The sequence below is a fragment of the Schistocerca americana genome, chromosome 3 (assembly GCF_021461395.2).
Source record: "Schistocerca americana isolate TAMUIC-IGC-003095 chromosome 3, iqSchAmer2.1, whole genome shotgun sequence".
Taxonomy (NCBI): Eukaryota; Metazoa; Arthropoda; class Insecta; order Orthoptera; family Acrididae; genus Schistocerca; species Schistocerca americana.
In genome coordinates this window covers 247598893-247887250 of record NC_060121.1, presented here as the reverse complement: position 1 = coordinate 247887250, position 288358 = coordinate 247598893, and the positions used below count along the sequence as shown (strand labels likewise).

The 288358-nt window shown below is 42.8% G+C and overlaps 1 protein-coding gene and 1 pseudogene across 3 annotated transcripts; one reads left to right on the top strand and one right to left on the bottom strand.

Annotated features, from left to right (window-relative positions):
- The first annotated feature begins 97495 nt into the window (after nt 1-97495).
- Nucleotides 97496-261149, top strand: LOC124606205 (monocarboxylate transporter 5). Of its 3 annotated transcripts, none has more exons than XM_047138176.1 (10): nt 97496-97580; nt 143715-143890; nt 154366-154492; nt 168093-168236; nt 177292-177561; nt 217155-217385; nt 227412-227667; nt 242914-243239; nt 250414-250605; nt 260892-261149. In XM_047138176.1, exons 2-10 carry the CDS (start codon nt 143780-143782, stop codon nt 261038-261040), a joined length of 1806 nt encoding a protein of 601 aa, XP_046994132.1. In that variant the 5' UTR covers nt 97496-97580; nt 143715-143779; the 3' UTR covers nt 261041-261149. The 3 variants fall into 3 exon arrangements, with proteins under 3 accessions (XP_046994132.1, XP_046994131.1, XP_046994133.1); XM_047138175.1 differs by having other exon boundaries at nt 217152-217385; XM_047138177.1 differs by lacking the exon at nt 250414-250605 and having other exon boundaries at nt 217152-217385.
- On the bottom strand, nt 118564-118682 carry LOC124607968 (annotated as a pseudogene).
- Nucleotides 261150-288358: the final 27209 nt, after the last annotated feature.

Below are 288358 nucleotides of genomic sequence, written 5' to 3'. Positions count from 1 at the left end.
CACATTCCTGGGGTCAGATACATCACATGATCACACTGACAGAACCACAGGCACATAGACACAGGCAACAGAGCATGCACAATGTCGGAACTAGTACAGTGTATATCCACCTTTCGCAGCAATGCAGGCTGCTATTCTCCCATGGAGACGATCGTAGAGATGCTGGATGTAGTCCTGTGGAACGGCTTGCCATGCCATTTCCACCTGGCGCCTCAGTTGGACCAGCGTTCGTGCTGGACGTGCAGACCGCGTGAGACGACGCTTCATCCAGTCCCAAACATGCTCAATGGGGGACAGATCCGGAGATCTTGCTGGCCAGGGTAGTTGACTTACACCTTCTAGAGCACGTTGGGTGGCACGGGATACATGCGGACGTGCATTGTCCTGTTGGAACAGCAAGTTCCCTTGCCAGTCTAGGAATGGTAGAACGATGGGTTCGATGACGGTTTGGATGTACCGTGCACTATTCAGTGTCCCCTCGACGATCACCAGTGGTGTACGGCCAGTGTAGGAGATCGCTCCCCACACCATGATGCCGGGTGTTGGCCCTGTGTGCCTCGGTCGTATGCAGTCCTGATTGTGGCGCTCACCTGCACGGCGCCAAACACGCATACGACCATCATTGGCACCAAGGCAGAAGCGACTCTCATCGCTGAAGACGACACGTCTCCATTCGTCCCTCCATTCACGCCTGTCGCGACACCACTGGAGGCGGGCTGCACGATGTTGGGGCGTGAGCGGAAGACGGCCTAACGGTGTGCGGGACCGTAGTCCAGCTTCATGGAGACGGTTGCGAATGGTCCTCGCCGATACCCCAGGAGCAACAGTGTCCCTAATTTGCTGGGAAGTGGCGGTGCGGTCCCCTACGGCACTGCGTAGGATCCTACGGTCTTGGCGTGCATCCGTGCGTCGCTGCGGTCCGGTCCCAGGTCGACGGGCACGTGCACCTTCCGCCGACCACTGGCGACAACATCGATGTACTGTGGAGACCTCACGCCCCACGTGTTGAGCAATTCGGCGGTACGTCCACCCGGCCTCCCGCATGCCCACTATACGCCCTCGCTCAAAGTCCGTCAACTGCACATACGGTTCACGTCCACGCTGTCGCGGCATGCTGCCAGTGTTAAAGACTGCGATGGAGCTCCGTATGCCACGGCAAACTGGCTGACACTGACGGCGGCGGTGCACAAATGCTGCGCAGCTAGCGCCATTCGACGACCAACACCGCGGTTCCTGGTGTGTCCGCTGTGCCGTGCGTGTGATCATTGCTTGTACAGCCCTCTCGCAGTGTCCGGAGCAAGTATGGTGGGTCTGACACACCGGTGTCAATGTGTTCTTTTTTCCATTTCCAGGAGTGTATATCTCGGGACGGATCACATCGTTGGCGAGTGGGATTTGGTTAAAATTCCAGCAGGAGTGGTTGGATAAGGCATGGAGGTGCAAGGAATGTGGTATATGGATGTAGTTGCTCCACGAGGTACCTGGATTGGCAGTTAGTGGGTGGGAAATTGGGTGGTAGGACTGGGTTTTGCTAATAATGTATCGGATCCGAAGGTGCTGTAGGCAGAGAAAATGTCTGGGAAGACGATGATTTGGTACAGGATGCGAGTTGGGGAAGGTGAGCGAGGTGGAATGCATCTCTTTTCAGGATTTCAGGGGACTTATAGAAGTTTGGTGAGGCAGATATCCAGGCAACATTCCCATAGGTTAGGATGGGGTGGATGAAGAATTTATAGATGGTAACTGTAGAAGGATGTATACCACAGGTGCGGCCTGTTAATATTTTAGTCAGTTTTGAGCTTTGTGTTGGGTGGTAAGGAGAGTTACATTCCATGTTAGTTTTAGTTAGTCCTAAATGCTTTACTGTGTTAGTCAGACGGATGGGTTGGTTGTATATAGACAGATGAAAATCTGGACGACAGAAACGCGAAATGGTGCGACTAAAGATGGTTGCTTGGCTTTTCTGTGGGTTTACTTGAAGTTCCCACGTATTACATCGCTCGCCTAGGAGACTCAGGTGGCTTTCGATGGAGGCATGTGAGAGTTGAAGGATGTATGAGTTGCTAGGTAGGAGTGTCGTCAGCATATTGCAGAGAGTGCGTTGGGGTGACGGTTTAGCAACGTCTACAGTATCCATGATGTAAAGGAGGTGTAAAAAGACAGAGCCCAAGGCACACCTGCAGGAGGATGAAAGATGCTGAAGCAGGCGTGGTTGATTGTGACATATGTACGACAGTGTTGCAGGAAGGATGCTATAAGTTGGACCTAGGAGTGCATAGTTTTGTATCTTGAAGAACAGCCCAGAATGACATACCTGGTCGAAGGCTTTTTGGATATCAAGGGAGACAAATATGACGAGTTCCGTTTATTCAGTTGATGGGAGATTAGGTGGGTGAGTAAAAGAAGTTGGTCATCGATGAAATAGTTGGAACGAAAGCCACATTATCTATTGGGAATGGGTAGCAAGATGCTCACGGATTCGTTGGGTAAGAATGGTTTCAAACATTTTTCTGAAAACTGGTTTGAGGGTGATAGAGCGATATGATGGTCTGGGAGGGTGGTTTATGAGGTTTCAGTAAAAGAAAGACTTCGGGCGTTTTGTACTGCTCTGGTTAATAACCTGTGTACAAGTTGGTATTGTAAAGTATGACAAGAGTTTCGAAATAGGCTCTGGGACATTCCGTGATGTGATGGTAGGTAACTGTATTGTGGTCGGGCGCCGTGCTTCGCATTTTAGCAATATGTGTTTGTTAATGTCATCATGACCTGCATTGAGAAGTACCTGTTTTTCATTTCCTGATGGTGACTAGTTTCGGACGCTTGTGTCCATTTTCAGATGATATACAGGGTGTCTCACTTAACTCTGCCACCTCAAATATTTGAAAACGTAAACATTACGCGTCTCAGTCACGATTATCAAGAGTTTTCATTCGGTGAACTCAGTCATGTTGCAATATTTTATGAGTTGAAATTTATACCCCTCACCACCCCCTGAAACACAAATGTGACCGTGTGCTTGTAAGGGGTCCGTAGGCCCTTACTATAACTTTGCACTCGGCACAGGTCGATAGGGCGAACAATCGATTGTGACGTGTTGCGAGAGCGTGTGTCGAGATCCGCCAGAGTGGTTGGCGTGAATGATGTGCGTGTGGAGGCCATTATTGAAATACAGGGTTTTTAACCGAGAAGGGTGTCACCATCGCCGTGGTTAGACCCCTAAATAATAAATGAATACCGGGAAAGTGACGAAGTATCATTTATAAAAGTGGTCAGTGACGTTACTAGTGCCGATATTTAGTTTCTCGTTTACCGCGCCGGCCTAACCTTGGATTGCAGTGTTGGATGCAGTGATGGATTAGCGTGTGACGATAATGGCAAATGAAGAAAGCCTGTCCTGAGATTAGCCGTAATTAGATATGTACAACGAAGGCAGTGGCTGTGTCCTTTTTGTGTTTTGAGGAGAATAGAAGTTCGCAATTAGTAAAACTGTGTTGGTGTTCCTTATTACCATACATTCAGTACTATAGTATTGAACAGGACGAACTGGAAAGTAACAACTTCCGTAGGAGTCAATTCCGATTACCAGCCCCATTAGGTTCACGGTCATGTTAATAATAAATATTGGGCTGCTATTCGATCAGATCAGGTCGGGATAAAAACGGAGGTGTTACATGCTCCATATGCAATCGATGTTTGACTTCCTTATGTTACTTTTAATTTATTCCTTTATTGTTGTCTTTAATAGCAATTTACGCTTATACCTGTTTGTAATTTCACCAGATTGTCTAATGATGTCTAGAATAGGTGAAACGCGTCACATGTGGATTAAAGAAAACTATCTAGCGTAACCAAGACAGTTTTTTCTGTATCTAAAAATACTGAAAAGCCAAATAAACTCGTATACCTGCCTCATATCGTGTGGGGCCCCCGCAGAAGTGCCGTAACACGACGTGGCAAGGACTCGACTAATGTCTGAAGTACTGCTGGAGGGAATTGACACCATTAATACTGCAGGGCTGTCCATAAATCCCTAGCAGTAACAAAGAGTGAAGATCTCTTCTGAACAGCACGCTGCACGGCATCCCAGACCTGCTCAGTAATGTTAATGTCTGGGGAGTTTGGTAGCCGGCGGAAGTGTTTAAAATCAGAGGAGTGTTCCTGCAGCCGCTCTGTAGCAATTCTGGACGTTTGGTGTGTCGCATTGTCCTGGTGGAATTGCCCAAGCCCGTCGGAATACATAATGGACATGAATGGATGCAGGTAATCAGACAGGCTGCTTACATACATGTCACTTGTCAGAGTCGTATCTAGACGTATCAGGGGTGCCATACCACTCCAATTGGACACGCCCCATACTATAACAGAGCCTCCACCAGCTTGAACACTCCTCTGCTGATATGCTGGGTCCATGGATTCATAATGTCCTCCCTATACCTGTAACGTTGATCCGCTCGATACAACTTGCAGCGAGACTCGTCCGTCCAGGCAACCTGTTTTCATTCATCAACAGTCCATCATTGGTGTCGACGGGCCCAGGTGAGGTGGAAAGCTTTGTGTCATGCAGTCATCAAGGGTACTCGAGTGGGCCTCCGGCTCCGAAAGCCCCTATCGATGATGTTACGTTGAATGGTTCGCACGCTGGCACTTGTTGATGGTGCAGCATTGAAATCTGCAGCAATTTGCGGAATGATTCCACTTCTGTCACGTCGGACTATTCTCTTCAGTCGTCGTTGGTCCCATTCTTGCAGGATCCTTTTCCGGCAGCAGCGATGTCGAAGATACGATATTTTACCGGATGTCTGATATTCACGGTACATTCGTGACATGGTTGTAAAGGAAAATACCCACTTGATCGCTACCTCGAAGCTGCTGTGCCCCATCGCTCGTGCGCCGACTATAACACGACGTTCAAACTCATTTAAATCATGATAACCTGCCATTGTAGCAGCAGTAACCGATCTGACAACTGTGCCAGACACTTGTGTTATGTAGGCGTTGCGACCGCAGCGTCGTATCCTGCCTGTTTACATATCTCTGTATTTGAATACACATGCCTATAGCATTTTCTTTGGTGCATCAGTATATTTAGCAATTGGTTATGATGTTTGTGTGATAGGTGTGGAACGGATGTCGATGGAGGCTGACTCATGTCAGTTCCTCGTACGACTGCGAGTGAGCTAATGTACCGATCAACAGCAACAGCAGCAAGAACGTTAATTTAACCCTCTTCTGTAGTCACTTGCTTCCTTCTGTTACGTTTTTTATGTGTTGCATTACGACCTTCATATAAACGGTTGAAGAGGTTGATAAATAATTGTCGAGATGGTTGACATCTGTTGGGATATCTTGCCGCATACACTGTACAAGAACGAACTGCTATCTTCCTATGGTAGAGCACTTGCCCGCGAAAGGCAAAGGTCTCGAGTTCGAGTCTCGGTCCAGCACACAGTTTTAATCTGCCAGGAAGTTTCATTCTTCCTATACTCTCCGTACACCACAAACAAGTCAGTTTCTTCTGCATTGATAAATCCCATCGTCCACTCGCAACGTACTGCTTGAACTGCCACACACTAACTAACTAGCAAGACACATAGCACTCAATGAATACGCAAATTGTAAGCAAACGTAACAAAAGTACAATAACCGTGCACGTCCACCCACTCAATGCAGTTTGAAACAAGACTCGTCCGTCCAGGCAACATGCTTCCAGTCATCAACAGTCCAGTGTAGGTGTTGATGGGCCCAGGGGAGGCTTAAAGGTTTGTGTATTGCAGTCATCAAGGTTACACGAGTGTGCCTTCTGATCCGAAAGCCCATATCGATGATGTTTCGTCGAATGGTTCGCACGCTGACACTTATTGATGGCCCATCACTGAAATCTGCAGTAATTTGTGGAAGGGTTGCACTTCTGTCATATTGTACGATTCTCTTCAGTCGTTGTTGGACCCGTTCTTGCAAGATCTTCTTCTGACAGCAGCGATGTCGGAAATTTGATGTTTTACCGTATTCCTGATATTCACGATACACTCGTGAAATGGCCGTTCGGGAAAATCCCCACTTCATCACTCTGGTGGAGGTTGTGTGTCCCATCACTCACATAAACCTTGAAAACCTGTCATTGTAGCAGCAGTAACAGATCTAACAACTGGGTCAGACACTTGTTGTCTTATATAGGCGTTGTCGACCATAGCGCCATATTCTACCTGTTTACATATTGTTACGTCTGCCACAGACGGCCCCTGCCAGGCAGACTACACTCAAGACACCCCTGTGTACCATATAACATACACAAGCACTTGCTGCTGCAACCAAGAGGAAAACAATTCTTCAAAACAAACAGAACTTGCTAGAGACTAATGCGAACCTTTTTCTGCAGAGGTCCCCTCACAGACTCAGGGAAAGTTGGAGTACTCCGTCGACCTGCGCCAGCTTTATAAGGCCAGCGCAGAAGCAGTACAGGCAGTTCCTCGCCAAGCTAGGACCAGCTCCGACGGACCTCACCGACGCTCTTGATAAATAGTCATCTACATGTTATTTGTTTTCTTTGTGTGTATATAGTGATTGTTCGAGAAGTGTAGTTCAGTTTCAATAAACGACGTTATACTGAGTGTTCTACAATACTGTGTATTCTTCAGTGGAGTATTGTAGAACACTCAGTATTATGTCGTTTATTGAAACTGAACTACACTTCTCGAACAATCACTATACAGGGTGTTACAAAAAGGTACGGCCAAACTTTCAGGAAACATTCCTCACACACAAATAAAGAAAAGATGTTATGTGGACATGTGTCCAGAAACGCTTAATTTCCATATTAGAGCTCATTTTAGTTTCGTCAGTATGTACTGTACTTCCTCGATTCACCGCCATGATTTCATACTAGATACTCTACCTGTGCTGCTAGAACATCTGCCTTTACAAGTATGACACAACATGTGGTTCATGCATGATGGAGATCCTGCACATTTCAGTCGAAGTGTTCGTACGCTTCTCAACAACAGATTCGGTGACCGATGGATTGGTAGAGGCGGACCAATTCCATGGCCTCCACGCTCTCCTGACCTCAACCCTCTTGGGGGCATTTGAAAGCTCTTGTCTACGCAACCCCGGTACCAAATGTAGAGACTCTTCGTGCTCGTATTGTGGATGGCTGTGATACAATACGCCATTCTCCAGGGCTGAATCAGCACATCAGGGATTCCACGTGACGGAGGGTGGATGCATGTATCCTCGCTAACGGAGGAGATTTTGAACATTTCCTGTAACAAAGTGTTTGAAGGCACGCTGGTACGTTCTGTTGCTGTGTGTTTCCATTCCATGATTAATGTGATTCGAAGAGAAGTAATGAAATGAGCTCTAACATGGAAAGTAAGCGTTTCCGGACACATCTTCACATAACATGTTTTCTTTCTTTGTGTGTGAGGAATGTTTCCTGAAAGTTTGGCCGTACCTTTTTGTAACACCCTGTATAGTGATTGTTCGAAAAGTGTAGTTCAGTGTCAATAAACGACATAATACTGAGTGTTCTACAATACTCCACTGAAGAATACACAGTATTGTAGAACACTCAGTATAACGTCGTTTATTTAAACTGAACTACACTTGTCGAACAATCACTATATACACACAAAGAAAACAAATAACATGTAGATGACTATTTATCAAGAGCGTCGGTGAGGTCCGTCGGAGCTGGTCCTAGCTCGGCGAGGAACTGCCTGTACTGCTTCTGCGCTGGCCTTATAAAGCTGGCGCAGGTCGGCGGAGTACTCCAACTTTCCCTGTGTCTGCGAGGCGACCTCTGTAGAAAAAGGTTCGCATTAGTCTCTAGCAAGTTCTGTTTATTTTGAAGAATTGTTTTCCTCTTGGTTGCGCCTGCAAGTGCTTGTGTAACATGGTACACAGGGGTGTCTTGACTGTAGTCTGCCTGGAAGGGGCCGTCTGTGGCAGACGTACACATATCTTTGTATTTGAATAGGCAAGCCTATAGCAGTTTCTTTGGCGGTTCAATGTAAAATAAATTGGTCTTCTGTTTTGAGGTGTTGACTTTCCCGTCGCGCTTCGTAGCCGCAGGTCAGTTCGAGCGAAACCGTGCGCCGTCGTATAGTGGAAGTGAGTGAGCGCAGGAGAAGAATGGTGCAGCCACAAACAGGTCGGTGACGTCAGCGTCGGCGGTCCAGCCGAGGCGTCGCCGAGAGGTGGCGGCGGCCGTCAGGTGGAAAGCACCTCGCGATGACGCGGCGGTGTGTCCGCCAGCGCACAGCTGCCGGCCGGCCTTGCGGCCTCTAGATAACCGGGCGGCAGGCGGCGGTCGGCGCGCGGCCAGCCAGTCGCGAAAGCCACGCCGCCGCAGCCTGACCAGCGTGCGCACACTGGCGGCCGTGCTGCGCCAGCCAGCATCCACTCCGCCACTCCGTCCGCTCGTTACTCTGCCACTACTCCGCGCAGTGACTTCTTGCAGTGCAAACTGACCACAGTGACAGTGTTTCAGCGGTTGACGGTCAACGGCAGAAGAAGCACAGCGCCCGACAACTGATAGTGAAATTCCGTGAAAAAGAGGTAAGAAGTGTCTGTACTAATGGATGTTGCCCGACAAAAGAGTGTGCTGTCCGGACGCGCCCTGGTTGTGTTAGTAAGAAGCGGTACGCTTAATTAAAATGAGTGTATGAATATTGTATTGTATGTTAACTGGGGACCAAGAAACGACGGAGAGGCTCCGTCCCCGCCGCAGCCGCAGTGGTCCCCACCACGACTACCACAGTCCACTTAACCCCTCCGCCGCCCTTCACCGAACCCAGGGATATAGTGCGGTTCGCGCCCCCCCCCCCCCCCCCCCCCCCAGGGAACGTCTAACACCAGACGAGTGTAACCCCTGTCTTTGCGTGGTAGAGTGGTGGTGTACGCGTACGTGGAGAACTTGTTTGCGTAACAATCGCCGACATTGTGTAACTGAGGCGGAATAAGGGGAACTAGCCCGCATTCGCCGAGGCAGATGGAAAACCGCCTAAAAACCATCCACAGACTGGCCGGTTCACCGGACCTCGACACAAATCCGCCGGGCGGATTCGTGCCGGGGACCAGGCGCTCCTTCCCGCCCGGAAAGCCGTGCGTTAGACCGCACGGCCAACCGGGCAGAAAAAATGAGTATACTTTTTACCAGCCATCGGTATTCCACGATGAGTATTCGGTAACTAAGGGCCGTTTGCTTAAACAGTGGTTTTCAGTTACGATGCAAGTGCAGTGTCTGGTGTTGTGCGGGATCCACGACCGGAGCGTTAGTTACTTAGTTTAAGGTTCCATGGATCACTTTGCACAATAAAACGTAATAGTGCGGGAAGAGTCAAAATGGTTCAAATGGATCTAAGCACTATGGGACTTAACATCTGAGGTCATCAGTCCCCTAGACTTAGAATTACTTAAACCTAACCAACCTAAGTACATCGCACACATCCACACCCGAGGCAGGATTCAAACCTGCGACCGTAGCAGCAGCGCGGTTCCGGACTGAAGCGCCTAGAACCTCTCGGCCACAGCGGCCGGCCGGCAAGAATCATTTTACATTCACATTGCAAATTAATTTTGTACATAAACCTACGCACTGAACATTTCTAATCGCTTTTTTAATGGCAAAAGATAAAAATGATGTACAAATGTAAGTTAGAACTTCCTACTCACCACCTGTTACACAACACAATAGTACAAAATCTTCTACTGAGTAAAAGGCATTGTCAAGGTGAAACTTTCTCAGTTCCTTTACAAATTCTACTTTGCTGTTTGTCAGACACTTTATATCACTGGGTAACTGATCAAAAAAATTTTCTAGCTGAATTGTGCACCCCTTTTTGTGGTACACACCACCTTAAAGTGGAGTAATGAATGTCATTTTCCCTCCTGTTATTGTAGTTATCTACATCATTGTTCGTTTTGAACAGCTTGGATTATTTGCAACAAACTTCATGAGGGAATAAACAGTCAGAATGTCTAACTCCTTAAACAGACGTCTACAAGAGCTACACATGTTATTCTTGGAGCACGTTTTCGGACAACGGATACTTTCTTTCTTAAAGATGTGTTATCCAAGAGCGCTATTACAGAATACGTCGCCTTACTGAGTTGTCTCTCCCCAAGATATGCAATGATTCTAAGTGCAAATGGTGGTGGACTAAGTTGTTTTAGGACTTCCGGCTTGTGATTTCTCCAGTTTAAATTCTCAGGCATATGGGGCACTTGCGAATTTGTAAGTTTCCACCGTATTTATTACTTTATCATCACGTGTTACACTTACCGTAAGTGTAGTACCCCTAGATATGCAGAACTCAATATGCTGTGTCTTTTTAAAATTGAGGGCGAGATCATTCGCAGAAAAACAGAGAGAAACATTTTTAACAACTTAGTTTACCATTTTTTCTGTTTCTTCATGTATGCTTGGACTGATTACAATACCAGAGTCATTCCCAAATTATCTAGTTCTACTTGTTGTATATTGGACAGAATATCGTTTGTATACATGAGGAACCATAGTGGACCTGAGATTGAGCCTTGCGGAGCCTCATACGTGATTTTTCCTCAGTCAGAAATGTGTCTCTGGACTATATTTCTTGAATTATTAAATACAACTTCCTGCATTCTTTTGGTTAGATACGACGACATTCATTAGTAAGCTACACCGTCAATCCCATAAAACTACAGTTTATCTAGGAGAATATTGTGATTCACACAGTCAAATGCCTTGGACAAGCCATAGTAAATGCCAACCGACACTATTTTGTTATTTAATGCTTGTAAAATCTGGTGAGCAAACATATAAACCGCATTCTCAGTACAGCAACTCTTCTGAAACCGAAACTATGATTTGCTGAGGATATTATTGTTACTGTTCTAGAATACATCAACTTTTCGAAAATTTTGGAAAACTGTATCAGCACCCTCTTATCGCCACATAAGTTGCGGCGCATTCTTCGGACTTTAGCAGGTGGCATATTGGTTAAAGAAGACCTATACGAGTTAACAGAGGGATTGGAAATAGTCCCGAGAAAACCGTTGCACCGTTTACCACTTCAGGCTGTTGTGTTGTAGCACCTGCTCACGGATCGGTGCACAGACTCAAACCGAAACCATGGGAAGTAAGAGTAATGCACCTGCTGACTAGCTCAGACACTGTTGCTCATGGTTGTACTGCACCTCGCTATCGCAGTTTGCTCATACTTGAGAGATTAATCTTGCAGTACTCAGCTTTCCTAATAAAGCATGACTGTATGTATTAGGGTACGTGAACTCACAGATCAATGGACGCTGAATCCATTAAATTGCTGTATTGTGGCCACATAAAATCTGTTCTTCTTTCAATATTTCGGCCATGCATCTTTCGGCCATCTCCACACTGAGCCAACACACTGAAGCTAGTACTCGTCCAGTCGTTTTAAATCACAGATATAAAAGTGTCGAAGATGCAGGTCGGTGGAAAAGTATACTCATAAATTGCATCTGTGGCTACGAGGTCGGTCGTTGCTAAGATATTGATGTGTCGTTACTAGATGCACTGTAACGACAGCTTTACGAATTCATTATGAAAGCGCCAGATTCCATTATTTTCTCAGGATTTAATCTCCATCTCCATTAATTAAGTTCTTCGTCAAACGAATTACTTCGTTCACCACTGAGTACCAAAAAGATGAAGTCGAAGTTAGAATTTCGACATTTTCATACAGCACAGAGTCACCGATGTCGACGCAGTGCTCCATCACAGCCGTTTTCATCACGTTGTAAGAGCCTGGTTTATCCATGTTGATTGATGCGTCTTTCATGGACTGTACGAGTCGTCTCTGCCTATGGCATAAGAAGAAGGAATTGAGTTTATATGGCTACACTCCTGAGTTTAATGAATCAATTATTGCGCCCCGAAAAAATTACGATGCACAATGGTCTCTGAAATTCTGAAAATCCTCAATAGTTACATCACAAGCCTCTGCACACTATGAAAACAAGAGTGAATTGGTTCGAAGCCGATTACTGAACCTGTTTTTTCCCACTAAACAATACCTATGATACGTATCTGAACAATCCAACCTTTTTTCAGCGAACTTTGCAACTAATGAAACTGACCCTCAGTAATTTCGTCCAGGACAGTGCAAGCAGCCAGCGCAGCTAGAACGGTATTACGAGGTGTTTTAATGGTAGAAACTATCCTCGCAGAACTCGACCCACTAAAAGCGATGGTCGTACCTAGAATAAGATCCAGCAATTTTGTTGGGAATTGTTCGACCATCCATCCTTCAGTCCTGACCTTGCATCCGGTTGCTATTGCCTCTTCTTGCGCTTGAAACAACGTCATGGTGGGCGACGGCTTGAAGATGATGAACTCATCCGTTGTCAATTGGTTCAACGCCCGACTTCAACGCAAAAAAAATGGTTCAAATGGCTCTGAGCACTATGGGACTTAACTTCTGAGGTCATCAGTCCCCTAGAACTTAGAACTACTTGAACCTAACTAACCTAAGAACATCACACACATCCATGCCCGAGGCAGGATTCGAACCTGCGACCGAGCGGTCTGAGGCGCTGCAGTCACGGACAGTGCGGCTGATCCCGGCGGGTGTTCGAGTCCTCCCTCGGGCTTGGGTGTGTGTGTTTGTCCTTAGGATAATTTAGGATAAGTAGTGTGTAAGCTTAGGGATTGATGACCTTAGCAGTTAAGTCCCATAAGATTTCACACGCATTTGAGCATTTTCGAACCTGCGACCGTACGGTCGCGCAATTCCAGACTGTAGCGCCTAGAACCGCTCGGCCACCCCGGCCGGCGACTTTAACGCAAAGGAATTTAAGTTGCTAGTGCAACGGCACGAGAAGTGTTTAGAAGTAAACGGCCATTATGTGATAAAGTGAGGAGGTTTGTAGAAGACTAAAACATATTTATGACTGAACAGCCTTTATTTTCGAATACTCCTCGTACAGGGCAAGGTGCCATAGGTGTTCTCTCACTTCGTCGCTCACAACTCTCCGAGTCGTAGCGAGGAAATACAGTTTAACATACTACCTGATGCCCCAAATAGCTTGATTTTGTGACATGAAAAAGGTCAAAGTAATTTCATTGGCCTGAGAAAAAGTACTGTTACAAATCGGGAACGAACTCTGGAGACTTGTATTTGTAGCCTGACAGCCTCGGAGCAATCTGTGTCTCTCCTTGAATTATTTTTGCGATGCATTAGATTTGCTCCCCATTCTCTCCTCCCATCTAGGGAAAGAGAAAGAAGACACACAGAATTAGGTCTATTAATAACAGGGGATGAAAAATTATTGTTATTTCTTTTTTGAACAATTAATGTTCTAATTTATCGATTGTGTAGGCTTTTCATTTGTCCAGGTATTGTGAAACGTAAATCATTTTTGCTTCTCAGATACTTAGCTTCTTTTATGGAATCGCACTCATAGGAAAAATATCATAGTCCTCGCAGAAATTTCATAAAGTGTCGCAAAGGCTTTGAAAGCAGTAAAATAGATTACTCCAGTATGAGTGAGCACAGTGAGAATAATTCTCGTTCCGTTCGGACGGTCTGTATGAATGTTGCAATTTGAAAAGCACTGAGGAATGTTTTGACGTTCTGTTACGTTTCGTTCAATGACGTCAACGTGAATTAACCTTTAGATTTCCTTTCCGATTGTCACTGGCATTCGATTAATATTTTATGCGTTTCTACAGGTGTTTCGGGAAGTTAACAACATTTGTTTAAGTAAATGTTGGACTATGGCTACGCAACTCGAAAGAGTTCGTGTAAAGACACCTATCATTGTTAGGATTATTTCGACTCACTCATACATTCGGTCGGACAACTCAAGTACAATTTTTTTAACTATACATTGCAGTTTATTACAGTGTTCGCTATTGCTAGCAAGGTACGAAGATCAGCTTAAGCGTGTAGTCGCTGCGAGTAATCGGGAAAGCTTCGTAAAATGCAAATCCAGAGTGATCAGATAAGGCTGTGAATGGAAGTGCTGCACAGGCTCTCGTCTTATGTAAGCCACGCTCGTTTTTTCCAGAGTACCAACCATGAATTAAACATAACTTGCTGCTCAGCGGGTGAGGCAGAAGCTGATACAGTCACAGCTTCAAACGGACGTGATCCTGCAGAGGCTGTGTGCAAAATATTGTATCATGGCCTCTAATCTTCGGTACATCGCTAACTCTCCTCTTCGTGGGCAGCGACTATCAGCGACATACCATAAACACACCCACGTCATTTAATGTCATTTGTACTAACATTCCATTATGATAAGCCTGTAACTGTAATTATTATTAAATGCGTGACTTGGTACAGAATGATAAGATAGAACATTATCTAAAGCGATCGAAAATTTATTTCACACGCTCGAATAACTGATGTGGCTGAAAATTATCATTCTCCCAGCTACGCATCTAAGGCCACTATTTATGTAGTTAATATCAATAAAAAACTTGCGAGGTAAGTGTTTGGAAGTTCTATACTTCGCTTTTGCTGCTGTTTGTATTATATGTATTTGAGTGATTGTCTTTGGATGTCTAAGTGCAGCATTCGGTAAGCTCTTATAAGCAACAAGGAAATATGTATAAAGAATCACATACTCTTTTGCAAGTTCGAAGTGTTCAGTATAAAGAGAGTCCTTGGTTTAGGCTGCGAAAACAGTTCCAAGTACCAGCTAATTCCGATACGTGAATACTTGTTCTTTATACTCTTATACATCAGTTACTGGTTTTTGTTCGTACTTTGCGCGTAAGTCTATGCACTGTTCAGAATTATACATTGACTTTAATACTATGAACATCTGTATATCTGAAATTAAACTAAATACTACTAATAACATAAAGAAAGGTTTATCGATAGGATTAAAATGCAGCAAAAAACGATGTCATCGACAAGGTTTGCTCTTGACTCTGTGTTTTGTCAGAATGGGAAATAATGGCAGGCTTTGTTGAATGGAACTGTTGAATGTAACTCTGTAACGAACACTGAATATGAACTGAGAGTACATCGTAGAAAGATGAAAGTAATGAAGTATAGCAGAAATGAGATTATCGGTAAATTTAACCTCATAATTGGGGACTACATAGAAAACGAAGTGAAGGAAATCTTGCACACTGGAAGAAAAGTAAGATATGGTGGACAAAGCAAGGAGAACATAATAAGGAGACTACCGTAGGCAAAGAGAGCATTCCTCGCCAAACGATGTCTGCTAGAATCAAACAGAGGCCTTAATCTGAGAAAAAAATCATCTGAGAAAGTATCCCTGGATCACAGCTTATAATGGAAGTCAGTGGTGGACTGTGAGAAACCGGGGAAGATGAGAACTGAAGCGTTAGATATATGCTGCTACAGAAGGATGTTGAAAACTGATTGGACAAAAGAGGTAAGAAATTACAAAGTTTCCACAGAACCGCAAATTTTAGGAGTCTGTGGGAATAAAGGACATGGTGATAGAGCACGTATTAAAGCATCATGGAACAACTGTCATGGATCTAGAGGGAGCTATGGAGGGCAAAATTGTAGGAGAGGGCAGATATTGGAATATATACCACATATAACTGAGGATGCTAAGTGTGTCTGCTATCAACGGCCTTGCCGCAGTGGCAACACCGATTTCCGTCACACCACCGAAGTTGAGGATTGTCGGGCTTAGATAGCACTTGGATGAGTGACGATCCGCATCTGACGAGCATTTTTGGCAAGCGGCGTGCACTCAGCCCTTGTGAGGACAAGTGAAAAGTGAGGAGCTGCTTGACTGACAAGTAGCGGCTGGGAGAGCGGTGTGATGACCACATGCACCCCCCATTCGCATCCTTTCGGTTGGGGATGACACGGCGGTCGGTCGGTGTCGTTGAGCCTTCCGACGCCTGGTCTGACAGAATTTAGTTTTAGTTAAGTGATATGCTACTCGCAGATGAAGAAAATCGTAGTGGTGCACCATCAAACCAGTCAGAAGATGATGATGACCAAAGAAAAAGAAGGAACTTTGTTATCCTAAGGCCCGTCTCATTATCTCCACCTTTCCCCTTCCACCACGTCTCCTCCCCCTCCCCTGTGACGCCGGAGCATGACTTCTAGTCCTACTTCACGACATATGGGTCACATACCTTGTATCCTAAGGGTATGCTCGAAATAAGTATTTTGGCCCGTAGGTGGCAGATCAGACCCACAGGTCTCGGTGTTCACAGTAAGTACTAAATACAACCATATGTTATTCAAATGCACTGACGGAAGAAATCGCAACACAAAGAAGGAGTTGTGCGACATAAACGAAAGTAGGTAGGCGTGTTTGTACATCTGGAAAATTATTATTCACATTTCGCACCAGTCCTTAAGAGTGGCGCTAGTAGTGCCATTACGATGATGCAAATCATGGTTTGGTTCAAATACAATCTGTGACGGTCGCTAGCGGTGACGGTCGTGAGCGTTAGTTTCCTTTGAGACTGGACCTCATAAGTTGATGTTAGTCAAGAATGGATTTAAGGGGACAAGGACGCATTGATCAACAACTCAGGGAGTTTGAACGAGTTGTTGTAATAGGACAACGAGAAGCTGCATGTTCTCCCGCGGTGATGCAGAAAGATTTGTCAGGAATGTAGCCACTGTACAAGATTGCTGGCATCGATGGTCACGAGACAGTACGGTCGCAAGAAGACAGAGCTCCGGACGACCACGTGGCGCAACCTAGAGGAAGACCTTCGTGTTCCGTTTACGGCTCTAGCGCCCCCTACTGCATCTACAGTAGCAATGCGAGCAGCACTTGCCACCACAGTTACACAACTAACGGTTACAAATCGGTTTCTTCAAGGACAGCTGCGAGCCAGACGCTCTGTAGCGTGCATTCCACTTACCCCAAACCACCGCCACTAGCGCCTTCAGTAGTGTCAAGCGAGAGTCATTGGAGGACAGGATGGAGGTTTGTTGCGTTTTCTGATGAAAGCTGGTTCTGTCCCGGTGCCAGTGATGACCGTGTGTTGGTTAGCAGGTGGCCAGTTGAGGGCCTGCAGCCAACCTGTCTGTATGCTAGACTGACTCACCTTGAGTTATACACTCCTGGAAATGGAAAAAAGAACACATTGACACCGGTGTGTCAGACCCACCATACTTGCTCCGGACACTGCGAGAGGGCTGTACAAGCAATGATCACACGCACGGCACAGCGGACACACCAGGAACCGCGGTGTTGGCCGTCGAATGGCGCTAGCTGCGCAGCATTTGCGCACCGCCGCCGTCAGTGTCAGCCAGTTTGCCGTGGCATACGGAGCTCCATCGCAGTCTTTAACACTGGTAGCATGCCGCGACAGCGTGGACGTGAACCGTATGTGCAGTTGACGGACTTTGAGCGAGGGCGTATAGTGGGCATGCGGGAGGCCGGGTGGACGTACCGCCGAATTGCTCAACACGTGGGGCGTGAGGTCTCCACAGTACATCGATGTTGTCGCCAGTGGTCGGCGGAAGGTGCACGTGCCCGTCGACCTGGGACCGGACCGCAGCGACGCACGGATGCACGCCAAGACCGTAGGATCCTACGCAGTGCCGTAGGGGACCGCACCGCCACTTCCCAGCAAATTAGGGACACTGTTGCTCCTGGGGTATCGGCGAGGACCATTCGCAACCGTCTCCATGAAGCTGGGCTTCGGTCTCGCACGCCGTTAGGCCGTCTTCCGCTCACGCCCCAACATCGTGCAGCCCGCCTCCAGTGGTGTCGCAACAGGCGTGAATGGAGGGACGAATGGAGACGTGTCGTCTTCAGCGATGAGAGTCGCTTCTGCCTTGGTGCCAATGATGGTCGTATGCGTGTTTGACGCCGTGCAGGTGAGCGCCACAATCAGGACTGCATACGACCGAGGCACACAGGGCCAACACCCGGCATCATGGTGTGGGGAGCGATCTCCTACACTGGCCGTACACCACTGGTGATCGTCGAGGGGACACTGAATAGTGCACGGTACATCCAAACCGTCATCGAACCCATCGTTCTACCATTCCTAGACCGGCAAGGGAACTTGCTGTTCCAACAGGACAATGCGCGTCCGCATGTATCCCGTGCCACCCAACGTGCTCTAGAAGGTGTAAGTCAACTACCCTGGCCAGCAAGATCTCCGGATCTGTCCCCCATTGAGCATGTTTGGGACTGGATGAAGCGTCGTCTCACGCGGTCTGCACGTCCAGCACGAACGCTGGTCCAACTGAGGCGCCAGGTGGAAATGGCATGGCAAGCCGTTCCACAGGACTACATCCAGCATCTCTACGATCGTCTCCATGGGAGAATAGCAGCCTGCATTGCTGCGAAAGGTGGATATACACTGTACTAGTGCCGACATTGTGCATGCTCTGTTGCCTGTGTCTATGTGCCTGTGGTTCTGTCAGTGCGATCATGTGATGTATCTGACCCCAGGAATGAGTCAATAAAGTTTCCCCTTCCTGGGACAATGAATTCACGGTGTTCTTATTTCAATTTCCAGGAGTGTAGTCTGGGGTGCGAATTGGTATGACAGCAGGAGCACTCTCGTAATTATCCCACGTACACTGACTTCAAATATGTACGTCGATCTAGTGATTCGATTTGTTGTGCTGTCATTAATGAGCAGCATCCCAAGGGGTGTTTTCCAAGTGGATAACGGTCGTCCACATATCACTGTTGTGGCGCAACATGTTGCCTTGGCCTGCTCGATCACCAGATCTGTCTCCAATCGAGCATATGTGGAACATTATCTAGTGTCACTCACAAACAGCATGAAACGTCCCTGAAGTAACCGACCGAGTGCAACTGGCATGGAATTGCACCCCAAAAATGGGCTCCGACACCTGTACAACACAAGGCATGCACGTTTAGATGCTTGTATTCAACATTCTGGCGTTTACACCGGTTAGAATGTACCACCATTTCGCATTTGCAATGGCCTATCTTGTGCATACATTAACCTGTTATTGGGTAGCCGTGCGGTCTGAGGCGCCTTGTCACTGTCCGCGCTGCTCCCCTCGTCGGATCTTCGAATTGTCCCTCGGGCATGGGTGTGTGTGTCATTTTAAGTTAGATTAAGTAGTGCGTAAACCTAGGGACCGATGACCTCAGTAGTTTGGTCCTATATTCCTTACCACAAATTTCCAGTAACCTGTGACTTTGCAATGTCAATCAGTTAAATATGTTACCTCGACAAATGTATTCCCAAAATTTCGTACGCTACGTGTATTATTTTTTAGTGCTGCGATTTTTTTCCGTCAGTGTATTAATCATCTCTAATCATACACCTCTTCATAGACTTCTAAATTTTTAAATTCACGTATTAGCATTAATGCCTCGTTTTTTCGCTGAGAAATCACTCTGGGAAATCTTGTGAACTGCTATGAAGGGAAATCAAAGTTAAGGATTGTCATAACCTATTTTTACTCTGGAATGCCCTACATGGTCATCTGCAAATCGACCCACTTGAGCCTCAGACTCCTTTGCGAACAGACGGTAGCGTATGTAACGAATCTTATACAAGAAGAGATTCATTTGACAGGCGCCTTTTGACAGTATCAGACATTTTTCGCGAACTGTAACACTGACGGGCCGAGACAAAGCGCTAGTGGTTCCACCAGATATTCTCTTCTCCTCCTCCCGCACAGGCTATGAAGGCCCAAAGGTACCGACCGACCGCCGTGTCATTCTCAGCCCACAGGCGTCACTGGATACCGTTACAGAGGGGCGTGTGGTCAGCACACCACTCTCCCCGCCGTATGTCAGTTTGCGAGACCGGAGCCGCTACTTTTCAATCAAGTAGCTCCTCAGTTCGCCTCACAATGGCTGAGATAGTCTCTTCTGCCCCCGTTAATTTTCATTCGGGGAATCTGAATAGCTGCAGTTTCTATGCACTAGCAACGAGCAATGAAGAAAGGTAGGCGATGATGTTATATGACAAAGAACTGAAAGGAAAAGTTGCTGACGTGTTAGCTCTTTCGTGATGCAATCATTCGTAGAACTGTGCTAGAAGGAAAAAGTGAGATGCTCGCCAGAATCCGACAGCGGAAGCTTTAGTGAGATTTGCGACGTACAATCTGTTGAAGCCATACTTCTTTTAAGTGCTCGAAACGAACAAAAGATGGACGGCTGCCGCTGAGTCATTCCCAGGACTTTTGCTGCAGCCTTCCTCCTAGCAAGCAGCAGCTGCTTGACCTCGCAGTTACGTCAGATGGACGCTCCACGCAGTATCACTGAAAACTTACGAAATGAACTCAAGCGGGTATTACAAAGTAGTGAGTCTAAGGTCTCCCTGTTCCTCAGTATCGCAGAGCATATTTGTACTGGTTGATAGGACAGCTTGGCTGTGGAAGTGGAAGGGTAGCCCACAACATAGACAACAGTATTCACAATTACAAGCACCCAAGCTTTAATGATCTTCCAGCAATAAAGGCTCTTAACAAACCTCAATTAAGCAAGGACAAACTTGGTTACAAACATATGTTAACCTTCAACCAGTGAATAACACCAATAAAATATTACCAATCAATAAAACGTAGATAAAGGGCTGCTTTACAAGAATGCTTAAATTAAATAAAATCATGAAAGCTAAGTTACAAATTTTATATTAAGCTTCAACAGGTGAATAGCCCCAATAAATAATTCTCATTTAAGTAAAACAGATAGGAAAATGCCTTACCAAAATGCTTGAATTGTGCAAAATCATGAAAAGCTCAGTTACAACCTTTCTCACAAACTACTTAGGAATTTACTGCAAATAAATTTTATCTGTTTAATCAGAAAATAACTGCCAAGTCCAAGCGACCGAAGCCACTCAGAGCGGACGACCGCCCCAACGCTGGTCATCAACCGACATCCTCACGGCCCAGTGGCCACCGTGCTAAAAGAGACTAACGTTTCGGTAAACGACCGACAACAACACAGGAGTAACAGTGACTGAAAGTCGGCGTACGCCTTACGACACCCGGCACACCCTGAAGCGGGAGCAGGCACAGATGACTAGCGGCCATACAACCGCGAGCAAACAAATCTCACGTCGCCCGTACTAACGCGGGAAATGACAGCGAGCGACAAGACGCCACGCGCAAAGCAGCAACCGTGCCTACCCCTCGACCACATAATGTGCCCTGTCTCCTTGTCTATGGTAATACAATTTATAGCACACAAGAAACGATTTAATAATGGCATTAGTTCAACGCAAGATCAGTTAACAGTTAGGTCCAGTAAAGATTTACCCACGGATTTACCTTCATACCAACTTCCGGACCACAGGCGGAAATTAGTAAGCTTGCCATAAGTATTCGCCAGACCGATAAACAAGAAATCAAATTAAACAGTAGCCAAAAATACAGTCACGATACGCAAGCCCTTCAAGACCTTGCTATCTTACAGTTATTAACGGCGAAACATACACAAATGAATGACAAGAAATTCACCATTGAAAGCAAAAACATACCACAAAGGTTAAATTAATTAATTTGCAGACGAGCCAGTCACTGAGAGCTCAGTTTCACAAGATTAGGGCTAACTTCGCTCGGCAGCAATACACTTGTGTGCATGATAACTAGGTTGCCCAAACAGGACTCCAAAATCCAAAACAGGTCACACGTTAGCTGTCTTGTTCTCGGATACTAGGCACCATCGTGCTAAGACAATCGCGACGAAAAAAAAAATCTCTGAAATTACAGCTGCCTGCAGCAAAACAAATGAGTCAGGGTGCATGAACGTAAAGCACAAGCCACTGTTCCAGCCGGAGCGTAACCTTTTCAATGCACATACGGACAGAACAACACACGTGGGCATAAGGGAGCAGCAGATGCGTACCAAGCAAAGTATACGGCGTCAAAATACGACCCACGTCACGTCCACAAACCGGAGCACTGCTCCCGGAGCTGGTGTCTGCTCGCTGGACTGCAGCAACTCTCTGTCCCCCGGAAAGCGATGCTGACTGCCGCCTTGCTCAACGCTCCCTTCTCGGCCGTGCACAACAACTGTTCTCTTGTCGCCTCAGAGTGCGGCCGCAATGTCCGTTCTCCCCTGCTGTCCGCCTCAGATTCTCCTTACACGCACTCACTCCCGCGTTAGGACCCGCTCCGACAGGAGGCGCTCGCGATCGCACATAGTGCCAACCTCAACCAGAGGAGTAATCGATAGCGTCTTGCGCCCGAGAGCCGCGCCACGGCTCAATATTGTAAACTGGAACAAAATGCTGCCGTCCAAGAATAACCGCAGTTTCATTGAGAATCATTCGTGTGCGACACAGGTTATCAATTTTGCACAGAATATCTCGCAAGCAGAATGTGATGCATATGTGCATTCCCTTCATGTGTTTATGCCAAGTATTACGCATATTTATGTGGTAGGGAATGCTCAGTAGCAGCCAGGCTACATGTACATTTAACAATTAAGCGTCAGCAAGGAGCATTAGTGATGAAATCATAGGAGGCAATGTTGTGCAACCTTAGGAGAGACAAGGTCCGACTATTCGGGAGTAGGATCTTACAATCTGAGACAGTGTTACGAGACAAACTTACGTCACCATGTACGCAAACGTGATGTCAGATCCGCCTAGCAACAGCGATCTGAACACCCATTGGCTGAAAGTTTGGATATACCAGGTGATCAATAACTCAGTATAAATTTGAAAACTGAATAAATCACAGAATAATGTAGATAGAGAGGTACAAATTGACACACATGCTTGGAATGACACGGGGTTTTATTAGAACCAAAAAATACAAACGTCCAAAAAATGTCCGACAGATGGCGCTTCATCTGATCAGAATAGGAATAATTAGCATAACAAAGTAAGACAAAGCAAAGATGATGTTCTTTACGGGAAATGCTCAGTATGTCCACCATCATTCCTCAACAATAGCTGCAGTCGAGGAATAATTTTGTGAACAGCACTGTTATGGTGAGGCATTGGCATCGGTTGTTGTTTTTCAGCATCCCTAGAGATGTCGGTCGATCACGATACACTTGCGACTTCAGGTAACCCCAAAGCCAATAATCGCACGGACTGAGGTCTGGTGACCTGGGAGGTCAAGCATGACGAAAGTGGCGGCTGAGGACACGATCATCACCAAACGACGCGCGCAAGAGATCTTTCACGCGTCTAGCAATATGGGGTGGAGCGCCATCCTGCATAAACATCGTACGTTCCAGCAAGTGTTTATCAGCCAGGCTGGGGATGATGCGATTCTGTAACATATCAGCGTATCTCTCACCCGTCACAGTAGCAGTTTTGCTGTCCAGCGCCATTTGTCGTACATTTTGTGAACTTTGTTTTTTTTTTTTTTTTTTGTTCTAATAAAACCCCATGTCATTCCACAAGCATGTGCGTCAATTTTTACCTCTATATCTACATTATTCCGTGGGTTATTAAGTTTTCAAATTTATACTGACTTTTTGATCACCCTATATATATATATATATATAGTAAACGAGAGAAGTGTCCTTATTGGCAGAGGGAGAAAGAAAGGGGGGGGGTCTCTCTTGTCCTTCGGGAAGACAGGGCGAATGAGTCGCGAGGAGCCACTCAAAACGCACGGTCGAGCAACCGGCGCGTCTCTAAAAGAACGGTTGCGAGTGCATATTTCAGCTGTTAAACAAGATATAAAGTGAAGTTATTAGTTATCAGAACGCCACGTGTCGTGGGCAGTGTCTATCATTATGTAAAGTCAGAAAACTGTGTTAATGTGTTGCAAAGGGTTGTCTTGTGACAGCCAGAGCGAGAGCACCAGCAGCAGCGAGTACTGTTTGTATAAAGCGTTTTTGTACTTATTTGCTGCGCTTAGCTTTTAAATAGTTTTTCTGGGAAAACCTAGCGTAGTTTTCGCGTCTCGTATTTCAGTGAGTGTTTCTTGATTATCAGAGTAGCTCATCAGAAGATTATCTTGGGAATTTGTCACCGTATAGAATAGGGTAAACATAGTCATGTGTAGGGACTGTGGTTGTTGTGAGCGGACGCAAGGAGAATTGGCCACTCTTCGGGGGCAGGTGGAGGCTTTGTCTGTTAGGCTCATCGAGCTCGAGGCGCAGGCGTCGGCTCGTAGTGGCGTTGGGGCAACTGTGGTGAGACCTATGCCTACTTCGGTGGCCTTGGAATCACATGGAACCCTTGATGTCGCTGCGTCTTCCGGCAGTGAGCATCTTACCGGTCAGCCATCACTCCAGGGTGAATGGCGGACAGTGGTGGGCTCGCGCGTGCCTGGCCGAAAGGCGAAGGTGGGATCTGGCCGCGTGGCAGCTGCCTTACCCCTTTCCAACAGGTACGGGGTGCTTCCTAGTGGTGATGACATCGTTTCCGAGCCACCACAGGATGCCTCGCCTGTTGGGCCAGTGGCCGATTCTCCGGCAAGGTCCCGACAGTCACAGAGGGCGGGCCTATTAGTTATAGGGAGCTCCAACGTTAGGCGGGTTATGGAGCCCCTTAGGAAAATAGCGGGTAGGTCGGGGAAGAATGCCAGTGTGCACTCGGTGTGCTTGCCGGGGGGTCTCGTCCGTAATGTGGAGGAGGCCCTTCCGGCAGCTATTGAACGCACTGGGTGTGACCGGCTGCAGGTAGTAGCACATGTCGGAACGAATGACGCCTGCCGCTTGGGTTCTGAGGCCATCCTTGGTTCCTTCCGGCGGCTGGCTGATTTGGTGAAGACAATCAGCATCGCACGCGGAGTGCAAGCTGAGCTTAATATCTGCAGCATAGTGCCCAGAGTCGATCGCGGTCCTCTGGTTTGGAGCCGTGTGGAGGGTCTAAACCAGAGGCTCAGACGACTCTGCGACTATAATGGTTGCAAATTCATCGACCTCCGTTATTGGGTGGAAAACTGTAGGGCCCCCCTAGACAGGTCAGGCGTGCACTACACACCGGAAGCAGCTACTAGGGTAGCAGAGTACGTGTGGCGTGCACACGGGGGTTTTTTAGGTTAGAGGGACCCCCCCTTGGGCGAAACGATAAAATACCTGACGGCTTACCAGAGAGGACATTATCATCGTTGATAAAGAACGTCCGTCCTCAGAGACCAAAAACAGGAAAAGTTAACGTAATATTGGTAAACTGCAGGAGTATCCAGGGCAAGGTTCCTGAATTAGTATCTCTTATTGAAGGAAATAGTGCGCATATAGTATTAGGAACGGAAAGTTGGTTAAAACCGGAAGTGAACAGTAACGAAATCCTAGACACAGAATGGAATATATACCGCAAGGATAGGATAAACGCCAATGGTGGAGGAGTATTTATAGCAGTAAAGAATTCAATAATATCCAGTGAAGTTATTAGCGAATGCGAATGTGAAATAATCTGGGTTAAGTTAAGTATCAAAGGTGGGTCAGATATGATAGTCGGATGCTTCTATAGACCACCTGCATCAGCAACCGTAGTAGTTGAGCGCCTCAGAGAGAACCTGCAGAACGTCGTGAAGAAGTTTCGTGATCATACTATTGTAATAGGGGGAGACTTCAATCTACCAGGTATAGAATGGGATAGTCACACAATCAGAACTGGAGCCAGGGACAGAGACTCTTGTGACATTATCCTGACTGCCTTGTCCGAGAATTACTTCGAGCAGATAGTTAGAGAACCAACTCGTGAAGCTAACGTTTTAGACCTCATAGCAACAAATAGACCGGAACTTTTCGACTCCGTGAATGTAGAAGAGGGTATCAGTGATCATAAGTCAGTGGTTGCATCAATGACTACAAGTGTAATAAGAAATGCCAAGAAAGGAAGGAAAATATATTTGCTTAACAAGAGTGATAGGGCACAAATCGCAGAATATCTGAGTGACCACCATCAAACGTTCATTTCTGAGGAAGAGGATGTGGAACAAAAATGGAAAAAATTCAGAAACATCGTCCAGTACGCCTTAGATAAGTTCGTACCGACTAAGGTCCAAAGCGAGGGGAAAGATCCACCGTGGTATAACAATCATGTACGAAAGGTACTACGGAAACAAAGAAAGCTTCATCATAGGTTTAAGAGTAGTCGAATCATAGCTGATAAGGAAAAGCTGAACGAAGCGAAAAAGAGCGTAAAGAGAGCAATGAGAGAAGCATTCAACGAATTCGAACATAAAACATTGGCAAACAATCTAAACAAGAACCCTAAAAGTTTTGGTCATATGTAAAATCGGTAAGCGGATCTAAATCCCCTATTCAGTCACTCGTTGACCACGATGGCACCGAAACAGAGGACGACCGAAGAAAGGCAGAAATACTGAATTCAGTGTTCCGAAACTGTTTCACTGCGGAAAATCGTAACACGGTCCCTGACTTCAGCCGTCGCACGGACGCCAAAATGGAAAATATTGAAATAAACGATATCGGAATTGAAAAACAACTGCTATCACTTAGTAGCGGAAAAGCATCCGGACCAGACGAGATACCCTTAAGATTCTACAGTGATTATGCTAAAGAACTTGCCCCCTTTCTATCAGCAATTTATCGTAGATCGCTGGAAGAACGTAAAGTACCTAGCGACTGGAAGAAAGCGCAGGTCGTTCCCATTTTCAAGAAGGGTCATAAATCAGATGCGAATAATTATAGGCCTATTTCGCTTACGTCAATCTGTTGTAGAATAATGGAACATGTTTTGTGTTCTCGTATTATGACGTTCTTAGATAATACAAATCTCCTTCATCATAACCAACATGGATTCCGCAAACAGAGATCATGTGAAACTCAGCTCGCCCTATTTGCCCAAGAAATTCACAGTGCCGTAGACACTGGCGAGCAGATTGATGCCGTATTCCTGGACTTCAGGAAGGCATTTGATACGGTTCCGCACTTACGTTTAGTGAAAAAAATACGAGCTTACGGAATATCGGACCAGGTTTGTGATTGGATTCAGGATTTCCTAGAAGAAAGAACACAACATGTCATTCTTAACGGTTCAAAATCTGCAGATGTAGAGGTAATTTCGGGAGTACCGCAGGGAAGCGTGATAGGACCTTTATTGTTTACAATATACATAAATGACTTAGTTGACAACATCGGTAGCTCCGTGAGGCTATTTGCAGATGACACGGTTGTCTACAAGAAAGTAGCAACATCAGAAGACTCGTACGTACTCCAGGAGGACCTGCAGAGGATTAATGCATGGTGCGACAGCTGGCAGCTTTCCCTAAACGTAGATAAATGTAATATAATGCGCATACATAGGGGCAGAAATCCATTCCAGTACGATTATGCCATAGGTGGTAAATCATTGGAAGCGGTAACGACCGTAAAATACTTAGGAGTTACTATCCGGAGCGATCTGAAGTGGAATGATCACATAAAACAAATAGTGGGAAAAGCAGGCGCCAGGTTGAGATTCATAGGAAGAATTCTAAGAAAATGTGACTCATCGACGAAAAAAGTAGCTTACAAAACGCTTGTTCGTCCGATTCTTGAGTATTGCTCATCAGTATGGGACCCTTACCAGGTTGGATTAATAGAAGAGATAGACATGATCCAGCGAAAAGCAGCGCGATTCGTCATGGGGACATTTAGTCAGCGCGAGAGCGTTACGGAGATGCTGAACAAGCTCCAGTGGCGGACACTTCAAGAAAGGCGTTACGCAATACGGAGAGGTTTATTATCGAAATTACGAGAGAGCACATTCCGGGAAGAGATGGGCAACATATTACTACCGCCCACATATATCTCGCGTAATGATCACAACGAAAAGATCCGAGAAATTAGAGCAAATACGGAGACTTACAAGCAGTCGTTCTTCCCACGAACAATTCGTGAATGGAACAGGGAAGGGGGGATCAGATAGTGGTACAATAAGTACCCTCCGCCACACACCGTAAGGTGGCTCGCGGAGTATAGATGTAGATATAGATGTAGAATATAACTGCGTAGCCCAGAGCCCACATTTTGCAAATTCTGATTCTGTGACGTGTGTGACCAATTTCTTTATTAAAACAAGTATAGTACAAACGTTGTTGACAATTAACACCTGGCATCCCTAAACACCCCACTTCAGCAGGATCTCCACCTACATGGAAGCTGGTGACTGAGCGCTACTACTGTGCAACGAGGGACTTACCGAAGTAGCAAGACACCATGTTAGTGATACCGCCCAGAGAAGCACTTCCTTCTCGCTACAATGTCACTGAGGGCGTTGTAAGTGGGTGCAGGGAAAGATCTAGACTATATCTTACAAAACGCCCTTCTCTCTGACTGAAGATGAGTTTTGGAATTCGAAAACACTCATAGATACGTAGATGCTACGTACGAGTGTGACATAATAAACAAGGCTTTGATTCTCACTGTCGCCTTGAAAGGTGCATTCACCCCAAAAACAGTTCTCTAAATGTGACGAAAGTCACAACGCAACAGGACTATCTCGCAGAGTGGGTCGCTAATAATGAAGGGAGAAAATGAAATAGTCTAACAAATGAAACAGCTAAAATATGAGACTGAGAGAAAGCTAGAATGTCTAGAAGAGAAGTGCGGAGCTCTATAAGATCCATACCTTAAGGAAGATAGAACATTTATAGAAATATTGAAAAATTATTTGAAGAAAAATAAACAGGTGCATGGATGCGAAAAGCGCAGATGCTAAGCCAGTAACAGGCAATGAAGAGAGAGCTGTAAGGTGAAACAAACATGTAGAAAAGCTGTGTGAAGGAAATAAATTTGAATAGAATACCGTGATGCAGAAGGTGGAAGTGGATGAAGATAAATGGATGATTCGACATTGCGAGAATAATTTGGCAGAGGAATGAAAGCCGCGCGGGATTAGCCGAACGGTATCAGGCGCTACAGTCCTGGATTGTGCGGCTGGTCCCGGCGGAGGTTCGAGTCCTCCCTCGGGCATGGGTGTGTGTCCTTAGGATAATTTAGGTTAAGTAGTGTGTAAGCTTAGGGACTGATGACCTTAGCAGTTATGTCCCATAAGATTTCACACACATTTGAACATTTTTGAAGTAATGAAAGATATAAGTAGAAAAGTGGTTTAGAGGAGACGACACTCTTTCAGAACTATTAAAATACTTTTGAGAATGAACATGACCAAAATGTTCCCTCTAATATGCAGATTGTATGAGAGAGGAGAAGTACGATCATAATTCAGAAGACCGGTTCTGAGAGGTGTATGGTGGACGTGCTCTCATATGGTGAAAGATAGGAACATATAATGCACCCTGGCTCGGTTCACTCACGAGTCAGCGTTACTGTGACATTGTACTCCTGCCCCACGAACATCTTTTTAGGGGTGAATGCGGCCCTGACTTCATTTTTATGGATGACAGTCGGCGACCGCATCGGACGAGCGGGTGAAGAGAACGGGAGGATATTCCGCGAATGGAATGGCTTGCACGATGTCCCAACTTAATTCCATCGCACGAGTGTGGGATGCGTTGGGGATACCTATTACAGTAGAGGAATGGAACGCCCTACCACAAGAAGTAGTTACGAATCTTATGCGCAACATGGGATCACGTTGGATAGCAAGCATCTGTGGTCATTAAACACCCTATTAAGAATAATGTCACGCCTTTGGTAATCGCTGGGGGGGGGGGGGGGGGGGTCAATCATAAGCTACAGCGACTTCAGTGTCTTTTCTGTTCCTCACACTGCGCGTTCCTTTCAGTTGCATTCTGTACAACACTCATGCTCATAAATTAAGGATAGTGCTGATACATGGTGAAACAACGCTCTGGTGGGCGGTTTGCGGGTTTAAATCATCTCGGGGTATGACCATGCAGTGCATCTGATCTGCAGTCGTCGCACGCTGGCGCTGGCAGCAGTCCACATGTGCGGAGGTTTGTTGGTGCATGTCAGAGTACGGTGCAGCGAGTAAGTGCGCAGACGTTTTCAGATGTGCTAATGGTGACTGCATGTTGAAAATGGCTCAAAGAACACATATTGATGACGTTATGAGGGTCAGAATACTAGGGCGAATGGAGGCTGGTCAAACACAGCAGGTCGTAGCACGGGCCCTCCGTGTGCCACAGAGTGTGATCTCAAGATTATGGCAACGATTCCAGCAGACAAGAAACGTGTCCAGGCGCTACAGTACGGGACGTCGACAGTGTACAACACCACAAGAAGACCGATATCTCACCATCAGTGCCCGCAGACGGCCACGGAGTACTGCAGGTAGCTTTCCTAGGGACCTTACCGCAGCCACTGGAACAGTTTTCTCCAGACACACAGTCTACATATGACTGGACAGACGTGCTTTATTAGCCCAGAGACCTGCAAGGTGCATTCCACTGACCCCTGGTCACAGGAGAGCCCGTAAAGCCTGGTGTCAAAAACACAGTACGTGGTCATTGGAACAGTGGTCCCAGGTTATCTTCACGGACGAGTCCAGGTATAGTCTGAACAGTGATTCTCGCCGGGTTTTCATCTGGCGTGCACTAGCAACCAGATACCTACCCCTTAATGTCCTTGAAAGGGACCTGTATGGAGGTCATGGTTTGACGGTGTGGGGTGGGATTGTGATTGGTGCACATACACCCCTGCATTTCTTTGACAGAGGAACTGTAACAGGTCAGGTGTATCGGGACCAGTATGTCCGCCTTTTCAGGGGTTCAGTGTGTCCCACCTTCCTCCTGATGGATGATAACGCATGCCCCTCCCCGAGCTGCCATCGTGGAGGAGTACCTTGAAACGGAATATATCAGGCGAATGGAGTGGCCTGCCTGTTCTCCAGACCTAAACCCCATGGAGCACGTCTGGCATGCTCTCGGTCGACGTATCGCTGCACGTCTTCAAACCACTAGGACACTTCAGGACCTGATTGTCACTGGTGCAAGAACGGTAGGCTGTACCCCAGCAGCTACTCAACCATCTGATCCAGACAATGCCAACCCGTTAGCGGCCTGTGTACGTGTGCATGGTGATCATCCCATATTGATGTCGGGGTACATGCGCAGGAAACAGTGGCTTTTTGTAGCACATGTGTTTCGGGACGGTTTTCTCAACTTATCACCAATACTGTGGACTTACAGATCTGCGTCATGTGTGTTCCGTATGTGCCTATGCTATTAACGCCAGTTTTGTGTAGTGACACGTTGTGTGGCACATCATTCTGCAATTATCCTTAATTTATGAGCATGGGTGTACATTGTAACAGCTCTTCCTGTGTATAGTCCAAGTTTCATGCAGCTATAATACTTGACAGTGACACATCACATAAAAATCATTAGATTTGGCACACCAGCGTAGTAGACCAGTTTTGCTGTTCGTGCAGCAAAGTATCTGTCGACGTCAGATGTAAAGACAATATAAAATACAGAGTTAAATAGCAAGAAAAACTTTCCTGGAAAACACAGCTATTTTAACGTTGAATATAAATTTGAGAGTTAGGATTTCTGTTCTGAAAATAGCTGTCCAAAATGTGTCCTTCTACAGAATTGTAATACAGACGGTAAACAGAACAGGGAGGAAGCGAATAGAATCTTTTGAAATACAGTGTTACAGTCCGCCTCCTTAGCTGGGTGGTCACTATAGATGGCTGCAATGCCGAGGACCCCGGTTCGATTCCCAGTACCGCCAGGGATTTTCTTTGGTAATAGGACTGGTACGGGGAGCCTCGTGATGCTAATTGAGGAGCTGCTTTACTGAATAGTAGGGGCTCCACGGTCTAAAAAGCTTAGGAAAGGCTGGGAGAGCGGTGTAATGGCCCTGCATACCGCATCCGCATTACGTCGCAAGGCAGAGGATAACAAGGTGGCTGGTAGGCATGCCTTGGGCCTTCGCAGCCTGACAATGAGCTCATTCATCACAAAGGAATTCTGAAAATTAGATGGGTAGTTTTCATAATTAATGAACAGGTAGTGAATTGAACAAGAGGTGAAAGAGTTTTATCGTACACTTTGGCCAAAAGAAGGGCTAGGTTGGTAATATACATCATGGTGCGTATTTGGTAATGCGGCGGGAGAAGTGTGAGCTGTAATTCTAGTAGAGGGAGACCAAGTCATGAATAAAGTAAGCAGGTTCAAATGGATGTAGGTTGCAATAGATACGCGGAGATGAAGCTTGAACAGCGTAGAATGTAAATTGAAGGTGGAGGGGGAAGAAAAGGAAGGGATGGAGCTAGTGATTTCAGTTGCATGAGGACTTTATGTGGAATCAGCAGTGATGGGTGAAAATGGGAGCCAGTCTGGTACTCGAACCCAGGATCTCCTGCTTACTGGCAGTTGCGTTACCCACTGCGCAACCTGGGCAGACAGTTTATCCCAAATACGTAGACTATCTTGGCATGCTCATCGACCAACTGACGTTTCCAGTTAGCACCACCTATCCACAGTCCCCGTCCATATCCTGCATGCATGCTAATTTTACAGTCCCGCTGGAGATCGCCGGCCGGAGTGGCCGAGCGTTTCTAGGCGCTACAGTCTGGAACCGCGCGACCTCTACGTTGGAGGTTCGAATCCTGCCTCGGGCATGGATGTGTGTGATGTCCTTAGGTTAGTTAGGTTTAAGTAGTTCTAAGTTCTAGGCGATTGATTACCTGAGAAGTTAAGTCCCATGGTGCTCAGAGCCATTTGAACCCGCTGGAGATCGACAGTAAATGTGCATCAGTACTGAAGGTTGTGGATTCATTGCTCATTCAGGCGCATCAACTATAGGATGATGATGTTTGGTGTTTGGGACGCTCAACTGCGTGGTCATCAGCTCCTGTACAAAGTCCTAATTTTTTCACAGTCCAGTTTTTTTCACAGCCAAGTTTTTTTCACAGTCAAGTTTTTTTCAATGTCCAGTTTTTTTCACTGTCCAGTTTTTTTTCACTGTCCAGTTTTCTTCACCGTCCAGTCTAGCCACTGTCACTAATGAAGAGGATGATGATGACATGATGAGGACAACACAATCACTTAGCCCCCAGGCAGAGAAAATCCCCAACCCGGCTGGGAATCGAACCTGGGACCCCATGATCCAGTGGTAGCAATACAAGCCACTAGACCAGTTACATGAAATCGTGGCGTCTGCCTTTCGGACATGTCCGAAAGAACGGACACCACACACTCTACAAACAGTGTAGAATTGCATGGAGAGCAGCTTCAAACCATTGACGCCTTCTCACCCTTCCTAGCGTCAACAGCCCTGCTCCTTCCTGTGGCTCTCGCTTCTCCTTTCCCGGTCCTTGCACCCCCTTCCGAACTCCTGCCCCTTGTCTTAGACCCCCCCCCTTTCCTGCCCCCCATCCTACCTCAATCCCCCATCTCTCTTTCCTCTCTCCCTCCTCTCTGACCTCCCCTCCCTTAGCAGACATTTCAAATTTTAAAGAAGTTACTTTGTCGTGTTTTGTTGCTCGCCCTGTACGTGTGTGTATGTGCAGGCCGTCATTCCATACTGCGAACACTGTTTTTAATCATACTATTCGTGCCGCCGGTATTTATGTCTGTGCCTTTATCGAGTGCCATTTTAACTGTATGTCGATTTTATGTAAACGTCCCTCATCCAGCTACCCTTTTTCTGTGTATTTTAACTCCAATCCCTGCCCCCTTCTCATGTGTACATTTCATCTTTTGTCCACATATTTTATATATGTAATGTTCTCCTGCGGTACTTCATATAATTGGCTGAAGAGCGGCGTATTGTGCTGCTGCCAATGAAATGACAATAGTAAAAAAAACTGTTCTGTGGAAGTTAACAAGACATTGTCATTTGGGTATCTGAGATAAGTGTGGAACGCTTTCATATTGTAACAAAGCTGTCATTGTGGAGCTCTTTGGTCCACAGCGTTAAAAGAGTTTGACGCAACCTATGTGTATGACATGCAGTCGCAGTCTAGATCTCGAGTGCAGGCCGCTGCTGAGGCACCACAACGAGCTTGCACTGCGGCAGTAGAGAAACGGGACGTGAACCGCCAACAGGTAGGCAAGCGCAGCACGTGAAGAACGGGATGAACGCTTAGCAGAGCAAACACGCCCGAGTGTTAAGTGTGCTGTGCTGCTCGCGCCGAAGGGCAGCGTGAATAAACGCGTCACAAACGCCGGCTGCGGCTGTTTTTTTAACCGACCCGGCGCCCCGTTAATACCCGATGACGACAGCGACGGCTGCTTCCTGACCACAGAGAACGCAACTCGACACGCGGATGCGGACGGCGCTCGGCTCCGTGTCGTATCGTATAATCGCACTGTCCGCCAGCGCTCGCTGACATTCTGCTCACATTATGCGGACAGCTGGCGTTCACCGTTAAGTGCTAACGCTCACGTTTCTTCGTTGGATTCCAACTGAGAATCAGTAACCGATAACGTTGTATGGCATTACTGACTGGGATATTCCGCGTAGGAGCAGCCTTCCGCAAAAAGAGTTCTCCCTTTGGGCACAGTAGCCCCTTTTCTTGTGGATATGTTTGGGAATCAATCTGAGCAGCCGTCTTCGGTTGTTTGCAGATGACGCTGTCGTTTATCGACTACTAAAGTCATCAGAAGATCAAAACATACTGCAAAACGATTTAGAAGAAATATCGGAATGGTGTGAAAAGTGGTAGTTGGCCTTAAATAATGAAAAGTGTGATGTCATCCACATGAGTGCTAAAAGGAACTCGTTGAAGTTCGGTTACACGATACACACACACACACACTCTCACTGGTCATACCGGACTCGACAGTCCATTACCGCAGCAACGTATTTTCGCCATCTGTCCCTGTCTTGGGCTATTTCCTTCCATTTACCTTCAATACCTAGCCTCCTCAAATCAGCCTTCACATTGTCCTCCCATCTACGCCACGGTCTCCCCACAGGACGTTTTCGCTCTAGGTTCCCTACCAGTACCCTGCGCGCTGCCCTGCCCTCATCCATTCGAGCTATGTGACCCGCCTATACTGATTATGTCAGGGCTCGAATAGAGTTCGTGAACCTCTTCGTTATGTAGTTTTCGCCACTCTCTGCTAATGTCATCCGTTTTTGCTCCGAAAATGTTCCTCAAAATTTTGTTTTCAAATACTCGAAACGGCTTTTCATTTTGCACAGTGAGAGACCAAGTCTCACACCAATACAGCATAACTGGTAGAATAATAGTTTTGTATATTCCAATCTTTAAACTCCTAGACAATGTCCGTGATGAAAGTAATCTATTCAGTGAGAAGTAGTACGCATTTCCCGCCCGTAATCTCTTGTTCAGTTCGGATTCAATCTCATTTCTCGAAGTCATGTCCACGCCTAGATACTTAAAGGCGTTCACTTTTTCAAACTGCATGTCTCCAACTCTTATCATTTCCTGATCTACTGCTGTTGGCATTCTGCTAGCAACCAGGTATTTAGTTTTGTCTTCACTTAGACCTACATCTTCACTAGCCTTGATTAACGCAATGGTATTTGCTGTTACAGATTCTTTCCTATCGCTAATGATGTTTAGATCATCTGCATACCCTAATATCTTGATATTTCCATTTAACTCCACTCTCTCTGAATTATCTGCTGCCCTTCGCACAATATATTGTAGGACTAAATTAAAAAGTTGCGGAGACAGGGCATCTTCCTGCTTAAGTCCGTTCTTTATTACAAATTCTTCTGACTCCAATAATCCCACGCGTATTCTCCTTTTTGTGTTTTTCAAACTCGCTCCTATAAGAAGTCTAACATACATCTTTGGTATCCCAAACTCCAAAAAAATTCTGTACAATTTTGATTGCAACACTGAATCATACGCTTTTGTAAAATCTATGAAAAGATTATGAACTGGTTTATTGTATTCCCATTTCTTTTCCAAAATTTGACGCAGGGCAGTATTTGGTCTGCAGTTGATCTGTTTCTCCGAAAGTCAGCTTGGTAATCCCCCACAATTTCTACTGCATATGGTGTAAGCCTGCTTTGCAGAATATTCGAGAAAATTTTGGGACATACTGCGATTTAATCAGTCTAATCTAGAAGTACTCTAATCTAAGAGACGTAAATTCCACTAAATACGTCGGTATTACAATTACGAACAACTTAAGTGGAAGGAACACATAGAAAATGTTGTGGGGAAGGCTAACCAAAGACTGTGTTTTATTGGCAGGACACTTAGAAAATGTAACAAATCTACTAAGGAGACTGCCTACACTACGCTTGTCCATCCTCTTTTAGAATAACGCTGCGCGGTGCGGGATCCTTACCAGATAGGACTGACAGAATACATCGAAAAACTTCAAAGAAACGTGGCATGTTTTGTATTATCACGAAATATGGGAGAGACTGTCACAGAAACGATACAGGATTTGGGATGGACACAGAATCTTCTCACGAAATTCCAATCGCCAACTTTCTCCTCCGACCTACATAGGGAGGAACGATCACCGAGATAAAATAAGGGACATCAGAGCTCGTACGGAAAGATATGGGTGTTCATTCTATCCGCGCACTATACGAGATTTAAATAACAGTGAATGGGGAAGGTGGTTCGATGAACCCTCTGTCAGACACTTAAATGCGATTTGCAGAGTATCCATGTAGATGTAGATGTAGTATGTGTATTTGTAGAGCGTAGGTAAGTGGGATGGACACGTATATAGTGTGCAGTATTTAAGATTTTCGAAATACATATAATATTGAAAATTGAAGTTTTTAATTGGTTTGCATTGCCAAGACATCAAAGAAATGGAAAGAAGATATCAAGGAAGATGGAACGTCAACATGATAGCGGACTACTGCTGGATGGTAAAAGGAGATGATCCTCAACGAGTCCACAGCCGGAAAAGCAATAAAAGAAGCTTCGACAGAAAGCGAAAGCGTTATTATAAGGACTTCTGAGCTTAAAGCGAAATGGAAGTATATTGGAAATGTAGTTCTGAACATGATTTATATATAAAATAAAATTTTGTAACGTTGGAAAAAATGTGATAAATTGCTTGAATTTTGTTATTATACCTGAAAATATTTCCTTTTGTTAGAAAACCTCACGTGATAGAAAGAAATTGATTCCATTTTTGAAATCAGCGCTGAAAAGTACATAAACGTCAGTTATCAAATTTCAAACTAGTTTCAAAAACTTTTTTGTTTTTTGTTTTTTGTATTTGCGGTCGAAACTTCAGGCACCAACAGGATTCGAAACGATATATCTTGGAGTCGAGCGCCACTGCATTAGTGGCCTCAGCTGTCGAAAGTGGGTTGAAAATTAGTGATGAGAAACGAGGAAGGCTCAAACCGAATCTACGTGGTTAACGTGGTGTCTCCTGAAATATCAGCAGTGTGTCCTACGTCCACTGAAGTGACAAAAGCCGTGGGATATCACCTTATATCGTGTCGGCGTAGCGCAGCAGCACCACGTGGCATAGACTCAATAAAACTTTGGAAGTCCCCTGCAGAAATATGGAGCCACGCTGCCTCTATAATCGTCCATAAGTGCGAAAGTGTTGCCGGTGCAAGATTTTGTGCACGTACTGAACTCTAGATTAGGTCCCATAAATGTTCAATAGGATTCATGTCGGGTGATCTGGGTGACCAAATCATTCGTTCGAATTGTCCAGAACGTTCTCCGAACCTGTCGCGAACAGTTGTGGCCCAGTGACATGTTTGGGGACATGAAGTCCATGAATGGCTGCAAATGATATTCAGGTAGCCAAACGCAATCATTTCCAGTCATTGATCAGTTCAGTTGGACCAGAGGACTCAGTCCATTCCACGTAAACACAGCCCACACCATTATGGAACCACCACCAGCTTATACAGTGCCTTGCGGCCAACCTGGGTTCATGACTTCGTAGGGTCTGCGCCAGACTCTAACCTACCATTCCTGGTACCTTTCTCCTTCTGAACTCTCCAGTTTTTCTTCCAATTTTTCTTTTTTGATACTTCCTGTCCAATTAAAACTGTATCCTCAACCAGAAAGTTTCAGAAGACTGGAAAGAAAGACTTAAAAGGTACTAGATAAAGATTACTTTGGTTTCAGAGGAGAGGTACCAGGAAATAATTTTATCTTTATGCTTAGTAATGGAAGCGACCGTAAAGACATATAAGTATACCTTTGCAGAATGTCTCTGCCTAGTGGAAACCTTGGATAATTTGCGGTGGTACATGAAGTGTATTCGCAGTTGCGAATACGAACAACCATCAGGTGTATAAGGGAATGACGCCAATAAAAATTTGTGCCGGATAGGGACTCGAACACGGATTTTCCACTTTACACGAGCTGTCGCCTTAACCACACATACACGATTCACGGCTAGACGCAAACTTTCATACGTCGTCGTTCCTGCGTCATAACCTCTACTCGAACACACATTATGTGCTTCCGATACAGCGGAGGATATTTGAATTGAAAGTCACTGCCCAGTATCTGCGATTACATACCATACTGCGGTGTCTGTGTTCTTAAATATGGCGGTGCAATGTTCCCTCGAACATATACGCATGTCCGAAGAAACATTTGTATCTCTCTTTTTAATAACACAGGCACTCCAATATCGAATTTAAGATGGAGCGGGAATTTCGGAGTTCCAAATTTCGGGCATTGTATACAGCCAAGAAAGTTGAGAGTAAGAGACCTGTAAGCCCATGAAGGACAAGTTCATTTTAAAAAGGCGTAACAGGCTATCATCATTGTTGTTTAAGTCTTATGCCGAAGTTGCAATGGAGGAAGTGAAATTAAATTCCAAGAGAGGACTAGGAGTTTAAAAGAGGAACAAGTATGTCATAAGAATTTCCAGGAGAAGAAGCCGTTCGTGTCGCACGGTTTGTGGCGTTAATTGAACTGTTTACTGGAAGGACTGCGTACGGAAGACTGGCTAAAGATATACAAGAATAAGACGGAAGTGAATCAGAGCAGTAGAAACGAGAACGACTTGCGTAACGTAAAATTTACAGAAGATCCGTAGTAGAAGATGTGAAAGAATCCGTTTAAAACGAAAAGAAGATTTTCCAAAATAACCGAAGAGAAGAATCCAACAGAAATAGATTAGCACAGTTGAAACAGTTCACGTCAAAAAAAGAGATCTAGTTCTGTGAAATACTGATATACAGCGAAAGAGAATATACAGTGTAGGTCTGGAGCGCAATACAGAGTGTGGGATAGAAAACCGGCCTTCGTCCTGTCAGCAAAGAACTCAAGAGTTAATAGTAGATGACCACAAATGAGACTGAACCTTTTAACAAATTATTCAAATGGCTCTGAGCACAATGGGACTTAACATCTTAGGACATCAGTCCCCTAGAGCTTAGAACTACTTAAACCTAACTAACGCAAGGGCATCACACACATCCATGCCCGAGGCAGGATTCGAACCTGCGACTGTAGCAGTCCCGCGGTTCCGGACTGCAACGCCTAGAACCGCACGGTCACCGCGGCAGGCGAACCTTTTAACAGATGCATCGTTTAGCCATACTCAAAACTGATACAAAAAAAAAAAAGTTTCTCCGTTGGAGCTCAAATTAGCTTTCGATTACAGTGACGTTTTTCTGCAAAATATTCCATTTAACTGCTCTCGACGGCTAGAGATGGAGATGAAAGCTTCGTTTACGACATTAACTTGTCTTCTCTACTAGAGTACTCTTTCCTTGTGTGTACTTACCTTTACTACATGTGGATAAGGGTACATGCCACCACAGTATCTGTCCGCTTTAGAGTCTACTGACCCATGTAATTACTAACCTTTGACCTTAACACTTCAGTTCGAATACCGTAGCAGAAATGGTTGCTCTTGCCAGAGTAAAACCCTCCGTGTTCCACATCGGCAGTCACTTTTTTAAAAATTTGTTCCTTACAGAGAACGCGACTCTGAAAATGTAATACGTCCTTCCAGTTAATGGTTCAGCTCCTCTAGCAACAGTAATCTTTTCCGTACACGCATGAGTGCATGTAAAATTAATTTTTTATTTTAATTAAAATCTTTCTGGGCATTTTGCCACATTCTCATAAAAATTACAGCACCGTGACGTGACTGAATGTTGGTTCTTTTACAATTTTAGTATTTTTTATTACTACGCCCCAGTACACATAGAAGCATTTCACGGTACATTGTGATACGAATTTCACGTCTATTGCATCTTTCTATCTCATTAGTCTGCAAGTTTCCGGGGTACTTAAGTTCGAGTACTTCGTTTCCGTGATGACGCCTCAAGTATCGATGTATCTCACGGATGGTTGGGATCCTTCGTGGAAGGTACTGAACGTAACTAAAATCAACAAAAAATCGCGCGACGTGGGAAAAAGGAGGCGATATTGTGCCTACCGCCATCGGCCGGTTCAAAGAACGGGGCTAGATGAACGTCCAGGATCGGCGTCGTGATGGCGTGTTGCCGTTTGTTCCAAGTCCCTGCCGCCGCCCCCACGTATAGAGCGAGAGCCTTCTTGCGCACGTTCGTCAGATTAAGTCCTCCAGAATAGTGTGAGAGAGTTAAAGTCTCTTATTTGACCTTAAACAGCATCTCTTGGCTGACATAGTATCCAAAGCCCGCCATTAACCTGTCAGTAACACCATCTGACATTGGCAATACTGCGCCAGGTGTGGCAGTTCAAATGGTTCAAATGGCTCTGAGCACTATGGGACTTAACTGCTGAGGTCATCAGTCCCCTAGAACTTAGAACTACTTAAACCTAACCAACCTAAGGACATCACACACATCCAGTTTTCCAACCTGCGACCGTAGCGGTCGGGCGGTTCCAGACTATAGCGCCTAGAACTACTCGGCCACCCCGGCCAGCGGTGTGGCAATCTTGGGGCAAGATGAACATTAGTATTTTTCACCCTTTGGACCAGGTCAGTGGTTGGGAACCAATTGTTGGGTACGTGCAGTCAGACGTGCTGAAGCAGCCGACGGTAGCTCGTCACAGCTGATTGCTGTAGCGATCGGGTGAACAAAACCCCTAAGCATCACATCCACCCACGTAAACGGACCGCGCATAGGGTCCAGCCACCGTCCGATGTGTATTGTCTTGGTTTCATTCATGTTGGCCCGCCACGCTATAAGAAGAGCAAGCACCCTACGTTCACAGTTCTGCGGTTGGACAAGTATCATCAAGTCACTGGCATATGCGTGAAACATGAAGGAACTTACACGGAGCCAGACACCTGTAGGAGTCCGTCAAAGAGCCTGCATCAATGGTCTGAGCGCTACTGCGAACAGTGCCATCGACAGGGGACATCCCTGCTAACTGAACTGCAAACAGGAATTGCACTTACCTCCCTGCCACTGACTCTCACCGTCGAAGAAGCGCCGCGAAGGAGGCGCGTGAAGACGGTAATGAAATCCTGGGGGCGCCATGCGTCGCATGGTCGAGTCAAGGAAATGATGGTTAATCCTGTCAAAGGTACGATCAAAATCCACTTATTAGAAGATGGCTAGCGTGCGACATGCTTCCATTAGGGCAATGATGGTCACGTCACCTAAAATAGAGTGGATGTTGCTCTGAACCCCTAGACAAGCCTGGTCTGGTGGTAATTATTGGATATTACAGTCTTAAGCCTTGCCGTCAATATCGTCGCAAAGATTTTGTTGTCAGCGTTGAGCACTGTGAGCCGTCGAAATTAATGGGCGCTGACACTCCCTGCCGATTTCGGTATTGATATAAGCATTCCCGCCCTTGCGGCGGGACATCCGTGTTAAGGAGCAATAACTCATTGCACACCAACATCCATTGGGACAAATCATATCCACAAATTCGCCATAAAATTCGAATGTCAGCCCATCTGGCCTAGGTGCACCGCACTTTTCTTGAGTGCCGTTCTTATATCTTGAATTAGGAGTTCTAATAACGCTGCTGCATTCGAATCATCCAGATCCATGTGCATCTATCCCAATATGCCTTCTTCCAGCCGATCGTCCGTCGACGTCCCAGCGAAACAGAGGCGGTAATGCTCCAGAAACTCAGTAGTAATGTCCTCTCGAGACGTCGGGGGCCGATCATACGCATCATAGAGCACTGTGATCAACGATTGACGGTTACATGTACCTCCCCTGGACACATAATGCATAAAAATACGTTCTTCATTGACGCTGTCCATGCACAAAGTGCAGATCGGAAGTCCCTCCAACTGACATCTCACGGTCGATAAAACTCACGCTTGAAAGCGATGGACTTTTGCTTCACGCTCGAGTGATGGAGTCCTGAAGAACAAGTTACGAAGCACCATGTAGTAAAATTCAACTGTATCTCGGGGCCAGCTAGTTTTTTCTTGCAGTACGTTATGAGAGCCCTTCGTATTGCCAGTTTTTGACATTGCAGCCACCATGAAAGATCCATAGCGTGCATCAGGAGACTGCGACTGTGTGTCTGCCACGGTTCTTCGGTCCGCAGGCGACATTCAGGAGCCACCAGGATGAATTAAGTTTCGAAGAACTACGGCTCCGCCAGACCTGCTGCCGCGGGAGGGTTAACGTGAATAAATATGCAAGGTGATCAGTAAAAGCAGCGGGCCAACATTCAGCAGCCAACACGTGATCTCATAATCTCTCAGAATCATAAATCCGATCCAATGTGCTCGTCGAGTGGCTAGTAAAAAACGTGTAGCCCTCGTGCTGTCCATGGATCTTTTTCCATTGTGTACATCGGCGTCATGTCTCGGCAGATCGAGCGCAGTGCATAGCAAGAGTTAAAATTTGGGCTTTGATCCTTCGGCGTGAGAACGCAATTTAAATTCCTTCCTACCAATATGCAATCATATCGGCCACGGATTTGGGGTTGAGTCTCCTCCAGGCAGAATTGCGCACGGTCTCGCCCATTGTCACATCCTGAGGCTACATAGATGTTGACAATACGAATGCTATTCACGGTCATCGCCAAATCCCGATCCGAATGGAGATACTCGAGGTCACACAGCGAAATCCCTTCCCAGAACAAGACCGCCTTGCCACGGCCCATGCTTGCAGTCGGCGATACGTAAATGTTATAACCACGCTCATCTGGAAGGGCACCATTGCAGGTTTCCTGCACCAGCATGATATCCACATCCGTGGCTTGGATCATGTCCCAGAAAAGTTGCAACTTCGCCAGCAATAATATGGTATTAATGATTACTGTTCCTACCTTATATGCTGGGTTCGTCGTCGTCATCCTCGTGTCATGTCATTATAAACACCGAAGGCTGTCCATTATTCATGCTCAGAGGGTAGCACGCCAATGGGTCTCCCACCATTGTTTCCGTCCTGTGAAGTGCATCCAGTAAGAGAGCCATCATCAAATGGGGGTGCCAGCTCCAGTACCTTTTCGACTTACTCTGGCCAGTGACAGTGTTCATCGCCGCGCGGGGTGGCTATGCGGTCTAGGGGGCCTTGCCACGGTTCGCGCGGCTCACCTCATCGGTTGGAGTCCTCTCTTGGTCATGGATGTGTGTGTGTGTGTGTGTGTGTGTGTGTGTGTGTGTTGTCCTTAGTATAAGTTAGTTTAAGCCGGATTAAGTAGTGTGCAATAGGCATCGATGACCTCAGCAATTTGGTCCCATGGGAACTTAGCACCTACCACACTGACCATCAATCCCAGAAACACCATCTACTGCATTTCGATGTCAGTGCCGGTACGCTGCAACTGACTCCTCCATCGGCATTACCGGCTTTAGCGGTGTCAGCGAAGAGAGACCGTCTGTAAGGCAGAACAAAAAAAAATGGCTCTGAGCACTATGGGACTTAACATCTGTGGTCATCAGTCCCCTAGAACTTAGAACTACTTAAACCTAACTAACCTAAGGACATCACACACATCCATGCCCGAGGCAGGATTCGAACCTGCGACCGTAGTAGTCGCGCGGTTCCGGACTGAGCGCCTGAACCGCTAGACCACCGCGGCCGGCAAAGGCAGAACATCCGGTCACCATCCGAAGGAATCCTTTTGACGCCCTCTAAAGGTACGTGTTGCATGTCTAATGTCGCTTCCGTTCCAAGATTTTCCGTGTCCCCAAGGCTAAAGTAGGACGTGTCGTCGAAAGTATGATGGCACTTTTTGCGACGCTTCGGCGTCCCTGCCCTCTGTCTCCGTAGGCGACGCCTCACATTGTTCATCGGCCCCTCGTTGATCTGTTGCTGCTGCCACATTCTCGACGGCCACTTCGACGCCGCGCGCTAATTGTGAGGCTGCGGAACATTACTCCCTTATCCGCCGTGAGGAGGGTGTAGAGGCATCCTCCCTGTCATCTCCCTGCTTCCCTAACTCGGTACGCTGTTGCATCAACACGTCGGTGTCACGCTTAGAATTCAGCAACACCTCCCGGCTGGCCGTCGACATGTACGTCATAGGCCGTAGCATGGGACCTTCTCCCTCTGACGCTTCTGCACCTGGCAGTTGCATGACGCAGCATTGTACGCACTCCGAGCGGATATGTCCTACTCCACCGCAGTCAGAACATTTCTGGGGCTGGAAATCGTAAATCACAATAGCTCGACATCCTCCAATATATAAGTACGAAGGAATATGTTTTTTAAGGACGATCAGCACTTATCGACGCCGTTTAGCACGGGTTAGGTGCTAAAACTCGCCCAGCTTTCAGGCACTGAGTACCGTCCCATATGGTCGCAACGATTCGATAACCACCGATTCAGACATCTCAAACGGCAGTTCGAAGATCCAAATAACTCTCCTTCCCAAGCCTGAAGGAGCCATTGTTACAGCGCTTATATGGCTATCAGAGTGTCGACATTAAAATACCCTTCGAGCAGCGGCGATAGTTCTTTCACATGCAGCAGCATTGGTCATCTTGACGTACATGTGCTGCTTACAATAGATAGGTCTATCCCAACTAGGTCTGTAGCAGGTAAATGAACCTCATACCTAAAAAAGCGCTCTATTTCAAAAGTCTTGGGTCTGGCAAATTTTTTGTCAAACGTAAATTGAATCATAGTCTTTCTGACATTGTTTTTTCAATAGTGTAATGATAAGGCCCCCCTAGATGTCTCAAGATAAGTCATGGAACTACAATATCATGGCTTATCGTATCATTTGCAGTGAGCTTCCAACACAATGAACAAAACCTAAGAAGAAACAGTATTAGCGACGAGAGAAAGTAGACTACTGTTGTCACCGTACTTCATCGTCATGTTACCATTTATAAATGGACTCAAATACGTAAGCTTCCCGTGGCCGGTGTCACTGCCGTTAAAATCGTTCTGGCTTTAATGAGTGTACGCTTTGCCGAACATTTAACATTTTAGTTTCTTTTTAGCAATTTAATGTTTTGTAAGATGATGTGGCAGTAGATGCAGAAGGATTTTAATGAAATTTACAAGGAGTTCTGTGAGGAAATTCTAGTTTGTACGGGTTCCTTGGGTGCAATGATGTGGAGTAATATATAAATAAAAAAAGAAAGAAAAAATACATCCAGAAACTGCATTATGTCCGTAGCCTTCGGGTTGTTCTCTGACTCAGCACTTTCAGCACGAGGTGTCCAGCCAGAACATCACGCGAGTCTTGAAAACACTTACGTAACGATAAGGTTCGCAGATGGTGAATATACGGAAGAGGACTGATGTGCTTTGTATATTCATAGGAAACAGCGGATTTCCCGACGTTGCCCTATTTCTTATTCAACCTAATCCAGTATTAGGAAAAAGAATGAAGTCAGCCAACAGTGCAAAAACAAATTTAGTTTGTTTACACGTTTTAAAAGTATGCAAAGTACTTCTTTTTAGTGTCTTTGTTCCGCACTGGCACAGGGTCGGCATGGTAATTAAGGGATTTGGCTTGGTTAGTTTAAGGGGTGGCTGGATGCCCTTCCCATTGCCATCCCGCCATCCCTTCCCCCTCCCCCTCCTCCCTCGGAAAGGAATGTGTGTACCCCAGCTCCCTGCGTGTAGTATTATTCATGCGAAAATGAACGGAGTTTTCGAGATTAGGCAAATCGTGTAATTGAAATTTCTTTCGAAATTTGTGGTAACGTATTATGGGACTAAACCGCTGGGGTCATCGGTCCCTAAGTTTGCCCACTACTTAATCTAACTTAAACTAACTTACGCTACGGACAACACACACACACACACACACACACACACACACACACAAACTCACACACACACACACCCATGCCCGTGGGAGGACTCGAACCTCCGACGGGGGGAGCCCCGCGGACCGTGACAAGGCGCCTAGACCTCTCTGGTACACCGCGCGACTCGTGTAATTGAGGCGGTACCTTGGGTATGAACCCGGTATGCACCAAGATGGATTTGGAAAATCGCCTAAAAACCACATCCAGAGTGGTTGGCAAACCAAATCTCGTGATTAATCTGCCGAGCGGATTCAATACGAGGCCGGCGTACCTCCACATCCCGGAAGCGCCGCTTTAACACACATGGCTATGGGGGCGGGTAAAAAGAATACAACGCGCACAGTTTATAAAGTAAGATACTATACGAATTCATTGCGAGTTCCTGTTATTCTTTTCCAAACTGAACCTGAACGTTCATGAAAGATTGTTCAAATAGCTCTGAGCACTATGGGACTTAACTTCTGAGGTCATCAGTCCCCTAGAACTTAGAACTACTTAAACCTAACTAACCTAAGGACATCACACACATCCATGCCCGAGGCAGGTTTCGAACCTGCGACCGTAGTAGTCGCACGGTTCCGGACTGCGCGCCTAGAACCGCGAGACCACCGCGGCCGGTCCTGTTGTACAGACTGCACAATTACCGCAGCAGGAGCGAAAGAGATTAAAGCAAAACAGCACCGTTGCAAGAGACAATGTGTCTTCTCATATCTCGACCGTTCCATATATTCCTTCACATTTTACCAGATCCAAGCTTTGCTGACATCGTAAAGTATCCTCGAGGAAGGAGCCGAAAACCTTATCTGTGCTGGAAAAAGAGTATTATGCGGAAATGCAGACTAATTTTCTTCATGACAAATGAAGTCTCAGTGGGCTGAATGTATTGGCACGATGGAGATGATGGTGAGAAATATTTTTATATATTTGTTTTCGAAATTAAATGCTGTGTATGGCTTGTGTCGGCCTCCAAGGTAGACTCGCAGAGATACACCTGGTGTCCCTTTATTCTGATTTTCACGTGTTTACTTGCAGTTACAGCTCCCACTTGGCTCATTCTCCGTTTACAAGTTCTGCATACACATAAAGAAAAGCATTCTCGATTCAAAACAGATCGAAGGAACAGGTAGTACAGTGGTATGTCACCTGGCCCCGCGTTCAAGAGGAGCGGTTCTCAAATCCTAGTTTGGCCAACCTTCTTTAGATTGTCATGTGGTTTTCCAAAGTTATTTGAGGCGAATAACAGAATGTTTCCCTAAAAACCATAGACCAATACCTTCGATGGTCGTATTCGGTCTAAACTAGTATTTCGTTGCTAATTATAGCATTTCTTCCCGAAAATGCAGGCAAAACTGGAATGGCCGGCCGGAGTGGCCGTGCGGTTCTAGGCGCTACAGTCTGGAGCCGAGCGACCGCTACGGTCGCAGGTTCGAATCCTGCCTCGGGCATGGATGTGTGTGATGTCCTTAGGTTAGTTAGGTTTAATTAGTTCTAAGTTCTAGGCGACTGATGACCTCAGAAGATAAGTCGCGTAGTGCTCAGAGCCATTTGAACCATTTTGAAACCTCCCCTACCTCCTCCGCCACGTTAAAGGCAAGAAATTCTTCGACTTGTTCTGTTACAGCTCGGCTTCCTGTCTGGCAGGTTCTGGAGTCGCTATGACAATTGCAGTCACCGTTGGAACACAACAAACCCACAGTGGAGGCCTAGTAAATTTTGCACGTTATGCAGATAATGGAGCTAACAGCAACCTCACTGCCTTGAAAACAATTTTTTCCCGATTTACTTTAGTTTTCACCAAACAGTCATGCTATGTATAAAGTTCGTACATTAGTTTGGTTGATTTCTTACCGTTAAGATATGTATTTTTACATATACACAACAATGAATATACATTTCTCGGGTTTCTTGCTGTCCAGATTTCTACGTAAACTCAAGATTTCAGACTTCCTCTGTCGTAATTGTCAAGATTTATCTGTAGAGCTTGTAGTACATTCCTACTTAGTAGATGAAGGCTTGGCATGAAACTTTTGTTACTGTTTATTTGTCTTTTATACAGGGTGCATCCAAGAACTGGGATGTACCGTGCTTACAGTAGCGCGTCTGATTTTCGATGTGGTTACGTCTTGGGTCAATCTTGTCCTTCATCCTTGATTTGGACTCTCAAGCAGGTTTGAAGATGAAATTGTATTATTTCGAAATCGATCATGTGAAGAAAAATAGATCAATAAAACAGCTGACTGGATTATCCAGCAACAGTAAATATTAATGAAGTACATGGTGTTCATAAATTAATTATACAAAAGTAGCCTTTAATAATGGAAAGGGTAAACAGCTTGCACGAAAGTTTCATACAGTATTGAATGCGATACACCTTCAAATCTCATTTCCGCGCGACACTGTTGGGTCCCGACGTTCCCTTTGGGTGACGTGCACGAATGAATTATTTCAACAATCATGGAGTCATATAATGGTCCAGAGCGGGTGCAGTGTAGTCTATAGTTTCATGAATTCAAATTCGCTACTACAGTTCAGAGACAATTCACGACTATATACCACAAGCCATCACCTCAAAGAGAAACTGTTATTAACTGGTAAAATCGTTTCACTGAAGCTGGCTGTGTACTACGCAGGATGCTGGGTCAGGGTCAGTCAGCAGTCTCTGACACAGCAATTGAACAACTTCTCAGTCTTACATGCTTAGTCCAGGTAAAACAATGAGACGTGCCAGCTTAGAATTGACTGTGTGGAAGGTAAGGCTGCCGAACTTGTTCCATTGCTGCGTTAGAGACACCTGGCCGACCATGACCCAGCGTTCTATGTTTATACACAGCCAGTTTCGGTGAGCCGGCCGCAGTGGCCGAGCGGTTAAAGGCGCTACAGTCTGGAACCGCACGACCGCGACGGTCGCAGGTTCGAATCCTGCCTCGGGCATGGATGTGTGTGATGTCCTTAGGTTAAATGGTTCAAATGGCTCTGAGCACTATGCGACTTAACTTCTGAGGTTATCAGTCGCCTAGAACTTAGAACTAATTAAACCTAACTAACCTAAGGACATCACACACATCCATGCCCGCGGCAGGATTCGAACCTGCGACCGTAGCGGTCACGCGGTTCCAGACTGAAGCGCCTTTAACCGCACGGCCACACCGGCCGGCGTCCTTAGGTTAGTTAGGTTTAAGTAGTCCTAAGTTCTAGGGGACTTATGACCGCAGCAGTTGAGTCCCATAGTGCTCAGAGCCATTTGAACCAGTTTCGGTGAAGTGATTTTACCTACTGATAACAGTTGGTGTTGGAGGTGGTGGCTTGTGATATTAAGTCTTCACTTGTGTTTGAACTGTAGTTGCGTATGTGGACTCATCAAACATTAAACAACACTGCACACACTTAACACCTTCATATGACTCATGATGACTCCTGGAGTAACTAATTCGCCCATTCAAATAGCGGGAACCTCAGGAACTAAAGCTGTTAGGTGGAAATAAAACTCGTAGATATACAGGCATTCAGTGTTGCATCAAACATATCTGTAAGTTGCTTACTCCCTTAAAAAGTAAAGGTTACATTTGTATCACGAATTCATAAGAATGCTGTACAGCTGAACGCCCCTAAGGTTCCATCCGTAAAGACGAAAGCGTTTTAATTCACGTTGTACACTCCGCATTGAATGACTGAACTTTATCTCACAATAGTCTCCTCCATGGTGGACAATAACAAAGCGATCACATGCGCTGTATTTCCGATCCTTTCACTCAATTACGTGTTCATTCGGAAAGCCATCAGTGACGCTGAATGAGCTGGCGAACTGCCTACTCCGTGGCTGGTGCTGAGCAGAAGTCGCCTTCCTGGAATGCTGCGTCATTCCAGGACCGGCGGCGCTACCTGTTCCGCCTGCCAAGTGATTCAGTACGGACCGCCAGCGGCAAAGCACCCGATGCCACCGAGATAATCTACCAGCACTCCAGTGACCCACATTTCACAGGGAGAAAGTTTGTTCCGTTAAATAGACGTTCCTTGTACAAGAGTGGTTCAACGAGTAAGGTAATAAGAGATAACAAGGTAGTTAAATACCCCATGCGAAATAAGCTCCATATCTAGATGGAAGAGATGAACAGAGGCTTGAAACGCCGCCAGTGGATGTAGACAGGTTTTCCGTTGCTTTTCCAAATTCAGGGTAAAATAAAAGTCACATATTACTATAGGACAGTAGTTCCCAACCTGGAGGAAATTTTCTGAGCGGCAATAACCAAACTCGTTTGATTTTCTTTCAGTCACGAAATTAAATAATTTTTAAAAGATCGTTACTGTTATATTATATTTTAGCTAGACCCTGGTACTGAATATGTAAGTCGTCAGTAATTACATTTTTCTAAGTTTGCGCGGCACTATGTGATGGAGATTACAAATTCATCAGATACTCCATCCACTACATACATTCTTTGTGCTCTGCTGGTACATCGATGAAGGTAAGAGTGAGACATATACGTAAAAAACTCTAAATTTCTCATGTAAATGTGTTCTCAAATTTGTAGATAATTCCTGCAGTAGACCTGATATTACTTCATTACTCCCATTTAAACTGATAAATGAACTAATTGACAGCATGACACGACAGCAAGCACGTAAGGGCGACTATAGTAGAATGCATGCCCAGTAACATTTTTATTCTTATCATGATTATTATATTATTATTATTATCATCACTAGAATGGTCAGAAACAAAGCATTACCAGCCTAAGGACATTCAATTTCTGCCAATTCAGGAGTCTAGCAATCGACAGGTACATTTCAGTGCCAATATTTGAACTTAGCTGATTTTAAATGGGGAGGTGGGGGTGGGGGGTGCAGGGTGCAGTTGAAGCAAGTGACTAGGAAGAGTAGTAGTACAGGGAAAGTATGTTTTGTTGTAACAACTGACTACCCTCACAATGGATATTTTGCTTTCTTATGTGAGTAGAAGTTGTAGGTAGAACTCGTAATGCACAGGGAATTGCGTAATCACCCATTCTAACGCGCGCGCACACACACACACACACACACACACACACACACACATACATACACTACAGGAACACAACAAATGAAAAAGGAATGTGGCATTCAAGATTCATAGATGTGAAAGTACATTTTCCACTGTGACAGCAATGAAAGTAAAAACGAGGAATTGAATGGGTTTGGAGCATGATTTATGATGTGTACTGACTGAAAACTACTCGGGTGTAAAAACCGTTGTTAGACATAAGCCGTTAGAATTGTTTCTTTGACTCATTAGTTCGTGACACCCACAAAAAGTAAACATCATTTTTTTTTAAAAAAAATGGCTCTGAGCACTATGGGACTCAACTGCTGTGGTCATAAGTCCCCTAGAACTTAGAACTACTTAAACCTAACTAACCTAAGGACAGCACACAACACCCAGCCATCACGAGGCAGAGAAAATCCCTGACCCCGCCGGGAATCGAACCCGGGAACCCGGGCGTGGGAAGCGAGAACGCTACCGCACGACCACGAGATGCGGGCTAAACATCATTCACCTTTCGTCATTTTGAAAAATAAAATGTTTAAAAAAAAATTCTTTTTCATTCTAAACATTAGTTGGCAGCCAGAGTTGGTGATGTTAGGGGAAGCGGCAGTTGCGGGGGTGTGGGCTGTGGGAGAAGGTAAGGGAGGGATAGTGTGAGGGGTGGTAATAGCTAATATCTGATTGCACTTAAGGGTAATGGTCCAAGGAAGGTTTGGACTACTGCTAAAGGAGGTAGCAGTGGCCAAAACTAGAAGAAAACTTCCTGTAATTATATGTCCGGAAGACAATACCTAGTGAGATATTGGCTGTTTCACTTGTGACGAGTAACGTGCAGTATTCGGTAATGTACGTCGCCTTACTTTTGCAGCGTGGTCAATTACCACAGAACGCACGGGTGGGCTGATGTAAATCTTACACCAGTTGTGGAGGTGATGCATCAGGATCGCTTCAGAATCAGTGTATGGCCAGGAATTGTTGCTGACTGACTCGTGGGTCCATACACATTACCAAGGGCCATTAGAGAACATTATTCGTGCAGAATGACAACGACAGATTTATACACGACGGTGAACCATCCTATTTCCTAAGGATCCAACGAGAGTACCTCACCGCAACGTTTCAAGGGCAATAGAGAGATCGAGAAGGTCCCTTGGATTTCTAGCTATGGGGACATTTAAAGGCATTGACGTATGCCCAACAAATCGACAATGTGCAGTTATTACAGGAGCGTGTGACCAATGCATGCGAGGCAAACGAAATCGAGCCAGGTGTGTTTGAAACAGTATATGGTTCACTGCGAAGAAGGACTGAAGGATGTTTCAGGATGCGTTGTAACCACATCCAGAACTGCCTATAGACAGATGGGAACGAGAAGACAGACTGGGCCATATCGCAACAGGTATTGGTTCCTAGACACATCGCTGTAGTAGATTCCTTCTACACTGCGCAGCAGAATTAAAGTATCACTTTTTCGAACCACAAAATTTCGAAGCATGAGTTTGAAACGTGGCTCAAAGATGCCTACAATCTTCCTCTGTAAGGACGCAAAAGCGTGACACCCTGAGACGTCACCCTCGGGCTCGAAGACGCTTTAGACATAAAAGTGTTGACCATGCGAAGAAAGACCAGAACTCAGAAGTACATGTAGCGTGTTAGGTGGGTTAACGATGTTACATTGTCACCGAATTTCACCACAATTCTGCCCAACGCAACCGAGGACGTGTCACACGATAGGAGTTTTTTTTTTTCGACTCCTCTACGATAGGGATCAGAAATGTGACACACAGCGTTCATATCCGGCGGATTTCTTGTGAGTGGCCGAGGAAAAGATTTCAAACACGCCTCCGCTCAGAATCGATAAGAAAAGGCCTCAGATTGGCAACAAAGCGTCAATTAAACCTCCCCTTTCTTTCGGGCGTTGATCATCCGCACATTTCGCAGTTGAAAACGACAGTTCTCAGTGCGATTAGCAACCTCTGACGCTGCTGGCACCCCAGAACGCTTTAACACACCTCTAAATCCGTTTTTGGACTGCGTCCTCATTGACCGTAATCGCACACGTGATCGCACCCTTTTAGAGTGCAGCGCAACCGCAATTTTTCTCTGGTGTACAGCGTGGAGCCATCAGGAACTGTCAAAAATCATTCGACAAAATTTGAACATGATCCCAAGTAGCAAAGAGTGTTTACGCTTTTTCAGCCCTTCTGTTTAATGCCTTCCTGTGGTGTGATTATGCAGGACTGTGACATTAACAGCTGTGTGAAAACAATGGCAAAGGGTCTCTCTAACACACCTCCATTTCGGTAATACCCTCAATGTCACCTGCCCGCATTTACTGAGAATTTTAAAAAAAGTACCTTTTCAGACAAAACCTGCCAAGTATTCGTATATGCCTCCATGCAGACATCCACTTGACACCCCTCCGATGCCAGTTGCCTGCCTGCAGGCGCCTAGGACTGCTTCACAAGACATCTTCTGCATATCCAGCTGGGGTCGTTAACCCAAGCTGTTGCTAAGGGAATCTTCTCGAGGAAATCTTGGGTGTGGAATAAAAATTTCATTGTCGCCGGTACAGGGTGCAGAGGTCGTGGTTTACAGTTACGTACCATTGGACCATGTAAAAAAACGTAATGGATTAAATTTAAACTCACATTCAGTGTCTCCTGAAGTGAGGGTATGTGTCGCTGATTCATCTATCGGACTAGGAAGCCAACCTCGGAAGTTCCGTTGTCGCTATTCGAGAGGAGTGGCTGATGTGTATTGTGCTACAATCGGGAAATTGTAAAAACAACTTCAGCGTGTCCATCGCCACAAACAAACAAACGACGTTCTCCACGACAGCACTAGGCTCACACACATCGACCTGAGTTTCACCTTCTGCCGTCTTCGCCTACAACACAAACACAGCAATACTCCCAGCATTTACTCAACACTAAAAAGATCCATATTTCTCACTAATGATGAGAAAAAGATGCGTACGAAAACAAAAGAAGGAAACAGTTCCAACCGGCCGGATGAACAACCTCTCAGATTCAGCTCCGCCCACACTTCGCGTCTCTATCTCTCTTTGGCATTTTGTAAGTGATTAAACCAAACGACTTCAAAATTACGAAATATCTATTGCAATCACTGGGTAGTATAACTTCCTGAATCACTGAACCAGCAGTTTCACTACTGTTCTCATCCGCCACAGCTTGTGACATAACAGTCTGAAAGGATATGATCATTGTAGTGGACATGTTTATTGAACAAAGTTCACGAGGAGGGGCGTTCAATAAGGAATGCAACACTCTGTTTCTGAAAACAGGTTGGTATTAGTCAGGATTCCAACACACCACATTATTTGCTATTATTTTCACTCTATTTACCAACACAAACTTCATTCAATGCCTTTCCGTTGTGCCACTTTACTGGGAGGGCCTGTATGTCCAGATGGTACCACTCTGCTGGTCGACATCGGAGTCAACGCCTTGCTGCATCAGTAACCTCCCCATCATCCACGTACTGCTCCCTGTGGAGGGCATCCTTCATTGGATCAAACTGATGGAAGTAGGAAGGAGCGACATCCGTCTTGTAGGATGGATGAAGAACAGCCCAATGAAGTTTTGTGAGCTCGTCCTGGATAAGCAGATCTGTGCGAGCCTAATACTGTCGTAGAGAAAGAGAAGTTCGTTTGTACACTACTGGCCATTAAAATTGCTACACCACGAAGATGACGTGCTACGGACGCGAAATTTAACCGACAGGAAGAAGATGCTGTGATATGCAAATGATTAGCTTTTCAGAGCATTCACACAAGGTTGGCGCCAGTGGCGACACCTACAACATACTGACATGAGGAAAGTTTCCAACCGATTTCTCGTACACAAACAGCAGTTGACCAGCGTTGCCAGGTGAAACATTGTTGTGATGCCTCGTGTAAGGAGGAGAAATGCGTACCATCACGTTACCGATGTGAGGTTGGATTGTAGCCTATCGCGATTGCGGTTTATCGTATGGCGACATTGCTGCTTGCGTTGGTCGAGATCCGATAACTGTTAGCAGAATATGGAATCGGTGGGTTTAGGAGGGTAATACGGAACGCCGTGATGGATCCCAACGGCCTCGTATCACTAGCAGTCGAGATGACAGGCATCTTATCCGCATGGCTGTAACGCATCGTGCAGCCACGTCTCGATCCCTGAGTCAACAGATGGCGACGTTTGCAAGACAACAACCATCTGCCCGAACAGTTCGACGACGTTTGCAGCTGCATGGACTACCAGCTCGGAGACCATGGCTGCGGTTACCCTTGACGCTGCATCACAGACAGTAGCACCTGCGACGGTTTACTCAACGACGAACCTGGGTGCACGAATGGCAAAACGTCATTTTTTCGGATGAATCAAGGTTCTGTTTACAGCATCATGATGGTCGTATCCGTGTTTGGCGACATCGCGGTGAACGCACATTGGAAGCGTGTGTTCGTCATCGCCATACTGGCGTATCACCCGGCGTGATAGTATGGGGTGCCATTGGTTACACATCTCGTCCACCTCTTGTTCGCATTGACGGCACTTTCAAACAGTGGACGTTACATTTCAGATGTGTTACGAACCGTGGCTCTACCCTTCATTCGATCCCTGCGAAACACTACATTTCAGCAGGATAATGCACGACCACATGTTGCAGGTCCTGTACGGGCCTTTCTGGATACAGAAAATGTTCGACTGCTGCCCTGGCCAACACATTCTCCAGATCTCTCACCAACTGAAAACGTCTGGTCAATGGTGGCCGAGCAACTGGCTCGTCACAAACCGCCAGTCACCACCCTTGATGAACTGTGGTATCGTGTTGAAGCTGCATGGGCAGCTGCACCTGTACATGCTACCCAAGCTCTGTTTGTCTCAATGCCCAGGCGTATCAAGGCCCTTATTACGGCCAGAGGTGGTTGTTCTGGGTACTGATTTCTCAGGATCTATGCACCCAAATTGCGTGAAAATGTAATCACATGTCAGTTCTAGTATAATATATTTCTCCTATGAATACCCGTTTATCATCTGCATTTCTTCTTGGTGTAGCAATTTTAATGGCCAGTAGTGTATGTTTGTGGCGATGAACGCGCTGAAGTTGTTTTCCTGATTGTAGCACAATACACATCACAGCTGATCGTTGCACCACGAGGGTGCACATTAAACGGAATAAGCCCTTCAGAGCCCCAGAAAACCCCCTTCATGACTTTACCTGCTGAGGGTGTGGCTTTGAACTTTTTCTTCGGAGGAGAGGTGATGTGACGCAACTACATTGATTGCCGTTTTGTTTCAGTTTCAAAGTGGTGTACCTACGTTTCATCGCTTGTGACGATGTTCGACAAAAATTGTGAATAATGTACATAGTTGTCAGCATTTGAGAGAAGACGTCAAGTTGGGAGCGGCGTAGCCGGTTGATGTAATCTGTGAATCGCTTGACATCTGAATAGCAGCGACGCCACTATTCGATGGAACAACCACTACCGAACAAAGCGTAAAGAAGAAAGCTGTCTACCTAAAGAGACGGCAGAACGTGAGGGCCGAGCAATCACGTGTGGCACTCACTTATCATTGATCCGACTGCAACTTTTGTGCTTCAGTGACAGGAGACACACAAGAAAGGGATCTGAGCTCACGTGTACCCCTGGCACAGACTACTACTGACCTCTGTACAAGAACAAGCACGTTTTCAGTGGAATCGGACACATTCGGCTTGGAATTTCATTCACTGGAATAGAATTGTCTTCAGTCTCGCTTCGAACTGAGCCCCGATGACCAACGAAGGCGTGTCTGGAGACGCGCTGGACAGCTGCGGGATTCCAATCAGACTAGCCGGCCGCTGTGGCCGAGCGGTTCTAAGCGCTTCAGTCCGGAACCGCGCTGCTGCTACGGTCGCAGGTTCGAATCCTGCCTCGGGCATGGATGTGTGTGATGTCCTTAGGTTAGGTTGGGTTTAAGTAGTTCTAAGTTGTAGGGGACTGATGACCTCAGATGTTAAGTCCCATAATGCTTAGAGCCATTAGAACCATTTTGAACCAACCGGACTGTCGCCGTCACCCAGGAGTATTTGTCTGGGATGTTATTTCATTTCATAGCAGGGCCCCTTTCGTTGTGACTGGCGGCTCGCTTACAGCACACCGGTACGTCGACGATATTATATGCCCCCTTTTGTTACTCTTCGTGGCAAGCCATCCTAGGCTTACATTCCATCAAGATAATGCCAGTCCGCGCAAGGTAAGAGTTTCTATTGCTTGATTTCGTGCTTGCCAAGTCCTCCCTTCGCCAGCTAGATCGCCTGATCTCTTCGCAGACGCGAGAGTATTATGGGCAGGGTCCTCGAACCAAACCGGAATTTTGACGATCTAACACGCCAGACGGACAGAATGTGGCACGATATCCCTCAGAACATCCAATAACTCTCTCTATCAGTGTCAAGCCGAATAATTGCCCACATAAGGCCAGAGGTGGACCAACGCATTAATGAATTGCTCAATTCGTGAATTTCTTTTTCATGGATATATCATCCAAGTTTTCTGAACTTGTAATCATTAGTCCCTGAATGTACATGACATCTGCCGATTTCCGTCCCATTCGGGTAATTCCCTCGTGGTGCGTCTGTTTTTATTCTTTTTTTTTTTCCTTAGAGTGAAGTTCGGATCCCACGTTAAGCTGTAGGTTCCTTTTTTCGACTTCAATAACTGGGGTAGATTAGAGAGAGGCAAGTCCAGTTGAAAGACTTGCGCTAGGCCATTGTTATAACGCAAGTCATGCGGAGTGTCCCCTACAGGAAGTTTCCCTGCTGTCGCGTGTCGTCCCCGAGCTATGACCTTCCCACAGGCGTTCGTCTTCTCGAACAGCACACCACTTACGGCGTTCGTAATAAGCGGTCCTGACAGTTCCGCCACGTCCCTGACCGTTATTACTACCAGTTCTTCTCTCCAGTCATGTAAGAACGCACTTCCAGACTGCCATTTACATTCTCGCATAAATGCCTCTCTGATTTCAGAAGATAACATATCGACAAAAACCAAAATGTCTACTTTGCCAGATGGGAAGCAGAACTTAAATTTCTTACAGAAGGCTATACTCTTCTTAGTTGGTTATTATTCCCATTAATTCAGTTAGTATGTAAAAGTAAAACACAATGTTCAATTTACAAGAGGAAAAGATGACACTCTGAAGCAATAAATACAGTTTTATTCACTCATTGTACAGACTATAACCTGTAGCTGGTTATAAACATTGCAACATTTCGCCTAAGAACAGGATATTTCATTGCCCAACTTTATTATATTACTGTCTCACTTGCATTACACAGTTTCGGCAAATTTGTGCCATCCTCTTGTAGCCTGTCTCCAGTCGACTTCGTCTGTTCTCGCCCGAAAAGTAAGTACACCTGACTTAAGCTAGTCACTTCCAGGTGGCCACCTCTCGCTTTGATAATGGTCTCAGTTCGGCTAGGAAGGCGGTCCCCTAGTGCCTTCAGATATTCCATATTGTGCTGAAGTCAATCATTAATGGTTGGATAACGTGTAGCAATCAAATTGCAGGGATGTTGACCGCTACGCAACGCTTGCTGTTCCAAATGGTTCCCGAGATTTTCCGTGTGCTTGAAAACTGGTGATTAAGCACGTCAGGCCAGTTGTCAAGGATATGTGTTCTTCAAACCACAAACGTATGCTCTCAGCCTTCTGAATATGGCTGTTGCCAACTTGAAATATAAGAGTGTCTACAGTGTAGTCATCGTGAAGATGAGGAAAAATAGGCACCTCTAGATCACTGATCTTGTTGACATGATCATTCTGGTTCATATTAATCATTGTTTATAAATGACAAATTCTTTCGGCACATATCGAAATTGTCAAGTACCTGCGAATACAATTTTGGTGAGAACGTGTATAAATGTGAACATAATTTATATTAAAGTGACTGTACTATACTCATGTCTAGAATGTGACGTCCATATTTCGTCGTTAGTGAACTGTGTTGACGGTAACCTGAATGAGTGGACCCAGGTCGTGGTATGACTAACACCCCTGACACATTACCTCCACCCTCAATTGCACTCTCCATATAATGCAGCTTAAATGTCTCATTGAGCTGTCAGTACACTCGATGACTTGTCTCGTTTGAAAAGAGGCAAAATAACAACTTGTCAGACCACACTACACACCTTCAATCAGATACTGTCTCGTTTTTCTGTTGTTTCACACACAGAAATTCACCTCTATGCGCTCCTGTGAGCAGAGGCCACTTGCGACGTATCCAACACGAAGTGTCCATTGGATGAAGTTCTCTGCATAGATTCAATCGAAAAGTGGTTGAGATGGATCTGTATATACTGAGAGCAGGAATTTCTGTCTGATTTATCATTCACAACGTGTGCCACTCGTATCCAGTCTGTTAGTTTCATTTTATGATCACATACACCATTCCTTGTAGATACACAGGACAGATGCACTGATTCTTCAATGAATCAGGCAACTTCGTTCGTTGTGGTGTTTAGGGTATTCTATCATGCTGTCACCTTTATGTCACTCTGTTGTACATCTGCCTCATCCTGTATTAATGCATTTATTATCTGTTACACATATAAAGAATAGTGTATGTATGTGTATATGTCCAGGATGTACTCATGAACACCTAGATCGATTTGAGTCAAATTTGGCACAGAAACAGCAGGCTGCATGAATATCAACGCTGTGGGGTTTATAACCTCCTAGCTCCAACAGAAGTGGAGTTATGGACAAAAGCGTGTTTTTTGGCGATGCCTGACATGTAGGTTTCCCTGATTGACATGCATGCTATGGGGGAACAGTATTGGCCAGACAAATCAACCTGCTTGGCAGGGCAGACTACGTGGCAGGGGTAAGAAAAGGTTTTCTTTGGCATGACATGTAGGCTGCCTTGTATGACAGATGTGTATGACTGATGTGCAAGACGGCCTGTACATCAGGCGCAAATAAATTATTTTCAAGCTCCTTACATGTGTCCAGACCTGCATGAGAGGCATGTTGCAGGAGTATTATTGGCCTGCTTTCTTGAACTGTATTTACAGGGCACATGTGCTGATAAACATGGCTGGAGACAGGTTGGGATGCGTAGAAAAGGGAATGGACAGAGTGAAGAGGTGGAGGAAATGGGCAGATTGAGGGGAAGAGGAAGTGGTGCATGAAGTGGATGGGTTGGTAGGTATAGAGGGGTAGGTGGAAAAGGAAGAAGTAGAGGTAGACATGGACAGAGAGAGCCAGAGAAGGATATGGTCAGAAAGAGAGGGGAGGAAGATATAATTAGAGAGGGAAATGGTCAAAGAGAGGGGGAGGAGGAGATGAATAGATAAAAAGAGTGGGGAGGAGGAGATAGATACATGTGGGAGGATGAAGTGGACAGCCAGAGGGAGGAAAGGCTGGACACAGAAAGGGAAAGGAAGAGGTGTGTTCAGTACATCTGTCGAACACACATATGGGTGCAGGCATAGGGCGAAAGCTAGTTGTTTCTATATGACGGATTGATGCGTACACATTACTTCAATGCACTGACTTACAGAAGTGGTGGATGGTCATCTGACCGACTGGTACCGGATTTGCATCATCTGCGGCTCTTGAGAACGACCAGGTTGCTCTTTTAAGAGGATGACTAATAGTTTGTCTAGTAATCTTATAAAATTCTTATGTTTAAAAACCAAACAGAACCAAAAGAACAAGGTTCGATGGAAAATTGCCAGATAGTGTGACCATATGTGTAGCTGTAATGTAACAGTGGTGTGCCTAAAACAACAAACCTGTTCGTAATTCTTTCGTATTTTTCAAGTATCAAGTAAGAATAGCCTCAATAGCTTTGTGTCTTGGCATAACCCACGGTACCTCAAAATCAATCCCGTCAAAACCCTCATCATTTCTCTGATTTCTACCACATAAATCATAACCCTCCTATCTGTCTAACTAACGCGCTAACCTTCAGCCACGAAATATCCTGACATCACCATCTACCAACCATTCTGCAAATATCCCTCTATGAATTAAAATTTCTAACACTACTAATAGGACATACATCAGCATCCACTACAGTTTGTTCAACCGATCATCGACTTCTGAATCTGTCTTTCCTCTGTACATGTACCCTCTACAGCTGATGAAGTTCTTCCCTGTCCTTGAAATTCCTTGAATATCTCCGCAAATCCTATACGTTATCTAAGTGCCACTCCTCTTTGTGATTGTGGAGAGAAAGACAATCAAAACCGTGCATACCTACAGTGTCCTCGGAGCGGTTATCAGTTCCCAAGCAACCTCCAGCCTTTGTCAGCATCCAACGAAACAGCAACGTATAAGCTATTGTACGTATTCGTCAACAGTGCCAATATCGGTACATAGCTCCCTGCTTTGCTAATCTAATGCTCTTGGTACTTAGAATGCCACAGAAAGGCTAGGAACTCAATTAATTGACTATATTGCCACATGTACTCAGCAGAATATGGAACGCTCAGCACCTAATGTATGACACTCTGTACCTTCTACATATATGTGTCTGAATACTGGTGTGTCCGCATGTGTGACTGTAATTAAAGAAAAACGTGGTTCTTGTGAACTCTGCTGTTCTATCTAGATGGTACTTGTAGACCTGCACCAATATGCAACTCTCCATCCGAAGCTTCCGAAACAATTCTTACAGGACGTGCAAAGAACATTTTATTGTTAACTAGCTGAGAAACCAGCGTTGACCAGGTATTTATTTTCAGTTATAGCGTCCACACCAGTACGAAGCAGCGTTTGGCCTTGTGCTTAATGTTTATGGCGTCTCTTGAAGTATGTGTCGTACAATAACACAATTTTGTTGCTACATTCAGCAGCATATGTGGATGCTGCCTGCAAAATGTGTTGCGAATGGAGTCAGTAACAAAGTAGGAATAAAATTGAACATCATGCTCTATGCGTCAGTTTTTCACGCTTCTTACGGTTTCTGACGTTGCATCTCCTGAAGTGTGTTCTGCAATGATATAATCATGCACTTACATTCAGTGGTACATGTGTATACTGTCTGTAATGTATTGCGAATACAGTTATCAGGAAACAGATAATAAAGTATAATGTCATGCCTCATGCGGTACGTCTACAGCACGAACAGCGGGAAACTAGTAAGCGACAAACGTTGCTCCTTTCATCATTTTATCGGGGTTTCCAGCATGAAAAACATTCGTTAAGGTTATAAATTACGTGTAAAGTTTACTGCAAGTCGTAACTGCTCTCATTCTAAAATATAGAATTCATAAAGTCCTGGAATTCACCAGTTGTGGGATACGCTTTTTTTCACCCCCAACTCGCACCACTTTGATAGGTAGGTGGTTCTTACCCCTACAACGACTATTGTCTGATCATGTACGAAGTTTGGTGGAAGTCGGTTCAGTGTGCGATATTCCTGGCTGTGGCCGCCAGTATTTTATCATGCTAGCAGCTCGCCTAGATGCAGTTTGATACACTCGAAGTAGTATGAGGTGTAAGTGACAGATGGTACAATATGAACCAATCCCGTGGGAGAGTCCGCCAATTGTACTGAACTTGATTATGACTGGTCGGCACATTCGGGTGTTAGGCGCCGAAACGCCTAACTTCTCTTATTATTTATTTATATACTCTTCATTGTATTTAGCCCAGTTTTCAGTATGACAATCTCTCATGGCTACCCTACGAGTCTACCGTTTTTGCTTATTATATTTCACTGCTTTTGAGAAACATAAGAATAACGATATTACAACCGAAGCGCTTCGGACAACTTCGGGTCGCTTGGGCGCGCCTGGGAGACGAAGTTCTCCGGCTGCGCGTGTCGCACCGTTTCGGGCGTTCTTCAGAAGCGCACGCTTACTGGAGGGATGGTCACGTCTCTCTGTTTCGGGCGGTCATGTCGTACGCTATAGCGCAAGTTGTCAGAAAAGTTACCCAATTAAGAAAGGTACGTCGATTGTTGTAAAAGAAAGTGTAAAAAGTTTGATTATTAAAAATATAACAGAACAGGATACAGTAATGAGAAGTGTCACCTACCATCATTGTCAACACTACAGATCTCGCCCTCTGTAAATACGGACACTAACCTGGGCAAGTAGCATCCCATAAAAAGCACAATGACAGGTTCGAGATGACGGCATAGCAGCCTTCGCCGAAGAAGATCCCACGACCGACGAGCTGTCTTCTGCGATAGGGACAAAACTTTAGAAGGCGACGGGTTGGTGGAAAGAAAGGTTAGGAACTCATGTTCTATCTCTCCAGCTTCCAGATCTGACTTCCAAAGGACACGCATAATTTATAAGTGGTTTAGGGGAAGGCATGGAACGCACACATACACATCCATTTTATGACATATATGGATATAGATGCATAATCTTTAATATGAACTGTACTGCGAATAACAAAAAAGCGTATCAAAGGCGATTTATAATTTCCTATCACGTTCCAGCAGGATTTTTACACTGAAGTGCGAAAGAAATTGGTATAGACATGCGTATTCGCCCGCCGAGGCGGCCGAGTTGTTCTAGGCGCTACAGTCTGGAACCACGCGACCGCTACGGTCGCAGGTTCGAAACCTGCCTCGGGCATGGATGTTTTTGATGTCCTTAGGTTAGTTAGGTTTAAGTAGTTCTTAGTTCTAGGGGGCTGATGACCTAAGATATTAAGTCCCATAGCGCTCAGAGCCATTTGAACCATGCGTACTCAAATACAGAGATATGTAAACAGGCAGAATACGGCGCTGCGGTCGGCAACGTCTATATAAGGCAACAAGTGTCTGGCGCAGTCAAGCCTTCGTCTCCCTCTCCAGCTTTAACCCTTAATGCCCAACATTTCCCTTACTCCGAATTAACTACTCCTTGGTGCAAGAAATAAATAAATGAATATGTCGTTCTACGATTCGAGGCGTGGAATGTTAGCTGTCTCCTCGATCACCTGGATAGGTTAGAGGATTTAAAAATACAGTTAGATAGTTTGACCTTAGATACAGTGGGAAATAGTGAAGTGGGGGGGCAAGAAGGACACGATTTCTGTTCAGGTAAGCACAGAGTTACGAACACAAAATGAAATAGGGGTAAAGTACGAAGAAGCCCAAAGCTAATAATACCAAAATAGAGATGTGGATAAATTTTTATGAACAGCATAGCAAACAGAACCAATCGTTATATTTAACACAGACACAAAATCAGGACACATCAGTGTAGTACAGGTAGCAAATACTTACTAGCTCCACAGATGACGAGACTGGAAAAATTGATGATGGGATAAAAAAATGTATTCATTTCGTTAAAGGAGACGAAAATTTAATTGTGATGTGGGACTGGCATTCGATATCAGGGGGAGAAGAAAAAATTGTTGGAGGACGTGTAGTGGGAGAAGACTTGCGTGCTACTGTACAAGCCACTTTTAGGCACTGCACTCACTTTCTTTAAGAACAATGAAAGAAGAGACCATGAGATACCGATCAGCGCGTTAACGTCAAAATCATTTAAGAAATGAAAGTGAACAATAGTACAAAGAGGAACTGGTATCATGAATTCTTTTTCTGGTTATGTGATGATTCCTCAATACGTAGATTTGGCTTTACAGTCAATCCATGCTATGGTGCAGAAGCCCTCAGTGCGAATAGATAATTCTACGTTCAGGTTACAATCTCTTAAAGAGCACATTATGATTCTGTAAGCTGCATTTTCTGATGCAAGAAAGGTGATGATATTAATGTAAATTGGTGTTTCAGTTCCATTAATCCCTTAGACGAAGTTACTTCCTGATTGTCATATCAATCATGCGACAAGAACGTGAGATTTAAATCGTCATCTGGTGTTGAACAACTTCCGGTGTCTCTGACGTCTATCCCGTGCAGATTACTGGGTTCAAAAATGGATCTGAGCACGATGGGACTTAACATCTGAGGTCATCAGTCCCCTAAATTTAGAACTACTTAAACCTAACTAACCTAAGGGCATCACACACATCCATGTCCGAGGCAGGATTCGAACCTGCGATCGTAGCGGCCTCGCGGTTCCGGACAGTAGCGCCTAGAACCGCTCGGCCACCCCGGCCGGCAAAATGATGGTCAGATCCTGCAGAAAGTGTCATCACTTATGTCTCTGTGCTGTTCATTTCTGGAACACAACCTCCGACCAGCTTAGAGACAGAAGTGAGGACACTTTCTGCAGGACCTGACCATCATTTTCCAGGACAACGATCAAGCACGTACAGTAAAAGCTGTCACTGATTTGTTTGACTGATGGGGCTGCTAAGTGCTACACCACCTACTGCACTCCCCTTACTTAAGCCCTCGGGAGTTCAACTCGATTTCTAAACTGAAGGAAACACTTCACGGCATTCACTTCAGAACTGCTTCAAATTCGTCGGGCAATGGACCGCGGCACTCGAACTGTCAACACAACTGGCACTGCTAAGAGTACTCTACGACTTCCACATCGCTGGCAACGGATAATACACAATGCTGGTGACTACTCTGAAGGTCAGTAAAACATTGAAACACGTATCTAATTTGTACGAGCTGAAAGTAAATAGAATGAGATTTTCACTCTGCAGCGGAGTGTGCGCTGATATGAAACTTCCTGGCAGATTAAAACTGTGTGCCCTACCGAGACTCGAACTCGGGACCTTTGCCTTTCGCGGGCAAGTACTCTACCATCTGGTTTCCGGTCTAATTAGGCAAGAGTAGTCTCAAATAAATGTATATCATAAAAAGTAAACTAACTACTTCAAACGGAAATTTGTTTATCAAATGGACACGAGGACAACAGTATACTCATGTATTAGCAAAATAACTTGAAGGGAGCAGAGCTGCTATCTGTTTACTCGTAAGTCTGCTGGAAACAAAGTATTTCACACTAACGTACACTGTCTGCCTTAGAGAGTAAAGGATACTGCTAATTACAATGTACAACTCAACAAAGGAAAAGCACTGATAAATGGACATGAGGTGGCTCTAAAACTCAACTGTGGAAAGACAGTAATTCTGAAATACGTATGTGAACGAAATCTTCCACGTCGGCACTGTTGTACAACATATTCTCATACTTCTTGCCGAGTCAGTTCAGGGTAAAACCTCTACCTTTTGACGATCACCTTCACTGTCTTTGCCAGAAGCAAGTGACTGTCAGTATGCTCCTATGGTGACCTTATAGCCCATAGTCGACTTCTGATTGGTCGGTAATGACGTGATGCTGCAGCAGATGATGTCAGCGTCTCCGGCGGTGGCTCCACCGTTCCCATAGTAGAGTAAACACCGTGGCGAATATATCTGCCTCGACAGCTCGCTTCCACCCAATGCTAAGATTGTATCCGCTGTCACGGATGAAGTTCTTCTCGCACATTCGTATCTCAAATCCCAGTATGTAGGAGCCTGGGACAAAAGTTCTGTTTCGCTAGACAATATTTGGTGTTTGCTTGTGAGGCTGTGCTCAGCGACTGCAGGTTCCTCCAGTTCTAGAGTTTTAATGCGCTGTTGATGCTATGTACAGCGGTCGGAAACGTTACGGTTGGACTGACCGGTATAATTTCTTCCGCACTCCCAAGGGATGCTATAAATCGCAGGGATCCTGAGGCCGAGACTGCCGTAACAGAGCGTTAAGGCAGCATTTCTTAGGAGATTGGAGAATAAATCTTATGCCTCGTCTTCTCAGGTCTCGGCCTATTTTGCTGGATGTAGCACCGCAGAAAGGAAGGAAGATGGGCTAAATAAGGCGACCACAGCAGCAGTTGTGACAATCAGTTGCTCCTGACAAGACGATGGAGGTAATCGTGGAGAGCTGGAAGATTCACCCTGAGCTGACACGGCAAGAAGTCCGAGAATGTTTTATACAGTTTTTAAATGTTTACAAACCTATTATTTTAACTAACTCTAATACAATATATTAAACCTTATCATAACTCAGAATATGCGTTGTACATGGGGACCACTATTTAAAAACGATTTGTGGCAGGTAAGATTGAGGTAGGCCTTTAAACTTATGTGGCGTAGCACTGCTTTTTAATCACTAACGAGCGCACCGACGTTGTTTCACCGCCTTCTCTGGTATTCTGTTCTTTATCTTCGTTCAACCGCTTTTGCTTACGCCAGAACACCTAACCCACTAGGTGTAACAGTAAACTGCACCAGGCAGAGGCATGTGGAAGGGTTGAAATATATTGGATCAATTTTTAGTAACATCAAATGAAACAGAGATTAAGCAAGATTGCAGACGGGAAACCCTGTATTAAATCCTGTATTAAAATCTAGAAACACATATCAACAACTAAAACTAAGATTACGTGAAACATTAATGGTACTATGTAACATAGTTGTGAAACTCGGATCATTCAAAAACAAAACCTTAACCGACTGCTTACGTTTGATAGAAACGTCCTCAGAGAAATACGTTTCCCTGTGTCGGAGCCAACAACCGGAGAGTGAACGTCAAAAAAAAAATGGTTCAAATGGCTCTGAGCACTGTGGGACTTAACATCTGAGGTCATCAGTCTCCTAGAACTTAGAACTACTTAAACCGAACTAACCTAAGGACATCACACTCATCCATGCCCGAGGCAGGATTCGAACCTCAGACCGTAGCGGTCGCGTGGTTCCAGACTGTAGCGCCTAAAACCGCTCGGCCACTCCGGCCGGCTGTGAACGTCACAATAAAGAACTGGAAGATTTATACCAGGGTCCGTGACGTGATAAAAAGCTAAAGACTTTAATGGATTGAACATGTAGCCAGAATGGAAGAAACGAGAGTGGCGAAAATAGTAATGAAGCAGCTCCCATCAGGCAGCAGACCAGTGGTACGACCTAGGAAGAGTTGGATGAACAGAGTAAGGCAAGCCTAGTTTGTAGCTGTTTGTTTCGGAGAACTGGTGACAAATAACAGAAGACAGAAGCAGATGCAGATGGATGGGAAAATTATGTGTTAAGACACTCGTTTCTCTGGGCCTGATCGTGTATGGTGATCACTTAAGTAAAAAGGTGGGTGAAAGAACAAACGCGCTCTGTCGTAAAATAAACCCATATAAAAAAGCAGCTAGTTGCTGGATTTCTCCAAGTAACTGATTCCACATTCACGGATCTCGACTACCGTTAACATGCATACATCCATAAATTAATGTTGGCGTGGTGCCTTAGACTGTCGCCGCCGAATATTTCGCTGTTTCTGAACATTTTTGAGGAAGTGTTAATTTTATGGATACGCTGTTAGCTCTGGTTGCTTACAAGAAGAATCGAAGATGGGAATAACCATCCGGATAAGCGCGATGTCTGATAGCAAGACCCTGCAAGTCGTTTACCAAGGTCGTAGTTTTATAATCTTTTCATAGATGTGACGAAAGCTTCTGATTGTGGACGGTAATCTAATCAGAAAGACACTGATAACTTAAGGAACGAAAACCTTGCATTGTACGATAAAACTAAAGCAGAACTGGTTTCTAGTTTTGACTTTTCTGCCTTACAATATCTTATCGCTTAGACTAATATACACTCTAGTTTACGAGCAAGGAATCCAGTTTACTACAGAGGTTGTTTGATATTCACTGACTGAGAAGCACCAAACAATACACATGATTTTCTGACATGTACAGCAGTAAAAGTACACTACCGTTTTCAAAATTACAAACTTAGTGACAATGGTTCTTACGAATCCATACTTCAGCAAGTTCTGTGACAATACGAGCAGTAAGTGATTACGACGGCCGAGATTTTACTAACACATAAACTCGGCCATGGGCTATCTTATCTGATCGAATAGGTCAGTGTTATGCGAAAGTCTTTTAACTAAGAGACGTAACACGAATTGTAATCGAGATACCAAGTGCTCTTGTGATTATCCGACATCAAAGTGCGTAAAGTGGACTGCGAGTGCCTGCCGCCAGAGGATATTGAGTGATCTCCGAGAAATGAATTTGCAATACCACGACATTTCAGTTTGCCCGTGACTCGCTGCCATGACAGCGATATGTGTGTGTGTGTGTGTGTGTGTGTGTGTGTGTGTGTGTAGAATAAATGAATACCAGATAACTGAACGGGTGCAGGTAGAAAATTTCTGAGGTGACGAGTCTTAATCATCCACCTTCGATGCTGACGATACTTCCAATATTTTAGATATACCGGATATTCGATACATCAAAAAGTTATTCTTATCTGAAATAGTTGTGAGGCAGTATAGTGACTGATATGGGCCTAGTGTTAAATTCAGTTAAAACTTCTCGGTTGAGAAGCCGCGGTCGCTGTATAAAACTATACAGGATGTTACAAAAAGGTACGGCCAAACTTTCAGGAAACATTCCTCACACACAAAGAAAGAAAATACGTTATGTAGACATGTGTCCGGAAACGCTTACTTTTCATGTTAGAGCTCATTTTATTACTTCTCTTCAAATCACATTAATCATGGAATGGAAACACACAGCAACAGAATATACCAGCGTGACTTCAAACACTTTGTTACAGGAAATGTTCAAAATGTCCTCCGTTAGCGAGGATACATGCATCCACCCTCCGTCGCATGGAATCCCTGATGCGCTGATGCAGCCCTGGAGAATGGCGTATTGTATCACAGTCGTCTACAACACGAGCACGAAGAGTCTCTACCTTTGGTACCGGGGTTCGTAGACAAGAGCTTTCAAATGCCCCCATAAATGAAAGAGGGTTGAGGTCAGGAGAGCGTGGAGGCCATGGAAGTGGTCCACCTCTACCAATCCATCGGTCATCGAATCTGTTGTTGAGAAGTGTACGAACACTTTGACTGAAATGTGCATCATGCATGAACCACATGTTGCGTCGTACTTGTAAAGGCACATGTTCTAGCAGCACAGGCAGAGTATCCCGTATGAAATCATGATAACGTGCTCCATTGAGCGTAGGTGGAAGAACATGGGGCCCAATCAAGACATCACCAACAATGCCTGCCCAAACGTTCACAGAAAATCTGTGTTGATGACGTGATTGCACAATTGCGTGCGGGTTCTCGTCAGCCCACACAAGTTGATTGTGAAAATTTACAATTTCATCACGTTGGAATGAAGCCTCATCCGTAAAGAGAACATCTGCACTGAAATGAGGATTGACACATTGTTGGATGAACCATTCGCAGAAGTGTACCCGTGGGGCCAATCAGCTGCTGATAGTGCCTGCACACGCTGTACATGGTACGGAAACAACTGGTTCTCCCGTAGCACTCTCCATACAGTGACGTGGTCAACGTTACGTTGTACAGCAGCAACTTCTCTGACGCCGACATTAGGGTTATCGTCAACTGCACGAAGAATTGCCACGACCATTGCAGGTGTCCTCGTCGTTCTAGGTCTTCCCCAGTCGCGAGTCATAGGCTGGAATGTTCCGTGCTCCCTAAGACGCCGATCAATTGCTTCGAACGTCTTCCTGTCGGGACACCTTCGTTCTGGAAATCTGTCTCGATACAAACGTACCGCGCCACGCCTATTGCCCCGTGCTAATCCATACATCAAATGGGCATCTGCCAACTCCGCATTTGTAAACATTGCACTGACTGCAAAACCACGTTTGTGATGAACACTAACCTGTTGATGCAACGTACTGATGTGCTTGATGATAGTACTGTAGAGCAATGAGTCGCATGTCAACACAAGCACCGAAGTCAACATTACCTTCCTTCAATTGGGCCAACTGGCGGTGAATCGAGGAAGTACAGTACATACTGACGAAACTAAAATGAGCTCTAACATGGAAATTAAGCGTTTCCGGACACATGTCCACATAACATCTTTTCTTTATTTGTGTGTGAAGAATGTTTCCTGAAAGTTTGGCCGTACCTTTTTGTAACACCCTGTATACTGACGTTCCGTCCCTGTTAACGGGAGACAACTACAGAAACGTCTCCAGCCTTAGAACTGACATTGTCTTCTGTAGATGGGGGTGAAACTTCAGTAAGCAGTTTTCTACATCGACCACTGCCTCTCACGCCCAGTGTAATAGAATTTGTTGGGCAAGGTTTGATAGACGCGAACTAGAAGAAACATTCGACATTCTCAGAGTTTAGGCATTTAACCGTCTTGATACTGGCAGCAGCTTATATGTGGGTTCAGAGTCAGCGTCTTATAAGCGCTTACTGCAGGCTTTTACTTTACCGACGTCATACACTTTTCACCTACTTTTCTCCGACTATTTTTCCTTCTGTTCCTTTTCCTACCATTTACTCCAGTTCCCCATCATAATTAAGTTTTCCTCTCCCTTAACTAGCTGGGGAATTTCTTTTGTCTCCTCAGATATTTTTTCAATCTTTTCATCGTCTGCGAAGCTAGTTGTACTAGTGTTATGGGTACTGGTTTCGTGTCTATCTTGGCTGCCCTAATGCGTTCACTATGCTGTTCGTAATAGCTTACACATATTTCTATTTTCTTATTCATTTTTACTCCAGATCCTGAATCACCCTTTTTTAATTTTGCATCTACGAGGGCTATCCACAAAGTACACTACGTTTTGGAATTAAAAATAAATAAAGTATTGGAATTTTTTTATTATATACAGATGAAAGCCACGCTTAACTACTACTTTTCTACATAGTTGCCATTTAAATTAAGGCACTTATCGTAGCGATGGACGAGCTTGGAAATTGCTTCGTTCTAAAATTCGGCCGCCTGCGCCTTCAACCACGTGGTTACCTCTTCTTGAAGCTGTGCGTCGTCATCAAAACGCTGCATAGCCAACCACTTCTCCATTGCTGGGAATAAGTGGAAGTCGCTCGGTGCCAGGTCGGGACCGTACGGCGGATGAGGAAACAACTCCCACTTAAAAGATTCGAGAACTTCACGAGTGGCATTAGCCGTGTGGGCCCGGACGTTGTCGTGAATCAGCAAGATCTCTGAGCCGAACTTTCCCCTGCGCTTGTTTTGTATTGCTCTTCTGAGGTTGTGCAGAGTTTGGCAATACCTTTGAGAGCTTATTGTAGTGCCTCTTTCCAGAAAATCCACAAAAATCACACCTTTTCTGTCCCAAAAGACACTCGCCACCACCTTCCTTGCCGACATTGTCTGCATGCATTTCTTGTGTTTTTGTGGGGAATTTGTATGCTCCCACTGCATTGACTGCAATTTTGTCTCGCAGTTCACATGCTTAACCCATGTTTCGTCACCAGTAACGATGCGATCGAGTAATGAGTCGCCATCTTTCACGTAAGCGTCCAAAAACGTTAACGCTGCAGCCATTCGCTGATTTTTGTGAATCTCTGTCAAGATTTTTGGCATCCATCTTGCACAAAACTTGTGGTAACCAAGCTTTCCGGTAATGATTTCGTGCAACAAACTTCGTGAAATTTGTGGAAAACTCATAGAGAGTTCCGTTATTGTGAAATTACGGTTTTCACGGACCGCGGCATCGACTTTTTCGACAAGTTCGGCAGTCACTATTCTGGGTCTTCCACTTCGCTCTTCGTCGTGAACGTTAGTTCGGTCATTTTTAAATTTTATGACCCACTGACGCACGCTACCTTCAGTGATTATGTTGTCCCCATACACTTCACAAAGCTGCCGATAGATTTCTATCGGTGTATAGTTTTTTGCAGTCAGAAACCTTATTACTGCACGCACTTCACACTTCGCGGCATTTTCAATTAACGCTGACATTTCAAACTGTCATAGTAACTCAACGGAGTACAGCACGAACCTCTCACTAGCACGGCAGAATGCCGACTGAGCAGCGGAATGCCATGACACCAAGATGGCCGCGCTAGCCCCGCCCCTAACGGACACAAACGAAAACGTAATGTACTCTGTGGATAGCCCTCGTATACTCACCTGTCTGGAAGTCGTGTTCATCCTGCTTCCGAACTTCACTAATCGTCACTACATCTAACTCCAATCTACCAGTTTCCATGTTTAAGTTTTCTAACCTACCTGTCCAATTAAGGGATCTAAAATTTCAAGCTCCGACCCGTACTGCTGCCAGTTTTGTTTTTCCTGATGACGACATCCTACACGGATGTCAGCATGGAGGACTGTTTTAGCTCCGGAGTATTTTACCCAGGAGGACGCTATCGACATTTAAACGTAAAGCAGAGCTGCATGCCCTCGGGAAAAATAACGGCTGTAGTTCTCCCACGTACTATCGCGTTATAAATACCAGTAAACTGCCATACAAACCAAAGTGCGAATATCGCGAGCATGGTCCAGAGTAAATCAGTCATCTCGCTTTCGGCAGAGAGAGAGAGAGAGAGAGAGAGAGAGAGAGAGAGTATAGTTACCGCAACTCGTAAAGGCGTCAGAAGGGAGTAAATACCGAAGAGCAAAAGATTCAACACTTCTTAAACACTTTACTAGGCCACATGAGGAAATATTAATATATGTCTTCGAGTACTGTTTGTGGTAAGAGGACAGGTGAAGGCACTTCGGTAAACACAAGCCTACTTTATATCGTCAGAAAGAACAGAAATGATAGTTTTCAGCTGGTAAATATACAACTACGGCTTGTAAATGTCTTTGTAACAACTAACTGCGGCATGTTTCGACCAACTGTTGTAAGTAGGCTGTTTATGTTTTCTCTATGTAAGTAGGCTGTTTATGTTTTCTCTATGTAAGTAGGCTGTTTAGGTTTTTTTATTGGTAACGCCACCTCTGTATGAAAATCACTGGCTGTGCTGTGTGCAGTCTGTGGCTGCTTTGCATTGTTGTAATACTCGCCATTGTAGTGTTAGGCAGCTGGCTGTGAACAGCGCGTAGCGTTGCGCAGTTGGAGGTGAGCCGCCAGCAGTGGTGGATGTGGGGAGAGAGATGGCGGAGTTTTGAAATTTGTCATGAACTGCTATATTTATATATGATGATATCAAGGTAAATACATTGTTTGTTCTCTATTGATATCTTTCATTTGCTAACTATCCCTATCAGTAGTTAGTGCCTTCAGTAGTTTGAATCTCTCATTTAGCTGGCAGTAGTGGCGCTCCTGTATTGCAGTAGCTTGAGCAGCGAAGATTTTTGTGAGGTAAGTGACTTGTGAAAGGTATAGTTTAATGTTAGTCAGGGCCATTCTTTTGTAGGGATTTTTGAAAGTCAGATTGCGTTGCGCTAAAAAAAATATTGTGTATCAGTTTAAGGACAGTCGTGTATAATTGTTCAAAGGGGACGTTTCACTGTGCAATGTTAGTTCCTCTGTAGAAAATATGCACTACAGCAACGTATCGTCACCGGAGGTTAGTGCTTCTCTTATCAGGTTTACTTACCACCACGTATCGATACTGACAGCTACGTAGAAGCATTAATCAACAGATAATTTACTGATATCACTAACAGGTTTAAATTTAAGTCTGTAGACTCTGGCCTGGAAGCGATAAGCTAGAAGCGCGCGTCATTAATCACCCTTAAAAATTCCAAGACGTATGCGACACAGGCTCTTAAGAGTAATCAACACTTGTAAGCCGCCTATCGTCCTTTTTGTAATGATTTGAGTACATTACAGTATGTCTTCAGACAAATGTCCTGTAAAGTTCGTGCCTGAATTAAGTGCAGATAGGAAAATTAATATCAAGTCACGTATGCCGTCGCATGAATTCCATATCTGATTCGGCAGTGAAAGTAAATACATTCCTGAAAATTGAAATAAGAACACCGTGAATTCATCGTCCCAGGAAGGGGAAACTTTATTGACACATTCCTGGGGTCAGATACATCACATGATCACACTGACAGAACCACAGGCACATAGACACAGGCAACAGAGCATGCACAATGTCAGCACTAGTACAGTGTATATCCACCTTTCGCAGCAACGCAGGCTGCTATTCTCCCATGGAGACGATCGTAGAGATGCTGGATGTAGTTCTGTGGAACGGCTTGCCATGCCATTTCCACCTGGCGCCTCAGTTGGACCAGCGTTCGTGCTGGACGTGCAGACCGCGTGAGACGCCTCTTCATCCAGTCCCAAACATGCTCAATGGGGGACAGATCCGGAGATCTTGCTGGCCAGGGTAGTTGACTTACACCTTCTAGAGCACGTTGGGTGGCACGGGATACATGCGGACGTGCATTGTCCTGTTGGAACAGCAAGTTCCCTTGCCGGTCTAGGAATGGTAGAACGATGGGTTCGATGACGGTTTGGATGTACCGTGCACTATTCAGTGTCCCCTCGACGATCACCAGTGGTGTACGGCCAGTGTAGGAGATCGCTCCCCACACCATGATGCCGGGTGTTGGCCCTGTGTGCCTCGGTCGTATGCAGTCCTGATTGTGGCGCTCACCTGCACGGCGCCAAACACGCATACGACCATCATTGGCACCAATGCAGAAGCGGCTCTCATCGCTGAAGACGACACGTCTCCATTCGTCCCTCCATTCACGCCTGTCGCGACACCACTGGAGGCGGGCTGCACGATGTTGGGGCGTGAGCGGAAGACGGCCTAACGGTGTGCGGGAACGTAGCCCAGCTTCATGGAGACGGTTGCCAATGGTCCTCGCCGATACCCCAGGAGCAACAGTGTCCCTAATTTGCTGGGAAGTGGCGGTGCGGTCCCCTACGGCACTGCGTAGGATCCTACGGTCTTGGCGTGCATCCGTGCGTCACTGCGGTCCGGTCCCAGGTCGACGGGCACGTGCACCTTCCGCCGACCACTGGCGACAACATCGATGTACGTGGAGACCTCACGCCCCACGTGTTGAGCAATTCGGCGGTACGTCCACCCGGCCTCCCGCATGCCCACTATACGCCCTCGCTCAGAGTCCGTCAACTGCACATACGGTTCACGTCCACGCTGTCGCGGCATGCTACCAATGTTAAAGACTGCGATGGAGCTCCGTATGCCACGGCAAACTGGCTGACACTGACGGCAGCGGTGCACAAATGCTGCGCAGCTAGCGCCATTCGACGGCCAACACCGCGGTTCCTGGTGTGTCCGCTGTGCCGTGCGTGTGATCATTGCTTGTACAGCCCTCTCGCAGTGTCCGGAGCAAATATGGTGGGTCTGACACACCGGTGTCAATGTGTTCTTTTTTCCATTTCCAGGAGTGTAGTAGTGACTTCAGTTAAATTTTTGATTACTAATACTCAATGAGAAAGTATTAATGCATGAAACATTACTCGTCCTGTAGTGAACAACGTGGCATAACAGAACATCAAATATGAAAGAACTGAAAAAGACAATCGTGTGAAACCCAACTCGCGCTGTTCGCCCACGAGACTCAGAGGACCATAGACACGGGTTCCCAGGTAGATGCCGTGTTTCTTGACTTCCCCGCCGGCCGAAGTGGCCGTGCGGTTAAAGGCGCTGCAGTCTGGAACCGCAAGACCGCTACGGTCACAGGTTCGAATCCTGCCTCGGGCATGGATGTTTGTGATGTCCTTAGGTTAGTTAGGTTTAACTAGTTCTACGTTCTAGGGACTAATGACCTCAGCAGTTGAGTCCCATAGTGCTCAGAGCCATTTGAACCATTTGACTTCCGCAAGGCGTTTGATACAGTTCCCCACAGTCGTTTAATGAACAAAGTAAGAGCATATGGACTATCAGACCAATTGTGTGATTGAATTGAAGAGTTCCTAGATAACAGAACGCAGCACGTCATTCTCAATGGAGAGAAGTCTTACAAAGTAAGAGTGATTTCAGGTGTGCCGCAGGGGAGTGTCGTAGGACCGTTGCTATTCACAATATACACTCCTGGAAATGGAAAAAAGAACACATTGACACCGGTGTGTCAGACCCACCATACTTGCTCCGGACACTGCGAGAGGGCTGTACAAGCAATGATCACACGCACGGCACAGCGGACACACCAGGAACCGCGGTGTTGGCCGTCGAATGGCGCTAGCTGCGCAGCATTTGTGCACCGCCGCCGTCAGTGTCAGCCAGTTTGCCGTGGCATACGGAGCTCCATCGCAGTCTTTAACACTGGTAGCATGCCGCGACAGCGTGGACGTGAACCGTATGTGCAGTTGACGGACTTTGAGCGAGGGCGTATAGTGGGCATGCGGGAGGCCGGGTGGACGTACCGCCGAATTGCTCAACACGTGGGGCGTGAGGTCTCCACAGTACATCGATGTTGTCGCCAGTGGTCGGCGGAAGGTGCACGTGCCCGTCGACCTGGGACCGGACCGCAGCGACGCACGGATGCACGCCAAGACCGTAGAATCCTACGCAGTGCCGTAGGGGACCGCACCGCCACTTCCCAGCAAATTAGGGACACTGTTGCTCCTGGGGTATCGGCGAGGACCATTGGCAACCGTCTCCATGAAGCTGGGCTACGGTCCCGCACACCGTTAGGCCGTCTTCCGCTCACGCCCCAACATCGTGCAGCCCGCCTCCAGTGGTGTCGCGACAGGCGTGAATGGAGGGACGAATGGAGACGTGTCGTCTTCAGCGATGAGAGTCGCTTCTGCATTGGTGCCAATGATGGTCGTATGCGTGTTTGGCGCCGTGCAGGTGAGCGCCACAATCAGGACTGCATACCACCGAGGCACACAGGGCCAACACCCGGCATCATGGTGTGGGGAGCGATCTCCTACACTGGCCGTACACCACTGGTGATCGTCGAGGGGACACTGAATAGTGCACGGTACATCCAAACCGTCATCGAACCCATCGTTCTACCATTCCTAGACCGGCAAGGGAACTTGCTGTTCCAACAGGACAATGCACGTCCGCATGTATCCCGTGCCACCCAACATGCTCTAGAAGGTGTAAGTCAACTACCCTGGCCAGCAAGATCTCCGGATCTGTCCCCCATTGAGCATGTTTGGGACTGGATGAAGCGTCGTCTCACGCGGTCTGCACGTTCAGCACGAACGCTGGTCAAACTGAGGCGCCAGGTGGAAATGGCATGGCAAGCCGTTCCACAGGACTACATCCAGCATCTCTACGATCGTCTCCATGGGAGAATAGCAGCCTGCATTGCTGCGAAAGGTGGATATACACTGTACTAGTGCTGACATTGTGCATGCTCTGTTGCCTGTGTCTATGTGCCTGTGGTTCTGTCAGTGTGATCATGTGATGTATCTGACCCCAGGAATGTGTCAATAAAGTTTCCCCTTCCTGGAACAATGAATTCACGGTGCTCTTATTTCAATTTCCAGGAGTGTATATAAATGACCTTATGGATAACATCGGAAGTTCACTGAGGCTTTTTGCGGATGATGCTGTAGTATATCGAGAGGTTATAACAATGGAAAATCGTACTGAAATGCAGGAGGATCTGCAACGAATTGACGCATGGTGCAGGGAATGGCAACTGAATCTCAATGTAGACAAGTGTAATGTGCTGCGAATACATAGAAACAAAGATCCTTCGTCGTTTAGCTACAATATAGCAGGTCAGAAACTGGAAGCAGTTAATTCCATAAATTATCTGGTAGTAGGCATTAGAAGTGATTTAAAATGGAATGATTATATAAAATTAATCGTCGGTAAACCAGATGGCAGACAGATTCATTGGAAGAATCCTAAGAAAATGCAGTCCAAAAACAAAGGAAGTAGGTTACAGTACATTTGTTCGACCACTGCTTGAATACTGCTCACCGATGTGGGATCCGTGCTGGATAGGGTGATAGAAGAGATAGAGAAGATCCAACGGAGAGCAGCGCGCATCGTTGCAGGATCATTTAGTAATCGCGAAAGCGTTACGGAGGTGATAGATAAACTGCAGTGGAAGACTCTGCAAGAGAGACGCTTAATAGCTCGGTACAGGCTTTTGTTCAAGTTTCGAGAACATACCTTCACCGAGGAGTAAAGCAGTATATTGCTCCCTCCTACGTATATCTCGCAAAGAGATCATGAGGATAAAATCAGAGAGATTAGAGCCCACACAGAGGCACATCGACAATCTTTTCCACGAACAATACGAGACTGGAATAGAAGAGAGAACCGATAGAGGTACTCAAGGTACCCTCAGCCACACACCGTCAGATGGCTTTCGGAGTATGGATGTAGATGTAGATAACAAATAATTTTAAAGTTGGCATTTTAAGGAACAATTTTCACACTTTACCAATAGTGGTTACAGTGCTTTAGATAACTAAGTAATCCGAGGAGAAACGGCAGGTGAGCGGGGCTGTAAATGACTGACATACATCGGCTATCTTGTTCTTTCGGACGTTGAGCCTGTGAATGTGCTTAATGTAACAGATGCTCTCTATTGAAACTGCGGCCAGTCGCTTTATAATCTTTGTTAAAACAAATTTATCCTTTCATTAGTTAGTGTTCCGCTCACTACTGATTCATCTGTGGATCGTGGATTTTTACTGGTGCTTTATATTTTTCACTGTATATAGCTGGCCACAGAGATCTCGGCCATGGTGAAAATAATGTGAAGTATATAAATCTGTCACTTGATAGATTTCAATATAGCATTGAACTGTTGTTTTCTTCCTTAGGCTTCCGTAATTATTGACGTTGCAAGTATGGCACTTTAAAATATTCCTTTATACACCAGCGCGGAAAAACAGCAGTTGCATTCACTCTGTTTAAAAACTTTTGTAGAAAACATTCCGTTTAAGTGCAGTTAAGTGCAGCGATTTCCGTGCCGGTGTGTAATGGATCCTTCTAAAGCGCCGTACTTCCAAATTCAAGAGTTACGTAACTCGTAAGTTACAGAATGGCGCTGTCATACTTTCTTCATATACATAAAGCAGTGGAATCCATGCACTTCCAACTACACTACTGGCCATTAAAACTGCTACACCACGAAAATGACGTGCTACAGATGCGAAATTTAACGGACAGGAGGAAGGTGCTGTGATATGCAAATGACTAGCTTTTTAGAGCATTCACACAAGGTTGGTGGCGGTGGCGACACCCACAACGTGCTGACATGAGGAACATTTCCAACCGATTTCTCATACACAAACAGCAGTTGACCGGCGTTGCCTGGTGAAACGTTGTTGTGATGGCTCGTGTAAGGAGGAGAAATGCGTACCATCAAGTTTCCGATTTGATAAAGGTCGGATTATAGCCTATCGCGATTGCGGTTTATCGTATCGCGACATTGATGCTCGCGTTGGTCGAGATCCAATGACTTTTAGCAGAATATGGAATCGATGGGTTCAGGAGGGTAATGCGGAACGCCTTGCTGGATCCCAACGGCCTCGTATCACTAGCAGTCGAGATGACAGGCATCTTATCCGCATGGCTGTAACGGATGGTGCAGCCACGTCTCGATCCCTGAGTCAACAGATGGGGACGTTTGCAAGACAACAACCATCTGCACGAACAGTTCGACGTTTGCAGCAGCATGGACTATCAGCTCGGAGACCGTGGCTGCGGTTACCCTTGACGCTGCATCACAGACAGGAGCGCCTGCGATGGTGTACTCAACGACGAACCTGGCTGCACGAATGGCAGAACTACATTTTTTCGGGTGAATCCAGGTTCTGTTTACAGCATCATGATGATCGCATCGGTGTTTGGCTACATCGCGGTGAACACACATTGGAAGAGTGCATTCGTCATCGCCATAATGGCGAATCACCCGGCGGGATGGTATGGGGTGCCATTGGTTACACGACTTGGTCACCTCTTGGTCGCATTGACGGCACTTTGAACAGTGGACGTTATATTTCAGATGTGTTACGACCCGTGGCTCTACCTTTCATTTGGTCCCTGCGAAACCCTACATTTCAGTAGGATAATGCACGACCGCATGTTGCAGGTCCTGTACGGGCCTTTCTGAATACAGAAAATGTTTGACTGCTGCCCTGGCCAGCACATTCTCCAGATCTCTCACCAATTGAAAACGTCTGGTCAATGGTGGCCGAGCAACTGGCTCTTCACAATACGTCAGTCACTACTCTTGATGAACTGTGGTATCGTGTTGAAGTTACATGGGCAGCTGTACCTGTACACGCCATCCAAGCTCTGTTTGACTCAATGCCCAGGCGTATCAAGGCCGTTATTACGGCCAGAGGCGATTGTTCTGGGTACTGATTTCTCAGGATCTATGCACCCAAATTGCGTGAAAATGTAATCACATGTCAGTTCTAGCATAATATATTCGTCCAATGAATACCCGTTTATCATCTGCATTTCTTCTTGGTGTAGCAATTTTAATGGCCAGTAGTGTAGCAGATGATCTCTACTGAAACCGCGACCAGTCGCTTTATAATCTTTGTTAAAACAAATTTATCCTTTCATTAGCTAGTGTTCCGCTCACTACTGATTCATCTGTGGATCGTGGATTTTTACTGGTACTTTATACTTTTCACTGCATATTTCTGGCCACAGAAATCGCGGCCCTGGTGAAAATAATATGAAGTGCGTAAATCTGCCACTTCATAGATATCAATATAGCATTTAACTGTTGTTTTCTTCCTTAGGCTTTCGTAATTATTGACGTTGTAAGCATGGCACTTTAAAACATCCCTTTACACACCAGCGTGGAAAAACAGCAGTTACACTCACTCTGTGTAAAAACCTGTGTACAAAACATTCGGTTTAAGTGTACTTAAGGGCAGCGATTTCCGTGCCTGTGTGTAATGGAGCCTTCTAAAGCGCCGTACTTCCAACTTCACGAGTTACGTAACGCGTTATTTACAGGATGGCGTTGTCATCCTTTCTGCTTATACATAAAGCAGCGGAATCCATGCACTTCCAACTATGTTCATACGCGCCACGAAATAAGTCTACAAATAACCACCAGCTAAGAATGACTGCAGTGGCTCAGAAACTTGCTAATGGGAAAACAAAAGTTTTTTTAAGAAGCGTTATAAACTGACGGTTTCAATATAATCCATCTGCTATATCATAGTTTTCAACTATAGAGTCGATGTGAAAGAAACATTTTGGGGTATTAAACGATTAAATCTTCTTATTATCATCTGAACAATGAGTATGCTTTTGATATTTATAAATGTTGCTGTTGTGGTCTTCAGTCAGGAAACTGGTTTGATGCAGCGCTCCACGCTAGTGCATCCTGAACAAGTCTCTTAATCTCTGCAAAACTGTTGCAACCTATATCTACTTCAACCCATTTACTGTACTCATCCCTTGGTCCCCTTCTACACTTTTTACCTCCCACACTTCCTTCTATTACGAAACTGAGTATTCCTTGATGTCTCAAGAATTTTCCTGCCAACAGATCCCTTCTTTTACTCCGTTTAAGCCATAAAATACATTTTACCGCCTTTTCGATACAGCACCTCTTCATTAGTTATTCGATCTACCCATCTAATTTCAACGATCTTCTATAGCACTACATTTAAAAAGCTCCTATTCTCTTCTCGTCTGAACTACTAACCGCCAATGTTACGCTTCTTTACAAGGATACACTCCATACAATTTCGCTACGAAGACCCTCCTGACATTTCCCTATCTATCACTCCGTCTTCAGGCCACAAGTGGCCCATCGGGACCATCCGACCGCCGTGTCATCCTCAGCTGAGGATGCGGATAGGAGGGGCGTGTGGTGAGCACACCGCTCTCCCGGTCGTTATGATGGTTTTCTTTGACCGGAGCCGCTACTATTCGATCGAGTAGCTCCTCATTTGGCATCACGAGGCTGAGTGCACCCCGAAAAACTGCAACAGCGCATGGTGGCTGGATGGTCACCCATCCAAATGCCGGAGACACTCGACAGCGCTAAACTTCGGTGATCTCACGGGAACCGGTGTATCCACTGCGGCAAGGCCGTTGCCTCTCCTGACAATTTAATTAGTATTAAATGTTAAGAAATTTCTCTTTTGAGGAAACTATTTTCTTGTTATTACCAGTCTCCATTTTATATCCACTTTACCTGGGCCATCGTCAGTCATTCTGCTGGCCAACTAACGAAACTCATCTATTACTTTTAGTGACTCCTTTTCTAATCGAATTCTATCAACATAACTTGATTTCAGTGAATCCCATTATTTTTGGTTTATGTTTATTGACACTCGTCTTATAATCTGTTTTCAAGACACTAGTCATTCCGTTCAACAGCTCTTCCAAGTCCTTTGCCCTCGCTGATAGAATTACATTGTCATCGGCAAACATCTATTTTTATTTCTTCTCCCTTAACCTTAATTGCCTTTCCAAATTCCTTGTTTACCTTCACTGCTTGCTCAGTGAACAGATTTAATAACTTCGGGAAGAGGTTGGAGCCCTGTCTCATTCCCTCGTCAACTATTGCTTCTCTTTCATGTCCTTCGATTCTAGTAATTGCTGTCTGGTTTCTTACAAGGTGTACCTACTATCTTGAGTCTTCCAAATGGTCTATTCCAAAAAAAAATAAAAAATAAAAAAAATAAATGTCTCTGAGCACTATGGGACTTAACTTCTGAGGTCATCAGTCCCCTAGAACTACTTAAACCTAACTAACCTAAGGACATCACACACATCCATACCCGAGGCAGGATTCGAAGCTGCGATCGTAGCGGTCGCGCGGTTCCAGACTGTAGCGCCTAGAGCCGCTCGGTCACCCTGGTCGGCAGTCTATTCCAGTCAGCATCGTCAAAAGCCTTCTATAAATCTTCAAATGCGTTTAACGTAGGTTTGCTTCTTCAGGTCTATTTTCTTAGATAATTCATGGGATAGTACGGCCTCTCGTGCCTCTACATTTCCACGGAACCTGCCCGCATCTCGTGGTCGTGCGGTAGCGTTCTCGCTTCCCACGCCCGGGTTCCCGGGTTCGATTCCCGGCGGGGTCAGGGATTTTCTCTGCCTCGTGATGGCTGGGTGTTGTGTGCTGTCCGTAGGTTAGTTAGGTTTAAGTATTTCTAAGTTCTAGGGGACTGATGACCATAGGTGTTAAGTCCCATAGTGCTCAGAGCCATTTTTTTTTTTCCACGGAACCCAAGCTGTTCCTCTCGGTAGTCGGTCTCTACGTTTTTCAGTCCTTTAGTACATAATTTCTGACAGCATTTTGCAACCATGACTTATTATACTAATGGTTCGGTACTAATCCAGTAAATTTCGTTACAAAAATTAAATTATTTCTACTCAGAATTATCGATGCTATAAAATTTCTCATTTACTTCCTAGTCATGCCTGACACTGCGAACATCTAGATGGAGTTGTTTTAGGAACTCACCAACATAAGTTTTTCATTAACATTTGGGCTGAAATTATCACGAGGGGCGTTCATAAAGTTGTGCAATACATTTTTTTCTCGGCCAGTACAGGTTAGTAAAAATGCAAAATTTGTTGTGGGACATCATGAAATAATCCCACTTCAGCCCCTATAGTGTCATGAAGTTTCGATAGATGGCAGCGCTGCATGTAGCCTTTAAAATGGCGTCTGTAACGAACACGCGTTCCAAGCAGAGCTCTTATTGAGCTTCTTTTGACGGAAAACCAGAGCATCGCAGATATCCATAGGCGCTTGCAAGAGATCTAAGAAGGTCTAGCAATGAACAAAAGCACGGTGAGTCGTTGGATGAAACGTCTATCATCATCGCAAAACGATGGCGAATAACCTATCCTATCTCCCGCGTACCATGCGGCCACACACAGCTGTGACGGCTGCAGTGTTGCAAAACTGCAAACGAACTTCTCCTTATCCATGACAAAGCAGGCGTGACAAGTCTGTGCACCAGAAAGGAGTTCACTAAGCTTCATTGGACTGCTCTTCCTCATCCACCCTACAGTCCGAATCTCGCATTTTCAGATTATTATCTGTTCAGTCCAATTCAGGATGCAAAATGTGGATGATGGGGAGGTTATTAATGCAGCAAGATGTGGGTTCCGGCATCGACCAGTAGATGGTACCATGCGAATATAAAGGCCTTCCCAGTAAGGTGGCATAAGGTCATCGCATTGAATGGAAATTATGTTTAAAAGAGTGGGGAATAATATGATGTATTTGAATCCTGAATAAAACCAACCTGTTTTCAGAAGAAAAGTGTTGCATTACTTAAGGAACGCCCCTCGTAGTAAGCCATGTAATAGAATCCGTAATTTTACCAGCACGCTTAACTGGAGCAGATTACCATCTGTTTTTGCACAATGCACGCACACATATGCTGGACTCAATTGTTACCACGTGCAGATTAATGGAGCCGCATCACAGTTCAGCTCTAATGTGCTGCCATGCGAGTAGCTTATTTTGGTAAGCACTGGAGAGCTTGAGCAGAACCGGGTCACTTAGAGATTCTAAAAAGTTCTTGAGCCGAATTTTGGATAAATCGCCTGAATGCTATCAACGCTAATGATATATCAGAGGTAAAATTGACTATATCGGGTTTTAGATATACCAAAAATATTAATCTTCACTTCAAAGGACTTAACTCTCGTAGCAAACGCACGTATAACCTACAGGGGACACAGTGACAGGTAATGATTAATATACAGATGAATCGGAACAAGTCATCGTTATTTGTTTTACTGTTAATCTCGCATGTCAGATGAAAATATTTCCAAATGTTGTCGATGGTCCTCAGCGAAGTTTTGCACCTCTAACGTGTTGCCATGAGGGCAATGTTTATCAGCAGATGCTTTCGTCTCATGAGCCAATAATAATACACAACGTGTGGCGGTTTACCTGTATGTTGTAATCTTTCAAATACAAACAAGTTATTATTATACAATTATGGGCGACTTCTCTCAGTGTTGATTCACACACATTTTTCTGTAAAGAAATATATTTACTTTGCGTAAACGGTTTAACATTCTCGCTGATTTTAAAATAATTTGTTAATTCCACTAAATTTGCCTTAATACTGGCATAAGAGACGAAATCTGAGATGAAAATAGTATTTGGAAATCAGCACAAATAGCAGTTCTGTAAACTAATGTCTCAGTTCGGTGTTGACTCGAAGAAACAATATCTAAAGGTAACTGACTTGTATCCGAAAACCTGATACGGTATTCTGACAGAATAGAATTGTAAAAAAAAAAAAAAAAAAAAAAAAAAAAAAAAAAAAAAAAAAAAAAAAAAACCAGATTAGAAAATAAATACTTTATTACTTTATTAAGAACATTGTAAGTGCCACACCAGAAAATTGCCTAGGTGCCAATAAGAATTTTTTTAGAAGCTGAATCTTGCAAAGAAGAAAATAGTAACAAGTCACTTTTAATAATGCTCTTTATTTACACAAATAGCGCCGTTGCCATTTTCAGAGGAACGGATTCATCTTTAGAATGCTGTTCACATTTATATTACATTTGTTGTTCTTTACATTAGTTGTTGAAAAATACAGCCAACAACTGACTTTAATGTTGTTGGAAAAAAACAGTCAGCAACTGATGAAAGCAACAACAAATATAATATAAAAGTCGACAGTCGTTTCGGTTCGAAACCCGTAACGGAACATTTGTGTATCTTTTAGCATTATTGAAAGTGGCTGGTTGCTGTTTCTTTCTTTGCGCGAATCAACTTGTATTTTGTACGCAGTCATTGTCTCTGAAATGTCAGTTTACGACACAATAGGTGGAAGGAAATTTTTGTTGCAAATACCATTAATATTGGGACACTATGTTTTACTTGCAATAACACAAGTACAAAAATAAAACATTAGGTTTTTAGCTATAGTAAAAATGGCTAATTCTCAAATATTTTAAATTTTGGAACTCCAAAGAGAAAAAAGGCTTGGCATTGAGATCGTGCGCCTATCTATTAACGCCAATTTGAAAGACTTTCTCCATGGTTTAGCACCTAGATCGAGACTAGGGAGATGCAACAGAGCATCAAGAACAAAACAACACTGAAAATGAGTTTTGTGAAAAATGGCACTTACAGTGTTTTCCATTTCCATTCGGCAATTGTATTCCGAACGAGCAACTTGTGATGTTATCATGTATCTGATGGTTTATTACTGAGACCATTTCAGGCTTCTAATCCGATTATAAAACCTTTTCTGGCAGCGCTGCAAGAAGCTATTTAATGACGGTAAGAGATACTAGTGATGAATTTGAATTCAAAAAATGTATGTTTTAAAATGTTTGGTACAAAAATATAGAGGAAGTGAAATGGTCTACTCTCGTTCTTAAGCCTCCTGTCAAATTTATTCAGAAGAAGAGCTTTCAAGGTGCTCGCCGAGTTTTATTTTGGAGAGTGTGCGCCTACTGACGGGAGGAAATAACTGGGTAAAGGAACTGTTGGTTCGTGACGTATTTAGCATTTTCGGGCTCCATAGTTGTGGGCATTGATTGCTACGTGTACTTTTTCTCTCTCTACTATGAGGGTTCTACAGCTGTCGCCACAGCCCACATATCTGTCGCCATCGATTTCTGTCTTCCCATCTTCCATGAGACTCCAGCAAACAACCTGTCTGCTAGCTAGAAGTACCACTGGACCTACACCTGTATTTGTGGTCTGCGGTGCGATTTCGTGTGACAGCAGGAACACTTTCGTGGTTATCCCACGCACCCTGACTGAAAATCTGATGTCAGGCGGATGTTGTACTGTTATTCACGAACAGCACTAGATGTGTTTTCCAGCAGGATATCGCTCGCCCACATACTACTGTTGTAACCCAACGTGCTCTACAGATTGTCGATATGTTGTCTTGTCCTGCTCGGTCATCAGATATATGTCCAGTGGAGCACCTATGGGACATCATCGGACAACAACTGAAGTGTCATTCACAAACGGCATTAACTGCCCCTGTATTGACAAAACTGATGCAACAGGCCTGGAACTCCATCCCACAAACCGACATCCGGCACCTGTGCAACACAGTGCCTGCACATTTGCATGTTTGCATTCAACATTCTAGCTGTTACATCAGCTATCAATGTACTCAATGCTGATTATTTTAACACTTATTGCAAGTTAATTCAAACATATCTTTAATATGCCATTTGTATACAACTATTGTTATCATTTCTCAGAATCTCGTGTAAGTCTCAAGCGCGTAACCCAAGAATGATGACTTAACGAAATCATGTTCATTAATAGTAGTTGATCGCCAGTGTGTGACCCATCGTGTCCCTGAATCTGAGCAGCCCTCTTACTTTGTTCGCAGATGATGCTATCAATTACCGTCTAGCAAAGTCATCAGAAGGTCAGAATGAATTGCAAAATGGAAATGCCGTGTGGCTAAGGCCTCCCGCCGGGTAGACCGTTCGCCTGGTGCAAGTCTTTCGAGCGGGCGCCACTTCCGCGACTTGTGTGTCGATGGGGATGAAATGATGATGATAAGGACAACAAAACACCCAGTCCCTGAGCGGAGAAAATCTCCGACCCAGCCGGGAGTCGAAACCGGGCCGTTAGGTATGACATTCCGTCGCGCTGACCACTCAGCGACCAGGGGCGGACAATTGCAAAATGATTAAGACAATATATCGGTACGATAAAAAGTCAAAGGGAAAGGAAGTCAGCAATCACTTGCAATTGAATCTTTAATTTATTTCAGATCTAGATTTCGGCTGCAACACAGCCATCTTCTGTGCGTATAAAGTGAGTCATGTAGACTAAAAATGGTTCAAATGGCTCTACACACTATGGGACTTAACATCTGAGGACAACAACACCCAGTCCCTGAGCGGAGAAAAATCTCCGACCAAGCCGGGTCCCCTAGACTTAGAACCTAACTAACTTAAGGACAGCACACATATCTATGCCCGAGGCAGGATTCGAACCTGCGACCGTAGCAGCCGCGTGGTTCCGGACTGAAGCGCCTAGAACCGCTCGGTCACAACGGCCGGCTCATGTAGACTCCACAGGTTTGTAAAGGCCCATGTTATTACACGACCTTAGCATGTACATAGCTTAATTCAAGCAATTTACGTTTAAGCTAAGCATGTATATTTACATGCCTGTTGAATCTACATGACTGATTTCATGAGCCCAGATGATAGCTGTACTGTAGCTGAAATCTAGATATGCAATAAAGTGCAGAATAAAGTGCAGATTGAACTCCGACTGATTGATGACTTCCTTCCTGTTTGAATTACATCAAAGTCGGCGTGTAAACAACGGTTCAAATGGCTCTGAGCACTATGGGGCTTAACATCTATGGTCATCTGTCCCCTAGAACTTAGAACTACTTAAACCTAACTAACCTAAGGACATCACACAACACCCAGTCATCACGAGGCAGAGAAAATCCCTGACCCCGCCGGGAATCGAACCCGGGAACCCGGGCGCGGGAGGCGAGAACGCTACCGCACGACCACGAGCTGCGGACAAACAACGATTCTAATCGACTCCAACCTAATGACAATGAAAAGTGTTAGGTTCCCCATTAGAGTATAAAAAAAATCCGTTGAATATCATTTACACGATAAATCAAATAGGTTTAAAGATTGTCTGTTTAACTAGATGCCTAGGGATTGCAGTTATGAGCAACTTAAACTGGAACGGTCACACTGAAAATGCAGTGGAGATGGCGTACGAAAGACTGTGTTTTATCGTCAGAACAAATTTACTAAAGACACTACCTATACTACACCTGCCCGCATCTCGTGGTCGTGCGGTAGCGTTCTCGCTTCCCACGCCCGGGTTCCCGGGTTCGATTCCCGGCGGGGTCAGGGATTTTCTCTGCCTCGTGATGGCTGGGTGTTGTGTGATGTCCTTAGGTTAGTTAGGTTTAAGTAGTTCTAAGTTCAAGGGGACTGATGACCATAGATGTTAAGTCCCATAGTGCTCAGAGCCATTTGAACCATATACTACACCTATCCATTCTCTTCTGGACTACGGTAGCTTTACCACATAGGACTGATAGAGGACATCGACAAATTTCAAAGGATGGCACCTCGTTTTTTGCTGTCGCGGACTTGGGAATAGTGTCAAGGATATTATGCTCCACTTGGGGTGGAAATCATTAAAACAAAGGATTTTTTTGTTCCGGCGAGATCTTTTCACGAAATTTCAATAAACTTTTTCCTCCAAATACTACGATATTTTGTTGACTTCCACCTACACTGGGAGACATGACCATAGTAACAGAGTAAGAGAAATCAGCGATCACGAGGGAAGACTTAGATGTTCACTGTTCCCACGAGCTGTTCGAGAGTGGAACGGCCAGGAAATAGTCAGAGAGTGACCCTTCTGACAAACACTCACGTGTGAATTGCAGAGTATTTGTGTAGACCTAAGTTCACCGACGACATGCTTAAATATCGTGTACACAGTAAAAAGAAGATTAACGATTCATACTGCCAATCATTTTATTATCCAGGACACTTTAGATCGCACGAATAACAGTGACGAGTCCTTAGAAGAAAATCTCTGCAGCGCCTCACGGGCTCCGCTACGCAACGCCATTGTTTAGCGTGTTGTTCTACGCTGAGCGGTCGTAAACCCGCTCAGTAAACATTTGTTCACGACGTATTCTTTACACTTGTCGCCTGGGAACTGCGGTGTTAAAGCTGGACAATTACTTTCAAGGCTTCTGAAACACTTAAAGATACGTCATTCAGATAAGCCGAGTAATCGTTACTACTTTCGTTGTTATCGTCGTGGTCTTTAGCCGGAAAACAGGTTTGTTGCAGTTCTCCACCCTCTTCATCGCTAAATACCTGTTGCTGTCTACATCCAGTTGAACCTGTTTACTGTATTCATGCCTTGGCATTCCTCTAGAATCCTTATCTCCGACACTTCCCCCCTCTGCCAAACTGACGGTTCCTTGATGCCTCAGGAAGTTTTCTGTCAAACAATCCCTTCTTTTACTCAAGTTTCTAATACTTTTGTCACTTTCTGTTACATCCTACTGCCTGGTTACGTAATGAGTCCCAACATTAAATCTTATCCTTTCTCACAATGAAGGCAAAATAGATCGATATGCTCACAGGGATAAAAGTTACTGAAATTCTAGGGGCAATGGTTACGAACTGTTTAAAAAGATAATATATTAAATTAGCATTCTTTTTAGTGAACCTGCGCTTCCTTTCCAACTATACTGCTAAAAGGTTTGCAGTGGAATATGCTCTAAAATTGGTAGTAATTTCACGGATGCGCGATAATAAATTGAATATTTCTTGTAATACTCACCAAGCTCAACGATTTATTATCCTTAGCCTCAGCATACGAAACTATGGCGACTTTTTCGCTCGTAATAACTATTCAAGTCATTCCATTTCATTATCTCAAACACATGTGAGATTCAGTAAAAAGTGTTTCATCAGATCGGAGTCAGTGACTAAAATTATGACAGATTAATACTACAAGCCGCATCTCTGGCACAGCAGATACGCGCTGTTGGGCCAGAGTCATTATTTATCCTCTTACATAAAACATCGTAATTTTAAATAATCTTAGCCTAAGACGCTAGAAGTTGTGCCACAAATTTCTTTCTTCCCCAATTCGATTCAAGACCTCTGTATTAGTTACCCTATCTGTTCATCAAATCTTTGACATTCTTCTGTAGCAAAACATTTCAAAAGATTCTGTTCTCTTTTTGTCTGAACTACTTGTGGTTCATGTTTTCTAATACCTCCAGATAAAAACTCCTGATTGTTAAATTTATATTAGTTGATAACAAATTCCTCTTTTTGAGAAATATTTTTCTTACTGTAACCAGTCTACATTTCATACCCTTCCTACATCGCTCATCAGCTACTTTGTTTCCCAAACAGCAAAACACGCCTCATTCCATAATATAATTCCCAGAGTTTGCTTGATTTAATTCGACTGCACTCCATCACATTTATTTTAATTTTGTTGCTGTCCACATTGTAACCTCTTTTGAAGACATTTTCCATACCGTTCAACTGCTCTTCCATGTCCAATACCGTCTCTCACAGAATTACAAAATTGCAGTGACACCAGCAACCCTTGGCGTTTTTATTTCTTCTCCCTGAACTTTGAATTCAATTGGATTTGGTTCTGAGCACTATGGGACTTAACATCTATGGTCATCAGTCCCTTAGAACTTAGAACTAGTTAAACCTAACTAACCTAAGGACAGCACACAACACCCAGTCATCACGAGGCAGAGAAAATCCCTGACCCCGCCGGGAATCGAACTCAATTGGATTTGTGGTAAGGATTATGGGAGCAAACTTCTGAGGTCATCGGTCCCTAAGCTGACGGACTACTTAATCTAACTTAAACTAACTTACACTAAGGACAACACACACATGCATGCCCGAGGGAGGACTCGAACCTCCGACGGGGGGAGCCGCGTCCAGCCATCCAGATTTAATATAAAATATTGCATATTACCATGATTATTGAATGTGCTCGATTTTTTAGGGTTTCCAGATAACAGGTCAACCATACATGGCAATAATTGAGATTAAAAAAAACACATTTTTATGTAACACCTAAGACTATATTATGAAATTAATGTGTACCTTTATTTTTTATATAGTGGCTAACAGGTTTTTCCATAGTCACTAGACTTATATACAATGGAAATCAATAAATAAATAATTAAGAGTCTACTTGTCGTGGCAGCTGAAAGTTATCCATTCTTCATATGCCTATCTAGTGCGTTTTACAGCGAATTTTGTGTTTCAAACTATACAGAATTCAGTAGTTACAAGCACTTCATGGTGGTAACAGTGTTTTGCGAGTTCATTCTGGACACCGAGATGGAAGATAACAATTCCCTTCCTCACAAAGTATTCATGAGTGAGGCTGCGTACCATTTAAGTGGTAAAGTGAACCATCAAAACGCAAGATTACGGAAACACGGCAGCCTTTAATGTAGCCGAGCAAGATAGAAGAGGCACTCCAAAGTTTTATACGTTTTATGCCATTTCTAGAAATAAAATTCACGGACCCTCTTTTTAGTTTTCCGTACCTGAGTCCGCTAAAACTGAACCCTGGCTGAACTGTCTGTCCGACTGTTAAGACCCATTTTTCTCAGGGGCGTGTAGTATCAAGCTGGACTATATGTCAAATACTAAGGTCTATGTTCCCTTGGCAGCGTAAATAATTTAAGCTTCTAAGACAATGAAACAAAAAGATACTGCCATATATGTTACATATTTTTGATACTCGCAAACTCGCTCCCTAAACCTGTACATGAACCGCGTATAGAGATTTCGGGCCTAGTGGTTTAGCAATAAAGTACGTGCCTGCAAAACGACGTGTCACAGGAATGAATCTCGGTCGGACCACGGATTTTTCAGTCTTCGTTTTAACCTAGCTTTCGTTTTTCAACGATGTGAGGAGCCGTCAGAAACAACATGTGGTTCAGTGTCCACATTAAACTGTAGGTCACCCTTCCACCTTTTTGACAACTGAGCTACGTTAGGGACATGCAAGTCGCCGATGCTGCGTCCAGCTGAAAGATCTGCACCTGGACACCGAGCGACATGGAATTACCATTACTATCTACCCTAAAGAGCCAAAGAAACTGGTACATCTGCCTAATGCCGTGTAGGGCCCCCGCGAGCACACAGAACTGCCGCAACATGACGTCACATTGACTTGACTAATGTCCGAAGTAGTACTGGAGGGAACTGACACCATGTATCCTGCATGACTGTCCATAAATCCGTAAGAGTACAAGGGGATGAAGATCTCTTCTGAACAGCACGTTGCATCGCATACCAAATACGCTCATTAATGTTCATGTCTGGTGAGTATGATGACCAGAGGAAGTGTTTAAACTCAGAAAAGTGTTCTTGGAGCCATTCTGTAGCAATTCTGGACGTGTGGAGCGTCACATCGTCCTGCTGGAATTGTCCAAGTCCGTCGTAATGCACAATGGACGTGAATGCATTCAGGTGATCAGACATCATGCTTCCGTGCGTGTGACCTGTCAGAGTCGTATCTAGACGTATCAGGGGTCCTATATCACTCAAACTGCACACGCCCACACCATTACAGAGCCTTCACCAGCTTGAACAGTCCCCTGCTGACATGCAGGGTCCTTGGATTCATGAGCTTGTCTCCATACCCGTACGCGTCCATCCGCTGGATAGAATTTGAAACGAGACTCGTCTGACCAGGCAACGCGTTTCCAGTCATCAAGGGTCCAATCTCGGTGTTGACTGACCGAGGTGAGGCATAAAGCTTTGTGTCGTGCAGTCATCAAGAGTACACTAGTGGGCCTTGGCTCCGAAAGCCCATATCGACGATGCTTCGTTGAATGGTTCGCGCGCTGACACTCATTGATGACCCAGCATTGAAGTCTGCAGCAATTTGTAGAAGGGTTGCATTTCTGCCAAGTTGAACGATTCTCTTCAGTCGTCGTCGGTACCCTTCTTGCAGGATCTTTTTCCAGCCGCAGCGATGTCGGAAATTTGACATTTTACCGGATTCCTGATATTCACGGTACGGTCGTGAAATGGTCGTAAGGGGAAAATCCCCACTTTATCGCTACCTCGGAGATACTGTGTCCTGTCGCCCGTGCACCGACTATAACATTATGTTCAGACTCAGTTAAATCTTGATAATCTGCCACTGTAGCAACAGTAACCGATCTAACAAGTGCACCAGACACTTGTTGTGTTATACAGACGTTGCCGACAGCAGCGGCATATTCCGCCTGTTTGTATATCTCTGTACTTCAGCATGCATGCCTGTGCCAGTTTCTTTGGCGTTTCGGTGTACATACATAATAATAACCAAGGTAGCTCAAGTGTTTGGGTTTTCAAGACACTCACATCGAACATTTGCGTCTCATACATGGAGAGTGTAATTACATCAACTGCTAAGTCACAGCGCGGTCAAAAGTGTGTGTCGAGTGATCATGACGGACTGTCACTGAAGAGGTTTGGGACGAAAAATAAGAGCACGACTGCTGCAGAAGTCACTGCGAAACAAAATGTCACGCTAGTGAATCGGGTCAACATCAAAACAACACGAAGGGAGCTCCATAAGCGGGAAACTGCAGGGCAAGCTGGAATCCAGAATCACTCATCAGAGATGTAAATGACAGTAACAGAAAAAGCCGGTGCTGAAACAGTAAAACCTTGACCATGGAACAATGGAAGAAGGCATTTGGTCGAATGACGCTTGTTTCACATCGTTTCAAACGTATGGTCGCGTTGAAGTCCCAAGAGTGGAATACAGCGGGGATTCGGTGATGACTTTGGCAGTCATAGAGCGGTGTTCCATGGCCCTCATGGGCACTCTGCAACGTCGCATTACTGCCAGGGATTATGTGACAACTTTGCCAAATCAGGTCCATCCAACGGTTCAATGTTTGGCCCCCAATGGTGACGATGCTGTGCTCCAAGACGATAAGACCCCTTTTTCATACAGCTCGCACGGTTTTGTCAGCACGAGGATTAAGTTATCAATCTTTCCTGACCACCACAGCCTTCAGATCTCGTTGCTATTGAGCTTTCGTTATTTATTTTGGAGATAAAAGTGCGTCATCCTTATCCCTCTCCATCACCGTCAGCTGAACTTTCCACTATTTTGCACCTACCGAACGACATGATTGAGTACTTGAGAAACTAGACACGTAATGTGTAGCAGCAGAGTTTAAGCCCTCGTTCGACCATTCCAATTTACTTTTTCGTTGCGTTTCTGGCGTCAATTCACTATTATTTTGGGGTGGTTTCTTGGAACAGAACGACGTCGATTTACTTTCTTACCCATCTGGGACAGTATTCCGTCTCTAGTATCCTCGACGTAGATCTTCCTCCCTAGCTCTCTTTCTCACACTGTATTACGCTCTAAGAGAACAAATCAGGAGAACCCAGGCAACTCTAAAAAATTCAGAACAGTGTCAATGAATCCCTTCCCACTTTCTAGACACGATAATAGTCTTGTGAGGAAACTGTTGACTCGAAAATGAGACTTCCTGTCTATCACGGGAAGTTCTGGTGGCGAGCAGGTTCATTGCAGAAAAGCATTTTCATTCGTCTCCGATAAGTACCCGACAGGTACAGCTCTTTTGTTGACATGGCACTGCGATACTCCCAAGATATCTAAAAAATTTGGAGCTGACCTTCATTGTTGCGTTCTGAAGAATCATTCATCACACATTCTGACAAATTAAGGACGCACTACCAAGGAATGAGACGGAAATCAACAGATGTCCTGGACATGTACAGACAAACAACTGACTACAATTTTAGAAAAATTAGATGATTTATTCCAGAGAAAGAGCTCCACAAATTGTGCAATTGGCCCCTATGCAAGCAGTTATTCTACTTGGCATTGATCGGTAGAATTGTTGGATGTCTTCCTGAAGGATATCGTACCAAATTCTGTCCAGCTGAGGTATTAGATCGTCGAAGTCCCGTGGTGGTTGGAGGGCCCTACACATAATGCTCCGAAAGTTCTCAATGGGGAGAGATCCGGCGACCTTGCTGGGCAAGGTAGAATTTGACAAGCACGAAGACAAACTGTAGAAACTCTCGCCGTGTGTGAGTGGGCATTATCTTGCTGAAAAGAAAGCCAACAGTGAGGTTGGTATCCAACCTCTGTCCAGGACGACATAAGACACGTCTCAGCTGGTCATCGTGCTAAACTAGAAGAGTGACTGATCACAGAAGGTAAGTGTATTCCAGCACTCCAGTCAATAATATTCCAGGGAGAAACGTGTCTGGAGACGTCCCGAGCAACATTGGGATACCAACCTCACTTTCGCCCGCCATACTACTCGACAACTAGGAGCGATGATCTGAGACGCTATTTCTTTTCATGGCAGAACCCCTTTGTTTGTCATCCATGATACGTTACAACACAGTGGTACGTCGACGATATTATACGCCTCGTTTTATTGCCCTTCATGGGCTTACATTTCAGCAAGGTAATGCCCGCCCGCACACGATGAAGGTTTCTCCTCCCTTGGCTTCGTGCTTGCGTAACCCTTCCTTGGCCAGTAAGGTCGCCGGATGTCTCACCAGTTGTGAACGTTTGGAGGATTATGGGCGGGGTCCTCCAATCAGCCCGGAATTTTGACGATCTAACGCGCCAATTGGACAGAATTTGACACGATGTCCGTCAGGAAGACTCTCGAAAACTTTGTCCGTCAATGCCAAGCCGAATAACTGCTTGCGTAATGTAGGTAGACCAACGTGTTATTGACTTGCTCATTTGCGAAGCTCTTTCTCTTGAATATATCATCCAGTTTTTCTGGCACAGCCAGCCGATGTGGCCGAGCGGTTCTAGGCGATTCAGTCTGGAACCGCGCTACCTCTACGGTCGCAGGTTCGAATCCTGGCTCGGGCATGGATGTGTGTGATGTCCTTAGGTTAGTTAGGTTTAAGTAGTTCTAAGTTCTAGGGGAATGATGACTTCAGATGTTAAGTCCAATTGTGCTCAGAGCCATTTGAACCATCTTTTTCTGGCACTCAATTGTTTATCTACACACGTACATCATACTCGTATGTACCTATTTCTGTCCCATTCGTTCGTGGTGTGCCGTCTTTTAATGCCTTGTTGTGAGTCGTTGTGTGCGTGTGTGTGTGTGTGTGTGTGTGATCGTGCAATTAAAATGCCTAACTCACCGAAGGGGTTCCTACAAAATGAACGCTACTGAACACCGCATATTATTCTTACTGCTTGCTTCCGTACTATCTAAACTTTGTTTCTAAGTGATGACCTACCCCAGAAAATTATTCCGTAAGACATTAAAGACTGTCAACAGGCATAATATGTTAGATGGCTGATTAGTTTGTTTCCGTGATAAGCAGTTACACGAAAAGCAAAAGTAGCTGGACTTCATTGTTTGAGTAGCTGAGTAGCTGATTAACAGGCTTCTTCCAGTTCAAGATTTTATCAATATGTACACCCATGAATTCAAGCCATTCTACCCAGCTTACTGTGTCTTTTTCGTGTGCTACATCAAATGTCAGCTCGACTTAATTTGTTGTACGAAACAAAATATGTTTTCCAAAAATTTTGAGAATGTCCATTCTCAGACATCCAGTTAATAATTGTTTGAAAAATATCATTACTAATCTTTTCTCTTGCTTTAAGCACAATTATTAAAAAGTTATTCATCTTCTTCCTAATTACAGGTTTGGCGGAGTCCTGATCTGAAGTCAGTGGAAAACCTGCTCTCTCCATCAGTTCCTGGGTCGTCCCAAATCCTCTCATCCTGTTGGTGAGTACTGCCAGGCTTAAAGTAGTAATACAAGAGAGAGTTTTCTTATCAGGTGTAGCATCACCCATGCTAGTACTCACATCTTCAACTAGACTACTTACAACTCCAACAGACTTCTGAGTGTCAGTACGTATAATTTGGTATATTAAATTTACACCCATTAAAGATCTCAGAAATTTCATTTCTATAGCATATATTCTCCTTTCATCGTTTTCATCTCAGATTTAATCATTAACTAGCACACGATTTTGTTGATTCTGACATGATGTAATTTTATTTTCGGCTTTCCTCCAGTTATCCTGTTGTATTTTAGACGTTTTTCTCAAAGCGTAGGCCCTACACTGTTGGAAGTACACTGCTGGCCACCGTAATTGCAACACCCTGAAGGAAGCATCCGAATCAAGTGAAATTTACACCATGGGTTTGCAGCGATGAGATATGCAACTGATTAGAATTTCAGCGCAGACGCACATCACGCACGCCTGTGGCGCCACCTCATAGCGCCATTTAAGGCTTGGCGATTTCGACGAGTGTACGTTCGGCACGTGTGTTTACCTTGTGGTTGTTTCACAAGACGATCAGTTATGCCTCGTAGACAACAGCGAACATCGTTTGATCAAGTATCCGAGTTCGACAGAAGAAGGATAGTGGCTTACCGAGATTGTGGATTATCATACAGAGAAATCGCTAGTCGTGTTGGACGAAACCAAACAACTGTAATGTGGATATGTGACCGTTGGATGCAGGAGGGTACGACGGACCGACGTGGTCGATCGCATTCACCTCGGTGCACCACTGCACGTACTGATAGGCAAATTGTGCGCATGGCAGTGACGGATCGTTCAGTGACATCCCGAACCATAGCACAGCACAATGCGTCTGTAACGCATCATCCAGTGTCTGCGCGTACCATTCGACGCCGTTTACAGCAGAGTGGTCTGTCCGCAAGACGTCCATTGCTTCGTCTACCATTGACGCAGAACCACAGACGTCTCCGTCGCCAATGGTGTGATGACAGACGGATGTGGACGGCAGAATGGAATGACGTTGTCTTTACTGACGAGGCACGCTTCTGTCTGCAGCACCACGATGATCGGATTCGAGTGTGGAGACACTGTGGAGAGAAGATGCTGGACATCTGCATTATGCACCGCCACACTGGTCTTGCACCGGGTATTATGGTATGGGGCGGTATTGGATATTACTCTCGCACGCCTTTAGTACGCATTGCCGGTACTTTAAACAGCCGGCGATACATATCCGAGGTGCTGGAGCCAGTTGTCCTTCCTTACCTTCAGGGCTCGGCCACAGCCATATTTCAACAGGATAATGCGCGACCACACGTGGCACGCATTGTCCAAAGGTTCTTCGTCAATAACCAGATTGAATTGCTTCCCTGGCCGGCTCTCTCTCCGGATCTTTCGCCGATAGAAAACATGTGGTCCATGGTTGCTCAACGAGTGACCCAGATTACATCCCCAGCTGCCACACCAGATGATCTTTGGCAACGTGTGGAAGCCGCTTGGGCTGCTGTACCCCAGGAACACATCCAACGTCTCTTTGACTCAATGCCGAGACGTGTGGCAGCGGTGATCTCCAACAATGGCGGCTACTCTGGCTACTGATTCTGGCAGGAACCACATGTCACAGACGTCTGTAAACGTAATCACTTGATACTTGGTCAACATGTTATCTACAAAATAAATTTTGTTGTGCTACCTCTTGTCTTTCTTGGTGTTGCATTTACGGTGGCCAGCAGTGTACTTGATATTTTACCTGCTAAATATCTGAATAGGCCAAATGTCTAATAATTTTAACTATTTTATGACACATGTCTGCTGCTGACACAGCTATCGTCTTGTTTCCTGAAATTTTTATATTGCATATCCTTACTAATCCATACTTCCACAATAATATTAAATGCGAAATAAGTCTACCTGTTACGTTTTATCGACTATATCGGTGAACCAGTGTCAGTGAGATTTGGTATGGAGATTTCTAGAACACTGTGGAACAATATAGGCTACTGTAGAAAGTCTGTAGTACAAGATATTTATTGATTTTAATAATATTACACAAATTAGGAAAAAATGTTTACTCTTTGAGAAAGCAACTTACTCTTTGAATTTTGAACTTTATCGTATTTGTGAAATTGTTTTTATTGGTTGATATGTCTTACATAATATGATACAAAGCAGTGAATACAATGCTTATACAATTCTCAGTGTGTTCAAGCCGTACTTCCACCCACACTAATATCTCAGAGATTTACAAATTACTGGTTTAGTAACTCACCATCACTCTCGATAACAACACTTCTGATACGGGAGCGCAGACGGGGTATCAGCTAGCTTGTAATGTTTTGTTACATTTTGTTACGTATAACTGCAGATGATCTTCTGAATTGGCGAACAGTACTTGACCGTCAACGATTCGGTATTGTTTATTCTTTTAGTGTTAGCCAGATTTATACTTTCGGGTATGACTGTTTCCATTTTTGTAGCATTTTATCAGTACAGATGTTGATGTACAGCGAAAAATACTACGTTCTTGTAGAAGTTTCTCATAAAGTTTTAAGTAGTTGTTGTTAATGGCTATAACTGTGTTGTTGTGAAATGTCTTAACGCATTTATTAAATTTCTTCCCTAGCGGGGTAGCCGTACGGTCTTGGGCGTCTTGTCACGGTTCGCGCGGCTCCCCCCCCCCCCCCCCCGCCCATGAGGTTCGAGTCCTCAATCGGGCATGGGTGTGTGTGTTGTCCTTAGCATGTTCTTGTTGTTGTTGTTGTCTTCAGTCCTGAGACTGGTTTGATGCAGCTCTCCATGCTACTCTATCCTGTGCAAGCTTCTTCATCTCCCAGTACCTACTGCAACCTATATCCTTTTGAATCTGCTTAGTGTATTCATCTCTTGGTCTCCCTCTACGATTTTTACCCTCCACGCTGCCCTCCAATGCTAAATTTGTGATCCCTTGATGCCTCAAAACATGTCCTACCAACCGGTCCCTTCTTCTTGTCAAGTTGTGCCACAAACTCGTCTTCTCCCCAATTCTATTCAATACCTCCTCATTAGTTATGTGATCTACCCACCTAATCTTCAGCACCACATTTCGAAAGCATCTATTCTCTTCTTGTCCAAACTATTTATCGTCCATGTTTCACTTCCATACATGGCTACACTCCATACAAATACTTTCAGAAACGACTTCCTGACACTTAAATCTATACTCGATGTTAACAAACTTCTCTTCTTCAGAAACGCTTTCCTTGCCATTGCCAGTCTACATTTTATATCCTCTCTACTTCGACCATCATCAGTTATTTTGCTCCCCAAATAGCAAAACTCCTTTACTACTTTAAGTACCTCCATGAACCATGGACCTTGCCGTTGGTGGGCAGGCTTGCGTGCCTCAGCGATACAGGTGGCCGTATCGTAGGTGCAACCACAACGGAGGGGTATCTGTTGAGAGGCCAGACAAACGTGTGGTTCCTGAAGAGGGGCAGCAGCCTTTCCTGTAGTTGCAGGGGCAACAGTCTGGATGATTGACTGATCTGGCATTGTAACACTAACCAAAACGGCCTTGCTGTGCTGGTACTGCGAACGGCTGAAAGCAAGGGGAAACTACAGCCGTAATTTTTCCCGAGGGTATACAGCTTTACTTTACTTTACTGTCCTTAGCATAAGTTAGTTTAAATTAGATTAAGTAGTGCGTAAGCCTAGGGACCGCTGACCTCAGCAGTTTGGTCCCATAGGAGCTTACCACAAATTTCCAAATTTTAAATTTCTTGGAATTTCGTGTTGCTTCAGTATTTTCGATAATTTTCATGTATGATCGTGTCATCAATCACCAAATAATCTTAGAATTAAATAAAAAGAGAGAGACTGTATAATTAAATTTGTTATTAATTGTTCAACTGCAAATATTGTGTTGGTGCGTAAGTTCCTGGCGTTCTTCCATAAATTCAATAAACACAACAGATACACATAACAGGAACTTCAGCCATCAAAAATATATTCTCGTTCACTATTTACAACGATTTGAAAACGTTGGGACAACTGCTCGCCGGCAGCGGTGGCCGTGCGGTTCTAGGCGCTGCAGTCCGGAACCGCGGAACTGCTACGGTCGCAGGTTCGAATACTGCCTCGAGCATGGATGTGTGCGAAGTCCTTAGGTTAGTTAGGTTTAAGTAGTTCTAAGTTCTAGGGGACTGATGACCTAAGATGTTAAGTCCCATAGCGCTCAGAGCCATTTGAACCATTTTTTGACAACTGCTCGCTTACTCGACTGCAGAAATCACGTGGTTTTGAGGCGAAGAACTCGTCGAGTCATAATCGGAGAGCAGTTTCATCCGGAAAGGAAGTTCATTGAAGGCTATTTGATAGAGAGCGGAAAAGGTGAAAATCTGAGAGCGCAAGATAAGGTGCATAAGGGGGTGCGTAATGGCTTCCCAACCCAACTTCTGATTAGTGTTTCTTGTCAGTCTATCAGAATGCGGATGGGCGTTATCGTGGGGTAGCATAACTTCGTGCAGTCTTCCTGGTCGTTGTTCTTGGACTGCGTCAGCAAGACGTCTCAGTTGTTGACAACAAATGTCAGCAGTGATGGTTACACCTCGGGGAAGCAATTCATACTACACTACACCGTCAGTGTTCCATCAGATGCATAGCATTATGTTTTGTTGATAATCGGGGGTCTTTGTACGAAGAGTTGCTGATCTGTTTGGGCTCAACCAATCATTTCTTTTCCCTATTTTGCCGTAAAGACACCATTCCCCGTCACCAGTAACGATACAGGACCCGAATGGTCGATGTTGTTCTAGAACCAACTGATGACGAGCAAGCAGAGATGTGTATGTGGGCACCCGCAGATTTTTCTGATTTTGGCTTAGAGCATACGATATCAATACACCCGCTTTTTGAACCTTCCCCGTTGGATGCAAATGTCGCATGATGATCGCAGTTCATCCCATTTGCCAGTTCTCAAGTACATTGATAAGTATCCTTGTGGATTAAAGCGTTTAAGCGATCTTCATCAAACCCCGAAGGTCTTTCTCAACTTAAAGAGTCACTAGTATCAAAACGATTCCATTTAAAACAAGAAAACCGTGTTCTTGCCGTTCTCTGTACAATGACATTATCCCCACACACAGCACAAATGTTTCTGGCTGTCTTCTCCGCTGCCACCCCTCTACTGAACTCAATAAAACAGAAGAATATGTCGTAAACGTTCCGATTTCTCCATTTGGCGCTCCATTTTCTAGTGTCTACAGTTCCACTTGCCACCTTCAAATGACAAAATGTGAACTCAGATAGCAACAGCGAACTACAAATGAAAAACGACAATCGTTTTTCACTTGTAGTTCAGATTATACTGGTCCACTACTCGCTGATGAATCTATGTTGTTCTTCTCATAGCAGGGTTTCTGCTACTGGTTTAATTATGGATGCAATTCTTTTGTGGTGGTATTAAATACTGATGTTGTGATCTTCAGTCAGCAAGCTAGATCGATGCAGCTCTCCATACCAGTTTAACCTATGCTAGCTCATCTCTCTGTAACAACTGGAACATCCATCCATTGAACCTTCTTACTGTAGTCAAGCTTTGTCTCCCTGCATTAAGACTCCAAGATCTCATGATGTCTCCTAACAATCGATTCCTCCGTCTAGTCAAGTTATTTCATTATTCCCATTCTGATTCATTAGACATTCGACCTACCGATCTAATCTTCTACGTTCTTTTGTGACATCTCACTCCAAAAGCTCCTATTCTCTACTTGTGTGAACTGTTGATCGTGCCCGATTCACTTCCGTGCAAGGCTGGACTCCAGACCTTCAAAAACCACTTCAAAGTATTTAAGTTTACATTCGATTTTATTAATGATTTCTTCTTTTCAGGAACTCGTTTCTTGCTAATGTCAGTCTGTACTATATAGCCTATCCCCTCTACTACGGCCATCGGCAGTTGTTTTTCTGCATAAATAACAAAACCAGTCTACTAATTGTAGTGTCTTATTTCCTAATCTAATTTTCTAAGAACTTACCAATGTAATTCGACTGAATTCCATTTTGTTGATATTAATTTTATAACCTCTTCAGAAGAGCACCCATTCCGTTCAAATGATCCCCCAAGTCATTAGCCGTCACTGGAGGACCTTCAAAGTCTTCAGCAGACCTTAGAGTTTTAATTTTGTCTTCCTGAACTTTAATTTCTGTTACAAATTTCTCACTGGTTTCTTTTACTGCTCAATCCCAAGGTTTGCTTCTACCAGTCTTTCGCGGTGACATCTTTCTGATTGCTCTAGCCAGGAAATCCTAGTGAGGGCAGTTTTACCCCTGATACATTTTATCCAAGAGGATGCCATCATTATTAATCTATATAGGTGGGTTGCATCTACTGATGAAATATAACGGCTATAGCTTCCTGTCTGTTTCAACAGTTCACAGTACTAACATAGCAAGGCCATGTTCGCTAATTTACAAGGCCCCATCTACAGTACAAGAATTCAGTGTTTGAAAAAACCGACTATTCAGACCGTATCTATTGTGGTCAGAGAAAGAAAGAACCTAGTAATGTTCACCGTTGAATTTAGTGACTGTGTTATTTCCGGTATATGCAAACCTCTGGGTAAAAAATTTGGGTTCGACAGTCCTGGGACCTTTCATAAATGGAACGAGAAGTTCGTAACACGAGATTTCAACAATCTTAGTTCTATATCGAATTATAATGAGGATGATGAAACCGATGAAAGTGTTTTCCAATAGTTGTCCAACGGGCAGACTTTTGCGAGCTAACATTAGTTTATAGTGATAAACAACCCAAGACGTTCAATAGGGCAAATGAAGGCGCAGCTACAATCCTGGTCTTTTGTTTATTGTTTATTGCTGAATAGTGTGCAAAGCTGTTATGAGCGCCAAAATAATTCCGTCGAAGATATGGTTTCAGGAGGGCTAGACGGGAGAAACTCAATGTCATACTGGACCGGAAGATAGTTGAAACTGTGTTCTACGATGAATCTGTTGAAATAGTACAGAAATGCTCCCCGATGACTATTCTCGAGAATGAAGAACCAGTAACATACAGGGACTTAGACCGAACACAAGGCAACAACTGTAAAAATTCCTTCAATTTTCTAGGAGGGAAAGAGCTAAAGAGATTAAATAATGATTCTACTAAGTGATCTGTATATACCGACGTTTCTACTGCTCAGATAGTTTCCATCTTCCTTAACAGTGGTAAACCAGATTGTGGCACTAAGAAGTCCTCCAAAAAATATGCAGATTCGCGGAAGAGGAAGCAGTTTACTCGAGAAGAAATGGAAAGTGTAACATCAAGTGCTAAAGTTGGCAAAGTTGCTGGCTTAGATAATATTAGAGACAGACACATAAAACATTTTGGTGCAAAAACGTATGACTGGCTCCTATTCTACTTCAATAGTCAATAGTTGTCTCAGTAAATGCCGGGTTCCAAAGTTATGGGCGAACTTTCGTATGGCTGCCATTCAGGAACCAGACAAGCCACTTGACGATGCAAGGAATCATGTCCACAAGAGATCTGTGCAAGGTCTTTGAACGAAGAACCTTAGAAGTCGTTGAAACTCTCTAAATACAACAGCAAGCTGCATTTACATCGGATAGGGACTATGCAGCACATGGATTAAATCTAGCCCATCATACTGAAGACAGCTTTGAGACAAGAAAGGTCACAGGAGTATCATTTGGTGATGTAATAGCACCTTATGACACACTCAATCAAGAAATCCTCTTGCACTAAATGTATGGAATTAGCAAAGATTAGCATCTTACGCTAGTGGTTCAAGATCTTTATAATTGGTTTTTGGTAGAATTTGAATTTCGGTCCAGTCAATGTAAGCTCCAAAGAACAGGCTACAACAGGGCAGTGTTTTGGCTCTTTGCTATTTAAAATTTAAACCAACGATCAACTCCTGCCTTACCAAGTTTCATCTATTCTGATTAAGTATCTCACACTATTTTGCAAGAGTGAGATCTTTGAGAAGGTACAACTAAATCTTGACACTGCGTTGGAGGAGATAGATAAGTACTACTGTAAAATCCAGTTAAAACCAAATCCCAACAAACCACAAGTGTGCGCACTCAATCTGAAGAACCGACAGGCCCTGAGATAACTAGGAGCGCCTTGAAGAGGAGTGAAACTGCAGCACAGTTTCGGCCCAAATATATTGGTCTCACTCCTTACCGCACATTGAGTTTCGAGCAGCAGTGTCCGACTGTAAGGCAGAGAGTATTTACATGAGACAACATATTGCGCAAAAATAGGGAAACCTCCATGGGGTGCATCAACAAAAACAGTTAAAACTATTGCTTTATCTTTGCGTTAGACAGTAGGTGAATATGTTATCCCTGTTTAGCTTATCCCCACGACTGCTAAACAAGTGGATATCACTCTTCTGAATTTTTGGGACCTAAAACGTGGATAAACTCTGCCGTTAGCTGGAATTGCCCCGCCAGATATTAAGCGCGAGGTGGCCGTATACAGAGAAATGTGTAAGGTGTCTAACCCCGGTCAACACCCGTTATATTTTCACCACCTTCTTGCTTCAAGACTGACGTCCAGGAAGTTCATGAGGACAACACATAATAATAGCCAACAGACGTATTCTCGATTATTTATCTGAAATATGAGGTCTGAACACCGTTGAATGAGACCATAGGAAAAATCTAGCTCCTGATTTCGCTGAAGAACGGTCCGTATGGAAAAGTCTGAAGAGGCTTAAAACAGGGAAGCCCAAAAGAAAATTTTCGGAAATACGGCTATTCCACAACATCAACTCTTCGTAACTGTTGAGATCCACAAACTGTGGAACACTTATACCATTGTAGATTACATCCTGCAAAAGGTATCACTGATGAGCTGATGTCGGCAAGTTCCGAAGCCGCCGCAGTGATTGCCAAATACTCGACTAAAAGTGCTTCGATTATCATCTTTCTTTCTAATTCTCTTGTTTCAGCATTTATTTAATGTATTCTTCAGATTCCAATTTAACATTCATCTATAAGTGATTGTGACTGTGGAGTTCAACAAACAATACCAATGTAGAGTATGTCCAGCAAGATGTACCACTGTCTACAAATTTTGAACTAGCAATTTGTTTATAAGTGTTACTATTACGTGTATGAATGCTGCCCCTCTTGAAGACCCACATGTTTGTTTGGCGTCTCCAAAGATACCCCTCCTATAAAATTACACCTACGATACGTTGAGACACGCAAACTACCACATAACAGCAAGGTCTATGGTTCTAGGGTGGACAATCGGTATTGACATGCCTGTGCAGTTCTGTCAACGTTTTGGGAGCCCCTAATATATACCGCAATAATTTCAACCATAGCTCCAGGTAACATTAAATAATTGTACAGATCTATTTTTCTATTTTAGGATTGCATATTTGGCACGTTTGGTGTAGGTGTTATCATTCCCAAGTAGTTTCCTATTTTCTAATTTCTTCAGAGCATTCTCTAAGTGTACCATATTTGTGCTGTGAAATTCTATATGGTTCTTCCATGTTAAGAAACATTTTTGAATGAACTGATGAAATCGTCATCCACTATAATATTTATTTTGACTTGACTCGATGTTTCAGCTTGTAAATTTGTTTACTATTTGTTCTCAGATGCTAAGCTCAAACTGAATTTAGTTTTTCACAGAGGATGCTCGATTTGTGTTTGTTTCATATCAATGTATGATCGTTGTGCAGTCTTTCGTTGATTAACACAGAATTAAGAAAAGAAAATCGATCTCGAAGTGCAGCAGAAGACTGACACGGGCAGTTAAACAAAAGAAAAATTAAATATTACAAAGAAGAAAACTCACTGGTAAAGTAAAAAATTAAGACTGTAGAGAGATGTAGTCGCGAAAGTAAAAAGTGCATATATTAGCTCACTAGCTGCAGAGGGGAAGTCATTGTTATGGGAATTAGATCTTGTATTAAGAATTTGTTAATTTTACAGTAATGCTGCGGTCATAATGCCCTTTATACACTACTTATTCGACACAGTTGTTCACTTCTATTTATATTAGTTGGTTCTGTAACACATTTTCTGAAGGAATGAGACAAATGTCCTGTGAGTGTGATTATGTGACGTAATTCCATCTGGTAAAATTTCCGTGGAATCAATAAAATAAATAAAAAACTTATAGAGAGCAGACAAATGTTAAGAGTAAATATAAGGTCCCTAAAAAGGCGAAGAACTGTTCCCGTAATTAAGAGAAGAGGCGAGTGAGGATTTTTGGAAGAAACACGTGATTCATGAAAGAGGCCAAAGTTAAACAGAGTACTCAATGCTTTGAGCTGAAGCATGTCAACGGGACATACCCCCGGAGTCAAACGAAATGCGTAGTAGGTACAAGGATTTCATCTTATAAGTTGTAAGAAATATTTAAAGAAGTATCTAAATGAGTTGAAAAAGGCATCAGGGAAGGCGTTACGACATTCAGCCCAGTACTAAAAGGAAGAATAATCAAATAATTTCAAAACACTTGTGAACTTAGAGAACGTGTGGTCGAATAATACGGTCGAAGTCATAAGAACAATCATGATAATGTAGAGGCACACACAGACATGATGCAATCGGTTTCATTGTTGTGTAAGTTACAGTACGTACAAAAACCACATAATGCTAAAAAGATATGCAATAAGCACAATTGGACGGTTACAGTAAAAAAAAGGGATGAAAAGCAAAAGAGAGGAACCCCGAAACATGTTTAACATAAAATTTGGCACAACAACATGGTTTCCAAAGAGAAAGAAATCCCCTGCAAAGGGAACGAGAGTGAGATGTCACAAATAGAAAAAGCGTCCCACAGAAACAGACTTCGGGGTCAGATATTGGCCTGGAATTGAGAAAGAAATTCCTTAAACATTACGTCTGAAGCACAGCCAAATACGGAAATGAACCGTGGATCGTGCGGTATTAGAGGAGGAGGTCGTGTCAGCATCTGAAATATGGTTCTTCAGGAGAATGTTAAAACCGGAGCGGCAAAATTAAAAAGACGAAACAGAATTGTACGAGGAAGTCATCTTTGGTATTAATAAACCGCTTCAGCTATATTTATTACTTTATCATTAGATTACTACGGGTTTCGTGGCACTAAACGCGACGTTTGCAAGTGAACTGATATCCAGACAAGGATTATAATATGAGAGATTATTAAATATGCTCTTGAAATTGGCATGCAGAGATTAAAATATTAATACAAGAAAGAAAAATGATATCTTCATCCAACCAATGGAAAAACAATAGGTTTCTTTAATTATATCGCAGTTTTAGTATTTGGTGGCCTCCTACATCTAAATCTCCATATGTACCAGTACTTTTCTAATCGCGTGACGTGTGGTGGAGATCATATTTTGTATCAGATTTCTACGTTCCTGTTCCATTTGTGGACGACACGCATCAAGAAAGAGTCACATAGTTGCAATCAGTACATTCACCTCTAATTGTGACCTGATCATGTGCTATAAAAATTCGTATTTCAGTATGAGTCCTGTACTTCCAAGCCTATTAAATGCGAAATATTTGTCAAATTCCTAAGAGCTCACGAAAAGTTTTTTGTAAACATAGCCTGAGAAAGGTATCATCTCAATAATAATTCTTTTTATTCAAAAATGTAGAGGTATCATAGCCCAGTTTCAGTGAAGACTTGGTATTGATCTCAACGAGACTTAGCACCCTGCACCTCTACGTCTTTAAAGTCAGTGCCTTACGACTTTCCAAAGGAGGGACTAACATTATTTTATCCATTTCACTTGTTGTTGAGCTCCGTGGCTGTCGATCACTTTGCTTTAAGAGACACAGCAATCAATCACTTTTTACATATTTTTATTTAGTCCAATTAAAATAAGTAAAAAATGACTGGTTGACGTATTTCTCAAAGTTATAACGAGCAGCTAGCATTGTTTACTTTTTGGTATTATAATGGCGTTTTCTTCCTGAGTACAATCCTTTTGAGCATCAGCTCACTTCATTCTGCGAAACTAGACGTGACGCACACAACATAAACAGACGTTTCGACCACTTGGATCACCTCTCTTCAGAGCGTCGAAACTTCTGGATTGTGAATGTGGTCTTCTATGTACATTACATTCTTTTCCTGTTGTTATTTGGCAGTCCAAGTCAGTGTTGTCACGCGAAGAAGATGCCAATCGCAGGGTGGTTGACTGAAGGTGACAGTATTCTTAGTGTATTCCGGCGACAAAGCCAGTTTTTCGCTGCTGATGTATAACACAATTTGTTTCGGAGTTCATTTCGAATAGAATAGACTTCAAGACTATATAGTGTCATCATCAGGTATCAAACACGTCTGAAAACCGCTAGCACCACGAGTATCAAAAAGTGTTTATCCAAAGAAGTAGTACGTTATTGCTTGTGCTGCTGTGGCAGCTGACTGATTGGCAGACAACAACGAACTAGCAGCTGGCCCCAAGGGTCAATATTTTCCTACAGAAAGACATCGATGCTGCACTTCAGTTCTCTAGTGACACATGTCTATAATTTTGTGTATAGATCTCATAGAGCTGCGGTAAAATGAACTCACGCGACTGCGATACATGGCAGATAAGATGTCGAATGCTTGTAGCCATCTTCTATCGTCGCGTTGTTAGTGCGTTTAATAATATCGATAATCTGTAACATTGTCGGCTGATGCAAGCAATTGGGGCGACCACAGCTCAGGTGGTGATCGGCAATAGATCATTTATTGTGCTGCAGATAGCGTTCACAGGGGTGGGGTAACTGCACTCCCAGTTTAACCCACATGGACGTCGTCGCAGACAAACAGGACTTCGAACATGCCTTCATCGTGGGGACTGCCAATGCGTGTCAGCGCACAGTGAAGCGCAGGTCGCTTAAACATTAAGCGGGTTTCTTCATAATGGACAGTCGCCGCTTTCTGACGGCGGGCACAGTCTAATACACACAGTCTCGACACCCTAATGCGTGCGAAAGTTGTTACTGTTTGACAGATGGAGCGACAATAACGCTAATTAACGAAATAGTGGCAATATTTTTGCATCCCAAGCTTCAGTAAGTCACCAAGAGACAAGAATTATAGTGAAATAATGGAAAAACAGCCGAATCACACTGATTCAGTGACATAAATTACATCTCAACCATAAAAAAATACTTTCTAATATGTCTGTGCCTGCAGCTCATTCCAGTGAAAGCAAGAGAATATAAACACATTTTACCCATGAGGAGAATATATTTCTGTTGTTTCTGTTGTTATTATCATAGGCACTATCCTTGACGCTTTAAAATTTTTTGTGGAGTCCAATGATTCGCCCTGTCTTAAGCTACACGCGACTTTCCAATACACGAATATTTTTCTAAATGTAATTACTTTTGCTTCAGAATCACATGAGTTGAAGATTCTTGCCATTTGTGGCCAGATTTGATTTCTCCTGCATTGGAAAACAGTTTTATTGCTTTCGACGGTTTATTAGGACGGCTGTTTTGTTTTCCCGTAAGCTGCAGTTGTGGTAGTTTGGTTGATACGTTGAGAAATTTAGGTATTATATTTCACATAGGTTCCACATTGGCTGCTTCGGGTGAAAGTGTAGCGAATAAAACTCAGCTTTGTTGAATAAATATACGACGTCTTTCCGTAAAAGGTCAGATCGTCTGGTCTTTACTAGCAATTTTTTGTCATTAAAGGAAAACGACTTCATTCAGTAAACGTCTATATGTTAGAAGAAAAATGTAAATAAATTTTCTTGTAATGCACCGTTACGTCTCTCCCAGGGTCTTTAGGCTAGTAAATAATCACAAATGTGGTGTGATTTTTTAGTAATTGTCGATTTTTACGGCACTACGTACACAACCTATTGTAAAACTATGTTACAGATTAATATAAACTTTAATATTCGTACTCATCCCATATCACATTCAGAAGTGTCGCCTGCTGCCCGCTTGGGGCGCTGTTATCGCTGGGGGTAACAAGAACGAGACAGTGTCGCGAAGCCTTTGACGGCGAGAGAAGCTACGCGCGCAGCGCTTCCCTCTGGATTTTGCTCGTGAGCGATTAAGCAGCTATGTAAAGGGACTAGCGTGAGAACTTCGAGCAAGTATACATGTTATTTAGATACAGCCTGGGCCTAATTTGCTGCAATGTTGTAGTCAGCCATCTTGATAATTTTTTTATTTCATGACGTTTAAAGGTCTGCTAAGGTAGCAGTATAATAGATAACAAGCAAGATTTGTTATTGTACAGTAAGTGCGTATGAGAATATAGCATTCATTAGTTGTGAAAAGTTACATTTGGTATCCATTCAAATTGATACTGCATATAAAAATCCCTACCAGTTGTTCATCAGAATAAACCTTAGGACGGATGTAATCTGGTAGCAATCCGAGCCCCTACGATCTCTTCTGAGAAAACTTCGTTCACCGCGAAAGCGTCTTCCTCTTTTTTTAAAGTTTTATCTAGGACCGAAAATGCTTACCAAAAATCAGTCTCGATTCTTGTTATTGCATGGACAAATTCTAAAGGGCCTGTCACAAGTATTCTAATATGTTTATGAGCTGTACCCTACTGATCAGCGAGGTGTCAGCAGCAGAGATTATTTTCGCCGAGTTACGGGATTTTTGTCAACAACCTTCAATGCCATACAAGAGAGACACTTCGTAAGCAGACTACTTAATAAAATAAGCTTAACATAAATGCTTTTCTTATTCAGATTTCATATTTTAAAGTAAAGAGTAAAGTACACTGCATTTTCGCTCAGATCAGTTTACAATACACAAAGATAATCCTTGATATTTCGATTTCAGCAGTTCAGTTAACTCAAAAATCATAATAGTTCTGTTCAGACAGATAGTTTACTGTAACATGGTAAATACGAACACTTATCAAGCGTTGTTTCTTCCTTTATAAAAATATCTTGGCAGATTTTAGGAATTATGTAGAGGCTGTGGCGTAAGTCATACAACGAGTACTGGAAGATCCGCATGATAATGAGTGAAGTCAGTGTGTTCAAAGACTAAAATGTTGTGAACAATAGTGAAGGGAATTATCCAGATACTGCAGTCTGGAGATGCCTTACCGTCAGTACTCTCCGACGTGATTCAGAACAGAATCTGGTAAATAAAATGAAACATTCAATAAACATGTAAATATTGTTTCATTGCTTTAAGTACTTTAGCCTTTTATCATGTATTATTCGAAAGTGGACGTGAAGATGTTGAGAACGTGATTACTCACTTCTAACCCAAACGTTCAGAAGCAGACTTGTAGAACCCATTTCCAAGGTGAACAGTAACTGTCACGATAAACATAATACCGCCTGACACGAAGTAGCCAGAAAGTGCACAGTATATAAGAGCAACTGAAAAAACTTTTATGTTTTCTTTTCCTTCATTGTTGTTACAAAGAATCTCGGTGTGATAGTAGGAGGGTATGTGGCGACGAGGAAAACACTGCAGTAAACCAGTAAGCAGCGCAAATGTGTCTGAAGTTTACGAGCAGGAGGTGACCGCGAAGAATTATCTACAGCAGTATAGATAAGGCTCCACTGTACGGCTAGCTAGTTAGTTTCTTATCGCTGCTCCATGTTACGAGAGGTATCCAAAAGGTAAGTTCCCATCGATCGCGAACAGACAACCACAGTGAAAATGCGACGAAGCTTTGCAGAGATGCGTCGAGGAGTGTGTGTAGTATGCTTTTCGATTGCGTCATGTCGCTCTTTTCAGTTATGAGCACACAGTGGCCACGTATAGATACCTAGAAAATAGTGCCCCCTGTCAAGTACGGGTGCCTACTGAGAGATTTCGCGCAATTTTATGCAACCCCACATAACATAACTGTCATGCATTTCCTTCCTTATGACAGTTCTCGGCCGCACACTGCAAGGGCAATGAAGACATTTCTAGAGATTTTCGATGGGAACTGTTTGATCACGTACCATACAGCCCGGACTGGCTCCCTCTGATGTTCATCTCTGCTCACAAGAACCGCTGGTAATGAAGACAACATTTTGTAACAGACAATGTGCTGCAGACCTGCATAGAGAAAGCTCAGGCAGCTGCCTTCTATGAGGAGGCTATTGGAAAGTTGGACAATGCTACAACGCTACGACAGACGCCTGAGTCGGAGGGACGACTATGTAGAGAAGCAGGTGGAGAATGCAGCTACAAGTTGCAAATAACACTTTTTTTTTAATTTCTCTGTGGTTTCCATTTCGCAACCAATCGGAGCTTACATTCTGGACAACCCTCCTAAATCTCCCGATGTTTCTCCAAAGCACCGTTGAGATAGCCGATTTCACTAATACCCTCTATATCTGCTGCAGCAGTGTCGCGTCCCATCCAAATACAGCTTTCCTTGTGCGCTTACAGACCTGACAATGCAGGTCAAGACTTGAGCTACTTGTCAAGCCTCCAGCAGACTTCCTTGCAAGCCTCTAGCAGTATTGTTGAAGACTACGTTGTGTTTGGGGAAAAGATGGCAAGCCAAATCAGAGTAAAAATTTACCGCAAGGATCCCTGAGACTTTTGAGACGTTTGTAAGTCTTTACTGAGGTGTCGCCAGCTTTTTTGGCACACATGCACATTGCTCATCCAAATGTCAGCCTCCAAGTGGTAGACAGGCCCTCACAGTTCTAGAGACTGCTGATTTTGGTAGCGTGCCCTTGCTCGCTAAAACTGTGTGACGTTATCACTCGTTAAAAGTGTCTCTATTCATTATAGGTTGCCACTTTTGGAGAAATTTTTTTACGTCTTAGGTTTCCCTGCCTTCTTTATGGAAAAGTCAGTGGCGGCTATCTAAATACTTGAAGTCAAAAGGGCGCTGGCGGCACATTGCTTGCGAGTCTGTCTTTGGCCTCTCTCCTGATAGGGGTGCTTGATCCTGCGCCTACTATTGATCTTCTTGCTACATCTTTGCCAACCGCTTTGCTGGTGACAGATTACGCCAGCACAGTACCAACTAGAATTTTTTTTGTAAGCCATCTTGTATCCTCCTGTGGTCACTCAACAACGACACTCTTCCAAACGCCACACTGTCATCAGCAAACAGTCGCACGTTGCTGCACACTCTGCCCATCAGGTCATTTATGTATATCTTATATACATTATAGCCAACGGCCTTGCCGCAATGGTAACACCGTTTCCTGTCAGATCACTGAAGTTACGAGCTGTCGGGCTGGGCTAGCACTTGGATGGGTGACCATCCGGTCTGCCGAGCGCTGCTGGCAAGTTGGGTGCACTCACCCCTTTTGAGGCAAACTGAATTGCTGATACTTGATTGAAAATGGCTCCACCGGTCTCGCAAACTGGCATATGGTTGGGAGAGCAGTGTGCTGACCACATGCCCCGCCGTATCTGCATCCAGTGACGCCTGTGGACTGAGGATGACGCGCCGGCCGGTCGGTACCGTTGGGCCTTCATGGCTATTTGGATGGAGTTTAGTTTTTTTATATATATTACAAAAGCGAAAGGTTATGTGAGTGTGTGTGTGTGTGTGTGTGTGTGTGTGTGTGTGTGTGTGTGTGTGTGTGTGTGTTACTTCTTCATCGGAAATGGCTGAACGAATTTGGATGAAATTTGGTATGGAGATTGGTTATACTCTGAGTTGACACACAGGCTAACTTATACATACTTACCTATGAAAGCGGTGGGGATGAAAAAGAAGTGTCGCCCACGAAGTGCGAATATCCATACTTACTCCATCCAGTACTTGAGAATAAGAGCACTTTATGACTTACAACAACTTTAGATATAATATCAAACTTGTATAAAACTGTTTCTCGAACCTTCACAAAACGATGAAAGGAAAAAAGTTTATCGCTTACCACATTTCCGCTGTCCATGCAGTACACTGCCGCATGTATCATTTCTTGCTTCTTTACTACTATTCGCAACACATTTCACAGATTGTATCCACATACGGCAATGTGGGACATAGTTCAGGAGATATGACATCAAATACTGAGATGCGTTAAAAACTTCCGCATAATGCATGATGTTAATTTTATTTAAAAATAAATATGAACAGTCACAACCGCAATACTCTTTTTTTATATGAGGTTACCAGTTTCGGTCTGTTTTATACCATCTTCAGATCTTGCACCATTATGATAGATGGTGGCTGTGAACAGAGCAGACGCTACACCTCCACGAACGCTAACTAGAGGTGTAGCCTGGACTGGCAGGCTACACCTCTAGTTAGCGTTCGTGGAGGTGTAGTGTCTGCTCTGTTCAGAGCCACCATCTACTATCATGATGGTCTAAAACAGACCGAAACCGGTAACGTTAAATAAAAGAAAGGTTGTAGAAAAATTTCCGCTACCAGTCACAATAAAAGGTTTGTCACACGACCGGATTCGGGCTTGCGCCCATCTTCAGGTGTTTATACTTTCATGTACATGTTTATAAGCTGGAGATCAATGAAGATGAAGCATCATTATTATAGTTACGCTGTGGTGACAGTTTATCCACTTAGTTATACCGTTATTATCATTTTCACGTCCATATTTCAGTTTTATAAAGTTTTGCTGCATATTTCACTATTACGATGTGCACTGATGAAATGCTTCATCTTTATTGATCTCCAACATATAAACATGTACATGAATGTATACACACCTGAAGATGGGCGCAAGCCCGAAACGCCGGCCGCGGTGGTCTCGCGGTTCTAGGCGCTCAGTCCGGAGCCGCGCGACCGCTACGGTCACAGGTTCGAATCCTGCCTCGGGCATGTATGTATGTGATGTCCTTAGGTTAATTAGGTTTAAGTAGTTCTAAGTTCTAGGGGACTGATGGCCAAAGATGTTAAGTCCCATAGTGCTCAGAGCCATTTGAACCATTTTTGAAGCCCGAAACCGGTCGTGTGACAAATAAAGAACCTTTTATTGTGACTGGTAGCAGAAATTTTTCTACACCCTATAAAGGAGTTCAACAGCATCCACTATGGATAAAACTCATTAAAAAAAGGTTGTTTCGGCTGTGACTGTTTATATTCATTTTTAAGAATAAATAAACCGCTGCACTCCAGCGAAACACGTTCTCAAGAATCACAGTTTTAATTTATTACTTCTTTGCTAGTAACTTTATTCATAACGCATTTCACAGACAGTGGGTAGGTACATATACCACTAGCTGTACCTGCAAAATCATATTGTGCGACACGTACTTCAGGAGATACGGCATCACAAACATTGAGCTGTGCGAAATTCGATAGAGATTCAGTGAAATCTGTCTATAAATACGTGTGGAATATATTAATACATATAAAATGTATCTGAGATGTGCATACACAGGCAAAGCCACGGACAATAAGCTCGTCCTGAATCCCTGAAACGCATTCAACCAAATTTGGTATACATATTAGTTACCATCTAGAAAGAACTATTGTGGGGAGAAGAACCACCAGCTTCGCATTAGGGCGGGGGCTATATCGTGTTGAGAGAATGGGGGAGGACGAGATGGGCAGAGAGGGGGAGGAGTAAATGAAGAGAGAAAAGGAAGAGGAGGAGTCGGAGAGGAGAGACGGGAGAAAGGAGGAGATTGACAGAGAAGGGAAAGAGTAGGGGATGGACGGAGCGAGGAGGGAGAAGATGTACAGAGAGTGGGGGTGGACGAGATGGACAGAGAGAGGGCGGAAGGAGGAGATCGAGTAATAGAAGATTGGAATAAGTTCATACCTGTCATTATTTTCATAAATAACTGTTTAATCGCGTTAACACCGCGGCACGGAGGTAGTAGAGAATAAACGATGTGCCATCGTACTTTCATGGGGCTCTCCTGACAGTACCCTTGTCTCTACTGAACACATGTTATCGAGGACAACGTTCTGGATTCTATTACGTAAAACGTATTCGAGTCACTCACATAACATGGCAGCCTATTTCGTATGCTCGTACCTTCGTCAACAGTCTGCAGTGGAGCATCGTGTCAAATGCTTTCCGTACATCTAGAAGTGTGGTATCCGCCTGTAGTCCTACATCCATGATTCGGAGGATATCAGGTGAGAAAAGGACAAGCTGAGTTTCGCACGAGCGATTCATTCTAAATCCGTGCTGGTCTGTGGACAGAAGCTTTTCTGTACTGTGAAGAACGAAAACAAACACCGCATATCTACATCTACAATACATGGATTCTCTGCCAATCACATTTAAGTGCCTGGCAGAGGGTTCATCGACCCACCTTCACAATTCTCTATTATTCCAATCTCGTACAGCGCACGGGAAGAACTAACGCCTACATCTTTCCACACGAGCTCTGATTTCCATTATTTTACCGTGGTGATCGTTACTCCCTATGTAGGTCGGTGTCAACAAAATATTTTCGCATTCGGAGGAGGAAGTTGTTGATTGGAATTTCGTGAGAAGATTCCGTCGCAATGTAAAACGCCTTCCTTTTAATGGTTTCCAGCCCAAATCCTGTATCATTTCTGTGACACTCGATCCCATATTTCGCGATAATACAAAACGTGCTGCCTTTCTTTGAACTTTTTCCATGTACTCCGCCAGTCCTATCTGAGACAGTCTCCTTAGTAGGTCTGTTACATTTTCAAAGGGTCCTGCCAATAAAACGCAGCCTTTGGTTAGCCTTCCCCACAACATTTTCTATGTGTTCTTTCCAATTTAAGTTGTTCGTAATTGTAATACCTAGGTATTTAGTTGAATTTACGGCTTTTAGATTAGACTGATTTATCGTATAACCGAAGTTTAACGAGTTCCTTTTAGCACTCATGTGGATGAACTCACACTTTTCGTTATTTAGGGTCAACTGCCAGTTTTCGCGCCATTCGAACAGATCTTGAAGGCCCAGCTGCACCGACCGGCCGCCGTGTCATCCTCAGACCTTAGGCGTCACTGGATACGGATACGGACGGGCACGTGACCATCACACCACTCTCCTGGCCGTATGTCAGTTTCCGAGACCGGAGCCGCTACTTCTCAATCAAGTAGCTCCTCAGTTTGCCTCACAAGGGCTGAGTGCACCCCGCTTGCCAACAGCGCTCGGCAGACCCAGAGGATGACCCATCCAAGTGCTAGCCAAGCCCGACAGCGTTTAACTTCGGTGATCTGACGGGAACCGGTGCTACAACTGGGACAAGGCCGTTGGCGTGTTGTGAAGAAATGTTATGACTTATCAGCGTATGCATGGTACATAGAAAAACCCTTAGAGCGCTGGTAAACTGTTGGGTCAGAAACCTGGAATTTGACTGTAGATACTGAAATTCATCACCCGACATTATGAACGTTAAAGAGATGTTAAACAAATTCCAGTGGCAGGCGCTACAAGAGAGGCACTGTACATCACGGAGAGGTTTACTACTGAAATTTCTAGATAGTACGTTCCAGAAAGAGTCAGACAACATAATACTGCCCACCACATACGTCTCGCGAATAGCTACGATGAAAAATTCGAGAAATTAGAGCTAACACAGAGGTTTAGCGACAATCATTCGTCACACGCGCAATTCGTGAATGAAACATACGACTGAACAGAGCTCAGAATTTATTTTTATCGCCCGAGCCCTAGGAATTGATACAACGGTACTGTCCCATACACGTAATGAACGTTGGCCATACTGAACTGTTACAATCGTAGCAGTCTGTGGATTCGTTCAATGTTTACAGCCATGCCTACTTGAAAATCTCTGAAGCAGTACTTTAGTTGTGGTCGCACTAGAGCCGTTTACCTATTTCCATTGCACTGCACTTTCCCATACCCTTCTAAAAATCTGTCCATCATTCGCCTTCCCTAATTATGAGAGGCCGTGGACGATACGTAAAACTACTCCTCTGCGCCCGTCAATTGAAAGAATTGCGTAGAGGGCACCACAATTAGTCACGTGATGCCGATTGCGTGATTATCTCTGGATGGCGCCATCGTTCTCGATTAAAAGTAATCAGTCGTCATTTTGTGCTCGACTAAGTTGGTGTTAAGACTTCTTTTCGTGATGCCCATGATTATGTGCAATTTTGCGTACTCCAGGTGCCGTTAGTGCATATCGTACATCTCCTGCCGTTCATAAGCATTCATTAAATTACTTGGTGATGCCCTCTATGCAGCAGCATCTATTCAGGAGCCCCTCGAGCCTTTAACTCGGCAGCCGTTTATCCTCCGAAGATGACTGCAGCAATCGAAGACGAAACGTCAGGGAATAGTTCAACTCACACATACCGTCCGGAGCCTCTCAGGCCGGACATTTTAACTGAAGTAAACGCCAGTCATGAAAGCCAACAATATTTGTCCTATCTCACCTGGTTTTTAATGTTGACCCCCCAGTCCCAGAAGCTCCGGGAGTTTACCAATAGTCTTGTAATGGGGTAATGTCCGATTCCTTCTTTTGTTATAGACATTATGCTACATAGATCCATCGCTATACCTAGCGGAAATTTTGTCCAACTTTATCTGTATTTGCTTGCGATAGTACAACAATAATACTATTCTGTAGACAGAAGCATCTCCAGCAAATAATATAGCCGTGTTGATAGCCCTATCTGATGACCCCGTTTTTTATGCCAATTAAGAACTTTGTGTTATTTATCTTTGGGGTAGTATGATCTTGACTTTTGTTTCTGTTGAGCGATCGCTACCCAGTATAGCACGTTTAATGTACAGGGTGTTTATAAATGAATATCGGGGTTTTAAGCTTTATAATATTTATTATATTAAACTTACAGTTATAAATGATATGTCAAATGAAAGATCAACTCAAACAGTTTTACCAAGAACCTTATAAATCTTCAATGTGAGCACCATTTGTCACACGGCACACATGAAGTCTATAGCCGAGTTCTTCCCAAACGTTGATAAGTGTGTCTTCAATGATTGTAGCAACAGCTGCTTCAATCCGTTTTCTTAATTCAGTGAGGTCTGCTGGTAGCGGAGGCACGTACACACGATCCTTGATGAAGCCCTAAGGAAAAAATCGCATGACGTTAGGTCGGGTGAACGTGGAGGCCATGCAAAGCAAGCTCTGTCATTGGGCCCCTTGCGGCCTACCCAGCGCTGGGGTACAGTGAAGTTCAACTAATCGCGTACTTCGCTATGCATTTATATACATTTATAAGCTTCTTGGTAAAACTGTTTGAGTTGCTCTTTCATTTGACGTATCATTGATAACTGTAAGTTTAATGTAATAAATATTGTAAAGCGTTAAAACTCCTATATTCATTTGTAAACACCCTGTATTAGACAAAAACCCTTCGAGAGAATCACATTTCTCTAAGAAGGCTCCGTATGATTGTATGCCGGTTATCATTCGACACTGAGATTGACGTCTACTTGTTGTTTGTTTTAATTCGGGGATATTTCCAGAGCTTCACTAACAAACCCAAAATCTACGAACTCCCGTGGATTTACTTGTCTTGTAATCGTTTGTTGGGCATGGTTGCAGATCGACAACTTCAGATGTGTATCTGAGGTAAACTTTTAGCGTTATATATGACAAACAGACACTTCGAATAATCACTGTTCTGTTCATAAACAACAAGAAAGCTAGTCACTGGAATATCGATTCCCGCCCGGGTTGGGGATTTTCACTGCCCGGGTGGTGTTCGTGTTGTCCTCATCATTCATGAAAAAGTGGCGAGACTGGATTGTGTTCAGAGTGGGAATGCTTACGGGCGCTGATGACCGCGCAATTGAGCGCTCCACAAACCAAACATCATCATTATCATCATCATCATCATTCAATCTAAGGAAAAATAGTGTAGCGCCATCTTGGAATCTCATCCACATCGGTCGTCTGGTAAAGTATCTTCCAAGACTGCTGCAGACGCATGTGCCGTTGTTAAAAAAGAACCTTCTTCAGGTTAGACTGCCGCCTTTTTTCTAGGGGCTAGTGACGTTATTCACATAACGTCAGACAAGCCCTACGTCAAAATTACGACGTGTCTTATGACTCAAATTAAGTACCGTGTAAATGTAAGTTACACTGATGTCCATTTTTGTTTTTGTTTTTTTTTGTTTCAGAGCATACAAAAGGCACTGAGAATGGCTCACAAACTGCCCGTTGTGATCCGTACTATTTGTGGTTACATTGTCTTGAGTGAATCGGGGTGAAATAGGTCGAAAGGGATAAAAATATACAAAAACTAAAATGAAACAGGAAGTTCCAAAATAAAATACACTGAGATGGCAAAAGTCATGGGATAGTGACATGCGTATATGCAAATGGCGGTAGAATAGCGCACACAAGGTTTAAAAGACCACTGAATTGGTGCAGCTGTCATTTTCTCTCAGGAGAATCATGTGAAAAAGTTTCCGACGTGATTATCGCCGTACGACGGAAATTACCAAATTTTGAACGCGGAATGGTGGTTGGAGCTAGATGTGTGGGACATTCCAATTCGGAAATCGTTAGGGAATTCAATATTTCCAGGTCCACAGTGTCAAGGGTGTGCCGAGAATACCAAATTTCAGGCATTACCTCTCACCACGGACAACCCAGTGGCCCACAGCTTTCAGTTAACGGCCGAGAGCGGCTTTTGCGTAGAGTTGCCAGTACTAACAGACAAGCAGCACTGCGTGAAACAAGCGCAGAATGTGCGACATGCGGGGCTATGGCAGCAGACGACCGATGCGAGTGCCTTTCATAACAGCACGACATCGCCTCCAGCGCCTCTGCTCGGCTCGTTACCAAACTGGTTGGACCCTAGATGACTAGAAAACCGTGGGGCTGGTCAGATGAGTCCCGATTTCAGTTGATGAGAGGTGTTGGTAGGATTCGAGATGGCGCAGATCCCACCAAGCCACGGACCCATGTTGTCCACAAAGCACTGTTCAAGCTGGCTCTGATTCCGTAATGGTGTGGTCTGTGTTTACCTGGAATGGACTGCGTCCAGTAATCCGACTGAACCGACCATTGAGTGAAAATGGTTGTGATCAGGCTGCCTGGAGACTATTTGCAGCCATTCATGAACTTCATGTTCCCAAACAACGATGTCATTGCACCGGGTCAAAACTGTTCGCCATTGCTTTGAAGACCGTTCTGGATAATTCGAGTGAATGATTTGGCCATATAAATCGCCCGACATGCATCTCATCTAACATTTATGGGATATAATTGAGAGGTCACTTCGTGCATAAAATCTTGCACCGTCAACATTAACGCAATTATGGATGGCTATGGAGGCAACATGGCTCAATATTTCTGCAGGGGATTTCCAAAGATGCCGGCCGCTGCGGCCGAGCCGTTCTAGGCGCTTCAGTCCGGAACCGCGCTGCTGCTATGGTCGCAGGTTCGAATCCTGCCTCGGGTATGGATGTGTGTAATGTCCTTAGGTTAGCTAGGTTTAAGTAGTTCTAAGTGTAGGGGACTAAATGGAAATGAGCGTTTGGCGTCATTGGCCGGGAGGCCCCTTTGCGGGCAGGTCCGTCCGCCTTGGTGCAGGTCTTATTACATTCGACGCCACACTGGGCGACCTGCGCGCCGGATGGGGATGAAATGATGATGAAGACAGCACAACACCCAGTCTCTGAGAGGAGAAAATGCCCGACCCAACCGGGAATCGAACCCGGGCCCGTAGGACGGCAATCCGTCACGCTGACAGTTATCGGAGCGGATAGTCTAGGGGACTGATGACCTCAGATGTTAAGTCCCATAGTGCTTAGAGCCATAGCGGACAGTCTAGGGGACTGATGACCTCAGATGTTAAGTCCCATAGTGCTTAGAGCCATTTGAACCATATGAACTTCCAAAGAATTGTTGAGTCGATGCTAAGTTGAGCTAATGCACTACGCCAGGGAATAGGAGGACCAAAACGATGTTAGAAAGTTTCTCATGATTTCGCCACCTCAGTGTATCACATAATGTTATCACAATGCGCACCACTCTAAGACAAAGACAACGCAACACGAAGGAACTGTCCAAATGGGACAGAAATCCGCACAATTTCAAAAAAAATGGATGATTTATTGGCCCTTACGCAAGCAGCTATTCGGCTTGGCATTGATCGACAGGGTTCTTAGATGTCCTCCGGAGGGATATCGTGCCAATTAGCGCGTTATCTCGTCGAAATCCCGAGCTCTTTCGTAGTCCCTGGCCGTAATGCTCCAAACTTTCTCAATGGGGGACTGATCCAGCGATCTCGCTGGCCAAGATAGGGTTTGGCAGATACAGAGACAAGCGGTTGAAACTCTCGCCGTGTCCGGCCGAGTATTATCTTGCTGAAATGTGAGCCATGAAGGCCAAAACAACGGGGAGTAGAATATCGGCCAACTCCCGCTGTGCTACAATGGTGCCGCAAATGACAACCAAAGGGGACCTGCTATGAAAAGAAATGGCTGCCCAGACAACCACTCCTGGATGTCGGGCCGTATGGCGGCGACAACCGGGTTGGTAATCCACCATTGTCCCAGTCGTATCCAAACATGTCATTGGGGCCCAGTTCGAAGCAGGACTCATCACCGAAGACAATTCCAGGGTGAAGGCATGTCTGGAGAAGCCCCAGACAGCGGTGGGATACCAACCAGACTATGCCGTATGGCCCGACAACAAGGTGCAAATGGCTGGAGTACCATGACTTTTCACAGCAGGACCACTTTGGTTGTCCTCCGCGGCACCCTTACGGTACATCGGTACATCGACGATACTCAACGCCCCGTTTTGGTTTCTTTCATGGCTATCCCTTCTGAGCTTACATTTCAGCAAGATAATGCCCGCCCGCATACGACGAGAAATTCTGCTGTTTGTCTTAGTGCTCGCCAAACCCTACCTTGGCTAGCAAGGTCGCCGGATCTCTCCCGAACTGAGAACGTTCGGGGAATTATGAGCACGCTCTTGCAACTAGCTAGGGATTTTGACCATGTGGCTCCCTACTTGGACAGAATCTGCCACGATATGACTCAATAGGACATCTAACAGCACTGTCAATCAATGTCAAGCCGAATACATGCTTACATAAGGGTCAGAGGTGGACCAACTTGCTACCGAAGTGCTCAATTTTTGAAACTATTTCTCTTGAATAACTCATCCAGTGTTTCTTACATTATAATCATTTGCTTGGCTGTACAGGTACGTCATATCTATCGGTTGCTGTTCCACAGGTTCCATTTAGTCAGATGGCTACGGAACTGTGACTCTATTTCGTCTAGGCAAAGTATTATGAAAGTTATTGATATATCTTTATCGATGTCATAGTTAATAAACCGCAATTTAAACATTGTCTGTTAACTGAAACTAGTTGTCAGAAGCGTAGACCTTCTACTTCGAATGAAATACAGAGAAACCAAATACTGAAACTTTAACCACACGAACAAAGTTGGTGAAGTAATTGTAAGTAAAAGCATGAATATGAAAAAGGGCGGAGAATTTCAAGCAGTTTTCTGTGTCTGTTACGTTACATCAGAACCAACTTTTACTAACAAGGGGACAATCTATACTGTAAATCACGGATTTTGATGCACTTCAAATATGTTGTAGAGGCACTTAGCCTGAGTACCTGGCTATCCGGTTTTTTAGCGACGGGCCTCGGTTTTTGAGCAAATCGATTTTGAATTTCATTGCCCGCTTTGTATACGCGTAACATTACATCTGTTCCGAGCAAGTCAGCGTAGCCTAGCGGTGAAGGCTCACGGCTACCGCGCTGGAGGTACCGTGTTCGAATTCTGCTCCCATATGTTTTATATGTATGTAAGAACCGTCCGGAAAATTTGGCCCTCACGTTCAAAAACGAGTAAACGAATTAACTGGGAAATACAGAAATGTAGTCGTGTCCTGCCCGAAATCCGGGAAGTTCACGAAACTCGTGTACGAAGAATTTTTGGGTTCTATAATTCTTCCGTATGTGAGATAGAAAAAATTTTTGTACATTATCGATTCATGGGGAGGGCAAACCGATTCAGCTTTATACGATCATCTATTCACTGATGAAAGGAAAGCGAGCACCTGCACCCTAAAAGTGGTCGCGAGCACCTGCACCCTAAAACTGGTCCCACCAAAAGTGCACTCCTTATTGCCACTTCTGCGATGTTTAGTGTTACCGACAGGTGAAAATCTTCACGAAAATTATTCAGAATGCTCCCGACTTGATGAAAGACAATAGAGATATCGCTTCTAGGGAAGATTCGATAAAATTACATTTGCTAATCCTACATCAATTCGGCGCACCTAATTTTGAAAGCATGATTAGATACACGTGGATCGCATCGAAATTAGCGGCTGAAAGAGAAATCTTTTTGAATGCAAAAGAATTGTGTTTCCCGGTATCACTCATCAAGAAACCGTGCGCCTGCAACGCGGTTCCTTTCATAAAATGCGCGTGGTGCTGCGAAAAATTGCGCTTCGGTTGTTTCTATGATAAGTATCACCCACAATATTGTTCTGGCACATCAAGCAATGTGGACGACGAAAAATAAAATTTTGTAATATTGTATGGCAGAAAAAATTAATAACTGAATACATCTTTATAATTTGGCACGCCTTAAACTGTATTGATATTCTTTGAAATAAAATTGAAAAAATCGGTCGATTTTTTAAAAAGAAATGAAAAAACAAAAGAAAAGTACACAAGCAGGATTCAAACACGGTACCTCCAGCACGGCAGTTATGAACCTTTAACGCTGCGCTACGCAGACTCGCTCGGAACACGTGTAATGTTACAGGTATACAAACCACGTAATGAACTTCAAAATCGATTTTCTCAAAAACCAAGGCACGTCGCTAAAAAACCGGATAGCCAGGTACTCAGGGTAAGTGCCTCTACAACACATTTGAAGCTCATCAAAATCCGTGATTTACAGTATTGAGGGCCCCCTTGTTAGTAGAATTTAGGGTATGACTATCAGAGCCGTTCTCCTCTAAAGCAGTCGGTTTGGAATAGATCAACTGGTCGAAGTTGGTCTCAGATTTATGAAAAGCGAATTATACTACCAGACACACAGTCCACCCTCGGTAGCTGAGTGGTCAACGTGACAGAACGTCAATCTTAAGGGCCAGGGTTCGATTCTCGGCTGGGTCGGAGATTTTCTCCGCTCAGGGACTGGGTGTTGTGTCGTCCTAATCATTATCATTTCATTCCCATCGACGTACAAGTCGCCGAAGTGCCGTCAAATTGAAAGACTTGCACCCGGCGAACGGTCTATCCGACGGGAGGCCCTAGCCACACGACATTTATTTACCAGACACACAGTCAGACGCCCTTCCGAAATTTAGGAAGACGTAATCTATATGCTCAGCTCTACAGGGGTTGGATAAAAATAAGGAAACACCGTGGCAAATGTGTGATGAACAACAGTACAGATGCTAGCCGAGCCAAAAGGTTGCGCTGTTGTGTCTGGCAATGAAAGGTACCTGTGTAACATCCTCAATACGCTGCAAGAGTCTGTCGCACTCAAAAAAGCGTTCTGGGTAGTTGTGAGTGTGTTATGTCGGAGCTAAGTGAATTCGAACGCGGACTGACTGTTGGGACTCGCATGGTAGGTACTTACTTAACCAAGGTAGGTGAAGCGTTTGGTATCTGAAGAGGCACGGTATCGAATATTTATACCGAACACAAGGAAAGTGGAAAATCGTCATCCGCTAAACCTTAACGTGTGCGATGAATATTCGTGACAGACAATCACTAAAGAGTATTTGACAAAAAAAAAAAGGCTCGATAGCTGCAAAATTCACTGAAGAACCCAACGTCGCACTCCCAAATCCTACCAGCGCCAAAACAACACAAATGGAGCTCCAGAAACTTGGAACTGCAGAGCGAGCTTGACTTCCAGAACCACTCATCAGCGATGTAAATGCGCGTGACACGAACATGTGGCGCCGAAGCCATAAAACATGGACTCTGGAGCAATGGAACGAAGTCATTTGGTCGGATGATTCTTGATGGCCGCTGTGGCCGAGCGGTTCTAGGCGCTTCAGTCCGGAACCGCGCTGCTGCTACGGTCGCAGGCTCGAATCCTGCCTCGAGCATGGATGCGTGTGATGTCCTTAGTTAGGTTTAAGTAGTTCTAAGTTCTAGGGGACTGATGACCTCAGATGTTAAGTCCAATGGTGCTTAGAGCTATTTGAACCACTTCGGATGATTCTTGTTGCACACAGTTCCCAACTTCTAGTCGAATGTACGTCCCAAGAGGGAAATTTGGTGGGAGTTCGGTGATGATTTGGACAGAAATGGAGTGATATTCCGTGTGTCATATGGTTACTTTGGAAGGTCGTATGACTTTCAAGAACGATCAGGTCCATCCCAAGGTGCAATATTTGTTCCAAACGGCGGTTGCTATGACGCAAGACGACAGATCTCCCGTTCATACAGCTCGTATTGTTCAGAACGGGTTTTGTGAGCACGAGGATAAATTTTCGCATCTCTCCTGGCCACCATAGCCACCAGATCTCAATATTACTTAGGATTTGTGGTCTAATTTGGAAAGAGGTGTGAGTGATTGCTATCCATGTCCATCATCATTATCTGAATTTGCTACCATTTTGCGGGAATAATGGTATAATATTACCTTTTAATCAATACAGGACCTGTGTTATCCCTTCAGAGACGACTGGAAGCTGTTTTGAATGCCGACGGGTTTCCTGCACTGTATGAGGCGCGGTAAAGTGTTGTATTTTGATAGTCCCATATTTTTATCCAACCCCCTTATCTACAGGATACAAGATGTGGGAGTAAAGCAAGCGGCATTTTTCTCAGCTTACTTAAGGGGAGGTTTATCTATTGGTTCAAAAAATCGATTTTTTTAATTGCATTTTTGGATCCATAAAAGTGTTTAGAATCCACCCCTGAAACGGTTTTTCCGAATACGGAACGGAAGTGTTTGTTATTCGCGGTTGAACAAAAAAATGCATTTGCCTGTAATCGGTCTTTTTCACGCACGAGTTTTTTTCTCTCGGAGGACGAGTTATTGTACCGGTGCTTGGGAGGAAACACACAAAATTCAAATAAAAGTTTGAACACGTGTTTTTGGAAGTTAGCCCCCAAACATTTGCGTTCTGGCTCGAAGACTGTGGAGATTGCGAATTTCCTGGCAGCGAACAGCTTCAACTAAGGGTATTCAGCAATTCTGAATACCATGACAACGATGGACCTCACCCTGGGACTGTATTCGACGCAGTTCGCCGAGCATTCGGAGAACCACCGGATTCAAGCGGCCGAAAACCGCTTGTCACCGGCCGTACGAGTGGCTCTGGAGCAGCGCAGGATGGCCCAGGTCGAGCAGAACGCCCTTATGGGGAAGAGGAAGGACTAGTTTATAAACCCAGAATAGCGGATTGAACATCAGTTGCATAATATTGCATTTATATGTAGTCAAAACTTCAAACGTGTTTTTCACGAAATGACTTTTTTTATCGCGCGGTATGGTAACTTCAAATCTACTGAATCTATTGGCATGATTCATTGTTTCCGACGAAGCTAACTAAATTGTCTAGGAGTTGTAGCACTTTTATTCCGATCCATCAACTAAAAATATTTTTAATTGGCCGACGAAGTCGAAAAATCGATGAAAAAACACCCTATTTCTTCAAATGGCCGCCATCTTGTTTCCTATGGTCCAAATAACTTAAGCGAGGTACAGTTCCTAAAGAATCGTATATACTTCGCTAACGTCAACTCAATTTTGATTTCAGACAAGCGGGCTTACCTGTGACATACCGCGCGTGGAGGTCTACGTGGAAATTTTGTTTCGTTCCGACGGCACATCTTCCTTTGCTCTTCGACATTTCCGGTCGAAAAAAATTCCAGTTTGTAGAGAAAATATCAGTAAGCATTTTGACCTAATTTGACATTGATATCTGTAACACATCCCGAGAAAAAAATTCTCAAAGAACATGCTTTTTTCGGGCCAAAGATAGTAAACCTTCCCTTAACTTAAAATCTCATTGATTCTGTCAGAGACGCTTCTTTTTCTATAGGTAGTCATAATGATCGTTCGAGTTTTAACTGTTCTCTAGAGTCCCACAACAGACGGGCGTCGGCGATAACGGTCTGTAATTCAGTTTCTTTCAGTCTTCCTGCAAACGCTTGCGACACACGCTTTAATCCACACAAGATGGATTACGCATTGCACGTGAGATCTTTGATAAATATGAGCTAGTAAAGGAGTTAATCCATTTGCGTATTCAATTTCAAATCTAATACACCGACGTAAAATATTGCAGTACCTAGAAGGAGTTGTGCGACATAAACGAAAATTGGTAAGCATGTTTCTACATCGAAAAGATGATCACTATTCAAATTTCACGCTAGTTGCATAAGAGGATGCCAATCAGATTTACTTTAAATAGACGTTGCGATGGTCGTGAGCGTTTGTTACCTATGAGATTGCACGTGGTGATGTTAATCAAGAATGCCTTAAAGAAAGACGCCGTTACCAACCCCTCATTGAGTTTCAACAAGGACGTGTAATACGTCTACGAGAAGTTGGATGTTCCATCTGCGATATAGAAGCAAAACGCGGCAGGATTGTAGCCACTGTGCATCACTGCTGGCAGCGGTGGTCACGAGAATGTACTGTAGTAAGAAGACATACCTCCAGACGGCCACGTGGCACTAGAGAGAGGGAAGAACGTCGTCCTCAGCGTATGGTTCTGGTGCATCTTACTGCATCTGCAGCAGCAATTTGAGCAGCAGTTGGCACCGCAGTGACACAACGAACTGTTGCAAATCGTTTACTTCGAGAACAGCTACGAGACAGACGCCCTGCAGCGCGCATTCCACTGATTCTGCTCTGTAGGAATCAACATGGATTCCGGAAACAGCGATCGTGTGAGACCCAACTTGCTTTATTTGTTCGAGACCCAGAAAGTATTAGATACAGGCTCCCAGGTAGATGCCATTTTCCTTGACTTCCGGAAGGCGTTCGATACAGTTCCGCACCGTCGCCTGATAAACAAAGTAAGAGCCTACGGAATATGAGACCAGCTGTGTGGCTGGATTGAAGAGTTTTTAGCAAACAGAACACAGCATGTTGTTCTCAGTGGAGAGACGTCTACAGACATTAAAGTAACCTCAGGCGTGCCACAGGGGAGTGTTATGGGACCATAGCTTTTCACAATATATGTAAATGACCTAGTAGATAGTGTCGGAAGTTCCATGCGGCTTTTCGCAGATGATGCTGTAGTATACAGAGAAGTTGCAGCACTAGAAAATTGCAGAGAAATGCAGGAAGATCGGCAGCAGATAGGCACTTGGTGCAGGGAGTGGCAACTGACCCTTAACATAGACAAATGTCATGTATTGCGAATTCATAGAAAGAAGGATCCTTTATTGTATGATTATATGATAGCGGAACAAACACTGGTAGCAGTTACTTCTGTAAAATATCTGGGAGAATGCCTTCGGTACGTTTTGAAGTGGAATGATCATATAGAATTAATCGTTGGTAAAGCGTGTGCCAGGTTGAGATTCATTGGGAGAGTCCTTAACAAATGTAGACCATCAACAAAGGAGGTCGCTTACAAAACACTCGTTCGACCTATACTTGTGTATTGCTCATCAGTGTGGGATCCGTACCAGATCGGTCTGACGGAGGAGATAGAGAAGATCCAAAGAAGAGCGGATCCTTTATTGTATGATTATATGATAGCGGAACAAACACTGGTAGCAGTTACTTCTGTAAAATATCTGGGAGTATGCCTACGGTACGTTTTGAAGTGGAATGATCATATAGAATTAATCGTTGGTAAAGCGTGTGCCAGGTTGAGATTCATTGGGAGAGTCCTTAACAAATGTAGACCATCAACAAAGGAGGTCGCTTACAAAACACTCGTTCGACCTATACTTGTGTATTGCTCATCAGTGTGGGATCCGTACCAGATCGGTCTGACGGAGGAGATAGAGAAGATCCAAAGAAGAGCGGCGCATTTCGTCACAGGGTTATTTGGTAACCGTGATAGCGTTACGGAGATGTTTAGCAAACTCAAGTGGCAGACTCTGCAAGAGAGGCGCTCTGCAGCGCGGTGTAGCTTGCTGTCCTGGTTTCGAGAGGGTGCGTTTCTGGATGAGGTATCGAATATATTGCTTCCCCCTACTTATACCTCCCGAGGAGATCACAAATGTAAAATGAGAGATATTCGAGCGCGCACGGAGGCTTTCCGGCAATCGTTCTTCCCGCGAACCATACGCGAGTGGAACAGGAAAGGGAGGTTATGACAGTGGCACGTGAAGTGCCCTCCGCCACACACTGGTGTCTTGCGGAGTATAAAGTAGAGGTAGATGTAGACCGCAAACCATCGCCATATGCGACTTTAGTGGTGTCAAGCGAGAACTCATTGGAGGGCGGGATGGAGATCGGTTGTATATCCTGATGAAAGCTGGTCCTTCCTCGGTGCCAGTGATGGCTGTGTTTTGGTTAGAAGGAGGCCAGTTGAGGACCTGCAACCAATCTGCTGCGTGCTAGACACACTGGACCTATATCTGGAATTATAGTCTGAAGTGCGATTTTCTCTGACAGCAGTAGGTCTCTTCTAGTTATCCCACGCACCCTGATTTCAAATTTATTTATTTATTTATTGTTCCGTGGGACCAAGTTAAGGAGAAGTCTCCATGGTTATGGAACGAGTCAATACATGAAATTATAACACGATATTAGAAACAGATAAAATGAAATATAAAAAAACATATTCAGGTGACAAGTCGTGAGTTTAAATAAAGAAAATCAACAATGTAACACTGGAATTTGCTTAATTTTTTAGCTCTTCCAGGAGCTCCTCGACGGAATAGAAGGAGTGAGCCATGAGGAAACTCTTCAGTTTAGACTTAAAAGAGTTTGGGCTACTGCTAAGATTTTTGAGTTCTTGTAGTAGCTTATTGAAAATTGATGCAGCAGAATACTGCACTCCTTTCTGCACAAGAGTCAAGGAAATGCATTCCACATGCAGATTGGATTTCTGCCTAGTATTAACTGAGTGAAAGCTGCTATCTCTTGGGATTAGGCTAATATTGCTAACCACAAACGACATTAAAGAAAATATACACTGTGAGAGCAATGTCAGAATTCCCAGACTATTGAATAGGGGTCAACAAGAGGTTCTCGAACTTACACCACATATAGCTCGAACAGCCCGTTTTTGAGCCAAAAATACCCTTTTTGAATCAGAAGAATTACCCCAAAAAATAATACCATACGACAAAGCGTATGAAAATATGCGAAGTAGACTACTTTTCGTGTTGAAGTGTCACTGATTTCAGATACTGTTCTAATGGTAAATAAAGCAGCATTTAGTTTCTGAATAAGATCCTAGACATGGGCTTTCCACAACAGCTTACTATCTATCCGAACGCCTAGGAACTTGAACTGTTCCGTCTCGCTTATAATATGCCCATTCTGTCTGATCAAAATGTCGGTTCTTGTTGAATTGTGAGTTAGAAACTGTAACAACTGAGTCTTACTGTGATTTAGCATCAAATTATTTTCCACAAGCCACGAACTTATTTCATGAACTACATTATTTCATACTGTTTCAATATTACACACAAGATCCTTCACTATCAAGCTGGTGTCATCAGCAAACAGAAATATTTTTGAATCACCTGTAACACTAGAAGGCATATCATTTATAGAAATAAGAAACAGCAGTGGCCCCAGCACCGACCCTTGGGGAATGCCCCACTTAACAGTGCCCCATTGGGACTGAACATCACTACCACTCTCAATATTGCGGAGAATTACCTTCTGCTTTCTGTTCTTAAAGTAAGAGGCGAACCAATTGTAAGCTACTCCCCTTACTCCATAATTTAAGAAGTGTTCAGATATACCAATAATTTCAGAGTAAACATCTATAAGCAGTTCATTAACTTTATTCTAATACCTTGTATATTTTGATGAAATATACTAATTCCCTCATTAATCGGATACCTAAGCTTTGTCTAAAGTGGTTCCTTTCTTAGAGAGACTTCCCTTAAGCAGGAATACCTATCAGCTAACTTCAGTCTAAAAAAGGTGCAGCTCTAACACCGACTACTGCAGGAATTTTCCCATGAGTGATCCCACCAACCCCACCTATGCTGTCACCTATAAGCTTTGCCAACCTCCCCTTCTCATACCTGTTGAGGTGCAGGCCATGTCTAGTGAAACCCGTCCTGCTGATAGACTCCACCGACGCCACTGAAATGTGACCCATGCTTTCTGTCATCAGCGCACCCCCAAGTCTCATGTTATTACGCCTGACGGCTGTATTAAGATGAGGCCGATCGTGACGCTGAAACAATTCCACGAAATGCACATTCGTGTTGCCGGTCTGAGTGTCTATCTTTTCCAGGTCACCATCTATGTCATACTCTCCATCCCTATCAATACTATTACCAGCCCCATCCACAATTGACCGAGCGGGGTGGCGCAGTGGTTAGACACTGGACTCGCATTCGGGAGGACGACGGTTCAATCCCGCGTCCAGCCATCCTGATTTAGGTTTTCCGTGATTTCCCTAAATCACTCCAGGCAAATGCCGGGATGGTTCCTGTGAAAGGGCACTGCCGACTTCCTTCCCAATCCTTCCCTAATCCGATGAGACCGATGACCACGCTGTCTGGTCTCCTTCCCCGGAACCAACCAACCAACCCACCCACAATCACTACCTGATCCTCTAGTAAAATCCCTACATAACCCCCCTATGTTAACAGTCACCTGAGCCAATCCTGCATTAGGCTTCACAATGTTGGTGACCTGGTACTCACTCCCCAGCACTTCCTGCAACTGCTGGCCTACACCTCTGCCATGAGAACTACCTAACAGCAGAACCTTCTTCTTCCTCTTCGACTTTGCAACTGTTCTAGCCACCGTAACTACTGAGGTCTGCTGCATACTTCCTACAACTACAGCTACTATAGATTCCTCTCCACTAGACTCTGACAGTTGGTCATATCTATTGTAAACACCAATAGTAAAACTATCTGAAAATCTTCTTCTCCTAGCAGATCTCTTGCCAACAGCCAGCTCCCATTCCCCAACCCCCTTCTCCCTCCTCATCCTATCTAGCTGCACCTGAAGGGCACAGATCTTACGCTCCTGCTCCTCTATCAACTTACTCTTGCTACATAACCAGCAGTTCCAGGAGAGGATCTCACCATAATGCCCACTGGCTTCTCCACTGCATTCCCCCCAGTGAAAATACTTCGAACAAGTCTCACACCGCAATCCACTACTCACGAACCTACGGCAAAGCCCACACTTCTCACTCATGGTAAAATTTTACTAAGTTCCGCTACCACAATAAGATGTTAAAAACCTGACTACAATAATCACAAACTTACTCTACAGGGGAAGGAACTACTATTATTAACAGTATTAATAAACAACAAATGTGAATATAACAAACGACTAATACAGAAAGAGAATCAAACGTCTAATGACACAGTAATGAAGCTGAAAACAGTTCCCAAAAGGTTCTTCTGAAATTATTTCACCACAAAACACAAAAAAATCCGATTGAAGACTACTAAAGTTCCTAAATATACCAATACACACAAGCTATTAATTAGTACTTAGCTTTCGATGCGCCGCTACAGCTGCAACTGGTCATCGCGCAATGTAAACACAGGTAAGAGGTTACGTTGCTCGATACGAAACACTTACAAATATCAGGTCACAACACAAGAAAGGCAGAGGTGAATGAAGAAACCACTAATAAGCCACTTATATAGTAAATATTATCACAAAAACCGTTAAAATATGTATCTGAAACCTAAAAATATATAAAAACTTGGAGAGCGATCTCACACGCAGTCACTCGCTAATGACGTCACACCAAAGACCTGTGCATCAGTCTTGTGATTCGACCTTTCGTGCTGCCATTCACGATCAGCATTCCAAGGGGTGTCTTCCAACAGGATAACGCTCGCTCACATATCACGGTTGTAACCCACCACTGTCTACAGTGTGTCGACGTGTTGCCTTGGCCTGCTCGGTCACCACATCTGTCTCCAGTCGAGCGCATATGGGATATCATCGGACGACAAGTTCAGCCTTATCCAGAACAAGCATTAACCGCTCCTGTATTGTCCAACCAAGTGCAACAGGCATCGAACTCCATCTCACAAACTGACATCGGACACCTGTGCAACACGACACATGCACGTCGGCATGCCTGCATTCAGCATTCTGACGGCTGCATCTCAAATTTTCTCATCGCTTACCTCGACCTTACATTAACCCTTTGACCACGCAATCTTAATCACTTACACCTAGACAATGTATTCCCGAAATTTCATTACTCTACATCAATTATATTTTGGTGGTCCGATTTTTTTCCGGCATTTATACCGTCAGGGCCTGCTGTCTTTTCGCTTTGAGGAGTCATTATCTTTGAATATCGAAACTGTTTATATCAGTATCTCACTTTTGTGAGTGTTTGCGATGGTCAAAAATGTGTAAGGTAGTATCCTCACACGTGAGTAGATTTTTAAGTATTCTGTGTCTAAAATTTCGGGCTTCTGTCTGCTACCTTCAGTTGCGTCATCAGTCTAATCTACAATAAATTGGATGTAAGGTTTGGAGCCGTTCAATGACTTCAGATATGACCATAATTTCCAAGAATTTTCTCGTATATTTTCGCCGAAATCTGATTGCAAAAATTATTGCTAACTTCATAGCCCTTATTGCAGATAGTTTTGCCATTAAGTTTTCTGTATAGATTTCCTCGAATTCTCTTTAGTAGATAGAACATGTCAGTCTTTGTTTTCTCAGTATCTTTAGAACTGTACAATTAACTCAACGCGGACATTTTCAGTATTTTATTACTTTATCTGGTACGTATTTTCCTACAGCGCGGCTATCAATTTGACCGAACCCAAATATTCTCGTAGCTTTCTTGTTGACATTTTGTGCTTTTGATTTCCATTGTCCCATACCTTTGATTACCATTGTCCCGTTAACAGGTATTGGTCGTCCAAGAGCTAGAGATAAACTGACACTGCATTATTTGTGGTGTGTGTAGACCCTTCCTACAGGTAAAATTCGAGTGCAGCTCTTAGTTTTTTATGAATTCCGACGACTTTTCTAAACTTTCCTCTTGTCTGTGCAAAAATGATCGCATTCTTTCCTCGATTTACATGCAATTTTTTCATTCCTATGTATGTCGTTATGGAAGTCGTTTCTATAGGTCTACTTGTACGTAACTCATTCAGTAAATGTAGCTGATTGTTGAACTTCTGTTTCATATCCAAGACTAGCGTTTCTTTTGTTGGTAGAGTGTCAAAATAACACGAAAACAGGCAGCTGCCTCTCAGCAACAGATGGGAACCATGCTTAACACCGCACGTAACAACTGCAAATTGCAGATGGGTGGGCGCTTTAAGGAAAACTGACAAGGAAGTGTAATTAAGACTGACAAGACCTGTTAAGCCTCGTCACGCTTTGTCACACCTTCAGCAGGTTACACAGGCCTTATCAAGCTTTCTTGTCAGTTTTCCTTGCTATTACTCAGCCCGTTGCTGTGTGCCGAAAGAAAGGCACACGTACACACACGCCGACGGGCGTCAAGTCTGGAACAGGATAACTATTGAATGGTAGCAAGAAAAGTACGTAGCTGCTTTATACTTAACTTTACTGTCTCCTTGTGATACATCTCTCTTGACTATACAAATGCGACTGGTAAGATACATGCACTGTTACAATTGGCGCCTTGCTAGGTCGTAGCCATGGACTTAGCAGAAGGCTATTCTAACTGTCTCTCGGCTAATGAGAGAGAAAGGCTTCGTCCGTATTGTCGCTAGCAATGTCGTCGTACAACTGGGGCGAGTGCTTGTTCGTATCACGAGACCTGCCTTGTGGTGGCGCTAGGTCTGCGATTACACAGCGGCGACACGCGGGTCCGACATGTACTAAATGGACCGCGGCCGACTTAATCTATCACCTAGCAAGTGTGGTGTCTGGCGGTGACACCACATTACCAACGTCGAATGTTTTTGAGTGCAGGCAGATCAGTGCCAAAAACTCGACAAATAACAGACTGGACCGAAAACACTGACTCATTTTTTGCAAACTGTAGTACACAAAACGCCTTCTATTGGGTGGACGCCATCTTGCTTCTGACTAACTACAAACAGAGGAGACGCATTGACTGACATCTAACGGCGATTTTCTGAAAGTGTAAATAAACAGCGCGCATTTCCTTGCTGATACATCCCGTGTTTCGTAATTATCGTAGTCCAACAACAGGTCATTCCTTTTTAAATACTCTGTACATTAAATCGCACCTTATAGGACCGATTTACTCAAGGACAAATGTCTTTTACTTTCGAATACACTCTGGGAGTGACAGCGAACAATGTGTTACAAATATTTACTATTAAAAACAGTCTTGACCACAGTAGTGGTCGAAAACGGTCACCTTAATAAATAAATCGTGATCAAGACTGTTTTTAATAGTAAACAAATGTCTTTGTCGTCAGATACCTGCGCTGCATGAGAACCTGAAAACAATGAGCTTTTGTAGTGATTTGCAGTTACGTTATCTCAGCCGCAGGATATCTCGCAGAGTTGCATCAGCGTCAAAGGACCTGGATTGCTGAAAATTTGCTACAAAAATAAATAAATAGTAAAGGGGTAAGCTTGTGCAATGTTACTCACGAGTTAATGCAACGTAAGTGTAAGAAACACGTTTACTCAAAAAGCCTAGTTTAAGGATTCAAACATGGAGACTAGTAAGGCTAGTACAGGAGATGGAAATCATACATCCAGGAAAAAGATCTTAGATAATGTTTACAAAGTCGAAATGAAACAGAAAGTAAATATAATTTACATGTAGGTTAGATATACAGTTTAGCGATGGTGGGTGTAAACAAATGTCGAATCAGAACATCTAATACTTCTTTCGAACAATGTATCTCAGAATTAGGAAAGATATACAGGGTGCTTCAAAAAGAATACCACAACTTTAGGAATTTAAAACTCTGCAACGACAAAAGGCAGAGCTAAGCACTATCTGTCGGCGAAGTAAGGGAGCTATAAAGTTTCATTTAGTTGTACATTTGTTCGCTTGAGGCGCTGTTGACTAGGCGTCAGCGTCAGTTGATGCTAAGATGGCGACCGCTCAACAGAAAGCTTTTTGTGTATTGAGTACGGCAGAAGTGAATCGACGACAGTTGTTCAGCGTGCATTTCGAACGAAGTATGGTGTTAAACCTCCTGATAGGTGGTGTATTAAACGTCCGTAACTACCTGAACGTCAACTACCCGAGGCGATGGATCGGCCGCCAGGCAGCCCGTGACAGAGCACTTCATCACTGGCCTCCAAGAAGCCCTGATCTTACCCCCTGCGATTTTTTCTTATGGGGGTATGTTAAGGATATGGTGTTTCGGCCACCTCTCCCAGCCATCATTGATGATCTGAAACGAGAAATAACAGCAGCTATCCAAACTGTTACGCCTGATATGCTACAGAGAGTGTGGAACGAGTTGGAGTATCGGGTTGATATTGCTCGTGTGTCTGGAGGGGGCCATATTGAACATCTCTGAACTTTTTTTGAGTGAAAAAAAACCTTTTTAAATACTCTTTGTAATGATGTACAACAGAAGGTTATATTATGTTTCTTTCATTAAATACACATTTTTAAAGTTGTGGTATTCTTTTTGAATCACCCTGTATATGCGTCCATATTAAACACAAGACAAATGGCTGAAATACTGTTTGCTACTGCGTGCTGGCCACATCGAAGGCTGAGACGAGAATGTCTATATGTTTCATAGCATGAGGGAACAGCAACGAACTCTGCTACATGTCACTGTCATTGGCCCTCTCCGATCAAACCTTTTGCATCAACAGTTCCTTCCATGTTTCGGCAAAGATGACTCACTCTCGTGAACAAGATCACTCTTGACTGACAGATTGTGAATCAACATGTGACTTACTCCGAGCAAGGTGGAGTTCTGGGATGTCTGTAAAGTAAATTCATCTTCAGGGTTTCGTTTAACATTCAACACGATTGAAACGCGTATCTTGAGGAGCTAGCAGAGCGATTTTTACTTTTGCAACGTCATGGTATAATAGATACGAGTTTGATGTAGAATAGTTGCAGCCTTAGTTAAAAACACACAACGTACCTTTGAATTTTGCTGCTTTGCGTTGCATATGCCATCGCAGTGAAGTATCCCCAAATTATTTAGACACAGATAATGCTTTTAAATGTGCACTGGCGAATAAAGTATCATGTGGTAGAGTGTTATATCTTGGAACACATTTTAGTCTTTAATATACTCTACTATTCCATTTTTAAAAGGTATCATTCACTTTTTGTGTGCTGCAACTTTTTCTGAAATTAAAAAAATTTCTCCAGAAAAGTAAGAATGTTGCAAATGTGAAAAATGTTCCAAGGTGCATCATGCCCATGTACATAGGAACAAATATCCTACTAAAATTTAAAACTGTTGCAATCGACAACTTTTTCAATATTTTGTTCAATAATCTCTGTTTTGTCATTACTCTGCTGTGTACCAACAATCTGTAATCGAAATCAGTTTCAGTATAAGTGTAAACAAGAACTATTTACAAGCTAGACACATTTTGTAACAGAATTTATTTGAAACTGTATTGTGAAGAGATTGAAAGTAATAATTTTGGAACTAAATTTTATATATCGATCTGACTCTTAACACTGCACCTCTCTCTTATTTATAGGTGGTGTTAAAATTACCATTGATATTAAAGTGGGAGTCATTCTGCTTTACTTTCTTTTGCCATACTGAATTCAATTCGACGTACTCTATCTGCAAGATTATTACTACAAACTGAATGTTTCTGCATTGTAAATTCACAAAGTTTAGCTATGGTATTTCAGATACTCTATTATTGCATCAGTCTTACTTCAGGATATGCATAAGCTTGTATTTACTTCTCCAGAAAACTAAACTGAGACTACATAACAAAATTAAATTCACACTTCTATGCATAGACACTACGGAAGTACCACTGAGAACAAGGCCGCACACAGTGCGAGGTATGGAACTGTTGTTGGCTAATGGTCCACAGCCGTCGTATAGTAATTTGAACTGAAAGAAAATTTTCCCCAAACTGGGATCCAAAGTACAGGCTCTAGGTATCCAGGCCACTTTCGAACAACTCTTCCGAACCATACGTTAGGTAATCTTCTCAGCAACAGTGAAAACCTTGTAAAGATTCGTTGTAAGTTTTAGCTTATCTTAAACTATTATTTCTGTAGAAATAAGATTATTACTCCCTTTCATGGAGTTTTAGTTTACTAATTAATTTAAATACTTGCCCACAGCCTGGACAACCTTCCATTTGCACACAACTATTTTCGATCAGTTCTTGAAGAGTGTTTCAAATAGCTCTTACTCTTATCGAATCAACAATACTTTTGTTTCCACTCCCCGAAAGTCACAGAGAAAAGAATGGACACAAGGCAGAGGACACCGAGCACATCATGTCTGACACACAAAGATTTCTAACTATATACCAAAAAACTCACACAAAACACCATTTTCAAGGCAGATAAAACCGTTAAGACAGTAAAGAAACTTAGGTATTTTGCAAGCATCACATGTTCCATGGTAGTTCGTTATCATAGGACCATTTTTTTCTGGGTGGTACCTAGAAAACTAAACCTCCAGTAAAGGAAAAAAAATCGTCTGCCAGTCTCACTAATCGAGTGAAGCTTACCAACATAAACTCACAAATGAGGAAAGAGAATTACTCAATAAAGATCTCAAATACAAGATGGAACGACGGCTTCACAGCATGACTGTAAAACAACTCGTACCTACAACGAATGCAGGAACTGACATGGCAAAATTACCTATATGTGGACAAAACGAGGTAACAATAAAATCGCCGAAATCATAGAAACTAAAATGGAGAACAGAAAAATCTACGTCAAAAAGATATTTACGCAATGAATACTCTAAAAAACATAAACAGTAGGCCGTTAACATCAAATCCAGTAGCATTGAAATGAGACAAAAGAAATGGTAGAGTCATTGTAAAATATAATAACTACATTGATTAAGTAATAAATCTTTTCCAGAGCAACAACATTAAACAAACTCAGCACAATACAACCGATAAATATAAGGCATCAATAAAAAAAGCAATTAAAATTTGTAGTGCAATCTTTTCTGAACCCATATATTCCAACTTTACATGCACAACGTGAAGTACATAAAAACCTGAATGCAATCTGTGCAATAATAAATTGTGTTCACAGTCTGATATACGAGGGTGAGTCAAATGAAAACTTAAATATTTTTTTAAAATATTATTTATTGTGCGGAAGTGGTACAAAGCTGTATCACTTTTCAACATAATCTCCCCCATGCTCAATGCAAGTCCGCCAGCGCTCACAAAGTGCATAAATTCCTTTAGAAAAAAATGCTTTTGGTAGTCCGCACAACCACTGATGCACCGCGTCACGTACCATTTCATCAGAACGGAACTTCTTTCCTCCCACTGCGACTTTGAGTGGTCCAAACATATGGAAATCATATGGCGCAAGATCTGATGAGTATGGTGCATGAGAAACACACTCAAAATGCAGGTCTGTGATTGTTGCAACTGTTGTACGGGCAGTGTGGGGCCTTGCATTGTCATGTTGCAAAAGGACACCTGCTGTCGCTTTGATTTGTTTGCAGGCCGCAGATAATTTTTTAGGACATGTGTGTATGATGCACTGGTGATAGTGGTCCCTCTAGGCAAGTAATGCTCCAAAATGACTTCTTTTTCGTCCCAAAAAAGAGTCAGCATAACCTTCCCTGCTGATGGTTCTGTTCGAAACTTCTTTGGTTTTGGTGATGAAGAATGGCGCAATTCCTTGCTCGCTCTCTTCGTTTCCGGTTGGTGGAAGTGAAAAAAAAATGGTTCAAATGGCTCTGAGCACTATGGGACTCAACTGCTGTGGTTATCAGTCCCCTAGAACTTAGAACTACTTAAACCTAACTAACCTAAGGACATCACACACATCCATGCCGGAGGCAGGATTCGAACCTGCGACCGTAGCAGTCGCACGGTTCCGGACTGCGCGCCTAGAACCGCGAGACCACGGCGGCCGGCGGTGGAAGTGAACCTAGGTTTCGTCCCCAGTAACTATTCTTGCAAGGAAGCCATCACCTTCTCATTCAAAGCGCCGAAGTAATTCTTCACAAGCATCAACACGTCGTTCTCTCATTTCAGGAGTCAGCTGCCGTGGCACCCATCTTGCAGACACTTTGTGAAACTGTAGCACATCACAAACAATGTGGTGTGCTGACCCATGACTAATCTGTAAACATGCTGTAATGTCATTCAGTGTCACTCGGCGGTTTTCGTTCACTATGGCTCCAACTGCTGCAATGTTCTGTGGAGTCACTACTCGGAGTGCCTGACCTGCACGAGGAGCACCTTCCACTGAAGTCACACCATTTGCGAACTTCCTACTCCATTCGTAGACTTTCAGCTGTGACAAACATGCATCACCGTACTGAACCATCATTCTTCGATGAATTTCAATAGGTTTCATACCTTCACTACTCAAAAACCGAATAACAGAACGCTGTTCTGCCCTGGTGCAAGTCGCAAGTGGGGCGGCCATCTTTATACTGATACTGCGACGGTATGTGTGCATCTGCACTATGCTGCCACCTACAGTCCATTCTGCACGCTGTTTGTAGCACGCTTACCAACTTACATGATAACGGCGCGAAATTTCGATTTGTTATTACAAATTTAAGGTTTTCATTTGACTCACCCTCGTATCTCCGAAGAAACATAATAAATAAACAACTAACCTACACACATATAACAAAGAAGAACCCATAAAAAACACAAGAACATTGGCCCATAATATATACAGACAGATTCAACTCTTTCGACGTAACAAACATATACACTAATGTACTGGTATCTGAAACAATTGAGATTATAGAGAACAACTTCCTCAAATATAGAAATCTACTATTGAAGCCTATGTAATCATAAACTGCCTACAACTTACTCTATCTCAAAATTATTTTGTATTTGACAAGAAAATTGACACACAAGCTGATAGGGTATCAAACTGTATTGTAGGAACTATTACAGATATATTTATTGATACACTAGAAGAAAACTCCTCAACCCAAACTGGCCATTTACTAACAAAGTATGTAGATGACACATTACTGCTGATAGACGGATATCATAGTGACATACAAACAACTCATCAGAAATTTAACAGCCGTGTCTCTCTTTCAAGCTCGACGCGTGCACCAGTACAGTGTGCTATTGTTGTTTGCAGGGGCAGCAGCAGAGTGCGGGAGCGAGCGCGGGCGCCCGGCAAATGCGCACAGCACCGGCGGCGAGATGACGGGGGCTGCGAAGGCGCCGCAGCCGCAGCCGCAGCCGCAGGCGGCGCTGCTGCCCCCAGATGGCGGCTGGGGGTGGGTCATCGTGGGCGCGCAGGCGCTCAGCAACGTGAGTACAGCCACTGCCTATACTATGTAAACTAACAAGGGGAGCCCACGGGATTCTGATCACAGGTTTATATCAAACTTTGTACACTTTTAGTAGGCCACTAAAACAACATAATGTGCAAGTACTAAGCTGTGCTACTCTGGCAATTCCGAGAAAATCGCAAGAGAAGTTTTATGCGTCTGTTATGCGCTTAGGTATCCGTGCGTAGGGACTGGACGTTAGAGTTCATGGTGGTTAAGTGAGACGGCACGGTAGCTCAGTGTGTTCGGTCAGAGAGTTGACTGGTCTCAGCGACAAAAAAACTGAGTGAAGGGATCAACAACGAACTTCAACGGATGTCATGTCTTCAAGAACTAAACGAAAATGTCCCAGAGCGCTTCCTTCACACCAAATAACGAACAAAATGCAAAAAAAAAAAAGAGTGATCAGCCTTAGAGCTTGCTGAGACGAACATATACGAGGCGACGATTCGACTTCCGCTCGAACTTAATTATTAATCTATGTTTCATCAATGGTCATATTATTTAATTTTCGAAATATCAATGAGGTGTGTTTTCCCATAGAAACTCTGAACATTCCTTGCAAATTGCGGGAACACAGCATTCATTCGATATAATAGATGCCGTTTAATTTATGTTTTCCGTGGCAGTATGACAAATACCAACCACTACGTATGACGTCGAAAGCACATCCGACAAGTAATTGTACATTATTCTTTTGGTCTGGCACGCTGTGACTAACTATATTATTGAATAGCGTCATTCGGGTCATTATTTATTGAGGTCTGACTTAAGCTTTCCAAGCCTATCCCTCGTCCTTGAAAATTTAATAAGTTCACTACAACTTCATGATAATACACGTGTGTATTTTTTCATTATATTACCTCTCAAATGACATGCAAGTAAAATAACTGACTAATGATGAAAAAATATAGATTGAAAAATTAGTTCTAGCGGGATTAGAACCGTCGCTTCGACTACGACCCTCTTGCATGACGCAAACGCCGAGCACTTTTCTTTTTGGGGGGGGGGGGAGGGGGGGGGGCACGGGTCGCAACCCGAGACCTGGCCACGATGTCCCGCTCCCACCTTCCAGAAACCAAGAAAAGCTTCGGGAATGTGGAGTAGAGGTACAATGAACATCGTTTATTTTTTTTTCTTTTAGTTCTTTTTCATTTTTGTTTATTTAGTTTTGGCATTAATACCGCCGAGAATATCAGGAAAGCGACGTCACATGAGGAGGAGTGAGTAGCAAGACGTCAGACTAAGAAGAACAAAAAATGGCTCTGAGCACTATGGGATTTAACTGCTGTGGTTCAAATGGTTCAAATGGCTCTGAGCACTATGGGACTTAACATCTGAGGTCATCAGTCCCCTAGAACTTAGAACTACTTAAACCTAACTAACCTAAGGACATCACACACATCCATGCCCGAGGCAGGATTCGAACCTGCGACCGTAGCGCTCGCGCGGTTCAAGACTGTAGCGCCTAGAACCGCTCGGTCACCCCGGCCGGCTTAAGAAGAACATTCCGATTGCCAGTGAATATATCGGTTCTAAGTGTCGAAGAGGCGGGGATCAACTCTTCATGCCAGGAAGACTCCAACTCTGGTGTGGGTTAGGGAAGACACTGCAAAGGAAATTGGAGAAAAACTGTCTGTATTTGCTGTGTACATGATAATTGTTTAGACTTTCTTACTACGGAAGAATCATCAGGCAAAGCATCTGAAAACTCCTACTTAATGAGAAGTTATTCAAAATGATTTGAGGCTGCTGTCTCTTATTTCGGAAATACAATCAAGAAGAGAAGTATTCAACAGGAAAGGAACCGTGGGTATTTTAAAATACGTCAAAACGTAACATGAAATTCTGTCAATGAAGTATCGCTGAATTTTTAATGTTTACTAGAGATCACAAAAAAAACTTATATTCGATCATGTGACTAAAGTTTTCAGAATAACAGTTACATGTATCATCCCACCTGAGATACATCTGTCTTCCTTAAAATTTTATCAAAACAAATATTCTAGAAAAATTTTTCAATTCATGTCTTCCATGAAAAAATTTTTCCGGCCAAAACCTAAGTCTTCAGCAGTGGGTCTCGAAAATGTTGGAAACAAAATCTGTCGCCAAACAATGTAAGGTACGGAAGAAAAAACAAATTTTGACAAACGGCGCCGACTAGAAAAAAGGTGCAAAAGATACTGACACTGCAAACAGGTGGAACACTATCACAAAATTCTTTATTACATGTTTCCTTTTCATGATGATTTATTTACAACGATTCATTAAAAAAATTAAGAACACTCCCTAAAACTGGTAAGATTAATGATGACGTATCTTTCAAGATGACAGTGTTCCATGAATAAGTTGATGTCAACGGTAAATAATTCCATGCAGGAAGTAACTAGTTCCATATTCAGACCTGAATATCAGACTACAAATCTACGGTAAGAATCTTCCTAATTACAGACTGAGAGGTGAGCGATTTTCAAAACGTGTGGCACACACTTAGCAAGGATATTCTAGATTTTGCTGGCCTAATGCTACCCATCTAGTAAGTGCAGTAGTTAAAACACTGGACTCGCATTTGCCAACATTTTTCAATTCTTGTTTATCTATTCAGCATTAGGTTTTACATGATTTCCCTAAAGCTGTTAACGCGATTGCTGGGGTGGTCCTTTTGGAATTCCACGACCGAGCTCCTTTTGCCATACTTATCCAATACGAGTTTGTACTCCTTAGCTAACGGTATAATCCTCGACAGAAAATTAAACCCTGGTATTACTTTTGTGTGTTACTGTCCAAAATTTCGCCAGAATTTTTTTCCTACTCGTGCTTTTAACTATGCAGACGAGTTACAGTTTTCTTTCCTGATGATGCAAATCTGGAAACCATTTACGAAAATTTGCGCTAGAAGATTAAAAACCGAAGTATTAATGATATCTGAAGTTCCTTCCACCACACACTGAAAGATGGCTTGCAGAGTGAGGATTTCAATTCGTTTTTTATAAACTAACACACACTTTTTTAAAAATATTACGAACAGATTTTAAGTTCGGTAATGGATAAAAAATTCTGAGTTATTCTTACAAGAATTCCTGTATCTCACAACTTAATGCAGTTGCCCTTGCAATACTGGCGCAGTAATCGAAGTAAATACAGCTTATTGCTTTTCGCTTGTCATGTAAGTTTCCTTTTACTGGTCTAGTCCGTTGCCTGCTTTATTCGTACAGAAAAGTTTACAGAATACGTCATTAAAGTCTGGCTTGTGTTCGATTTAAGTTTTATTACATGAGTTCTAGCCTAGACTAACCCGTTGAGTCGCCAATTAGTTTTTCTCTGCCCACTCGTTATCGATAAGTTTTTTTTTTCAATTTTTACGAGCGGAAACCAGTAAAACATATTGCTGCCACGGCTGCTTTGTCGATTGGTACGAGACAGCTTCGGTAGAATCTCTCATGCTGACCACGCGTAGCAGGGTTTTCGCATGGTCCTTGGAGCTGTAATGCGAATTCCATTTTATTGCCGTTTACGTTCCGTCTCAAGAGCTGTTTACATGCAACAGGGCGCGATGAATGGGCATTTACGGATTATATCGGCCCCCATTCAGCATACTTTCCAGCTCCGCAGGAAATTCTTTTCTGCTGCCAGAAAAAGTTTTCACTCGTGTGCAGGGAGTTATAATTTCTTTACAGGTTATACAACCCGGAAAGCCGTTACCCAAGTTTTTCAAATGTTCCCTGTATTTTATGATGTTTTCAAGCGCACTCTGCGCGCTACACTTTTCATAAAACTGTTTATATGGTACACGTCAACTAACGGCTGCACGTTTCATCATCAGACATCAGTATTTATTTCTTTTACCCTGGTTTTTATCGTGGATCCCCACGTGTCGGCCTTTAAACTCATGACGAGAACAAAGAGAGCAGTTCTCATCCCAAGTTTTGCATTATATTCACTCACTGCGTGGTGTGAACTCATAAAAAAAAAACACACACACACACAGAGAGAGAGAGAGAGAGAGAGAGAGAGAGAGAGAGAGAATATCGCGCCGGTAAAAAATTGGCTAGTACTGAAGTTTGAACTTAGGTATTGATATAATTTATAATGGATAAGGAGAAAGAGTAATTTTATTTTTCACTTCGTAGCCTTATCATAAGATAATTCCCCAAATCTGCAACGGCGCTGTAATTACTTTAATCCACGAGAAAGGAGAGAGAGAACATAAAAAACCGTAGGCCTACCAAGCTTCTCTCCGTAATGTACAAAACAGTCACTAAAATTGTCACCAACAGCATAGGAAAAATATTCAATTTTAATCAGGCAAAGGTCAAATTGGCTCTATAAATTCATATAGTAAAAAGGCCTCCTCCAAATCGAGAACTTAATTATAGAACAGAGAGAAGAATATGACACAGTATTTCGCCTAGGTTTCATAGATTTTTGGAAAATATTTCCACTCCGGGTCAACAAAATAAGCGCCAACAGTCCTTCTGGAACGAGGCATATTTAGCGATGTTAGTATACAGGGTTTTGGTAAATCAGTTATACAGAATTAACAGTTAATTGTGGAAAGGGCATATAGCTTACGGAAATGTTTGATGCAGCACTGAATGCAGTAATAATCAAGTTTTATTCCCGCCTAACACTGTTAGTTCCCGACATTCCCGCCAGGTGATAAGAGCAAGTGAGTTATTCCAGCAACCATTATGGATTCGTATAACAGTGCAAACTGCGCTCAGTATTGTTTATGGTTTCATGAATCCAAATCCGCTATTACAGTTCAGACAGCTCAGGACTAATATATCACAAGCTAAAACCTCAAAGATAAACTGTTATTTGGCACAATCCTTTCACTGAAAGGGTCGGCCAGCAGTTTCTGATGCAGCAGTTGAACAAGTCCAAGAAAATAAACGAGAAATGCCAGCTTAGAACTGAATATGCTTAGTGTTTGTTCCTCCGCTTCCGAAGTACGTCGACGAGATGCGAAAACGGACAGCACAACAGTTGCCACTATATATCAAGCCTTGCTTCATAGGATTTGGCAGGAAACTGGTTACAGATGGGACATTTGTAGTGTTATAAAAGATAGTCACATTGAACATTTGTAAATAAAACTTGAAGATATACTGCATTCAATGATGTTTCACACATTTCTGCAAGTTATTTACGCTTTTTTAAATTAAATCTTGCTTGTGTGTAACTAATTTGCACTGAAAAGCCAAAGAAACTGGTACACCTGCGTAATATTGTGTGCCCCAGCGAGCACGCAGAGGTGTCGCAACACGACGTGGCATGGATTCGACAAATGCCTGAAGTAATGCTGGAGGGAGCTGACACCATTAATTCTGCAGGGCTGTCCATAAATCCGTAAGAGTACGACGCGGTGGAGATCTCTTCTGAACAGCATGTTGCAAGGCATCCCAGATATGCTCAATAGTGTTCATGTCTGGGAAGCGTGGTGGCCAGCGGAAGTGTTTAAAATTACAAGGGTGTTCCTAGAGCTACTCTGTAGCAATTCTGGACGTGTGGGGTATTACATTGACCTGCTGGAATTGCCCAAGTCCATCGAAATGCATAATGGACATGAACGGATGCAGGTAATCAGACAGGATGCTTACGTACGTGTCACCTGTCAGAGTCGTATCTAGACTATCAGGGGTCCCATAACACTCCAACGGCACACGCCCGACACCGTTACAGAGCCGCCACCAGCTTGAACAGTCCCCTGCAGACATGGAGGGTCCATGGATTCATGAGGTTGTCTCCATACCCGTACACATCAATCCGCTCGATATAATTTGAAACAATACTCGTCCGACCAGGCAACATTTTTCCAGTCATAAACAGTAAAATTTCGGTGTTGACGGGCCCAGGCGTAAAGCTTTGTGTCATGCAGTCATCAAGGGCACACGAATAGGCCTTTGACTGCGAAAGCCAATTTCAGTGATGTTTCGTTGAATGGTTTGCATGCTGACACTTGTTGATCATCCAGCATTGAAATCTGTAGCAATTTGTGGAAGGGTTGCACTTCTGTCACGTTGAACGATTCTCTTCAGTCATCGGTGGTGCAATTTTTGCAGGATCTTTCTCTGGCCGCAGCGATGTGGGAGATTTGATGTTTTACCGGATTCCTAATATTCACGGTACACTCGTGAAATGGTCGTACGGGAAAAATCCCCCTTCATCGCTGCCTTGGAGATGTTGTGTTCCATAGCTCGTGTGTCGACTGTAACACTGTGTTCAAACTCACTTAAATTTTGATAACCTGCCATTGTAGCAGCAGTAATCGATCTAACAATTGCGCCAGACTTGTTGTCTTACACAGGCGTTGCCGATCGCAGCGCCGTATTCTGCGTGTTTGCATATCTTTGTATTTGAATACGCATGCCTATAGCAGTTTCTTTGGCGCTTCCTCCTATAAACACCCTGTACTGTAGAATATGTACGTAGGCGGAAATGGAAATTTTTACGCCATGAAACGCCAATCGGACATTTATCAGCCTTTGCGGAGAAGCTCATCACGTAACGGATACTAAATTATTATACTTTCATTCCACTCGGAACTAATGTCTGTCTTCAACATCACTATGAGGTGCGACCCTCGTGGACACAACTAAACGCTTCCAAATGTCATCTTGAGGATTTTCTTTCCACGCCTGTAATACATTTGTCACTACATCAAGATTACCAGCTGGAGGATGATACGCAAATATACAGGCGGTGGACGAAAATGTAGAAACACCAAAACCACAGCACACTACCAAGATTTAGGTGTACCGAAAGCGTTGATATTCGAAACAGTTTACATGACTCCCGGAATGGGTAAATACAGGTCGCGTATGGTTTTCAAGGGACTCTTGTACCATACTTCCTGCAAAGTAGTGGGAATGTCAGGGACTGTGGTGGCCAGGGTAGATGCAATACGTCATGGTGGATCACAGCATCACCATTTGGAACAAACATTGTACTATGGAATGGACCTGATCAGCCAAAATGATCACATAATCATAGGAGTAATGCAACCTTGCGGAATAACCACGGAATACGCCGATATGGCTACCCAAATCAACACCGGATCATCTCCATTTTTCAGTTTTGTGACGTCAACACGGTCAGAAATTGGAAACAGCGTGCAACAAGACTCACCCGACCAAATGACTCTCTTACATTACTCCACTAGGGTATTTTCTTTTTCAGGGTTCGCGGGTAGAACATTCAATTATGCAGTATTTTCGCAGCTGACGTAGTCTTATTTGTCATCACGATACTCTTCAAAGACCGTCCGTCACGGTCGCTTAAAACAGACTTTCATCCGCGTTGTGGCTTAACAGATCATGCTTTTCCGCTTTCCTTGTATGCTGCATAAATCTTCGATGTGGTCCCTCTTGGAACACCAAATGCTTCGGCTGCCCACCATACGTGCACAAATAATTTTCCCACGTTCGACTTCACTTAGTTCCGACTTAGTATACTCAAACGTACACAGAACACTGTTCTGAATACGACGGGCAGTTGCAACGCATGGAGGACATTGCACAGGTGCCGTTCGTGGTCAAGTACATCAGCACAACTTGCAGGCTTGGCTATCATCTGCATTTGTGTTCCAGCAACCGTTTCTCTTGGTGTTTACATATTTTTTGTCAAACCGCTGTACGTCTTGTCATCTCACCCGAGATTTGTTTTTAACCATTCGATCGGTCGCGAAATGGAAATCACTGAAAATCAAAAATTGTTTTATGTATAGCATTTAGCAGCACCTTCCAGCTACTTCTCCACAGAGTCACTGCACCACCTCAGACATTTGTAGCGTGGTACCAAATTTCCAATACCCTCGTCACAAGAGGAACCGCCTGTGCTCTCCACCAGTTCCCTGTGCTGGTCTGCAGCTCACTGTTTGTCCCACAAGGTTGTCTTCATGGCCAGTGATTCATGTGAGCAAAGAGATGAAAATCAGAAGGAGCCAAATCCGGGCTGTATGGTGGGTGATCAAACACTTCCCGTCCAAAATGCTGCAGGAGTGTCGTTGTTCCACCTGCAGCGTGCGACCGAGCTTTGTCGCAAAGAAGAAAACGCATGGCAGTAACGCTATGAAGGCTGCACGAAATACGGCGCAACAGCTAAGCCGGCGCTTCACACTTGGCGGGAGACTCTACTGTTATGGACATCTTTACATTGTCACTGTGCTTTCAGAACTCAAAACTACGACGTCACGCGATCGACGGGCATGTTAGAAACACTGCACAACACATCTGCACGGAGCTTCGTCGGATTTTCACTGTGATTTTTAGTTTCGCGACCGATCAGAGGTTAAAAATATAGCCCTCGTGCAAAGTGCATCTGGAAAGTTCGATGAATGACCTCGAAAAAATAAAAGAAACAAGCGTTACAAACAGAATATGTTTACTAGCTTTCAAAATAATCGCCAATAGCTACAACACACTTCTTACCATTATAAAGTTATTAGAAACTGTCAAAAAACGCTTCTTGTGGAGTCGCTCGAAGCACCTTCGTCACGCATCGTTGGATATCCGCTTCCTTAGATGAGGTGAGAGCTAGTGCGACCAACACAACAGTCGACGGCATGGTGTCCATCTTCCCCATCTTTAGTCAGCTGACTAAAAAGTAAGACGACGTTGACTGTCTTTTTCGACAGCAAGGGCTTGATCTATTATGAATTTCAAGCCGAGAGAGGTGGAGATGATAACCCCGTGCCATTAACTGCTGCCTGGTCTCTGGATCGTATTGGCAACATTAGGTCTGATCCAAAAACGCGTGACCAAGGTGCTTTCAGCGAGTCCACAAGAAGAATGAGTGCTAAAAGAAACTCGTTAAACTTCGGTTACACGATAAATTAGTCTAATCTAAAAGCCGTAAATTTAACTAAATACATAGGTATTACAATTACGAACAACTTAAATTGGAAGGAACACACAGAAAATGTTGTGGGGAAGGCTAACCAAAGAGTGCGTTTTATTGGCAGGACACTTGGAAAAAATAACGGATCTACAAGGAGACTGCCCACACTACGCTTGTCCGTCCTCTTTTAGAATACTGCTACACGGTGTGGGATCCTTACCGGATAGGACTGACGGAGTACGTCGAAAAGGTTCAAAGAAGGGCAGCACGTTTTGTATTATCACGAAATATGAGAGAGAGTGTCACAGAAATGATACAGGATTTGGGCTGGATATCATTAAAAGAAATGCGTTTTTCGCTGCGACGGAATCTCCTGACGAAATTCCAGTCACCAACTTTCTCCTCCGAATGCGAAAACATTTTTTTGACACGACCTACATAGGGAGGAACGATCACCACGATAAAATAAGGGAAATCACAGCTCGTACGGAAAGATACAGGTGTTCATTCGTTCCGAGCGCTATGCGAGATTGGAATAATAGAGAATTGTGAAGGTGGTTCGATGAACCCTCTGCCATGCACTTAAATGTGATTTGCAGAGTATCCATGTAGATGTAGATGTAGAAGCGGTTGTTGACAGTTCCAACAGCTTTACAACCAACGTCAGAAGTGTGTTGTAGGTAATGGTGATGACTTTGAAGGCTCGAAAACATATTTTGTTTGTAACTCTTGTTTCCTTTATTTTCTGAGACCATTCAATGAATTTTTAGGACGCACCTTGTGTTACACTTCCACGCGTCATTAATCAACAGTTAATATTAGTATTTGATAGTTTTGTAGAATTTTTTTAGGCGGGAGAGGGGGGGGGAGGGAATTAGCGATGTTATCCGCTGTAAAGAAAGCACGCCAAATCTGTAAATGTCACGCCAGAGTGCACTGGACTACAGTAACGAGTAGCGGAAGGAAATAAACGAGTTAAACATGTCCTTACCTTCAGTTGCTAGGAATTTCTTTGCTTGCTGACGGCGTTTGCTGGAAAGTATGGTATTAGGAAGTTCCTTGTTGTGAGTGTATGCGCCTGAGTTCTCGTGACTCTTATCTTTTTGCGAATAACTTTAGCATGCCACGGCTCTGATAAGAGCACCATACTAATTCAGTGTGCATTTTTTCGGCAAAGATTCGGAACATAAGCTTAGGATGAAAGTGATGGAAGTTGGAGCTCCCGAACTCGATCTGAACTCCAATCATAACATAATCAGTGAAACTCCAGGTAAGGGTATATACATGATTTCAATGGAGCAATGTTTTGACGTTTAGCAGCCGAAGTCACATTTCCCGACACTTCAGCACAACATAGCGTTGCAAAAAGGACACGATTTGGAGAGATGTTTAATGTAATTTATCTCTTAAACTACATATTTTCGCAATATATAAGTATAAATAGGAAAACCAATAAATACGGTGTTTACCTTCTGCAAGTCCGATATTACTATAGAGTTTAGTTTCCTTTTATTCGTGTTTGTCGTTATTATTGTTATTATTACTAGCACAGCATTTGTTGTACCGGCACAGAACCGTTTTATTTATGAATGAACTTTGCCTTTCTTCCTACAGTTCATTATGGTGCCCATCATGCAGTCGTTCGGTCTGCTATACCGAGACAGGTTCAAGGAGATCAACATGCCCGCCACAGACATCTCCGTCATCATGAACGTCAACTCTGCCTTCGGCATGACACTGGGTAAGTTTATGCTGCACCTGCTGCGAGATTCGTGATGTTGCGGTTATGTCGCTCCTGTGAGCTTACATGCTGTTGCAGTTATGTGGCATATGCAAAGTAATGCTAAAATGTGCGTCCAAATTTCTATAAGACGTAGAGAACATATTGACAGATATGTCTGTAACAGGGAGCTATGATCATTGACGTCAGCTGTTGGAAGCAGTGATCCCGTGTTATTCGGCTCTTTGACTGGAAGGAGTGGAGCACTAGGAAACTTTTGTTTCCCCAGCAGTCATACGTGCAACGTAATTTGCAGAAAGCGCACATATGGGAATGATTGTGGAGAGAGTGCGTATCGTTACGCCAACTGCTGCATGGCACAAATCTCGTGCATGGATGTCAAGGCCCGCGGAGAGTTTCCCGTGAGGTTATATTGCTCTCGCTTCTCCCCAGACATTTCACAACATCAAACACTCAAAACTTCCGTGCAACAAGCAATGTACTTGAAAACGTGTATAAGATATACGGGACATGAAATCTAAGTAATACTGCCACAGAATAATTCTTTCGAGGAGATAAAGGCAATTCACCTGCACATGCACGACGTTTAAACCCGAGTTTGAGTGAATTTTCCTGAAAATTAAATTAGTTTATGCTTGTGCAGATGTATGTGATACGGAATCTACGGAAGGGGCTACGTAAGACACTTGCAATATGTCGTAACATGGCCTTTCAAAGCTTGTGACGAGTATAAAATTACTTATGAAGGCTGCGGCACGGACATAATGCATACTTTGGTAGCACATAATCCACGAGTTACAAGAACCATTCTGAAGTGTCGAAACAGCATGTAATTACACCTTTTACGCAACGACACAATCCCACCACAATAGGCTGTAGGGTGGTAGGACAGGAGCAAAGTAGCACATCAGGCAATCACAATCGACAGTTGCGCCTAACATTTTATTTGGTACCTTTAAACAAGAGAACTTGACAAATAAAACTATCACATGTTTAAAACAACCATACATATTTAAAATTTACGATTCAGGTGAAAATAAATTACTTCAATTTTAAACACTCATAAAAACTCGGCACTTATGGCCTATTACACATTTACTGGAATGAGTTAAATTTCATAACAAATGTACTTTTTCATTACCACAGTGATTGTTATTGCCAAAATAATTCAGTTAATTTAGCATATAACATATAAAATTTCGTGTGAGCAAACTAGCTCGTGAGATTCAACAACTACGCTCAGGAAACGGACGCTCGCCCGTTCAACAGTTACCAATATAGGCTCGACATGGACCCCCAGACGGGAGCAGCAACGGTCACGAATGGGCACGAGAAAATCCCAGAACTAGTGGGTATCTACAACAGACTGACATCTGCCTTAAATAACTAGAAACACAATAACTCATTACAACACATTAGTAAAATTAATACATGAAATTAATTACAATATCGATGTACTGTCATTGAAGGAATTCTAGTACCACCATCGATAGAATCCCTTTCAGGCCATTAAACACACAATAACAACTAGCCTCTCAATAACTGGTAAGAATTTAGGAAACTACTGATTTCAAAACTATACACGCGTCTCTCAAATGGCTCTGAGCACTATGGGACTTAACTTCTGAGGTCATCGTCCCCTAGAACTGAGAACTATATATAGCGACTGGCCATCTTAACTCCGTGGTGTGATATAAATACAATAACCAGGCGGTACTTAAACAAGGGCCAGCAAACTGTTTTCAATGGCGGTTAAAGCTTGACAGTAGGGATCTACAACGGAATGTCTCAGCACTCCAAGCCCTCGTAAATGTTAATGGTCACACCACATACACCTTAAAACACTACGTATCAAACCAATTAAAATCAACACACTGTAGGCCAGACTGAGTAGGAGTAGCGACGGCCGCCCAAGAAAATACAGTCAACCGCACAGAGCCCAGTAGCTGATTCCGACCACAATTTACAGGACAAGCAAGGCCCTTACCCTCTTGCTTGTTCGACGAATCCAGCCACCGCAGATCACGATGTCAGGAGACATGAAGAAAGCGGAAAAACAACACCAATGGCTTCCCAGTAACATCTCTTTCCACGTGCCCTGCTTTCTGGCTGACACCGGACCTTAGCTGTCCGCCACAGTTCCCAAAACGCCGTTACTGCTTGGCGTCCCAAAGCAAAATCACTTCCTCAGCTTTTCCTCTCGCTCCCGGTCAGCCCGGTAGGTGGCGCCAGCGCGCGCTCTTCGCACACCGCCGGAAAGATGACCCATACCGGCGGCGGGAATATCGCTGATAGAGCCACACGGCTCACATTCCTCTTCAAGAGTGAATTGCTGTTAATGTGTCATTCAACACTGCTTATGACAGATTGACGGGAGGATACATTCTACTTTCTTATCTCAAACGGCAGAGGTATTTCGTATCCGTCGAAGGAGTGTCGTTATAAGTCATAAGTGACGTGCCTCTGAATATCAGAAGTAGTATGCATTTCCAAGACAACAACGCCATAAGCTTCATCTGACTGCTACATCCATAAACTATAAGATCACTCGAGGTGACCCATGGGCTCACAACGTAGAGTACCTGACCACACATTGGGACATTTGCTGCTATCGAAGAACAGGTCGCGCATGTACTGAATTTGAATTAGTGGGGGACTTTGTCGGAAGACTTTGTCTGGCCTCTGTGTCGAGAGACTTCTGCCTATTCGACATTCAGAATCCTTGACGCCTTGCTGCAGATACTGGAGATCTCAGTCGTACATTCGAGTACCCACTGTACATTTTACAAATTTTTTTTGTTACAAACTGATGCCAGTACCGCATGTTGTTGTTCCGAATATGTTAGTCTTTGCTCTGTTTTCATTTGACCGGACAGTGTTACAGCCTGTTGCATACAGCAACACGACGGCCCAGGGCTAACAAGTGAACTACTGCCTTTACTTGGTAGATCTCTCGACAGTGAAGTGAACTGCTATTTCTCCGAACAGTAACTAAATATATCTTGCAATAGGATGCTGGATTACACAGAATAATGATTGGTGTTCATTTGTCTCTTTAACAGGCTCTCGTAACTAGGTCATACCTGTGTTCTTGGGGTACACTTGATCAGCAAGAAAATTTTATAATTTTTAATTTTGAATAATCTCATTACGAACAAATTTCAAATCGAATAAAGAGCTATTATTCCATTAAGAAAGAAGTTAAACACTGCTAATTGTTTATATATTTTTTCTCTGTTCAGATTAATGCATTTTGGAGAACACATAATTCCATTAGGAAGATGTTATTTTCATTACCCGAATTTTCCGTCGGTGCATGGCAGAACATTATAATATTAAAAAGAAGAAAAAAATTCCTAATTTTCTGCAAAATTATATTTATTTGGTCACGAATGGCTTTTCGTTTCTCAGTCTATCTTCAGGTGAGAACTGAATGTCGCAAACACAGATATACATTATATTGGACTTACACAGATACCATTTGTGCAGAAGATACGCAAATGACAGAGTGTTTACGTAGGAAGACTTTCCATTTCTTTTCACATAGAAATAATTACATTAACTAAAAAAGGGATAAACAAAGTTTGTATGTGGAGCACACACATTTTCAGGATAACCTTTCTCCCTTGGAGTGATAAACTGACCCTAAAAAGTGGTAGGTAGAATCAGTTATGATCAAATGCACAGGCCGATGGAAACCACTGCATTCAAGACACACAGCCTATATCTGCGGAATATGTGAGATGTTAGGATGATCTCTCCATTGGCGGAGTATCCGGATTAATCCCAGATTAGGATCTTCGGGAGGGGACCGCTAAGGGGTAGGTGACCATGAAAAACATACATAATAACTAAAAAAAGCTCGAAGCTGGGAATGTCAAAAGTTTCGACGTCATAGGTGAACTAGAAAATCTGAAAAGAGATATGGTAGGGCTAGGTAAAGCGATGTGAAATAGAAAAGAAATAAGGATTTTTTTGTCAGACAAATATAAGACACTAACAAGACCAGAAGAAAATGATAATCTGGAATAGGATTCATTACGAATAACAAGATAGGGCAAAAAGTGAGTTACTGTGAACGGTTCGTGACAGTATTGTTTTCATCAGAATCGACAGCAAACCAAACCCAGCAACAATACGTAAGGTAAGCAAGCCCACTTACCAAGTGGAAGATGAAGAACGAACACAGTATATGACGATATCGAACAGGTAATTCAGCATGTAAAACGAGATGATAATGGAATAATCATTCGTGATTGGGAACACTATAGTAGGGGAAGGAATATAAGACAGTTACGGGATAATATGGACTTGGTAGTGTGAACGAGGGAGGAGAAGAAGTGACTGAGTTCTGTAATAAATTTCAGCTGTTAACTGCGAATATGCTGTTCAAAAATCACAAGAGGAGGAGGTACATATGGTAAAGGCCATCAGACACAGGAAGATTTCAGTCGGACTACATCTTCGTGAGATAGAGTTTCGGATTCAGTTACTGAGTTTAAAGGCGTACCGATGAGCAGATACAAACTCCGATCAACATTTTGAAATGATAAAGAGTAGGTAGAAGTTAAAAGACTCGTCCGGAAGAATCAGTGTGGGAAGAAGTGTAATACTGAGGTACTGAAGAATAATGAGATGCGTTTAAAGTTCTGTAACGTTGGAGCTATTGCGATAGTGAACACCACAGTAGGCAGCTCGGTTGAAGAAGAACGTATATCTCCAAAAGGGGCGATGTCAGACGTTGGACGGACAAGCATACATTAAAGCAATGCAACTGTGAAAAAACGTTGGATAACAGAACAAAACACACTGAAGGGCTCTGCGAGGAAGAGGAACTGTCTGGTAACATGTTGTAAGAGGAAATGAGGGTCAATATTGCGACATTAACGAACGGTTTTCTGCTGAGTGGTTGCTCTCTAACCAGCAGTCCATACGAGTAAACCAATTGCCAATTTACCTTATGTTTTCCGCATATTAGGTAACTGGGCTGTCCACGGCTCTGTTTAAAAGGAGTAGCTCGATGTAGTCATACGGTCGAGTTGCACCCGTCTGCTTTCACGTCTAGCAGCCAACTCGCTCCAAGTGATATTGTGCTGCTGTGATCCTACAGTCAAATTGTGTATGCGTTGACTAGGACTTCTAAGTAATAAAATACATGGGAATATTAAATAAAAGATGAAGGAATAGTTTACCATTATTACGTTTGTAGCTGATGTAGACGACAGAGAATCGTGTTGAATATTTTTAAATCATGAAAGTATATCTCAGCTAAACGGAAAGTGGTCCCATGATATACAGTTAAAATACAGATAGAAAATAACCTTATCAAATGCAGTAAAATTGGGTTGGAAGTGTTACGAGAATGGTAGCAAAATCCCCAAGCTAACTTGTCATCCAAGGTATACGAATACTAAGTCCACTCGTGATCACAATATACAAAATATTCACCAGCTCACAATACTTCAGAGATGAAAATGATGGTTTACAAATTAACACATGTGAGTTAACAGTTAGAAACTCATACTCTTCCTATTTTCAGTTCTGTAATGCAATCGGAAAAAGTCAGAGTATTTTAGCTGTCGTTCACCGCTCAGAATCAGTCACCCCTACGATCGAATCATGCACGTTACTATAGACAGGTCTGCTTTCAAAGTGTCTTCTACGAGATCTAAACGAAAAATGTCCCAGATCGCTTCCTTCAGCTTTTCACTCGAAGAAGTGTCTGTCCCCACTTGACTCCAGTGGTGTTCCTCCACTGTGTGCTTTCCCATAGGCTGAAGGCCACTTCACAGAAAATACATCGGTCTTAAGTTCCGCAGACATGATTTGACTCAACCTGACGACTTCCCGGGCTGAACTAGTATACTCAAATAATGAAACGTCATAAGCATTTCGGTCACACACAGACACTACTCAATAAATATAAATAAAGGGTCGCTCATAAATAAATAAGCCAGCATTCTTGCGCAAATGCGCTCACATTAAATAGCAACAGATTGTAGTTAGATATTGTTTAAACAATTATTTACGCCTGCTTGACATAATCATCTTTTGGCCCAGTTTCCAAAGGTTATGTCAGCTAACACATGCGACTGACCACTTCTTAAGTTACCATGATTTCGTACAGCAAGTGTAATCAATAGTTAAATAAATATATTAAAAAAGTAGTAACATATTCATTAAATAAGTACACAAGTATGACAGGATATGAAGTACTCGTGGTGCATACATTTGCTTTGTTATTGCAAAGAATATGATGCTCTGACAGACGATTTCATAATTAAAAGATATAAAAAACTTAATAAACCCTGAAATAAAACAGATACAGATACGCAGCTTTCAGAGATTATAGCTATTGTGCAATGCCATTATCTGAGATTTTTTTGTTTAAATTGCATGAAGCATTTAAAAGTAGTTAATTCAGAAGTTCACAGTGAAAGTAGTCACTGCAAAGCATTAACTTCTGTGGTTTTAAAGGTGTTGAAAATACTGGATGCAGTTATTATTTGGCTGTCTTTTACTGTGGAATATCTAAGCGCCGTAGGAAGACACGTTTCAGAGTGTCTCGGAGTCCGCCATTTTCCCGTATCGTCTATCCTTCGGTTAAGCGAGTAACCGCTGTCCATATTCTCCGTACGGTTTTTCTCATTTTCAGCCACTCCAGACCGACAGCCTTGGTACCCGGGCAGACCAATGTTCGCTCCCTCTGGTCCCGCCGTGCCGTGCTTTCGATCCCTAAGCCCGCCGACTTAGCTTAGAACTGTACAGACAAATGCATCTACTTACCTGCTCCCAGTTCTGGACGGCTGAATAACTCGTCTGCATACGCGTCACAGAAGTCATAGGGGATCTAATATCAGAGTTTAAGCTTCTACATCTACATCTACATCTACATCCATATTCCGCAAGCCACCTGACAGTGTGTGGCGGAGGGCACCTTGAGTACCTCTATCGGTTCTCCCTTCTATTCCAGTCTCGTCTTCCAGCTTTGGAAGACTTGCGATCAAATAAGGCAGAATGATAGATAAAATACCTTCGAAATTTCAAAATCATTGGTACAAGTATCAACAAACAGACTATCCAGGTATACAGGGTGGTCCATTGATCGTGACCGGGCCAAATATCTCACGAAATGAGCGTCAAACGAAAAAACTACAAAGAACGAAACTTGTCTCGCTTGAAGGGGGAAACCAGATGGCGCTTTGGTTGGCCCGCTAGAGGGCGCTGCCATACGTCAAACGGATAACAGCTGCATGTTTTTAAATAGGATCCCCCATTTTTATTACATATTCGTGTAGTACGTAAAGAAATATGAATGTTTTAGTTGGACCACTTCTTTCGCTTTGTGATATAAGGTCACAAACATATGGCTCACAATTTTAGACGAACAGTTGGTAACAGGTAGGTTTTTTAAATTAAAATACAGAACGTAGGTAAGTTTGAACATTTTATTTCGGTTGTTCCCATGTGATACATGTACCTTTGTGAACTTATCATTTCTGAGAACGCATGCTGTTACAGCGTGATTACCTGTAAATACCACATTAATGCAATGAATGCTCAAAATGATTCCCGTTAACCTCAGTGCGTTTGGCAATACGTGTAACGACATTCCTCTCAACACCGACGTTTTTTGAGTTTCCCGATTCTCGCGCAGTTTGTCAGCTACTGATGTGCGGATTAACAGCGACAGCAGCTAAAACACCTACTTGGGCATCATCATTTGTTGGAGGTCGTGGTTGACGTTTCACATGTGGCTGAACACTTCCTGTTTCCTTAAATAACGTAACTATCCTGCCAACGGTCCGGACACTTGGATGATGTCGTCCAGGATACCGAGCAGCCCGTTGGGCATTTTGATCACACAATAGCCATACCTCAACACGATATCGACCTTTCCCGCAATTGGTAAACGGTCCATTTTAACACGGGTGATGTATCACGAAGCAAATACCGTCCGCACTGGCGAAATGTTACGTGATACCACATATTTATACGTTTGTGACTATTACAGCGCCATCTATCACAAAGCGAAAAAAGTGGCCCAACTAAAACATTCATATTTCTTTACGTACTACACGAATATGTAATAAAAATGGGGGTTCCCATTTTAAAAAACGCAGTTAATATCCGTTTGACCTATGGCAGCGCCATCTAGCGGACCAACCACAGCGCCATCTGGTTTCCCCCTTCAAGCTGGACATGTTTCGTTCTTTGTAGTTTTTTCGTTTGATGCTTATTTCGTGAGATATTTGGTCCGGTCACTATCAATGGACCACCCTGTATATGTAGAATCTATGAGGCTGGAGACATACCATCAGACTTTCGGAAGAAGTATCATCCACATTGTCTCGAAGACTGCAGCAGAAAGTAAGTGCAAGAACAAAACATATTCAGCTCAACAGCTTATACATCCAAGTTGCTGACAAGAATAACATACAGAAGAATGGAAAAAGAAGTTTAGGATGTATTAGATAACGAACGATGTAACTTTACGAAATGTAAAGGAACCGGAGAGGCAGTTCTGATTATGCACTCGACAATGGTAGCAAGACTTAAGAAAAATCAAGACACACTCGTAGTAGTTGTCGAGATGGAAAAAGCATTCGATATTGTAAAACGGTGCAAGATGGTCGAAAATATGAGAAAAACAGGTGTAAGCTATAGGGAAATACGGCTAATGCATAACATGCACAGGAAGCAAGAGGCACCAATAACAATGGAAGAGGAAGACCAAGAACGAAGTGCTTAGATTGAAATTGATATAAGAGATGAATGAAGTCTTTCGCACCCACTGTTCAATCAATATATTGAAGACCCACCGAAAAAACTGAAAGAAAATTTCGAGAGATTAACATTCACGGTGATTGAAGAAACATTTCAGGACATGATGAATGGAACGAACATTCTGACAAGTGCAGACTATAGTTTGAGGGTAAACCGTGGAAAGCTGAAGGTACGTGTACATCTACGTCTACATCTACATGGATACTCTGCAAATCACATTTAAGTGCCTGGCAGAGCGTTCATCGAACCACTTTCACAATTCTCTATTATTCCAATCTCGTACAACGCGCGGAAAGAATGAACACCTATACCTTTCCGTACGAGCTCTGATTTCCCTTATTTTATCTTGGTGATCGTTCCTCCCTGCGTAGGTCGTCGGTGTCAACAAAGTATTTTCGCAGTCGGTGGAGAAAGTTGGTGATTGCAATTTCGTGAGAAGATTCCGTCGCAACGAAAAACGCATTTCTTTTAATGATTTATACCCTGTATCATTTCTGTGCCACTCTCTCCGATATTTCGTGATAATACAGAACGTGCTGCCTTTCTTTGAACTTTTTCGATGTACTCCGTTAGTCCTATCTGGTAAGGATCCCACACCGCGCAGTAGTATTCTAAAGAGGACGGACAAGCGTAGTGTAGACAGTCTCCTTAGTAGGTCTGTTACATTTTCTAAGTGTCCTGTCAATAAAACGCAGTCTTTGGTTAGCCTTCCCTACAACATATTCTATGTGTTCCTTCCAATTTCAGTTGTTCGTAATTGTAATACCTAGGTATTTAGTTTAATTACGGCTTTTAGATTACACTGATTTATCGTGCAACCGAAGTTTAACGAGTACCTTTCAGTACTCATGTGGATGACCTCACACTTTTCGTTGTTAAGGGTCAACTGACACTTTTCGCACCATTCAGATATTTTTTCTAAATCGCTTTGCAGTTTATTTTGATCTTCTGATGACTTTATTAGTCGATAAACGACAGCGTCATCTGCAAACAACCGAAGACGGCTGCTCAGATTGTCTCCTAAATCGTTTGTATAGATAAGGAACAGCAAAGGGCCTATAACACTACCTTGGGGAATGCCAGAAATCACTTCTGTTTTACTCGATGGCTTTCCGTCAATTACTACGAACTGTGACCTCTCTGACAGGAAATCACAAGTACAGTCACATAACTGAGACGATATTCCATAAGCACGCATTTTCACTACGAGCCGCTTGTGTTGTACAGTGTCAAAAGCCTTCCGGAAATTCAGAAATACGGAATCGATCTGAAATCCCTTGTGAATATCACTCAACACATCGTGTGAACAGAGAGCTAGTTGTGTTTCACAGGAACGATGTTTTCTGAACCCATGTTGACTGCGTGTCAATAGACAGTTTTCTTCGAGGTAATTTATAATGTTCGAACACAATATATGTTCTAAAATCTAACGATATGGGCCTGTAATTTAGAGGACTACTCCTACTACCTTTCTTGAATAGTGGTGTGACCTGTGCAACTTTCCAGTCTTTGGGTACGGATCTTTTGTCGAGCGAACGGTTGTATATGATTGTTGAGTATGGAGCTAATGCATCAGCATACTCCGAAAGGAACCTAATTGGTACACAGTCTGGAATAGCAGAACTGAGATTTACGTTAAACTTAACATAAAAAATGTTGACCACGAAGTAGGTGAAATGAAAGAATCTGCTACCTTGGAAGTAAAATAACACACAACTGGCGAAGCAAGCAGAACATAAAAAGAAGGCTATCACAGACAAAGGCGGCATTCCTATGTAAAAGAAGTATGCTAATCAAATATTAGCCTTAATGTGATGAAGAAATTTCTGAGGATGTCCATTTGGGATGGTGAATAACGGCCTGTGGGAAAACCGGAAAAGAAGAGACACAAAGCGTTTGAGATGTGATATTATACAAGGATGTTGAAAATTAGGTGAAGAAGGAATGATGAGGTTCTCCGCAGAGGCGGCGAAGTAAGGAACATATGGAAAATACTGACAAAAATAAGGGACAAAATGGTTCAAATGGCTCTGAGCACTATGGGACTTAACTTCTGAGGTCATCAGTCCCCTAGAACTTACAACAACTTAAACCTAATTAACCTAAGGACATCACACACATCCATGCCCGAGGCAGGATTCGAACCTGCGACGGTAGCGGTCGCGCGGATCCAGACTGTAGCGCCAAGAACCGCTCGGCCACCCCGGCCGGCAATAAGGGACAGAATGATAGGTCATGTGCTAAAGACATACGGAAATGACTTTCACGCTCCTAGACGGGACCGCAGAGAATAAAAACTCTTAGGGTAAACAGAGACTGGGATACGTTGTACAGATAATTGGAGACGTATGGTGCAAGTATTAATCTGAGATGAAGAGGTTGGCACAAAATCGGAGTTCCTGGCGGTGCCATCAAACCAGTCAGAAGAGCTACGACGAATAAAAGCCATCATAGTTGAGATTAGAGACATCCAGAGCCATCCAATGCAGACTTATCACATTCAGACACGTTCTCAATGAATTATCGCAGCAGATATTCTTAATTCGTCTTATGTTGTTCTTGGTTGCCTTTCTCGGTTCTCTACAGGGTTGGGATTGCTACACTCGTTTTGGCAGTGTTAATGACAGCTGGCGGCCGGGTGGCCTCCCTCATACCAACACTCCCCCTCGCCGGACTTTGTGTACCCCATCTACCTGCGTCTACAGTAAATCTCTAATTTGAGTGTGAGAACGCTTCCTAAATAATCGAGTAGTGTGTATCTGAAGCGGGACTTAGTAATCAGCCCGGTATTTACCTAGCTGTATTGGTAAAACCGCCTGAAACTCATGCCCACGCTGACCGACCCACAAGCCCTCGCAATTAATCCGCGCGGTGCATTCGGTCTGGGATAAGCTCACTTCCCTGAATCCCGGAAGTAGCCGCACTAATGCGCTCGGCTCTCCGGGTGAGTCAGGCGATGTTGGCAGATAAATGTAGTCCATCATTCAGAGGCAGAGTGCTCTCATAAGTAATCTGCCAGCTTGCTCCATTGAGCGTCCCATTCAGGATGTATACGTTTGTATCTCCTACAGCTGGCGTCATATATTCATAGATACCAAACTGACCTTATCAGAATCAGGTGCTATTTATAAATACATTATAAGACAAAAATGCGACTTACCATGAAGAAATTATCAGAATGGGATGGAAACTGGTAGATGTGATGTACATGCACAGACAGACAAATGATTAAAATTTCAGAAAAAATGGATAACTAATTCAATAGAAATAGCCTCACAAATTGAGCAAGTCAGTTATCTATTGGTCCACCTCTGGCGCTTATGCAAGCAGTTTTTCGGCTTGGCATTGTCTGACAGAGTTTTTGGATGTCCTCTAGTGGAATGTCTCGCCAAATTCTGTCTGGCGTCAAAATCCCGTGCTGGTTGCAGGGCACTGCCCATCAAGTATGCTCAGTTGGAGAGAGATCCGGCAATCTCGCAGGCAATGGGAGGGTTTTGCAAACACGAATACAAGCAGTACAGATTCTCTCCGGTTGTGGACAGGCATTATCTAGCTGAACTGTAAGCACAGGATTGCTTGCCATGAAGGGCAACGAAATGGAGCGTACAACATCTGTTGTAGAAAAGTGACGTGAATGACAACCGAAGAGGTCAGAGCCGACCGTTGTGGCCGAGCGGTTCTAGGCTCTTCAGTCCGGAAGCGCGCTGCTGCTACGGTCACGGGTTCAAATCCTGCCTCGGGCATGGTTGTGTGTGACGTCCTTAGGTTAAGTTAGGTTTAAGTAGTTCTAAGTCTAGGGGACTGATGAACTCAGATGTTAAGTCTCATAGTGCTTAGAGCCATTTGAGCCATTTGAAGGGGTCAGGCTATGAAAAGAAATGGTACCCCAGCCCATCACTCCTTTTTGTCGGCCTGTATGGCGAGTGATGGTCAGTTTGGTATCCCAACATTGTCCAGGGCCTTTCCAGAGACGTCTTCGCTGGTCACTGGGGCTCAGCTCGAAATGGGACTCATCACTGATAACACTTCTACTCCAGTCAACGAGATTCCTAGACGAAGACAAGTCTGGAGACGCCCTGGACAGTGGTGGGATACCAATCTCACTGTCGCCCATCCTATGGCACAACAATCAGAAGTGGTAGTCTGCAGTGCCATTTCTTTTCGTAGTAAAACCACTTTGGTTGCCATTTGCAGCACCCCTACATCAACGACGTTCTATGACACGTTTTGTTGCCCTCCATAGCAATCTGCCTTAGGGTTACTTTTCATCAAAATAATGCCCTTTTGAACACGGCGAGAATTTCTATTGCTTGTCTTCGTGCTTGTCAAACACTACCTTGGCCAGCAACCTGCCAGATCTCTCCCCAACTGGATCATTAGGGACAGGGCCTTCCAGCCAGTTCGGGACTTCGACGATCTAACACGCCAATTGGACAGAATTTGGCACGATCTCCTCCAGGAGTAGATCCAACAACTCTATCAATCAATGCCATCCGAACAACTACATGCTTGAGGTCCAGAGGTTGACCAATGCATTACTGATTTGTTCAATTCATGAATCTCTTTCTCTTCAATAAATCATCCAGTTTTTCTGAAACTATAATCATTTGTTTGTCTGTACATTTACATCACACCTACCCATTCGGATAATACCTTCCTGGTACGTCCTTTTTTTTTTTACTTTAAGTGTATTTTCTTACATAGGCTGCCTTGGACTCTGCGTAGGAATTGCCTCCCACACTAGGAGGGAATTCATGAAAACTATTTAACGATATCCACTTTGAGTGACTGAGTGGTACTGTGTTTGTTGCAGGCCTGTTCAGCGGTCCGATGCTGCGCCGCTTCGGCTACCGCAAGGTGGCGATAACGGGCGGCCTGCTGTCCTCCTCGGGCGTCATTCTCACCAGCTGGGCCTACAGCTTCACGCATTTCCTCATCACTTACAGCATCATCACCTGTAAGTCGTCCCTCCGCTGCAAATTAAGTTAATATCACGCTCTACCTGTTCTAAAACAGGAAGTCTTAAATACACTGTTTCTTCTGTTTCCTCCAGATAATACTAATACTTGGAACGATCACACAATTTTGATGTTGGTGACATACCTTACGTGGACATATTTCGTATTCCTCCCCCCCCCCTTTCTGAAAGTCCTTCACTGGTGATCTCAACCAATACATCTCCTGTTGGAGCCATTGCCTCTTCAGAATAAACGTTGCCAAAACCTTGATAATAATTACTGGAGGAATCAGGCACACCGTTCGACTTTCTGACTTCTGCCTAACTATTTATTACCGTCCAACAAATTAAAATATTGTAATTACCCGATTAAGGAAAGGCAAACCTACGTTTCTATCATTTGAAGACTTAGAGAAAGCTTTTGACAATGTTGACTGGAATACTATCTTTGAAATTCTGAAGGTGGCACGGGTAAAATACAGGGAGCGAAAGGCTATTTACAATTTGCACAGAAAGCAGATGGCAGTTATAAGAGTCGAGGGGCACGAAAGGGAAGCAGTGGTTGGGAAGGGAGTGAGACAGGGTTGTAGCCTCTCCCCGATGTTATTCAATCTGTATATTGAGCAAGCAGTGAAGGAAACGAAAAATTCGGAGTAGGAATTAAAATCCATGGAGAAGAAATAAAAACTTAGAGGTTCGCCGATGACATTGTAATTCTGTCACAGACAGCAAAGTACTTGGAAGAGCAGTTGAACGGAATGAATAGTGTCTTGAAAGGAGGATATAAGACGAACATCAAGAAAAGCAAAACGAGAATAATGGAATGTAGTCGAATTAAGTCGGGCGATGCTGAGGGAATTAGATTAGGAAATGAGACACTTAAAGTAGTAAAGGAGTTTTGCTATTTGGGGAGCAAAATAACTGATGTTGGTCGAAGTAGAGAGGATATAAAATGTAGATTGGCAATGACAAGGAAAGCGTTTCTGAGGAAGAGAAATTTGTTAACATCGAGTATAGATTTAAGTGTCAGGAAGTCGTTTCTGAAAGTATTTGTATGGAGTGTGGCCACGTATGGAAGTGAAACATGGACGATAACTAGTTTACACAAGAAGAGAATAGAAGCTTTGGAAATGCGGTACTACAGGAGAATGCTGAAGATTAGATGGGTAGATCATATAACTAATGAGGAGGTATTGAATAGGATTGGGGAGAAGAGAAATTTGTGGCACAACTTGACTATAAGAAGGGATCGGTTGGTAGGATATGTTCTGAGGCATCAAGGGCTCACCAATTTAGTATTGTTCAAATGGTTCAAATGGCTCTGAGCACTATGGGACTCAACTGCTGAGGTCATTAGTCCCCTAGAACTTAGAACTAGTTAAACCTAACTAACCTAAGGACATCACAAACATCCATGCCCGAGGCAGGATTCGAACCTGCGACCGTAGCGGTCTTGCGGTTCCAGACTGCAGCGTCTTTAACCGCACGGCCACTTCGGCCGGCATTTAGTATTGTAGGGAAGCGTGGAGGGTAAAAATCGTAGAGGGAGACCAAGAGGTGAATACACTAAGCAGATTCAGAAGGATGTAGGTTGCAGTAAGTACTGGGAGATGAAGCAGCTTGCACAGGGTAGAGTAGCATGGAGAGCTGCATCAAACCAGTCTCAGGACTGAAGACCACAACAACGACAATTACCCGACGTAGCTGGAATGGGGGAGCGCGTCCTGTAAACTTGAATGCTGTAGATTTTTTATTAAATCCTTTATTTACCAAGTCAATGGCCTTGCCGCAGTTGTAACTCCAGCTCCCGTCAAATCACCGAAGTTAAGCGATGTCGGGCTTGGCTAGCACTTGGATGGGTCACCGTCTGGGTCTACCGCATGCTGTCCAGTCTGCCGAGTTGGAAAGCGGGGTGCACTGAAGTCTTGTGAGTCCAATTGAGGAGCTACTGGATGGCGGCTCCGATGACGAAATTGGCAACGGCTGGGAGAACTGTGTGCTAACCCCATGCTCCTCCATATCCGCATCCGGTGACACCTGTGGGGTGAGGATAAAGCGGAGGTCTTTCGGTACCATTGGGCCTTCAACGCCTCTTTAGGCGGGGTTGAGTTTCTTCATTTTTAATTTGCCAAGGTCGTAATATAGAAAACAGCGATTACTAGTTTCAACTGCCATCTTCAGATCAGGACACAAACATGCAGTGCAATAAGTAAAACACTTAGTCGACATTTCCTTAAGGATGTTAACACTGAAATGACTAGGGGTCTTACTTATCCTCTTCATATAGACAAGCATGTATGCACCCTCATCTGAAGAAGTCCGTAATCACCCTTTTCTAAATACTGATTTTGACAGTTAAAGGTTTTAACAAAAAATCTGCAGCATTTAACTAATGTATATTAAAATAACCTTCAGTAGCAAATTAGTAAGATACATCACTAACTGGGGAACAGAAAGTCCACAAAAGACTAAAACTTAACTTATAAGTAGCCGAACATTGCATTTCATTACTTAACCCGCCTTCACACGTACAAAAACTTCATTCCACTCGTCCCCTTCTGCTCAAACGTAAACTTAATTTATAATCCTCCAGAACACGATTTCTTCTACAAATCCTTGAATACGACACACCTTTCCCTACACAAATCTTAACTAACAATACAGCCCACATCCAAAAAATGTTCAAATGGCTCTGAGCACTACGGGACTTAACTTCTAAGGTCATCAGTCCCCAAGACTTAGAACTACTTAAACCTAACTAACCTAAGGACATCACACACACCCATGCCCGAGGCAGGATTCGAAGCTGCGACCGTAGCGGTCGCGCGGTTCCAGACTATAGCGCCTAGAACCGCTCGGTCACATCGGCCGGCAGCCCACACCCTCCTCCACATTGAACACCATACATTCTTGGCACCAAACATCGTATCATTTTGTCCCTGATCTCCAGTCAAAGTACTTTACAAAGCTTGTATCAGCACATCTGACATACATACATCTGCATACTCTCCATACCATTTCCTAAATATATTTCAGACGTTACCTCTACCTTGAACTCCGCTCAAAGATCTTGTGGATTGAACGCACTCTCCATCGTCTTCGTCTTCTCGCCTCCACAGCTATCCTCACCATTAAGAGCTTGCTTCAGGCGCCTCTTCTAATCCACTCAATCCCTTCCAGATTCGAAACACTTTCCAAAAACCTGTCCCCTTTCTTGTTTCACGGAACATCTACTCATATCAAACAAACCCTCAAAATTTACCAACCATGTTCATATCCATCATTACTTTCAGCTATTTTTCATAAAAATCACATACATAATTGCCAACGATCATGAATTCATAAGAACAACAGAGATTTATTTCTTTATATTTAATAAATCACCGATAGAATTTGATTCTTACCTTCTAAACACTGGTTATGAGCAATTTGTACTACGAGGGTCACTCTAAAAGAAATGCACACTATTTTTCTAAAAATACAGTTTTCATTCTGTATGTGTGAAAGTTTCACAGTGTGTAGGTACATCCTTCCCGCTTGTTTTCAAACTTAATTCAACCTGTTCCCGTGAGTGGCGCCGTCACAGCATGTCTTCAAGATGGCTGCTACACTTGACGTTCGTCAGAAGCAACGTGCTGTCATAGAATTCCCGTGCTGCGAAAACAAGACAGTGGGAAACATCCAGTCGGTGTTGACGAACTCAAGCGAGGCATAAAGCTTTGTGTTGTGCAGTTATCAAGGGAACATGAATTTACCTTCGGAAGCCCATATCGATGATGTTTCGTTGAATGGTTCGCACGCTAGACTTGTTGATAGCCCAACATTGAAATCTGCAGCAATTTGTGGTAGGGCTGCACTTCTGTAACGTTGAACGATTCTCTTCAATCGTCATCGGTCCCGTTCTTGCAGGATCTTTTTCCAGCCGCAGCGATGTCGGAGATTTGATGTTTTACCGGACTCCAGATATTCACGGTACACTCGTGAAATGGTCATAAGGGATAATCCCTACTTCATCACTACCTCGGAGGTGCTGTGTCCCATCGCTCATGCGACGACTATAACACCAAATTCAAACTCACTTAAGATGTACCGAGGCAAGGCGGAGAAGAAGATTAGGATGTATGCCCAACTTCCATACATATTAGAAACGTGTGCCTTGTATTTCCTTTTTTTCCACTCAACTAGACAGTCACAGCAGTGTGTTGCCAGGTACATGTAGTCTACCAAAAAACCTTCCGGAGTGACTGAGCGCTTCGTCACGCTTTTAATACCATCGTTTCCACTGCTGTTGCAAGTGGGCTCTGTTACTAAATACGTCAACCTGTGAACAATCATAGACCAGCCACTTGGACACAGAATATGGCGGTCTATGAAGAACGAGTGTGGCAGCGCGGAACAAATACTACAAACACGCCTCTAAAAGCAGCTTGTCGAAGGAGTCTGGCCGTTCTGAAAGGAACTTTCCCATGCCCAGAAGCAAGTGGCAGCCAGACATAGTGATTCCGATCACTGTGTGTTTATGGGAGATCCTCTTTGGCAGATCAACAAAGTGGCACCAAGAAGGCTTACTGAGAGCCATAAGTTCTACCAAGACAAATACATCATAGACAAACTGAAGAGAGCAAACCAAACAGAAACCAGTTCTGTCGGAGTCTTAGGGTGGTCTACAGGGTATTGCTACAAACTCCGAGGGGTTTTAGAGGGGGTCTTGAGGAACAAATCGAGTATAGGAAACCGTGTCCCCGTCATCCAACGACGTTACAGAGCGCCGAAGTTATAGGGAGTGGCGCCTGCCAGGAGCCCATCCCTCCGATAGGAAACGTGACTTTGTGCACTGACGTACCGTAGGCGGAACATCTCGCAATGTTGTTTGTTATTCAGTGGTTGGGACTGATTGCCAGGATCACCAGTGGAGCAGATCGAGCTAGCTGCTGCGTAGAAAGGCCGTGTCTCCTATAAAGCAATGCTCTGTTGTCTCGATGTGTGACGATTTCGGACACCGATTTCCATCTGAAGTTTATTTTTCTCGTGGTACCCTCTAAAATCTCCACTATTTTTCGGCATAATGGTTCAAATGGCTCTGGGCACTATGGGACTCAACTTCTGAGGTCATCAGTCCCCTACAACGTAGAACTACTTAAACTTAACTAACCTAAGGACATCACACACATCCATGCCTGAGGCAGGATTCGAACCTGCGACCGTAGCGGTCGCGCGGTTCCAGACTGTAGCGCCTAGAACCGCTCGGCAACCCCGGCCGGTCTTTCGGTATACAGCAGAAGGGTGACGTGCCTGTGATAAATGTTCAATGCGCCATTATCTTGAAATGGCATACTGCATGCAAGCTACAATACTAAACAGCTAAATATGCCAAAATAAACATGGCGTCTGGAGCACCGTTTGGAGAAGATGCCTGTTGTTGGTTTAACGTCTTCAATCCGGAAAACGATTTCGATACATGCGTTGTGTAGCTCTTCCAATATATACCGTACTGTCCGGCAGGAAATTTGAAATTGAGGCGATCTTCAAACTTATTTTATATCCAAACGGTACATTTTTGGACAGGGCTTCCTTATTAAACCTTTAACTACTAAGTCGCCTCTTCAAACACTACAAGACTGTAGCAGGAATTCCGAAACACCCTGCATATTTTATAAAACCAGAATTCAAAGCATAATATTTTTGGCACTCATTGTAGAGCTGAACGTAACAACTACAATGCTGGGAAAAAAATTAGTGCATCTGGAAAGACGACGTCGATTTCGATCCGATGATGTGTGAAACACACTGCTGTGACAGTCTAGTTGAATGGGAAAACAAGGAAAGACGAGGCACACGTTTCTAATATGTATGGAAGTTAGGCATACATCCTAATCTTCTTCTCCGCCTTGCCTCTGTACATCTCCACCTGCAACTACCTTTGTCCATGACCTCCCCCTCCCCCCCCTCTGTTCTTCAACTCCACCACCCTGCCTATGTTCATCTTCTTTACCTCCCCCCCCCCACCCCCCACTCTCTTTCCATCTCCTCCTGCCCTCTGCCCATCTTCTCATTTTCTCTCTCTATATCCACTTCCTCTCATCTCTTCGTCCATATCTTCTCCCCATCCCTCTGACGTTGAGCGTTGTTTATTGTTACTGTAAATGCAGATTCCGTAGTAGCAGTAGTAGTAATCATAAGCCAATAATCCAGGTCCGTGGCTCGTGGGCTAGTGGCTAGCGTCGCTGCCTCTGGATCACGGGATACCAGGTTCGGTTCCCGGCCGGGTTGAGGCTTTTCTCCGCCTGGGGACTGGGTGTTTGTGTTGTCCTCATCATCCCATCATCACTTGGGAAGTGCTGAGGCTAGAAATGGAAAGATTTGGACCACGATGTTGAGCACCCAACAAACCATCGCCGGCCGCTGTGGCCGAGCGGTTCTCGGCGCTTCAGTCCGGAACCGCGCTGCTGCTGCGGTCGCAAGTTCGAATACTGCCTCCGGCATGGGTGTTTGTCATGTCCTTAGGTTAGTTAGGCTTAAGTAGTTCTAAGTCTAGGGGACTGATGACCTCAGATGTTAAGTCCCATAGTGCTTAGAGCCATTTGAACCATTTGAACAAACCACCATTTTCAATAATCCACAAATACAACTTTCCTGGTTTTTGTGAAAACCGTTTGCGAGGAAGAAAACAAAACAGCACTTTCTTGCGTAAACAATTTATGTTTAAAACACGAGCACATAACGAGAAAAAATTTATATGCGAGATACAGTTTGTCATATTGTTTGAATGCCCTGGTATGGTAGCTAAAACTGGCTGCGAAAACGGAAACAGAACCGCACACCTTTACACCAGAAAATTTACTTTTTCGCAATCGGTTTTAACAGAAAACTTGTGTACTGTTGTTTGTATTGAAACAAATATATCCTATTCGAAACGTTTATTAGAGTAACCTGTGAAAGTCTTAAGTAAATCGGTCTAGATCGAGCGTGCTGGCGAAGTGATTAGCATTCGGGAGGACGACGGTTCAAAGCCGCGTTCGGCCATCCTGATTTAGGTATTCCGTGATTTCCCTAAATCGCTCAAGGCAAATTCCGGGATGATTCCTTTGAAAGGGCACGGCTAATTCCTTTCCCATCTTTCCCTAATCCGATGAGACCGATGATCTTGCTGTATGCCACGCGGGTTACCCGCGCTGTCTCATGCGCCTTGCCACGGTTCTCGCGGCTTCCTCCGTCGGAGATTCGAGTCCTCCCTCGGGCATGGATGTGTGTGTTGTCCTTAGCGTAATTTAGTTTAAATTATATTAAGTAATGTGTAACCCGGGGGATCGATGACCTTAGCTGTTTGGTCCCACAGGAAATTAGCCCAATTTTCCAAAATTTCAAAATCTTGTTCACTGGTCCCCTCCCCCAAATCCAACAACCAACCAAATCGGTCAAGAATTTTTCGAGAATTTTGGTAACAACATTTCTCCTTTACACTGCACAAGTTTATTTATATGTTATATATACACTACTGGCTATTAGAATTGCTACATAACGAAGATGACGTGCTACAGACGGGAAATTTAACCGACAGGGAAAAGATGCTGTGATATGCAAATGATTAGCTTTGGAGAGTATTCACACAAGGTTGGTGCCGGTGGCGACACCTACAACGTGCTCACATGAGAAAAGTTCCCAACCGATTTTTCATACACAAACGGCAGTTGACCGGCGTTGTCTGGTGAAACGTTGTTGTGATGCCTCATATAAGGAAGAGAAATGCGTACCATCACGTTTCCGACTTTGATAAAGGTCGGATTGTAGCCTAGCGCCTTTGCGGTTTATCGTATCGCGACATTGCTGCCCGCGTTAGTCGAGATCCAATGACTGTTAGCAGAATACGGAGTCGGTGGGTTCAGGAGGGTAATACGGAACACCGTGTTGGATCCCAACGGCCTCGTATCACTAGCGGTCGAGATGAGAGGCATCTTATCCGCATGGCTGCAACGAATCTTGCACCCACGTCTCGATCCCTGAGTCAACAGATGGGGATGTTTGCAAGACAACAACCATCTGCACCAACAGTTCGACGACGTTTGCAGCAGCGTGGAGTATCAGCTCGGAGACCATGGCTGCGGTTACCTTTGACGCTGCATCACAGACAGGAGCGTCTGCGATGGTGTACTCAACGACGAACCTGGGTGGACGAACGGCAAAACGTCATTTTTTCCGATGAATCCAGGTTCTGTTTACAGCATCATCATGGTCGCATCCGTATTTGGCGACATCGCGGCGAACGCACATTGGAAGCGTGTATTCGTCATCGCCATACTGGCGTATCACCCGGCGTGATGGTACGGGATGCCACTGGTTTCACGTCTCGGTCACCTCTTGTTCGCATTGACGGCACTTTGAACAGTGGACGTTACATTTCAGATGTGTTGCGACCCGTGGCTCTACCCTTCATTCGATCCCTTCGAAAACCTACATTTCGGCAGGATAATGCACGACCGCATGTTGCAGGTCCTGTACGGGCCTTTCTGGATACAGAAAATGTTAGACTGCTGCACTGGCCAGCACATTCTCCAGATCTCTCACCAACTGAAAACGTCTGGTCAATGGTGGCCGAGCAACTGGCTCGTCACAATACGCCAGTCACTACTCTTGATGAACTGTGGTATCGTGTTGAAGCTGCATGGGCAGCTGTACCTGTACACACCATCCAAGCTCTGTTTGATTCAATGCCCAGGCGTATCAAGGCCGTTATTACGGCCAGAGGTGGTTGTTCTGGGTACTGATTTCTCAGGATCTATGCACACAAATTGCGCGAAAATGTAATCAGTTCTAGTATAAGATATTTGTCCAATGAATACCCGTTTATCATCTACATTTTTTGTTGGTGTAGCAATTTTAATGGCCAGTAGTGTATTAAAAATTAGGAACATAAAAGATGTGCATGTTCGCATGCAACGTTGTGTCAAAATTTCGAAGCAACCAGTGAAGAACTTCAGCGGAAACCTAGTCTTGCGCTGAGTGCCTGTCTGTTCACTCTTCGTCCTGTTGGTCACACTGGCGCGGTGCTGTCCCACAGCGGTGGGGAACCAGATGCTGACGGCGGCGCTGAGCCTGGCGTTCAACTCGTACTTCAAGGAGCTGCGCAGCCGCGCGGCCGGGGTGTCCATCTCGCTGATGGGTCTGGGCCCGGTGGTGATGCCGCAGCTGGTGACGCTGCTGCTGCGCAACTACAGCACCTCGGGCGCCGCCCTTATCATCGGAGGTCTCTCACTGCACAGCGTGGTCGCCGCGCTGCTGCTGCAGCCCGTGCGTTGGCACATGAAGCCCGCGCCGCCGGACCCGCAAGGTTGGTACCACCCACTGCCTCACCGTAGCCCCCAGCAAATCTATTTCCGCAGCTCGTGGTCGTGCGGTAGCGTTCTCGCATATCACACCCGGGTTCCCGGGTTCGATTCCCGGCGGGGCCAGGAATTTTCTCTGCCTCGTGATGGCTGGGTGTTGTGTGATGTCCTTAGGTTAGTTAGGTTTAAGTAGTTCTAAGTTCTAGGGGACTGATGACCATAGATGTTAAGTCCCATAGTGCTCAGAGCCATTTGAACCATTTGAAGCAAATCTACACCGATGAGCCGAAACATTATGAACACCACTTGAACAGCGTGTTGGCCCACTACGCAGACATAATACAGTATCGATCCTTGACAGGATTCCAGGTTACTCTGCAATTCACACTTAAACGCCTGGCAGAGGGTTCATCGAACCATTTTCATACTACTTCTCTACCATTCCACTCTCGAGTGGCGCTTGGGAAAAACGAACAACTAAATCTTTTCGTTCGAGCTCTGATTTCTCTTATTATGATGATCATTTCTCCCTATGTAGGTGCGTGTCAACAAAATATTTTCGCATTCGGAAGAGAATATTTCGTAAATAAATCTCGCCGCAAAGTGCCTTTCTCTCAGTGACTGCCACTCCAACTCGCTTATCATACCAGTGACACTCTCACGCCTGTTGCGCGATAACACGAAACGAGCCACCCTTCTTTGCACTTCTTCGATATCCTCCGTCAATCCTACTTGGTAAGGATCCCATACCGCGCAACAATATTCCAGCAGAGGACGGACAGATGTAATGTAGGCTCTCTCTTTAGTGGGTTTGTCGCATCTTCTAAGTGTTTTGTCAACAAAGCGCAGTCTTCGTTTCGCCTTCTCCACAATATTATCTATGTGCCCTTTCCAATTTAAGTTGCTCTTAATTGTAATTCCTAGGTATTTACTCGAATTGACAGCCCTTAGATTTGTGCAATTTATCGTATACCCAAAATTCATCGTATTTCTTTTAGTACCCATGTGGATGACCTCGCACTTTTCCTTGTTTACTGCCAGTTGCCACTTTTCGCACCATACAGAAATTCTCTCTAGATCATTTTGTAATTGGAATTGATCGTCTGATGATTTTACTAGACGGTAAATTACACCATCAGCTGCAAATAATCTAAGGGGGCTGCTCAGATCACCTAGATCACCTAGATCATTTATGCAAATCGGAAACAGCAGAGGGCCTATGACACTACCTTGCGGAACGCCAGATATCATTTCTGTTCTACTCGATGATTTACCATGTATCACTACGAACTGCGACCTCTCTGAGAGGAAATCACAATCTAGTCACACAACTGAGACGATACTCCATATGCACGCAATTTGATTAATAGTCGCTTGTGAGGAACGGTATCAAAAGCCTTCTGGAAATCTAAGAATATGGAATCGATCTGTGATCCCTTGTCGACAACACTCATTCCTTCATGGGAATAAAGAGCTAGCTGTGTTGCACAAGAACGATATTTTCTGAAACCGTGTTGGTTATGTATGAATAACTCATTTTCTTCAAGGTGATTCATAATGTTAAAGTACGGTATATGCTCCAAAATCCTACTGCAAACTGACGTCAGTGCTATGGGTCTGTAATTCAACGATTTACTCCTATTTCCTTTCTTGCTTTCTTTCTGTGCTACTTTGCAGTCCTTAGGAACAGACCTTTCGTCAAGTGAGCGGTTGTATATGATTGCTAAGAAAGGCGCTATGGTGTCTGCATACTCTGAAAGGAACCTGATTGGTATACCATCTCGACCGGAAGACTTGCCTTTCTCAATTGATTTGAGTTGTTTCGCAACACTTAAGATATCTACTTTTATGTTACTCATGGTAACAGCTTTTCTCGTTACGATTCTGGAATATTTTCTTCGTCTTCTTTTGTGAAGGAATGTCCATGCACAGCACAAGCAGTTCCCACAAATTACGGGGTGGTGGTTTACAGGCACACAGCTGGCGCCAGATATGTGTCCGAATGGGTACAGATCAGGCACATTTGCTGGTCGAGACATCAATGTGAATTCACTATAGTGACCTTGCAACAAGGACAATTATCCTGCCGAAAGATGACATCGCCATAGAGGGAGTCTCCAAGCAGGAAACAATGTAGGTGGGCCGCAATAACGCTCGCGCGGTTCACTGTTGAGGTAATGCCTCCCATTACCAACACAGACCCCATGGAAGCCCAACTAAATGTACCCCATATCATAATTCTGCTCTCACCGACGTGCATCTGTTACGTGAACCATTCGCCTGGATGACGGTGTGTTAGGACCCAAACATCGAGCTGAAATGAGATTCATTCTACAGGCGACACGTTTCTATCGACACATGGCGAAAACTCATCGATGCTGCGCCCACTGCAGTCACAACTGACTATGAATCCTTGCTTACAGCATTTTCAAAACTCTTCAAGAAAGTAATGTACTCAAGAGTGGTTACCCATCTCAACAGTAATGGGATACTTACTAAATCACAGTTCAGATTTCAAAAATGCTGTTCCACTGAGACAGCAATATACAATTTCACTGTCGACATAATAGAGTCTTTAAATAGTAAAATGGCACCAATAGGAATTTTCTGTGACTTGTCTGAAGCATTTGATTGTGTGAACCATGCCATTATGTTACAGAAATTACAATTCTATGGTATAAATGCAATAGCATATGAGCGGTTTAAGTCATACCTACAGAACAGGAAACAAAAAGTTTCCTCATACGGGTCACGTGATTTAAATAAGATTGCCACTTCATGTAACTGGGATGAAATTAGATTAGGTGTTCCACAGGGTTCAGTCATGGGTCCTCTTCTGTTCTTGATATATGTGAACGACCTCCCTTCCTATCTGAAACAGAAAGCTGAACCGACACTGTCTGCTGATGAAACAAGCATCATTATTAATTCAGTAAAAGAAACTCCAATTGAAAATTATACAAATAATGTCTCTGGAAAAGTCATTAATGGGTTTTCTGCAAATGGGCTTGCTCTAAACTTTGAAAAAACACAGTACATCCAATTTTCTGCTGCAAAAAGTACAGTTCCTTCAATAAATATAATACATCAACAGAAGTCAGTGGACAGGGTAGAGCATACTAAGTATTTGGGTGTACATACAGGTGAGAATCTTAATTGGAAAATTAAAATTTTGGATCTTCTAAAGCCATTAGGTTCAGCAACTTTTGCAATCAGAATAATTGCCAATTTTGAGGATGTAGAAATTAGTAAGCTAACATACTTTGCATACTTTCACTCTCTGATGTCATACAGAATAATATTTTAGGGTAACTCAACATTTAGACAAAAAGTATTCACTGCTCAAAAGAAAGTGGTTAGAATAATGTGTGGGGTTCATAGTCGCACATCCTGTAGGCATCTTTTTAAAAGATTGGGAACTCTTACAACAGCCTCACAGTACATTTACTCACTAATGAAATTTGTTCTCAATAACATGGACCAGTTTAAAACAACAGGGACATCCATGATTATAATACTAGAAAAAAGAAAGACTTACACTGTCCTTAACTGAACCTGTGTTTGGCACAGAAAGGGGTAAAATACGCTGCTATAAAAGTTTTCGACAAATTACCAGATGAAATAAAATGTCTGACAGACAGCAGTAATAGCTTCAAAAATAAATTGAAATCATATCTCCTTGACAACTCCTTCTATACCATAGATGAATTCTTGAATAAGAGTATGTAAGTCTATAAATATAGTATACGCATCTTGAGCTATTTAAGGGAATGGGGTAAATAATAGAAATATTAATCTTTTAACTCTGTAATATATATACATATATATATATATATATATATATATATATATATATATATATATATTAAAAAATCTTGTTTCATTTGTGCATTGCTTGTGCACTTGACACCTTCCACATCATAACGGCTGCCATACCGTGCGATTGATCAATGGAACACGCAACCAACAAACTAACTGTCATTGGGTCAACACAGTATCATGTAGGAGTCGTGTGAGGTGGAGCTCCATGTTCAACAATGGTCTCTAAACGCTGTGCTCTGAAACGCTTATGCCAGCACCAGTGTTTTACTCTGTCGTCACATCTGCCACAGATTGCTGCCTGTCCTTGATTCCACAGTGGGGGATCCTCCAATCTCTACGTTTTGCGAAGAGAGGTGGTCGTCCAGTACCATATGGTCTACGCATCATTCCACCATCCTTCAACCACTTTCCATAGCTGCTCACGATAGAAGTACACCAACAGGCGAACAGCTTCGCCGTTTCATAGATTCTCGATTCCAGCTGCAGCGCTACAACAATGTGCCTTGTGTCGAAACCGCTTATATCCTTGGATTTCAGCATTTGTGGCCCGTATCTTTGCTACAATGACTGCCCATTCGTCTCTCTTCCGCTCACATTCTTTCCTTACTGCTTTACGTGCCCGCAACACCAGTGGGAGGCATTCAACCTCACGGTAGCCAGTGTTCATAGTGTTTTGGCTCATTGGTGTACAAGCTGTACGTATTCCGTATGCCACTATATGGGGTGTGACAATAAAGTAATGAGACATGTTAAAAAAAATGTTGCTTGCCGTTTTGGTGAAGTTTAGAGTTGTCTCCCTCAAAGTAGTGCCCTTCTGATTGCACACACTTTTATCAGCGCTTCTGCCGTTGATGGTAACATTTCAAGAACTCATCTTCTGTAATATCCTCCAAGACCCTCGTCACAGCTTTTTGGACATCTTGTGTTGTTTGAAAATGGTGTCCCTTGACCGTAGTTTTGACTCTTGGAAATAGAAAAAAGTCGCACACAGCGATATCTGGTGAATAAGGTGGCTGTGGTAGTACTGACATTTTTGTTTTTTAGGTTAAAAATTGCTGTACTGACAGAGCAGTATGGGATGGCGCATTATCGAGATGCAGGTCTTCATTTATTATTAGACAAACCATTTCTCGATTAATGTTCAGTTCTTCTGCAATAATTTTCACGGATAATCTTCGATCAGATCGTACGAGTTCATCCACCCTGGCCAAGTTGACATCCGTCCGTGAAGTTGATGGTCGTCCACTGTGGTCTTCATCTTCAACATTCGTTCTGCCTTCACTAAACATTTTATGCCAACGAAAAACTTGAGCTCTCGGCATAACCTCCTCTCCAAGAGCCTTCTGAAGCTTACTGTAAGTTGTCGTCGCGTTTTCACCCAGTTTAACGCAAAAATAAATGGCATACCTTTGCACAATATTATGCAATTCCATTTCCGTGACGAGAGACACAAACACGTGTTAACTTATTACAGCACAACTCATGACTGAGCAGCTGAATCGACTAGAAGCATCTTATAGACCAAGGTCAAAGATATTGTGCCTACGCAAGCTTGCAGAGTTGCCACATCTTTCAAAGAAAATCAGTCTCAGTACTTTATTGTCGCACCTCGTATGATGCACGCTGGAGGCTACCTCGTACCGCTGCTATTCATTCCCTTTCGTATACTGACAAGAAGAACACTGCAAGTGCCACAACCTGATTTTCTAGAAACTTTGCTCAGTGGAAGAGGAGTCAAATTAAGGGAGGACGTGTCTCGGCATTCAATATTTTCCACGCAAGATACCTTTCATCGCGCTTGCAGTTCAGTTGAAGCGTTGGCACATTTTGCAGCGTCGTGGCTTTGCACTTCTGCGCAACGTGCTCGAAACCAGATTATTTTTTCCATTTGATTTCTTTCGTTCTCATTTACCTATCCATGTTCGTAGAAGGTTACTGCAAGAATGTTCGCTATTAAATTAGGGAATACAGTGGCGTTATATTAATTGTAAAATTACAGCTGGGTTTTCACAATACGTGAAATACAATTATTATATATGTCTATATGCTCCAGTGTTGTCTGTTCGTTTTGAGAACTAATTCGGCAGTGATGTGTTTCCCTTATTGATTCCTTCATGAGTAATAAACCAAATGGGAACAAGTACGCAACATCACCAATATTACTGACAAGCCACACAACAGGAATTTGACTGAAAACGATTTCAAATTTTTCTCATTAACTTATTGTTTTACACATTCGTGTACTAATCTTCTGCGGTCATGGGTACAGAGACGAAAAAAATAAAAATAAAAGCAATAATCAGGTTTCAAATACAGAATGTAAAAGTATGAAACCACGACGCAAGCCACTGTGCTAACGCTTCGACTAAATTAGTTACGAAGTAAAAGCCATATAAAATACCCCAAAAACTTCGACTATCGTTTTCTCAGAAACGGTCGATTATCTACCGATAACGTGAGACGCGAGTTTGCTTGTCTTGACTCATCTTCCACAAAGCGAAGTTTCTGGTGCATCGAGGTTCCGCGCGAAACTGCTGTTCATGTGCCTCCTCCTTTTTTTTTTTCAGTCATTTCTTTTCTCATGACTCCATTACTCTCCTGTGCCAACGTCTTCATCTCACACGGAGAGGTCTCCAGTGGCCAGATCGACCTTTTGAAACCATCTATACGATGATGTAGGTTAAGTTCCAAGATATCACACCTACAGCCAATCACCCTGGCGAGCAGTCGTTTGCGAGTAATTATCTAAAAAGAAATTCATATGAACGCGTGATGCTCTATAGCTTTAAAAACAGATATGTGACTCAGATTGGCTGTGTAGGGTAATTGTTAAGTTACAGTCCTCAGATGGGAAAGATTATGAGCTCGAATCTCATCAGGTGCTTCGACATTTTTTTAAATTTTCAAACCACCATCGAATGACTTCGATCATTATTTTTTTTTCAGTGAATTAGTTTAAATGTAATTTTTCTTATTTTTACTCATATGTCACATCATTTTAACCACCATATTAACTTTTTCGTTTGCTCTTATTCTGCTTTCTCTGTCTTTTTCCACTTGTTACCTTTAAAACAATGATTAAAATGATGTGACAAATGAATAAAAATAAAAAATTATATTTCAACCAATTCATTGAACAAAAACAATGATTAAAGTAAATTTGATAAAGATTTGAAAACAAAGAAAGTGAAAGCACCTGGTGAGATTCGAATCTACAACTATTTCGAATTTGAGGACAGCACCTTAACCATTACACAACGCATACAGTCTGTCAAAATTTTGGCCAATTGCTCCTAAACAAGGGCCCACGAAGGTGATTAGCTACAGGATGTGATACCTGAGTCCTTAAACTATGTAACGATATAGACAGTTTCAAAAAGTCTGTCCCACCGCTTAGGACTTGTCATAAGAGTATCACTTGCAACATCAGTCCTCAGTTATTAGTTGTATGTATTCCAACCTCTGTCTTCCTCTACAACTTTTCCCCTCTAGTACCAAGGAAGTTATTCCCTGATATCTTAATATAAGCCCTATCAGCCTGTCACTTGTTTGTCAGTGATTTCCATATATTCATTTCCTCACAGATTCTACGGAGAACCTCCTCATTCCTTATCTTAACCAGTCCACCTAATATTCAAAGTCCTTCTGTAGCACTACATCTCAAATTCATCGATTCTCTTCTGTCCCAGTTTTCCCACAGGCCATGAATCACTATCATCCTATGTTTTGCACCAAACGCATGTTCTCATAGATTTATTCCTCAAAGTAAGGCCTGCGTTTGATAGCAGATATCAGACTTCTCTTGGCCAGGAATGCCTTTTTTGTCTCTACTAGTCTACTTTTTATATCCTCCTTACTTCTTCCACCATGGAAAAGGCAAAAGCGATAGATATCGCTGCATCAAAATTTCTAAATCATTGCGGTTGAGTCACAACCAAACAACTATCAAGCTGGTGTGTATAATCTATGAGACTGCCGGCATAACATCAGACTCGGGGTGGAACATCAAAGACACAATACTGAAGATAGCATGAGCTGATCAGTGCGAGAACTATCACATAATCAACTTAACATCTCATGGATCAAACTTACTGACTATAATAATACGAGGGTCGTCCACAAAGTAAGCTCCGTTTCTATTTCTATCCGCGACAGCGCTACGATCGCTGTTCCGAGCATGCGCGGTAGTTACTCTGACTCAAGGAGAAGACATGTACGCCATTTTCAGATCGCTGCTGCCGACGTGTGCTTTGTAGTGCTTCTTTATCGTGTCAGCCGTAATTGAAAATGCCGCCGCGTGTGAAATCAGATCTGTGATTCGTTTTCTAAATGCAAAGAAAGTTAAACCAAAAGAAATTCATCGGCAAATCTGCAAGGTTCATGGGCAAAATGCTATGAGTGATTCAATGGTTAGAAAATATGTCAGACTGTTCAATGGAGGACGTGATCAAGTGCACGATGAAGAACGAAGTGGACGCCAGTCTGTGGTTACTTATGAACTGGTTCACACAATTGAAGAGAAGATTAAGTACAACCGTAAGTTTATACTTAGTGCCCTAGTTATGGAAGTTCTGCAAATCTCACAATCACTAATTCATGAAATTGTCACTGAAAAACTGACATTTAGAAAACTTTGCTCACGTTGGGTAACCAAAATTCTTACTGAACAACACAAAAAGCAACGGATGAGCAGCGCATTTCAGATTTTGACGCACTACATTGAAGAACGCGATGTTTTTCTTTCTCGGATAGTCATGGGGGATGAAACATGGGTATCGTACGACACCCCTGAAACAAAACGGTAATCAGTGGAATGGAGGCACACTTCATAGCCAACAAAGGTTATGCCTAAGCAAATCTTGCTTCGAAAAGTCATGTGCGCCATTTTTTGAGACAAAAAAGGCATTTTGCTGATTGATTTTTTACCACGAGACCAGACAACCAATGCACACGGTTAGTGCGAGACCATTAAGAAACTGCGCCGCGCAATACAGAACAAGCGCCGAGGATTACTGTCAAAACGTGTTGTTTTTTTCCACGATAATGCCCGACCTCACACGGCGAATGTGACCAAACAACTCTTACGGGGCCGACCGGTGTGGCCGAGCGGTTAAAGGCGCTACAGTCTGGAACCGCACGACCGCTACGGTCGCAGGTTCGAATCCTGCCTCGGGCATGGATGTGTGTGATGTCCTTAGGTTAGTTAGGTTTAAGTAGTTCTAGGTTCTAGGGGACTTATGACCACAGCAGTTGAGTCCCATAGTGCTCAGAGCCATTTGAACCATTTGAACTCTTACGGGAATTTCACTGGGACACGTTTGATCATATTCCTTACAGCCTGGACCTCACTGCTAGCGACTTTCATCTCTTCTTACACCTAAAACCTGTCAACACATCAACGATGATGACGAGCCGAAAGAACATATTACCACATGGTTGAATACACAGGCGGAAACCTTCTATGAAGAAGGCATACAAAAACTTGTGCCACGATATAACAAGTACCTTCAAAATTTCGGAAGCTATGTATAAAAGTAGTTTAACATTTGTAGGCTTTTGTAAAATAAATATTTTGTCTGTATCTGTACACATTTATTTTATATAAACAAACGGAACTTACTCTGTGGACGACCCTCGTATACAGAAGAATGGAAAAGAAAATTGAGAATCTCTTAGATGGCGATCAGTTTAGTTTTTGAAAAGGCAAAGGCACCAGAGATAGTTGCGACGTTCCGCTTGATAATGGAACCAAGACTGAATAAAGATCAAGATACGGTCATAAGATTTGTCGAACTGGAAAAAGCGTTCGACAGTGTGGAATCGTGCAAGATGTTCGAAAGTCTGAGAAAAATTGTAGTAAGCTATAGGGAAAGGCAGGTAATATACAATATGTATAAAACCCAATAGACAACGATAAGAATGGAATACCACGAACGATGCAGGGATGCAGTCTATCCCCCCTACTTTTTAATTTACACATCGAAGAAGCAATGACGGAGATAAAAGAAAGGTTCAAGAGGGGGATTAAAATTTAGGGTGAAATAATGTCAATGACAAGATTTACTGATGACATTGCTGTACTCAGTAAAAGTGGAAGAATAGTTACAGGATCTTTTGAATGGAACGAACAGTCTAACGAGTACAGAATACGGACTAAGGGCAAATCAAAGAAAGACGAAAATTGTGAGGAGTAGCAGAAATCAGCTTAATCATAAATTTAACATCAGTATCGGTGGCCACGAAGCAGAAAAAGTGAAGAAATTCTGCTACCTTCTAAGCAAAATGACCCATACGAGTCCTAATTTCTCTTATCCTCTCGTCCCGTTCCTTATGCGAAATGTACATTGGCGGAAGTAAAATCGTTTCGCATTCAGCCGCAAATTCCCGAAATTTTTTCGATAATTTTTCGCGAAAAGAACGTCGTCTTCCCTCCAATGGTTCACATTGGTGCTCAAATGGAATTTCTGTAATACTCGCGTGTTGATCGAACCTTCTTTCTTCAGTCTGTCTTATTCCACGGCTGTACTGGCCCTAATCCGTAAGTATTATTCCACTGCTGGGTATAGGCCTAATCCATACCTACATTCAGTACGACATGCGGCGCATGGTATCGGATATGATGCACAGGTCCCGGTACAGTGCCCTGTAAAAGGTAGTGGGTCAGCTAAGTAATTTCTGCTCCTGATATATAGCAGTCGTAACGCACAGACCTGACGAGCAAGCCGGCTGGTCCTACGCGCTGCCGTTTCTCTCTGTCGGTTCGGAATAGCAGTTAGAAGCCAATGAGACAAGGTTGTATCCTATCCGTGATATCATTCAGTCTGTACAATGAGCATGCTGTGCAGGAAATCAAAAAGAAATTTTTAAAGAGAATTAAAACTATGGAGAAGAAATCAAAACTTTTGGGCTTTATAGAAGACGCTGTAATTCTGTCAGAGACAGCAAAGGATTTGAAAGAGCATTTCGACGGAACAGATAGTGCCCTCAAAAGATGTGAGATTAACATCAACAAAAATAAAACAAAGGTTATGGATGTAGTCGAATCAGATCAGTACTGCTGAGGAAATTCTATTAGCAAATGAGGCACTATAAGTGGTAGATACTTTTTCTATTTGGGCACCAAAATAAGCAGCAGTGTCCGAAGTAGGAAGGATATAAATTTGCACACTGTAACAAAGTGAAATATGGTCGATGAATACTTAAGACAAGAAGAGAGGACACATGCTGAGACATCCAAAAATCGCCAATGTAGTACTGGAGGAAGATGTGGGGGATACAAAAATCTGATGTATTAGGGACAGTCAAATGAAAACCAAACACCCGCCACAACGGGAACATGAAATGTTTCCACTCAAATTTAATCACCACACGCGTTAAGACATTTATCTCACGGGGAACCGAAACGATCAATTCCTATTTCGTAGTACGTAGTCGGTCGCTAATGGATCCACAACGGCACCCACTTTTTCACTTCCTCGTCCAACTGAAACCGGAGTCCATGCATGTCATTCGTAAGGTCGCCAAAGATGTGAAAATAACACAGTGAAAGATCCGGGCTGTACGGAGGATGTTTCAGTGTTTCCTAATCAAGTCGCCTTCATCCGGTTGGCAGTGTGGGGACAGACATCATCGTGCAACAGTGTGATTCCGTCCGTCAGCATTTCCTGGCATTTTGACTTGTTGGCACGTCGCAGTTTCTGGAATGTGCCTTCATAGCGTTGTGCATTGACCGTGGCTCAATGCTCGAGGAACTCGACGACCAGATAGCCCTGCAATTAGGTCATCATGACCTTACCGGGACTTGTGTGAACAACTTTGGATTTCTTTGCATGGGGAGATATGAAATGTTTCCAGTTTTGGCTTTGTCGTTCAGCCTCGGGCTCTAGGAATACTGTCGGATGGAATTATCCAGTTTCACGATAATGCCCACCTCCAACATTACCATTCCGACGGAGGCTATGCTTCCGCAATTTTATTGGTAAGCACGGATCTTTCACGACGTAATTTTTATATCTTTGGTGACCTGAACAAATACGTGGACGTCGGTTTCAGTCGGACAAGTGCAAGAGTGGGTACTGTTCTGGATCCATGAGCAACGGACTGTTTCCTACAAAACATGAATTGATCGTCTCGACTGCCAGTGGCAAAATGTTGTAACGCGTGTGGCGATTACTTTTGAATTCCATTCGATGGTTCCGTTGTAGCGAGTGTTCGGTTTTCATTTGAGTTTGTTGCGGTAGTTATGCAGAGATGAAGGGGCTTCCACACGACTAACATGGAGAGCTGCAACAAACCAGTCTTTGGACTAAAGACCATAACAGCAATAGAGAATGTAAGTCTAGATGTCCTCAGAAGGATATGGAACTCTCTCTCTCTCTCTCTCTCTCTCTCTCTCTCTCTACTGGAAGTTATGCTCTTTAATAGCTGTCACACTTCATTCAGCACACAATGACTAGCCTATTTGGAGAAATAACGGTGTATGAGACTACATCAGCAAATTATACTGGTTGATATGTATGTGCAGGAGGGGGTAGAGTTATTGTTAAGTGACGTCAAATTAAAACCGTGTCTCTTGTAATTTTTCGGACCGTATTTTTCGTAAAACATTTCCGGTACTTTGTCACTACGGACGCCTTTTTCCCCTGCGAAGAAATATTTGCTTTGAACTGTTTAACCGTTATCTCCAAAAGAGATAAAAAATGAGTATTGTATACCGTTAAATCGTTCTGAGTTGTGCAGTACGTCAGTCCATGAGTAAAAGCGTCTACGTCGTCTTGTTGCATCGTTGTAAGACAACCAAGTGCTTAGCTCTTTATGCGCGACAAAAGCCCTCAGTTTCAGCCAGAATCATAAAGTCTTTGTGTACATTTAATGCGTAGTCGTTTCGAATACTTTAAAAACACCGTGAACCCGATTTTTGCATGGGTATAGACCCGACCAGCGTAATGAATCCTTTCCCCTTCTTCGCCCGTTGCAGAGCTAAATCGCTCACTCATTGCTAAGTGAATAATAGAATTATCAACTAAGAAACAAAGGGGGAGCAAGAGCAAAGCATTCAGTTTTTTCTTGCGTATATACAACTTCTAAACATCCATATGTAATATGTGACCTATTTACGTAAGTTCCCCCATCAAAACCCAGCGTTTACACGTACATCTACGTCTACATCTACATAATTACTCTACAGTTCACATTTAAGTGCCTAGCAGAGGGTTCTTCGAACCACATTCAGACAATTTCTCTACCGTCCTACTCTCTAATAGCATGTGGGAAAAATGAACACTAAATTCTTTCTGTATGAGATCTGATTTATCTCATTTTATTTATTTACGATTGCGACAGTGAAATACTTCTGGATTCAGAGGAGAAAGTTACTGATCGAAATTTCGTGAAAACACCTCTCCACAGCGAAAAACGCCTGTCTTTTAATTATTGTCACCCTAACTCGCTTGTCATCCTTGAGTCTCTCTCCACTACATCGCGATAATAGAAAACGAGCTGGCCTTGCTTGGACTCTTTCGGTGTTCTCCGTCAATCCTATCTGGTAAGGATTCCATACCACACAACAGTAGTCCACCACACGACAGGCAAGCGTAGTGCAAGCAGTCTCTTTATTAAATCTGTTCCATCTTCTAAGCGTTCTGCCAATAAAACCCAATCTTTGGTTTGCCTTCCCCACAACGTTATCTATGAGATAGTTCAAAAGGAAATAGCTCTGAGCACTATGGGACTTAACATCTGAGGTCATCAGTCCCCTAGAACTTAGAACTACTTAAACCTAACTAACCTAAGGACATCACACACATCCATGCCCGAGGCAGGATTCGAACCTGCGACCGTAGCAGTCGCGCGGTTCCAGACTGAATCGCCTAGAACCGCTCGGCCACACCGGCCAGCTTTGTGATAGTTCCAACTAAAGTTATTCGTTGTTGTAATTCATAGATATTTAGGTGAATTAACAGACTTTAAATTTATGTGATTTATCGTAAAGCCGAAATTTAACGGATTAGTACTCTTGTGCATGATCTCATACGTTTCTTTATTCCGAGGCAATTGCCAGTTTGCTCACCATCCAGATATTGCGTCTAAAACATTTTGCAATTGATTTTTATCTTATGATGACTTTACTATGCGGTAAATGACGGGATCGTCTGCAACCAATCTGAAAGGGCTGCTCAGATCGTCTTCTAAATCATTTATATAGATTAGGAACCACAGAGGGCCTCTAACACTTCCTTGGGGAACACCGGATATCACTTCTAGTTTAGTCGATTATTTTCCATCGATTACAACGTATTGCGACCTTTCTGACTGGAAATCGCGAATAATAGTTGCACAATATAAGCGATATTCCATAGATACACAATTTGATTAGAAGTCTCTTCTGAGGAATGGCGTCAAAAGCCTTCTGGAAATCTGGAAACATAGAATCAACTTGAGATCCCCTGTCCATAGCACTCGTTATTTCATGCAAATAAAGGTCGAGTTGTGTTTCACAATAACAATATTTTCTGAATTCGTGCTATGTGTCAAGAGATTGTTTCATTCAAGGTAACTCGTAATGTTCGAACGCAGTACATACTCCATAACCCTACTGCAAATCGACGTCAATGATATGAGCCTGTAATTCATCGGATTACTCCCTCTTCTTTTCTTGAGTATTGGTGTGGCCTGTGCCACTTTCCAGTCCTTTATCGCGTATCTTTCTTCGGGCGAGAGGTTGTGTATAATTGCAAAGTCTGGGGCTATTGATAATATTCTTCTCGGGTATGCAGCCGGATCATAACGTCTTCATGACACAATATTTCCGCGGTCCAACTGGCCGCCATCTTCAGGTGAGAGTGCTGGTGCACGATCTCGCCGGAACTGACTTCCTAGCGCAAGCTGCGGCCACTATATAGGCCGCAGAAGACCCACCACGCGTGCGCGAGAAGGTGCCGTAACTGCCCTCTAGCGCAGTAAACATACCGCGCCGCCAGTGGTGGAAATCGAGATATCGCTGTCAAAAATTAAAAAAAAATTTTTTTTTTTATTCCGACGATCGAAACACAGACCGTTGTTTTTTGATGTCAGATAACACCGGGTCCCAAGTCTTACTTAAAAGATAGCCCTTGTCTCTTTTAATAAGATTGTCAGATAAACGAATCTCTATGGATTCTTTTAAAACACAGTCCCAATAGCGAGATGCAGGGGCAACCATTTGTGTCTTGTCGTAGAGCATTCTGTGTCCCTCGGTGAGACAGTGTTCCGCCACTGCAGATTTCTCAGGTTGAAGCAGCCGTGTGTGCCACTGATGCTCAACACATCGGTCCTGGGTGGTCCGGATTGTCTGCCCAATATAAGCCTTCCCACAGTGGCAAGGGATCTTGTACACACCGGGCTTCCTCAAACCCAAGTCATCCTTTACAGAGCCAAGGAGCGCTCTAATCTTGTCTGGCGGACGAAAAATACTTTTGATATGGTATCTTTTCAGAATTCTTCCTATCTTCGAGGAAATGCTCCCAGCAAAATGCTCCCAGTGGTTCAGGCGAAGGTCCAAACTGGAAAGCACGACGGATCTGTTTATCTGTATAGCCATTCTGCTTGAACACAACCTTAAGATGGTCCAATTCTTGTGTCAAGCTTTCTCCATCTGAAATGGCATAAGCTCTTCTCGCCAACGTCCGCAGGACCCCCGTACGCTGGAACGATGGATGACAGCTAGAAGCATGCAGGTAAACGGTCCGTGTGCGTAGGCTTTCGATAAACACTGTGTCCCAGTGTCCCATCATCCTTTCTGTACACCAGAACATCCAGAAACGGAAGCTTTCCATCACTTTCCACCTCCATGGTAAACTTGATGCTAGGATGCAGGGAATTAAAATGATCTAGGAGGCGGTCAAGAGCTTCTCTCCCATGAGGCCACACCATAAACGTATCGTCAACGTACCTCCAGAAACAAGTCGGTTTTAAGGACGCCGTCTTCAGCGCCATGTCCTCTAAAGGAAACGTAATTGATGTGTTATCTGGACAGGAAGACCTGCTTTATTAACTGATGTAAGCTGCTTTGCTACGCCTAAGACCTCTACTTCAGAGTTACTCATGTTGGCAGCTGTTCTTGATTCGAATTCTAGAAGGTTTACTTCATCTTCTTTCGTGAAGAAATTTCGGAAAACTAAGTAATAACTGCACTTTTAGTGACGCTGCAGTCGGTAATATTACCGTTGGTATCACTCAGTGAAGATATTGGTTATGCCTTGCCGCCGGTATACTTTACATACGACCAGAATCTCGTCGGATTTTCATTCAGATTTTGAGATAGAGCTTCCTTGTGAAAGCTATTAAAAGTATCTCGCATTGAATTCCGCCCTAAGTTTGGGAATCGTTGGAATGAGTGAACGCAGGGAATAGGCTGCCCCAATATTTATTATTTATTTATTTCCGTTACAGCCATCTATGGGCTACGTTTACACAACTTCCCTCATTTTCTAAAGTTCTCTTCCTTCCTATTTCGCCAGTACTCCTTCATCCGTTGGCTCACTCGTGCATTTTCTTCTGCCAAGAATGTTCTTCCTCGTTTACTCCTCGAAGAAATTCTTCACCTCCGCAACCTTTTTCCTAAAGATCTTCCTGTTCACAATTTCTTCTGCCGTGATCCCGCATTCTTCTAGATCCCAGTGCACTTCTTTCACCCATGGAACTTGTGTCTTCCTGTTCTCCTGGAAGAGAGGAATCTTGTTGGCGAGCCTCTCTGATTCCATTCTTTCAATATGTCCATAGAAAGACAGTCTTCTTTTCTTCATTGTGCTGGTGATATTTTCAAATCGTTGATAAAGTTCTTGATTTGATCTTAGGCATAACGTAAATTCATTAGATACTTTTCTGGGCCCAAGAATCTAAGGAATTTCGTTTCTTTCTTTTCCAAGTCTGAAAGTCCCTTCCTGGCTATTGTCTCAGATGCATATAAACATTCAGGGTCGACGAATGTGCTGTAGTGTTGGAATGTGGCCTGGTATGAGAGTGATTTAGGTTTGTATGTGTTCTGACACAATCTGAATGCTATTTCCATTTTTCTTGCCCGTTATTCAATTGCTTCCTTTTCATTGTTGTTTGGAGTCAAAATCTCTCCCAGGTACTTGAATTTCTGACCTCTTTTGATGTCGCCATACACGGTCCTCACTGTCGATTTATGTTCATATGTTGTGTCTTCTCAAAAGATATTTGCAATCCTGCTTTCACTGCTGTTTCCTTGAGGAGTTCAATCTGTTTAGTTGCAATTTGCGGATTCTCTACAAAAAACACTATATTATCTGCAAACGCGAGGCTTTCAAATGTAAGCCCAGACTGTTTGCGGCCTAGCCTGATTCCATTTGGAAAGTTGAACTGACTCATTTCTTTTCGCCATTCCCTGATAACTTTTTCTAAAACACAGTTGAAAAAGATCGGAGAGAGACTGTCTTCTTGTCTCAAACCTGTTTTGATTTCAAAGAGCTCTAACAGTTCTCCTAAAAATTTAATTTCTGATCGGGTGTTTGTTAGTGTTTGCTGAATAAGCCTCGTTGTCTTATCGTCTATTCCAAATTCTTTCAGCACTTCTATTAATGTGTCTCTATCTACGGAGTAATGCGCGTTTTTAAAGTCCACAAATGTCTTGATCACTTTCTTATCAGTTGCTAGTGTCTTTATTTTGATTAAGGTTTTGACTGGAATACTCTCTTTCAAATTCTAAAGGTGCCAGGGGTAAAATACAAGGAGAGAAAGGCTGTTTACAATTTGTACAGGAGCCAGATGGCAGTTATAAGAGTCGAGGGGCATGAAAGGGAAACAGTGGTTGGGAAGGGAGTGAGACAGGGTTGTAGCCTATCCCCGATGTTATTCAATTTGTATATTGAGCAAGCAGTGAAGGAAACAAAAGAAAAATTCGGAGTAGGTATTAAAATCCATGGAGAAGAAATAAAAACTTTGAGGTTCGCCGATGACATTGTAATTCTGTCAGTTACAGCAAAGTACTTGGAAGAGCAGTTGAACGGAATCGACAGTGTCATGAAAGGAGGGTATAAGATGAACATCAACAAAAGCAAAACGAGGATAATGGAATGTAGTCGAAATGGCTCTGAGCACTATGTGACTTAACATCTTAGGTCATCAGTCCCCTAGAACTTAGAACTACTTAAACCTAACTAACCTAAGGACATGACACACATCCATGTCCGAGACATAATTCGAACCTGCGACAGTAGTAGTCCCGCGGTTCCGGACTGCAGCGCCCAGAAACGCACGGCCACCGCGGCCGGCGAATGCAGTCGAATTAAGTCAGGTGATGCTGAGGGAATTAGATTAGAAAATGAGACACTTAAAGTAGTAAAGGAGTTTTGCTATTTGGGGAGCAGAATAACTGATGATGGTCGAAGTAGAGAGGATATCAAATGTAGACTGGCAATGGCAAGGAAAGTGTTTCTGAACAAGAGAAATTTGTTAACATCGAGTATAGATTTAAGTGTCAGGAAGTCGTTTCTGAAAGTATTTGTATGGAGCGTAGCCATGTATGGAAGTGAAACATGGACGATAAATAGTTTGGACAAGAAGAGAATAGAAGCTTTCGAAATGTGGTGCTACAGAAGAATGCTGAAGATTAGATGGGTAGATCACATAACTAATGAGAAGGTATTGAATAGGATTGTGGAGGAGAGGAGTTTGTGGCGCAACTTGACTAGAAGAAGGGATCGGTTGGTAGGACATGTTCTGAGGCATCAAGGAATCACCAATTTAGTATTGGAGGGCAGCGTGGAGAGTAAAAATCGTAGAGGGAGACCAAGAAATGAATACACTAAACAGATTCAGAAGGATGTAGGTTGCAGTAGGTACTGGGAGATGAAGAAGCTTGCACAGGACAGAGTAGCATGGAGAGCTGCATCAAACCAGTGACTGATGACCTCAGAAGTGAAGTCTCATAGTGCTCAGAGCCTCATCAAACCAGTCTCAGGACTGAAGACCACAACAACAACAAGGTTTTGATGGTAAAGATCTGCTCTCCATACGATCTTCCTGTCCTAAAGCCGACTTGATATTCACCTAGTTGTTGATCTATGTGTTGTTCTATTCTTTGTTTGAGAGCAATGGCAAGGATCTTGTATGCTAGTGGTAGAAGTGACATTCCTCTGTAATTATTGACAGATTTGTCTCCTTTCTTGTGCAATGGGTAGATGAGAGCATCTCTCCATTCTTCTGAGATCTCTCCTGTGAGCCAGATTTTTTGTAAGAGTCTTTCAAGTCGTTCCAGGAAACTGTTTCCTGCGTACTTCAAAAGTTCTGCAAGAATTGAATCTTTGCCAGACACTTCGTTGTTTTTCAAGTCCCTGGTGATCTCTCGTATTTCCTTTTTATTGGTGGACTGGAATCAGGAAGTTTGTTTTGTGGTTTCTGGAAGGTTAATTTTTCTGGTGGTGGGACACAGTTGAGCAACTCTTTGAAGTATCTAGCCAAGTGTTCACAATTCTGTTTGTTGCTCATAATCAATTTGCACTGATTATTTTTGAAACAGATTTTGGGTGATGAGTAACTTCTAAGTTTTGATTTAAATGTCTGATAGAAACTTCTGGTGTTGTTCTTCTGGAGATTATCTGCTAGCTCCTTTAATTGATCTCTTTCAAACTTTCGTTTGGTATTCCTAAATACTTCTGCTGTCGCCCTCCTTTGGGTTTTAAATTCTTCGAAGTTCTGTTTGGTAGAATTCCACTTGTTCCAAGCTCCAGAACGTTTCTGCAAGGCATCTTGAGATTCAGCATCCCACCATAGATGTTTCTTTTTCTTAGCAAGGAAAACTGTTTCGCTGCTTCCTGAGTCTTTTGAGCCATTTTGTCCCACTCGTTGCAGTTCAAAAATGGTTCAAATGGCCCTGAGTACTATGGGACTTAACATCTGAGGTCATCAGTCCCCTAGACTTAGAACTACTTAAATCTGACTAACGTAAGGACAGCAGACACATCCATGCCCGAGGCAGGATTCGAACCTGCGACCGTGGCAGCACCGCTGTTCCGGACTGCAGTGCCTAGAACCGCTCGGCGACAACGGCCGGCCTCGTTGGAGTTTAACGTGTCAAGTTCATGCTGATACTTCACAACTATTTCTTCACTGATTTTTAGTTCTTCATTTCTGTACTTCTGCATTCCGAGTGTTTTCTTTCTCCGGTTTCCAGGGATTGGTTTCACTTTGACCCTTGTCAGATAATGATCGGAATCAGAATTAGCACCTTTCCGCACTCTGACGTTCATTATTTCCTTCGAGCTGGTGGTCGCTACGTGATCAATCTGAAATTCTCCTAACATGGGATTGGGTGATCGCCATGTTTTCATGTGCTTTGGAGCCCTCATAAACAGAATGGACATAATTTTCATTCCAAATGATTCACAAATATCAATCAACCTTTCACCATTTCTGTTTGTCTTCCTGTGCGCTACATATTTGCCCGCAATGTTCCGGAATTTTTTCTCTCTTCCAATCTGGTCGTTGAAGTCCCCCATAAGGATCTTGACATGCTTGTCTGGGTTTATGAACAGTTCTTCGATGGGCATTGAATATGGTGTATAATTTGTTTCCACTTGCAGTCTAGGAGATGGATATATGAACTCTGCTGTAGCTTCAGTTATAGAATTATAAATAAAGAAGGCCGTTCCAAGGATTAACAATGGATTATTCGTTTTCTCTGTTTTCTTAACCCTGATAGCTGGTCGTCCTTTCAGTATCCTGTAATTGCCCATAACTGACACTTCATCTGTTGTGAATCTTGTTTCTTGGACTGTTAGAAGTTTTATTTTGTTTTCATCAAGTACTTTGATCAGTTCCATTTGTTTTCCAATTTTCAATAGGGTGTTCACGTTAAGTGTACCAAAGAAATGTTTCTCCTTCGTTCTGATTTGCGGCATGATGGATCTTCCGACTGATCCAAACATGATGGTGTAGGGCCCCCAGAGTCCATTGCCCTACTTGAACCAAAGTTTTGGCCCCGGATTGAGCCGGCTGGGGCACTAGTTTCCGTACGTTATGCCATCATGGTAGTTGCGTGGGTTTAGATTTGTGGGATAAAACAAAGTTGGTGAGACCAGGAGTAACTAGAACAGCCGTCCTTAAAATGGAATCAGACGCTGACCAAGAAGCCACCCCATACGGGAATCGTCGCGCCTGGATTTAATGAGCTTTCATTATGGGGTTTGCTCCCCTCGGTTCTTCCGCTCTCAACGCCATTGGAAAATATCCTGCTTCCTCTTCTGCCCCTAAGACCGTTGACCTGCTTCGCCTAGTAACCCTAGGTAGGGGCCCTATAACAGGGTACTACCATCCGCAGCCAGATGGACCCTGATTTTTTACGAGGTTGATACTCCTCCCCCTCCTCCTTCCTCACCACTTGGACGATGAGGCCTCGGGATGCAACCGGCAACGGCGGAGTTCCAATATTTATTATTATTATTATTATTATTATTAGCATTATTATTAATCATATTATTATTAGACCTCAAATGCAGTGGCACAAAACAAAGACAATAACAACTGTGTACAGCGTAGTACGACAGACAGCTTTAAAATTGATCGGTAAACTTTTTCAAAAAATTTGTGAAAGCCACAAAAGTTTACCTTACACAGTTTCATGTACTCAAGACACGAACATCAATATTTTGGAATAATATTTTAGTACAGGCGGAATAATGAGACATACATGATATAAATTTTAAGATTCTGCGAATGCCTGGTCTTCTGCCTAAATCAGGTATTTGAAGATAGATTTGTAGTTCACCTTTTTATTATTGATTAGACATCGACATTTCCCTGCATTACAAATTTAATTCTTGTGAAACTATTTTACTTCATTCTTAAGAAACATGCGTACAAACACAACATGAATAATTAAATAAATTTTGATCAACCAGGAAGTTTCATATCAGCACACACTCCGCTGGAGAGTGAAAATTCATTCTGGAAAAACATAAACAGTGTTTAATTACGTGTAAGTGTTACTTGCTTCTTTCTTTAAGATTTTTACAGTTTAAAATCGAAGTCCTACGTGCTTTGAAGCTATATTGCTCAAGAAAATTAAATTTTAGTCAGGAAGCTAATATCTCCATTGGTAAGAACACGATCAATAAACATCATCGTGTTACCATCGACGACATTTAAACTCTAACCTTCGTTCCTTACCAAAGTGTCTATCCACCAGTTTCATCGCTTCCTCCCCCCACCCCCACCCCTCCCTTTCTAAACCAACCAACCACTATATATCTGCACGTTTTCACCCGTCTTACTACTCGAGAGAACGGAATATACACAGCTTGTAAGTGATAATTGCTCTTGAAATATCGATTTAGTTGTTGCAGTACAATATATCTTAGCAATACAGACAAATTAATTGAAGTTTTTTCAGTTCGAAACTGAAAACAGAAGAGAAGAAAAGAAATCAACGAGATCGTGTTGATCCTAGGGAATAAAATCCGTTTTCGTAGCTGGTAATCGACAAAGATTGGATGTGGGAACCAATAAAAGAAACCATAAAAATTCTGTTACTACTTACGTATTAAAAAAGGCAGACGGATATAGTGGACTTGATCCACTGTTTCACCAACTGATAGAAACACATTTTAAAATCGTCCGAAGGTACGCTATAAGCTGTCTGGAACTATTTTGGTTTCGTTTCTTCTGTGCCCTGAAAACGCTCCCCTTTTAGATCCTTCTCCATTCTAGAGAATATAAGAAGCCAAAGAAAGTTTTTCTTTCATCCATCATGGGTATAAAATTATGCAAATTAACACTTTCTTCCCGTACGACTGCAGACGCACACTGACAACTTGTGCTATAGATTTCCCAACCAGGATGCAGAGGCTGAAGTTAACACTTTATTCTGTTGTATACATGATTGACAAATCGTCGAATATAAGAAATGAAGTTTTCCTAAAACGTAATGGTTTATATATGATTGAACTTCCACAGGGCTGACGATTGGTCAACTGATACAGAAGGTGCGCCTGAAAAGTTCGGTGAATGGTCTCGGAAAACATCGGAACCAAGAGTTAGATGCAAAATTCCTTTACTGGCCTTTAAAGTAATCATCATTAGCTACAGCACACTTCTGACATCGATTTTAAAGCTGTTGGAAACCGTCATCAAACGCTTACTGTAGACTCGCTTGAAGCACCGTGGTAAGGTGTTGTTGGACATCCGCGTATGCCTGCGTGCTCAGTCAGCTTTCTAGCTCAGCGCGAGGTGACTGTTCTTCAGTACCCTCCTTATTCTCCAGATTTGTCGGCGGCAGACTTCCTCTTGTCTCCTCGCCTTGTTAGCCCAGAAGTGCTTTCACTTCGCAGACATTCCGCGTGACCTCTATTTACTTAAGGGTCTTTCCTCGTACATGGCATTTCACCGAAAATATAAATTAAATGAAGTGTCTGAAACGTCTTTATCTTTCCAAATGTGTCCGTAGACGAGTCACTGAGCTTGTTCTAAAGTGTACCGAGAGAGGGACAAGGCAAGGTAAGCCCCCCACTCCCTCCCCACCTATAGAAAAATGATATTAAATCTACACTAACCAAACTCACATCCTGTCCACCAGAAGAAAGCTTATCAGTTCAGTATCAGACTCAAGAATGCCAAGACATGCTATGGATACTGACTAGTTCTTCTTCTTCTTCTTCTTCTTCTTCTTCTTTTTCTTATTCTTCTTGCGTTAGGGAGTCTTTTGATCATAGGCAGCCCCTTCATGAATTGCATTTTACTTTTCTTCCCATTACATGGCCGGCAAACTTCGCTCTCTTCAGTCTGATTTCTCTTGATAGCGTCCTCATGCTTGCGGTAGTTCTCCTCTCATCCATTGCTCACTACCTCTTTTAGGGCCCAATGTATTCCTCAGTATTTTCCACGCTTCTTTCTCTACATGTTCTTCACTACTTCCTCAAAGTGTTGTCGTCTCGGCGCATATAGTGCAGCATTCTTCCCCGTTTGCTTGTAGTGTCTGACCTTTTCGTCTGTGGATACTTTCTTTTTTCCGTCTACATGGTTTCCTCCCTCATTAGGTCCATTATCTCTTATGATTCGGCAGATATGTGCAATTTCGCTTTTTCCGTGTGTAGCTTGACCCACGCCCTCCCCCACCCAAAGAAAAAAATACTGTTCATCACGTCGTACATGCGTACATGCGTACAAAGCGTCGGTTTGTTTCCTGTTACCAAGAAAATTGCTTTTAAAGCAGAATTTTATGTGCCCATTCAATAGAGTGGTCCAAAATTAGTGTAGTTCATCGATATGTGTTAGCAGATATCATAAAACACGAAGGCTAATCAATACTCCATCAGCGACAGCACCACCCTGGCCTGCGCTGATTGCTATCGCGATGCTGCAGCGCTGCTCAGCCGCTGTTAGAGTATTCGTGTTTTACTGTCCCTGTTAGTACATATCATATATCAGCAGACTAATCTGAGACCTCTTTATCGAATGGGCACGTAGATGTCCGCCTGAAAAATAATTTTGTTCGTAACGGGTGTAACCTCTCCGCAAAAATTATTAAATGAAAAATGTGGAATGGAGCCAAGTGTAACCTCCTCACACAAAAATTAATGAATGATAATTGACCATAAACTCCACAATAATATTGATTAAATAATGAACCATGAACGAAAAGTAACCTCCCAACAGAAATAAAAATATCTGGTAAATTTTATAAGGACAGCAGCGCTGACCTTCGGCCCTGTATTCTGAATAAAAAAGCAAAAATTCTTACCTCAATAAAACTACGTATATATCTGCTCTTATGTAAAAATTTTTTTAGCACAGCTTCGTGCAATGCTGGCGTATATTTTTTCTAATTCTTGGAAGGAATGATCAAGCAATGGAAATATTCTTTAAATTGAAATGAATGCTTTTCTTTAAAAAATTACTTTATATTATGAAAATTATTACTGGGGCATCTTTTTGGAACAAATTAAATTACAAATAACATACATTATTAAATATGCGCAAGGCTGCTTCTTTACCTTCTACAACAATACTCATCCTCCAGAGTCCTGACCAGAGTCGCGAGCAGAGCACACAGCCGACGCATGCCGACTCCCGCAGGCTACTCCTGTACACTCGCTACTAAAGCCGACCGACTACTACTGCAGACTGACTACTACTGTATCCGACTGACTACTACTGTCGACTCGCGCAGACTCGCGATAAGCAACAACTAACAATAAACTACTCTCTGGTCAGAGATTCTGTCATGCCTCGCCCATCGCCGGCGAAGAGTACGCCTTACATAACCCTCCACTGGGGGGGGGGGGCAAAAATTTGGCAGCGATGGTGAGTCAATTGGACTCGCCATGAGCAACAAATTTTTCTTAATTAACTAAGTTTACAATCACAAAATTTTTACATGTATATAGGTGTAGAACATGAAATAAAATATAGTGCACACGCACTGAGTACAGAACATATCAAGCAAAGACAAAATGTATACACAATGAGTACAAATGAAATGACATAAAGTGCACACGCACTGTAGTTCAGAATATATCAGCAAATCACAAAATGTATATGCAGTTAATACAAATCATGTTAACAAAATGACGAAAGTGCACACGCACTGTAATACAGAACATATCTGGGAATCACAAAATGTATACTTAATGAGTACAAATGGTATAAAGTGCACACGCACTGTAAAACTCTCTAATATTTTTACAACAAATAAACATATCAAGGAGTGAAATAAAGTGCACACGCACTATAGAAGTCTTTAGTATTTTTAGGACAAGTGATCTTGTTAACAAATGAAATGAAGTGCACACGCACTGTATATGTCTTTATCATTTGACAAGAAATAGGAATGGAATGGGAAGGATTGCGTCATGGTTGTAGCACTTTAGTTTGCACGCAGCTGCACTGAAAGTCCATATCTTTCTACAGAAGCACAACACCAAGTGAGACAATCTGAAGCTCTTTTCCTTGAAGTATTAATCAGTGTAGCCAAGACACTGAAATGTCGTAATAATATTCCATGCTATCATTTTGGTTGTACACTAGGTACACCAAACAGTTGGACCATAGTAACATCTCCATCGCTCAAGGTGGTGGACAGCATGTCGTGTCAACACCATGTTCTTGTAAAGTAGACCAACGTAGAATTAGTGCAAAAACCAAATATAGTGCTCCATGATCATGAGGATAGACAGGACAAATGGATATTGCAGAAATTTCTGGTAATTGGGTCAGAAGGTGAAGGACATTAAGTCACATAGTAGTCTTCATTGAGAATTACACTAGTCTAACCACTGATTTGAGTAATTGGTGGCACTCATCGCCCAGTTACTGAACATTTCTGTACCATGTATGTAGTATTACAGAATAATGTTCATAAATTATCTGAATATAGTAATTATTGGCACTCATTGCCCAGTTACAAACTATCAGAAGTCATCACTCAAAACAGAAGCTAATGAATGGCATAGTATTAACATAATAGTATTAACATAATAGTATTAACATAATAGTATTAACATAATTCAGTAATCATTGGCATCATAGGTCATCTTATTACAATAAACAGTGGCATTCATTGGCCAGCTACAAAGCATTTTTTTTTGCATTTTTCAGAAGTCATTACTCAAAATGAGTTAATTATTGGCATACCATTTATACATAATTAATCTAATTATAGTAATCATTGGCATCATAGGTCATCTTATTACAGTAATCAGTGGCATTCATTGGCCAGTTACAATTACACATAATTAATCTAATTATAGTAATCATTGGCATCATAAGTCATCTTATTACAGTAATTAGTGGCATTCATTGGCCAGTTACAATTTTACATAATTAATCTAATTATAGTAAACATTGACATCGTAGGTCATCTTATTACAATAATCAATGGCATTCATTGGCCAGTTACAAAGCATTTTTTTTTATTCTTCAGAAGTCATTATTCAAAATGAGTTAATTATTGGCATACCATTTATACATAATTAATCTAATTATAGTAATCATTGGCATCATAAGTCATCTTATTACAATAAACAGTGGCATTCATTGGCCAGTTACAAAGCATTTTTTTGTATGTATTATTCAGAAGTCATTATTGAAGTGACATACTATTCAGAGCTGATCAGTATTACTCAGAACTCTCTTAAACTAGTAGCATTATTTGGGACTGGTAATTACTTTGTTTGCTTTTGAGTTATTGCTGCAAATGAAGATGTGTAACGTCATTCGTCATGAGTCAGCTGTAGCAAGGTTATGAAACAAGTAGAATTTATTTGATCACATTCATAAACGACATAGGTTTAATAAACAACTATTTATACCACATTAATTTCATGAATAATTTCTCCTGTAAAATATACAAAATGGATTATGAAACTGAAAGAAGAAACGCATATTATGCTGAAATGTAGTGAACTTCGAATTAACAGGTAGTGAAATGTGTATAAAAAATAGATATGTTCTCTAGCTGTCCTTTCCAAAACCTTCAGTCATCATACCATGCGATATAAGACATACTGTCAAAACGAACTGCAACAAATACTTAAACAACTACATAACATCTCTTAACTAACAGTAAATATATATACTTCATCATTATTTCATCTGCAAAGAAAAAACTTCATTATCCTTATCACCATAACTCCATTATTATCATCACCTGTAAAGAAAAACTTCATTATCCATAGTAGCATATTCTTCATCATTATTCATCACCATTCATTATCATCTGCAGAAAAGTAACTTCATTATTCATTATACAACTATTCCTTATTTCTAGCATATTTCATCACTAAAACTAAGATGTGTAGTTCTGTCTGACAGCCTGCATCAATCGCCTCGTATTCTGAAAGAAAAAATTAGTTAAGACTGCTATTCTACGATGTGAATAGTATATTCTTGTTAATGCTTGTTAATTCTGATCCATTTACTCTTCATCACGAGGTATTGCATCCTCTTTCATTCATTCCGAAGGTGAAATTCCCATTTCTGTTTAATTTATTTCGTTTACACGTTATTTCTTTCTGAAAATGATGAACAAAGATTGATGTCTTGTATTTAATTCATATACCCATTAGATAAAAGCTGGTTTATAATAACATAATGGAGCATACAGCATAACATGACAGAAAACGTAATATGTCAAAAACATCGACAGTGTTCAGAAGCAAAATTGTACACTGTGTATCACAATGTAGCAGCAAAAAAAAAAAATGTAAAATAGTCATAAGGCAAAATAATAAAGTCAACTGGTGTTTGTTATATCTTAAATATTTCATAGTACATACAAACAAAACAGGAAAACACTCATACATACATAAAAAATGGAAAATATGCACGGTCTAGGGTGTATAACGACAAGAAATGTGATCTTCTTTGTGTACAGCTTGTATGTTGTGTAGTTAATAGAGGCGAGAATTGAAGACTTTAATGGAGAGAAAATTTGATAAAATTAATATATCACTAGATGGAATTGCATAATTATTCGTAAGATATGTAATTTTATCTGGAAAATGTGCACTGTCTGATGTGTAACGACAAGAAAAGTGACCTGCTAACCTTACCTTGCCAAGAAAAAAATTACGATGATCATCAGTAGGTGTTCATGTGAATATAATTGCATAAGCCATCATAAAAATTAGGAAATGGCATTACAGTGAGATAAATCATAAAGTATCTTCATTCAATAAAAGGTTTGATGTTGGATATGTGGTGGTTCCCTTTGGCTTTTCTGGTTCTCAAAGTTTCGACGTGTACTACATTGGGGTGAGGAATGCTGCGAATCCGATATGGCCCTGCGTATAGAAGCTCAAATTTGCTGCATCTACTCTTTCCTTTGTTAGATAAATAGTGTGTACGTACTAATATCTTCTGTCCAATGTGAAAGTCACGGCGTGTACAAACCTGTTTTTGCTGTCTTCTCCGGCGCTCTGCGGCACGTTTTATGTTGTTCAGCGCAATGTCAATTATTTCATGGTGTCGAAGTCGACGAGATGTAGGAAACGTTACTAATTCTTTAATTTTGTTAGGTGGTTCAACATTTTTCAGTATAACAGACGGAGATAGCATAGTAGATTAATTCGGTATGGAATCAATTACATCTTGGAATGAGAGTATGTGTGTGTCCCAATCAATATGTTATTTATGGCAGTATATTCTACACAGTTTACCAATTTCTTTAATTAATCGTTCACGAGGGTTCGAAGAAGCGTGGTACCTGGATATATAGACCAGAGAAATGTTTCTAGCTCGTAACATACGTGTCCATAACATACTGTGATCCATTGTCGGAAATCACTTTCAACACATGCCCTACATGAAATAGAAAATGTTTTACAAATGCTTTCGAAACAGTTTTAGCAGTAGCTTTGCCTAACGGAGTGAAGGTAACAAATTTTGAAGTGAGTTCAACAGCGACAAATATGTAGCAAAAACCTCTATTAGTTCTGGGAATCGGACCAAAAATGTCTACAGCGGCCATATGTCTCAATTTAACAGGTACAATGGGATATAATGGAGGAATATGTGAAGTCGTGTCTGATTTAGCTTTCTGGCAGATTTTACATGACGCTAAAACTCGTCGAATACGTTTCTCCATGTTGGTAAAATAACAGTTCTGTCTCAGTATAAGAAAACATTTTCTGGCTCCGTAATGTGCATAACTTAAATGAGTATACCAGATTAATTTGTTAACAAGTTCGTCAGGAATGCATAATAACCAATTGTTGCTGTCAGAATGAGAGCGGCGAAACAGAATGTCATTGCGTACAGTGTAATGGTTTCTAATGGTAACATTATTCCTATCTTGCCAAAGCTGTTTAATCTCTTTCCATACGTTGTCTTTATTCTGCTCTTGTGATATGTCTTGTAATGACGATGAAATAAAATTTTCAAATGCAACTTGTTGAATGTACATGATGCTGAAATTTGCTTTGCAGACGTTGGTTGCGATGTCTTGCTGATTGTTGCTGAGAGAACAGAATAGTGTGTCTGCTTCAATATTTTGTGTGCCGGGAATGTGAACAATCGTAAAATTAAATTCCTGCAAATAAAGTTTCCATCTACTTAATCTGTCGTGTGTAAATTTAGCCGAAAGTAAAAATTGTATCGCTCTGTGGTCTTCCATAAAGAAAATGCCTAAATCTGGTAAAAGCCCGTACAACACATAATGTTTCAAGTTCTGTAACAGAATAATTACGTTCAGCAGGTGACAGAATGCGAATTGCAAAAGCGATGTTTTTAATTACTGTACAACCATCTTCTTCAATTTCCTGAAAAATATGTACGCCTAAAGCGGTGTTAGAACTGTCGGTGGCAATAGAAAAATTTCTAGTAAGATCTGGGTGCGATAAAAGTGGTGCATTCAACAAGGCTTCTTTCAGGTTCACAAATTCAGAATGTGCTTGCCTATCCCAGGACCAATTAGTGTTTCTACCTGTCAATCGACATAATCTAGGGGTGTCTAAAGCAGAGTAATGAATAAATTTACGAAAAAAGTTAATTAAACCCAAAAAACTGCGTAGTTGTTTCTTCGTCGTAGGAACGGTAATGCCACGTGAAGCTTGAAGTTTTTCCGGGTCAGGCGCAATGCCTTCTGCTGAAATTACATGTCCAAGAAATTTTATGGAAGTTTTGCCAAAGTGCGATTTACTGAGATTAACTGTGAGTCCTTGCGCACGAAAAGTTTGCAACAGTCGTTCAAGAACCAGATTGTGTTCAGACCAGTTAGCTTCTGCAATAAGAATGTCGTCTACGTACGTTGTGATTCTGTCTTTAAGCTCTGTCGGAAGTATTGTATTCAAACCGCGAATAAAAGCTGCTGAAGAAATTGTTAAACCGAACGGTAATTTACAAAATTGATAACAGTCACCAAAACAGAGAAATGCTGTGTACTTTCTGCAGTTCGGATGGAGCTGAATTTGCCAAACTCCAGATTTAAAATCTAATGTGGAATAAATAGCAGTACCATGAAATTTCTGTAGAAGTTCTTCTAGTGTCTGTGGGCGATCTGTTTCATTTATAATAATGTCATTGATGTGACGCGAATCAAGTACGAGGCGAAGTGAACCATCTTTTTTCTTAACAATATGGAGCGGGTTTATGTACGGACTAACTGCCGGTTCAATAATTCCTTGGTCGAGCATAGCTTGCAATTCCTTCTTAACCTGTTCTCTATGAATATACGGAATGGGATAATGCATGGCTTTAAATGTGTCATGCTGTTTAACTTGAAATTCATACATAAAGCCGGACATAGTACCAGGAACGTTGTCAAGAACTGGAGCTTGCTGTAAGAGAATTTTGTGTAGTTGCGTGCGTCCGTCGTCTGTATTTGCACTGCTCTGTTTAACTTTATCAGAAATCATCTGTAAAACGTCATAGTCGGTTTCGTCTGGAGTATTATAGTTGTGTACGTATGTATCTGTGAACAATGTGGAATTACAGTCTATGTTACGTGATGCGGAAATGACCTCTGTACAATTAATTGTTTGTTCTTCCGCAGATAAAGAGTGCTGAAATTCTAAAGCCAGTTATACATTTTCATCCTTCAACATTAAATAGGAATTTTGAAAGTCAATAACGGCATCGTGTTGTACCAGAAAATTCGTACCTAAAATAATGTCTGTTGTCAACAAGCGAACAATCCAAAAATTTGAGTGAAACGTATGACCTGCAATACAAAATGATAAATGTGTCTGTAATTTTACGTCTTCTCCTTTACTAGATACTGCTCCTTTTACTTTCGTTTTGCCTAATGGTAACGTAGGATAAGTATTCTCTTTGTTACACTCGTTGAAAGTTTCTTCATTTATAACTGACATAGGTTATCCAGAATCGATTACTGCTGAAAATTTAGATGATCCAATTTTAACTTCGATGACAGGGTGTGAAATGGTTTTTTGAACAACTGGTCTTTCCTGCAAAAGAGTGTCTCGGATGTCGTCAAAAGTAATAACATTTTCGTGAACAAGATTCTGTGTATCTGAAGTATTGCTCACGTTGCTGGAAGATTCAGCCTGTACTGTATCTAGTCAAATTCTATCTGACGTGTTATTATTTTCGGGAGGCTGCTGTGGCATTTCGACTATTTGAACTGTTCTGTTATTTCTTCCAGACGTGTTACGCTCTGGATGATACCTACCGTCTGGTTCATTCATGATAATATGTTGTTGCTGATGTTCTTGCTGCTGATAAGACCTACTGTTATTAAATGTACGCTGAAAATTGTGCTCATTACTTTTACGTCTGTCATGATAGTCATTTCTATACGGTGCATTGCGATAGGAATTGAAATAGTGTGTTTTCTGTACGTACTGATTTCCTTGTTGCTGTGCATTACTATTAGTTGGGGCCGACGCTATACGCGTACGCGGCGAAACATTAAAGCTTGACTGACTTTGTGTACTACGTTGCTGGTTAGGTATGCTAACCAGTTGGTTTTGTTGCTGTTGTTGGGAAAAACCTATATTGTTACCAACACGTGGTTCCTGTTGCAGATAATTTTGACGATACTGATGATTAAAATTTTGTCTGTTATTAAAGTTCTGGTAGTTTTCGTTCCTGAAGCGTCTATTAGCTTTCCTATTCAAATTGCGTGGCTGATCGTAATTGCTGTATGTTTGTTGACCTTGGTTATTATATGAAAAATTTTTGTTTATAAAGGAATAATCCGATTGCTGCACTTCCAAAAGCTGTAACAGATCTCTGAATGCCGAAATATTTTCTTTTTGCTGACTCGTTAAAAGTGACACTCTTAATGATCGTGGCAATTTAGAAATACATAACTGAATAAGTGCAGATTCACTATATGGTTCACTTAAGTACTGGTTTTGTTGGACCATGTGCTCAAAAAATTGCGTGACACTGGGAAAATTTGAGTTCTCATAATTTGGTAAACTAATTAGTTGATCCTTAATTCCGTGCTGTGTCGTCTTCGACCAATACGCTGACAGAAAAGCGTTCTGAAATTCTCCTACCGAATAGCATTGTCTCACGATCGGTCTCATACGAGTTGCCGGTTCGCCTTCCAAAAAACTGCAAATGAATTCAAGTTTGTGCGTTACAGGCCAAGTTGGTGGAAAAGCAAAGCTAAATTGTTGTATCCAATTCAAGGGATGAATCTGTGTTCTGTCATTTTTAAATACTTTAAATTTTCTCATGGACAGAAAATGCTTATAATCAAAATTATCGTCTCTGTACGTCTGAACAGGTTCAGGATTGTATGAGAATCTATTTGTCTGTGACTGTTTGGAATCTAAGTCGCGTACTCTCTGTAAATTACCCAAATTATACTGACTGTGGGAGTGTGAGAAATGTTCGGAATGTGCCGTATGCTGTGACGTGTTATTAACTGAAATATTTTTTATCTCTGTCACTTCTTGTTGTAAAGTTGACAATTTTCTACGCAATGTATTATTAGACGAATCTATCTCACTGATTGTCTGCTGTAGATTTTGGAATTCAGGTGTTTGATTAAACGAAATCGGTGAAGTATCGTCTGATTTGCTGTCATTATTACATTCAATAACGTCAATACGACTGGCCAATTCATCATATTTTTCAGTCAGTATTTTTACCTGATCCTCGTTTTTAGTGTCAGAAGCATTAATTTGTTTTTGTATTTTACGTGTGGTTTCGTTCAATTTTTTAACGTCAGCTTTGATGACATCGGAATCCTGTGTTAGTTCTAATTGTTCGAGTCTGTCGGTCACTGTTTGAAAATCTACTGTGTGTGTGTCTGTTTTTAATTTAAGATCGGAAATTTCATCACGCAATTCGGTGTTCAACTGTTTGATGGTATAAATTTCGTCTGATACTGTAGCGATATTGTTGTCTACGTACGTTTTTGCTTTCGCAAACAATTTACGTTTATCTTCCTGTCTCTGTGCAGTAATTGTTTCCATGACTTGTCGCTTTACTTTATTTTGTTCCTGTATAAATTTACGGAAACGCGTTTCACTGTTTTGTAGGTGGTGATTAAAACGTTCGTCAATTTGACTATTCTGTTGGTCGAATTTCGCGTCTACTTTTGCATCCAGTGTGCGCGAAAGTTCTGCTGTCATTAATTTAAACTCGTCGCGTAACTGTGTTGCTTTTTCAGAGCATTGTTTACCGACTGCACTAATTTCGTCTCTAAGTGATTCTGTTGCAGCTGTTTGCATATCCCTTAATTCTTGCGCAACAGATCTAATTTCTTCGCTACTTTTCTTAGCACAAGCCTCAATTTCCTCACGTAATTTTTCTTTATTATCATGACATTGCGCGGCAACAGCTGTAATTTGTTCACTAAGCTGTCCGGAATTGTTGTCTAATTTTTCATTCAACTGTTTGGAATTGTTGTCTAGCTTTTCATTAAGGTTGTCTTGTTTTTCATTAAATTGTTTATTCTGTTCACTAAGTTGTTTGAAATTTTCATTAAGGTTGTCTTGTTTTTCACTAAGTTGTTTGTTCTGTTCACTAAGTTGTTTTAAATTTTCACTAAATTGTTGTTTGAGATTCTCGTTTTGTTCCTTCTTAAACTGTAGAAATACTGCCATAATTTGATCCAAGCCAAAAATAGCTGATGCATTCTCTGTGCTGTGTGATGGTGTATAGGCATTTGTCACGTTTTCTGTAACCATTTGGTCATTCTGTAATTTTTGAAAATGTTCGCCAATCGGATGTGCACTGTTAGTCACTACACCGGAATCAAATAAATCTGTCGTACTCTGATTAAACTGTTCATTTTCGTTAAAAAAATTTGTCTGTTCATTACGTAAATTTTGCAAACCGGGTGTGTCAAGCTGGGCAGCGTTCGTTGTAATAGAACGTCCCGCGTCATCGATTGTCGTCAAATTAACAGAGGACACAATTGAATTCATTTGTTCATCATTAGGATAAAAATCATTATTAGTGGTCGGTACGCACTGATTGTCTGTAAATCGAGGATTGTCATCATTACACTGCGTGTCGCAAGTACTATCGGTCAAATTATTAGAATCGGCTATTTCACTCATTACACATCGCGATGTACTGTTAACAGTTTTTCGCAGCATTTCTCATAAATCAAAATTATTCACAAATAAAACAAAGACAATACAAAATCCAACAAACACAAATACAACAAAGAGCAACAAATTGCCGACGATCTGTGGAAGAAAGAGTGACAAATTAGTAAATGCGTTGCGCCAGATGCAAACTACATTTAAGTAATTAAGAGCAGATATATGACTACTTCTCAGAAGATTCACAAAGAAATACGATCCTGGCCGGATGTCGCCAAGTGTAACCTCTCTGCAAAAATTATTAAATGAAAAATGTGGAATGGAGCCAAGTGTAACCTCCTCACACAAAAATTAATGAATGATAATTGACCATAAACTCCACAATAATATTGATTAAATAATGAACCATGAACGAAAAGTAACCTCCCAACAGAAATAAAAATATCTGGTAAATTTTATAAGGACAGCAGCGCTGACCTTCGGCCCTGTATTCTGAATAAAAAAGCAAAAATTCTTACCTCAATAAAACTGCGTATATATCTGCTCTTATGCAAAAATTTTTTTAGCACAGCTTCGTGCAATGCTGGCGTATATTTTTTCTAATTCTTGGAAGGAATGATCAAGGAATGGAAATATTCTTTAAATTGAAATGAATGCTTTTCTTTAAAAAATTACTTTATATTATGAAAATTATTATTGGGGCATCTTTTTGGAACAAATTAAATTACAAATAACATACATTATTAAATATGCGCAAGGCTGCTTCTTTACCTTCTACAACAATACTCATCCTCCAGAGTCCTGATCAGAGTCGCGAGCAGAGCACACAGCCGACGCATGCCGACTCCCGCAGGCTACTCCTGTCCACTCGCTACTAAAGCCGACCGACTACTACTGCAGACCGACTACTACTGTATCCGACTGACTACTACTGCCGACTCGCGCAGACTAGCGCAGGCTCGCGACAAGCAACAACTAACAATAAACTACTCTCTGGTCAGAGATTCTGTCATGCCTCGCCCATCGCCGGCGAAGCATACGCCTTACACGGTAAACAATCCGACGCTTTCCGACTGGGCGTCACAGGAAAGACATGATGATCAGTATTTGTTTGGAGTGACTCCAAGTGCATACCGCAAAATCTAAACTGAAAATATCTGCCGAAACTCCAGAGAAAATGCGCGTGACGCCCCTTAGAAGGGACATCAGGTTCATTTATGGTCATACAGAAGGCCGACTTCATCTTCTTCATCTTCTCTATCTTTCTCTCATTACTCCCGTTTCTTTCTGCTATATGTCCTGCCAGATATTTAAATCTGTTCTCCTTTTGCACAGTGGCTTCTGGTGTTTTTGCAATTCCTTGTGGTAATCAATGACTTTTTCTTGTTATAGGGGATATTCAACCCCCCCCCCCCTCCTCTTTTGGGTATCTTGATTAAGTTGTCGAATTTTGCCGCTGCATCTTCTTCCGTCTTACTTGTTATAGCTACGTGATCTGCACTTGGGCTCAGCTGTTCTTTCTATCCTCTTCGTGCGTCTTTGCTATTCCCGTTTTCTCGTTAATTTCTCTCCTTTCTCTCATCATTTCACCCAGTGCTGAGTTGAACAAAACTGGTGACAATGGACCCCACCAGCCTTGATCTCACACTCTTCCGATAGTGCTTCTCACAATCTCACTCTTGCCTTTGTGTCTGTCAGAATTTCCGCGTTGACTAGTTAGTTAGTTATTTTCATTTTCTACGAATCATTTTGCACGATAAATCGTTATGATGTGGAACAAGTCAATACATTCGCATCGCTAATTAGTTTGTAACTATGCTACCTTCTGAATACTTATGAGACTTTTTTTAGTATGAAGATGTGAGTTAATAATTCCTACACACCACCTCTCAAACATTACTATAATGGAATGTCTTCTACGGAATCGAAGGAGTTGTCAAGTAGAAACTTTTTCAGTTTGTTTTCAAATTGTACAATGTTATCTGTCAGACATTTTATATCCCCAAGGTAAGCGATCAAAAATTTTAGTTGAAGCGTTGTGCGCCCCTTATTGTGCTAAAGAAAACCTTAATTTGGAGTGATGAATGTCATTTTTTTCTGGTATTGTAGTTAAGTACATCATTGTTCGTTTTTAACTGTATTGGATTATCTGCAACAAATTCATGGCGGAATAAGTATACTATGAAGCAGTAGTCTGAATGCTCAATTACTTAAACAGATGTCTACAACATGATCGTGGGTCAGCATTATATAATATTCTAGCATTATATAATATTCTTGCAGCACGGTTTTGAACGATGAAGACTTCCTTGTTTAAAGATGAGTTTCCCCAAAACTTCACTCCACATAATATTATTGATTAAAGATATGCAAAATGTGTCAATTTACTGATCTGTCTCTCCCCAAGATTTGCAATGGTTGTAAGTGCAAATGTGGTTGGTTCCAAAACGTGTTTTTCTCAGTTAAAATTCTCATCAGTATGGACGTTCAAGAATTTTGGAGTTTCCGTCATATTTATTACTTCCTCACCGTTTGTTACCCTTATCACTGGTTTAGTATGCATGGATGTGCAGAACTGAATATGTTGTGGCATTTGCGGAAAATGATTCAGTGATATTTTTAAGAACATTGTTACCATTTGTTCTGTTTCTGTAATGTACGCCTGGATTAATTATAATACTAGCGTCATCTGCAAAAACAACTAATTCTGATTTTGTATATTAGACGGAAGATGGTTTACATATATGAGGAACAATGAAGGACCTAATACTGAGCCTTGGGGAAGCACATACCTGATTTCTTTCCAAACGAAATAACATCCCTGTACCATAATGGTCGAATTATTAACAAGGAAAACTCCCTATCGCACCCTCTCAGATTTAGCGGTAAAATGGCCCAGTGGATAGCCCATCAAAAACTGAAAACAGATCTAGCACGAAAACAAGAAGAAGGTGTACCGAACTGTGAAAAAAGAAACAAAGTAGAAACAGTGAGCGGTCCAAGATCAGGATATGCAACATAGAGCGACATGCAAGACCAATGTTGTCGTCACTGTCTGGTCACCAGCTGGTCCCAGCGGAGGTTCGAGTCCTCTCTCAGGCATGGGTGTGTGTGTTTGTCCTTAGGATAATTTATGTTAAGTAGTGTGTAAGCTTAGGGACTGATGACCTTAGCAGTTAAGTCCCATAAGATTTCACACACTTTTGAACGTTTTTTTGTCTGGTCACAGTGTTGGACTACAAAGCGGGAGATCCGTGTTCAAATCTCCCTCATGCGCATTTTTTAAACAAATTTATGAACTGTTCGTCCGATCATTGATGTGTCTGTTCTCCTTCCGTAATTGGCAATTATACTACACACTGGTTATAGGATAAGATTCATGTGGTCAGGCTATATTACCGTCGCAAGTAAATGTGATGAACAGTGACAGCAGGCGAGACGCCTCGTAGACCTCTCACAGAAATGAAAACAGCAAATAAACTCGTTTGTTGATGTTTGGTTTGTGGGCTGCTCAACTGCGCGGTCATCTGCGCCCATACTAAGTCCCAACTTTTTCGCAGTCCAATTTCTTAAACAGTCCAATCTAGCCACTGTCACGAATGATGATGATGATGATGAAATGATGAGGACAACACAAACATCCAGTCCCAAACCGGCCGGGAATCGATCCCGGGATCCCGTGATGCAGAGGCAGCAGCGCTAGCCACTAGTCCACGAGCCACGGACAAATATACTGGTGTGAACTATGTTCCGACGAAGGAATTAAGGAGCTAAAACTTCCAAAATGGAAAGAAAGAGACGTAACCTGTGGTATTCGTGAAGAACAAATAGGACGTACGTATGTCTGGAGGTCCCTTTGTTACACGTCACTGTTGCAAACACGTTAGACCGCGATACAGACACAAATTTGAATACAGCGAACTGACACGTCTATGACGGGACGGACAGATCATAATTTTGTGGGAAAAAAAAATGGGCACGAGGGATATTTGAACTCGGATTTCTCCCTTGTCTGCCCGACATCGTCACAACATAACAACGACGCTACGGTCTTCCAAATAGCTCGATACTGTACATGTTGGTCTTGGATCTGTCACTGTTTTTCTTTTCTTCTTTTTTCCACAGTTCAGTATACCTTCCTCCTGTTTTCGTGCTCGACCTGTGTTCATTTGTTGAAGGGCTATCCAATGGGCCATCTTAGCACTAAATATAATGGGGGAGGGATGGGGAGTTTCCCTTGTAAGTACAAGTTTCTGCATTCTTTTGGCTAGATGTGACATTGTCGATTGGTTGGCTATACCATCAATCCCATAAAACTTCAGGTTGTCTAGGGGAATACTGTGATTCACACAATCATGTGCCTTAGATAGGTCGCAGAAAATACCAATTATTATTTTAATAATTGTGAAATGTGGTGATGGTTCAAATGGCTCTGAGCACTATGAGACTTAACTTCTGAGGTCATCAGTCCCCTAGAACTTAGAACTACTTAAATCTAACTAACCTAAGGACATGACACACATCCATGCCCGAGGCAGGATTCCAGACTGTAGCACCTAGAACCGCTCGGCCAGAAATGTGATGAGTGAACATGCAAATGTAGTAGAGAAACTCTTCTGAAATCCAAACCGTGATTTGCTAGCGATATTATCGTTTATTGTTGGCACTATTCTAGAACACATCACCTTCTCAGAAATTTTGGAAAATGATGTCAGTGGTGATTCCGATCGATATTTCTACGTGTTCCCCTACCTATTGGTCATGAAATCTCAAACCAGTGTTATGCGATGTGACTTTGATTTCAGCAGAAAACAAAAACGAGGCGGTGGAGGAGAAGAAGCTGGAGGTGACAGATAAGGAGACTCCGCTGGAGAAAGACAAGGACGCGGAGAGGCAGCCGGACGGCACCGCCTCCCACAGGCGCCGCACCAGCACCGTGTGCTCTGTCGATGTTGACCCGGACATCGACTCGCACTCCGTGTACGGCTGGGAGACGCCCGCCACCTCGCACAAGGCCTTCGGCTCAACGCTCAGCGTCAGTGAGTACGCCCCCTATCCTCTTCAGTGGTAACCATCACCGAACTATTGCTAAACTGAAATTACTTCACTCCTATGCCTTTGTGTGTACTCGTATACTGCCCACACACAGCTGCAGGAAGACTTCCATATGTCGTCAGCCATACGTCAACAAGCTGTACCCGTGCTTTTATTATGTACACTCCTGGAAATTGAAATAAGAACACCGTGAATTCATTGTCCCAGGAAGGGGAAACTTTATTGACACATTCCTGGGGTCAGATACATCACATGATCACACTGACAGAACCACAGGCACATAGACACAGGCAACAGAGCATGCACAATGTCGGCACTAGTACAGTGTATATCCACCTTTAGCAGCAATGCAGGCTGCTATTCTCCCATGGAGACGATCGTAGAGATGCTGGATGTAGTCCTGTGGAACGGCTTGCCATGCCATTTCCACCTGGCGCCTCAGTTGGACCAGCGTTCGTGCTGGACGTGCAGACCGCGTGAGACGACGCTTCATCCAGTCCCAAACATGCTCAATGGGGGACAGATCCGGAGATCTTGCTGGCCAGGGTAGTTGACGTACACCTTCTAGAGCACGTTGGGTGGCACGGGATACATGCGGACGTGCATTGTCCTGTTGGAACAGCAAGTTCCCTTGCCGGTCTAGGAATGGTAGAACGATGGGTTCGATGACGGTTTGCATGTACCGTGCACTATTCAGTGTCCCCTCGACGATCACCAGTGGTGTACGGCCAGTGTAGGAGATCGCTCCCCACACCATGATGCCGGGTGTTGGCCCTGTGTGCCTCGGTCGTATGCAGTCCTGATTGTGGCGCTCACCTGCACGGCGCCAAACACGCATACGACCATCATTGGCACCAAGGCAGAAGCGACTCTCATCGCTGAAGACGACACGTCTCCATTCGTCCCTCCATTCACGCCTGTCGCGACACCACTGGAGGCGGGCTGCACGATGTTGGGGCGTGAGCGGAAGTCGGCCTAACGGTGTGCGGGACCGTAGCCAAGCTTCATGGAGACGGTTGCGAATGGTCCTCGCCGATACCCCAGGAGCAACAGTGTCCGTAATTTGCTGGGAAGTGGCGGTGCGGTCCCTACGGCACTGCGTAGGATCCTACGGTCTTGGCGTGCATCCGTGCGTCGCTGCGGTCCGGTCCCAGGTCGACGAGCACGTGCACCTTCCGCCGACCACTGGCGACAACATCGATGTACTGTGGAGACCTCACGCCCCACGTGTTGAGCAATTCGGCGGTACGTCCACCCGGCCTCCCGCATGCCCACTATACGCCCTCGCTCAAAGTCCGTCAACTGCACATACGGTTCACGTCCACGCTGTCGCGGCATGCTACCAGTGTTAAAGACTGCGATGGAGCTCCGTATGCCACGGCAAACTGGCTGACACTGACGGCGGCGGTGCACAAATGCTGCGCAGCTAGCGCCATTCGACGGCCAACACCGCGGTTCCTGGTGTGTCCGCTGTGCCGTGCGTGTGATCATTGCTTGTACATCCCTCTCGCAGTGTCCGGAGCAAGTATGGTGGGTCTGACACACCGGTGTCAATGTGTTCTTTTTTCCATTTCCAAGAGTGTATATTCCTGTACAGGAGAGACGTTTAATTGAAAGTCGCTCGCCTGTAGTCGGAAGATAAATAAGATATTGCGTGCCTGTCCGAAAGACATCGTGTTTCTTAACAACGTAGGCACAGGCCGTGAGACGTGCTCGGACAGCTTGTAACTAACCTGTTTCTACGGGTTATTACGTTAAGATTAGGGTCGCCACCGACTCTAACCATACAACTAATCAAAGGTTTGGCCGAGTCGGAAAATAAATTAATTTCATCACAGACCAAAAACTCATAAAAATGCATACGTCGTGATATCGCTCATAGAGGATGCGATTTAATTAATAGTACTGCCCGTGCACTGTTCACGAGAATCAAACATTTAAAATAAACTAGAAAATGTATGAACACTGTACATAAGATCAGCTCTCAGCAACACACCTGAGTCCGCAGCTCGTGGTCGTGCGGTAGCGTTCTCGTTTCCCGCGCCCGGGTTCCCTGGTTCGATTCCCGGCGGGGTCAGGGATTTTCTCTGCCTCGTGATGACTGGGTGTTGTGTGATATCCTTAGGTTAATTAGGTTTAAGTAGTTCTAAGTTCTAGGGGACTGATGGCCATAGCTGTTAACTCCCATAGTGCTCAGAGCCATTTGAACCAAACCAACACACCTGAAAATAAGACTTAATCTAAAGCATTTGTTTTAAAATAAAAGGGGAAGCTAATCACTGGACCTGTGCGTAAGGAAACGCGTTGGATGTGCTAACGGAAAGCTATGAGTTGAGTGGCTTAGGTGCAAAAACGTAACCTCGGAACACAAGAGAAAATTTTGGATAAAATCATTTATTCCTAAGATATGGATGTGAGGCATGTACACAATTCCTGATAACATTAAATCCTAAAACATTAAAGAAAAGCATCGATACATTCACCGTTATAATCTACACCTAAAATCATTGGTGTGAATCATTCATACAACTGCTGTTGCCTGATAACTTATCGCAATAACTCGTAAAGCGGTACACGTTTCGCAGTACACCAGCGCGCCCACGTGGTTTGTGGAGACGCAATTTCTAGGTATCGTGGCCAAGTTGCAACACTATCACATCACACAATCATGAACAGTTAACATTCTTTAAAAAAAAAAAAAAAAAAAGAAAAAAAAAAAAGCATGAGATCGGACAGTTAGTGGTGACGGTAGCCCAACAATCTCTAATGTTCTACCACGTGGTTGGCTCCCCACGGACGATAGACACATATTACGAGAGGGCAAAGCTATTAATATTTAGAAAAACAAAAGCGTGTACAGGCACAGCTGAAGGCAAACAGATATTCATACAGAAGCGAGTGCTCACTTCTTATCGACACCTTTGTGTGGCGCTCTTCCGGCCGATCCTAGTCTGCTACAGAAATTTACTAAAAGAAAAATCTGCCAAAGTTTTGCATTCCTTGCAGCGACAAGGCAAAGCATTCTTTCAGAGTTGGAAAGCGAGACCAAAAGCTAAAAGGTCTCCTCTCGCCAAGTAACAACACGCCACGCGGTCAGTCTAACTCAGGGCTTCCCAACCTGTGGTCCGCAGACCCCTTAGGGGTCCGCCGGCTCTTTCTAGGGGGTCCGCGGCCGCCTTTCACCAAATCGTCTAAAATAATGAGTAAAATTATTGAATAAAAATGTGAAAATCAAATTCATCACTATTTTTTTTTCGTGTGAAAAACATGTGTATTTTTACTTCAGGTCGTATACCCAAGCAGCCTTTGCGGTTCCTATATGAGAACGTATACACAGTTTAGTGCCGGAGAATGCGACTTCTCTGATCGACTGTTTAGCGACAATACGGGGGTCGTTTGTGCGCTGGCTCACGGCACTAGATGCGCTGAAACCTTTTACGCATGCGCGGAGCGAGCTTTGTCGACCAATCACATCGCTCGCTGGCACGTATGCGGCTCCAGGCACCACTAAATGTTAAACTTGCCTTGTCAGTGCACTACCTATTTCATAAGTCGATTTTTGACCAGTGTATTACTACTAACATGGATTGGTGGCTGAAGTCAGGATCATTGAAGAAGGCTGCAGTTTCTCCATCGCCTTCACAACAAGGGAAGTTTCCAGTTGAAATGAATGATGAGAGAGGACGATCAAAGGAAAACTTTACATACATTTGAACATTTTTCTTCGGATTTCACGAAAAACCACACACACACTCACACACACACACACACACACACACACACGACTGTTACGAAATATGCATGCTCCTTACATAACAGTAGCCAAATAGTGGAAGTGAACAGACCATAAGCGACAGCTTGTCAACAGCGAACAGTTTGGACGTGACGTTGATTGCTCTTGGAGGAAGACAGGTCCATCGCGTGAAATTTCAATTACCAAGTAATTTTAATCAGGCTATAGTGTGTTGAACAAAGGGTGTAAATCCACTAGTGTCTGGATACAGTGAGAATTCCAGTTGGATCGTTAATTTCAAGTTCTTTTCATTCATCTCTAAACCAAAGACTATTGATACTTCGGGGGAGGGGAGGGGGGGGGGGGGGACATGGCACCTACATTAAGAAGCTTTCAGTTCCCATGGGTTTCGCTCTGAAATTTGAATTTACTGTGCTCTTGACTGACTAGGGGTCCGCCATGGATTTTCGACTGAAAAGGTTGGGAAGCCTTGGTCTAACTCACCCTTCTTCGACTGGAGCACAGCTGTGGACGCTTCCCGTACCGGCGGCAGACTGCCTCCCGCTTCTTCTCCAGCCTCTTCCACGCTCCGCGTGGCCCGGAAAACCCAAAGATGCCACTTCCGCCATCAACCTAACGCAGGTGAATTTCTCACAAGTAGCGCAAACCTCTTTGCCTACTTGACCACTACGAGAGTTGTCTTTTCTGTACAACTGCTGCTGAATCTGTATGACTATCGCTGACTTTCTGCAGCAGACTACGCCACCGTCTAGCAACGTGACACACAACCACATTCAATCACACCACTATGAGACTTATGAGAAAAGAGAAACAAGGAAAAGAAAGAGAAATGCTAGTGAAAATGGGCTACCGGACTAATGAAACGTGGCTACAGGACCCTTTCAAGCTTAATGGTAAGGCGACCGCTCGCGATAAGCCTCAATTATAAGTTAGAGACCCGATCCGGCATAAATTTTCATAGTCGTCATTCCATTTTGCAGCTGATGATTGTCCATATTCTCAACTACAAATAAATTTAATGTAATCTGGAAGATGGTGGCACTATTGGAGGTGGTATGCCGTTGCATTCCTCCGGCCTTTTAACTGACTTCCCCAGTTACTTGTAGGGGACATTCATATTAATTTGGATGCCGAACTGTGCGTCTCGGCATTTTTTAGATTAAAAAACATTGCTGTAAGTAAAAGTAGTGAAAAGTGACAGATGAAATTCCTAGAATGGACTGGAGATTGAACATGAGATATGTGGATCTGTAGACCGGCATTTAACCAGTGAGCCACGCTATTCTGCAGCGTGAAGACAACACGAATCATAGTAATTGTAATCTGTGCCCCTCTAAACTTCGTTTCCACAGGTAAACACTTAATATCCTATACCTTTCATCTCTTCCTTCATAAAAGACTCTGCATCATTTACTCCTCTTCTCCTGCTTTGGAAAACGAGATAACATAAGCTCAAAAATTGTTCAAATGTGTGTGAATTCCTAAGGGACCAAATTGCTGAGCTGAGGTCATCAGTCCCTAGACTTACACACTACTTAAATTAACTCAAAAATAACTTATTCTAAGAATAACACACACACCCCTGCCCGAGGTAGGACCCGAACCTGTGGCTGGAGGCCGTGACATGGCACCTCAAACCGCGCGGCCTCTCCGCACGGCTAAGCTCAAAAGCTCAGTCTGTATTTACAGGTCATTATAATATAAGCTTATTTTTGAAGTTCTTTCCGCTGTTTAAGTTTGCACTTTACTGCTAATTTCCGCTGTAAGGTAAGAATCACGGCCTTCCATAATTAGTGAGCCACTTGTCCTGTTCTATGACAGGGATTTGTTTCTCTTCATTCAGACCGTTAAGGGTCTACTACTTCCTGTATTGACTGCAGTCCTCTCATACACAGCATGTCTTCCAAGCCAAACCACCTCCAATAACTGGCCGCAGGCAAAAAGACAAGCATGGCTATCCCTTCTTTCTCAAGAGCTGGAATCTAGAATTAAGACAAAAGTGCTCTTGTTACTTCGAAGCACGTTCTCTTACTCTGTATCACTTTTTTCCTGAACTTTTTATTGCTTGTAGTTTCTTAATAACTGCAGTTTTGTTACTCATTATTGAAAAACGGCAGTCGTACGTAATTTCGCTGTAATCGTAGAAGAACCAAAGAAGTATATGAAGATAGTAACTGTTCTCGGAAGAACAGATACCATTGATGACCGTGCAGTTTCTCTAGAATAAACGATAATTAATTCAAACTCTCAGCTGCTGACAGGTGTGGTTGATATACCTCGATGGGGACAGCTGAAAATGTGTGCCCCGACGGGACTCGAACCCCGGGCCTCTTGCTTACATGGCAGAGGCTCTATCCATTAGAGCCACCAAGGACACAGATGAATACCGCCACTACAGGGACTTATCCCTTGCACGCTTCTCGTGAGACCCACATTCACAACTGTCTACAGTCTACATAAGTAATGTTCCTAATAGATATTTGCCCATCCACTCAGTACTCGCGCCAGCTAAGGTGACGATTCCCGTAAGAATTCGGGCAACCTGTGCGCATTCGCATCGACGAAGATCAATGGCCGGGTAATCATTTACCTATATATGAAGATAGTAACTGTTCTCGAAAAACAGATACCATTGATGACCGTGCATGGGCAAATATCTATTGCGAACATTACTTACGTAGACTGTGGACATTTGGGAATGTGGGTCTCACGGGAAGCGCGCTATTTATCTGTGTCCACGGTGGCTCAGATGCATGGAGCGTCTGCCGTGTAAGCAGGAAATCCCGGCTTCGAGTCCCGGTCGGGGCACACATTTTCAGCTGTCCCCATCGAGGTATATCAACAGCACCTGTCAGCAGGTGAGGGTTTCAATTAATTATTGTTTACCCAAAGAAGTTCTAGAGCTTACAAAATTTTCCTTTTGCAATATTTCGTACGAAGGAACGAAGTTTCCATTTTTTATGAAATGAAATGATCGTACGAGGAAGACGAGATGAATGTTCGTGTCGTTATATCGTAATGGTATGTCTTCAGCAAAAAATACGGACACCTTCTTTCCAATCTCTAATGTTACGTTTATTAAACTATTTAATTTCACAAATGCTGAAAATAAGTAATATAATACGTATAGACTCTATGACAAAAAAGGGCGCAACACGAAGAATTATCCGAATTGGACGGAAATAGCTAGATGTGATGTACATGTACAGACAAAATTACAATTTCAGAAAAATTGGAATGATTTATTCAAGAGAAAGAGCTTCACAAACTGAACAAGTGAATGATGCGTTGGTCCACGATCTGGCCCTTACGCAAGCAGTTATTCGCTTGACATTAGTTGGCAGATTACTTTTGGATACATTGTGGGAGTATGCAGTGATCAATGTTATTACAAATATTTACCATCAAAAACAGTCTTGATCACAAATTATTTATTTCGGTGGCCGGTTTCGACCACAACTGTGGTCCTCTTCAGACCAATGAGTAAGAACCTCCTTCTGGTGGTAAATCACTACTGACTAGCGGTTTCCCACCGGAAGGAGGTTCTTACTCATTGGTCTGAAGATGACCACAGTTGCGGTCGAAACCGGCCACCGGAATAAATTATTTGTGATGAAGACTGTTTTTGATAGTGAATATTAGTTGACAGAGCTATTGGATGTCCTCCTGAGGGTTATCGTGCCAAATTCACTCCAATCGGCGCTTTAGATCGTCAAAATCCCCAGGCGGATGGAGGGCCCTGCCCGTAATGCTCCAAATTTGGGAGAGATCCGGAGACCTTGCTGGCCAAGGCAGGGTTTGACATGCACGAAGACAAGCAGTAAAAAGTCTCTCTATGTGGTACCGGGCTTTATCTTCCTGAAATGCCAGCTCAGGGTGGCTTGCCAGCAAGGGCAACAAAACGGGGCGTAGAACGTCATCGATGTACCTCTGTGATATAAGGCTGCTGCAGAAGACAACGAAAGGCGTCCTGCTATGAAAGGAAATGGCACACGAAAGCATCACTCCTGGTTATTGTGCCATATGGCGGGTGATAGTCACGTTATTGTCCCATCGCTGTCTAGAGCATCTCCAGACACGTCCTCACTGGTCATTGGGGCTCAGTTCGAAGCGGGACTCACCATTGACCGCAATTCTACTCCGGTCAGTGAAATTCCAGGCTGAAGACGTGTCTGGAGACTCCCCAGACAGTTGTGAAACACCAACCTGACTGTCGCCTGCCATACGGCTGCTGACAGTAAGCTCTGCGTTAATTTCGAAAACGCGAATTGTAGTTTTTACCAATTCAGATAGGCACCGGAAACCGGGGAGAATGTCATCCGATCCAAGGCAGAACATGTCATTAGTACCGGCATGAGCCTCTACATGCAATTGGATGCACCTTGTGCTCTTCATGGCATCTGGAAGGACCAGTTTCACGTCTGGGATGATGACTCTCCAGTATGCACACAGAGTGCACACTGGATTTCTTTCACAGGCGTACCCCAAGGTGCACCATTATGCGCCTAACATTAGAGCTCCCAGTTACTAGCAATCCCACCTTCTGTGAATGCCCGAATCTTGCAGGCTGAGAGCCTTCCTCTATTACGAGACAAGCGACTACATCTGTCTTAGGATTTTTGTTAGCCACAGCCTGAAACCTGTTTGTCAGACGAACTGCGGAGGCTCTTCGATCGCCGCCCTCCAAACTCTTTCGCCGCCTGCCACACCTTGAAATGATCTCCCGTTCCACCATAAGTGAGCGGCCAACCTTAGAGCGGGCAGTAATCGTTGTGTTGTATTTTTTTTTTCCACATTTTTGTCTACGCTTATTGTGTATCATCAATATGGACAAATGCAATGAATATGGATGATACGATACTCTATGGTATTCTGCGGTTTGAATTCACTCTGTTTTTTTTTAGAAGTTGCATTGATTTGATTTTGTAAATGATACTGACAATATTATACACATGTATAATGCATTATTCATACTACAACTTCTCCCGGATAATTATTTTGTTCAAATTGCACAAGAATTCCACCTGACGTAGTGTAATAATGTTGACTGCAAGCTGTGTTCATATCACTAAAATTACAGATCGTACATCAGAGCTTTTATAATTTTTGTCTTCGATGGATATCATTATTCTTATCAAATTGATCACGAAAAGGAACCACAGAATACCACCCGCACACAACACTGACGTATACTACCAAAAATATTTTTCTCTGTGATTCGTCCGTAGTTTAATTGTGGCCTCATACATCAGCAATGAAATCTTGTTCAACAGTAAATACCATCAGCACTGTTCTTAGAAAATGCAGTCTGATTCTATTAATTTTTTCTTTTATAAATAGAGTTCAGTACCACCGGTGCACATTTATTTCTTACACGTCCGTCTATTGTTTGCAGTATCAAGTAATTTAAATTTGCCGCTGTGATAAAAGTGAAAATGGCGGTCAATAAAAGATAGAGGATTTCTTTTTTAATTAAGATTTTCCTTTGCTCAATAAATAATTAATCATTTAAATTGATGCCACCAATAAAAAAAATATTAAATTGTTTTGCAAAGTAGTTTAACACAAACCCATGCTATTTTCAACTAGAAGTACAGACGAAGTTGCTATATAATCGCAACTAACAATGGCTGCGCTTCCTGCAGCTATGATAAAACAATTAACACAAAATTATTATTAAAAGAGGAAGTGAATTTTCAATAATTAGTCATAAATAGTTTTAACGCATTTGGCTCTATTTGTTTTTAGCAGCAAATGAACATAAAAGTACAATAATTTTACATTGAATGTTTTTCATTCAACAGACCTCAAATCGATTCGCGTCTTGTGTCGGCGACGTACATCAGAAGAAGACGACAAAAGGGTACAAAACAAAAGAAAAGAATGACATAGATTAACAAAGAATGTGAAACAAATATTGCTTCTGTTTTACATAATTATCATCTTTTTAAGAAATAATTACATAATTGAATGAATATTATTGAGTTACGTAATTTTCCACACGTTCATATTCCACTCATAATAATACATATATATATATATATATATATATATATATATATATATATATATATATATATATATATCGTGGATGTTATATTCTCCGTCAGTCACCACCATCCAGTCGACTTCTCACCCACGTCCAACCGCATTGCCCCTCCCCCATATTTCGCCGAGAGGACAAGAATTCCATTTTCCACTGATTACAGCGATTAACAAATGGTGTGCTGACGCTGAACGTGGCTTCTGCCTGCAGGCCAGCGGCGGATGTCCCTGCAGCGCAGCGTGTCGGTGGCGGAGGAGGAGCAGCGGCCGAAGCCGGCCAAGCCGTGGTGGGCCTCCGCCTCCGTGGAGAGCGTCCACCTGGGCAGCAGCGTCCGCATCTTCGACGAGAAGCCCTACCAGAGGCTCCCCACGGTAGAGCCAGCAGCAGCCCGCGAGAACCACGTCGACGGCAGCAGCAAGGACGCGGCTGCTACTGCCAATGGCATTGCTGCTGGCCCACCCCCACCGTAAGTGGTCGCAGCTCTCAACTCTAGCTGCTCGAAGGAGTTTAACGCTTTCTGTGCCCGTGCTTTCTTGAGTGAACTGCAGACAGCCAAGCCATGTCAGATTGAGGTCTACCTGTAGTTTACCATGTGTAGCGGTATGAAATGAGCCTTTTCTTGTGAAAATGAAACACTAATTTTGAATTGAAAAGTAAAAACATTTTAAAGTACTGACCATTGCTTTCTATGCATTTTGGCCATCTTTCTGGCAATTTGTGGTCACCACGCCAATCGTCTTTTGAAGCAAACCAATCAGACACCCAAATTTCGACTTCTTCGTAGGAATCGAAGTGTTCCTCAGTCAATGCGTGTCCCATCGATGAAAACAAATGGTAGTCGGAAGAGGCCAAGGCTGGGTGGGGTAGCAGCTCGCAGCCAAGTGTTTTTATTGTATCCTGAACCAGTTTTGCTTTGTGTGCAGGTGCATTCTTGTGTAAAAAAATTACTCTGCCATGTCTTCTGGCCCATTCTGGTCTTTTTTCGATCAATACATAGTTCAAATTCATCATTTTGTCTGTAGCGATTAGTATTCACAGTTTCCCCGGATTTTAGAAGCTTGTGATACACCACACCTTTCTGATCCCACCAAACACAGAGCATTGTCTTCTTGCTGAATCGATCTGGTTTTGCAGTCGATGTTGATGGTCGTCCCGGATTAACCCATGATTTTTCCCGTTTAGGATTCTTAAAATAAATCCATTTTTCATCGCCAGTAACAATTCGATGCAAAATTGATTTTCTTTCATGTCTTTGAAGCAAAATTTGACAAATGGTTTTTCGGTTTTCCATCTGTCTTTCATTCAACTCATGTGGCACCCAGTCTGGAACCGCGTGACCGCTACGGTCGCAGGTTCGAATCCTGCATCGGGCATGGATGTGTGTGATGTCCTTAGGTTAGTTAGGTTTAAGTAGTTCTAAGTTCTAGGGGAATGATGACCATAGATGTTAAGTCCCATAGTGCTCAGAACCGCGTGACCGCTACGGTCGCAGGTTCGAATCCTGCATCGGGCATGGATGTGTGTGATGTCCTTAGGTTAGTTAGGTTTAAGTAGTTCTAAGTTCTAGGGGACTGATGACCATAGATGTTAAGTCCCATAGTGCTCAGAGCCATTTGAACCATTTTTGTGGCACCCATTTTCCACACTTTTGGATCTTTCCAATAGCTTTCAAACGGCCAGAAATTGTTTGTTCTGCAACATTTACCATTGCTGCCATTTGCTTCTGACTCAAAATATCATCTTCATCCAATGTTGCTAACAATTCGGCGTCTTCGAACTTTTTTGGTGGTCTTCCACGTTCTTCATTTCTTACATCAAAATCATTATTTCTCAACCGTTGAAACCATCTTTTGCATGTTGCTTCTGATAGAGCATGATCACAATATGCCTCGACAAGCATTCGGTGCGACTCTGCAGCACTTTTTTTCAAAAGAAAACAAAAAATTAATACTTTCCACAAATCAACACTTTCTGGTACAAAATTCGACATTGTTAACACGATGAAAACATATGATGTTGTTTGTTCCATGACATGATGTATACTAAAATATCCTTGACAGATTTCATACCAACCAAACAAAAAACAATTAAGGCTCGTTCACAACAAATGTTCCCTATCGACACATTTCTATCTTAACGCTCATTTCATACCGTTACACCTTGTAGTTTAAGTAATATTAAGGGAAACCCCCCATTAATAATGTAAAATCCCAAATCCCCAGGTTCTGTGGATATAATTACTCTGTTTGATCAAAACTATGTGACATTATTACTGAACTTAACAAGGGGTGTGTCCACCCTTCACCTTTATCGGGGCTTCAACTCTGCTGGAGAGATTTTCAGTTAGGTATCGGGATGTCTGCATAGGAATGGCAGTCCATGCTTCCTCAAGAGCCGAAACCAGAGAAGGTAGTGATAATGGATGCTGGGGTCTGGAATGAAGTCCACATTCTACCTCGTATGAGATCTGTTCCATTGGGTTCAGTTCGGGACTCTGTGCAGGCGAGCCCATTATAGGAATGTTACAGTCCACGGACCGATGCGTAATAGATGCTGCATTAGGCCAGGGTGCATTACTTCCGAACTGTTCCTCAGTTGTGCGCAACACACAACGCTGTAAAATGCGTTCATATCTTTCCTCATTTAGCATTCTCTTAAGCGCAATAAGGGGACCAAAGCCTAACACCAAAAACCTCCCCATGCCATAACACCACCTACTTCATACTTCATTATTGTCAGTATATGTGACGGCAGTTAACGTGCTGCAGGCGTTCGCCGATCTCAAACCCTTCCATCTGATTGCCACTGTCCAATGGCGTAGCTGTTCACACCACATCAAGTGTCACTTATCAGTGACATCAGAGGAAATGCTCGACTATCGTTCCCCATTCTTTTCACACCTTTCAAGATCCGATTTTTTTCTGGATGAAGGAAATCCTTTTGTGCTCTAATGCTCTTAGGTGATCTTTCATGATTTTAGTTGCAACATTTATACAAACATCTGTACTCATTTTCAAGATACATTTCGTATACTTGGCTTCTTTTTATTGCCTAAAATAATTAGTTTCAAAACATTCACTAGTGTAGTAAATAAACTGGTCATTCAATAACTATCATGCAAAATGACAATAATAATATTCAGTCATATAGCGGAATGTAAATATTTGGTATTCAAACCTCAGTATGATCTCAGACAGCAACGAAGACACACTCCTATAATTCTGTGTGATTCCAAAAAATGAACAAAGGCAGATGTCCTGTAACATGACAATGAACAGTCTACAAGTACGGTACCGGACATCGGAATGTAGGGTGAGCATAATGTCTTTCTTTGATGACAAGAATGTATTTCTAAGGATCAATGCTAGGTACAGTTATGCGGTTTGTTACAGCTGGCAGCTTTACTCGTAACAACTTTTATGAACATGCTCTAACATGTAGCATGTAACATGTGACGTAGTAGATAGTGTCGGAAGTTCCATGCGGCTTTTCGCGGATGATGCTGTAGTATACAGAGAAGTTGCAGCATTAGAAAATTGTAGCGAAATGCAGGAAGATCTGCAGCGGATAGGCACTTGGTGCAGGGAGTGGCAACTGACCCTTAACATAGACAAATGTAATGTATTGCGAATACATAGAAAGAAGGATCCTTTATTGTATGATTATATGATGGCGGAACAAACACTGGTAGCAGTTACTTCTGTAAAATATCTGGGAGTATGCGTGCGGAACGATTTGAAGTAGAATGATCATATAAAATTAATTGTTGGTAAGGCGGGTACCAGGTTGAGATTCATTGGGAGAGTTCTTAGAAAATGTAGTCCATCAACAAAGGAGGTGGCTTAAAAAACACTCGTTCGACCTATACTTGAGTATTGCTCATGAGTGTGGGATCCGTACCAGATCAGGTTGACGGAGGAGATAGAGAGGATCCAAAGAAGAGCGGCGCGTTTCGTCACAGGGTTATTTGGTAACCGTGATAGCGCTACGGAGATGTTTAACAAACTCAAGTGGCAGACTCTGCAAAAGAGGCGCTCTGCATCGCAGTGTAGCTTGCTCGCCAGGTTTCGAGAGGGTGAGTTTCTGGATGAGGTATCGAATATATTGCTTCCCCCTACTTATACCTCCCGAGGAGATCACGAATGTAAAATTAGAGAGATTAGAGCGCGCACGGAGGCTTTCAGACAGTCGTTCTTCCCGCGAACCATACGCGACTGGAACAGGAAAGGGAGGTAATGACAGTGGCACGTAAAGTGCCCTCCGCCACACACCGTTGGGTGGCTTGCGGAGTATAAATGTAGATGTAGATGTAGATGTGTTCTGTTTGTTGTCTGTAGAGCGTCTAACCGATACGCAGTTTCTCTCTGTGTCTTTGTCAAGACGTCTTGTGTCATCGTTTCTGCAGCATCTCGTATCGGTGCTGTAAGAATTTGCACTACAGAAACTGGTAAACTGAACACCTTACCCATACCGGCAACATAAACCCTTAACGAAGTCAAGAGGGATTGTTTTTGGTAATTATGGTGGCAATGAAGCTGAACTATCTCTACTGATCCATCTATCTGAGAAGCAGCGTTGCCAACTTTTCACCGTTACTGGATCGCATAATTGCATCTAAATTATCGTACATTTCGTTGAGGGATCGTACAAATGTACGATCTACGATATAAAATCCGTTTTTGGATGTCATTATCTATTCACTAAGAGTAAGTCAAGTTTAACACGATAACTATTACAGTTAGACAATAGGTATTTGTCTTGAAGCTGATGGCGCTCAAATATTGCAAATTTGTTTATCCGTTATTCGGAAATGATAACACTTAGCGACTTCCAACAAACTTCACGTATAGCTTCAAACCTTTACGAAACTTTTTTTCTCGCTGACAGCCCCCACAAAACGATGGAAGAAAAAAGTTTATTGCTTACTACATTTTCGCTGTTCCCGTGGCCATACTTCAACTTCTGCCATTACGTTTTGATTTTTTGCTTCTTTACAACTGATGCTATTCGCAACACACTTTGTAGACAGTATCTACATACATTACTGAATGCACCTTTAAAATTATATCACTGTACAACACATAGCTCAGGAGGTTAGGACGTGACAGACACTTTGACGTGTCAGAAACTATATTCAGCTTACACTAGTGTGCAGTAAAACTTCAGCAGGAGTGACGTTTTAATTTATCACATCTTTACTATTAATCCCATTCGCAACACATTTAGTATATAGAATCTACATATATGACTGATGCAACTGCAACGTAATATCACTGGACAGCAAATATCTCAGGCGATATGACGTCAGAAATAATGACATGAGTCAAAAACGCGCTTCTGCTTAAAATTAAGGGCAAATTGCCTATCCTACAATCATCCGATATATTATAATGAAAGTCGTTAGCGACTTCTGACGAACTTTAAGCATAATTTCAATCCATTTCCAAACTTTTTCTCGCTTACAAGCTTGTCGTCTAGAATAATGAAATTAGAGCGCTAGTATGATTGTTGCAGTGCATTGAGATGAACTCTGGGCCGGCCTTGGCATGGGCTTATAAACTCGTTCCACATAAAAATAGACGAGTCCCATTATTTCACGTTAGCTTCTCCACATTTTAATGCTATTGATCTTAAATTTTTTCTGTTAGGAAACAATTTTTAAAAATTAAATTTGATTCAAAAAATTATATTAAAATACTATTTTGTTATCTGCGTACCTTAGAAGACGACTTAAAAACGGAACGCATCATCATCATCATCTGGAGGGTCGGAACAGAAGAACTGGATCTGCATGGCCGTGAATATAACTGAGTTTTTTTCCATGCTACTAAGTGTATTTTCGGCAGGAACAAAATTTTTGCGTGAGCGCCTGTTCCTCACACACTGGCTATCAAGCAAACATTCATTCACTATGGAAGTATCGAACGTATTCCTATTTTCACTTTTATAACACTCTTCTTACTAAAAACTTTTTCGCAGTCAGCATTTGAATGTGGAAGGGATAAACATTAAAGTGCAAACAAATAAAGTTTTTATGATGAGTATGTTCCCCCAAAATACGTCCACATCTCTACAGTTGTTAATATCTTCTTCTATTTTTACGATAGGAAGTTTCCTCCAGTCATCATAGAGTTGTTGTAGACGCTTGTCATCATCTAGAGAGACTATTCTTGGCAATTTTGGCGTAAGAGATATAAGAAAGGGAGTTTTTTTTCTCTTTCCTTGTTTGAAAGAGCGCTGTAGGCGTCAAACTGCAAGCAATGGCAATAAAACATCATCAAATTTATATCTCTTTTTCAGTTCTGAATATCCCGTCTGCATGAAATCCCTACATATGCGATAAAAGTCTTTTACGGTAAACCGTTCATTAAATATTTCTGGTTTCTGAATTGCCTTCAGAACTTCAACTCCTAAATACACTAGATTGTCAGTAACAAACTTTGACCTATTGTTGGAGTTATTGCAACCAGTTTATTGGTTACGACCTACTGCCAGTCCATGTAGCAAATCAACATTTCCTTGTACCCTTCGACCATCTTTTGATGTAAGTCAGTAATAACAACTTTACCACTCTGGGAATACTTATTTAAATCTGTGAATTTCGACAAAATAAAGGCCAAAAATAAAAGATACCTTTGAAAAATTATTATTCAGGGTCCGGCGAATTTTTTCCGCCGCAACCAGCCTCTCCTCTACGTATTCAGAATCAAAATAAAAACGCAATGCATTCCATTGTTCTGAAATGCTCACTACAGTGGCCCGCAAGGATAGCCATCTCGTCTGTGTTGGATGCAACAATTGTGAATTTTGATACCTAAAAACTTTTGAATTTCATGCAGTTGTGCCTTTCTCTTAGCGCTAGCTTTAAAATGGTTATGAACGTTCCCAGCTAGGATTTCACAACGTCTAGGAAGACATTTACAACCTTCACTGGCACATATGTGAAGTCAGTAACATATACCGGGTGATCAAAAAGTCAGTATAAATTCGAAAACTTAATAAACCACGGAATAATGTAGATAGAGAGGTAAAAATTGACACACATGCTTGGAATGACATGGGGTTTTATCAGAACCAGAAAAAAAAGAAAAAAAATCACCTCATATTGCTAGACGCGTAAAAGATCTCTTGCGCGCGTCGTTTGGTGATGATCGTGTGCTCAGCTGCTACTTTCGTCATGCTTGGCGTCCCAGGTCCCCAGACCTCAGTCCGTGCGATTATTGGCTTTGGGGTTACCTGAAGTCGCAAGTGTATCGTGATCGACCGACACCTCTAGCGATGCTGAAAGACAACATCCGACGCCAATGCCTCACCATAACTCCGGACATGCTTTACAGTGCTGTTCACAACATTATTCCTCGACTACAGCTATTGTTGAGGAATGATGGTGGACATATTGAGCATTTTCTGTAAAGAACATCATCTTTGCTTTGTCTTACTTTGTTATGCTAATTATTGATATTCTGATCAGATGAAGCGCCATCTGTCGGACATTTTTTGAACTTTTGTATTTTTTTGGTTCTAATAAAACCCCATGTCATTCCAAGCATGTGTGTCAATTTGTACCTCTCTATCTACATTATTCAGTGATTTATTCAGTTTTCAAATTCATACTGACTTTTTGATCACCCGTTATATTTGAGAATAATTAGTCCGGGATATTTTTCAGTTAATTGAGTAGCAACAGAGTTTCTTGACCCCATCATAGAATTACAACCATGAGAAGCAAGTCCTGTAATATTGTTTCCAGAAAGATTGACAGAAAATGAAAGCATTAGGTTAGAATAAAGGTTTTTATTTGTTACACCTTCGTTGTGTTACAGTATTCAGCTTGCTTAAAAGTTTCACAAATATTCCAAAATTCACTCTCAATTTTATTTGTGTCTTTATCAAAATGTCTAACTACGATACACAATGTTTTAACATATTCTACGTCTATTAACTCATCAGTAAAAGCACTCAATTTTGTGTGTCGCAGTTTTTGTGCATGTCCGTTCTTATGGCTCTCTCCTATCACGTCCTTCACTATCTGTGAAGATTTAGTGCGACGCAAGTGCGTCGCAAATATATAACGTCGGCGATTTTAGAATCAGGAAAGCAACTTTGAACTACATCATCCTGGTGATCTACAACATTGAAACGAAGATCATGTTTTGCCACGAATCCTGCCGACTTAATTTCAGGAAGGTGAGGCTGATTATTTAAAGACGTATCAGTTGTAGCTGATTTCACAAATGTATTCAAAATTGTCTGGCTTTTAGATGACACCACCTTCACTTTTTTGACATTATTCAGAATGTTTTTCAACGCATCCCAATTCAGACACAAAAGTTACGTTACATATTCTACACCTAGTCCTTTCTGAGTTAAATTCATCAACGTAAAACCAACCTTTAAATTCAGTATTAGTTTTCCAGACTTTTCTGTATTTTTATTTTCGCTTCTTGCATTTAAACACGTAAACTGTGCACTTTTTTGGGACTTCTAGGACCACAGTCACTGTCTTCTGTTTCCATTGACACAATTCTGCAGTACGTAATACGTTATTAATCGCTCACTGTCCTCGTCTGAGCCAGCAAGTTAACCGTAATCGTTTTCGCTTACGTAAGAGCACCGCGCAGGATGCAAAGCAGTCAATACGGTGAATTCTACAAGGATTCGTCTCGGGGAATAACCTAATGTGACCTATGCGGCTGCAGTGTAATGAAATTTGGGAATCCCGCTACTGGACAGACTGGCATGTAGACTGATGAAAACTGTATTTGTGGAATGTCAAAAATTAAAGAAACCGCAGAAATTAAAATAATAAAAAAGACGAAATCTCAACAATAAGAAGCGTTTCAAAAGATAATATAACAGACGTGCGATCCGAAGGGGGATGGCATGTTCGTGCACCATCTTAAATTATCGTACATGTGCGGACCGGGTTGTATGGTTGGCAACGCTGCTTATAAGTTTTCGTCCAAGAACTGGCGAACAAATAACCCCCAATGTGGTGGTGCACCATCTTGTTGAAACAGTTGAAGTTCCTGTAATTAAGGTGCAAGGTAAAGTTCGAACATGTCCAGGTAAACTGTTGTCGTAATGGTAGGCTCAGTGAGGAAGAATGGTACAATAACTATGTTGTGCGTTAAACCACATTGCTCATTAACTTTCAAGCTATCCCTTATCTGCTGTATCACAATATGTGGATTCTTCAGCCCCTAGATCCGGAAATTTGCCTGTTTAGTTCCCTGGAGATGTGAAAAGTCGCTTTATCGGAAAAAGAAAGTTTATGAAGGTAGTAACTGTCTGCATCAAGTCCGTCGAACATGTTGCTAGCAAACTCATCACGTCTGGGCCTTTCATCTCGCTACTAAGCTTGCAGATGTTGCACTTTGTATGCATGGACACTCATTCAGTTGCTTAGTATCCTCACCACAATGAGCTGAGGTAGCGTGTTTCATCGATTTCCACAGACAGCATTGAAATGCTGTACTTACAATAACGACAATGTTGTCACTCACTTCAAGCGTACCGCTTCTTGCCTTGTCACAACACTGTCACTCTCTTTAAACTTTTCATGTCATCCTTTGACGTTCTTCTTCACCTCTGGCGCATCTGAACCATAACCACTTCAGAACTATCGCTGAACTGTAATGGGCGTCCATGTTTCATGAAACCACAAAACATACTGCGCTTTCTCTTTCATAGACGATACTGTGAACTTGTGAACTAAACTACGCTGCCTATAACAAGAGAGAGAGAGAGAGAATCAGGTACTGTCAGAGGAATGTAGAAGTGTAGCCGTAAAAACTTCGCGAGTTGAGCTACCATTTGCAACAAACCAAATCGACATGTTAAAGAATGTCCAGTCCATAAAAAGCCTGTTTGAATTAAACTGCTGAATTTTACGGACTAATACGCTAGAAACTATCAGACGCACCTTAATTTTTAAGCAATTTTTTTAAAAAAATAACATTTTTGCCTTTTTTATTATTAGACTGGGATGCCAAACTAAAAAAAATCTTAATTTATAAAATCGAACTGTCCTTTAAAAATCCCTGAAAACCGTATTCTGAACTTTCTTCTTCTTCTTCTTCCTCTTCGTCGTCATCGCTGTCCTCTTCATATACAGGGTGTAATTTTTAAGTTGACAAACAAGAATAACTCGAAAAATGAGCTCCACTCGAAAAAATGTGGAGAATCCAAAGCTGATAATCTTTTCGAGGGAGACATCTGCTGGTGCTAATATTAGCCCGCCACCCCAGCGGGAGGCAACTTTAAAATTTTAAATGGGAATCCCCATTTTTATTGCAGAATCAGATTCTACATGAAAAAAACTACGTACATTTAGTCTTAAAAATGTGTTTTGATTCTTGGTAGTTGGCGCTGTAATTCAAAAAAATCCATGTTCTCATTTTTGCGTGGAAAATGGTTACAGATAAATTAAAAAATACTTACTTACTTCTTAAATTTTGATTGGCTAAAACTAAAATTCTCCCTATCGTCCCATAGGGTGGGGTTTGAGAGAGAGGAATTAGAGTTTTACAAATGTTGACCCAAATACTGTATTAATTTTTTCTGAAGATTCAGATAAGTTTTGTTTGTTTCGTGGTTATCAGGCTACACAACTTTTAATTGTCAAACAGATCATCTGACTAGCTAACTAACTAACCAAGCATCCTACTTTTTATTTTTTCCACGCAAAAATGAGAACATAGATTTTCTTGAACTATAGTGCCAACTATCAAGAATCAAAACAAATGTTTAAGACAAAATGTACGTGCCTATTATGTAGGATCTGACTCTCTGACTCTGCAGTAAATAAAAAATGGGGGGTTGCCATTTGAAATTTTAAAGTTGCCTTCGCCCCATCCCCAGGCGGCTGGGTTGGCGGGCTAATTTTTGCACCAGCAAATGTCCCCCTCGAAAATAATCAACTTTGGATTCTACATATTTTTTCGTGTGAAGCTTATTTTTCGAGCTATTCTGTTTTGTCAACTTAAAATTCGCACCCTATATATGACGGTTTTCACTGACGCACTTCTTGAAAGATTTGACAACAATGTGTTCTCTCACTCCAGACCGCGGCTGTTTTATCCACTAACACACTTGTTTGACTGCAGGTCGTTTTAAAGCTCCCTTCAGCGTGAATTCATGCTGGGTTTCATCCATCAACCGTTTGTTACATTCGTTTCTCATACACTTTACATGGTGTATTTCCCGAGACATCAAGAGGTTGCAATTGTGAAGTAAGTCCTCCCCGAATAACAGCAAGCTCTGTATTTTCCTGCATCAATTTCTCTTTAACAGAATTTTGCAAATGATTGCTCAACTGATCTAGGACAAGAAGAGAACTCTCCTTCAATAAAGTACCTTTCCTTCTCACCCACACTGTTAATCTGTCCTCCATCTAACCCTCGTGATGCACGTGAACAACACCTGGCGGTATTTTAGGAAATTTTGGTATTGTTTTGCGCTTGAAAATGGTCATTGGGTTAAGCTTGGTACCATCAGCATAACATGAAAGGATAACAGTGCAGTGTATTTTTTCACGCCCACTTGCTTTTATGGTTGCAGTTTTAGCATCTTTCATGGTAAGAGTTTTGTTACTCGGCACATCAAACGTTAGAGGAATTTCGTCCATATTCGCGATTTGGCTTAGTTCAACACTGGTTTTCTTTCGATGTTGATTAATAAAGCCATGGCAAGATAATATTTTCTCTTCAAATTCTAGTGGAATATTCTGACATATTTTGGTTCTGTTTCGCATGCAAAGTGACGTTTCATAAACCTGTAGCACCAACCAACTCTACCCTTAAAGTCTCTTAAGTCCCATTGTAATGCTAGCTTCCAAGCGTGTATTTGAATCATTTTTGTATTGATTCCAATGCCATTTTGACAGCGTCCTTGAGTCCATTTCAATATGTCATCTTCTAGTTTTGGCCATTTTGCATTCAGTCCTCTAGTTTCACATTTAGTCTTCCCATTTTTTTCAGTTGTTCTTTACCTGCCCGGCAATCGCGATTGGTTTTCTTCTTTTGGCGGAACGCCGAAATTCCGCTCATCTACACAACTGGCCATTAAAATTGCTACACCACGAAGATGACGTGCTACGGACGCGAAATTTAACCGACAGGAAGAAGATGCTGTAATATGCAAATGATTAGCTTTTCAGAGCATTCCCACAAGGTTGGCGCCGGTGGCGACACCCACAACGTGCTGACATGAGGCAAGTTTCCAACCGATTTCTCATACACAAACAGCAGTTGACCGGCGTTACCTGGTGAAACGTTGTTGTGATACCTCGTGTAAGGAGGATAAATGCGTACCATCACGTTTCCGACTTTGATAAAGGTCGGATTGTAGCCTATCGCGATTGCTGTTTATCGTATCGCGACATAGCTGCTCGCGTTGGTCGAGATCCAATGACTGTTAGCACAATATGGAATCGGTGGGATCAGGACGATAATACGGAACGCCGTGCTGGATCCCAATGGCCTCGGATCACTAGCAGTCGAGATGACAGGCGTCTTATCCGCATAGCTGTAACGGATCGTGCAGCCACGTCTCGGTCCCTGAGTCAACAGATGGGGACGTTTGCAAGACAACAACCATCTCCACGAACAGTTCGACGACGTTTGCAGCAGCATGAACTATCATCTCGGAGACCATAGCTGCTGTTATCCTTGACGCTGCATCACAGACAGGAGCGCCTGCGATGGTGTACTCAACGACGAACCTGGTTGCACGAATGGCAAAACGTCATTTTTTCGGAATGATCCGGGTTCTGTTTACAGCATCATGATAGTCGCATCCGTGTTTGGCGACATCGCGGTGAACACACATTGGGAGCGTGTATTCGTCATCGCCATACTGGCGTATCACCCGGCATGATGGTATGGGGTGCCATTGGTTACACGCCTCTGTCACCTCTTGTTCGCAATGACGGCACTCAGAACAGTGGACGTTACATTTCAGATGTGTTACGACCCGTGGCTCTACCCTTCATTCGATCCATGCGAAACCCTACATTTCAGCAGGATAATGCACGACCATATGTAGCAGCTCCTGTACGGGCCTTCTTGGATACAGAAAATGTTCGTCTGCTGCCCTGGCCAGCGCAATCTCCAGATCTCTCACAAACTGAAAACGTCTGGTCAATGGTGGCCGAGCAACTGGCTCGTCACAATACGCCAGTCACTACTCTTGATGAACTGTGGTATCGTGTTGAAGCTGCATAGGCAGCTGTACCTGTACACGCCATCCAAGCTCTGTCTGACTCTATGCCCAGGCGTATCAAGGCCGTTATTACGGTCAGAGGTGGTTGTTCTGGGTACTGATTTCTCAGGATCTATGAACTCAAATTGCGTCGAAATGTAATCACATGTCAGTTCTAGTATAATATGTTTGTCCAATGAAAACCCGTTTATCATCTGCATTTCTTCTTGGTGTAGCAATTTTAATGGCCAGTAGTGTACTCAGACAGGAGCGCCTGCGATGGTGCAGTCAACGACGAACCCGGGTGCACGAATGGGAAAACGTTATTTTTTCGGATGAATCCAGATTCTGTTTACAGCATCATGATGGTCGCAGCTGTGTTTGGCGACATCGCGGTAAACGCACATTGGAAGCGTGTATTCATCATCACCATACTGGCGTATCACCCGGCGTGATGGTATGGGGTGCCATTGATTATACGTCTAGGTCACCTCTTGTTCGCATTGACGGCACTTTGAACAGTGTACGTTACATTTCGTTAGATCCCTACGAAACCCTACATTTCAGCATGATTATGCACGATCGCATGTTGCAGGTCCTGCACGGGCCTTTCTGGATACAGAAAATGTTCGGCTGCCGCCCTGGCCGTCACATTCTCCAGATCTCTCACCAATTGAAAACGTCTGGTCAATGGTGGCCGAGCAACTGGCTCATCACAATACGCCAGTCACTACTCTTCATGAACTGTGGTATCGTGTTGAAGGTGCATATGCAGCTGTACCTGTACACGCCATCCAAGCTCTGCTTGACACAACGCCCAGGCGTATTAAGGCCGTTATTATGGCCAGAGGTGGTTGTTCTGGGTACTGATTTCTCAGGATCTATGCACGCAAATTGCGTGAAAATGTAATCACGTGTCAGTTCTAATATAATATATTGGTCCAATCAATAACCGTTTATCACCTGCATTTCTTATTGGTGTAGCAGTTTTAATGGGCAGTAGTGTACTCTGTTTCCATGTTCTTCTGCATATGCTGTTACTTTCAACTTAAAGGCCGCATCATATGAATACCATTTATTTTGTCCATTACGAAACTAGCTACCAACAAAAATATTGTACTGTTGCTGATAACACAAATCACTTTCGCTTCAGGTTCACTGGCAACGTAGACTGCAATGACGCGTCGTGGACTACAGTGTTCTGGATCGGGGGTGACCGGACGGGAGGCAGACAGTGTCAGCAAGCCCGGGAATCCCCACAATTCATGTTCGTCGCATCGGCGCACTGCTGCTACCATTTGAATCCAATGTTGCCAGACAGCGATAGGTTTCCCGAATACGATCATTTTTAAGACTGGTGGGAATTTTAAATCAAACACTGGACATTTTTATATTAATGTCGAGTATCAGACGCACCTGAATTTTCGAGGCAGTTTTTCGAAGAAAAAAATGCGTCTTGCAACTGCATATCTGTATGTAGCGTAGTCGCAGAAATAAATGTTTGTAATGAGAGAATCTGACGATCAATCTGTATATTGAGCAAGCAGTGAAGGAAACAAAAGAAAAATTCGGAGTAGGTATTAAAATCCATGGAGAAGAAATAAAAACTTTGAGGTTCGCCGATGACATTGTAATTTTGTCAAAGACAGCAAAGGACTTGGAAGAGCAGTTGAACGGAATGGACAGTGTCTTGAAAGGCTGTTATAAGATGAACATCAATAAAAGCAAAACGAGAATAATGGAATGTAGTCGAATTAAGTCGGGTGATGCTGAGGGAATTAGATTAGGAAATGAGACACTTAAAGTAGTAAAGGAGTTTTGCTATTTGGGGATCAAAATAACTGATGATGGTCGAATTAGAGAGGATATAAAATGCAGACTGTCAATGGCAAGGAAAGCGTTTCTGAAGAAGAGAAATTTGTCAACATCGAGTATAGATTTGAGTGTCAGGAAGACGTTTCTGAAAGTATTTGTATGGGGTGTAGCCATGTATGGAAGTGAAACATGGACGATAAATAGTTTGGACAAGAAGAGAATTGAAGCTTTCGAAATGTGGTGCTACAGAAGAATGCTGAAGATTAGATGGGTAGATCACATAACTAATGAGGAGGTATTGAATAGGATTGGGGAGAAGAGAAGTTTGTGGCACAACTTGACAAGAAGAAGGGATCAGTTGGTAGGACATGTTCTGAGGCATCAATGGATCACCAACTTAGTATTGGAGGGCAGCGTGGAGGGTAAAAATCGTAGAGGGAGATCAAGAGATGAATACACCAAGCAGATTCAGAAGGATGTAGGTTGCAGCAGGTACTGGGAGATGAAGAAGCTTGCACAGGATAGAGTAGCATGGAGAGCTGCATCAAACCAGTCTCAGGACTGAAGACCAGAACAACAACAACAATCAGAGAATACTTTAGGATCACCGTGCACTAGGATCACCGTGCACATGTGCCGTTTGTAGTAGAAACTTTGCAGGATGCGCTGCAGTTCCCACTCGGGCTGTTCCCAGAACGACGTGCTCGGGGAGGATGCGGCGCTGGATGCAGGCGGTGGTGCGCTTCTTCGACCTGGACCTGCTGCGCGACCCCACCTACGTTGTGCTCATGGTGGGCATGTCGCTAGCCATCCTCGCCGAGCTCAACTTCTCGCTCTTCACGCCGCTCATCATGGAGGGCTACGGCTTCGACAAGCAGCAGACAGCCACCTTCATGTCCATAATCGGCATCACCGACATCATCTTCCGCTTCGTGTCGCCCTTCGTCGGCGACTACCTGGGCTTGGGAGCGCAGACCATGTACCTGGTGGCTCTCCTCATGCTCATCACCTCACGCACATGTAAGCAGCTAACACTTCCATGTTGTATCGCTTTGGGCAAGAAGTTCTAATGTAACCCTTTTTTCGCAGATAGCGCATTTTACTTTATTTCCTGTTTTCCTGTTTCACGTACGTGAAGTGAATGATATCAGCTCTGCAATACCTATCGAGTAAGAAGCAAGCATAATTTCCCACCCTGACTAGCAGAAGCGGTTGGCCATCTGGCGCTTTAAGAACCATTGGGTTGTGTGCCGCACCAGAAATCGGTCCTGACCATAGCAAAGAGATAGTTGTACTTAGGAAAGAACATTTGTTCTGGCACCAATCAAGTAATTGTTATTAATAAATATTTGCTGATAAATCTTGCCTTTTGCCACTCTACGGATCAACACTACTTCCTTTCAATAATTTAGCAATGGCAGAAAACGTTGATTTTAATAAATAAATGAATAACTGTGGCAGAACCGAAGGTGTAAGATCTTATATGAACTATACCGATTGTATGTTCAGATTACATACCGATTGTGCGTCATACTCGGCAGTTGTCGGTAGAATGCCTGTCGGTCTAGTCATGCAGTAGACCATGCTCCCGTGCCGTTAATACATAAAAGCGCCCAAGAAACTGATTTTATTTATTTAATCGTATGGCTAGGCCCCCCCGTCAGGCAGGCCGTTCGCCGGGTGCCGGTCTTTCAATCTGACGCCACTTCGGCGACCTGCTGTCAATGAGGATGATAGGATAATGAGGACAGCACAACACCCAGTCCCTGGGTGGAGAAAATTCCCCGACCCACCCGGGAATCGAACCCTGGCCCAGAGGATTGACAATTCGTCACGCTGACCATTCAGCTACCGAGGGCGGACAACGAAACTGATATAGGAATGCGTATTCAAGTTCAGAGATATGTAAACAGGTAGAATACGGCGCTGCGGTTGGCAATGTCTATATAAGACAACAAGTGTTTGGCGCAGTTGTTAGATCGGTTACTGCTGCTACAATGGCGTGCTATTGATAGCATTTACGTGAGTTTGAACGTGGTGTTATAGTCGGCGCACGAGCGATGCGACAGAGCTTCTCCGAGGTAGCGATGAAGTGGGGATTTTCCCGTATGACCATTTCTAGTGTGTACCGCGAATATCAGGAATCCGGTAAAACATAAAATCTCCGACATTGCTGCGGCCGGAAAAAGATCCTGCAAGAACAGGAGCAACGACGACTGCTGAGGATCGTTCAAAGTGACAGAATTGTAACCCTTCCGCAAATTGCTGCAGATATCAATGCTGAGCTATCAACAAGTGTCGGCGTGCGAACCATTTAAAGAAACATCATCGATATCGGCTTTTGGACCCGAAGGCCCTCTCGTGTACCCTTCATGACTGTACGACACAAATCTTCACGCCTCGCCTGGTCCCATCAACACCGACATTGGACTGTTGATGACTGGAACCATGTTGCCTGTCCGGACGAGTCTCGTTTCAAATTGTATCGAGCGCATGGACGTGTACGGGTGTGGAGACAACCTCAAGAATCCATGGACCCTGCATGCCAGCAAGGGATTGTTCATGTTGGTGGAGGCTCTGCAGTGGTGTGGGGTGTATGCAGTTGGAATCATATGTGACCCCTGATATGTCTAGATACGACTCTAACAGGTGACATGTACGTAAGCATCCTGTCTGATCATCTGCATCCATTCATATCCATTGTACATTCCGACAGACTTGGGAATGTCATCGATATGGGCTTTCAGGGCCGGAGGCCCACTCATGTGCCCTTCATGACTGCAAAACACAAAGCTTTACGCCTCACCTGGGCCCATGGACACCAACATTGGACTGTTGATGACTGGAACCATGTTGCCTGGTTGGATGAGTCTTGTTTCAAATTGTATCGAGTAGATGTATATGTATCGGTATGAAGACAACCTCATGAATCCATGAACCATGCATATCAGCTGTTCAAGCTGGTGGAGGCTCTGTAATGGTATGGGGCGTGTGGAGTTGGAGTGATATGGACCCCTGATACGTTTATATACAACTCTGACAGGTGACACACACATAGGCATACTATCTGATCACCTGTATCCGCTCATGGTGCATTCCGACGGACTTGGGCAATTCCACCCCACACGTCCAGTATTGCTAAAAAGTCGCTCCAAAAACACTTTTCGAGTTTCAATACTTCTTCTGGCCACCAAACTCCCCAGACATGAAGATTATTGAAGACAGCTGGGATGCCTCGCAACATGCTGTTCAGAAGAGGATCTCAACCCCTCATACTCTTATGGATGTAAGAACAGCCCTGCAGGATTCATGGTGTCAATTCCCACCAGCACTACTTCAGACATCAGTCAAATCCATGCCACGTCTTCTTGCGGCACTTCTGCATGCTCACAGGGGCCCTACATGATATTAGCCAGGTGCACCAGGTTCTTTGGCTCTTCAGTGTCTATTCACAATGAAATTCATATGGAATCTTCAGCGTGTGACTCCTACTCACAGTTGGCCAATAAAAAGCTATATATATTTGTGTGTCTGTGATATTATATAATTTTTTATATAATGAAACAATCACATTGTAATAAAGCCACAGCTGTTACATCCCAAGCGCGTGAAGTGACACAACATGAAAAGCACTGTTACATGGCACAACAAAATTACAAGCTGACACATATAAATATTGTATATAGACAGTTGTATATAACAGCCGAAATAATCACATATCAGAAATATAATTTTAAAATACATGAATGGGAAGGGAGTAAGGTCATTTTATTATGCTAAAGGGAACCATGTAAAATTTTGACCAGTTACACATTACACTCATAGTATCGTGGTCATCAGTCATTCCATTAAAGACAAACAACATTAACCATGAGTCCTTTGAAACTCATTACCGTAGCTAATAGTATGCCACATCTGTAAAATAAATAGTGACAATGAACAACCAAATTTCTGTGTTGAAAACAACAATGCAGCACCACATGACAGTCAAACTATAACAGCCTATTAAAAAATCAGTTGTTCATCCTAGTCAAATTGCAGTTACATTTAAAAAGAATCATACAATATTATAGTATCAAAACAATAAAAACTAAGAAATAAAATCTGAAGATGTATGGAAGGAAGGTGGTTATGGCATACATTTTAATTAAAAGAAACCAGTAGAAAATTTTGGCGTACAATTTTGTTAATGGCAACACTGGGATATCTCAGATATGCTATCCCAGTGTTGCCATTAACAAAATTGTACGCCAAAATTTTCTACCGGTTTCTTTTAATTAAAATGTATGCCATAACCACCTTCCTTCTATACATCTTCAGATTTTATTTCTTAGTTTTTATTGTTTTGATACTATAATATTGTATGATTCTTTTTAAATGTAACTGCAATTTGACTAGGATGAACAACTGATTTTCTACCGGTTTCTTTTAATTAAAATGTATGCCATAACCACCTTCCTTCTATCTATCAGTGGAACAAACCAAAGCTACAAATGTAATAAGATAATTTTAAGTAACAGCACATTGTGCCAAATGCTGATTACTCTTATTTTATAATGATAGTTATTTCTTTATTTTGGCATTTGGAGGAGAAAGCTGGTGACTGCATTTCTATTAAAAGATCTCCCTGCAAAGAGGTATGCCTTTGTTTCAATGATTGTCACTCCAACTCAGTTATCATTTCATTGCAACTCTGACCCCTATTTTGTTGTAATATAAAGTGAGCGTAGCTGCCCTTCTTTGAACTTCTTTGATGTCCTCTCTGGTAAGGATCCCATCCTAAGTGTGTGTCTGTGTGTGTGTGTGTGTGTGTGTGTGTGTGTGTGTGCGTGTGTGCGTGTGTGTGTGTGTGTGTGTGTGTGTGTGTGTGTGTGTGTGTGAAGTTACCAATTTTTGTGTCATCAGGTATCTTGTCTAAATAATTTTATAATTTGTTTTGATCTACTATTGACATTACTAGATGATAAATGATCTTCCACAAACAATCTAAGTAGGCTGGCCAGATAGTCTTCTAAACTTTTTATATAGATTAAGAACAGCAGAGCACATATAATATTTGTGGTATCACACATCAATACCACACCATGGTTGTCAAAGTTGGCAACGCAACTGCAAGTTTCTGTCAGATGCCGAGAGAGGTCATATGGGTTCTGAGGGACCCAACAGAGCACACCCACTGAACCACCACCCCATATAGGATTACTGACAGCAGCCAGACAGCCCACTGACGAGATACTTTGCTGGGTGACACTATGCAGATCCTGCATCATTGCAGCTCCGGCACCCTAGTTAATGCATTTGTTCAGACAGCCTCATCCTTGAGGTTATTATTATAAGCTGGACTCTACCTCTTGCTGCATTATTTGTAATGAGTCTTCGTACACTTGGAGAAATACAAGCTAAGTAAATCTGCTTTTTGTTGTGTTAGTTTGTTTGCTTATTATTTCTGCTGCTGTCCAGCTTTCCTATGATGACAGTTGCTGTGGCACTTTGTAGCCCACCTCTCCATACCATTTACATGAAGTCTTACATGATAACATTTTGTACATTACTGTAAGTTTGGTTACAGTAAATGATTTCCTGTCAATTACTGCGACATTTATGACAGAAAATCATGGATCCAGTCACATACCGAAGAAGATTATAAGATAAGATAGGTGAACAGTTTTATCAGAAACCACTTATGATGAATGACTTCAAAAGTCTTCTCAAAGTCGAGTAATATGGAATCAACTTGAAATCTTCTGTTGATAACACTCACTACCAGTACTTCAGGTGAATAAAGAGTCAGTTTCTGTATCTGCACTGCCTATGTGTCAAGGAAACCAGTCTAGTCCATTGCCAGCCCTGATAATACACACTTTAATCTCTCTAGGATGAAGGATTACAGACCTAACACTGCCACCATACACTGTTGCAATTTGTTACTGAAAACCTTGCTTGATGGGCCAATCCATGTTATGTGAAGCCATTGTGAATTCTACACTCCTGGAAATTGAAATAAGTACACCGTGAATTCATTGTCCCAGGAAGGGGAAACTTTATTGACACATTCCTGGGGTCAGATACATCACATGATCACACTGACAGAACCACAGGCACATAGACACAGGCAACAGAGCATGCACAATGTCGGCACTAGTACAGTGTATATCCACCTTTCGCAGCAATGCAGGCTGCTTTTCTCCCATGGAGACGATCGTAGAGATGCTGGATGTAGTCCTGTGGAACGGCTTGCCATGCCATTTCCACCTGGCGCCTCAGATGGACTAGCGTTCGTGCTGGACGTGCAGACCGCGTGAGACAACGCTTCATCCAGTCCCAAACATGCTCAATGGGGGACAGATCCGGAGATCTTGCTGGCCAGGGTAGTTGACTTACACCTTCTAGAGCACGTTGGGTGGCACGGGATACATGCGGACGTGCATTGTCCTGTTGGAACAGCAAGTTCCCTTGCCGGTCTAGGAATGGTAGAACGATGGGTTCGATGACGGTTTGGATGTACCGTGCACTATTCAGTGTCCCCTCGACGATCACCAGTGGTGTACGGCCAGTGTAGGAGATCGCTCCCCACACCATGATGCCGGGTGTTGGCCCTGTGTGCCTCGGTCGTATGCAGTCCTGATTGTGGCGCTCACCTGCACAGCGCCAAACACGCATACGACCATCATTGGCACCAAGGCAGAAGCGACTCTCATCGCTGAAGACGACACGTCTCCATTCATCCCTCCATTCATGCCTGTCGCGACACCACTGGAGGCGGGCTGCACGATGTTGGGGCATGAGTGGAAGACGGCCTAACGGTGTGCGGGACCGTAGCCCAGCTTCATGGAGACGGTTGCGAATGGTCCTCGCCGATACCCCAGGAGCAACAGTGTCCCTAATTTGCTGGGAAGTGGTGGTGCGGTCCCCTACGGCACTGCGTAGGATCCTACGGTCTTGGCGTGCATCCGTGCGTCGCTGCGGTCCGGTCCCAGGTCGACGGGCACGTGCACCTTCCGCCGACCACTGGCGACAACATCGATGTACTGTGGAGACCTCACGCCCCACGTGTTGAGCAATTCGGCGGTACGTCCACCCGGCCTCCCGCATGCCCACTATACGCCCTCGCTCAAAGTCCGTCAACTGCACATACGTTTCACGTCCACGCTGTTGCAGCAAGCTACCAGTGTTAAAGACTGCGATGAAGCTCCGTATGCCACGGCAAACTGGCTGACACTGACGGCGGCGGTGCACAAATGCTGCGCAGCTAGCGCCATTCGATGGCCAACACCGCGGTTCCTGGTGTGTCCGCTGTGCCGTGCGTGTGATCATTGCTTGTACAGCCCTCTCGCAGTGTCCGGAGCAAGTATGGTGGGTCTGACACACCGGTGTCAATGTGTTCTTTTTTCCATTTCCAGGAGTGTATATACCCATGTAATGACACCAGACCCTTTATTGACATACTGAATGTTATTGTGGATGAATGTTATCTCCAATAAGTGCCACATTTGTTGATTACAGACTTAAATATCTCTGATAACATATCTTCCTTTGGTAATTATATACTTCCTATATTGTGGGGGATCCATGAGTGTATGGCAGAATCAATTTTCATTATTTTTTGGATGAGCGAATATTTTTTCATGGTTTATTGAACGCTGTTGACTCATTTTGCCATGTAAACCTGGAGTTTTTCCTGTTGAATTTTAAGTCATAATAAGAGAATGTTCCAATGTCTTTAACAAACTTTTTTCACAGGGTGTAGGCATAGTGTATTTGGCAACTGCCATTTTGAAGCATCTATAGCATGAAAATCACATGCAAGAAGGAACTCAAAACCTGGTCATTTGAAAACTCACCATATCCATGCACATTCCATGTGCCACATTCTACACAAAAAAACCTGACTCTGGCTGGAATGACAACTGCAACAGAAAGACAATGAGTGCCACATGAAGTTGTCTTAGCATGATCTTGTCGTAGCTTAGTAAATTACATTAAGTAAAGTGCAATTTTGTGTCAGTTGCAATCACTTTACGTAATGAGTTCCTATGAGCTGCTAGTATAGTCAACAAAAAAGATTGAGTTTCAATACCCACACAATCAGTTGAAGCATTTATCTGTTTGACATTCCCTTTAGTCACTACAGTTCATGAATTTGTATGCATGTATTTTTATTTAATTAATTATCCATTGCAATCTCTCTTTTCAGCACTCATATTATTCCACGACTACATACCAGCTCTCGTTGTAGCTGGAGCTCTTGGAGTGGCTAAGGGTTTCAGAACTGTCTACATGTCAATTGTCATTCCTAATTATGTTCCTATTGAGAGGCTGGCATCTGCTAATGGACTACAAATGGTGGTCAATTCATTTTTTATTCTAGCTTCAATTCCAATGATGGGTACGTTTAACATTTTCAAATGTTCCTTTGTACAATTTAATGTTTAAGAATTTCCTCTTGCCATAAGAATATAATATTTGATCATTTCATTTACACAAACAAAAACCCAATCATACATTAGTCAAGTGTTTTTAATATTTTATAAAATAAGAATACAGATTTGACAGAGCCTCAGTAGGAAGACATTACACCCATAAATCAAACTAGACAGACTTATGAACATAGTAACTGTAGTTAGAAATAGAAGACACAATTTCAGTACACTTTAATATCAATGTATTCTTTTTACCTCATCTAGCTACTTTTTCCCTTTGACATCCAATTAGGAACAGAGGTGCTGATACGGTAAATGTGTCTGTCTTTACATCGTGCTATTTATTATATTCCACCAGTGACAGATATATCAGTTTTCTTTGCGTAAGTCTGCTTGAGATAGGTGGATAAGTCTTTGTATTATAAATGTATGCCCCTAAACAACAAACTGCTGAAACAAACTATAGCTTTTCCAGTGGATAAATACCACCATTGTCATTTTTAATAAAATCTATCAGATTGCAGTTGTTTGTGCAACACTACAAATTTCAGCAACTGTTTTGGCTCCCAAATTAGGTGGATGTCAACCATATAGATTAGATACAGGGTGTAATCAAACATCAGTTTATAGCTTACACAATATCTCCTCATCACCTGCAGGACTTACACAATTTATGCATAGCTGCTTGATACTGTTTACACATAACTATGCACATGTTATGATGGACTAAACCTTATTTATGCATTAGAAGTACATTACTGGTTAGGTGGCTATAATATTATGGATTAGGAGAATACATTCATCAACTAACTAAATGAGACAAGTTGAAAATTGTTCTTCACATTGTAAATGCCTGACAAGCAAGAGGGGAGGGATATGACAATTACTTTGTGTAATAGTAGTCATTACCTATGCCAAACAAGAACGTTACCTTAATGCTTTCTACATGCGGTGCCTGAGATCCTCGGAGTAACGTGGAAGGACCGAGTGACCAACGAAGCAGTGCTATCTAAAACTAACTGCAACAGTATTTCAGCTATCTTGAAGCAGAGACAACTGCGCTGGCTGGGACATGTCCACCATATGGATCCTGAGAGATTACCACATGAGGTGATGCTTGGAGAGATCTCTATACCCAAAAGGCCTGTAGGACGTCCTGTATTGAGGTTCAAGGACTCCTGTAAACGAGATATGGAGAGCTTTGGAATTGACACAAACAGATGGGAGGCACAGGCTAGCATGTGAGCAGAGTGGCGTGATGATATATCATCTGGAATGTCGAAGCATGATGAAGGCTTGTTAGACAGATTAAGGCAGAAAAAGCTTCGCAATGCTACCACTGCTTCTGCCTCAGCAGCCAGATACACCTGTGACAATTGCGGCAAGAGATGCCGTGCTGCCATTGGCTTCACAAGTCATATAAACACACAGACACTGCAACAATCATCTACCAAGATGTCGTGGCCAATATATATAGTCATTACCAAATATAGTATCACTTTGTACAAGGAGCTGAGACCTCAGACATCCATGGTATGAGGCTTGTAAAAGGTAGTGTTATGATGCAAGGCCAAAAGTTCTTACCCTATGTGTAAAATATTATAGCAAAAACATACTTATTTTTCAATGTGCACCCTTTTTAGGCTAATAAAATTTGACCAGTTTTCCACTAGTCAGTAGGTTGTATCAGTAAATTGTGATTCCATTAAGGCCCATATTACACCATCGATGTTCTTTAATAAATACTTTATAAAAGCTAGGACAACACTCTGACTTTTATAAAAGATGTGATAAAAGTACCACAGTACACTGTCAAATATTTTATAAAATGTCTTTTATTAAAGATATTTCACAAATATCTTTATGCTGTAATATAGGCATAAGATGAAAAACACTGATTAGGGCTACTTGAATGGATTTTCCAATAATTCCAGCCTTTTTTTTCATTTCTGAAGCTCCTTTGTGGACAGCTGCAATGTTTCAATAAAATACTTCTTCTTTCTTTTGTAATCAATGCTTCTTCACTCTTTTTTCCCTCTGAAAGGTATATGTAGAAATCTCTAGTCATTGTTCTAACCTTTTCAAGGTAATCAGTGAGGGAATCATTCTTACAACCCAGATAATACTGGATATAGGGGAGAACAGTGCACAACGTAACATGATACACAGTGAAACATTCCATTTCAGCTATTTCTAGTAATATTTTTTTCTTCACTTTGATATCATTATGAGAATATGTGTACTATGAGTATATGTTGTATCTTTTTGATAGTCAGAAATCACAATTAACATCTGCTTATAAATTATATATTTTCTATAATACATACAGCTATGAGTAATTTGCTATCTTGTGATCAAATATACACTTTTACCAATATATTCACCAGTTGTAGGTTATGAATCTTAATTCAGTTTAGCTGGTGGTGTGTTTAGTACACAGTGAACACTTGTATACAGTACACAGTGAAACAGGGTATACTTATGGATTCTGAAAAATTCAAGCCTACGACAATGTATCAAGTTGCAGAATATGTTGTTGAAAGTTTTATTAAGACAGTGACACCAATTTTTTTTAAATTGCATGTTCATATATTAATTAATGGCCAAATTATTTTTGTTTTATTCTATAATGTGGACAATGATTTGTCCTTGTAAATAAATACAAACATTTTGTCTTTAAGAAATAATTTCTTCAAAATCATCAAAAACACAATATTTGTTTCACTGTATATTCTCCCTTAAGCTTTTCAGTGGATAAAACCGCTTGCATGATTGTTTACTAATAGCCATCAGGTCTCACCCAAAATTTTGACAGCTGTTTCATTTCTCATTCATAGTCACAAACAGACAAAATAAATTAGATGAATTCTCTCTAAAATAGCCTGAAATTGCTGAGAAATCCTTCTTTGTTTACTTTTTATTAGCGTTCAACAAAAAGAAATAAAGGGTCATAATTTATTATCAGTTTGGAGACCATGAGGGGTATTCTCAACCAGTTAATAAGAAAGGGTTCTCTTATCATGTGCACAATATCTTACCTCATGGTGCCTGAAAGTTGTATCTGAAGAGTATCTGCTGAATACAGATGACAAATCACCATTAACAGTACCACATACCAGTGATTCATGAGACACTGAACAGAAGTTTGGAATTTAATCCTGGACATTGGCACAAAGTCTAGTAATTAGAACTATGGGAACGGGATACGATTATCAGTCGAATTCAATAACTATCCCCATTAAATTCCACATAGAGATATATTTCGTAGTTAGTCAAAAACGTGTACACAGCGTGAGATACAGAACAGAACTAAAAACTAACATGGAGGCTCAGCAGAGCAATAAGAGTCCAAATATGTTGTTAATCATGGTCGATACAACCTATCGATGCCACAGGACTTTATACAACAATTTCTCCTCCCCTTATGGGCTAAGTACTGGTACTGACAATTTATTACACCACATGAATTCAGACAGACTACCTGTGAGTGAAGCACCATGGTATAGACATGTTAATGACCTCAGCTATGGACATGTGACGTTCGCCTGCTTTGTTTCTTCATCAATAGTCCTCAGTGTCAACATACTGAATTTTTGTACAGGCTGAAAAATGGGGGATGGAAGTTCAACACTGACTATTATAAATGATGTAGCTGACAGTTGCACAGTGAGGTATGAGACCTTATACCTCTATATAATAAGCTATAAATGGTGATGATAACTTCACAATTAAGAAATGTATGATGACATGGCACTCCAATTAACAGTTTTTAAAGGTACGCATAAAAGATGCTTGACTTAGAAATATGAGTAAACATAACTATCCCATAGATGAAGCTAACTCATTATTTTGCAACATGAACCAACATGTTCCCTCGGTGTCTTTCACATTGGCATGCCTGAATCCTTTTGGGTTTACAAGCTGTATCACTTCATATAAAATGCTTGAGCTTTTGATGGCTGTCTCTGCCATCATCATCAGGAGTAAAAACTACTGACTGCCAGGGATGCCACTATGTACTGCTTTTACAGGCATGATAGAAATGTCTGGAACTTTCTGGAACTGATGCACAATCAAAAGACTAGTTGCGCAACTCTTAGCAGCTCTGATCTAATGCAGGACCAATGACACCAGGTGGCAAAATGGGTCAGTGCCATGTCTGAAACTGTCACTCCTTTCTCCCTACAAGTGTCAAGCTCAATATCCAAAGCCCACACCCCTGTCTTAGTAAGTGTGCAACCATAGTCTCTGTTAAAATTGTTGTGGTTTCTTTTAATCTCAGCTGCCTGCTTTCAAGTGCCACTGATGAAGGTTGCCTCACAAATCAATGTGGGGCAATGGGCAGTAAGAAAGAACTTGTGCTACAGAGACATGGACTGAAACCAGTGTTCTGGCATGAATCCAAGATTCTTTATGCCCTGTTAAAGATGATGTAGCTCTTCGAGTGCCCAGTGTGTATGGTGTCCCTTGCGAATGCAGCAGCATCTATATAGGTCAAACTATTCACATGCTTACTGACCGCTTTGCTGGGCACACATGACATTAAGCAAATGGAGCTTGAGAAGTCAGCCCTAGCTGAACATTTCCTGAAAAATGAGCATAGTACACAATTTGAAAAAAATTAGATACTTGGCTTCTACCTCATCATACTGGGATTATAACAATTTTAACAGAAATCATGGATGCACACTTAATAGAACATCAGGGCACACATTGGATATTGAGCAAAATCAGATATAGATGCTAGGGGAGGCAGGAGTGACAGTTACAGATGTGGCACAACTGGTTCCATGATGGACCTGAGCTGCCACAAACTGCCCACGTTGTCTTCCATGATTCCTCTGGTCCTCTCTGGAAGGTTCCATAGGCTACCACCACAACTATGTAAACAGAGAACTGTGCCAGCCTTGGCAAGTCAGTGTTACATGGATTGTAGGCTGAGAAGATTTTATTCATAGACCAACATAACATAAACATAACTCCATTTACATCACAACCTTTTCTTTGTCATGCATGTATTAAATACTACTCCCTTATAAGTGGACTTGAGGAATGTAACACAATGGATAGAAAACTAGACTTGAATCCAGGAGAAGTGGAGTTCAAATGCCTGTCTCAACATACCGATTAAGTTTTCCATGGTATCCTAAAGTGAATTAAGATGATTCCTACAAAGACTGAATATGCTATGACTTTTTCCTTCTACATCTTTGTCTAATCTGAGATTATTCTCTGTCTCTAATGACTTGGTTGTTGTTAGGGTTTTAAACTTTAATATTCCTCCTTTATGTTTCTTTTTCAAACAGTGAACATTTAAATCAGATTCCAACCTCCATGAAATATTTAAACAGCACCAAATAAATAGTAGCACTGCAGGGAGAAGGCTTCATATAATTTCTTTATCACAAATTAAATGTTCCAGTTATTTTATCAAACTGTCCTGGATTTGATTATGTCCAAATATGAATTTTTCAACATACTACAGTTAGAGTAGGTATCTGGCAAATGCTATTCTCATATCTTGAAATTGTTGATTTTACTTTGACTGCCAAAAACATTAAGTACCTAGTAGGAATATTGATCAGATTCTGTAAACATATATACCAAGAACAGATGTGTAAATTATTAGAATTGCAGAAACCAACGACAATTACTATGACCACCAAAGTGCATTAACGTTGCCACCACGTGATCATGTTATCAGTTACAACAGGTTATAGCACATCATATTATCAGTGAACATTATGAAAGATCATGCAGAATATCACACACTGGCATGAGACAAGGATACTGGCACATGACAAAGTTCTGAAGTGACCTTATTATGGGTCCACCTGATTAAATTCTGAAATACTGATGCAAATGGATCAGTTATATGTGATGATGACCTGATGGGAACATAAATTAGAATTTTATGGTGTCACTGGTAGTGCTGCAGAATTGTTTGAGTCTTACCTAAATAATGCAAAATGAGGAGTGTTGTTACAAAATACCTGTGGAATAACCGATCAGTCTTCACTTGATTGGGAATTAATTACATGTAGTTTTCCTCAAGGTTCCATCTTGAGTCCATTGATTTTTCTTATTTACATTAACGGCATCTTGTCTGTTACATTGGAAGATGCTAAGTCTGTTTTGTTTGCATGTGATACAAACATTGCAATAAGTAGCAAGCCAAGTACAGATTTAGAAATGTCTGTGAATCAAATTTTCACTGACATTAATAAACAGTTTAAAGCTAATTCACTGTCATTAAACTTGGAAAAAATCCACTGTTTGCAGTTTGGCACCTGTAGATTTCCTTCCAGCAAGTGTATAGCACATGAAGACATGCACATAGAAGATGTTGACTGTGTTAAATTTCTGGTATTACAACTCAAAAACAAATTTAGTTGGGTAGGGCATACCACAGAATTGCCTAACTACCTAAACAAGTCTGTATCTGCAATGTGAATTATGTCAGAAGTAGAAGATATAAATATAAAAAAACTTGCATACTTTGATTACTTTCACTCTATTATGTCATATGGGATCATATTTTGGGGTATCTCGTCAAACCAAACAAAAGTTCTTAGAGTGCAAAAGCATGTAATAAGACTCATTCCTTGTGTAAATTCAATAAAATTATGTAGATACCTGTTCAAAGACCTGGGTATTCTAACTGATGCTTCTCAGTATATTTGTTCTGTAATGAAATGTTTCTATTTCCAACCAATAGCTCAATACATAGTATCAATACTAGGAATAAGAGCAATCTGCATAAAGATCTAAAATCACTTACCTTGGTCCAAAAAGGGGTCCACTATTCAGGAATACACATCTTCAATAAATTGCTGAACTTGATTTCAAATGAAGCACAGTTTGAACAGGGTTTATAAGACTTTTTGGTAGGCAACTTCTTTTACTCTAAAGAGGAATATCTTAACAGGGACTGTTGGACCAGCTTAAGTAAAAACATCTGTTACATTTCAGTTGAGGTGTTTTTTCTTGTTGTGAGTTGATTTTAAGTGATCGATATAAAGAGATGTCAAGTATTTACTCATTCCTTGTAATAACACTTACCTTCTTTACTGAATTTCCCAGTCGCTGTCTTGTTTTCTCTTGATGTAGTGCTCCTGGTGTGCAGTGCCACATACTTCACTGTTGACTCATTTACCTTTGCAGAGGGGTGAGGGCTATAAGAGAGCTTCTACATCTGAACAATTCACTACGAAATCACAAAACATGGTTTCCATTATTCTTCTATAATCAAATAAGTTCTCAACTTATAGCAACTGATAACTGGCAACCTGTTCATACATGATGCTTCAGTGCTTGACAAAAACCATAAGTTTATATGTAACTCGAGATAGCATAGCATAGAGGCTATATAACAACAATCATTTTTCTTTAGTGCTTGTCAATTGTTGTCATGCCCCTTTCTTCTTTGGAGCCCACAGCACCCACAAAGCACAGCAGCAAACTGCAGGTGACCCTTCATTGGCCAGTCCAAAGTACACATTCCTCACTGGAGAGTCCAAATTACACATCTGTCGTCACTTCCTGTGTTGTGCCACCATTTTTCTTTCTTATATCTGCACATAAACTCCAACAAACCTGGGCACAGTAGATGCTCCTTATGCTGATGCTAATTGAAGTTACATTTTTTCATATACATATTTTTCATCAGTCTAGTGAAAGGGAAGTGAGACGTGTTGCTATGCTTTATAGCTACATGTACCACTTCATAGTTTTGACACCACTTGGTCGAAACAGTCAAGATTAGGTATTTTATGTCTGATAAATTCATTAAAAATGCATAACTACAAATCATTCTGACAGTGTATAATTATATAAATACACTCCTGGAAATTGAAATAAGAACACCGTGAATTCATTGTCCCAGGAAGGGGAAACTTTATTGACACATTCCTGGGGTCAGATACATCACATGATCACACTGACAGAACCACAGGCACATAGACACAGGCAACAGAACATGCACAATGTCGGCACTAGTACAGTGTATATCCACCTTTCGCAGCAATGCAGGCTGCTATTCTCCCATGGAGACGATCGTAGAGATGCTGGATGTAGTCCTGTGGAACGGCTTGCCATGCCATTTCCACCTGGCGCCTCAGTTGGACCAGCGTTCGTGCTGGACGTGCAGACCGCGTGAGACGACGCTTCATCCAGTCCCAAACATGCTCAATGGGGGACAGATCTTGCTGGCCAGGGTAGTTGACTTACACCTTCTAGAGCACGTTGGGTGGCACGGGATACATGTGGACGTGCATTGTCCTGTTGGAACAGCAAGTTCCCTTGCCGGTCTAGGAATGGTAGAACGATGGGTTCGATGACGGTTTGGATGTACCGTGCACTATTCAGTGTCCCCTCGATGATCACCAGTGGTGTACGGCCAGTGTAGGAGATCGCTCCCCACACCATGATGCCGGGTGTTGGCCCTGTGTGCCTCGGTCGTATGCAGTCCTGATTGTGGCGCTCACCTGCACGGCGCCAAACACGCATACGACCATCATTGGCACCAAGGCAGAAGCGACTCTCATCGCTGAAGATGACACGTCTCCATTCGTCCCTCCATTCATGCCTGTCGCGACACCACTGGAGGCGGGCTGCACGATGTTGGGGCGTGAGCGGAAGACGGCCTAACGGTGTGCGGGACCGTAGCCCAGCTTCATGGAGACGGTTGCGAATGGTCCTCGCCGATACCCCAGGAGCAACAGTGTCCCTAATTTGCTGGGAAGTGGCGGTGCGGTCCCCTACGGCACTGTGTAGGATCCTACGGTCTTGGCGTGCATCTGTGCGTCGCTGCGGTCCGGTCCCAGGTCGACGGGCATGTGCACCTTCCGCCGACCACTGGCGATAACATCGATGTACTGTGGAGACCTCACGCCCCACGTGTTGAGCAATTCGGCGGTACGTCCACCCGGCCTCCCGCATGCCCACTATACGCCCTCGCTCAAAGTCCGTCAACTACACATACGGTTCACGTCCACGCTGTCGCGGCATGCTACCAGTGTTAAAGACTGCGATGGAGCTCCGTATGCCATGGCAAACTGGCTGACACTGACGGCGGCGGTGCACAAATGCTGCGCAGCTAGCGCCATTCGATGGCCAACACCGCGGTTCCTGGTGTGTCCGCTGTGCCGTGCGTGTGATCATTGCTTGTACAGCCCTCTCGCAGTGTCCGGAGCAAGTATGGTGGGTCTGACACACCGGTGTCAATGTGTTCTTTTTTCCATTTCCAGGAGTGTATTAGCTGTCCCAGTTTATTGTAATGTATCGACATATTTTGTCAATCTCTTGATGATCAGGGAAGTGAATATTATGTTCAGATGTTGTGTATTGTTTATTAAAAATTTTTTGATAAATTCCACACTTATGAGAATCATCTCATTTTTGGGTCTATGGAAGAAGAATTGAATCTAATCTAATGTAATCCAATCTTATCTAAACACATTATTGAAGTTCTAGTCAATCATGTCCAACTCCACCAAGGGAGGACCATGATATTGGGTGTCAATGACACTGTAAGACCTTTACATCCATGTACAAGTCATGGACTTACTTCATCACCCTTGATCATCCCACATCATTGGTCTGAAACTAGCAGAGGTTGGGTTACTGAATTACTGTCTCATGAGTAGACTGTCATAAACTGTACACCACAGATAACTGCCTTTGGAAGTGTACCATACTGGGAAAGCAAGGCTTAATGTTCAGCAATAAATCTCAGTCCTTCACTGTCTCAGATTATCACCAATTGTCAGACAGCAACACCAATACATGACAATACAGTCTGGCAATTAGTGTTACCCCTGCTTCATGGAAGAGCCTCCCATCTGATTCCAATTGAATATTTGTGGGATGAAGTTGAATATTAGTTCCATCACAGTGCCAATATTCTAGACGTCAATGGCCAGGTACAACAGTTGGGATCACTTTTTCTCAAGAGAGAATACAGTGGCCTCTATGATTTCCTTCCCAGCTGAATCAATGTACATTTCCATGCCCAATATACTACTGACAATCAACCAGCAGCATGCACTTAATACCAGTCTTATTATTCATTTAACTTGATTTTGAAATCACTGAAACAGAACCACATGACGTATCAACACATAGTTTCATTTCTCTGCCTCCTTCTAAACACTTAACTTCTTTAATCAGAAAATGTGCCTGATTAAAATATTTTTTTGCTGTATTGTTTCTTAATTTGTCTTGTATTAACTAAAGCTCTTTCTTGTTATAGGCTACATTCAGAAAGCTACAGGAAGCTACAGCATGTCAATTGCAGCACTCAACCTTATAACCTCTCTCACTGTAATACTATGGACTTCCCAGCTGGTTATTCGATGGTACAAGAAAAAGAAACGTGGAGCTAATAAGGAAGCTGCATAAGTTAATTTGTACTGAGAAAACTTGGTCTGAAAAAGACATTCTGCTGTTCACACAAGACATCACTCTCTGTGATATTATTTAATGAACGATATTTCCTCTTGTTGTAACAAAGCATACAACAGCTGCATCATGTTTCATTTTTATACAACATCGCTTTTACTATTTTTCATATATGTGAGTTGAGTGGAAGTATTACCTGCTGTTGTTTTTATAGTGCTGTTGAATTTTTTTATTCCATTATTTTGTAATCACACTACATGATGTTACATGCAGGTCCCAGTACATATGATTGGCTCTGTCAGTGAATATGGCTTGTAGCTGGCTTGTTAGTAGTGAAAACTGAACTGTTTTATTTTTTACAAACAAGAAAAATATATCCTACAAAGTTCTAATTGTTACGTGGACATAGAACTACAGTTCAGCATGCGATTGGAGAGAGAGGATTACTAAGCCGCCAAAGAATGTTATCAGTATTCTCAACTAGTTAAAAAGTATTGATTATTCATGTTTGTTATCTAGTAGAAGCAGGACACGACTAATCTTATTCAGAATTTTTAATTATGTTTAAGTTTATATAATAGTATAATTTCTGAACTGACAAAAATATTTTCAAATAAATAAGAAAGAAATCAAAGAACAAAAATATGATTTCATTAATAATTTACATCTATGTACTAATAGTAGTGGTACTTTCTGAAACATATTTGAGTGATGGAAATATTCTTGTGCTTCTCAGTTGCTTGTCAGCAAAAATTAAAATTGTAATATGTGTTGTGAGTAATGAATGCAAACAATTATCTGAATAATTTCCACAAGCACTAAATAGTGCACACTTGTTGTAACAGTGACTACCAAAAGCAACATGTTTCACTTCATACTAAGTATTTTCAATGGAATAAACACTATGCCCAAGATGTTAGCAGAAAGCACATACAGCACAATCTGAAGATGTCTGCAGTCCATTCTGAGTGAAAACAAACACATATGCTGAGATTAAGTGAAGAACTGCAGTTGTTGTGGCACAAGAAAATCAGTGCATCTCAACACCAAATGACAAACTGCTTTGGTTGCTCAGTGCATCTGCTTATATGCTGTTCTACCAGCAAGAATGCAGTCCACACAACAAACTGATGGGACCCTTTCTTTTACGACGCTGTCCATAGCATAGCTTTAGTTCTCAATAACAACAAACTAATTGTTTCATATAATTTTCTCCATTGCTGATTTTTATACATTTTTATTCAGTCATTCATTATATTCAATAGAACCCATTAAGAAGGAGAACCTCCAGATGAGGAATGAGTCAAGAAATACATTAACAAAAGACAAGCATATCATAGAAACTTAATCTCTATACTGTATTAACAGGTTTATACTGTTTAGTGCTAGTCATACGTACGCCACCTAAATTTAATCAAGTATATCACAAAGAGTGCTGCTATTTTTAAGAAAAGCTGCTGCTTCCTCTATTATACTAATTAAGTGTTGCTGTCCACCTACTGTCATCATAGTACTTCCTTGATTGATGTGGTATAATTTAGTTATGTGCATCTTTAGACACTGCATCCTGTTTACAGTACATTACTACTATTCATGCAGCTTTACAATGAACACCACTACTTGGCATGCAGCTAATATAACTTTTCAATCTTTGAATCAAGATATTCAGATAATTTATAGAAAGAGACAGTAATGAGGTACTGTTATACTTTTATTTTCTTTTGAAGTGCCTAAGATTTCCAATTTCTTGCTGTATGAGGATGTTAAATACCTTTGTTCTGGAGCACATACTAGCTAATATATAAATAAAAACAATTAAACTCCAATTTTTGAAAGTATAATGTAACTGGACAGAAAAAAAAATCTACTCACTAAGTGGTGTGCAGGAGAACACACACATATAGGCGTTAAGGAAATTTGCCAGCTTTCAGAGCCAGTGGTTCCTTCTTCTGACGTAAGGGTTGAGGGAGAAGACAGAGGGATGAAGAAAACAGACTGGCAGAGTTTAAAAATGGGAGAGTCTGGAAAAAAATCCCCAGTATCCTGGGTCGGGGGACACTTGCCAGATCGTATAAGAAGGAAAGATTGATTGCTGAGGACTGCACTTGATGCAATTTGAGATTTTGTGTATTTGTTTTTATCAAATTGCCCTGATCAGCTGTCAGTGCCATCTCCTACATTATTTTATTTCCCAACTTTAGTACATTCTGTTTTCTCCAATGACTTCCTCTTTCTGCTTGCCTCATTTTTTAAACTTTTTTCTGTCTCCATTCCTTTGTCATGAACTTCCCCAGTCACAATTTATTGTCAGAATTTTTTACTATCAAAATCTTTTTTGTATCGTATAGTTTACCTTTCTGGTGAGAAATTCTCACCCTCTCATTATCTCTTGTTAGTTATTGTCTTTGTCGTGATTTCGCTTTGAATTATTCTACACTAATTTTTCCAATTTTTTCCCTTTTCTCTCCTTTTTCCTCTCCTTCTGCTTATTTTTATTACTCTTATCATCTCTACCCCATACCCTCCTCTCTTGCCATCATGAATCCCATCTTATGTTATATTTGGTCCTTTAGGAAAAATGCATTTGCAGTTTGAAAACTAAGGTCCCACATTCTGTTTCCCAAATACTGCTTGTCCCTGGGAGTTGCCCCCAAAGGCCTAACATTGGAAGTCCCTGTTTCTGTATGCAATCCTCTTGTACTATTTCAAAAACAACAGTCTCTTGCACCTAACCAACTAATCTGTGAAAATGGTTCATCTGGCAGTTTCCACTCTCCTTCTGGAAAATTTTGGAGTTACATGTTTCCTTGAGTGATAACATTTGCCAAGTGAACTTCAAACTGCAACATAATGCCAGTCTTCACCTTAAAAAGCTATCCCATCTTCTGCTAAACTACCTCAACAATGGTGTTCTCCTTCCAGTGCCTCTCCAGCTTCCTAAACAGCCACAACATCAACCACCACTCCTATCCTACAAACCAACCTTGGCCAAACTCCTTAACAGGTCCCAGTCTTCACCACTGTCTCCCAGATAAACAATAACTCATGATCACAAGAACCAGAAACATCAGTACAGAGTTATCAACCTCTCATCTAAGGCACTCTCCCTCCTAAATTACCTGTATTATCAAAGTATCTCATTTTCAGCCCTAAATCTGCATTTAATCTTGCTGCTTGTGTGAAGGCTCTATTTTCTACCATACCTCTCGCTTGCCTCTTCACTTCAGATTGTTCTCCCTTTCAATGCATCTGTGTTGCAGTTTGGCCAGAGCAGCTAGAGATACCAGTCATGTGTATGTGAGAAGTGCTTGCTTGTGTGAATGAGTATGTATTTTTCATTTCTTAAGAAGGCTTTGGCCAAAAGCTTATATGTAACAGTCTTTTCATTGCACCTACCTGCCATCTTTTTAGCAAGTAGAAATCTATCTTGCATTAGCCTAAAAGGTCTACCCTTAAGTCTTTTGAGTCATCAATTAATGAAACAATGGAAAGTCAAGAATGGAGTAACAACAATACCTAATAGATAGATTGCTACTTATCACAAGGAGGAGGTGTTGGGGAACAGGTAGGCACAATGAAAGTAAATGCTAGAAATATTCCAGATGTTGCACAAAGACCTTGTTCAGAAGTATAAAAATTCACAAAACAACTCACATATACATGGCAACTGTCTCCAGCTGTCAAGGCCTGACTAATCAGGACTTTTTGACCAGAGACAGTGGTCATGTGCATGTTAGTTGTTGTGTGAGTGTGCCTGTGTTTTCTACTTCTGAAAAAGGACTTTGTCCAAAAGCTGAAATATTTCTAACATACTTTTTCACTGTGCCTTCTGTGATTCATCAGTCAATAACTCAGATGTAAGTATGTTGTAGTGACACCCATTTATAAGGTAATAACTACAAGTTCAATTCACTCTTTACAATTTTCTCAAAAGTGTTTGAGAAAGTGGTCTGTAATAGACAACTGAGTCATTTTTAAGAGGAGAACCTGTTGGCTGCCTTTCAGTTTGGCTTTTGTTTAGGATTATCCACAGAGAGACCCATACACTGTTTCACAAATAAAGTCTGGGCAAAGCTAAACAAGAAAAAAATCATCCTGTTGGAATATTAGTGACCTATCCAGGGCCCTTGATTTTTTGTACCTCAAAACTATACTTGGCAAAATGTTATGGCATCCCTGTTGCAAGGTTCATGAATATTGTGTTGAACAGCTTTTTGAATGTGAATCTTCAGGTTTTGGTAGTGCAGAGACTGTTCCATTAAGTTTTGGGTGTGCAGCCACAAGAATTCTCCTTCTTCTTCTAATATTTCAGCCGTATAACGTTCAGTCATCTTCAGAGTGAGCCACAAAGACTGCCACTCCAGTGCTCACTTTTTCCCTTTATACTCGTGTACTGCGCAACTGCGCATGAGGCTACAGATGCAAATGCTGACTCTGAAGATGGATGAACATTATACGGCAGAAATATTAGAAGAAGGAGGAGAATTCTTGCAGCTACACACCCGAAACTTAATGGAACAGCTTTTCTAATGCTGCACCACATTACTGTATCAGGAGGCAGACAGTCTTCTGACAGTTCACAGACAACTGGCAGGAAGTTTGTTAAGCTTCATAAATCATTTAGAAACAGCTTAAATAAAGTTATTCAGCCTTAACTGGAAAATTGTTGTTGGTGGAGACTTTAATGTTGATTTTCTGAGAGATAGTATTGACCAATGGGATGTAGAGTTGCTGATAACCAACTTTGGATTATTTCCCACAGTAAAATTCCCTATGGGGATTGAAAGATATAATGTAACAGATATTGACAATTATCTTTTAGACTCAACAACCTCACAGTGATTTAGCTATAAAAATAATAATCAGAGGTTAATGTGACCTTGATAGTCACATGTTAATAAAATTTATTGTCCAGTTAGGTGTAGATCATAGAAGAAAAGTATTGTATCACAGAATCATTAACAGTGACTCAATAACAGTGTCTAGAGAGAAATTATGGGGAAAGTGCTGGGAGATATTTATAAAGCAGACATTTTCAATGCAAAATTTAACTCTTTCTCAAGCATATTCCTACAGTACTTTGAGTCTTGATTTATCCTTAAACAATTAAAAGCAAGTATAAGAGAAGGATAACACCTGGGAATAAAGTATCTTGAGCTATGAGAGAGAGCTTTATATAATTCAGAGAACAAGCAATAGTTAAAATTTGAATTTCCATTATCACAAGTACTGTTGAATCCTCCACTCTGTCAATAAAAAACAAAACCTATGTACTATGTTCAAAACATCAAACACTTTAAGAATAAAGCAAAAATTATTTGGAACATTATTAAACAAGAAAGAAGCAAAATAGAAATTCAAAAAGAAACTGAGTCCTCAGAAAATAGCCTTGGCAGAAATGGTCATACTTTAAAAACATTGGCCACCATATTCAATTATTACTTCCTCACAGTGGCTGCAAATAGTGCCCCCAATGATAAACAACCGAATACAGATATGTTAGATTTACTTGTGCAGACACTGGATGCATCACCACCAGACATTAGTCCCTAAGAAGATTACACAGTTCATTAGATCACTAAATTGTAATAATTCTGCTGACTATGATGGTGGGTGTAGCAGAATATTAAAATTTTGTGCTCACTTGAGAGGATTATGTTTTTGCTGTCTTTGTAAGCAATTTATCAGATGGCACAGATTTCATGATAAACTATAATGTGCCATAGTAGCATTCATCTACAGAACTCTAATGCAATCTCTTGTTTTTAGTGTCGAAGCAATCAAAAGGGGATTTGCTCTAGCATGGTCAGTTTCTCTCCTGGGTGTCATAAACTGATTTGGCTTGACAGTAAGGGAAACAAATCCTGCAACTGTCACCAAGTGCTTTGACAAAGCCAGGTTTGAAGGCAATGAACAAGACTCTTCTGTACTAATCAAAGCTCAGGAAAATGTAGCAGCAATTGCTGCATTTGTCCAAATGCAAAATCATTTCATGTACTTCAGATGACTACATTGAAAGTGATGACTTTGTGTTAATTCACTCCATTTTTACTTCGTCGTTCACCCCCGTTAGCTGAGTGGTCAGCATGGTGAGATGACACACCATGGGGCCCAGGTTTGATTGCCAGCTGGGGCATGAAATTTTCTCTGCTCAGGAACTGGATGTTGTGTTGTCCTCATCATCATTTCATCCCCATCTCTGACGTGCAAGTTGCCCAGTGTGGCATCGAATGCAGTAAGTACATGCCCTCAGCGGCCAAACTTCCCCAAATGGGAGACTCCCGGCCCACAATGCCGTATGCTCATTTCCATTTTGCTTCATCAACAGACGTAATAGAAATCTGCAACACAGAAGATCATGATGAGCAAAGAAAGAAAGAAGAAGAGAAGCAAAATGATGTACCTAGAAAAAAGTTATATGCCTGAAGAAGCTATGCATCCATAAATGATGTACCATAATGCTGTTTGTAGCACACACAAATTCTTCAAAGCTGTTGGGACTACCGTAAATGCAGAAAACTACCTAGAAAGATAAATTTTCAGGAAATTCAAACAGGCTTTCCTCACTAATATGTGGTGAAAAAGTTATACATAATACACATAAACTTAGGAGTAATATGTATGTACAATACATGAATTTAAAGTTACAGTAAAAAACAAACATGCTGTATCATGTATCGGTGTCATAGTTTAATGTTCTATTGTATGGTATACATTAAGTGAATGTATATTGTACAGCCCCCCGATGAACCATGGACCTTGCCGTTGGTGGGGAGGCTTGCGTGCCTCAGCGATACAGATAGCCGTACCGTAGGTGCAACCACAACGGAGGGGTATCTGTTGAGAGGCCAGACAAACGTGTGGTTCCTGAAGAGGGGCAGCAGCCTTTCCAGTAGTTGCAAGGGCAACAGTCTGGATGATTGACTGATCTGGCCTTGTAATACTAACCAAAACGGCCTTGCTGTGCTGGTACTGCAAACGGCTGAAAGCAATGGGAAACTACAGCCGTAATTTTTCCCGAGGGCATGCAGCTTTACTGTATGATTAAATGATGATGGCGTCCTCTTGGGTAAAATATTCCGGAGGTAAAATAGTCCCCCATTCGGATCTCCGGGCAGGGACTACTCAAGAGGATGTCGTTATCAGGAGAAAGAAAACTGGCGTTCTACGGATCGGAGCGTGGAATGTCAGATCCCTTAATCGGGCAGGTACGTTAGAAAATTTAAAAAGGGAAATGGATAGGTTGAAGTTAGATATAGTGGGAATTAGTGAAGTTCAGTGGCAGGAGGAACAAGACTTCTGGTCAGGTGACTACAGGGTTATAAACACAAAATCAAATAGGGGTAATTCAGGAGTAGGTTTAATAATGAATAGGAAAATAGGAATGCGGGTAAGCTACCACAAACAGCATAGTGAACGCATTATTGTGGCCAAGATAGATACGAAGCCCACACCTACTGCAGTAGTACAAGTTTATATGCCAACTGGCTCTGCAGATGACAAAGAAATTGAAGATATGTATGATGAAATAAAAGAAATTATTCAGATTGTGAAGGGAGACGAAAATTTAATAGTCATGGGTGACTGGAATTCGATTGTAGGAAAAGGGAGAGAGGGAAACATTGTAGGTGAATATGGATTGGGGCTAAGAAATGACGGAGGAAGCCGCCTGGTAGAATTTTGCACAGAGCACAACATAATCATAACTAACACTTGGTTTAAGAATCATGAAAGAAGGTTGTATACATGGAAGAACCCTGGAGATACTAAAAGGTATCAGCTAGATTATATAATGGTAAGACAGAGATTTAGGAACCAGGTTTTAAATTGTAAGACATTTCCAGGGGCAGATGTGGACTCTGACCACAATCTAGTGGTTATGACCTGTAGATTAAAACTGAAGAAACTGCAAAAAGGTGGGAATTTAAGGAGATGGGACCTGGATAAACTGACTAAACCAGAGGTTGTACAGAGTTTCAGGGACAGCATAAGGGAACAACTGACAGGAATGGGGGAAAGAAATACAGTAGAAGAAGAATGGGTAGCTTTGAGGGATGAAGTAGCGAAGGCAGCAGAGGATCAAGTAGGTAAAAAGACGAGTGCTAATAGAAATCCTTGGGTAACAGAAGAAATATTGAATTTAATTGATGAAAGGAGAAAATATAAAAATGCAGTAAATGAAGCAGGCAAAAAGAATACAAACGTCTCAAAAATGTGATCGACAGGAAGTGCAAAATGGCTAAGCAGGGATGGCTAGAGGACAAATGTAAGGATGTAGAGGCTTATCTCACTAGGGGTAAGATACACACTGCCTACAGGAAAATTAAAGAGGCCTTTGGAGAAAAGAGAACCACTTGTATGAATATCAAGAGCTCAGATGAAAACCCAGTTCTAAGCAAAGAAGGGCAAGCAGAAAGGTGGAAGGAGTATATAGAGGGTCTATACAAGGGCGATGTACTTGAGGACAATATTATGGAAATGGAAGAGGATGTAGATGAAGATGAAATGGGAGATATGATACTGCGTGAAGAGATTGACAGAGCACTGAAAGACCTGAGTCGAAACAAGGCCCCCGGAGTAGACAACATTCCATTGGAGCTACTGACGGCCTTGGGAAAGCCAGTCCTGACAAAACTCTACCATCTGGTGAGAAAGATGTATGAAACAGGCGAAATACCCTCAGACTTCAAGAAGAATATAATAATTCCAATCCCAAAGAAAGCAGGTGCTGACAGATGTGAAAATTACCGAACTATCAGTTTAATAAGTCACAGCTGCAAAATACTAACACGAATTCTTTATAGATGAATGGAAAAACTAGTAGAAGCCAACCTTGGGGAAGATCAGTTTGGATTCCGTAGAAACACTGGAACACATGAAGCAATACTGACCTTACGACTTATCTTAGAAGAAAGATTAAGGAAAGGCAAACCTACATTTCTACCATTTGTAGACTTAGAGAAAGCTTTTGACAATGTTGACTGGAATACTCTCTTTCAAATTCTAAAGGTGGCAGGGGTAAAATACAGGGAGCGAATGGCTATTTACAATTTGTACAGAAACCAGATGGCAGTTATAGGAGTCGAGGGGCATGAAAGGGAAGCAGTGGTTGGGAAGGGAGTAAGACAGGGTTGTAGCCTCTCCTCGATGTTGTTCAATCTGTATATTGAGCAAGCAGTAAAGGAAACAAAAGAAAAATTCGGAGTAGGTATTAAAATTCATGGAGAAGAAATAAAAACTTTGAGGTTCGCCGATGACATTGTAATTCTGTCAGAGACAGCAAAGGACTTGGAAGAGCAGTTGAATGGAATGGACAGTGTCTTGAAAGGAGAATATAAGGTGAACATCAACAAAAGCAAAACAAGGATAATGGAATGTAGTCTAATTAAGTCGGGTGATGCCGAGGGAATTAGATTAGGAAATGAGGCACTTAAAGTAGTAAAGGAGTTTTGCTATTTGGGGAGCAAAATACACTCCTGGAAATGGAAAAAAGAACACATTGACACCGGTGTGTCAGACCCACCATACTTGCTCCGGACACTGCGAGAGGGCTGTACAAGCAATGATCACACGCACGGCACAGCGGACACACCAGGAACCGCGGTGTTGGCCGTCGAATGGCGCTAGCTGCGCAGCATTTGTGCACCGCTGCCGTCAGTGTCAGCCAGTTTACCATGGCATACGGAGCTCCATCGCAGTCTTTAACACTGGTAGCATGCCGCGACAGCGTGGACGTGAATCGTATGTGCAGTTGACGGACTTTGAGCGAGGGTGTATAGTGGGCATGCGGGAGGCCGGGTGGACGTACCGCCGAATTGCTCAACACGTGGGGCGTGAGGTCTCCACAGTACATCGATGTTGTCACCAGTGGTCGGCGGAAGGTGCACGTGCCCGTCGACCTGGGACCGGACCGCAGCGACGCACGGATGCACGCCAAGACCGTAGGATCCTACGCAGTGCCGTAGGGGACCGCACCGCCACTTCCCAGCAAATTAGGGACACTGTTGCTCCTGGGGTATCGGCGAGGACCATTCGCAACCGTCTCCATGAAGCCGGGCTACGGTCCCGCACACCGTTAGGCCGACTTCCGCTCACGCCCCAACATCGTGCAGCCCGCCTCCAGTGGTGTCGTGACAGGCGTGAATGGAGGGACGAATGGAGACGTGTCGTCTTCAGCGATGAGAGTCGCTTCTGCCTTGGTGCCAATGATGGTCGTATGCGTGTTTGGCGCCGTGCAGGTGAGCGCCACAATCAGTACTGCATACGACCGAGGCACACAGGGCCAACACCCGGCATCATGGTGTGGGGAGCGATCTCCTACACTGGCCGTACACCCCTGGTGATCGTCGAGGGGACACTGAATAGTGCACGGTACATCCAAACCGTCATTGAACCCATCGTTCTACCATTCCTAGACCGGCAAGGGAACTTGCTGTTCCAACAGGACAATGCACGTCCGCATGTATCCCGTGCCACCCAACGTGCTCTAGAAGGTGTAAGTCAACTACCCTGGCCAGCAAGATCTCCGGATCTGTCCCCCATTGAGCATGTTTGGGACTGGATGAAGCGTCGTCTCACGCGGTCTGCACGTCCAGCACGAACGCTGGTCCAACTGAGGCGCCAGGTGGAAATGGCATGGCAAGCCGTTCCACAGGACTACATCCAGCATCTCTACGATCGTCTCCATGGGAGAATAGCAGCCTGCATTGCTGCGAAAGGTGGATATACACTGTACTAGTGCCGACATTGTGCATGCTCTGTTGCCTGTGTCTATGTGCCTGTGGTTCTGTCAGTGTGATCATGTGATGTATCTGACCCCAGGAATGTGTCAATAAAGTTTCCCCTTCCTGGGACAATGAATTCACGGTGTTCTTATTTCAATTTCCAGGAGTGTAACTGATGATGGTCGAAGTAGAGAGGATATAAAATGTAGGCTGGCAATGGCAAGGAAAGCGTTTCTGAAGAAGAGAAATTTGTTAACATCAAGTATTGATTTAAGTGTCGGGAAGTCATTTCTGAAAGTATTCGTATGGAGTGTAGCCATGTATGGAAGTGAAACATGGACGATAAATAGTTTGGACAAGAAGAGAATAGAAGCTTTCGAAATGTGGTGCTACAGAAGAATGCTGAAGATTAGATGGGTAGATCACATAACTAATGAGGAAGTATTGAATAGGATTGGGGAGAAGAGAAGTTTGTGGCACAACTTAACCAGCAGAAGGGATCGGTTGGTAGGACATGTTCTGAGGCATCAAGGGATCACCAATTCAGTATTGGAGGGCAGCGTGGAGGGTAAAAATTGTAGAGGGAGACCAAGAGATGAATACACTAAGCAGATTCAGAAGGATGTAGGTTGCAGTAGGTACTGGGAGATGAAAAAGCTTGCACAGGATAGAATAGCATGGAGAGCTGCATCAAACCAGTCTCAGGACTGAAGACCACAACAACAACAACATATTGTACAGGAGTAAAAATATGTATATAATCACAAATTTATAATTTGGGTATGGTACATGACAAATTTTATGCAGCCTAGTGGGTTCTGTGTAAACTTGTTCAATCTGAAAAATTATTTTAGTCCCATGCAATTATATTTTTAAGGAAGTTTTACTGTATTTCATAAAGTGGTCTATGACACTCATTTAATTGAGTGGAAATTGATAGTTGTCTGTCAGTTTGGGTTTTGTAAGGGATTCTCCATGCAGAAAGAAACACAAACCACACAAATAAAACACTAGCAGAACTAAATGAGAAAAATAATCCTGTTGGTATTCACTGTGATCTTGCCAAAGTCTTTGATTGTGTATGTCACAAAATTTTACTTAGCAACTACAATTGTAATGAAATTAACACTATCCCTATTACATGGATGGGATCTTACCTTCATAAAAGAAAGAAGATGTACATGTAAGTCACCTCAGAGTAGGGGAACGTATGTGGAGTGCCACAGGAATTGATATTGTGCCTACTCTTGTTTCTAACCTACATAAATGATTTTACAGTGACTACAAGTCAAAAGACTGTAATGTTCACTGGCAGCAAAAACATCTTAATCAAAAGTCCATATTCAAACCTGACACAGCACAGATGATAACTGAACAGACCTACAAAACAGGTCTACAACTGCTTCAAAGCTAATATTTTAAGTCCTAATCCCACAAACTATGACTTTGTACAGTTTCAAACAAGCAATAAGGACTTTATATCACCAGACGTAGATATTAATTATCATAAATGGAATAAAACACAATGTTTTAAATTCCATGTGGTTCAGCTGGATAACATATTAAAATGTAGTCAACACATGGATAAACTTATCAATAAGCTAAATTCAGCATGTTATGCTCTTAGAAACATCTCTCGTTATGTTGGACTAAAGAAAAGTGTATTGGCTTGTAATGTGCGCGTGGGGCACACAATACTTGTTAAAGCCTGTACTATGGTAAGTGAACGGGCTTCACCTTATGAGAAAGGATTTTCATATAGATATCGACCGCGTGTACCTGAATGGTGGCAAATCACACTTACACCCACTCTGTAATAACAATGATCCGTCAAGCAAGTCCGAAATGCAATTACACGTAAGGATGGACCAAAAGCAACACTGAAGATGCTACCAATGCCTAATTAGGCATTAACTGAGTTTCTTCCCTGTACAAGTTGGTAGATACTCATGCAAAACAACAAATAGTAACACTGCATAATATAGTAGAATTTTAGAACCAGAAAATCTATTGAACTGATAGTTTCACATTCTGTACTGATATGGAAAAACCATGAATACATAACACTACACTATAATGTATACTACAAAACTTCGTACTGTCTATTGATCTGATTAAAATCAGGTATAGGTTACCCTAGAAATAGCACTTTTGAGACACACACAAAATGTCAATTTTGATAAAGATAAAACACTGATAGATTTTGGCTTTTATATTGACTTTAACTTTTGCTGGTCAAACCAATTTAGAACACTTCAGAATTGAAATGAATAAAGAGGGGGGGGGACCCTGAAACTGTTATGATCACTCTATTAAAAAAATTGATTACTGAAATTATTATGCGTTCAAGATTTCCAGTATATGAGTTACTACTCTTTTTATCTTATTTACTACTCATTTAAATATCTTTATATCTGTCTCGAAATAATTAAACTTCATTACTATATCAATATTAAAGTTATCTTTCAACTTTGTTAGACCTTCGTTATTCATTTACTGGTTCATTAACAAAACAGTTCTTTAAACACCATTCTAACATAGCTAGGTCTGCAAGTAATTATTATTAACACAAAATTTAATTTTTCATTTCGGGACACTCGGATTGCACAACATTTGGAAAGGACCCTGTCTAGGTTAGTTGTGAGGATTATTTAATGATGGGAAAGTTCTGGTAAAATTTAGGTTATTATTGAACAGTTCACTCTATGGTCCATACGAATACAGTACTAAAAGTTTCAACCTGCTTGTATCGATGTGGCGGTTGGCGGGCGGTGAGGTGGTGAGGCACAGAGCACACATACAACCACAGCTATGGCTCTTGATGTATCGGCACTTTAATTCTTCTTTGTGTCGCAATACTTTTCCATTTAGTGCCTATGGACTTTTGCCATGCTGTGTGGGCGTTGGAATGGCATACCCGAGGCTCAGTGAAGCTATGTCTTCCAGGAGAGCCTCCTCGCTCCAGAAGGTGTTGCTCAAACCAGTGCCAAACTCCAACTAATCCTGCTGAGCCCGTTGTGCCGTGCAGTGCCCGTGCGCATTTTCCCGCGCTCGCCTGCCATCCACCTTTTACCGCTCCCATACAGACAGGGTATTCACCCGAGGTTTTACATTCTACATATCCTAACACATTGCCTGCTTATGGACCAGATGCACAGTTACAATTTTAAACATCTTGCAACAGTTTCAACATTTGTTACATTTCAATTCTATTACAATACTGCTTGACATTTGAAATAAACATTAATATTCACATTGAAACTTATTTACAGTTTCCTTAACATAATGACATGAAACAAAAAAGAAATGAAATCAGAACATCAATTACACAAGTTTATCGAAAAATCAGACGAAAAGAAAATTACTTATATGTACAATAGTACAGTGTCGTTGTTGTTACAGGCTTATTTTGGATTTTCACTCTCTGTTCTCTTACTGGATCATCTTCTGGGTAGTGCACAAAAAGTAAATGAAGTGTTTGTTCAGCAGAAGCCAGGATAACAATATTTGCACATTAGACGATAATACATCTTGCAAAAACCTTTTTAAGCACTTGGAATTTTTACACTCACTTCACATTATATTTACTCTCTAATGTTTTTTCTTGCTTACAATAAAAATCAGTCTCAACTGAATTGTGTATGCATAATTTTCATGTAGACTTTATTTCTCTGTCCACAGTATCAGAATGGACCTACATACTCTGATGGTAAGATATTTAACAAGCTCCTACATTACATTTATCATTTTCCATGGATCCCTGGAGATGAGTCTCTGGGATGCGGAAAGAGTCAAAGTTACTCACATGGATATTGTACAATTCTAATGCAGACAGAGTTATGAGCTACAATCCTTGTGTTGGCTAACAGGAAGTTCTTTAATTCACTCTGAAACCATTCTTTATCACTTACAAGTTATTAGATATACTCTGGTAAGTTATTGAATATATGACTACCCATGTATTTGATTCCTTTTTGTACTAATGTTAAGCTTTTATAGCTCTTATACAGATTGGTTGTGGTTCTGGTATTGCACTGTTTTGTGTAAAAAGAGACATGTTGGAAATGACAATGGACATCAATGAGTATATGTACTGAGAAGTAGTAGTTAGAATACCAAGTTTTTTAAAGAGTTCTCTGCATGATGATCTAGAACTGAAAATTCTAATAACTTGTTTCTGAATTTTGAAAATGTTCTCTTTGTGAGAGGAGTTTTCCCAAATGATGATTCCATAACTCATTAGTGAATGGAAGTAGGCTCAATAAACTAACTTCTTCATTTTTAAATCACCTGTTTCTGCTGTCATGCGTACTGCAAATGAAGCTGAACTAAGGTGTTTCATTAAGTCTAGAGTGTGAGTTTTCCAATTTATGTTTTGGTCAATTTGTAGCTCTAAAAACTTGACACTGTCTACAGCTTTAATTTCATTGTTTGAACATATTATACTTATAGATTCAGGTATTCTTTGTTAGGTATTAAACTGTACAACATAAAGCACGAAATTCAAAAGAAAATTAAAAACATACTTCACCAACCAGTCTTTGTCTATATTTGGGATTTGACAAGTCTTTGAGCTAAATGACAAATATTGGTGCTTGTTGTAAATCTGTACAACAAGTAATAATGCACTACAAATGGGACTCAGTATTCATAGAAGTAAAAATATTTCGTTTGAAAATTACCATTGTAATCAAGTAAATATTAAACTTCTCATAGAAGATAAACGGCAGCTTTATAGTAAAACGAAGGGGCAGCAGCACTTCTTTTCTTTTCCTTTTTTTTCCAAAGTAGCTGTTTCACAGCTTGACTCATTCCATCGCTCTAAAGAGCCTCCTTCTTGGTCAGATCTACGGAACATGGTGAGTGGAGGATTCTTTGAGGTCCAGCTGAGTGGACTCAACACATTGATTAACTAATCAGGAAGTTCAGTTCACCTTATTTTGTTCCTAGAAGTACTTCTCACTGAGATGACATTATGACAACAGTGTTGGTTTATGGAAATATGTTAAACAGTAATAAAATTAATAAAAATAGGCTGTTTATTCAGTAGAAATGACTGCTAAGAATACTGTATAAAGTAGATACTGAACATCTTGCAGAGGTCCATTTAAGGACCTCTGAATTCTTATACTGATTTCCTGTGCATTTAACTGTTAATCATATCTGTTACTCATCACAAAAATCAATTACAAGAGACAAGATACAAAACTAGACTTTTTCTTCTTATCTAGACATCAGACTGGAATTGCATATTCTGATGCAAAAGTATTCATAAAGCTTCCATCTAACATAAAGCAAAAAACTGGGACTACTTACTAATTCAAAGGGAAATAAAAAATTGCTGTCAGTACTTACTTTTAAAAATTCCAGAGTATCTAGATTCAAGGACTGAAAATTAATGTTAATGTCTAGCAACTTCAAGCAGTAGGATAAGCCTCATTGGCCTATCACCCAAGATAGATGTGTTATTCAATCGGTCATGTGGGGTAATTACAAACACGTTTCATACTTTGAGCCAGGAAATGGGATGATTTGCAGCAATACAGGTATCTACACAGTGTTTCACCAACCTACAGTGGCGAACACAGAAATGGCCCTATGTTTTCTTTTTACATGAGTCCCAGTTCTGCATGCAACATCACTATGAATGTATCCATGTGTGGAGGCTTCAAGGGGAATGCACATTGCCACATTACATTCAGTATCATCGTATCATCACATAGGCCCAGTGCCTGGTGTGATGTTATGAGGTGCTATTAGGTACACAACAGGATCAACACTAGTTTGCGTAGCAAGTAATTTGGACAGTGGTCATTACAGTTCCAGCAAGTGAAGAGTGGTGAGAGTGCCCTATCTTTGAGGTCCCTGTGATGTTACCTTCCAACAAAGAATGCATGATCATATGTGGCCCATGTTGTTCTGACCTATCCCAGTACAGAAGGCATTCAAGTGCTGCCCTGACCAGTCAGTTCTAGAGACTTCTTACCTGCTGAAAACACCTGGTTATTGGGTGCAAAGAGACTTTGCCATCCACTACGATGAACTCTGCATATACACAGATGGAAAAATAAAATTTAAACACCAAGAAGGAGTTGTGTAACATAAATGATAGTTGGTAGATGTATTTTTACATCTGAAAGATGATGTCTATTCAAATTTCATGCCAGTCGCGTAAGAGTGACAGTAGTAAAGCCACTATGAGGATACAACTCATGTTTGCTTTAAATATATGCTGTAATGACTGTGAGCATTATACACCTTTGAGATTCAACATGGAGAGTTTATGTTAGTCAAGAATGCCTTTAAGGTGACAAAGACACCGTTATCAATACCTCACTGAGTTTGAACCAAGTCATGTAATAGGGCTACAAGAAGCTGAATGTTCCTTCTGTGATATTACAGAAAGATTTGACTGGAATGTAGCAACTCTAACAATTGCTGGCTGCAGTGGTCATGAGAATGTAAGGTTGCAAAAAGACTGGGTTCTGGATGGTCATGTGGCACTACCAAGAGGGAAGACCATCATGTTTGGCATATGGCTCTGGTGCATCGTGCTACATCTACATCAGTAATTTGAACAGCAGTTGGCAACAAACTTATGCAATGAATTGTTACAAATTGTTACTTCAAGGACAGCTACAAGCCAGATGACCTGTAGTGTGTATTCCACTGACCCCAAACCACCACCATTTGTGACTTCAGTGGTGTCAAGTAACAGCTCATTGGAGGGCTGGGTGGAGGTCTGTTGTGTTTTCTGATGAAAGCTGGTTTTGCTTTGGTGCCAGTGATGGCTATGTGTTGGTTAGGAGGAGGGCAGTTGAGGGAATGCAACCAACCTGCCTGTGTGCTAGATACATTGGACTTGTATGTGGTGTTATGGTCAGAGGTGTGATTTCGTATGACAGCAGGAGCACTCTTATGGTTATCCTACACACCCTGAATGCAAATTTGCATGTCAGTCTGATGATTCAAACTGCCGTTCATGAACAGTATACCAGGGGGTTGTTTCCAAAAGGATAACAGTCACCAACATACAACTGTTGTAACTCAACATGCTCTAGAGGATGTCAACATATTGCCTTGGTCTGTTCACCAGACCTGTCTTCAATTGAGCACATAAGGGACATACATGATCACTCCAGCATCATGCACAGAGGGCATTAACTGTACCTGTATTGACTGACAAACTGCAACAGGCATGGAACTTCATTCCACAAACTGACATCTGGCACATGTACGTCACAATGCATGCACACTTGCAAGCTCGAATTTAGTATTCTGGTGGTTACACTGATTATTAATGTACCAGCATTTCACATTTGCAATTGCTTATCTTGTGCTTACATTAAACTGTGATCTCACACTGTTAATTACTTACGTATGTCAATTAAACAATGGAAACTCCAGATAGGAATATCAACAATGCAGGAAAAGACATATTGACACTTACTGTTAAGAAGACACATCAAGTTGCAGGCAGGCACAATTAAAAGACACTTACATAAACAGCATCTCAGGCCAGAATGCAACTATCATTTAGGAAGGGGAAGGAGGGGGAAGGAAAGGGGAAGGGATAGTAGTGTATGGGTGGGGAGAGAGACAAACACTGTCTGTTGGGGTGTGCAGGGTCCAGTTGCCAACAGGCACAGCATCAGGAAATTGTGGGGTGAGGAGATGGGAAAAAATGAGCAAAAAAGGAGAGGAGCAGGGCAAAACAGTCAGATGCACTGGCAGAGGGCTGCAAGTAAACTGTGTGGTAAATGAGAACGGGGAGGAGATGAAAAAACAGAGGGGGTAGAAATTGTAGTGTGGAGGTTGTGGGGTCAGCATGTTACTGGGATAATTATGAGAGTGGAGAATGTGTTGTAAGGATAACTCTAATCTGCACACTTCAGAAAAGCTGGAGGTGGGGGGAAGGACCCAGATGGCTTGGGTAGTGAAGCATCCATCAAAATCAAGTGTGTTATGTTCAGCCGCTTGTTGTGCCTCAGAGTGATCTACTTTACCAATGCAGCTACCCGTCTTTACCTACTCCTCTCCTTTTTTGCTCCTTTGCCCCCACCCCCCTGCCCCATAACTTCCTGATGCTGCATCTGTTGGTAACCTGGTCCCTGCATGCTCCACTAGACAGCATTCTTTTCTTTCCCCAGCAATATGCTACTATCCCTTCCCCTTCCCTACCTCCTCCACATTGTTGCTTGCATCCTACATGGTGGCTGCATTCTGGACCAAGATACTGTAGTTGGCAGTCGTGTGTGTGTGTGTGAGATGTGCCTGTTTCTGTGTGTGAATGGTGTGTGTCTCTCTTTACTGAGCAAGGCTGTGTTCAAAAGCTTTAAGGAAGTGTGTTTTAACTGGCCTGTATACAAGTTATATATGTTTCATAGAGAAAAGTACTCCCAAAATTTCATTACTCTACATATTTTTTTCTTGTTGCAATTTTTTCTGATGGTGTTGTTGAAACAACATGAAATGAAGTAGCTATATCTGTCATCCAAACTTAGTTCAACTAGATACCCAGCAGAGTTAGCTATGACATGTATAAATCATTACATGTGCATTATCAGACATAATTGACAATGAATCTTATTTGTTCTTAAAAAATCCTTATACACTGAAGTGCCAAAGAAACTGGTGTAGGCATGCTTATTCAAATACTGGTATTTGAAAACAGACAACACATGTATAAGACACTTGCAGTTTTCAATGCTGGGCCATCAACAAGTGTGAGCATGTGAACCATTCAATGAAACATCATTGAAATGGGCTTTCAAAGCTGAAGGACCACTCAAGTACCCTTGATGACTGCACAGCATGAAGCTTCATACCTCACCTTGGCCCATCAACACTGTCATTGTACTGTTGATGACTGGAACCATGTTACCTGGTTGAACAAGTCTCATTTCAAATTGTATCGAGTAGATGGATGTGTACGGGTATGGAGGCAACCTCATGAATCCATGGACCCTGCATATCAGCAGGGGCTGTTCAAGCTGGTGGAGGCTCTGTAATGGTGTGGGGTGTGTATAGTTGGAGTGATATGGGACCCCTGCTACATCTAGATATGACTCTGATGGGTGACATGTACACAAGCATCCTGTCTGATCACCTGCATCCATTCATGCCCATTATCCATTCCAACAGACTTGGGCAATTCCAGTGGGACAATGCAACACACCACACATCCTGAACTGCTACAGAGGGGCTCCATTACTCTAAGTTTAAACGCTTCTGTCAGCCACCAAAGTCCCCAGACATGAACATTGTTGAGCATATCTGGGATACCTTACAATGTGCTGTTCAGGAGAAACCTCCACCCCCTTGTACTCTTACAAATTTATGGACAGCCCTGCAGGATTCATGGTGTCAGTTCCCTTCAGCACTACTTCAGACATTAGTCGACTCCATGCCATGTGTTGTTGTGGCACTTCTGTGTGCTTGCAGGGGCCCCTACATGATATTAGGCAAGTGTACCAGTTTCTTTGGCTTTTCAGTGTATGTTGATAGAAATTTTCTGTGGGAACCATGTTAAGATGTGTCAGCGCTCAAGGTTGTCATCATTGTGAAAATGGTTGAGGAGGAGATGAGAATTTTCTGTTGTGAACAGATACTTAATTTTTTTCTCTTCACACGTCACTACATTTCAAAATGTAATACATTAGATCACCTATGTTGTACCTGAAAGCTCCTTTCCTCACTTAATTTATATCTTGATTTATTTCACATAGTTTTAGATTTTCTATAATGATAAGAGAATCTGTAAAACTGTCTCAGTAACACAACTAGTGAGAAGCCCAGTTCATGCTCTGACACATCAAGAGTTGGAGTTCTGTGTCACCACAAGTCACATGTAAAATACAGTGAGACAACATGGTATAGTGATACGCATATACACTGAAGAACAAAATCATTATGACCACCTGCTTAATAGCTTGTCTGTCTGTCTATGGAACAAAACACATCACTGATTCTGGATATCAGGGATCTGACAGTTTGTTAGTAGGTTTGTGGAGGTGTGTGGCATTTGATGTCTATAAACAGGTCATGCAATTTGTGTAGATAATGGGCTGCTGATTTGTGAAAGTGATGGTGTCCAACAGCGACACAAGTGGGTTCTGTAGGACTTACATCAGGAGAATTTGGTTACTGAGATGAACATGAGTTTACTAAAATGCTCCTTAAACCACTGTAGCTCCAGCTCCAAGACATGGAGAATAATACTGCCAAAAAATGACATCACTGTCAGGGATGACATCAAGCATCAAGGGCTGCAGATGGTTTGCAGCTGTCAATATGTCCTTGGTTAATATGAGGGTTGGAACTTAAATAGTGGCAACTATTTATTCACAACTGATACAAAAGAGTTACATGTTTGCATGTGTTACTGTCCTTCAAAGTAGTCACCAGTATTGTGTAGAACCTGTTGCCAGTGATGTGGAAGGCGTAGTATTCTGTTAGCAGAGCATATTCTGTTGCCCACTGTATATGCAGTTCTCTGGTATGGTTTAAGTCAGTTGTTGTTCATGGGTAGCTGGAAATTGCCATGACTACTGACAAGTGAATGTAAACTGCAGCAAATTAGTATGTTGGGAGGGCTACCGAGAGTCATGTACCAGAGCTACCAAAGATACCTCAAAGACTATCCTCTTCTGTGGATACTCTCTCCTCTGTAGCAAGTACAGCATGTATCACTACTCATTCATTTGACTGTGAATGGTGTGTCAATGGTAGGCTGAGGGGCACTATATACAGAAGACAAGGACCAGGGAGAACTAACCAACAAGTTCAAAGTGTTGTATTATGCTGAAACAGAAACTAACCTAGTGCGGCTCACTTCCCCTGTTGGTAAACAAGCTGTGTCCAGTGTCAAGGGAAGGCAAACACATAAGGATAGGTGTTGATAAATCATTGGCAGTTGAAATGTGTGGTGAATACTGGTACCTTTTGGAAATGGCAACAAGGGATGGAAAGGAGCACTGTGAGCACTCAGTATGCATGACAGGGAGCCTCATTCAACACATTTAAGAGACTGTTCTGGCAGCCATTGAAGGAGCAGGGTGCAACCAACTGCAGACTGTGATGAATGTTGTGAAAAACGATGCCTGTTGTCTGGGTTCAAAAATGGTTCAAATGGCTCTGAGTACTATGGGACTCAACTGCTGAGGTCATTAGTCCCCTAGAACTTAGAACTAGTTAAACCTAACTAACGTAAGGACATCACAAACATCCATCCCCGAGGCAGGATTCGAACCTGCGATCGTAGCGGTCTTGCGGTTCCAGACTGCAGCGCCTTTAACCGCACGGCCACTTCGGCCGGCTGTTGTCTGGGCTACAGTCGTAGTTTGATCATTACAGTGACTGGCAGAGAAGCTTGAGAATACCAGCCTTGATCACAGAGTTTATATGACACACACAATCTGCAGCATTATCCCCGGAACTGATCATGGTCCCATAATTCTGATTCAAGTGAATGGCTTGATGCAGAGATTGCAAAGATTCTATGACAAGCAAGGCTGTGACTTCCTAGACTTGTGCTGTAGGACAGAACTTTAAGGTCTCATTAAATAGATAGGGTGTATGCTACACTTCAGATACTGCTATCTAGGTGGTGGAGAACACAAAACCTTTTTAGATTAGGTGACTCTCCATCCAATCCAAATAATGATTGCTGTAGGGGACCTGTAAGTGTCAAAGAAATGCCCCCATAGGCAGTAGTATTAAAATCCCGGTGATCAACTGCTCAAACATACGCAACAAAGTGTTAAGAGTTTGAAATGCTCTTAAAAAGCAGTGAAGCTCATGTAACATTAGATATAGTAGACTGCTAAAGCCCAAAATTGACAGAGTGATATTTTTTTTGGAGAAAATTTAAGAATATATCAAAAGGATACCCTAGTAGGAAATGAAGGTGGTGTATTTATTGCAGCAGACAAGAAACTCAGATCTGTCAAGACAGAAGCCAAGCTGTTTGGACAAGACTCACATACCAACTGTGGGAATAAACATAACAGGATCCTTCTATTGATGATCAGACTCACATGCTACGTAAGTTCCCATACCATACTAAAATCATCACAGGAGACTTTAATCACCCAACAACCAATTACAGTAGCTGCAGTTTCCTTAGTTGTTGGTGTGACAAAACATCCTGCAAAATATTACTAAATGCCTTCTCTAAAAACTACCTAAAACAGACATTTAGGAACTCCACTCACGTTGGAAATATTTGGGATACAATGGCAACAAATGGACCTGACTTCTCTGAGGATGTTCACAGTGAAATTACCATCAATGTAGAAACAATTATTGCCAAAGTAAAAAAGGGCAAATAAAACAAGCAGAAGTGATCCACAAACCTACTATCTAATATACTTGCCATCTATTTGTTGTGAAATCTTAGAACATACAGAACAAGCACAAACATAATGAGGTATATCAAATAGAATGACCTCCTCCATGTGAACAGTATTTAATCTCAACACATTGAGCATATGAAACCATCTCCTGTTTTCTCATGTGACATCCTGAAAGCAGTGTATCAAGACAGTCAGGAAGATGCAATGTTTCTGGTCTTCTAAAAAAGGAAATTCATCAAAAAAAGTTTTGCATCACCTTGGTTCTGAGAGTTCCAGAACCTATACAGAAAATTGGAATACAGATCGACACAAACATCATTTCTGCCCCTTTTATTGCTCATGAAAACCACACATTGCATGTTGTACCACCGTACAGTGAGACCTTAAGAGGTGGTAGTCCAGATTGCTGTACACACTGGTACCTCTAATACCCAGTAGCACATCCTCTTGCATTGATGCATGCTTGTATTTGTCATGGCATACTACCACTAGTTCATCAAGGCACTGTTGGTCCAATTTGTACCACTCCTCAATGGCGATTCAGTGTAGAACCCTCAGAGTGGTTGTTGGGTCACATCGTCCATAAACATCCCTTTTCTATCTATCCCAGGCATGTTCGATAGAGTTCATGTCTGGAGAACATGCTGGCCATTCTAGTTGAGTGATGTCATTATCCTGAAGGAAGACCTTCACAAGATGTGCATGATGGGGGTGCGAATTGTCATCCATGAAGACGAATGCCTCGCCAATATGCTGCCGATATGGTTGCACTATCACTCAGAAGATGGCATTCACATATTGTATAGCCATTACAGTGCCTTCCATGACCACATGTCAGCCCCACATAATGCCACCCCGAAACAGCAGGGAACCTCCACCTTGCTGCACTTGCTAGACAGTGTGTCTAAGGCATTCAGCCTGACCACGTTGCCTCCAAACATGTCTCCGACGATTCTCTGGTTGAAGGCATATGCGACACTCCTTGGTGAAGAGAACGTGATGCCAATCCTGTGTGGTCCATTCAGCATGTTGTTGGGCCATGCAGCATGGTGTCATGGTTACAAAGATTGACCTCACCATGGACGTTGGGAGTGAAGTTTCGCATAATGCAGCCTATTGCGCACAGTTGAGTCGTAACACGACGTCCTGTGGCTGCACGAAAAGTATTATTCAATATGGTGTTGTTGCTGTCAGGGTTCCTCTGAGCCATAATCTGTAGGTACATCTACATCTACATCCATACTCCGCAAGCCACCTGACAGTGTGTGGCGGAGGGTACCTTCAGTACCCCTATCAGTTCTCCCCTCTATTCCAGTCTTATATTGTTCGTGGAAAGAAGGATTGTCGGTATGCTTCTGTGTGGGCTCTAATCTCTCTGATTTTATCCTCATGGTCTCTTCGCGAGATAGACGTAGGAGAGAGCAATATACTGGTTGGCTCTTCGGTGCAGGTATGTTCTCGAAACTTCAACAAAAGCCCATACCGAGCTACTGAGCATCTCTCCTGCAGAGTCTTCCACTGAAGTTTATCTATCATCTCCATAACGCTTTTGCGATTACTAAATGATTCTGTAACGAAGTGCGCTGCTCTCCATTGGATCATCTCTATATCTTCTATCAACCCTATCTGGTACGGATCCCACACTGCTGAGCAGTATTCAAGCAGTGGGCGAACAAGCGTACTGTAACCTACTTCCTTTGTTTTTGGATTGCATTTCCTTAGGATTCTTCCAATGAATCTCAGTCTGGCATCAGCTTTGCCGATGATCAACTTTATATGATCATTCCATTTTAAATCACTCCTAATGCGTATTCCCAGATAATTTATGGAATTAACTGCTTCCAGTTGCTGACCTGCTATATTATAGCTAAATGATAAGGGATCTTTATTTCTATGTATTCGCAGCACATTACACTTGTCTACATTGAGATTCAATTGCCATTCCCTGCACCCTGCGTCAATTCTCTGCAGATCCTCCTGCATTTCAGTACAATTTCCCAATGTTACAACCTCTCGATATACCACAGCATCATCCACAAAAAGCCTCAGTGAACTTCCGATGTCATCCACAAGGTCATTTATGTATATTGTGAATAGCAATGGTCCTATGACACTCCCCTGCGGTGCATCTGAAATCGCTCTTACTTCCGAAGACTTCTCTCCATTGAGAATAACATGCTGTGTTCTGTTATCTAGGAACTCATCGATCCAATCACACAATTGGTCTGATAGTCCATATGCTCTTACTTTGTTCATTAAACGACTGTGGGGAACTGTATCGAGCACCTTGCAGAAGTCAAGAAACACGGCATCTACCTGTGAACCCGTGTCTATGGCCCTCTGAGTCTCGTGGATGAATAGCGCGAGCTGGGTTTCACACGACCATCTTTTTCGAAACACATGCTGATTCCTACAGAGTAGATTTCTAGACTCCAGAAAATTCATTATACTCGAACACAATACGTGTTCCAAAATTCTACAACTGATTGACGTTAGTGATATAGGTCTATAGTTCTGCTCATCTGTTCAACGTCCCTTCTTGAAAACGGGGATGACCTGTGCCCTTTTCCAATCCTTTGGAATGCTACGCTCTTCTAGAGACCTACGGTACACCACTCCAAGAAGGGGGCCAAGTTCCTTCGCGTACTCTGTGTAAAATTGAACTGGTATCCCATCAGGTCCAGCGGCCTTTCCTCTTTTGCGATTTTAACTGTTTTTCTATCCCTCTGTCATCTATTTCGATATCTACCATTTTGTCATCTGTGCGACAATCTAGAGAAGGAACTACAGTGCAGTCTTCCTCTGTGAAACAGCTTTGGAAAAAGACACTTAGTATTTCGGCCTTTAGTCTGTCATCCTCTGTTTCAGTACCATTTTGGTCACAGAGTGTCTGGACATTTTGTTTTGATCCACCTACCGCTTTGACATAAGACCAAAATTTCTTAGGATTTTCTGCCAAGTCATTACATAGAACTTTACTTTCAAATTCATTGAATGCCTCTCGCATAGCCCTCCTCACACTACATTTTGCTTCACGTAATTTTTGTTTGTCTGCAAGGCTTTGGCTGTGTTTATGTTTGCTGTGAAGTTCCCTTTGCTTCCGCGGCAGTTTTCTAACTTGGTTGCTGTACCACAGTGGCTCTTTTCCATCTCTTATGATCTTGCTTGGCACATACTCCTCTAACAAATATTGTATGATGGTTTTGAACTTTGTCCACTGATCCTCAACACTATCTGTACTTTTGTCCACTGATCCTCAACACTATCTGAACTTGAGACAAAAATTTTGTGTCGAGCCATCTGGTACTCTGTAATCTGCATTTTGTCACTTTTGCTAAACAGAAAAATCTTCCTACCTGAAATCATTGATACAGTAACCGCTTTATGATCGCTGATTCCCTGTTCTGCATTAACTGTTTCAAATAGTTTGGGTCTGTTTGTCATCAGAAGGTCTAATATATTATCGCCACAAGTCGGTTCTCTGTTTAACTGCTCAAGGTAATTTTCAGATAAATCACTTAAAAAATTTCACTGGATTCTTTGTCCCTACCACCCATTATGAACGTTTGAGTCTCCCAGTCTATATCCAGCAAATTAAAATCTCCACCCAGAACTATAACATGGTGGGGAAATCTACTCAAAATATTTTCCAAATTATCCTTCAGGTGCTCAGCCACAACAGCTGCTGAGCCAGGGGGCCTATAGAGACATCCAATTACCATGTCTGAGCCTGCTTTAACCGTGACCTTCACCCAAATTATTTCACATTTCGGATCTCCGTCAATTTCCTTTGATACTATTGCACTTCTTATCGCTATAAACACGCCTCCCCCTTCACTGTCCAGCCTGTCTCTGCGGTATACATTCCAATCTGAGTTTAGGATTTCATTACTGTTTACGTCTGGTTTCAGCCAACTTTCTGTCCCTAGTACTATATGGGCATTGTGACCGTTTATTAATGAGAGCAGTTCTGGGACCTTTCTATAGACGCTCCTGCAGTTTACTATTAGCACATTAATATTGTTATTCGCTGTTGCATTTTCCCTACTCCTACCTTGCTGTGTCTCAGGAGGCGTCTTGTTGGGCCTAGGGAAGGAATTGTCTAACCTAAAAAACCTGCATGTGCACTCCACACGTACTCTGCTACCCTTGTAGCCACTTCCTGCGTGTAGTGCACACCTGACCTACTCAGGGGAACCCTACATTTCTCCATCCGATAGCGGAGGTCAAGAAATTTG

What these genes read in the sequence shown, in the direction of transcription:
- LOC124606205 (XM_047138175.1), top strand. Translation starts at nt 143,780, where the DNA reads ATGACGGGGGCTGCGAAGGCGCCGCAGCCGCAGCCGCAGCCGCAGGCG. An exon ending in GCGCGCAGGCGCTCAGCAAC is followed by an intron (nt 143,891 to 154,365) that starts GTGAGTACAGCC and finishes TTCTTCCTACAG; the next exon opens with TTCATTATGGTGCCCATCAT. An exon ending in CGCGCCGCCGGACCCGCAAG is followed by an intron (nt 177,562 to 217,151) that starts GTTGGTACCACC and finishes CTTTGATTTCAG; the next exon opens with CAGAAAACAAAAACGAGGCG.